Below are 273,024 nucleotides of genomic sequence, written 5' to 3' on the forward strand. Positions count from 1 at the left end.
CAGCCCTGCTGCTGAAGCAGTGCTCTCACCTGGAGCCTCCAGCAGTGTGTGCTGGGGCTGCTCAGGAGCTCCCCAGCCTCGGGGCAGGGAGTCTGTGCTCAGTGAAGCAGATGTGCTGGTCTGTGCTACATGTGGTGTCCATTTTTAGTCCTTACTTTAGACATGACTGACGAGTCCCTCTTTTACTGGACTGCTTTTAGGCTTGGTGGCCTAAAAGCAAAGGCAAAAAGCTGACTAATTGCCTCCTAGAAGAGAATTTTAAAGTTTGTTTTTGTTCAATTGGAAACTGATGTTTTTAAAGGAAGATATACTGGCAGTGGAGTGTCTAGCCCCTGACTCCTAGCAGCTCTACATCAGTTGTGCATGTGGCTGTGAAGATCTGTGCTTGGGAGACCTGGGCAGGAATGATTGCACCTGTCTCTGTGCTAGAGCCAAATCATTCCATGTTTTAAGCTGTGCATTACTGGTTTAATAAAGCAGGTTCCTTCAGCGTGCCAGGGAACTTACTCAGCTGCAGCTTACAAAACCTTCTTGTTCTCCCAAAGTTCTTAGTGCAAAAATAGATAGACACCAACCAGTAAATCCACCTTTAATTTGCAGGGGTATATTGAGCTATGAGTGTGCCCTTTTCTGAATGAAGGGCAGCAGTAAAAGCTCCCTGGCAGGCCCAGGATGGGATGAGAGACCCTTGCAAGGCAATGTGGCTTGTGGTGACAGCACCCTTGTGACCTTCACCTCAGGCCAGCTCTGTGTGTGCAGTGATGTGGGCAGCACAGAGCAGCAGATGTACCTGCAGCTGCTGTGGGTCATTGCTCAGTGCCACTTGTTTTCCTGCACTCTCTTCCCTCCTGGACACCTGAACCAGCCAGAGAAAACCAGGAGAGGCTCTCACTGCCTGAGGGTTCTCTTTGCTCTGCTTGCACAGCTGGCTGTGGGGACTTAGCCAGCAGTGTGGCCAAGAAGGGCAACAAGAGCTGTGTCTGCAGCAGCCATGGTGTGGCCAGCAGGACCAGGAGAGTGACCACCCCCTGTGCTGGCACTGCTGAGGCACCTGAGTGCTCTGTCCAGCTCTGGGTCCCTCATAACAATGAAGACATGGAGGGGCTGGAGTGTGTCCAGAGAAGGGGATGGAGCTGGGGAAGGGTATGGAGCTCCAGGAGGGGCTGAGGGAGCTGGGAAAGGGCTCAGCCTGGAGAACAGGAGGCTCAGGGGAGACCTTGTGGCTCTGCACAACTCCTGCCAGGAGGGGACAGCCGGGGGGCTTGGGCTCTGCTCCCAGGGAACAGGGACAGGAGGAGAGAGAACGGCCTCAGGCTGGGCACCAGGAGGAAATTCTTCTCTGAAAGGGTGGTCAAACACTAGAAGAAGCTGCCCAGGGAGGTTTGGAGTCCCCATCCCTGGAGGTGTCCAAGGAAGAGCTGGATGTGGCACTCAGTGCTCTGGGCTGGGTGACAAGGTGGGCACTGGTCAGAAGTGGACTTGATCTTGGAGGTCTTTTCCAACCCCAATGATTGTGTGAGTGAGGTCCAGTCTGTCCAGTCCTCTTGCCCTGAGCATGCCTGGGAGCAGGAAATGTCCTTTCTGCATTACAGTGGCAATCTGGTATCAGGACAAAGCCCAGCCTGCTCACTGGCCTGGTGTGCCTCAGCTTTGTGCTCGCAGCACATCCCCTGTGCTGAGTTCAAAGGGCCGATCACAAGGGATGTGTGCTAAAATAAGCTTTTCCTCATCCCCCGGGCTTAGGGGGATTCTAGGAATTCATGGTTCATGAGATATGTGGCTGTGGTGTCCATTTTTAGTGACCTTAAATGAAATTAAGGGCAACATGAAACATGTTTTTCAGAACTCCAGGGACAGTGACTGTGCTGCAAGCCCACAGGCTCGGCTCCCCTCAGGCCAACACAAACAGGGTCAGCCCCTGTCCCAAAGGGGTGACATCCCCTGTGCTGCGGCAGCAGCTGCAGGTGCCCCAGGGTGCTCCAGCTCGGAGTGGGGCTGTGGGAGGTGGCAGGAGCTGTTTGGGGAGGGTGGAGGGGGCTTCTGGCTTCACACAAGGCTTGTGGGCTTTGTTCTGCTGAGGGAAGGCTGGTCCTGCAGCCTTGGGGGATGTCCATGCAGGGCAGGGAGCAAACAGGGCTTGCTAAACAGTGACAGATGATCTGAACAGCCAGAATGGCTCGGGATGGAGGAGACCCTTCCTCTCCTGCACCAGGAGCTCACTGCAGCTGTGTGTGAAGGCTCCCTCTGTTCTGCCAAGTGCTGCCCTGCTAGCCATTGCTGGCTGCTCTGTACCAACAAAACAGTGTGTTTGGAACTGGGAGACCTCCATCTAAAGCCCACTTTCTCAGTATCCTACTGTGGGAATTGCCATCACACATGTCTGAGAACCTCCTTAGCATGGTGTGACGGGGCTTCTGGAGCTCCTCTTGGCAGCAAGGGTAGTGAATGCTGTGGGCAGCCAAAGCTGTATTCAAAGCTAAACTTGTGCAGTGTATTCATGATTTGACATTCATGAACCATCCATCTCTGGCCAGATTTGGGTGTTGTTCTTTCTGATTAGTCTCTAATTTGCCATGTTTGTCACATTGTATTTCAGTCATGGCCTTCATCTTGTTCTCTCTGACCCATGCAGTGGTGTAAGCCACAAGAATTGCCATAACTGATCCTACATGAATCCTCATCCTCTTTTTTCCTTCCCATGGCCTTGCTCTCCACCCCACAGAGAGCTGGTTTGTGTTCCTTCACCTCTGTGCAGCTCTGCCCAGGCACTCTGTGAGCAGCAGCAGTGGAGCAGGTCCCTTCTGGGCTATCACTTGTTTGACATGCTGGTGAGAGTGAAGTGCTGGCTGTGGTTGTAGCTGGCAGGAGAGCACGTTCCCAGTAAAGGAAACTTCCACCAAAGAAAAGCCTACAAAATCCCAGAGTTACTAAAATGGGGAGAGAAGATCAAGTCCTTTCTTTACACACTGTATATGGCAAAAAATGAACATGAATTGGTGAGCAGGCGGGAGTGTCAATCCCTTCCTTCCAAATATAGGGACGGGGCTGAACCAGGGGGACTAAGCTGAGCCTATAAAAGCCCAGGGAGAAAGCCCTTGGTGGCTGCTGATGTCCTGGCCAAGCTGTGACTGACCTGCAGAGGGACAGGAGGCTCATACCACAGGTCCTGTTCCCCATGCTTGGAGCCTCACAGGGCTGCAGCAGTGTGGTGGGAATTCTGCTGTAGATTCCTCACTGGGCCACTGCTTGGGCAGGGAAGGAGTGGTCTCTGGTGAACTTTGCTGGCCCTCAAAAGGCACAGTTAACTGAGGTGAGAGGTGTTGGGCCTTTGGAGAGGTTGCAGCTCAGTTGAGGTCTGACCTTTGACTCTTTCTCTTTCAGAGATACGAGATGTCAGCCGGTCCCTTCCTGCTTCCTGTTGGCTGATTGTTCAGGTGAGGATTTGAGGCATGAACACTAACAGCTTGCTCAGGCCGGCATGAGCTGGCTTTTCTCCTGTGCCCACCATGGGCAGTGCCTGTTTTTCCCCCTCCATGATCTCCTTTCAGCACATGTCCATTCCTGTCCACTGTGGCTGCTCACCAGAAGACTAGGACAGGTTTCATGTTGACAGAGAACAAGGGAAGTAATAAACTAAAAAACAGAAGAAAAATAATCTTCAGGGCTTCACTTTTTCTAGGACTACATTAATCCCTCGGATCTGACCACTTTCCTGGGGAGCTCTCCTCCTCCTTTGGACATGGATCTCCTCTCCTTGGGGCCATGGAGGGTAGTGGCTCTTCTTCACTGCCTTTGTACCTTCCAGCTTGGAAAAGCAAACTCCCTCAAGATCTCAGTGTACACACCTGAGAGCTGGGAGGGGGCACCTTGGAGCAGCCAGCTGGGGTGAATGTTCAGCTGCTCTCTGCCCTGAGCAGCACACAGGGGTCTGGGGGTCTCTGTCTTCCAGAGCCATGAGCAGAGACGCTGGCATGGAGATTTTTGGTGAGGCTGCACCGTACCTGCGCAAATCCGAGAAGGAGAGAATAGAAGCCCAGAACCAGCCTTTTGATGCCAAAACCCACTGCTTTGTGGCTGACCCCGAGGTGGAGTACACCAGGGGGAGGATCAAGGCTGCACAGGATGGGAAGATAACTGTTGAGACAGAGGATGGCAGGGTAAGTGCATTCCTTGTAACCCTTCTCCCAGCCCTGCTTAGGGAGCCAGGGCATCTGCTGGGGACAAACTGGGAAAGCACCAGGCTAGCTCAGGCAAGAAATCTGCCCTGCCCTGCCCTGCCCTGCCCTGCCCTGCCCTGCCCTGCCCTCTGACTGGGACCAGCACAGCCTCTGCAGGAAAGTATAGCTCCAGATGCTGGGATAAAAGTGTTCGTTGGATAATTATTCTTGGTTCGGGCTCTGAAAATCAGACAATGCTCTAAACCAGGTTGGATCATAGCCTAGCCAGTCTTAACTTAGTTTTTAACACTTTCTCAGCTAACGCTGTCATATCCACTCATAAATTCCTTCCTTTACTGGTAGCTGACCAGACAGATAACTTTGCAAGTCGCCTTTGCATGTGAAATTGTCAGTGTCACTGGCTGCAGTTTCCCAGAGGACCATCCAAGGTGTTAATCTTCCAAAAGGCTGAAATGTCAGCAGCTTGTGCCCTGACACCTTTTGCAAGAATAACTGCAACAGCTCAAAGAACAACCATGACCAACATCTTGGCAGAAGGTGCTACAAGGCTTTTAGAAAGCAGTGGCTGAGTTAAGCTGCTGCCAGCTGTGAACATCTGCCACCCCCACAACAAATCCACAGGCTCTGGCAGTGGGACAGGATGGTCCCCCACAGTGTGAGCACAGCAGACAGTGCTGTTTGGTAGAGACAAAGCTGTTCTTTCATTGGGAATGGCCACAGGCTGGAGAGCAACAAGTCTGTCCCAAGGATGGATTTGCTGTTGATGAGTTTTGTGCTGTTTGTGTCCCGGCTCTCTGGCAATTTCATGGGAGCCTGGCTGGTCAGCAGATGTGCCCCAGGTTCTTACAGCCAGGAGCAGCAAAGACCTAAAGTTTATAAGCAGGGATAATGTGTTGAAAGATCTGTTCCAGCACAAATCATGTCTGTGTGGTCCCAGCAATGCCAGGAAATTGACACCCTGTCAATGTACCTGTGTTTTAGATTTCCTGGCTGGCTGCAGTGTTTGCCTGAAATAGCCATATTTTGCTTAGCACAGTTAAACAGAAAGAAAAGTATGAATTAGAGAAGGCTTAGAGATGTTATTACTTCTCTGTGGTTGTGGAAGGACTGTCAAGAGCTGCTGAACCAAGGTTGACTCTTTCTTTCTGGGTTGTAGACAGTTGCTGTCAAACCTGATGATGTGTATGCCATGAACCCACCCAAGTTTGACAGAGTTGAGGACGTGGCCATGCTGACCCACCTGCACGAACCTGCTGTGCTGTACAACCTCAAGGACCGCTACAGCTCCTGGATGATCTATGTGAGTTCCTTCTTCTGGCAAAGGAGGAAACACAGCTGCAGGAGCTGGACTTCAGTGCCACCCCTGTTTTTTTCCCTGCAGACCTACTCGGGTCTCTTCTGCATCACTGTCAACCCCTACAAGTGGCTGCCGGTGTACAACCCCGAGGTGGTGTTGGCCTACCGAGGCAAGAAGCGCCAGGAGGCCCCTCCACACATCTTCTCCATCTCTGACAATGCCTATCAGTTCATGCTGACTGGTGAGTGGCTCTGCTTTGACCAGACTTGGAGTAAAAAAGTGTGTCAGACCTGCTGTTTCTGCCAAATGCCATTCCATGCTGCCACGGCTCAGTCACCTTTGCCAACTCTTGCAAAGTACTTGGTGTGTAACACTGTAGATTATCTGCTCGATGTGTAACATTGTACTTGGTGTGTAACATTGCAGATAATCTGCTTGGTTTTTATCATCAGCCCTAAACGATGCAAACCCAGCTCCAGACAATTTTCCCCATTTCCTGGAATATTTTGTTTATTTTTGAAGCACTGTGCTGTAGTGCTGCACATTATCTGTATTTCTGGTCTAAGTGCTAAGCTAAGAAGTCTAAAAGAGACCCCTGCAAAGGGCAGTTGCACTTGGACAGGACACACCACCTGGGAAGTCCCTGGGCTGCACACCTGCATGGGGCTTCAAGGAACAGCAGGTAGATCCAGAACACAGCTGATAGAAATATTATCACCAAAATGCATGGTTTTGATATGAATAAAGTCCTCTCCCATATTTAATAGTATTAAAGGTAAAGAATGAAAAAGACAGACGCGAAAACAAGCACAGGATGAGCAAAGGAGGTGGAAGGAAGACAAAAAGTGGAGTATAGGGAGGGAAAGAGAGGTGGAGAGTAGACCCTGCACCTTTTCAGTTTCACCTGCAGAGATTTTGTTTCATTCCCCAATGGACACCAGGTCACAGCTAACTGAGAACCAGCACTTTCCCTACAGCTTCTCTGACTGCAGGTATTTTTCCCTCCAACAGATCGTGAAAACCAATCTATCCTGATCACGTAAGTGCATCTGCCACTTGTCTCCAACAAGAGCTGTGTAGCCACATTTCTCCTCACAGAGAAAAGCAAGGCACAAATCTTCTCAAGAATATTTCTGAGATTCACATTCTCTGAACCTCAGAGAAAGGAAAATCAATTCTTATCATTTGCTGTGCCTGTGTTTGTGCCAAAGTAGAATGCAAAATGGAGACTGTTTACCCACAGTGATGGTGTTTTGTTTCCTTGGCCTGTCAGGGCCAGGTGTGTGTGTGTGTCAGGACTGTTGGGTGACAGTCACGAGTGCAGGTGTGTGCAGGGTTGAGTGCTTGGCAGATTCAGTTTGGATATAATATAATATAATATAATATAATATAATATAATATAATATAATATAATATAATATAATATAATATAATATAATATAATATAATATAATATAATATAATATAATATAATATAATATAATATAATATAATACAATACAATATAATATAATATAATATAATATAATATAATATAATATTTAATTAGCCTTCTGATAAAGTAATTAATTAGCTTTCAGTGCAGTGCAGTTGTGTGCAGGGTTGAGTGCTTGGCAGATTCAGTTTAGATGTAATTAATTACTTTATTATACTAGATTATTTAGATGTAGTTAATTACATTATACTATATTATTCTGTACTATATTACACCATAATGTAATATTGTGCAGTTGTGTGCAGTTGAGTTGAGTGCTTGGCGGATTCAGTTTAGATGTAATGTAATATAATATAATATAATATAATATAATATAATATAATATAATATAATATAATATAATATAATATAATATAATATAATATAATATAATATAATATAATATAATACGGTATAGAATAATGTAGTATAATAAAGTAATTAATTAGCCTTATAAGATGGAGTCCTCCCTGCCATGGGGATCCCTGTCAATGCTATAGAGGGGGGCATGTTATCCTTCACTCTGAGCCTTCTCCCTGCAGCGGGGAGTCGGGCGCTGGCAAGACGGTGAACACCAAGCGCGTGATCCAGTACTACGCCACCATCGCCGCCAGCGGGGACACGGCCACCAAGAAGGAGCCCCCGATGAAGGTGTGAGGAGGAAGGGCTTGGTGGAGGGCAGTTCAGGATGTTATCCCCCTGTGGACAGCACTGGTGACACACACTTACCTCGAAATATCTTTTATTAGCTTCAGCCACTCTTTGAAAGGCAGTAGGTGCAGGGGCTGATGTGCAGTTAGGACCACAACAAATACCAGAGCTGCCACTGCCAAGGTGTAGCTTTACCTGGACTCAAACAGGAAGAATCAGAGGCTCCAGTTTCTTAGCATGGATCAATCTGTCCTTGTGGCAGGGAACCTGAGAGCTCTGACTGTAGGAGAAATTCTGAATAAGAGGAAAATGAGTTATTTGTTGTTTACCCCCAGTGCTGGTTCTTGGTGCTGGAGTTGAGAAGGTGCAGCAGTAGCACCGCAGAGCTGAAATGAAGTGCACATGCCTGCACATGTAATCATTCTTTAGAGCCACTTTTTCTTACCACATAGCTCACAGTGTTTTTCAGTAATTATTCAATTATTCCTGCAGGGTTCGCTCAAGGATCAAATCCTCAGCGCCAACCCACTGCTGGAGGCCTTTGGGAATGCCAAGACCGTGAGAAATGACAACTCCTCACGCTTTGTGAGTCACCCTGTGTCTGCCCCTCTGTGTTTCTCATGCTCTTTGCCTGCTTGTTAGCTGTGACTGAAACCCCATTTCTCCCCCATGCGAGCTGGGAAAAATATTCTTGCTAACCAATTTCTAGGTTTTTATGAAATGCTGATGTGTTAGCAGCTGTTTAATGCTCACATTGCTGCAGCAAAGTGTTCCCTTTTCTCTATCTTTATATATCAAAGCCAATCAGACTGATTTGGTGATGCTGTCTAAGACTGAAGAGATTAAAACACTCTGAGATTGCTGCACTGACACCACTTTTGTCTGCTTGCCAGGGTAAATTCATTCGTATCCATTTTGGAACCTCTGGAAAGCTGGCCTCCGGTGACATTGAGACCTGTGAGTAACTGAGGGGGGCTGACAGCCTTGCTAGAACATGAAGAGCCTGAAAAGTGTCTAAAACATGCATATACATTACAGACTTGCTGGAAAAGTCAAGAGTCACTTTCCAGCTGAAAGCTGAGAGAAGCTACCACATCTTCTACCAGATCCTCTCCAATAAGAAGCCTGAACTGCTTGGTAAGGACAGCCACCACCTGGTGACACTGAGTAAAGTCAGCCTGGCAAACATTTCCCTCTGTGCCAGCTCGGTGACAGAGAGTCCAGTGGCACAATGCCCTGCGTCCCTGCAGAGCAAGGATCATGTAATTCCAATAATCATGTGCTGATTTATGTCCTCAGCATTGCAGCCTCGGCCCTGCCCAGGTTCCCCAAGCTGTACTTGTGTCTCTGCATAACACTAGGGCTTTACTCCACCTCCATTTATCCTCCCTGAGTAAGGTCTTACAGAAACTGTGTGCAGGTGAGTTGCAGGGATGGCCAATGTACTCTGCCTTGCACCTTGCTATTCTCCATGGTGTGGAAATTCCAGCTGAGGTGGGCCAGATCCTGTGAAAAATCTTCAATGGAAAGGTAAGCAATTCTGGGTGCAGGATGGGTAGGTACCCTGATCTACAAACCATTCACCTGAGCTTTTCACCACGTGGGCAAAGGTTATTTCCTGTTTCCAGTGCAACCTTTCTGACCTTTTCCCCCTTCCCACTGCCACAGCACTCCCTACCCATATTACCCACATCCCGCATCTGTCCCTTTGCTCACACGCTCATCCTTGGTCCACTCTGCCCCTCCTTCCCAGCTCTCCACAGAGCATTTCCCAAGGTGGAGCTCCTGCTCCCATCCTCCCACTCTGTGTCATGCATGAGGATAAGCACAAATGAGCTTTATCTGAAAGCCTCTTTCTTGAAAGCTGTTTCTGTGCATGGCCTGTGTTCTGTGCCCACTGAATGCTCAGCTCTCAGTTCACAATATTAAACTGGAAGGATTGCTCAGCCAGGGAAGGCAGATGAAAGGCTTTACTCTATCTTTCTGGTCTCTTACCCCAAACCAGGAGTTTGGGATGAAAGAGGAAGGAGAGCTTGTGAAAACTTGCAGAGGCATTGTTCCGTCTCCCTGCCAGGCTGTGGCTCTCACTCCTGTGTTTGCCTTTCAGAGATGCTCCTTGTCACAGCCAGCCCCTATGACTATCCCTTCATCAGCCAAGGGCAGATCTCTGTGGCCAGCATCGATGACCAGGAGGAGCTTCTTGCCACAGATGTGAGTACAGTTAGCAAGGAGAGGCTTTTACAGTCTCAGTTTACTCTCACCACTGTTAAACCCAGCTGATCTGTCTGGTGTGCAGGCAGCCATTGACACTTTGGGCTTCAGCCCTGATGAGAGGATGGGGATTTACAAGCTGACAGGAGCCATCCTGCACTATGGGAACATGAAATTCAAGCAGAAACCACGTGAGGAGCAGGCAGAGCCTGATGGCACAGAAGGTAATTCCTCCCTGGCTGGGAGAGGAATATTTCCAGCTGTTTCCATGCCATTTCTCACTAACAATGGAGGGAGTCTTCCAGGAGACATGTCATTGTTCCTTGATAAACATAAAAAGGAGGTTTGATTTTCAACTTATTGCATCAAATAGAGGCACTTTGTGCATCCAGTTTATTCCTGATGACTCTGCTGTAGGAGCCAGAGCCCGGGGCACATCACAGTAATGTTCTTCAGTTTCTGGTTACACATACACACTTGTTCTGCCCGGGTGACATTGTGGAGAAGTGGCTTGATGGGGAAAAAGTCTGTGTTGTCCCATCAACAGTGCCCTCCTGGGTTTCACCACATCTGTTGGGGCTGCTGTAGCCACTCTGTCACGAGGCTGTTCAGAAAAGTAAAGGAGAAGGTTAGGCAAGATTTGTGGATGGGGTAAAGCCAATCAGTTGCAAGTTTCAGAGTGACTCTGGCTGGTTCCAATGCCCTGTGTGTGTCTGATTTAAGAAGAAAGTATTTCAAGTTATTATTTTGTTTTCCAGAGGCTGACAAAGCAGCATATCTGATGGGCCTGAACTCAGCAGACTTGCTGAAAGCTCTGTGCTACCCCCGGGTGAAAGTGGGAAATGAATATGTGCTGAAGGGCCAGACAGTGGATCAGGTGAGCATCAAGGAACAGCAGGGACCATCCTCTCTCCCTAAGGTCACTGTCACCATCATATTTTCTGAAAAATCCCTTTGCTGGGAGTTCTTCTCCTGGGAAGCTGAGAAGCCTCAGAAAAAAAATTGAAAACAATAATTATCTGATTTGCTTCTCCTGTGTTTTGCTCCTTTGGAATGTGGTTTGGACATTGTTTACCAACTGGTCATTGTTTGATTGGTTTCATGTGAATTGTTTTGACTTAATGACCAATCAGGGTCCAGCTGTGTCGGGGCTCTGGAGAGAGTAATGAGTTTTTCATTATCTTTTCATTATTATCTTTTCATTATCATCTTTTAGCCTTCTGTCTGTATCCTTTCTGTATTCTTTAGTATAGCATAGTATAACATAATAAATATAATATCATATCATATCATATCATATCATATCATATCATATCATATCATATATCAGCCTTCTAAGAACATGGAGTGAGATTCATCATTTCCTTCCCTCTGGGACCCCAAAAATACCACAGATCACAGCTGAGAATGGTCGGGGTTATGAAGGCCTGTTAGTGCAGTGTGTGTGGGCATGGTGAGGGCTGTTCTGTTCTGGCAGTGCCTGACACAGGTGTGTGACATCTCCCTGCAGGTGCACCAGGCAGTGAATGCCCTTGCCAAGTCTGTCTATGAGAAACTCTTCCTGTGGATGGTTGTTCGCATCAACCAGCAGCTGGACACAAAGCTGCCCAGACAGCATTTCATTGGGGTCCTGGACATTGCTGGCTTTGAGATCTTTGAGGTTTGCAGTACTCTCAGACTTCTGCCTGTCTCTTTTCCGTTTTGTCTTCTCTGACCTTTCCTCCTCCTCCTCACCCCAGTGCAGCCATCAAGCACATCTGTCTGAAGCTGCTTCTGCCTTTGTAGATCCATCACCCCTTTGTAAGACAAGAGAGAGGGCAGAAGCATGGCCATGAACCTGCTCTCTCTCTCTCCCCAAAGAGTTTGTATTTATGGACATTAGGGCCACCCAAACATGGCCAATGCAGGCTGCAGCAATCATGTGCTGCACTGCACAACTTTTCTGTAAGCCTGGACACCCATGGTATATTCTTTACCCTGCTATCAAAACCCTGTTGGGTCAGTCTGTCTAACCTTGTTGTGACATCCCTGTGAAAAAAAAATGATCATAGGCAGTTTAACAATATTAACACACTTATTCAACTATTAGTTCAACAGCTTTGAGCAGCTGTGCATCAACTTCACCAATGAGAAACTGCAACAGTTCTTCAACCACCACATGTTCGTGCTGGAGCAGGAGGAGTACAAGAAGGAGGGCATTGAATGGGAGTTCATTGACTTTGGCATGGACCTGGCTGCCTGCATTGAGCTCATAGAAAAGGTGAGTTTCTTAAGCATCTTGTGCAATCACACAAATTGAATCTATAGAGGATTCTTGAGAGTGTATGCTTTGATTGCTTTCAATACAATCTCTTTGGGAAGCTTTCAGGTCTCTTCACCTCCTCTATTTCTTTAAATATTACCCATGTGTGCAATTAATTATCCACTGACTGGAAATGTCTCCTGTCTTCTAAAAATACACTGATTTTAACCTTCCTTCCTTCCTTCCTTCCTTCCTTCCTTCCTTCCTTCCTTCCTTCCTTCCTTCCTTCCTTCCTTCCTTCCTTCCTTCCTTCCTTCCTTCCTTCCTTCCTTCCTTCCTTCCTTCCTTCCTTCCTTCCTTCCTTCCTTCCTTCCTTCCTTCCTTCCTTCCTTCCTTCCTTCCTTCCTTCCTTCCTTCCTTCCTTCCTTCCTTCCTTCCTTCCTTCCTTCCTTCCTTCCTTCCTTCCTTCCTTCCTTCCTTCCTTCCTTCCTTCCTTCCTTCCTTCCTTCCTTCCTTCCTTCCTTCCCTTTTCCTTCCTTCCTTCCTTCCCTTTTCCTTCCCTTTTCCTTCCCTTTTCCTTCCCTTTTCCTTCCCTTTTCCTTCCCTTTTCCTTCCCTTTTCCTTCCCTTTTCCTTCCCTTTTCCTTCCCTTTTCCTTCCTTCCTTCCCTTTTCCTTCCCTTTTCCTTCCCTTTTCCTTCCCTTTTCCTTCCCTTTTCCTTCCCTTTTCCTTCCTTCCATATTGGTTCTCCTCAGCTTTTCTCTCACTTAAATTCAAATCCCAGAAAACCTCATGTCTGCTTTCTTTTTGTTCCTTCTCAGTTAGAAGTCACTACTGTATTCTGAGAAGTTACTGCAGTTTTTGCCTGACTTCTCTTGTTTTCCACACACTGTCTGGGTAGTTCAAAATCTTATGAGTTCTTTTAAGTATCTTGCTAGCTGTTCACAAAAAATCTTGCTTACCTGCTCTTCTCAGGCTAATTCTCTATAAAATACCTCCAGTACTTCATTTTAGCATGTCTTTCACTCTGTTTTACTATAGCTTGAATTGATCTTATTTGAAAACACCATTTTTATATTCAGCCCATGGGCATCTTCTCCATCCTGGAAGAGGAGTGCATGTTCCCCAAGGCAACTGACACCTCTTTCAAGAACAAGCTCTATGACCAGCACCTGGGCAAGTGCAGCAGCTTCCAGAAGCCCAAGCCAGGCAAAGGCAAGGCTGAGGCCCACTTCTCCCTGGTGCACTATGCTGGCACAGTGGACTACAACATCACTGGGTGGCTGGAGAAGAACAAGGACCCTCTGAATGAAACTGTTGTGGGGTTGTACCAGAAATCATCTATGAAAATTTTATGCCATCTTTATGCCAGTTTTGCTTCCCTAGATGAAGGTAAGCTTGGAGGAATATGTTTCCAGTTTGGGATTTCCTACTGCACCTCTCACCTGATGTGGATCAGTGTTGAGTCAGTGATTGTGTGCTGTGTGTTAAATGCACAATTAAAATACTGTCAAAGGGATCTGCAGCAGTTCCTCAGCTGCACTGTCATCTCATTTTCCAGCTGAAGGTGGTGGGAAGAAGAAAGGAGCCAAGAAGAAGGGCTCTTCCTTCCAAACTGTCTCTGTACTCTTTCGGGTAAGTGTGTTCTCTGGCAGGGATGGTCACACCTGGCTCCACAGCCCTGTTTTCATTTTATATCAGGAGGGAAGTTCTTCAGTAGAAGCCATTTACTTTGCTGATGCCTACACAGAAGTGTAGAATATTCACCAGGAGAGTAAGGAAAAAGTTCTGAATTTTTGCTGTTCAGCAGAGTCAAATCACTCTGAGAACTGAGATAATATAGAGATTAGAAATTATCTCTGTTTTACAGGAAAACCTGAATAAGCTGATGTCTAACTTACGAACAACTCATCCTCACTTTGTGCGTTGCATCATTCCCAATGAAACAAAGACCCCAGGTAATTCCTAAGACATAGAATAGAAACGGGCAGAAGGAGCAGTGCTAGAGCAATCAGTGTGTCCCCATGCTGCTCTGTCACAGGCCTGATGGATCACAAGCTTGTTCTGCACCAGCTGCGATGCAATGGTGTTCTGGAGGGCATTAGGATCTGCAGGAAAGGATTTCCTAATAAGATACCATATGGGGATTTCAAACAAAGGTCAGTAATAACATTCTTGTGTTTGCATTGAGCCAAACTCATTTGAAAGAAGACTCTTGCTAAACCAGCCCATGATTCAGTTGTTAGAAAAAGACTATTTTAATATTTAATACATATGGAAAGCAAAAGACATATCTAATAGCATGGTCTGTGTGGGCAGTGCCCACCCAGATGCCTTCCTCAATACTGTATGCCAAAACCTGTTTTTAATTCATTCCTGTTAATTTGAATGTTTGTATAATCTTTGCTTTAATTCTCAAATTAGGCACAAGCATGTTTCAGCAAAAACACAGAGGGTGGTCTATGCACATTCTGTATTTCACTGCCATCTAGTAGAGGCTTGAAGAGTTTGGTTTAAATAATTCTAACTAGAATGAATTTAACACTAGAAACTGTGTTAAATCCAATACTACTTCTTGATGAAATGCTAAGTTTGACTGGCAAATAGAGCTGCAGTAACAGAAGGGATACCAACAGGAAATCCAAGTTAGTTCCACATGACCCTTTCATTTTGTAGTGGGTTAATATTTTGACATGCTAACATTTCTACAGCATTAGCAGATTCATTTGTAGATAAAACCACATAACCAAAAAATCTTATCATGGGAACTGCTGCAAATAAGACATTTATAAAGGGTTGATAAATCCAGGGCAACCCAGCTAGGGTCATCCGCTCGTTGTGTTAGAACAAAGGCAAATGTAGGGTCAGATCTCTAAGAACAAAGCAATCACTCCCTCTTTACAACTCTGTGCGGGGTGTGCTGGAGAGCAGGGCACTGAGCAGGGCTGAAATGGTGTTTTGGATACTACCTGAAGGCATTGGCTCAGCCATTGATGTGGGAGGGCAGATTTGTGTATCAATGCTGAAAATAGGTATGGAATAATCCCTCACTGTAGGATTAGGAAGTCCATTGCTGGATCCAAAGTCTAATTCTGGGTTACATGGTTCAGGAGGAATGTGAGAAGTTGGATATGGTCCAGAAAAGCAGTTTCCCTACTATTAAAATCCATCAATTTTTTGAATTTTCAGCTAACCCAGTGAGCTGGAGCCCTAGAGTAGTGATAATGACTGCGACACAAATAAGCAGTCTCTTTGGTCCAGAGAACAGACTGTCCATGCCTGCAGTCTCAGTGAGGGCTGTAACACATCCTTGGTACCTACTGAACTGACCTGCTGCTATTTGCTGCTTTCCTTACTGCTTTGCTATTGAGGCTGGAGGTGTGAGTCAGACTCAGCCTTCCTCTTTATCTTCAAACTGACAGCTGTTCTTGTGGCATCCTGTGCACTAGAATGGTACTGATGGGTAAGCTTTTTCCTTTATTTTATCAGATACCTCCTTCTGAATGCCAGTGCCATTCCAGAAGGAAAGTTTGTTGATAGCAGGAAGGCGTGTGAAAAGCTGCTGTCTTCCATTGAGATAGATCATACTCAGTACAAATTCGGACACACTAAGGTAAATGTTTAATTTTGACATAGGATACGAAAAAATTCGTTGCATTGAAATGCAAACCCAGCAAGGAGTGATGTCTGTTCTTTGGCTGCAGGTGTTCTTCAAGGCAGGTTTGCTGGGTGTCCTGGAAGAGATGAGAGATGAACGTTTAGGACAGATGATCACACGGACCCAGGCTTTGTGCAGGGGATACCTCCGGAGACTTGACCTGAAAAAAATGTTTGACCACAGGTGTGTGTCCTCTGCCAGGTCTGGTTGCTCAAAGATGGGCTTTATTTACTGATGGATCACTCTGGTTTCAGGGAGTCCATCCTCTGCATCCAGTACAACATCCGTGCATTCATGAAAGTCAAGCAGTGGCCCTGGATGAAGCTGTACTTCAAGTTTAAACCCCTCTTAAAAAGTGTGGGAACTGAGAAAGAGCTGGCCATGATGAAGGAAGAGTTTGAGAGAACAAAAGAAGAACTGGCTAAATCAGAAGCCACCAGGAGCAAACTGGAAGAAAAAATGGTGTCTCTGGTGCAAGAGAAAAAGGACCTACAGCTGCAAGTACAAACTGTAAGTAATTCAAATAATTTTTGGCTCTTCAGACTACATCAGTTTTGTTTGAGTGTTCAGTAAAGGGCTGAAATGAAATTCTGTTATTTCATGTACCAGCCACTTAATAAACAGGTGATTTATGCAAGTGTCAGTGCCAATGTGTGATAATGAAACACATTTCTTTTCTCTATAAAAAGGAAAATGAAAATTTGGCTGATGCTGAGGAAAGATGCGACCAGCTGATCAAACTAAAATTCCAGCTGGAAGGAAGAATAAAGGAGGTAATGGAAAAGCTGGGAGATGATGAGGAGATGAATGCTGATCTGGCAGCCAGAAAGAGGAAACTGGAGGATGAATGCTCTGAGCTGAAGAAAGATATGGATGAGCTTGAGTTAGCATTGGTCAAGGCTGAAAAGGAAAAGCATGCCACTGAAAACAAGGTGCTTTTTATTTCTGCAATGTTTAATAACAGTTGCTCTGTGGATGTATAGGGTGTAAAGATTCAGTGAACTTGAATGCTTACATGCTGCTGTGTAAGGAGATCTATGGGCCTGGTATTGAACCTGGGCACCTCTGTTGTGCAGGAAAACCAATCCATAAGCGTGCAAAAATGCACTAAAATTAAAGTTCAGCATTGCTTTGTGACTTCTGAAGGGTTGATATATAAAAGCAGAGAGATTGTAAAGTGTGACCATAAAATGGTTACAGCCTCTTTGGGAGTCTAACAGGAAGTTCATTGTCTGTATTCATGGCCTATGTGAGGGCCAAAATTATTAGTGACCTTGAACTATTTTGCCTTACAATAGGTCAAAAATCTGACTGAAGTAGTGAGAGGTTTAGACGAGACTGTTGCAAAGTTAGTGAAGGAGAAGAAGGCCCTGCAAGAAGCCCAGCAACAGGCACTGGATGACCTGCAAATAGAGGAGGAGAAAGTTAATACCCTCACCAAAGCCAGGACCAAGCTGGAGCAGCAAGTGAATCACGTAAGCATGCTCAACACAAGGAGAAGGAGCAGATTCTTTAGTTGTTCCATCAGTCATGTTTATATATGTTTATGTTGCAGGTTGAAGGATCTTTGGAACTCGAAAGAAAAGCTTGTATGGACCTTGAACGAGCAAAGAGAAAGCTTGAGGGAGACTTGAAACTTGCACAGGAAACCATAGCAGATCTGGAGAATGATAAACAACATTTAGATGAAAAATTAAGGAAGTATGAGAAACAAATTAGTAGATAATTTATTATTTGGCTTTAACTGGACTTATTTTCTTTTAATAAAACATCTCCTTCACAGGAAAGAATTTGATTTTAACCAGATGCAAAATAAAATTGCGGAACAGCAAAATTCAGGTACTCATTTGCAGAAGAAGATCAGAGAATTGCAGGCAAGAGACTTTACTTCATCATTACTGTTTGCTTGCTTTAAACCATAGTACCATGAATAATGCTTGTCCTCAGTTTGGCATCGGCTCCCTCAGACACAGGGGAACTTCCAGCAGCTTCTCATAGAAGCCACCCCTGTATCCCCACACTCAAAACCTGGTAGTGGGGGGATACAGAGATGAAAACTCAAAACAACAACAGAAAGCTGTGATCTAAAGCTAGAATGAGATGATCCATAGGTCCTTTCTGTCAGTAAGTCTTTACCTACAATGCCAAACAGTGAAATTCAAAGGATGTTTGTTTTGCTTACAGTCCCCAAAACAAGATTCTTAGTGTTCTACTGCGAAAAATATGCAGAGACCTAAGCACTGAATGACCTGTTCCCTATTTAATTCCTGATGTGCTATTCCCTTGTTGTCCAGGCCCGTGCTGCAGAGCTGGAAGAGGAGACCATGAGTGAGAAAACAATGCGGACAAAAGCAGAGAAGCGTTGTGATGAGCTCACTTGGGAGCTTGAGGAAACCCGAGGGAGCCTTGAAGAGGCTGGCGGAGCCACCACGGCTCAAACAGAGCTCAGCAAGAAGCGTGAGGCAGAGTTCCAGAAGATGCGCCGTGACCTGGAAGAGGCCACGCTGCAGCACGAAGCCACGGCTGCCGCCCTGCGCAAGAAGCACGCGGACAGCACAGCTGAGCTGGGCGAGCAGATCGACAACCTGCAACGCGTGAAGCAGAAGCTGGAGAAGGAGAAGAGTGAGATGAAGATGGAGATTGATGACTTGGCCAGTAACATAGAGTCTGTGTCTAAAGCCAAGGTACACAATTATATTTATTAGGAATTTGATAGCAATGTGGTATTTTTTCTTTAATCTTATATGGTGTAATTTTTATCAGGTTGTATTATAAATGCTTTCTCCAAATCTCATGTGTAGAAGTTTGGGTGCATGCACAGTCCCAAGATGTCAACTGCATCTTCTGGACATATTTTCCTGCTAAAACAAAGCAGGATCAAGGTATTTACTCTTTTTTTTTTTTTTTTTTTTAATGTACAATTGATATCTAGGCAAATCTGGAGAAGATGTGCCGCACTCTGGAAGACCAGTTGAGCGAGTATAAAACAAAGGAGGAGCAGAATCAGCGCATGATTAGCGATCTTAGTGCTCAAAGAGCTCGTCTCCAGACAGAATCTGGTACAGCCTTTCCATCTGTAATTTGGAAATGGAGAACCCCATAAATTGCTGTCTTGGCTCTTAAAATTTTATCTCAATTGCAAACTTTTTTAGGTGAATATGGACGCCAGGTGGAAGAAAAAGATGCTTTAATTTCTCAGCTGTCTAGAGGGAAACAGGCTTTCACCCAGCAGATTGAAGAACTGAAGCGGCAGCTAGAGGAGGAGATCAAGGTGAAGATACTCACATTACATATGAAATAAATATTTGACATAATACTGTTTTTTGGAAAATGTTCAAGGCTTCAAAAGGTGATCCAATTAAAAGATGCAATCCAGGCCCTTGCAGTGCAGGACTCCCATGTTTTTATGAGGCAGTCAGTTAACCTCTATCTCTTTGGGACCTTTATCAGTGTATAAGTACCAGTGAGAGAAATTTCTCAGGAAACACCTACTCCTCATCGCCATATTTTTACCACCAGGCCAAGAACGCCCTGGCCCACGCCCTGCAGTCCGCTCGCCACGACTGTGACTTGCTCCGTGAACAATATGAGGAGGAGCAGGAGGCCAAGGGGGAGCTGCAGAGAGCCCTGTCCAAGGCCAACAGTGAAGTGGCCCAGTGGAGAACCAAATACGAGACGGACGCGATTCAGCGCACGGAGGAGCTCGAGGAGGCCAAGTATAGATGAAATGAGCTGCTCAGATGTATATTGGGCAGAATATAGACCCACTTTTAGTAACCTGACCTAAATTTCTTTTTTTTTGAGTTTTCATATAGTCTTAATTAAAATGAGACTCATAGTGAAATTATTTTTTTTTATCATATGCTTGTTTTATTTATGTACCTAAAGGAAAAAGCTCTCTCAGCGTCTCCAGGAAGCAGGGCAGCAGGCAGACACGCTGAATTCCAAGTGTGCCTCCTTGGAGAAGATGAAGTTTAAGCTGCAGGGGGAAGTGGAGGATCTGACACTGGACATAGAGAGAGCAAACACATCAGCAGCTGCCCTTGACAGGAAACAGCAGAATTTTGATAAGGTCATAAATAAGCACAGTATCTTTCAAGTGTAGCCTCCCAGAAAGCCAAACTAACACTCTGTACATCAGTCAGTGCTGAAGCCAAGGTGAATCTAACTAGAGCCACTAGGGCATGGCAGTAGGAATTTGTCCTGGTTTAAGAGACTGCATTATTTATCTAGTACAAAATGTAGTTAGAGATCAAATAACATTTTCAGTACCAGCAGGAAATGAAGCATAATAGCCTCTCCTATGAGGAAAGGCTGAGAGAATTTGGATTGTTCAGCCTAGAGAAGTGAAGCTTCAGGGTGACCTAATTGTGGCCTTCCAGTGCCTGAGGGGAGCTACAAGAAAGATGGAGAGAAATTGTTTGCAAGGGCCTGGAGTGACAGGACAAGGGGGAATGGCTTCACACTGACAGAGAGTAGGTTTAGATTGGATATTAAGATTAAATTCTTCCCTGTGAGGATGGGTAGACCCTGACACAGGCTGCCTAGAGAAGCTGTGGCTGCTCCATCCCTGGAAGTGTCCCAAGGCCAGGTTGGAGAGGACTTGGAGCAGCAGGAATAGTGGAAGGTGTCCCTGCCATGGCAGGGGATTTGGAACTAGGTGATCTTTGATGTTCCTTCCAACCCAAAGCATTCTATGATTCTATGGTGTCTTCCAGGTCTTGGCAGAATGGAAGGGGAAGTATGAGGAGAGCCAGCTGGAGCAGGAAGCTGTCTCTAAAGAAGCAGGCTCACTGCACACAGAGCTTTTCAAAGTGAAAAATGCCTATGAGGAAACCTTGGATCAGCTCAAGACAATCAAGCGGGAGAACTCCACTCTCCAGCGTACGTGCTGGGCTCTGTGTCCCATCAGCTTTCATAGACCAACCACAGCAAAGTGTGCTCCACCAGCACACCCATGCCTGCAGGAGGGCACCCAGGGACAGCACTCTGTCCCTCCTGTGCTCTCCATCTTAATGCAGAATATCAGTGCCTTACCAAAAGCTGTCAAGCATGTTTGTAAAGTGATTAAGAAAATAAAGCAAATGTCCCGGCTCTCTCATCTGCTGCAGACACTGAGGTGCCATTCCCAGGCAAAGGTAGTGACTGTGGGAGACTGAGCAGCTCATGAGAGTGAGTTTTACAGACATACTGAACACAAAGACAGGACCTGTATTAGACCCTGATGGCCTATCCACAGATATAACACGTGCAGGGCCCTTCCAGGCTCTTTGTAAGGAGGGCTGTTAAACCACACCAATTCCCCACTTGGCCTGCATGAGTTGGTTGTGTCTGGTTGTATCTGTACATATTTACAGACACGTGTATCATTGTGTACACATGTACATTTGTGTATACATATTTATGTGTGCAAAAGGGGTGCTGACTGCAGCAACAACGCACAGAGTTCAGCTCCTCTGGTTGATGCCATTCTTCTCTCACAGAGGAAGCAGCTGATCTCACAGAGCAAATTACTTCAAATGGCAAAATGATCAGAGACCTTGAGAAAGCCAAAAAGCAAGCTGAAATAGAAAAAAATGGTCTGCAAACAGCTCTGGAGGAGGCAGAGGTGAGTTAGTTTAAATATTACTGTAGATAGTAAAGAGCATGCTGAGCAGCTTTCTGTTCCCTTTTCTGGCACTAGCTGTGTGCAAAGTTGATTGCCACAAACTTCAGGAAGTTCTGTGAAATCACTGAGTACCATCTCAATAATCATGTTCTCTAAAATGTTACCTTCATCTTTGTTTTTCTTTTTCTTTTAAAGGCAGCTCTTGAGCATGAAGAAGTCAAAATCCTTGGTGTCACCCAAGAACTGACTCAGATAAAGTCAGAAATCAGCAGAAAGATTGCTGACAAGGATGAGGAGATCAACCAGCTAAATAAAAACCAAGAAAGGACTGTGGAGACCATGCAGGGTGTTTTGGATGCTGAGATCAGGAGCAGGAATGAAGCCCTGAGGCTGAAGAAAAAGATGGAGGGAGACCTGAATGAAATGGAGATCCAGCTGAGCCATGCCAACCGCCAGGCTGCAGAGGCACAGAAACACCTGCACAGCATCCAGGGAGCTCTCAAGGTCTTGCTTTACCTTATGGTTGATTCATTTTTTAAGCACAGTATTCGAGAAATTCATTAGGTCAAAAATGACTCTTCAAATACAGGACACCCAGCTGCACCTGGATGATGCTGTGAGAGCACAGGATGACCTGAAGGAGCAGGTGGCCATGGTGGAGCGCAGAGCAAACCTGCTGCAGGCTGAAGTTGAGGAGCTCCGGGCAGCCCTGGAGCAGACGGAGCGGTCGAGGAAATTGGCTGAGCAGGAGCTTCTGGATGCTGCTGAACGTGCACAGCTCCTCCACACCCAGGTAGTTTGCTTTGCTAAGACTGATGTATTTTGGGGTCCAGAGATTGATGAAGGAAGAAGGATTGATGAATTGATCTCGATGTATAGACCCTCAAAGCCTCTCTCTTTCTCCTTCATAGAACACCAGCCTTTTTAATACGAAGAAGAAGCTTGAGACTGATATGTCACAACTCCAAACAGAGATAGAGGATATTACTAATGAAGCAAAAAGTGCTGAAGAAAGAGCTAAGAAGGCAATGACAGATGTGAGGATGTTGCTCTGGTTTTCACTTTGAATTTTTAAGTGGCATAGCTGCTGGGGGTTAATGTAAATACTCTTGTCACATGTTGGACAAGGAACCATCTGTGAGCTGGTTGAAAAGGCTTTGTGTCAGAGGAGGATTAGAGCAACAGGGAACATGTCCTGCTGACAGATGGGGCTGTTGCCATCATAAAGAACTAAACCTACATTTAGTCAGTTGAAAACAAAATAACTTTCTTCAGTGCTGCATGGAAATGTAATCCACAAAGAAATCCTGCAGTATTGAAACCAGTAAAGTGGCTAAGGTATCTGAATAGTTATCTTTGCAAAATCCTCTTTATCACATTTTTAAATGAGAATTGTAAATTTCCATTCAAAATTACTGCTAAATCTTCTCATGCAAGACCTGTGAACCTCAGTCAGGGAATAGGACTGGTGTGTCATGGGACTCAATCTGCTAATGATTTTTGATGCAGAGGATTAAACCAAGATCTTAACACTTAGATGCATTATGTGGAATTAAAATATAAAACTTTAAAAATTTAAAGGAAAAAAAAAAATAGAATCTCAGAATCATTAGTATTGGAAGGGACCTCTAGAGATTATCTACTCCAACCCCTCTGCCCAGGAAGGGTCACCTGCAGCAGGTGACACAGGAATGTGTCCAGGTGGGTTTGGAATGTCTCCAGAGAGGGAGACTCCATGCCCTCCCTGGGCAGCTGTTCCATGCTCTGCCACCCTCCATGGAAAGACGTTCTTCCTCATGTTGAGGTGTTCCTGTGTTTTAATGACTTCTATTCTGTTTGAATAAAAGACATTGCAATTAATTATGCCCACATATATATTTATATAAAACTTCTAGTGGTCATATTTTTTAATTCAATTTTTCATATATTTTGCTGCCAAAGCAAATTGTTGAATTCTTCATTCATTATAATTACATAATTATAACATTAATTATGATGTTACTCAATATTTCACTGAAGTGCTTAATTATATTAAGTGTAGGAATCCAACCTTTGACAGCAAAATAAATCTTGTCTTAAATAACATAGATAATTTTAAACTATTTTGTGCCTTTGTGGCACTACCCTCCAGGAGGTTGGGGCAAGCACTAAAGCACAGCACCCAGCACACCGCAGATGTGTTGAGCACTGAAGTTTTCACCTGTACTATGTCCTGTCCCAGACTCTGCTGTTGTTCTGGCAGTTTTCCCCAGCTCTTAGTGAGGTCACAGTGGGACAGAACATTTTCCCTTTCTGTCTCTCCAGCTCTGTGTGCAGTAAGGCAGACTTTTCCCATCCTTTTCCTTACTATTTACTGTCAGGTTTTTTCATTATCATGTCATGGGAAAAAAAAAAAAAAACAAAATAGGGAGTGAGGTGGCAGGAATGGTCAGCAGGACACAGGATTCAATCCTGTGCTGGTGCACAGTATGTGCTGTTCTTTCACATTCTTCCAGTTTCTTGTGTCATCTCCCTTCCAAGGCAGCCAGGATGGCAGAAGAGCTGAAGAAGGAGCAGGACACCAGTGCCCACCTGGAGAGGATGAAGAAGAACCTGGACCAGACAGTGAAGGACCTGCAGCACCGTCTGGAAGAGGCCGAGCAGCTGGCACTGAAGGGAGGGAAGAAGCAGATCCAGAAGCTGGAGGCCAGGGTGGGTACCAGCCCAGAAACATCTTTCTTCTCCAAGTCCTGTGTGAGGGCTTAAGCCAATTGTTGATTAATTCACCAGATCCGAGAATTAGAAGCTGAACTGGAGGAAGAACATAAAAAATCCTCAGAGGCTATGAAAAACATCTGCAAATACGAACGGCGTTTCAAAGAGCTCACTTTTCAGGTGGGTAAAAATAGAAAGTAATTCTGATGTTTTGTCTCCCAAGGACATAAAATTGCACGTTCTCTTTCCACAGTGTGAAGAACAAAAGAAGAACATGGTTAGGTTACAAGATCTGGTAGATCAACTGCAGATGAAAATCAAATCCTACAGAAAACAAGCTGAGGAAGCTGTGAGTCACTAAATTGAAGCAAACAGTTATTTCCCAGTTCATAGGACTGCCAGTTCAAAACTTGGCTCTGTGCCCCAGCATGTTGCCAAATGGTTTTAAATTTTTGTTTTGCAATTTCAGGGTGAACAAGCCAATACTGATCTCTGCAAACTGAGACATGCACTGCATAAGATAGGTGAGGCCCTGGAAAGGGCAGACATTGCTGAGAGCCAAGCAAATAAACTCAGAGCTAAGGCCAGAGAAGGCTCTGCTACAAAGGTAAGGCTTTCCTGCAGGTGTGCTGTTTGCTCAAGTGAGTCTAGCAGCAGATTTGTGCCTTGTACAGGCATCATTTGGAAAGGAAGGGCCTTTTAAATGCAAGTTGAGTGGGTTGTTATTGTTAAAATGGAATAAGCTTAGCAGTGCATGTGTCCTCGTTTTTTTGCCAGTGAAACAATGTAATTAATATTTTCTTCATGCTTCAGCTGTGGATGATGGCCATCTTAGTGTTACCTGCATATATTTAATTCACACAGTGGTTTTAAGGGTTCCACACATGTCTGCATTGGCTGAGACTCCCTTGCCCATCCTAGCTGGATGGTGCTCTGAGCTGGATGATTTTAGGAATCAAAAGACTCATCTTGGCATGTGTACACTAAACAAAGCCTCTCCTTTCTAGGTGGTGTTAGGAACTGAAAAATGAGCTTCCTCTGGGATAACTAGAACTTCCACAAGGTACCTCTCCAGCTGAGGAAGTAATTTTCTCTTTGTTTAAGAACACAAACATTTTCTGTCACTGCTGCTGTACCAGTGTCAATAAAATAGATATCTGCAACTTCAAATGCTCCAAATGTGAATGTTTAAATGAGAGTCTCATTTTGTTACTAATTATAGTCAAAAGTGTGGCTTTGAGTCTTACTACTTCTGTTTCTGTTCTGAGTCTTACTATTTCACTTTGACCAATTTCATCCTGAATTTAAAACCTAGAGGTTTGACAGGCTTTTTGCTTTTCCAAAGGAGGAATTCTGTTCCAGCTCCTGTAGCCTAGAAGCAGCACATTCTCAGCAGCTTATGACACAGTGCTGTGTTTCAGTCCAAAGCCCTGCTGAGCTCCTAGGCCATGTCACTGACCCCAGCCCACCATGTCAAATGATTGGTTACTCAGTGCAACATGAATTTCTGCTTCATGAACCTGCAGAAAAACAGTTGTATCTTGTTTAGGAGTAGCTGTGCAAAATCACCAGAAAACTACTAATTGCTAGGCAAGTCTAGTAACCCTTACCAGCCTGTCATTATTCATTTCAGAGTATCCAGACATAATATGGCATTGTCATGCAATCCTCCCAGCCCTCTTGCCTGCTTTTGGGACAAAGTTTATTGTTTGCTCTTGCCCCAGTGTAGTGGTTTTGCTTTGCTAATTTGAGATTTCCTGGCCAATGCACCAATGAGTGTGGTGGATTAAGTGCTGGCAAATCACTGAAACATTCACAGAGCAAGGCAAATGAAACATAAATAAATGAGACATTAAAAATGTGCAATGAAAGAAACCCACGCCAGAAAGAGGATCTTAAAAGGATGGGAATAAATTAGGGAGGGAATTTGTGATGGTGGGGAATAGGAAAATGGAAGAAGAGTGCTGAAGAATCACTCAGAAATGGAGAGCTTCAGGTGGAAAGAAGCAAATACCCTGCTGATGCAAAGGATTGGTGTTTCAATACTTGATTTCAAAAAGGTTGAGCCTTACATACTCTCTGGTACCTCTCTCACTCTCACGGGTGTGGTTGAGAATAAAGCAGAGGCCCCATGCCCTGAGGCAGGACCTCCCCTGAGCACAGCTGGGCACTGCTGATGGCACTGAGGGCTGGCCCTGCCCCCCAGCAAACTCACAGCTCCCTTTGCCCTCACCTCCTGCACTCCTGGGCCACACAAAACTGCCCCTCAGCCTCCACAAGAGCCATTGCTGGAGGAGGGGACAAGGCCCAAAGGAGCTTTGGAGGAGGCCCATGGCAGGAGGATGAGCCCATCTCCTTTCATGCTCAATGCCAAAGCCCAAAATAACCCCACTCTCCCAAGGCTCCTGTGCGGGGTCGTGCCTGTTTGTGGGGATGATCTGCTTCCACTAATAGCGCCTGAAGACATTCCTGGGCGGGTAGGCTGCCTTGTGTGTGGCACTGCAACGTGCTGCCCTGGAGGAGCTGGACACGTGTGCTGTGTCCCAAGGCAGCAGCTGCTATTCTTGTCCCAGAGAGACTCAGTGCAGCACAGCTCCATTGCCAGCTGAAAGGTTAAACACCAGAATGGGGCCCAGCACTGTGGCCATGGCCATTCCCTGCTGGGATGTGCTGTCCCACGGCCCAGGTACTTCCAGCAGTCAGTCAGGGCTCCTTGGGGTGGATAGGGCATCCCCTCTCTGCAAATAAAAATGCAATGCCTGTGGACCCAGAACTCCATCTTCTGCTTTGCAGATCAGCAAGAGGCCCCAGATCATGAATCCCTTCCCTGGTGAGGAAAGCAGAGGCTCCAGGAACAGCAGAATTGCAGAAAGTCTTGTCCCCTCTTGAAGCCAAGTGGAGCAGGAGCAGCCTGTGGAACATGTTCAGATCAAATAGAATGCAGGCCCCAATGCATGAGGTTGAGCAGCTGAACTTGATATATTGTCACTCTTGTTGCAGAAAAAAATTGCTGAGAGTTTGGAAGAGTAACCATAGAACTGAGGTGGGGTTGAAACAGTGCCGGAGAGATCAGAAAAGGTCTGGGAGGACGAAAACAACATGGATGTGTGCAAGGAAAAGAAATAAGACAGTAGAGGATGTGGGGGTGGAAGAAATGACAACTCAGAACAGGTTCGGGGATGAAAGGTCAGCAGAAATCTGAGGGGAACTGCTGGGCAACACTACAATGGTAATCTGCAAACAACTAACTCATAGCCCACCTCTGAAATGCTTTTTAAAGCCTAATTTTAGTTTTGAAGAAATAATTTTCTGTATTTATTCTGTTGTTTCATTACTGCTGAGGAGGCGTAAGTGCTGAGCAGAGCTGTCTGCACTGCACAGAGCCAATCCTAAGGCAGCATTTTCCAAACCTGGGAACACAAACTGTCCTGGGGGGGTCAGAGTGAAAATCCAGACCTTCCAGAGGCCTGAAGAATTCAGGGGCTACTCACAGGTGGAGCCTGGAAGCCCCCAGTATCCAAACCTCACCTGAGCTCCCGAGGCTGGGCAGGTAGCTCAGGTTGGGGTCCAGCAGCCTAAGGAGCTGCTTTTCTCTTTGGCAGAGTGGTCCAGGTTTTGAGCTGCTGCTGTGGCCCACCCCACAGGGACCTGGCTTGTCACTCTTTTTGAGCCCACCCTGTGGCATATGTTTTATCTAGGATCATCCAAGAAAAAGAACCTGGAGGTGTTCTGCTTTGTACAACTGATTTGTGCTTCAGGAGCAGCAAAATGTATTCTTACCTTGGCACATGAGATGAATGCAGAAATCAATTAAAGAAATGTTTAGCCTGACCCACAAGGGAATCTGTCTTCCAACATAAAATAATGAAATCCTTTATAAATTTCCTAAGGATTTTTCTGCAAGAACAAGTTATGAAATGTCACTAGAAAAATCTGCTGTGTATCCTGTTGGCAACTTCACTACAGTGAGTGTCACTCAGAAAATTCTGTGGCAATCCACTGGTTGACTTAGTCTTGAAAAGCCTAATTTTTAAAGTGAGCAGATTTATAGAAATTCCATACCAGTTTATTTCCATTTACAGCACTGAAATCTGCCCAGAAGTAGGATTTGTGCATCTGTCCCAAATGAGTGCCAGCCAAGGAAGACGCCACCTCATTGCTGACTTTTTTAGGCTACAGTTGCTGCTTGTGCTAATATTACGCACTTAATCCTAGTTCTCCTTCCCTCCCCCTTTTGCCACTTGCCTTCTTTTGACTTTGTCTTACCCGGAGGCGTCTTAGCCTGCCCACCCCACTCCCCTGCTCTGTAACAGGAGCTCCTCAGCTGCTGTGGTGGGTGACAGAAAGGACATCCTGAATGTCACCTCCTGGGCCAGCTCTTCCGCTGCTCTTTGCTGGGAACAAGAAGAGTCTGATTAACAGCACAATTCTGATACTCAACAGAGAGTTCTCACCCCCAAATGAAAGTTTGCTGCTTGACCTGGCTCCCCACTGCTCTGTGAGCTGGGCTGTGCCACTCCTGAGTCTCACCCACTGCCATTGAGAGTGATAGTAAAAGATTTTAAAATCACAGAAAATTCAGGGACCTAGAAAGAAATTCAGGCTTAGTAAGCCCTGGGAAAATGTTAAAAGTAGGCTCTGGAAAATGTTAGACCTTGCATTTGCTGGATCATGTGAAACTGCACCTGTGTAGTCAATATATGATAAATCATATAATTGTTAGATGTGATTAGATATAATTATTGTTTAAAGAATCATGAGAAAGTATGTTAGAGGTTTGGGATCATGAGAAATCCATGCTTGGATGAAATCAATGTATACAATAGAACAATGTAAGTTTAATAATTAATATGTAAGTTATGTAACGAGAGAATATAAAACATGTCCGATCCAAAACAGATTTGGGTTTGTGTCCCCTGATACCCAGAGCTCTTAATAAAAGCACCTGAATATAATCATTCTGTGATTATGTGTTCCTGAACACTACCAAGAGGAACACAACTTGAGAATCATTCTCAAGCACAGCTGCTTGTCACCAAGTCTGTTCCCTGGTGACATGGCTTTAAGAGAGCTGATACACCTCAAACATGTATATAAACAATGAACAGATGTAAGTAGGTTGTATCTTATGGAATATCTACCATGGTTTATCAGGGTCTGGGCACCAGTCACCCAGCAAGCTGATGTGGTTGAAATAGGGCAGAGTAATCACCAGCAGTGACCCACCACATGCAGGACTGCCTTCCTTCCACCTTAGCTGCAATGTGTGCTCAGAGGAGCAGCACATCCATGTGGAAGAGGTTTTACAGTGTCCTATGTGAGCCAGAGAGAAGTTTGAGAAGAGGATCAATGTTTACCCCGAAAGAATTTCCTACCAAGGTCATTGACACAGATAAACAAGAGAAACCTGAACTGCCTATTCCAATTAGCACTTTGTCTTTTCCTGACCAATGAGTTAAGTGTAAACATATGAGTTTTGTGAGAGTGTATAAAAAGCATGCATGCTAGAATAAAAATAGTTTGAAGCCTTCTGAAAATGGAGTGTTGCTTTGTATTGTGACTGTCTCAACTACGACACATCCATACAGATCCTGCTCATTCCTGGTGCCCCCCATGCCCTGAGCACATCTCAATTCCTTGTTGGGCATCAGAGACCCTGCCCACCTGAGGAGGAGCTGCAGTGACCTGTCCTCACACAGAAGAACACACCTCTGTCTGTGTAAGACACCCGAGCCTGCTCTCCAAGTTGGAGGTGTCCTACTGCAGCAGAGGCTGAGCAGCCCTGAGCTCTCTCCAGCCTCCCAGGGCTCACTAGCAGGGAGTGCAAGGGGATCCCTGTTGAAGAGGATATCTGCTCTATCCCATGACCATTACAGGCTCCACGTGGGGTACAAATAGGTCACTGAGACCTGAGAAGGCCAAAAGCTTCTTAGGCTTCATATAGAGATAGTAGAAATGTGCTTGTGCTTCTGTCTCCTATTACTGGCAGGGACACACAGGGACATTGTCATTTTCAGTATAGTTTCCCAATTGTAAGTTGTTTTTTCTTCACTGACATGACATTTTTCACCACCTTGGGGTGATTTGTTCCCTAGAAGGTTTCACCACCTGAGTAGAAAATCATGCAGAGGCTGTGTGTCTGAGGAGAGTGGGATGATGACAAATGTCTTGGGTGTGAGGGTCTGCTGTTCCTTTGGACTCACCCAGTACAGCCATTCAGAGAGCCACACAGATCACAGAAGGGTTTGGGTTGAACAGACCTTTAAATCTCACCTAATCCATTCTCTCTGACATGGGCAGGGACGTCATGCTATTTTATTTCCTTCAGTGTTATGATATTGTCAGAAATAACCCACAGAGATGATGTTAGTGCTCTATCATACACATATTTCTGAAAAATCATGCCTGGCAACTCATAATGAAAAAAAAAAAGTTTGAACCACACCCCTAAATTCCTGTTATGGACAAGGAGAAATGCTTACCAGCATGCAGTTACCACTGAGAATATGTCCAGCCTGTAGTATAAGAATCTCCTGTACTCTGCCTGCCCTGCTGCTCCTCACCTGGTGGAGCTCCTTCCTGCTGTGATGTGATGCATTTTGATGCCCCAATGAGCCCCACAGATCTCTGGCTCTGCCTGCAGGTCACTCTGCTCTTCAAGGACTGAAAGCAACCAAAGCCTGCTGCTTCTGCTGAGGACATTTCAGCTGATGTTCATGAGAAGCATTGTTATGGATTTGGTGCTCTGGAGGGATATGCTTTGGCAAGTGCCATGGAATTAACTGTCTGTTGATTGAATGAAGTGAAATAAAATATTTCACTGATAGCCATGGCTTCAGCTGCATGGGAGTGGCCACCTGGACACATCATCAGCCAGAAGGGACACTTGGACTTCCCCAGCCAGAAGGGACACCTTGGAGGGCTGTCTGTCCTAGGGAATCACAGACCATATAGCCTGAGAGTAGCTTCCAGGGGTAAAGACTACAAAAACCCATTCCTTTTCCTGCTGTTGCCCATACAGGCCATTCTTGTGTTTCCAGTTCATGAACTTGATGAGTCTGAGCAGGAAGGAGGGGGGGGTTCCCAGTGGCCAACACACAGCACCTGCAGGAATTTAGCCTTGACCTCCCCAGCCTGACTAAAAAGTGCCTTCTCACTCCTTATCTCTCAGTTAACTACTGGGATGGGGGGAACAAAATGCACATCTTAGGCCCTGGCAGGGAGGGAGCAGCTGTCTGATCTCTGTCTCAAGAAGGATCTATTTTCAGCATGACTGAATCCTTTCTCCTCCATGGGAATGTGCACCTTGATGACACTGCATTGCTGTGCAGCACAGTCTATCCAGAGATGGCTTCCAGCCTGCCTCCTGCCATTTATCTCTGCTGTGCTTTGCTTCTGTGAAGTTCACCCTGAAGAGATGGAAATAGAATGGACAGAATATTAATGGTTCCCAGGAAACATTGCAGTCTTTTTTTTTTTTTTTTTTTTTTTTTGCTTTGAGGTGCTTGCACTTCGTTCAAAAGATTCCTTCCTGGACAGATTTCTCCTCTCTGTACCTGGATAGAGGACACATGGCAAAATTTCTCCTGAAGTAATTTTTGGGGATCTAGAGAGTGAAACTACAGTGAAATTTGAATCATCCATTTCAGATTAGAGACTATTTCTTTGTAAGAAACCACTATACCAGTGTCATATAAATGGTGCTTGGTGGAAGAGAGGAGCTGCATAAATTAAACTAAATCCAAAGCAGATGCTCAGTAACTTAGGCTGCTTTTCAGGGATCCTTATGACAGCTGACCAAACACTTCACTTTCCATGAGCTTTATGTCATACACTACATCAGGGAATGATGGGTTATTTGCCCAACCTTTTTTTTGCACTTGCTCCTGTGTCCTCTTCCAGCCTCCACAAATGTAGTGTCTTTCCCCTGTAGACATTGAGAGTTCATACACTACCTGCATACACAATGCATGCTCTTACAGCTACCATTGCTTTAGCCCTATTTTCCTTCAAAAAGATATTAAAAAACAGCAACTCAAAACACTGAAAGAGAAGTTCTTGTTTTCTGTGTTCTTATTTCGTTAATGCAAAAGAGGAAAAAAGGAAATGGGTATGAATTTAGAGCTTTCAAATGAAAGTAGTTGACATTTTATTATTTTATCTTTTTTTTATAACTTAATCAGCAATATAAACATGGTAGTAAGGTTTGAATCTCTGTGATTCTACAATTGCCATTTAACATTGTGTTTTCTGTGTTAAGGATAGTGTGTAGCTGAGTACTGGTGAGGCAAAACCCTGAGGTGAACCTGGGACCCAATGACACACAAGTGCAAACCCCTGAACCGGGAGAGGAGCAAGCCCAGGCACCAGTAAATGCTGGGTGCTGACCAGGTGAAAAACGGCTTTGCACAAAAAGAACCTGCGGGTTCTGGGGGACAGCAAGTTGAACATGAGCCCACAATGTGTCATTTATGTGAAGAAAGTGAATGGTGTCTGCATGAGGAGTGCTGCAGAGAGAGGTAATCCCTGCCCTTAACTCAGCACTGAGGTCACACGTGGAGTGATGTCCAGTGCTGAGCTCACCAGTATAAGAGAGAAACAGAGCTACTGGAGAGGGTCCAGAAAAGGGCCAGTGACATGAATGAGAGACTGGAGCATCTCCTAAGGGAAGGCTGACAGAGTAGAGACTGTTGAGTCTGGAGAAGAGAATAATCAGGTGAATCATATCCATGGATATAAATACCTGGAGGTGCACAGAGGATGGAACCAGGTCCTTTTATTGTTGCACAGTGACAAGACAAGAAGCAATGAGCACAATCTAGCACACAGATTTTCCTCTGTGAAAATCTGGGAATGCTTTTTTCCTGGAAGGGTGACTGAGCACTGGCACGAGTTTCCCAGAGCTATTGTGAAATCTCAATCCTTGGAGATATTCAAAAGCCATCCGGATGAAAGAATCTCTTTCATTGTTGTGTTCTACTTCACAACCCTCTTCTGAGATTTGGACTGTTTTCGAAAAAGGTTTTATGTTCTACCACTGGTCCATGGGGACCTACTGACACTAAATTTAATCCCCAAATCACTGGTAAGTGTCAATACTTGGAGACACCTCAACTCACTGACTGCTTCCCATTCAAACCAGACCTTCCCTCGGCTGCCTGCCCAGAGCTAGCTGGCTGTGTGCCTCACTCCTGCCTCTTGCACAGCTGGGGCCACATCCTGCACAGCACAACAGCAAAAACCCAAAGAGCTCTCTGGGTAGAATGGCTTTGTTGTTGGCCACTGGAAAGCAATGTCCCCAAAGTCAGGTGATCTAGCCCAGCACTCTCAGCTAAAAAATCACAGAATCATGGCTCTAGGTGGGATGGAGCATGGGGAAGTGCACTGCCTCACTCACAGGGCCTGACCTGCCCTTCCCATATTTTTCCCATATTTAGTTTTCCCATATTTTTTCTTCTCAGAGTCATCTTGTGACATATCCTCATGCATCCCAAAATGTCTCAGGACATCAATCTTTCCAGTCTCTCACACCTGGTTATAGGAAAAGTCCTGGTTAGCCAGGACTGATGATAAATGATGGAGAGTGGCTGGGCAAATTCTTCCCACAGTTCCCTCAGTGGCCTCAGGTGAATTCTGTCTGGCCTCACAGATTTGTGGGTGTTTAAAATCAGGAGGTTGCTGACTAATTCCTCCTGGATTGCAGGGAATCCATTCTGCTCCTCTACCTAACAGCTAAAGGGGCTGGGTGCCCTTCATCAACCACTCCTTCTGTTGATGACTGAGGCAAAGAAGGTGTGAAGTACCTCAGCCTAAATCTGACAGGATATCAATCAACTCACATGACGGTGCTCTGTCCCTAAAACAAGACCAGTTTCTCTCCAGTACGACCAGTAAATCCCCTTCCTTCCCCTCCCCCCCCCCCCCTGCTCCATCAGCATTGTCCAGGCATGTCTGCCACCCCCAGAGCTCTGGTGTACCCGTGGTGTTTTGGATTAAGTGTGCAAGATATTTGTAATGAACTGGAAGTGGCCGACTGAGGATGTATCAGGTAGAGAGCATCTGGGACTGCATGCTGACATGATGTGTTTGTGCATACATCCAATTATTTGTGTAGGTATTACTGAAAAGAGGATTTTCCTGCCATTTGTAAGTAGGTGTGCTGGTTTCACTTGGAAGGCATTTCAAATCAGTTATTCTTCCTAGGGTTAAGGATAAGTTAATTTGCCAGCAAAAGCAGGGAGCATCTTGCTCATTGGCACTAACCCGCAGACCAGGAGTTTCAGCAGGTATAACCCATCACAAAAACAGTTTTTAGAGAATCTCCCACTTATTTCCAATCTGGAGTGTGTGCAGAGAGGCACACAGGCACAGTGTGTGTGTGTGTGTGTGTGTGTGTGTGTGTGTGTGTGTGCGCCCACTCTTCCTGATACCCCTAAAGCTGCCTCACATCTGTCAGAGCCATCAATATCAAAAGCCCAGGTAGAGCCCAGCTTCTCCCTGCTGCAGTGTTTGGCTGACCACCCTGGTGTGCCTGTCACCCTCCTCACCTCTTCTACCTCTTCTACATCTTCTACATCTTTTTCCCTGCACTCTTTTTTTCTTTCAGGGTTAAACAATCAAAACTGTCAAAAAGTTTTAATAACACTAATTTATCTTTTAACATCCTGTTTTATCTATTGTGCTGCTGGGGTAGCTGCAGCAGAGACATACCATGCAATCCATCCCAGGTTGTGCAGTGAGTCGGTGGGAAAGGCAGCAATAAAATCCATAAGTCCTGAATCCAAGTTCTTTAAGTGCTTTGACTAGTCTAGATTCCCTCCTTAACACCCTTGGAAGATTGTTTATAGACGATGTATTCATATAGCCACTAAGACATCAAAATTTTCTAATTATATCTAGTCATGTCAAATGACAATTATGCCCTTAGTTCAGTTTGCCAGACAATGCTTCACCAAAGAGGGTTTGCCAAAATATTTTGACCGAAGAAAGAGGAGGCATCTGCAGCATCTGCAGGCGAGATCGTATAAAATGTCCCTGCAACACGTCTGCCCTGGCTCCACAGAAAGCTCCAAGGTAAGGGATGGGGTCTGCAGGCTGCAGGAAGGGGATGGCAGCCTAATGTGCCCCCACATTCCTGCTGCCTCTGGTGCTCCTGTGCAGGAGGGGACTCCATTACAAATCTCTTTTCAAGGCACCTACCTGCATGTTTTCACTCTTGATTTTTGTGCAGCAGCAATTTGGGAATTGTCATTTCTGTTTTACAGCACTGACCAGCTGCCAGCTCATAAGCCACACATCTGGTGTCACAAGAGGTAAGAAGCTGATTTACCAATTTATAGGAACAGAGACAGATCCTTTTGGGTGGGGTGTCAAGAGGTTTTACTGGTTTGCCCTATATGCAAACCTGGTGGGATTGCAGTAAAAAGTGATGAGGGTGCCCAAGGCTGTGTTTTAAGCCTCTGAGTACTGATGAAAAAGCAGAAAATCCCCATGGGGACATTCATCGCTTCTGCTTAACTGACCTTACATAAATCAAGGAGTGCTGCCTTCCCAACTTTGCTATGGCAGGAAGAGAATGGGACCAGATAAGCACAGCAGGGAAAAAATGCAAAATCCTGTATTCTGCTTAAGAATATATTAATTATTAAATCATCTAACATACAGACCTTCTAACCACCTTTGTAGAGTGCCAGAATTCTCAGCTTTATTAGATATCCATTTTCTTACTCCAGACAAAAAATATATTTATTACCTAAAGAATAAAGAGGGAATAAAATTTTATTGTAGCTAGAGGATTTTCAAGTGCAGTTGGCTAAATTTAGGTACCCTAGATGTTTAATAAATCAAAAGTTTTGAGAATTCTCATGTTCCTAGATTTTTTCAGTAAGTATTTATTTAAGATATTAATAAAGCCTTAGAAATTCCAATTTCAATGACTGAATTTTATTTCACCTAAGTCAGAATTTTGGGGCTCAAATTATTTAAATGTTGTAGTGAAGTGTGACAAATGCATAGAGCAATTTAATTGTGACAGAATATTAAAAGGTCACAAAGTCTGCTCTCTTTGTTTTGTATTTTTTTTTCCAGTGGAGAACTTCATTAGCAAATTATTAATTACCCTACCATTAAATAGGTAAATGTCTTACAGATTCATTGTTTTCCAAAACTGTAGGTCACCTATACTACAGTTTTTCAGTAGTTTTATTTCACTGTTCATCCTTTTTACAATTTCTTCTATTTCCATTCCTAATAGGGATGTCTTAGTGAAACTTGTTCAACAAATTCACTCTTGTCTTACAGGCACAGTATTCTTAAAGCACCAAATCCACAGTTCTGAAAAGGTCATCAATGAATGTTTGAAGACCTAGACTGCATCCATGAAAGCCTCTTGTTTTGACATAAAATTAAGTTTCAAGTTATCTCATGTTAAAGTACCCTGAGAATGAAGAGACACCAAGGCACAGGATGAAAATTTCCCCAAATCTTACAGAAGAAATAATCAGTACCATATTTTTTCTCCTCAGAGTCATTCGCTGAGATATCCTCAGTAAAGGGCAGCCATGGCCTCTGGAGATGCTGAGATGGCTGTTTTTGGGGAGGCAGCTCCTTACCTCCGAAAATCGGAGAAGGAGAGAATTGCAGCCCAGAACAAACCTTTCGATGCCAAGTCATCAGTCTTTGTGGTTCATCCCAAAGAATCCTTTGTGAAAGGGACAATCACGAGCAGGGAATCGGGAAAAGTCACTGTCAAGACTGAAGGGGGAGAGGTGAGTCAAAAACAAGGTTCAAAAACAACATTTGCTTCCCTCACTGGGTTCTTAGCTGACATATAAGGATCTTTGCAGACCCTGACCGTGAAAGATGACCAGATCTTCTCCATGAACCCTCCCAAGTATGACAAAATCGAGGACATGGCCATGATGACCCACCTGCACGAACCCGCTGTGCTGTACAACCTCAAAGAGCGTTACGCAGCCTGGATGATCTACGTAAGTGGCAGCAGCAGCTTCCTCTGGGCAGCCTCAGGAGCTGCTGGGCCAGGCTCAGGGCAAGGCAACGTGCTGTGTCCCTTCCTTGCAGACCTACTCGGGTCTCTTCTGCGTCACTGTCAACCCCTACAAGTGGCTGCCGGTGTACAACCCCGAGGTGGTGTTGGCCTACCGAGGCAAGAAGCGCCAGGAGGCCCCTCCACACATCTTCTCCATCTCTGACAACGCCTATCAGTTCATGCTGACTGGTGAGTGTTTGGCCTCCCTCACAGCAATCTAATCAAAAAAGCGCTGCTGATTTCACTGGAGCATGTGAGAAGCCAGCTGGAGCCACCAAGAAGCATGACTGTGAACTTGGTCGATTTATGCAGTAAACAATTTCAAGTGAAACTGACCTAGGAGCATTCATGAACTTATCATGGTGAATTATTTATATTTAATTGTACAAAATTCTACACTCTCCTACTGCGAAATAGTACTTGGCTCAGTTTTCTACATTTTTTCACTGATAAGAAAGAAAAAGTTATTTTTTCTTGTATTTGAACTTGGGTAGGTACTTTGGTTTCATTTCTTGAGGAAAATTATGTGAAGGAAAATGATACACAGCTTGTCTCAGGTCCAGATGTCTCTGACTGTTCAATGTATCCATTTGGGCTTATGCTTAATACTACTAGGACATAGAAGGGAGTTGGGTAGTCTTGGACTTTTTGAAGAATCCCCAACTTTGGTTTGCAGTTTTACTTCTCATTCAGCTTAGCATTACCCAGACCAGCTGCTAACACATCTGTCATTGTTCTGCTTTCACAGATCGTGAGAACCAGTCCATCCTGATCACGTAGGTACCCCCCTGCGCGGGTCCCTGTGGGGCTGCCCGGTGCCAGGGCCCCTCCTGCCTGACCACGCACCCTCTGCTTCTCTCTTGGCTTTGGCAGCGGAGAATCCGGGGCCGGGAAGACTGTGAACACCAAGCGTGTCATCCAGTACTTTGCAACAATTGCAGCCAGTGGAGACAAGAAGAAAGAGGAGAAGTCATCAGGCAAAATGCAGGTGAGTCAGGAAGGACAGACTGAATGCTTGGCCTGTCATTGCCCTGTCAACCAAACACAGTGACTGAATAATGACATCCCTGCAGGGAACGCTTGAGGATCAAATCATCAGCGCTAACCCACTGCTGGAGGCCTTTGGAAACGCCAAGACTGTGAGGAACGACAACTCCTCACGCTTTGTGAGTTCTTGCTTTGCATAAAATCTCTCCCCTTCATGGCAACACACTTGATGCCTGAACAGTTCTTCATGCAGAGGAGACATCAGCAGAACACATCCAGGCTGACCTGCTGCTGCTTCTGCTTCACAGGGCAAATTCATCAGAATCCACTTTGGTGCCACAGGCAAACTGGCTTCTGCTGACATTGAAACTTGTAAGAGATTCTCCTGGACTGCTCCCATCCCTTCCCAAATTCCCCTTTCTATGTACATTCCCACAAGTGATGAACCCTTTCTACCATCCTTGCCAGATCTGCTGGAGAAGTCCAGAGTCACTTTCCAGCTCAAGGCGGAAAGGAGTTACCACATCTTTTATCAGATCATGTCCAACAAGAAGCCAGAGCTAATTGGTAGGAGACATCCCTGAGCTTTTGAGAGGAAAATCTCTGAACAACATTCAACTCTTTTACAAGATTAATTAAATTTAACCGACAAACACATTTGTTTTCAGAAATGCTCCTCATCACCACCAACCCATTTGACTTCCCTTTTGTGAGTCAAGGTGAGATCACTGTCCCCAGCATTGATGACAAGGAGGAGTTGATGGCAACAGATGTAAGTAATGTACAAGAGGCCAAGGTCAAGAGACACAGGTCATGCATCAGATAACATGCAAATATTTCACTTTGTTCATTGTATTACCAGAGTGCCATTGACATCCTGGGCTTCACTGCTGATGAAAAGACAGCCATCTACAAGCTGACAGGGGCTGTCATGCACTATGGGAACCTGAAATTCAAGCAGAAACCAAGAGAGGAGCAAGCAGAGCCTGAAGGCACTGAAGGTATTATCAAACTCAATAATTAACCCTCTGTAAGCCACTACATATGTTGAAGACAGCAAAAGTTTTTCACTGTTAGACTTCAGATTCCAAAGAAAACAATCATCCAGGAAAAAACAGCTGTCCCTTGTCCTTAGTACATGAAATCCCCTGATTTAAGGACTTACATAACTTATGCTATAAACAATTAATACTTTAAATTGGTCTTCATACTCTTTCAAGAAGTAAGGCATTATGGATGTTCCTTTAGTCATACCTTTGCTGGAATATGGCTTGCAATTGTGAAACAGCCCAGTGATTCAGTTCTAACATGACAGGGAACCATGTTCCCATGCACCTTCACCTATGAGGTGCTCAGGGAAGTCAGCTGTGAGAGGAGTTATTTAATTCCTTGCCTTTGTTGGCATAGGGCCTACAACCTGTCTTCAGTTCTGTAAACAATGCCTCCTCTTGTTAAAGGACAAGGCAGGTGGGGAGCACCCAATAAGTTTTATTGAATATCAGAAACAAAAGCTCAGAAAAGGCTGTAGGATGTGGATTTGAAGGAGAATAGGGATATTATCTCTGCATTCCACTCTAATTATTTTCTGGTTTTGATCACCCGAATGTAGATCAGTACCTGACTGTTATCACTGCAGCTCCTGAGCTGCGTGTGTACTGCACTCAGACTAGCAAGCTTCAGTTTTCAGTTTTGTGCCAGTAGATTTTTGAAAACTTCATTACTTTTTGCATGTTGCAGTGAAAAATTTCAAACTGATTATTTTTAGAAAAGCTCAATGTGCATAATGGCAAGTGTGATGTTACAAAGATTCCCTCTACAAGAGTCTATCAAAAGTTTTCAAAAACTAGAAATTTGAACCATTCAGCCTTTAGGGAATGCTCTAGGATTCAAAGCCTGCTGGACATAAAATTATTCCTTTTTCCTCTGGCTTTTCAGTTGCTGACAAGGCTGCCTACCTGATGGGTCTGAACTCAGCCGACATGCTGAAGGCCCTCTGCTACCCCCGAGTCAAAGTGGGGAATGAATACGTGACCAAGGGCCAAACAGCACAGCAGGTAAGAGACATGCTGCAACCTGTAACCATGTGTAGAATGAATATCCTTTTGATTCTCCTGTGCCTCGTATTGTAACTCCAGGTATTTTTTTCCCTGTAGGTGCACAATGCTGTGGGTGCCTTGGCAAAGGCGCTTTATGAGAGAATGTTCCTGTGGATGGTTGTTCGCATCAATGAACAGCTGGACACGAAGCAGCCCAGGCAGTACTTCATTGGTGTCCTGGACATTGCTGGCTTTGAGATCTTTGATGTAAGTAAGATTTGGTAAGAGCTATTTGGAAGTGACAACTGAATGTTACGATCAATTTGAGAGACATTTTTAAAGAGAACATAATATCATCACATGATTATAGCTATTTGTCTTTTTTAAGTAAAAAAAGGACCTTTCAAAGGACTTGTGCTATTTCAAGATGTGCAAAATCAAAGTACAATATGGTCCAATCAAAAAAGTTCATTGTTTAGATGATCAGGCCCAAGACAGTATAAAGACATGTAATCACAATAGTCCTAAACTTGGGCTCTTTCTCCCAGTAACATGGTCTCATTTTAAACAGGATGTATAATTTATCTTTAAAGTTTGTGAATGAAAACAATTTCCTTGTGGACAATTATTTTGAACCTTTTCTCTTTTTCAAATTGTCATGAAACAGACTGAAGAAATGCATGGGAAGTCAAGTTAACTGCATTCCTTATTTTTAAAAGAGGAGGTCTTGCAATTATTCCTGCATCTTCAAATATGTATCTTTTTTATTTTATTTCCAGTTCAATAGCTTTGAACAGCTGTGCATCAATTTCACCAATGAAAAACTGCAACAGTTCTTCAACCACCACATGTTCGTGCTGGAGCAGGAGGAGTACAAGAAGGAAGGAATTGAATGGACATTCATTGATTTTGGGATGGACCTGGCTGCCTGCATTGAGCTCATTGAGAAGGTATCCTTCCTTTCAAATCAGTTCCATGCATGGAATCTCTTGGTCTCATTTTCCAAAGGGATCTTCTATGTTCATGTTTCCCTTGTGCTGGGTAGCCAAGAGCTGGAACAGCACTCCAGATGTTTCTTCTCAGAGCTGAGTAGAGGGGAAGGATAGAGGGGAAGGATTAACTCCCTTGAGCTGTTAGCAGCACGGTGTAGCTGAGGATGTGTTGGTGCCTTTGCTGCAATGGCTCACGTTCAACTTGTCCAACACATCTGTGTATACTCTGATTTTACAGGGTACATTGTCAACACAAACAAAATTAATTTCTATTTCTTTTATGAGTAATTTTGTGTTCAAAAATGTAAGTATCAGTGTGATCAATACCATTTTCAAGAAGAAAATGGAATTAAATAATAATACTTTCTTATGTGTATTTCAGTCTATGTTCCATTACTGAGCCTAGGTGAAGATCATTATTGCCTTGAAAGATAAATTATAATTGGTTTCTTCTTGTGATTTCTCCCAGCCCATGGGCATCTTCTCCATCCTGGAAGAGGAGTGCATGTTCCCCAAGGCAACTGACACCTCTTTCAAGAACAAGCTCTATGACCAGCACCTGGGCAAGTCCAGCAACTTCCAGAAGCCAAAACCTACCAAAGGCAAGGTTGAGGCCCACTTCTCCCTGGTGCACTATGCTGGCACAGTGGATTACAACATCACTGGGTGGCTGGAGAAGAACAAGGACCCTCTGAATGAAACTGTCATTGGGCTGTACCAGAAATCATCTGTGAAGACCCTGGCTTTACTCTTTGCCAACTATGGTGGAGCAGATGCAGGTTGGTTCTTTGAATTCCATGTTTTCACTGATTTACAGCTTGCAAAAAGGAATCAAAAAAAGTCCAAAAAAATCTAAAATCTGTTTTATTTTCAATTTAGCTGAGGCTAGTGGTGGTGGTGGTGGCAAGAAGGGAGGCAAGAAGAAGGGTTCTTCCTTCCAGACTGTCTCAGCTCTTTTTCGGGTACAGTAAAGAAATCATTATTTCCTCCTAAGTCAAGGAGTAAACCCACCAATTACTACAGCTAGTCTTGTTTTGGCTTGTTTCTGTTAAAAGATTCTGAAGTTCTTGGGCCCCATTCTCCTAGGAATAAATTCAGTCAATGTACTCATACTTCATTTCACTGAATGCACAGTTTTTCCATTTGTTTAAGGCTGGAATTCATCTCAGCACACCCTACAAGACAAATGTGTAATCTAGACATTTAAAACTCAGCTGGTTGGTTTTGTCCCTTTTGCTTTCAGTAGGGAAAACACAAAGGTAGTGTGCTCCATATGACCCTGCCTAAATACCTACTGAAGAATGCTTGACACTGTCTTTTAGGGGTACTGCTTTATCTCTCTGGGTATATCCAATAGAAAATGGATATCTTTTCAAATGAAGGCATTCCACTAGAGTCAGTGAAATGTATTAAAATTCTATATTTAAGAGTACAGTTTTTCCTAAACATTACTCAGATTACTAAGTTAATTATAGCAAATATCTGTGGAAAGTCAGAAAAACTGGTGCAGAGAGCTTGAGTTCAGGGTTCTGCTGATTTTCGTATAGTATCTCATTTAGGAGGACTTGATGCTTACGGCAGAAATGACATTTGCTAATATCAGCTTTTCTTAATGACTCTCCCAGGAGAATTTAAACAAGCTGATGACCAACCTGAGAAGCACCCACCCCCATTTTGTACGGTGCATCATTCCAAATGAAACTAAAACACCTGGTAAGAGACTTACATGTACATTGAAGGTTTTCAGTGTGGTGCAGCTCTTCCTCACTGTATTACAGAACATGGCATGTATTTGTGCTCTGCATTGCCAGGTGCCATGGAGCACGAGCTGGTGCTGCATCAGCTGCGCTGTAACGGCGTGCTTGAAGGGATCAGGATCTGCAGGAAAGGATTTCCCAACAGAGTCCTGTATGCAGATTTTAAACAGAGGTCAGACTTCATTCTCTTACTGGATCACCTTACCCATCTTAGCTTTTGAAATCTAACCTTCCCCTCCTGTGCCTAAAGTCTTCCCTAAAGTTTCAGTTTAACAAGTGCTGTTTATTCTCAACAGTTCTTGAGACTCTTTCTTGCTGTGTACCTGCCAGCTGGTCTCAACAACAGACCTCTTCATATTCACAGAATCACTTAGGTTGGAAAAGACCCTTAATATTCTGGAGTTCAAAGCAAGTCCTTCCATTTTCTTTCTCAGATACAAAGTATTAAATGCCAGTGCTATCCCAGAGGGACAGTTCATTGACAGCAAGAAGGCATGTGAGAAACTTCTTGGATCGATTGACATAGACCATACTCAATACAAATTCGGTCACACTAAGGTAAAAGATTGTTTGCTTCAAGTGCTACGTGGTTTTGGTTAGCATGGTTTAATACTGACACTCAGATACTCCAGAGAGCACATGAAATGATCCAATAGGGTGTAAGAAATATTGTAAAATAAATCAACCAGATTCTTGATTACTCAACACTGAATGAACTGAAATTCATGGTATTAGGATGATTTAATTAAGGGTTAATCAAGTTCCTATTTAAGACAAAGTTGTCGAATAAAAGAATCATGGGTGAATAAAAATCAAAGAAAAATATCTGGGTATTATAGTTCCTCAACTGCAAGTAACCAGAAGCCTGGAGTTATAAAAGAGTGTCTGCCACCACATATACTCTTTGTGGGTTTGATTTTAACTTCCATAGAGTATGGGGGCAGGGTATCAGGCTACTGACACTGCATCTGTTTTCTTGTTCTCACCTAAGGTGTTCTTCAAAGCTGGGCTGGTAGGCCTTTTGGAAGAGATGAGAGATGAGAAGCTGGCACAGCTCATCACCCGCACCCAGGCCAGATGCAGGGGCTTCCTGGCGAGGATGGAGTACCAGAAAATGGTGGAGAGAAGGTAGACTTATCTTTAGATCAGGGTCACTGTACTTGGTTTATTGTGTCATCGTGGTGTAAATATGGAATATTAATTTAACTTATCTTTCAGGGAGTCCATCTTCTGCATCCAGTACAACATTCGTGCATTCATGAATGTCAAACACTGGCCGTGGATGAAGCTGTTCTTCAAGATCAAGCCCTTGCTGAAGAGTGCAGAGTCTGAGAAGGAAATGGCCAACATGAAACAAGAATTTGAGAAAACCAAGGAAGAGCTTGCGAAGTCTGAGGCAAAGCGGAAGGAGCTGGAGGAGAAAATGGTGAAACTGGTGCAGGAGAAAAATGACCTGCAGCTCCAGGTTCAGTCTGTGAGTACCACCATCAGGCATTCTCCTAATTCTACTGTGACTATCAGGTTGCTATTTACAAGTACATTTTCAAACCAAATAGAAACTTTGATTTAGTTTAGTTCAATTGTAGTTCTTTTAGTGGTGCTCTAAAAGGTATAACTAGCTTCTATAAGGACTGCGAGGTATCTGCAGTCAAAATATTACTTAGTAGAAAAGTGACACTTTTCTACAGTACACACTGAGATATTCTTATATTTTATGCTTATCATGCACTTTGATCCTATGTTTGATATTATGAGATAATATTGGACTCTATACCCTGCACAAATACATAAATACTCATATCTTCAGGTAGATTGCAAAGGAATTTACTTGGTTTTAGCTTTTAAACCTGTCTGCTTCAAAACTAAAAATATAAAAATCAATTTTATATTATAAGTCATTCTGTTGGAAAGTGAATCAAATTTTAAACTACAAAACTGCTATCCAAGACCATGCACTATGAAGATTAGGTATCTCAATATTCCCTGAAAAAGCATATGCCTAAAAATGGCATCTCCTTACCAGGAAGCTGATGCTTTGGCTGATGCTGAGGAAAGGTGCGATCAGCTCATCAAAACCAAAATCCAGCTGGAAGCCAAAGTCAAGGAGGTGACAGAAAGGGCTGAAGAAGAAGAGGAAATTAATGCTGAGTTGACAGCCAAGAAGAGGAAGCTGGAGGATGAATGTTCAGAGCTGAAGAAAGATATTGATGACCTTGAGCTAACACTGGCCAAGGTGGAGAAGGAAAAACATGCCACTGAAAACAAGGTATGAGGTAGAACCTGTCACTTGCACTCTGGAAAAACTTGTCTTGTTAGAAAGTTTCAAGCGCCATTTTCTGTCTGTGCTTGCTCCCTTCTTCTCAAAGGTGAAAAACCTGACTGAGGAGATGGCAGCCCTGGATGAGACGATTGTGAAGCTGACAAAGGAGAAGAAAGCCCTCCAAGAGGCGCATCAGCAGACCCTGGATGACCTGCAGGCAGAGGAAGACAAAGTCAATACTCTGACCAAAGCCAAGATCAAGCTGGAACAGCAAGTGGATGATGTAAGCACACAGATATAGAACAGGAAGAGGACAGGTATGGAGTCCAAGCTGGCTGGCAGAGCCCTGATGGTCTTGTTGTGTTTAGCTGGAAGGGTCCCTGGAGCAAGAGAAGAAACTGCGCATGGACCTGGAGAGAGCAAAGAGGAAACTGGAAGGAGACCTGAAGCTGGCCCAGGACAGCATCATGGATTTGGAGAATGATAAGCAGCAGCTGGATGAGAAACTGAAGAAGTAAGTGTGGCTCTGGGGCACCTGAGTGCTGGACTGCAGCACTTGTCTTGTTTCTTTGTGATCTAACACAGTTCACTTGTCCCAAAGGAAAGACTTTGAAATCAGCCAGATCCAGAGCAAGATCGAGGATGAGCAACTTCTAGGCATGCAATTTCAGAAGAAGATCAAGGAGCTGCAGGCAAGTCTCTGTGCCTTTTGCCCTGCCTTGCTCAGGCTCAGCTCAGGCAGGAGGAGGGCACGGCTGTGAAGGGTCCCTGCTGTTCTGCAGGCCCGCATTGAGGAGCTGGAGGAGGAGATTGAGGCAGAGCGAACCTCTCGCGCTAAAGCAGAGAAGCATCGCGCTGACCTGTCCAGGGAGCTGGAGGAGATCAGCGAGCGCCTGGAAGAAGCAGGAGGGGCCACAGCAGCTCAGGTGGAGATGAACAAGAAGCGTGAGGCAGAGTTCCAGAAGATGCGCCGTGACCTGGAAGAGGCCACGCTGCAGCACGAAGCCACGGCTGCTGCCCTGCGCAAGAAGCACGCGGACAGCACAGCTGAGCTGGGCGAGCAGATTGACAACCTGCAACGCGTGAAGCAGAAGCTGGAGAAGGAGAAGAGTGAGATGAAGATGGAGATTGATGACTTGGCCAGTAACATAGAGTCTGTGTCTAAAGCCAAGGTACACAATTATATTTATTAGGAATTTGATAGCAATGTGGTATTTTTTCTTTAATCTTATATGGTGTAATTTTTATCAGGTTGTATTATAAATGCTTTCTCCAAATCTCATGTGTAGAAGTTTGGGTGCATGCACAGTCCCAAGATGTCAACTGCATCTTCTGGACATATTTTCCTGCTAAAACAAAGCAGGATCAAGGTATTTACTCTTTTTTTTTTTTTTTAATGTACAATTGATATCTAGGCAAATCTGGAGAAGATGTGCCGCACTCTGGAAGACCAGCTGAGCGAGTATAAAACAAAGGAGGAGCAGAATCAGCGCATGATTAGCGATCTTAGTGCTCAGAGAGCTCGTCTCCAGACAGAATCTGGTACAGCCTTTCCATCTGTAATTTGGAAATGGAGAACCCCATAAATTGCTGTCTTGGCTCTTAAAATTTTATCTCAATTGCAAACTTTTTTAGGTGAATATGGACGCCAGGTGGAAGAAAAAGATGCTTTAATTTCTCAGCTGTCTAGAGGGAAACAGGCTTTCACCCAGCAGATTGAAGAACTGAAGCGGCAGCTAGAGGAGGAGATCAAGGTGAAGATACTCACATTACATATGAAATAAATATTTGACATAATACTGTTTTTTGGAAAATGTTCAAGGCTTCAAAAGGTGATTTAATTAAAAGTTCAAACCATTCCTTTAGACGATGCAATCCAGGCCCTTGCAGTGCAGGACTCCCATGTTTTTATGAGGCAGTCAGTTAACCTCTATCTCTTTGGGACCTTTATCAGTGTATAAGTACCAGTGAGAGAAATTTCTCAGGAAACACCTACTCCTTATCGCCATATTTTTACCACCAGGCCAAGAACGCCCTGGCCCATGCCCTCCAGTCTGCTCGCCATGACTGTGACTTGCTCCGTGAACAATATGAGGAGGAGCAGGAGGCCAAAGGGGAGCTGCAGCGAGCCCTGTCCAAGGCCAACAGTGAAGTGGCCCAGTGGAGAACCAAATACGAGACGGACGCGATTCAGCGCACGGAGGAGCTTGAGGAGGCCAAGTATGTGAGCTTTTTGTGGAAGGTCAGCATAAGTCAATAAGAGAAACTTAAAGACATCACTGAGATTTCCAAAGGCAAAAGCCTGGTAGAAGGTTGAGGAGTTCTATGAAAGGGAAAAACACAAGGAAAACAGGCTATATGACAAAGAATGAAGGGAAAGGACCTGTACGGGATTGTGCAAAGTGTAGAGGGATAGCAAGACTGCAGAGAAGCTGTGGCTGCCCTATCCATGGAAGTGTTCAAGGCCAGTCTGGATAGGACTTGGAGCAAACTGGTCTATTGGAAGGTGTCGCTGCCCAAGGCATGGAATTAATGGATTTTTGATGTCCCGTCCAACATAACACAAAAAATTCTGTGACTCTATGACTCTATGAAGACTTTGGGGAAATGAAATAGGAACAAATGACTGGAAGGGATAGGCTCTGCACCATGTGCAATAGTGCCAAATAATAAGAAGTGTCTCAGTGCCCTGCTGAGTATGATAATCAATGTCCACCAACATTTTCAGTTAAGAACCGTGCTTACTACTTCCCAGGAAGAAGCTTGCCCAGCGCCTGCAGGAGGCAGAGGAGCATGTTGAGGCTGTCAATGCCAAATGTGCCTCTCTGGAGAAGACAAAGCAGAGGCTGCAGAATGAAGTGGAGGACCTGATGATTGACGTGGAGAGATCCAATGCTGCCTGTGCTGCTCTGGATAAGAAGCAGAAGAACTTTGACAAGGTCTTTTGGCCTCCAGCACCTGGCCAGAGCAGGGCCTTGTGATGGCCACAGCCCTACTCACCCCCCTGTTTCTCTTCAGGTCCTGGCAGAATGGAAGCAGAAGTATGAGGAAACGCAGGCTGAGCTGGAGGCCTCGCAGAAGGAGTCGCGCTCTCTGAGCACGGAGCTGTTCAAGATGAAGAATGCCTATGAGGAGTCCTTGGACCACCTGGAAACAATGAAGCGGGAGAACAAGAACTTGCAGCGTAAGTCCCTGGCCCTCTGCTCCTCCCTGGCCTTTCTCACTATCAGCCATTCCCATCATTGTTCATGGCTCTGTGCCTGCAGGTCTGCAGAGATGCCTGTCCCCTTGGTGGGGCAGAGCCCTTCCCATTCTGCTCTGTGCCTGACCATGCCATTGATCTTTGTTCCCACAGAGGAGATTTCCGACCTCACGGAGCAGATTGCGGAGGGAGGAAAGGCCATTCATGAGCTGGAGAAAGTGAAGAAGCAGATTGAGCAGGAGAAATCTGAAATCCAGGCTGCTCTGGAGGAAGCAGAGGTATATGACCATAATAACTGGTGTCTTCATTAAACAAATGAAGAAATAGGGTGGAAAGGGCCTGGGTTGTCTTCTCTTCTGGCTGGAGAGTGCAGACAGCTGAGATCTCTGCAAATTTTTTGTCATGCCCTAAAAGGAAGCAGTAGGTTTATTGATGTTATCAATGCTTGTGTCCACTTGTCCAGGCCTCCCTGGAACATGAGGAGGGGAAGATCCTGCGCCTGCAGCTTGAACTCAACCAGGTGAAGGCTGAGATTGACAGGAAGATAGCAGAGAAAGATGAGGAGATTGACCAGATGAAGAGAAACCACCTGCGAGTTGTGGAGTCCTTGCAGAGCAGTTTGGATGCTGAGATCAGGAGCAGGAATGAAGCCCTGAGACTGAAGAAGAAGATGGAGGGAGACCTGAATGAAATGGAGATCCAGCTGAGCCATGCCAACCGTGTGGCTGCAGAGGCACAGAAGAATCTGAGAAATACACAGGGAGTGCTCAAGGTTCATTCAGCAAAGCTACAGAAAGATAAAAATGAGATGCCTAACATTTTTGCCACTCAAGTGCACACTTACACATCGTAATTTCTTTTCTCTTTCTTACCAGGACACCCAGATCCATCTGGATGATGCTCTCAGGACACAGGATGACCTGAAGGAGCAGGTGGCCATGGTGGAGCGCAGAGCAAACCTGCTGCAGGCTGAAATTGAGGAGCTCCGGGCAGCCCTGGAGCAGACGGAGCGGTCGAGGAAATTGGCTGAGCAGGAGCTTCTGGATGCCACAGAACGTGTGCAGCTCCTGCACACCCAGGTCAGGGAACAAAGAGCTCTCTTGATACTGACCAAACACAGAGGGCTAGAATTTACCAGAGAACCAGCAGTAGAAATTCCTTAAAACTCCTCTCCCCAAGGAGAGGCATGTTTTACATATCTTCGCCAAGCCCACCTCTGACATTTTGTAAACAACCATTTTAACAATAATTCCAGAGTAAGAATTGGAATCTGGAAGGGGAACGTCTTTGTTCAGGCAGAAGGTGCATTATGGCTGGTTTTAGAATTCAACTCCTGCCATGTACTTCCCATTGCACAGAACACCAGCCTGATCAACACCAAGAAGAAGCTGGAAACGGACATTGCCCAGATCCAGGGCGAAATGGAGGATACCATCCAGGAAGCCCGCAATGCTGAGGAGAAGGCCAAGAAGGCCATCACAGATGTGAGTTGGGCGCTCCTGGCATTGCTGATGGTGAATGTACTCTCCCCAAAATATCTCCCGTCCCAAAATGGCTTTGACCTTTTGCTCTGATCAGGCGGCCATGATGGCAGAAGAGCTGAAGAAGGAGCAGGACACCAGTGCCCACCTGGAGAGGATGAAGAAGAACCTGGACCAGACGGTGAAGGACCTGCAGCTTCGTCTGGATGAGGCCGAGCAGCTGGCACTGAAGGGAGGGAAGAAGCAGATCCAGAAGCTGGAGGCCAGGGTGTGTAGGGCTGGGGCTGTGCCTGAGGGAGCGTGTCCCTCCTTGGAGAGACATTGGCAGGGCAGCTGCAGGGCTGGGCTTGTCCTTGCAGGTGCGGGAGCTGGAAGGGGAGGTTGATGCTGAGCAGAAGCGCAGCGCTGAAGCCGTGAAGGGTGTGCGCAAGTACGAGCGCAGGGTGAAGGAACTCACCTACCAGGTAAGGCAGGAGCTCTCCTGCTCTCACCGGGCTTTCTCACAGTGAGTCACATTTTGCACACACCATCCCCAAGGGGAATTGTTAACCTCATGTAATGCAGAACCAAGAATTTACTTTCTTTCCTGTTTGTCAAACGTTAGTCTGAGGAAGACAGGAAGAATATTCTCAGGCTGCAGGATCTGGTAGACAAGCTGCAAATGAAAGTGAAATCCTACAAGAGACAATCTGAGGAGGCCGTAAGTATCTCTCTGAGTGCTTGGCAAGAATCACTTTCCCAGAAGGTAGTTTGGCCATTGAGTAGACAAATATAAGAAATTTCGAAGATGCCAATGGAGATGCTCATCAATTTCACATGCTTTCAAATTCTCTAAAAGGCTCACAAAGTAGACTCGCCTTTGAGAATGAAAACAATGAGCCTTTAAGAAGACTTCTGAGGAGGGCAAATGCACATAGCATTTTTTGCATTAGAAGCACAAAGCAACCTGTAAGGATTTTTATGAATTATACCAGCAATACAATATATATAAAGAAATTTTGGAAATACCTTATTTTTAGAATTTTTGATAGCAGAAAGGGAAGGTGTAGGCAGTCCCACCCCAAACCATTTTGCATTTCGCTTTTAGAATATTGCAAGGAAACTTTGCTTGTTTCTGGGCATGCAGCATTCAGGGATGGACTGAGGATCCTACAGCCCCTGAATTTATGATTGTCTGAGCACGGCTTCTTCCACAGCTGTGGAAACAGTCCTGCCCAGAATAGGGCTTCTGAGTTAGTTAAGGGGATATGTAAGAATGACCCTGAGATCTCATCAATCTCACTGTGAGACTTTGTACAAGCAGTGGTGGGTGGAGTTTGGAGGTTTGTGACTTTGCCAGGTCAAGGCCCAGAAGGAATGAAAACCCCAAACTTCTCACTAACACCTCCTTCTCCCTCTCAGGAGCAGCTGTCCAATGTGAACCTGTCCAAGTTCCGCAAGATCCAGCACGAGCTGGAGGAGGCCGAGGAGCGGGCTGACATTGCAGAGTCACAGGTCAACAAGCTCCGAGCCAAGAGCCGCGAGTTCCATAGGAGGATAGAAGAGGAAGAGTGAGCATGTCACCAGGCAGCAAAGTGACCTGAGGGCTGCACAAAATGTGAACCTCTTGGTCACTTTTTTTCTTCTGCCGTGAGCCTTAGTACCCACCTCAGTGTCTAGTGAATAAAAATTATAGTAGATTCTTCTGCATACACACTGTGGTCAGTGGTTTTGTTCTTCTTTGGGTTTTGTCTTCCTTGGGCAATTGCATTGCAGAAGAAGTTTCCTTACTTTTCCTCTCTGGGACAAGGGAGAAGCAGGGGTCAGTGCTGGATTGAGGATCTGCAAACTTAGAGACTGGCCACTCCTGAAAAATCCAGCCTGTGCCCTCTCCTGTCTCAAGCAGCTCTTTGTCCAGCTCCTGCCTTCAGATCCTCCTAATGCTTCTGCCATTGTCCTTTCAGCACAGCTCCTTTCCCATGTGAGAATCAAGAGAGGGTGATCCTTTTGCTTTTTCTTTTCCTACTCTTGTTTGTGATGCAGGCCGTCACAAAACCTAAGCCCCGGTTTAGGTTTTGTTTTTCAACAATCTCAACACTGAAGAGAAGTTGAAACTGACCACTCTGATATTTTTTTGTTACACCCATGACAGCAATGTCCCAAGGGCTCTCATCTTACCTGGTTCCCAAGTGCAGCCTCAGCAGCTCTTGCTGGGAAGTCCAGCCTGATTCCAGTGTCACTAAAATGCATTGACAACCAGAACCTGTCAGTGTTGTCTATGGAGAGAAATGGGAGATTGTTCTTTAGGAGCAGACCTCAGGTTTCAACCCACACCCTTCAGAATGCCACCCAAGGCCCTGCAGAGATGCCAGACTAGTACTTCCTTCTCATGACACTGTACAACTTTTCCCCAGGGCTCCTTGGCAGAATCCTAAACTTTTTCCTCCCTCCTGGCATGAACGTTTGGGTGCCCAACCTCACCTAGAGGCCGCCTGCTCCTCTTGGGAGCAGTCCCACCTGAGGGCATTTCCAAAGCTTCAGGTAGGTCTGCATAGAGTCTAGAGGGCACATAAAATCTGTGAGTATGTCTTGACTGTAATTGCTGGTACAAGCATTAACCTCAGAGACTCAGGGACAGGAGCACACCCTGAGGCAGGGCCTGCCCTGAGCACAGCTGGGCACTGCTGATGACACTGAGGGCTGCCCTGCCACACCAGCAAACTCACAGCTGCCTTTGCCCTCAACTCCTGCACTCCCAGGCCACACAAAACTGCCCCTCAGCCTCCACAAGAGCCAGTGCTGGAGGAGGGGACAAGGCCCAAAGGAGCTTTGGAGGAGGCCCATGGCAGGAGGATCGGCCCATCATGTGTCTCCTTTCACGCTCAATGCCAAAGCCCAAAATAACCCCACTCTCCCAAGGCTCCTGTACGGGTCGTGCCTGTTTGTGGGGATGATCTGCTTCCACTAATAGCGCCTGAAGACATTCCTGGGCGGGTAGGCTGCCTTGTGTGTGGCACTGCAACGTGCTGCCCTGGAGGAGCTGGACACGTGTGCTGTGTCCCAAGGCAGCAGCTGCTATTCTTGTCCCAGAGAGACTCAGTGCAGCACAGCTCCATTGCCAGCTGAAAGGTTAAACACCAGAATGGGGCCCGAGCGTGCTCTCCCTGCTCAGAGACTGAATCCAGAGTGTTCCCCTTTGGAGCCCATGCAAAGGCCCTGTGCCAGCCCAGTGCCATGGCCATCCCCTGCTGGGATGTGCTGTTCCATGGGCAGCACAGCAGCTGCCCAGGTACTTCCAACAGCTAGCATTTCACAGCTGCCATCCTGGAGTTCCTGGGTGAGGATGAAGTCTGAGGCAGGGCCTGCTCTGAGGTTCAGCTGCTATCCATGTCCCTTTGCTCAAGCTGTGCTTTCCCAGCCCTCATGTAGGGAAGGATGTAGGGCTGTACTCCAGAGTACGGCCTGGAGTGTCCCGGGAGTATCAGGGCTGCAGGAGAAGCCCTGGCCGGGCTGGTGCCTCTGACATGATGGTTATGGAGACTCAGCCCTGCCTGCACCTTGACTCCCCTGGCCCTCTGGAGAGCTCAGGAAAGCCGTGTCCCAGCCAGGGACAGTGACCATGGGCAATCAAAGGACACTGAGCCCAGGACATCAGCTGGGATGGTGGCTGTGCCATTCCCCTCAGGCCTTGGCTGTTGCTCTGACAGCATAGGTGGCATCAGCTTTCTCCTCAGCTTGGGCCTTGTCACTTGACAGAAGTTCCTTTAGGATCCTTGGCAGGAAGCCAACAGCATTATTCCTGGTGAGAGGAGCAGGGGTTGCCAGTCCCAGGGCCCCATCAGGCTCCTGTCAGTCACAGGGAGCTCCCGGACAGCAGCTGACCAGGCCTCTGCTCCAGCACCCAGTGCCAGGGGATGGCAGCCTGGAGCCATGGAGGGGACCCTGCTCAGGGCCCTGCTCCACTGCAGACCAGCAGGGAGATCTCACTTTCTATGGGTTGGCCTTGGTCAGTAGAGGATCACAGTAACATCACCTATGTTCAGGTAACACTTAGGAGTTCAGCAAATGAACATTTGAGAAATGAATCAGTTAAAATTCCTCCATGAGCTGTTAAGTAGTTAGACACTGCATTCTGCTCAGGGATTCCATAAATACAAATTACTGGAGGTAGGAGAGTTCTGTACAAGTGCCATTCTATGCTGATGATCCTTCCTGAGCATCACTTTCAAAGGCAGGAAGTTGGGCTACACAAACCTTTGATCTCACAAGGATATCTTATTTTAGGTTATGACAGAGTTTCCTGCAGAGGTTAATACCATGCTCCTTCATTGTTTCCTTTTCCTTCCCCTTCCTTCCTGCTGTCATAGTTACTCGCTGCTTCAATTACCTCTTCCTGCCTGCCAGGTTGCCCACCCCACTCACCTGCTGTGTAATTAGAGCTCCTCAGCTGCTTGGCAGGGGATAGAAAGGGCATCCCGAGCGTCACCTCTCTGGATGGGATCTCCTGCCCAGACCTCTTCCGCTGATGTGCCTATGGATACAAGATGAGTGTGAATCGCAGCACACGAGCGGCATGCTCTTGAAACTACCCATCCTCTAATCCCAGATTATGGATTTATTTGCCTCTCATGTTCAGTTATTCAATTTATTTGCCTCTCATGTTCAGCTTAAACGCACTCCAAGACTTCCAAGAATACCACTCTGTGGGAACCTACTTGGAAACAAATTTATAATTAAAGCTCCCCCCCTAGGACAGGTGCATTCCATTTATTTGACATGTAGTGGATGTAAATCACATTAAGATCGACAAAAGTTAATTTCTGACTAGAGCAGAAGGGACAGCAAGGCCATCACAGCCCCTCCATGGCCAGCCAGTGACATTCAACTTATCTCCACAGGTTCTCACACTTACACTCAGAAATTTTGAACATTTCTTCACATTTGCCATGGTAGAGAATGGGTGGCCTATTCTTTACCTGCAGCTTTTAAGTCTTACCAGTTATGGTCCTCAGTGGTTCTTCCTCAAAACTCATTTATTGCTTCCAGAAATTGCCTCAGCCTATTCCTTAAGCCACATTTATTAGATATGTTAGTTCAATGGCAAATTTACTAATCAGATGTCGCATCCAAAATTACGGACTGAGCATGTTCTCCTCATAACACTGAGCATCTTTCAACATAACATTGAAAGCATGAACCTTAATGGAGTGACACTGAATTGAAAGCCAATCTTTTATAAGGAAAATGTGCTCTTACCCTCTCCAGGGTGTCCAGTCATATCCCAGCAGAAGTACGGGGGTGAGCAGTGCTGCTACAGAGCAGTGCTCTGACATTTCTGCTTGCCTTCTGCTAACATTCCTGGAAGCTCTCATTTTACACAGAGGGCAGCAGAAAAGCTGCTGCAGCAGGGGCTGAGCATTCCCTCTCAGACTGTCCATGACAGGCTGCAGAGAAAACTGACCTCTCTAGGCAGGCCCTACCTTAATGACAGCAGGGCCAGCGGCAAACAAAAAAAATCCTGCAAGGATTTGAGATCCCTTTTTTCTGGCAGTGGGGGGAAATAATGAGCAAGTCAGTCAGACTCCTTGCTCCACCATTGCTCTTTCTAGAAGAGTTATAAGTGATTCTAATCGACATGATTTTTGTATCTGCTACTGTCACTATCTCAGCCTCTGCTGTTTTGAGGTGATGGCGATGTTTTTTACCTCAAAAGTGCTGCATGCTGATGCCCTGCTTCTAGAATTCAAATGTTGCCACTTATTTTGGAGGTATAGTATTCCTTACAGAGTGTGACAAGAAAAAACATTAGACCAGAAAGTGATATTCTAGCAGCTAGGTCTCACATTGCAATAATGTTTTTTAAGGCAGAATCAAGGCACCAAACAACATACCTTTTTTTTTTCCTAGAATATAAGGACACTGATACTAAATACTCATTTCCCAATAGAAGTGAATTTAGGCAATCTATACTGAAACTATATCCTTTTCTTGAAAGATTCCTGCAAATCCTAGCTAATAACTAAGGGGAGGACTTGGCAATGACTGTCACTCAGTATTCTGGGCATAATGCCAAACAGTTTAGCAGACACAGGGAAAATAAAAGAGATGAAGGTGGTGTGTCAGTACCCTAAAGAGACTGCAGAAATAAAAGCAGGAAAAGAAATCAGAACAATTGCTCCTCCTCTTGCCCTGTACTCTCCAAAATGTGACGGAGTCATGAGGTCTCCATTTGGGTTGGAAAAGACCTCTAAAATCATTATGTTTAACCATTACCCCAGCACTACCAAGTCTACTATTAAACCATGTCCCCACACAACTTTTAACTCTCTCCAGGGATGGGGAGTCCAGCACTGCCCTGGGCAGCCTGTTCCAGGGCTTGACAACCCTTTCAGAGAAGAAGGAGTTGGACTTCCTTAACACGATGTCACTTCACTCCCTGGAGGAGGACTCAGCAAAGCCAACCACTTGCCCTCTCCAGGGCACCCTAAGCTCTGCCCAGTTGTAAAAAGAGTTCTTTTATCAGGAAATAAACACCACAGTAATTATATTTCACTCTGCAACAGAATTGGGTTTTTTTTAAGTTACAGGAGAAAATAAACAATCACCCCAAAGAAAATGAAATGGAGAACGTTTTAATAATTTTGCTAATGGGAGGAATGAAATAAAGTTTTACAAGGAGGAAGCACATGGTGAAGAGCCTTGGTGTCTTACCCAGAGAGCAGCTTGTTGTGTGATAAATTTGGAGCTGTTGGAGGGGGAGAATGTGTCTCTATCCCTATTCCAAAATATGCTAAAATTTCGAGGAAGAGTGGGATGCAGTGGGCTTCCAACCAATTCATGAAACCAGAACAGGTGCCCTATTGGGTTTCTCCCATTTTATTGTTGCTTACTGTAAAGTTTAAGGACTGAGACCAAGAAAGCAAAATATTGGCACTGCCCTCAAAAAGTGAGTTGAGGGAGGGGTGCTGAATTCATTTGTCAATAAAGCCACCAGCCTTGCTGCACTGTAGTTCTCTTGGTTTCCCCATAAGCCCTATTAATGCCATGGTATTTCATTGGTCACCTGGCAGTCCTGTGATATATTAATGGATTCTTAAGTAGGAGCTTTCACTCTGTTTGGAAGCTTCACAAGTTCATCTATGAGTTCCCCATGATTTTTGGACATCTGTATTTGAGGACTGAGAAGGAAAGAAATCTGCCATGAGACTACTAAACTGATGAGAAGGGTCTAAAATCAGCTTCATTATGGGAAGAACACTTAAGCTGAGAAATAACAAGGGAATAGCTGCAAGCGTAGGGATTTTACAAGGAAGAAGGGGAATGTGATCAGAATTATGGAGGTAATGTAGGACAGTGTGCATCACAGCAGCATAGTCATGGGACAGTATGGACTGTGTAGGAAGAATACACAGGGGAAATGAGAAGGTTTTATGCTTTATGTCAAAGTGCTCCTCATTTGTGCAGTGCTCCACTGTGGGGCTGCAGACATCCTGTTAGAAACAGGAGGAAAATGAGGATGTTGTGATAGAGTCTGTTATGGGCCACCTGAAAGAGACAAAGTACTGAAGGGATTTCCACAACTAGTAGAAACTCAAGTCTCCTCTGCCTTAGGGATGTTTTCAGCCATGTGGACATCTGCTGTGAGGGCAACAGCATCAGGCAAGCTCTGACAGAAATTCTTGGGCAGGCTGATGCCAATAGCCCAATGTGAATTCTGGACAGGCAAAACTGAATATTGGAAGCAGGGATGAACTTGTGATAAACATGATCCCAGATGGCACCTCAGACTGCAGCAAATACATGACTGGATGAAGGATCCAGCAGAAATCTGGGGAGATAAGCAACAAAATTACCATTCTGGGCTTTGTAAGATTGAAATTCATTGCATTCCAGGAACTGCTAGTTAGCACACCCTTTGCAGCAGCTGTGAAGAGAAGAGACTGCTCAGGAGAGATGTGCTTTAGAAACACAATAATATTGACTTCTGGGGGCTATTTTAACCCTTCACAGAATGCTACATTACATGTATTGTCGTAGATCAATTCTAAAACAGATTTATTTTCAGCTATGTCCACAGCTGTATTCAAACCAGGTAAGTCAACACTGCTTTTCTTTCACACCCTTCTTAGTGATTTCTACAAGCACTCACTGGCAATGAGTACTAGAACCCAAAATAACATCTGCCCATAATGTATGGAGCAGTTGTAGTCTCCTATGGGTGTTATATGAGTTGCTTGAGCAGTGTGGTAGCCCCTTCTTTATTTAAAGTAGGTATTTCTGTCCTGAAAGGACAGCTGCTGAGAAATGAGGAGATACTTGGGGAAGAGCCTGAAGCAGGAAACTTGAGGAACCTGAATTCCCTGAACAGCATGAGCATGGAGAAATTTAAACACAGGACATCAGTGCTGGACATGGCAAGAGCTGTAAGGAATTCAGCTTCCCAGTTTTCATCTTAGTAGATTTTTCTTGATCTTTGCAGCAAGCAATAGAGCAAACCTTGACATCAAACTTGGTTGTGCTTTTGCAAATTTATATTGAGCACTCTTTCACTAATGCCTTTGATGGTGATACTTTAAGCAACCTTAACTCATTTGCAACATTTGATTCCTCAACAGTCAGCTCAGGAATCTATTCAAGAGCTCCATATGAAAATAGTCTCCCATTACTTGGGATTAGGCTCCCAACTCACTTTTTCCAAATAATTTAAGCTATTGAGAGTGTCATATACAGAAAACTCAGCTGCAATAGAATTTTACTTCATGCTTTTTAGAAAATACCACAGAAAAGTGGTTCCCAACATTATTTGCTAGTTTTGGACATATTTTCCCCATTCCTCTCAATGCATATGTTCCTAAAGCATCATAGACGTTGTCATCACCATTACATGACTTAAAAGTTGTGGTATAAACATACCAAGGAAACTACCATGGGTCAAGGAGCAAATCACTGAGAAAGGCAGCAATAGAACCATGCAAGTTCTCTAAGTGCCTTGAGTAGTCCAGATTCTCTCCTTAACACTCTTGACAAATTATTTATAGATGTATTCACATAGTCAGTAAGATATAAAAATGTTCTAATTATATCATTCAAATCAAGTGACAATTATGCCCTTAGTTTGACAGACAATGCTTGGCCAAAAATGGTTTGCCAGAAATGTTTTGACCGAAGAAAGGGGGACCATCTGCATCATCTGCAGGCGAGACACTATAAAATCTGCCAGAGACAAGCCTAGCCTGTCTCTGCAGAAGGCTTCCAGGTAAGTGCATGCATTTCATGAGCTTGAAGAAAGAGGATCACATCCTTGCAATATCCTGTTTCATTTCTTCTTTCTCTAACAACCCTTTCCATGAGGGAGTGCCCATGTGAACTAAAATTTTCAGTGTAATTTTGATGCATGCCTGTATTTTGAATCTACAGTATGTTATGGAATTCTGTTCAGCAATAAGAAACAACTGCCATTCCTATTTTACAGGGTTGGCCATATACCAGGATACAAGCTGTTACCCAAAGGTAATACGCTGAATAATTCATTCCTAATCTATATTCTATGACACAACTTTTAAAGAGCTGCACAAATTCTCTTCATAAATCCTCTTATATTCCAGCTGAATTTGCTTAGGCTAGATCGTTGGAAATAGGGAAGATCTAAAAATTGAAGTAATTTTTTATCTTAAATAGAAAAGGTAATCCTTTCAGCAAGAAAGTACTCTCTTGAAGACTCATGACTGATAATTAAGGACCCGAACAGAGAGTGATTTTTCTATTACTAGATTCTTTTATGAGAAAAACTCAAACCTTGTCTGAATTCAGGGTGACTTACCAAACTGTACTCAATACTCAGATGGTCTGTTTACTATTACAAGATTTACATGTTGTAGAAGTCTAAGTCTTATTCTTGAGTTTAGACTATGGTACTTTTAACTTCAAATCAACGTGGATTTAATTGGTGTCTTTCAAGAGTTTATTTTGGAGACTAACTAGGAATTATTTGCTAAAGAGCAAGGAGCAAGGAGCTTTCTCATTGGTATTAATTGTATTATTCTTCTTAATGACCAATAACATTTTGCTCTTCACAAGGCACCTCTGCTGACAAGCTTTCATTAGAGGAGAGCCATGGCCTCTGGAGATGCTGAGATGGCTGTTTTTGGGGAGGCAGCTCCTTACCTCCGAAAATCGGAGAAGGAGAGAATTGCAGCCCAGAACAAACCTTTCGATGCCAAGTCATCTGTCTTCGTGGCTCATCCCAAAGAATCCTTTGTGAAAGGGACAATCCAGAGCAGGGAATCGGGAAAAGTCACTGTCAAGACTGAAGGGGGAGAGGTGAGTCAAAAACAAGAGTCAAAGACAAAATTTGATCCCCACTTTGAGATTTTAGGCGATACATGTGGATCTTTTGTTTTCTTTGCAGACCCTGACTGTGAAGGAAGACCAAGTCTTCTCCATGAACCCTCCCAAGTATGACAAAATCGAGGACATGGCCATGATGACCCACCTGCACGAACCCGCTGTGCTGTACAACCTCAAAGAGCGTTACGCAGCCTGGATGATCTACGTAAGTGGCAGCAGCAGCTTCCTCTGGGCAGCCTCAGGAGCTGCTGGGCCAGGCTCAGGGCAAGGCAACGTGCTGTGTCCCTTCCTTGCAGACCTACTCGGGTCTCTTCTGCGTCACTGTCAACCCCTACAAGTGGCTGCCGGTGTACAACCCCGAGGTGGTGTTGGCCTACCGAGGCAAGAAGCGCCAGGAGGCCCCTCCACACATCTTCTCCATCTCTGACAACGCCTATCAGTCCATGCTGACTGGTGAGTGCTTGATTTCCTTTGAGCTGCTATTGAAATTGTCTATCTGTACAGGAAAATTTAGGGTATTATCTGGAAATACAGTGCCACACTTAAAAAAAAAAATTGTGTGTGTGAAATTAATGGAAGATTAGTGCACTTAACTCTAATGGTCTGTGAGAGCTGAGTGTCAGTGCTCTCATTAGAATCACTAAGGACCTGGACATAACCTAGAGGGTGTAAATTCACTGGAAAGAAATCACCTATTTCGTTGTGTATACCTTATGCCTATAATGCAATCTTACATATATGGATGGACTTGTGTATGTTAATCATTAAATTAGTCTCAGATGGAGAGTACAGGGTGCGGTTAAATGATACATATCCTATAAATGATATACATACTATAAATTTAAATCTTCAAGCATCAGTGCTGACAAATAAAACAGAGAGGTGTACCTTAAAGAGGTATGTAAACCTCACCTGAGGCATTTAATATGCAAATGGATTTCATGACATAGATGATGGCCATGTGATGTAAATTACATACAGCTTTTAATGATCTCTGGAACTTGTGCACTGGTCTGTAGCTGCATCTCTAAATCCATTGCACTGTAGAGTGAAAAGTAAGCTTCGTAAAACAATATAAAGGAAAAAATAAAGCTTTTAGCATTTAAATTGGGCGACTTAAAAAAATTTCTTGCCACTTTTCCCTCTTCCTTTCACCTCTTATTTTCTCTTCCTTATCTATGCAATGAAACAAAAGGTGTGCAGGATTTTAGAACTTCTTCTCCCGTTCTTTTCTTAGACTCTGGGAAGTGCATACAGAATAGAAAAAAAAAAAAAGAATGTTGTTGATGTGTAATCTCAAGAATGCATAATTTCTGTATATATAGGGATTAAAAAAATAGAGGTGAAAAAGGATGAAAGATGTTGGTCAGATGTTCTGTAATTAATGATGCCTTAAGATTTTGATAAAATTGTTCTAGAGACTTTTAGCTTCAGAAGAATTTACATACAAAACAATTGCAACTTCAATATTTTCATAACCTGTACTTGCCTGTTAAAAAAGAAATAAGTAACTTGATGATAAGACAATGTCAGGAAAGGCATAAGACTACTGAAGTTTCTCTGCAGTGATTCCTTTATATAGAACCAGTTGCTAAGAGCTGCAGTACTGCTGACCACATCAAAAGTACCCACTAGAATTCCCTGGGCACTTTTTGCTATTTTCTTTTCCTGGATCCTCTGGAAGCTTCAGTTCTTATTTTTCTCCTAGTTCTTGAATTTCTAATTTGTCTTTTCTTATGTCTGTTTCTCACCTCTGTCTCTTCACAGATCGGGAGAACCAGTCCATCCTGATCACGTAGGTACCCCCCTGCGCGGGTCCCTGCGGGGCTGCCCGGTGCCAGGGCCCCTCCTGCCTGACCACGCACCCTCTGCTTCCCTCTTGGCTTTGGCAGCGGAGAATCCGGGGCCGGGAAGACTGTGAACACCAAGCGTGTCATCCAGTACTTTGCAACAATTGCAGCCAGTGGAGAGAAGAAGAAGGAAGAACATGCGTCAGGCAAAATGCAGGTAAATTAGTTGATACATGGTGGGATCAATGCTTTTCTTTGTTCCTGACATGATTTTTGGAAAGGATAACTAGCACTGATTATCACCCTGCAGGGAACGCTTGAGGATCAAATCATCAGCGCCAACCCACTGCTGGAGGCCTTTGGAAATGCCAAGACTGTGAGGAACGACAACTCCTCACGCTTTGTGAGTTATTAATTGGTACAGCTGTCAACACCAATTTGGATATTCTTGCTATCCAGACTGGTAAAATAAATCTCAATTGACTTTCCTGCTCTTTTCAGGGTAAATTCATCAGAATCCATTTTGGTGCCACAGGCAAACTGGCTTCTGCTGATATTGAAACATGTAAGACACTATTCTGGCCTGATCCCCCTTCCCTCCAGCCTTCCCGACTTCTTGTGCTTGACTGTGTCCTACCTTCCTTGCCAGATCTGCTGGAGAAGTCCAGAGTCACTTTCCAGCTCAAGGCGGAAAGGAGCTACCACATCTTTTATCAGATCATGTCCAACAAGAAGCCAGAGCTAATTGGTAGGAAAGATCACTAACTTTTTTTGAAGGAAGAGCACTGAGCAATAGTTCATTGTGTTATCTGGAAACTAAATTAAGCTTGTTTTTCTCCTTCTGTTGCTTTCAGACATGCTTCTCATTACCACCAATCCTTACGATTTCCACTTTGTAAGTCAAGGGGAGATCACAGTCCCCAGCATTGATGATCAGGAGGAGCTGATGGCCACAGATGTGAGTAACTTTACCAAATGATCATCTGGTGCACTTGAGCCCTGCTGTATGTACATTGTGTTTCTGCTGCCAGAGTGCCATTGACATCCTGGGCTTCAGTGCTGATGAGAAAACAGCCATCTACAAGCTGACAGGGGCTGTCATGCACTATGGGAACCTGAAGTTCAAGCAGAAACAGCGTGAGGAGCAGGCAGAGCCTGACGGCACAGAAGGTATCAGCAGAGTCAGCAACCTTTCCAAACAAGATAGTCTTTATTACAGAAAGACTTAAACAGATTTCAGGCTTTAAATGTGTAAAGTAGTTGCTCCATGACTAATTGCTCCATGACTAAATGCTCCATTTGAGGCATTTATCTCATTTAATGATACCTGTACTTTTTACTCTGTGACTACTATAGAAGAGATCCAGTGTACATTGACAGTAAGCCAGGAGACTTGCATGTCAATTGCTGTAACTTTGCTAATCATACTTAAGGTGAAATACACCTTGCAACCTCTGCTGTAGTATGGAGCCTAACAAGACAGAATGTTCTGCTTTTCTTCACCGTTACCTGCTGGAGAGAACTCTGACGTGTACTTCATTAATCTCTGTCACAGTAGGAGCGACAGTCCATGTCACCATCTTTCTGAGTGATAAATCCTCTTGCTATATGACTAGAAAGTTTAAAGTTTCATACTGACATCTGCAAGAGGATAAAGACAATGATGTCTCCTGAAGAATGTTTGCAGAATTTGAAGCTCAGGAAGAGTTATAGACTCTGAGTCCCTGAACACAAAAAGAGAAATTAGCTTTTTAGCTATGACAGATACTGTTGTGCAACCTTGTGGAGAATACTATTAGGACAGTCCAGCGCTAACTTTTAGGAATTTTTTAATATCTATTCTTCTGTCTTTTCTGGTGATAGTTGCTGACAAGGCTGCCTACCTGATGGGTCTGAACTCAGCAGACCTGCTCAAGGCCCTCTGCTACCCCCGAGTCAAGGTGGGGAATGAATACGTGACCAAGGGCCAAACTGTGCAGCAGGTAAAAAAAATATGGTAATGTGGAGCATGCTGTGATGGTTCCCACTGATTGTCCTCTGCTGTGTATAGTAACCTCCAAAGCTTTCTTTATGCTTTAGGTGAACAATTCAGTGGGTGCCCTGGCAAAGGCTGTCTATGAGAAGATGTTCCTGTGGATGGTTGTTCGTATCAACCAACAGCTGGACACGAAGCAGCCCAGGCAGTACTTCATTGGTGTCCTGGACATTGCTGGCTTTGAGATCTTTGATGTAAGGAGCACAGTTTTCCTAGAATTTTTGTAGAACTATAATTGAGAATTTTGAAACATATTTCATCTCCCTACACTTTCTTGTAGGGCTTTTGGAATCATGTTTTTAATCCTGAAAAAACAACAGAATAGAAAACTAATCTTCTCATTGCTCTAAATTAAAAACCTCTCTTTTCTAAATATCCTGTAGAGATAGCAAAGAAAAACTACACAGGAAGGGGACTTGTATGTAAAATATAAGATACAGTGAATTAGGATTGTAAAAGAACACACCTTGGTATTATTGCTAATCCTTGAAATCCTTGTATGTCTTTTTATGTCTGGCAGTACAACAGCTTTGAGCAGCTGTGCATCAACTTCACCAATGAGAAACTGCAACAGTTCTTCAACCACCACATGTTCGTGCTGGAGCAGGAGGAGTACAAGAAGGAGGGAATTGAATGGACATTCATTGATTTTGGCATGGACCTGGCTGCCTGCATTGAGCTCATTGAGAAGGTATCCTTCCTGTTCAAGTTTAATAGAAATGGGGTGTTCTATGCTTGCCAAGAGAAACAAATAAGAAGCATGTGAGAATATTTTGACTTCTTCAAATATATACTCTGTGAAAGTGGCAAGCAGGTAGAAGTGGTTTTGGAGATCATTACTCAGATATGAAGGCTTTTGGTTAGAGAATTCATTGCCAAATTACAAAATGAAGTGAAAAAGGTTGTGTTCTCTAAGTACTTACCAGTAAACAGGTGTTATGGAGAGAACAGTATTTCACATTGTCATATCTATAATAATTTATCAGCAAAGGCATTTCCATAATTTTGAATGAAACAGCAACACTGAAAAAAGTTGAACTTTAGTGGATTTTCTCTGACTTAAAGTCACTATGGGAACAGCTTCCTTTTCTGACTTCAGCAACTTTCCAACCAAGAGATATCTCCTTTCTAATCTGTTTCTCCCTCTTGTTTGTCATAATCTCTCCCAGCCCATGGGCATCTTCTCCATCCTGGAAGAGGAGTGCATGTTCCCCAAGGCAACTGACACCTCTTTCAAGAACAAGCTCTATGACCAGCACCTGGGCAAGTCCAACAACTTCCAGAAGCCCAAGCCTGCCAAAGGCAAGGCTGAGGCCCACTTCTCCCTGGTGCACTATGCTGGCACAGTGGACTACAACATCTCTGGGTGGCTGGAGAAGAACAAGGACCCTCTGAATGAAACTGTCATTGGGCTGTACCAGAAATCATCTGTGAAGACCCTGGCTTTACTCTTTGCCAACTATGGTGGAGCAGATGCAGGTCAGTTTTATGAAAGTTGTATTTTTAATGTGGGAGACCTGTCAAAGAATTAAAACCATAAACACTAAACATTTAAAGTTGTTTCATGGTAATTTTAAAATGTTGTTTTTCTTTATTCAATTTGCAGAGGGTGGTGGTGGCAAGAAGGGAGGCAAGAAGAAGGGTTCTTCCTTCCAGACTGTCTCAGCTCTTTTCCGGGTATAGTACTGTATCTGTTATCTCTGAAATGTGCAGAAAGGGGGTGAGCTAATATTAAATTTGAAGGAGCTACTATAAGGGGGCAAATTTCTTTGGGAATTCCACATCAGGTTTTCCACAGTCAATTTTAACTTTGCAAATATGTTCAAAAATAAGCATTCATTCTTCAAAATTGTGGAAGCCTAATTTGTGATGGTTTTCTTTCTTATTTTTTTTTTTTTTATTTGCAGATATCATTCAGATACTCATATTTTTATGTCTTTGGGTCAAACTAGAATGGTAATACTAGTATTCCTGCATTTCTGTTGAGGAGGTGAAAATAATTTCCAAGGAGATAGATATCTCATTGTAAAAAATCCCTATTTCTTAATACTAAAGTAGATTGAGTTCTAAAGGCAGAATGTGAAAAATCTAAGTAATTTATTTTTTGTAAATGTGTGAAATTATATATAAGTTTTCACTGAACCAATAGCAGCGCTGTTGTATTTCCCTCTGGTGCTCAGTATCTTCAAATAGAAGAAATTTTTTGGTTTCTGTGACTTTATTGAAATGCTCAAAACCCAGCTTGAGAAGTTTGTAAAATCATTACCTTGGTGCATCAAACACTCGAAACAAGGAAACTCACACTGGTAACTGGTTCCTCTAGGAGAATCTGAACAAGCTGATGACCAATCTGCGGAGCACTCACCCCCATTTTGTGCGCTGCATCATCCCCAATGAGACTAAAACACCTGGTAAGAAGCCCAAGATGAAAGATACTTGCTCTGATACATCCATTCCCCTCTGCAATGCAATCTCTGCCCCTCATTTGTGCTCTCCGTTGCCAGGTGCCATGGAGCACGAGCTGGTGCTGCACCAGCTGCGCTGCAACGGCGTGCTGGAAGGGATCAGGATCTGCAGGAAAGGGTTCCCCAGCAGAGTCCTCTATGCTGACTTCAAACAGAGGTGAGAGCTCTGCTCTTGTCAGCATCATTAAAAGCAATGTTGGTTCATTCATGGGTCCATTTAGGCTGTGCTCTGTTTTCAAAACCAGTTGATGGGGTTTAGAGGCTACTGTGTGTTGCTTGGAGAAAAATAGTCTTATCTTCTTCTGATTCCACAGATACAAGGTGCTTAATGCCAGTGCCATCCCTGAGGGACAGTTCATCGATAGCAAGAAGGCTTCTGAGAAGCTCCTTGGGTCAATCGATGTGGATCACACCCAGTATAAATTTGGACACACCAAGGTACAACCCCCCCATTCACTGCCTGCCTGGGCTTTGCTCTCTCTACCTGACAGTGATGTGCTGCAATATTGTCTCTCTCAAGGTGTTCTTCAAAGCTGGGCTGCTGGGGCTCCTGGAGGAGATGAGGGATGAGAAACTGGCACAGCTCATCACCCGCACCCAGGCCAGGTGCAGGGGCTTCCTGATGAGGGTGGAGTACCAGAGAATGGTGGAGCGCAGGTACACCTTCCTCTTCTTCAGTTAAAGAGTCATTCTGCTTGGGAGGAAGTGTTGACACTCATCAGACTGAGAATATTAATTGTACATTTTAATTATGCCTCAGGGAATCCATCTTCTGCATCCAGTACAACATTCGTGCATTCATGAATGTCAAACACTGGTCATGGATGAAGCTGTTCTTCAAGATCAAGCCCTTGCTGAAGAGTGCAGAGTCTGAGAAGGAAATGGCCAACATGAAACAGGAGTTTGAGAAAACCAAGGAAGAGCTTGCAAAGTCTGAGGCAAAGCGGAAGGAGCTGGAAGAGAAAATGGTGAAACTTGTGCAGGAGAAAAATGACCTGCAGCTCCAAGTACAGGCTGTGAGTTTATTACCTTTATTTTATCACTCAGAAAATAAGTCTATACATTCAGACTGTTCTTTACAAACAGAAGATCAGGCTATAGAAGACCAAAAGTAATAAATTTGGGAAATTATATTATATGTATATGAAGCTGAGGAAACAAATTCTGGCAGTGATGTGTAAGCACTCTGACAGCCAGTGCAAAGATACAGAGAGTTTCAACTGGGAGTCAGTGCTCTTGTCTTCACAGGAAGGAGGCAAATGTAGATCCTTGACACGAGATAGAACAATGAATTAATTTTGTGGCAAAATGCAAAACACACTTGAAAGTTGTACTTGTAGATCCAGGTGTAGGAAAAGCCATCCTCTCTTTGCTTGGTAATTAGTAGTTAAAATCCTTCTGTTGCTGGAGTTGAAGGTCAGGTTCAGGTGCTACTCAGTGATTAAAGAGTCAGAGCAGAACAAATTCAAAACATTAGAATCCACAAAATTTTGTCTACCCACCAGGAAGCAGATAGCTTGGCTGATGCTGAGGAAAGGTGCGACCAGCTCATCAAAAACAAAATCCAGCTGGAAGCCAAAATTAAGGAGCTGACAGAAAGGGCAGAGGATGAAGAGGAAATCAATGCTGATCTGACAGCCAAGAAGAGGAAGCTGGAGGATGAATGTTCAGAGCTGAAGAAAGATATTGATGACCTTGAGCTAACACTGGCCAAGGTGGAGAAGGAAAAACATGCCACTGAAAACAAGGTATGAGGTAGAACCTGTCACTTGCACTCTGGAAAAACTTGTTAGAAAGTTTTAAGCGCCATTTTCTGTCTGTGCTTGCTCCCTTCTTCTCAAAGGCAAAAAACCTGACTGAGGAGATGGCAGCCCTGGATGAGACGATTGTGAAGCTGACAAAGGAGAAGAAAGCCCTCCAAGAGGCGCATCAGCAGACCCTGGATGACCTGCAGGCAGAGGAGGACAAAGTCAATACTCTGACCAAAGCCAAGACCAAGCTGGAACAGCAAGTGGATGATGTAAGCACACAGATATAGAACAGGAAGAGGACAGGTATGGAGCCCAAGCTGGCTGGCAGAGCCCTGATGGTCTTGTTGTGTTTAGCTGGAAGGGTCCCTCGAGCAAGAGAAGAAACTGCGTGTGGACCTGGAGAGAGTTAAGAGGAAACTTGAAGGAGACCTGAAGCTGGCCCAGGACAGCATCATGGATTTGGAGAATGATAAGCAGCAGCTGGATGAGAAACTGAAGAAGTAAGTGTGCCTCTGGGGCACCTGAGTGCTGGGCTGCAGCACTTGTCTTGTTTCTTTGTGCTCTAATACGGTTCACTTGTCCCAAAGGAAAGACTTTGAAATCAGCCAGATCCAGAGCAACATTGAAGATGAACAAGCCCTGGGTGTTCAGCTTCAGAAGAAGATCAAGGAGCTGCAGGCAAGTCTCTGTGCCTTTTGCCCTGCCTTGCTCAGGCTCAGCTCAGGCAGGAGGAGGGCATGGCTGTGAAGGGTCCCTGCTGTTCTGCAGGCCCGCATTGAGGAGCTGGAGGAGGAGATTGAGGCAGAGCGAACCTCTCGCGCTAAAGCAGAGAAGCATCGCGCTGACCTGTCCAGGGAGCTGGAGGAGATCAGCGAGCGCCTGGAAGAAGCAGGAGGGGCCACAGCAGCTCAGGTGGAGATGAACAAGAAGCGTGAGGCAGAGTTCCAGAAGATGCGCCGTGACCTGGAAGAGGCCACGCTGCAGCACGAAGCCACGGCTGCCGCCCTGCGCAAGAAGCACGCGGACAGCACAGCTGAGCTGGGCGAGCAGATCGACAACCTGCAACGCGTGAAGCAGAAGCTGGAGAAGGAGAAGAGTGAGCTGAAGATGGAGATTGATGACTTGGCCAGCAACATGGAGTCTGTCTCCAAAGCCAAGGTATGGAGTTTCTGTCATGTTACTGCCCTATTATACACTTCCTAATACACGATTTTGATTCTGATTATATTCTGCCATCAAATCCAATTGCATTGTTTTTCACCTTGAGAACAGTATGCTAGAACTTAGTGGTAGTCCTCTTGTTTTACATAACTTTGATGTATAGGCAAACCTGGAGAAGATGTGCCGCACTCTCGAAGATCAGCTGAGTGAGATTAAGACCAAGGAAGAAGAGCATCAGCGCATGATCAATGACCTCAATGCTCAAAGAGCTCGTCTACAGACAGAGTCAGGTAATACACCCCTATATTCCCTCAAAATGGAAAAAGTGTAACCAGTGATAATAAGAAAAAACACTGCTGCTTTACTCAAATTGATCTATTCTCTGTAAGCTGGTATACTGTGCTTAAAAGAAATATTGATTTAATATTGATTCCAAATGGCAATCTGTCTGAAAACTTTTTTAGGTGAATATTCACGTCAGGTGGAAGAAAAAGATGGTTTGATATCTCAGTTATCCAGAAGCAAACAGGCATTCACTCAACAGATTGAGGAACTAAAGAGACATTTAGAGGAAGAAATAAAGGTAAAGTTACTTCCTGTAGGGGGTTGATTTGGATTGGGAATCTGTTTACTCTGTATTTCCTACTCTCACATAATATCAGAATGTTAGCTGTATCATTTTAACTCTTGAGTGATCAAGCAAGGTGAGAAATTTTACCTCCTCCCTCTGTGGCAAAGATGAGGAAGACACCCCCCCCCCCACCCAGTGTGGATACTGAGACAGGGACAAACAATTTTAGGTGTTTAATCAATTTATGATGACATATAAAAAATGATTGAGACATATCTAAAAAGAAACTGCACATCTTAATCTACTTTTTCACAGTGGCAGCTGAAACTTTAGAACATATTTAAAAGGATTCAATGATTCGCAGCTGTATACCTGAAATTTACCTATCATCTCTCCTGAAAAAGCATTCTAGATTCTCAAAACATGGAAGTAATATGCCATTTTTCTTGGTCTCACATTAAATGTTATAATCCAGGAATTTTCAACAACATTCATCAAGTTAATATTTTACTATCTCATGGGAAATTAATTGTCCCAACCCAATTGTCCCCACAGGCGAAGAATGCCCTGGCCCATGCCCTGCAGTCTGCTCGCCACGACTGTGACTTGCTCCGGGAGCAATATGAGGAGGAGCAGGAGGCCAAGGGGGAGCTGCAGAGAGCCCTGTCCAAGGCCAACAGTGAAGTGGCCCAGTGGAGAACCAAATACGAGACGGACGCGATTCAGCGCACGGAGGAGCTCGAGGAGGCCAAGTAGGGGGTGATAGAAAAAGCAGAAAAATAAGATTGAAAATTCAAAGGTGACATTGCAAGGGAAACATCACCATATTATGAGAAATAAGTCACGGATCTGATTTGTGGAAGAACAATAGAAAATTAGAAACTTAATCCTATAATATATATTTAGTACTATAGTAAAAGCAAAGCCTAAGGACAGTGCATATGTAGCCCTTAGCACCATGTGACTGCAAACTGCAAATTGATTAGGCATACTATAATAAAAGGCAAGCACACACTGATACTCGGTGTTAAAGTAACCTGACCTTATGTCTCCCAGGAAGAAGCTTGCCCAGCGCCTGCAGGATGCAGAGGAACAGGTTGAGGCTGTCAATGCCAAATGTGCCTCCCTGGAAAAGACAAAGCAGAGGCTGCAGAATGAAGTGGAGGACCTGATGATTGATGTGGAGAAATCCAATGCTGCCTGTGCTGCTCTGGATAAGAAGCAGAAGAACTTTGACAAGGTCTTTTGGCCTCCAGCACCAGCACTCCTGGCCAGAGCAGGGCCCTGTGATGGCCACAGCCCTACTCACCCCCCATTTCTCTTCAGGTCCTGGCAGAATGGAAGCAGAAGTATGAGGAAACGCAGGCTGAACTGGAGGCCTCGCAGAAGGAGTCGCGCTCTCTGAGCACGGAGCTGTTCAAGATGAAGAATGCCTATGAGGAGTCCTTGGACCACCTGGAAACAATGAAGCGGGAGAACAAGAACTTGCAGCGTAAGTCCCTGGCCCTCTGCTCCTCCCTGGCCTTTCTCACTATCAGCCATTCCCATCATTGTTCATGGCTCTGTGCCTGCAGGTCTGCAGAGATGCCTGTCCCCTTGGTGGGGCAGAGCCCTTCCCACTCTGCTCTGTGCCTGACCATGCCATTGATCTTTGTGCCCACAGAGGAGATTTCCGACCTCACGGAGCAGATTGCGGAGGGAGGAAAGGCAGTTCATGAGCTGGAGAAAGTGAAGAAGCAGATTGAGCAAGAGAAATCTGAAATCCAGGCTGCTCTGGAGGAAGCAGAGGTATATGACCATAATCACTGGTGTCTGCACTAAAGAAATGAGAAAACATGGCTGACCAGGCCTTGGTTGTCTTCTCTTCTGGCTGGAGAGTGCAGACAGCTAAGATCTCTGGAAATATCCTATCATTCTCTAAAAAACAAACAATAGGTTTATCAATGCTATCAATGTTTGTGTCTACTTTTCTAGGCCTCCCTGGAACATGAGGAGGGGAAGATCCTGCGCCTGCAGCTTGAACTCAACCAAGTGAAGGCTGAGATTGACAGGAAGATAGCAGAGAAAGATGAGGAGATTGACCAGCTGAAGAGGAACCACCTGCGAGTTGTGGAGTCCTTGCAGAGCAGCTTGGATGCTGAGATCAGGAGCAGGAATGAAGCCCTGAGACTGAAGAAGAAGATGGAGGGAGACCTGAATGAAATGGAGATCCAACTGAGCCATACCAACCGCCAGGCTGCAGAGGCACAGAAGAACCTGAGGAACACCCAGGCTGTGCTCAAGGTCCGTTCAGCAGATCTACAGAAATAGAAACTGAGATCCCTGATATTTATGCCACTCAAGCAACTGACACCTAATAATTTCTTTTCTCTATCTTTCCAGGATACTCAGATCCATCTGGACGATGCACTTAGGACAAAGGATGACCTGAAGGAGCAGGTGGCCATGGTGGAGCGCAGAGCAAACCTGCTGCAGGCTGAAATTGAGGAGCTCCGGGCAGCCCTGGAGCAGACGGAGCGGTCGAGGAAAGTAGCTGAGCAGGAGCTTCTGGATGCTGCTGAACGTGTGCAGCTCCTCCACACCCAGGTGAGGAAGCAAACAGCTCTGTTGGCATTGGCACTGACCAAACACAGAGGGCTGAAATTTAAAGAGCCAGCAGTACTTGAAAGGCTGTACTACTGATGTCCCCAAACAGAAGTGTGTTTTGCATCTCTTCCCGAAGCCCATGCCTGACATTTGGTAAACAGCCATTGTAATAATAATTCCAGAGTAAGAATTGGAATCTGGAAGGAGAAAGTCTTTATTTGTGGCAGGTTTTAGAATTTAACTCCTGCCATGTACTTCCCATTGCACAGAACACCAGCCTGATCAACACCAAGAAGAAGCTGGAAACAGACATTTCCCAGATCCAGAGTGAAATGGAGGATACCATCCAGGAAGCCCGCAATGCTGAGGAGAAGGCCAAGAAGGCCATCACAGATGTGAGTTGGGCGCTCCTGGCATTGTTGATGGTGAATGTACTCTCCCCAAAATATCTCCAGCCCCAAAATGGCTTTGACCTTTTGCTCTGATCAGGCGGCCATGATGGCAGAAGAGCTGAAGAAGGAGCAGGACACCAGTGCCCACCTGGAGAGGATGAAGAAGAACCTGGACCAGACGGTGAAGGACCTGCAGCACCGTCTTGATGAGGCCGAGCAGCTGGCACTGAAGGGAGGGAAGAAGCAGATCCAGAAGCTGGAGGCCAGGGTGTGTAGGGCTGGGGCTGTGCCTGAGGGAGCGTGTCCCTCCTTGGAGAGACATTGGCAGGGCAGCTTCAGGGCTGGGCTTGTCCTTGCAGGTGCGGGAGCTGGAAGGGGAGGTTGATGCTGAGCAGAAGCGCAGCGCTGAAGCCGTGAAGGGTGTGCGCAAGTACGAGCGCAGGGTGAAGGAACTCACCTACCAGGTAAGGCAGGAGCTCTCCTGCTCTCACTGGGCCTTCTCACAGTGAGTCACATTTTGCACAATCCATCCCCAAGGGGAATTGTTAACCTCCCATGATGCAGAACCAAGAATTGACTCTCTAATCTGTTTACCAACTGCTTTAGTCTGAGGAAGACAGGAAGAATGTGCTGAGGCTGCAGGATCTGGTGGACAAGCTGCAAATGAAAGTGAAATCTTACAAGAGACAATCTGAGGAGGCCGTAAGTATCTCTCTGAGTGCTTGGCAAGAATCACTTTCCCAGAGATAGATACAAGAAATTTGGAAGATGCCACTCATCAGTAATGGAGTTCTCCTAATTCTCTGAAAGGATCATAAATCAGCCTTGCCAATGAATCACTAAGAAGACTACTGAAGAGGGCAAATGCACCCAGCATTTTTTGCATTAGAACCACAGAGCAACCTATAGGGAGTCTAATATCAGTAACACAGTGTATTAAGAAATTTTGCAAAAAACTTATTTTTATTGTTTTTATAGCAGACAGGGAAGGTATTGGAATTCCCCTCCCAAATACCTTTGTGTGATGCTTTTATAATTGTACAAGGAACCTTTGTCTGTTTCCAGGCATGCAGCAGTCAGGGATGCCCTGAGACAAGTCCTAGAGCCCCTGAATTTCAGATTGCCTCTGCATGGTTTCTTTATTGCAGAAACAGTCCAGCACAGTATAGGGCTTCTGATTCAGTTAAGGCAATTTATGAGAGGAGCCCTCTTGTAATCATTGTCTCATAAATTCCTAACCCCACTTAAGGATCTGCAGATGTAATTGAATATTTGATTCTGCACTAAAAGAATCACATTTCCAGCTGCCCATCTTGCTTCCTTCCCACATTCCAGAGCAGAATTATGTTTAAATCCCATTATGCTCCTTCTACAAGGGATATTCCTCAAAGGCAAGTATGAGCAATGTGTGAGGATGATGACATGTAAGAAGTGGAAGAAATGGGATGGAGATTTGTGCCTTCCCCCAAGGGAAAAGCTGCAGCTCAACAAAGCCAAGGTGCAAGAGGAATGAAGCCCCTGCCCTGGGCTCCTCACCACTGACTCCCTTTCCCCACACAGGAGGAGCTGTCCAATGTGAACCTGTCCAAGTTCCGCAAGATCCAGCACGAGCTGGAGGAGGCCGAGGAGCGGGCTGACATTGCAGAGTCACAGGTCAACAAGCTCCGAGCCAAGAGCCGCGAGTTCCATAGGAGGATAGAAGAGGAAGAGTGAGCATGTCACCAGGCAGCAAAGTGACCTGAGGGCTGCACAAAATGTGAACCTCTTGGTCACTTTTTTCTGCCATGAGCCTTAGTACCCACCTCAGTGTCTAGTGAATAAAGACTGTAGTAGATTCCTCTGCATACACACTATGGCCAGTGGTTTTGTTCTTTGGGTATGTTCTTCTTTGGGTTTTGTCTTCCTTGGGCAATTGCATTGCAGAAGACGTTTCCTTACTTCTCCTCTCTGGGACAAGGGAGAAGCAGGGGTCAGTGCTGGATTGAGGACCTGCAAACTTAGAGGCTGACCATTGCTGTGGAGACTCCTGAAAAATCCAGCCTGTGCTCTCTCCTGTCTCCAGCAGCTCCTTGTTTAGCTCCTGCCTAATGCTTCTCCCATTGTCCTTTCAGCATAGCTTCTTTCCCATGTGGGAGTCAAGAGAGGGTGATCCTTTTGCTTTTTCTTTTCCCACTCTTGTTTGTGATGCTGGCCCTCATGAACCCTAAACATTAATCTCTGAGAGAGTCATCAGAAGCTCCAGCACACTGCACTGGACTGATAGTTTCTTGACAGAGATTATTTTAGTCACAAAGAGCACAGTTACAAGACACCAATAGTGTCCCTACATTGTGCCATCTCCCTCACCCTAGATTTCCTCAGCTGCTGCCACCAGCTGCTGCCAGTTTCTCTTGAGTTGGCAAACAGCTGAGCCTGCCTGGGGCTGTGTAAGGGAAGGACTGTCAGGATTGTCTCTTAGTGCCCAGCTCTCATACACCAGGTGGCTCCAACACACCTCTTCAGGACATTGACAGAGAGAACACTCAGCTTCAGATGATTTTCCCAGAAACCTCAAATGCCATAGGGCTCTGTGTATACACTGAGTCAAACAGATTAATGAGAACTGAGGACTATGAAGTTAATTTAGAAATCCTTTCAGCAATATCAGCTCATGAAGCTTCCCCCACTGAAGCTGTCACAGCCAGTCATGCCATCCCCATTTTGCAGAAGTCACACACACTAGTGAGGATCAATGAGCCCTACTGTCACATGAGACACCTGGAGAGCTTTTGATGACTTGTCCAAAAGCACTGTCCCAAAGGACACCAATGGGGAATGCCTGGCAAGTCACTGAAGAAGCTCTTCTCTCAATGTGGGTGTGACTCTGTCTGTTCTGACCTATTATATCTTTCTTTAGATTTTTTTGTAAAATCACCTGCTTTTTCCTCCAGTTTTCTGCCTGTTTCTCTTGCATGCACCCTCTTGTATCTCTCTCACTCTTATAGGTGTGTTTGGGAATAAAGGAGGCCCCATGCCCTGGGATCAGTGACAGGTGTACACCCTCAGGCAGGACCTACCCTGAGCACAGCTGGGCACTGCTGATGACACTGAGGGCTGGCCTTGCCCCACCAGCAAACTCACAGCTCACTCTGCCCTCAACTCCTGCACTCCCAGGCCACACAAAACTGCCCCTCAGCCTCCACAAGAGCCATTGCTGGAGGAGGGGACAAGGCCCAAAGGAGCTTTGGAGGAGGCCCAGGGCAGGAGGATGAGCCAATCTCCTTTCATGCTCAATGCCAAAGCCCAAAATAGCCCTGCTCTCCCAAGGCTCCTGTACGGGTCGTGCCTGTTTGTGGGGATGATCTGCTTCCACTAATAGCGCCTGAAGACATTCCTGGGCGGGTAGGCTGCCTTGTGTGTGGCACTGCAACGTGCTGCCCTGGAGGAGCTGGACACGTGTGCTGTGTCCCAAGGCAGCAGCTGCTATTCTTGTCCCAGAGAGACTCAGTGCAGCACAGCTCCATTGCCAGCTGAAAGGTTAAACACCAGAATGGGGCCCGAGCGTGCTCTCCCTGCTCAGAGACTGAATCCAGAGTGTTCCCCTTTGGAGCCCATGCAAAGGCCCTGTGCCAGCCCAGTGCCATGGCCATCCCCTGCTGGGATGTGCTGTTCCATGGGCAGCACAGCAGCTGCCCAGGTACTTCCAACAGCTAGCATTTCACAGCTGCCATCCTGCAGTTCCTGGGTGAGGATGAAGTCTGAGGCAGGGCTTGCTCTGAGGTTCAGCTGCTATCCATGTCCCTTTGCTCAAGCTGTGCTTTCCCATCCTTCATGTAGGGAAGGATGTAGGGCTGTACTCCAGAGTACGGCCTGGAGTGTCCCGGGAGTATCAGGGCTGCAGGAGAAGCCCTGGCTGGGCTGGTGCCTCTGACATGATGGTTATGGAGACTCAGCCCTGCCTGCATCTTGACTCCCCTGGCCCTCTGGAGAGCTCAGGAAAGCCGTGTCCCAGCCAGGGACAGTGACCATGGGCAATCAAAGGACACTGAGCCCAGGACATCAGCTGGGATGGTGGCTGTGCCATTCCCCTCAGGCCTTGGCTGTTGCTCTGACAGCATAGGTGGCATCAGCTTTCTCCTCAGCTTGGGCCTTGTCACTTGACAGAAGTTCCTTTAGGATCCTTGGCAGGAAGCCAACAGCATTATTCCTGGTGAGAGGAGCAGGGGTTGCCAGTCCCAGGGCCCCATCAGGCTCCTGTCAGTCACAGGGAGCTCCCGGACAGCAGCTGACCAGGCCTCTGCTCCAGCACCCAGTGCCAGGGGATGGCAGCCTGGAGCCATCCAGGAGGGGACCCTGCTCGGGGCCCTGCTCCACTGCAGATCAGCAGGGAGATATCCCTGAAACCTGGGAGCTTCAGACCTCCTGAAAATGCCTGGCCCATCTCATTGAAACCTGGGTGCTTCAAACTTGCTAAAACTGCATGGCCCATCTTGTTGAAACCTGGGTGCTTTAAACCTCCTGAAACTGCTGGGCCCATCTTGTTGAAACCTAGATGCTGAAACTGCCTGGCCTACCTATTTGGAGCAAATCACAGCAGAGGGGTTAAAATCCAGCCAGGTGGGCCAGTTTCATGTGTTCCCCAAAGAACAGGTTAGATGGGCCAAAGAACAGCTGGAAATGTTTGTGTCATCAATGCTGGAAGAAAAGACCTTGAGCTGACAGAGGCAGGTGCTGCTCAGGGCACAGGGCCTCATTCTGCACTGGGTACTCTGCCCAGAAAGGGAACCAGGGAGGTGCTTGTGAGTGTGTGGCTAACAAAAGGACAAGACACAGCGTCAGTGGCCCTTCCACCTCCACTGCACACCCTGTGGAGCAGCCTAAGGAGGACGACTGCAATATTCTCTTGGCAATTGTGATCTGGCTGGACCTTCATAGTGCAGGCACCAGGAGAGGCCTGGGGCTCTGAACACCCTCACTCCTCCTAGGATGAGGTCCAGCTGCCACACATAAGGACTACCTGGACTTTTAGGCTAGAAGAAGTGACAGAAAAACCTCTTGGCAGCCTAAAGTGCAGATGAGCCATTCCCATGGCCTACCTCTATGGAACCGCAAAACAGAGAAATAATCCAGATATTCTTCCCTGTAAAGCAGATTTGAACATGGCACTGTGAAGCCAAGCAAAGGCCATCTGACCTTCACTGTTCAATAAAAAAGAACATCAGAGCTACATTGCAAAGAAGAAATCCTCATCATCTTCTTTGTCTTTCTTTCCTGCCCTGAGGTTTCCTTCTGCCAAGGGGGCATATTCCCCTGGGACATGTCAGCAGGACCAGCTTCCCTGGGGAGAGGGCTGCTGTGAGAGGTAGAGGGTCAGTTTCTAACACACACTGCAAACCCAGGCTATTTCTCCCTCAGCTGGTAGAGCAGCATGATAGGAAATGATCAGTGGGGCAGAACAGCAAGTGCTGAGGGCCTGGCATCTAGACTGAAATGGGTTTTCAGGGCAAAGGATGGATGTCCCAAGAGGTCAATGCCAGTCTGAGGTGAGAGCATATTCAGTGGGCCCCATGATCATACCTGTAATGCAAATCAAACTGTGGGGCAACAGGGATTTTCCTCCTTGACACTAATTATTAATGAGGACATTCTCAAAGACTTCCTATGCAATCACTGCTGATTCCACCATGGCAGAATGTGCAGAAACCAGGTGAGGAAGGGCATGGAAGACACCCACCCGCAAAGATGCTGTTTCTGTCCCAAAGGGGACGGTTCCATCTGGGAGTCTCTGTGCAGTTGAGGCTGCAAGCACAGAGGTGCCCTTCAGTTCCAGTGCCCTCCAGTCATCTTCCTCTTGCTGACAGGGATGAAGTCTTTCCTTCTGCCCTGGCATGTGGCAGGGAGTTGCCCACAGCTGGAGGAGGGAGGGACTTTGGAAAGCCAAGAACAGATAATTGCCCTATTTAGGTGGGTTGTGCTTCATGTCCTTGGCTTGGAGGATCCCTTGTCCTAGGAGGAATCTGTGGCCAGAATGTGACTTTTCCATCATGATAGAGCTACTGAGATGGACACAGGCTGTCCCAGCATGAGTCTGCCAGAGACCTGGGTCTTCAGGGGAAAAAAACTCTGGCCTAAAATACCCAGAGCTACCATGGAAGGTAAAGAATACATGAGCATCCTGTGCTGTGATTTCTGTTGCCTTTTAAAGCAGGGGTATTTGGTGCCACACTTGGAAACCACATCATGTATCTGCCACAGGAACTGCCCTTTTGACCACACTGTGACTATCATGACTCCCTGCCCTGAGTACCTCACATGGTTGTCACATTGCAGACTTTGTGAAGGTCCTGAGAGATTTTTGGGACACGGACGTCCAAACACGTTGGCAGGGTGAAATGGCATCAGAATTAAAAGTAAGTCTGAGAAACCGGAGAAGTTGTCTCAGATCTTCAGAAGGAAATGCAATAAAGAGAAATAAAGTACTTTTGTGATGATTAGTCAAAAAGATTTATGGGTTTTGAAATAGGAAGAAAAGGAAGGGGAGGTTATAACCCATCAAAAGTTAACTTTGAGGGGAAAAACGTAGATTTTGATATTTTTGAAGATTTCTAGGGAACTCTTTGGTTTGTGTTTGCATGTTATTGCAGCAGACCTAGAACAATTCTGTGGTAGGAAAGAATTCACTGGGTTGGGTGGGTAAATAAATGAATAAGAAAAACAGCATTTTTATTTCGGATAATACATTTTGAACAATATAAAATTATTAAAATATCAAGCATAAATTATAAATATCTTGAAAATATAATCTGCTGTACTTGGAAAATTATCATATTCCTCAGGATTCTAAACTCATATCACACTTATTGAATGTTTTATTTTGCGGGGATTTTTCAGGATTCTTACAACTTGCTATAATTTTCAGTCTAAACTAATCATTCCAAACAAGGTTTGCTCTTCCTAAAGCCATCTTTAGATAGATTATTCTAGTCCTACATGTTCTCCTAGGAATTACAGCCCAGCTTTATTGAAGATCCATATTACATTATTTAGAACACATGTAGAACACCCATAAGAAACCAAAGTTTTACTATTCTTAATGTGTATCCTCTCAAAACTGAAAGCCAGTTTGGAGAACCCTCTTCTTCCAATGTATATAATGAATCTGGTAATTACCAATCCAAAACATCTGCTATCAATACTGCAGACTTTTTCTGCACTTGAAAATGCCTTGTACAATTTGGGTTTAATGTTCTGATGTTCTTGTTTTATGAAGAAAAGTGGTAAACATTTTTATATAATTGCAACATTCACTTAGAAGAAAAAAAGGCTAGTGCAAATCTAAGCAAATTTATTTCCATAGCGTAGCCTCTCTCTGCTTCTCTTGCAAGTGCAGTCAACAGAGAAACAAGCCAATCAATCAAGCTAATTTTATTTCATATTGCTGTTCTCATTTCTTCTCTTTCCATGCCATTGTCCAGCTCCTTTTGCCTTTTCCTTCTCCTTCCATTGCCATCAGAGCCTGTTCACCTCACTCACCTGTTTGGTAACTGAAGATTTTCAGCTACTCTGGCATGCGATGGAAAGGACATCCTGAATGTCACCTCCTCATCCAGAACCTGCTGCTCATGTTTCTCTGACATATGCTGTGAAGATGGGAGGAATTTGAGTAACCATAGAAATCTCACACACACAGAAAGTAGTTTATCATTAAGTCTAAAAATTCTGTGAGTCAACTGTCACTAATCTCTAGCTGGTTTTGCCCTCTTCACTTTTCTTTGCGAGACTTACTTTTCCTCAGCGGGCAGACACTTAGATGTCACCAAGCAAAATAAAGACATTCCTAGGTTTAAAATATACTGTTGAAACTTCAGAAGTCCCACATGTTTTCCCTGCTGTGAGGTCAGCTAATAACTGCATTAAGCATTGCAGAAATGAATCTCCAAAGGAAGGGGCAGGATCAGAAGAGCTCAAAGCCATCTCAGTCCATTCACAGCTACCCTGAGATCCAGGGATGTTCTAAGCAGTGCAGGCACAAAGCTCGGATCTCTCACATTCTGTTCTTGCAATGGCCAAACCAGTAGCTGGCCCAAAGTACCTCACCAGGTTAGTTAATCTCTCCTTTGTTAGGTTCATCACTGTTTTTTTTTTTGCTAGACATAATCCCCAACTCTTTCTATCCATCATTTTAGTACTGCTAATCTGAAATGATAGCTCAAGTCTCTGAAGGACTCATTTTACCCAGGTAAAAAATTACCCAGATTAAATATGCCAAAACCAGAAAAAGTACTTAACATATTTAATTTTATTCAACCCAATACCTATCTTTCAATAGAAATTCAATGTAAAATTCATTCTTACCATCTCCAGGGTCCAGTGTTCGGCCACATCTTAGCAAAAGTGTCCCAGTGAGAAGCTTGCACCAGAGAATTAATGTTCTGGCATTTCTCCTTGTCTCATGCCAGCATTCCTGAGAGGTCTTACTTTACCCAGGGATCTTCAGTAAGAGGCTACACATTCCTTTTCAGTCATTAAGGATCCCCAGTCAAAAAGGTCCCTCCTGGCATGTTTTAAAAATATTAACAGCATAGCTGAGAATAGCATTTGCAAGCTGCAAATCCCATTGCATTTGCAAGCTGCAATTCCCATTGGAAATTTTCCTTCTAGATTAATGTAAAACTAACACGAAGCAGTAAAAAGTATTGCACATATTCAATTTTTTAATAAGAAACCTGAGTGCTTAGCTTTGCATTTTGGATCAAGTCAGTATATGAGAAAATGTCTTTTCTTGCATGTTGATAATTTCATTCCTACAGCTAAAGGCTTCTCATTAGAAGATAAACTATTCTAGTAACCCTGTCTATTTTCCAAATCTATGTAATATTAACCTTTTTTTGGCACAATAAGTATGTATATGTGTTCCAGGTGTAGCATTTGGATTAATTTTGTTTTCTTGGTTCAGTCTACTGAAATGAAGCTACTTCTAAAATGAGAAGGGAGAGAATTAATTAAAAGGATTTCATCACAATTCTTGATTTTCATCTCCAAAGTATGAAGCTCCTCTTGAGATTTTTGCTCTTTGAGACTGAAAAAGAAATGTTGAAAAGTGTTAGCACATTCTAAAGTGAATGATGATGTAGTGAGTTTGTCTCCTGGATTCCTATAGGAGTGACAGCAGAGCTCAAGCCCTTTCCATTCTAGCAAGACTTTGGCTGCATCAACCTCTCATTTGCAATGCACCTACATTACTGCATCTTCTCTCTCCACTGCCTGTCCCTCCTCTCTTCACATGCCCTATCCTGCGTTACCCCTTCTCAGCTTCCTCACCGATGAGTGCTCTCATTCTTCTCACCCTCACCCACCTAACCTCAACATGTCCCTGGAGGCGTGTCCCTTGCAGGGAGCCCCTGCCCAGGCACAGGATGGGACAGGCTCACTGCTCCTCTGCTCTCCCAGCTGTGTCTGAGCTTAGCTTACATGGGCTGTGGTCTGCCAGGGAACCAGCACATCCATGCAGATCCTGCTCATTCCTGGTCCCTCCCATGGCCCTGAACACTTCCTAGTTCCCAATGAGGGCATCAGGGACCCCAATTACCTGAGGAGGAGCTGCAATGACCCGTCCCCAGGCACAAGGAGACACAGCTGTTTGTGTAGGGCACCTGAGCCTGCTTTCCAGGTCCTCAACCCACAGCAGGAAGTTTCCTACTGGAGCAGAAGCTGAGCATCTCTGAGGTCTGTCCAACCTTCCAGGGCTCACTACCAAGAATTGTTTGTTTGACCCTGTGAGCTTCATGTTGTTAGGAAAATAAGTAAGACTTTGGAGTCATGCTTTTAATCTTCATCTAGTGTGGCAGTAATTACTCATCAAGACCCAATTTCACTCTGCAATGCATCTTGTTATCCCCCTGAATCTCTACATTTCTTTCCCATGAAATGCCATTCTGTGAGCAGTAAAACCTCACAAGGCCTAGATCAGAGGACACGTCTATCATATAAGTATAATCAGTGTTACATTGGAATCTACTGATGCTTATTGACTTGAATGAATTATCTCCAAAGATACAGTCAGTTGGAAATAAATGTCATAGCAGCCAACCTTCAGGAAAAGTTTCTGGACTCAAAACTCCCCAGTCACAATCTCAGTGAGGCATGATGCTACCTAAGATGTGAAAGTTTCTTTGTGAATCTATAAATGATTACTTTTTCATCTACTGCTCACTGAATGGATGTCCTACTGGATAAATAAACATCCTGAAAACATGTTTGAAATTTCAGATTGTACTGGGAAACTAGTGAAAAGTAGAAACTAAGGAGACTGCAAGTGATAGTTGATGAGCATATAAAAATTATAAATTGAACATAATTTCACTGCTGCACTATAGTGCAAGGGGAAATGGGACCTCACAGTTTGTTTTCTACTACAGTGGTCTCTGCTGGCTGCCACAGGACAATCTGTTTATAGTAAGATTCAACCTAGACGGGATGAAAAGGCCTTCCTTGCCAAATGTGAGAAGTCGGCAGTGCTCATTTTCAATCAGTTTTTTCAAGCTGCATAACAGAATGGATGAGAATTATATGAAGATCTGATCATTCTTTTCTTAGGTTTATTCTTTGTAATAGGTTCTGACACCAGAACAAGGACCATGGGGCTTCTTCCACTGAAGAAACCCATTAATAAAGGTATTGAAACATGTATAAAAGTAATTAAGAAAATACCACTCTTTCAGGCTGTGAAAAGTTTTCCACAATAGAACGTTATAAACTCTAGTCTCCAGTTTACAATGTAAATATAAAATTGGTGAGATATTGCCAGGCCATAGGCTGGAAATCTGTGTATGTATATACTTTTCCTTGTTGCTAAGTATTATCTCTCTCTGCCTGCTAACACAGAGTCTGAGATAGAAGAAGTCATATCCTAAGGGCTGGCAGACAGTGAGTCAGCTGCTTGATGTCTTTCTCAAGATGGTTCTATTTTCAGCATGCTTCAGTCTCTTCAGGGGAAATGTCAGACCTGCAAGACCTTGCCCACTTCACATTGCTGAGCAGGATATTCTGTGTCCAGGGTCTGTGCTCACTCTCCCTCTCCTCTTTTTGAGTGTGCCATGCATAGAGCAGAGTCCAGCCCTGCAGTGACAGTAGCAGAACTGGGGGACAGTGGTGGGCAGGATCCATTTAATTTTTCTTTCAATGTTAAGGCATCACTGCTGCTTTCAGTACACCCTTTCCTAAGGACTAGCATCCCAATAGCTGCCTGGCCATGTGCCTCACTCTTGCCTGTTGCAAGGCTGGGTCCACATCCTGCACAGCACAACAGAAAAAAGCCCCAAAAGTGCTCTGCTGAGTAGACTGGCTTTGTCATTTGCCACTGGAAAAGCAAAGACTTTCAGTTCCAAATGTGAGGGGAGAGAATCCCCAGCTGTTACCTTAGGAGAAGCATCAGACATCCCTCACTTTTCTTTCATTGTTTCAAGTAAGAGTTGTTACATACTTCCTCTGTCTGAATTCTATAAATAATAAATTTCATCCTTTTGCTCAAAGCAAAGCACTTCCTTATTTTTACAGACATGGGGATGCTGGGATTTTTAGCTGTTTAAATCTTACATGGTACATGTAAAACCATTATAATTTGCAACTACTTTTTCATTTTAGAATGTCTTTTATATCTCATCTTTCAGGGAAACCTGATTTAATATCCTTTAAATGTTTATCATATTAATATTTATCGTTGTAACATCTTTCTATCATTGGTATGTATCTCAAGGTTCTGGAGGTCACCTCAAATGCTTTATACATGAGCTGTATTTCAAGAGTTGATATATTGTCCATGAGGGAATGTGAGTTGCAATAGGTTTCTGCTTTTCTATTTTCAGTAACATCACCTTGGACTTACTTGCAACCGGTTGCAGGTTTTTGCCACATGGCACGGAAAATCCTTAGCAACTAATCTTTTAATAAAGAGATCAGTTTTGAGAAATACTTTTTTTCAGACAGGAAAAAAGCTTTTAGTTCGTAATGTGAAAATCAAATAATATTTCCTTTAGTATATATGAAACTGATTGTCTGACCCCGGCCTCTCTTACTAATTGGTACTCCTTCAATTTGCTTTTTGATGGGATACTTTCAAACATTTTTCTATTTGATATGCAGGGTTTTGTCAAAGTTTTTAGAAGAAAAAGTCTCTCTAGTTTCATACATAGTCATGATCTAAGAAAGCTCTTATATTCCAAAGGCCATGGTCAGTACTGCCATTAGGAGAAGTCTAAATATGACAGAGCCAACTCTAGAGAAGAAATCTTAATGAATTTTTAAAGTTAAAATTATTAAAATAAGTAATTTGGTTTATAAATTTAGTTAAAATATTCAAGGAAAGTTTTCTTACTGATAACAATGTTCAGAAAAATACCAATATTAGCTTTTGTAGCTTTTCTGTATTCAATGTTTGTTGTGACACTAGATTAAAAGGTTTGCAATGAAGAATTTTAGTCAATAATGGCATTCCCCCCCCCCCCCCAAATTCCAATCTTTGTCCAATGATCAATTTTTTTCTCTGTCTCTTTTGTGTTTCAGTTGCTGACAAGACAGTCTACCTGATGGTTCTGCACTCAGCAGAGCTGCTTTGACCCTGTGCTGTCCTTGAGTCAAAGTTGGGAATGAATTAGTGACCAAACCAGTGGATTTTCTTAGGGAATAAGGACAAACTCCTCCAACAAGGAGATGTGGCTGATAGCCCAGATGAAGTGCTTCTCTATCAGTGCAGCATTGTGGACAACAGACAGAAGGAGCTGGTAGCCACTGCCCAGACGGGCACTATGGCCTGATTGCTAGCACAGAAACTCGTTGGGGTGGACTGTATGATTGACGTGTGCTGTGAGTGACAGCTATGAAATATTTGGAAGGGAGAGATGAGGGAGTTGCCCTGATGAGATGCATTCCCACATCCTGAGGGAACTGACAGATGAAGTGGTTAAGCCACTACCCATCACACTTGACAAGTTGTGGTCGTCCGATAAGTTCCACTGACAGAAAAATCCCCGTTTTTAAAAAGGGGCAAAAGAAAGACCCAGGGATCTACAGGCTGGTCAGCTTCACCTCTCCACATGGCAAGATCATGGAGCAGATCCTTCTGGAAAATACGCTATGGTACATTGGCTGGATGATCACACACGAAGCCACAGTGGTCAATGGCTTGAATTTCAAGTGGAGACCAGTTACAAGTTGTGTCCCCTGGCAGGTTGTTTTGAAACCAGTGTTATATTTTAACACATTTATCAAGAGCATGGACAGTGGGGTTTAGGGCGCTGTCAGCAAGTTTGCTGATAACACCAAGCCATGTGCTGCAGTAAACACACTGGAGGGAAGATAGATTGTGGTTGGATAAAAGAGTGACGTTTTTTAAGAAAATGCCAGTGAGACACAGGCCCCAGAATACAGGAATGCCCCTGGAATCATTGGAACTGTGCAGGCTCAGGTTGAATGAGGCTTTGAGCAACCTGATCTAGTCAAAATTCCTACCCACAGCAGTGGTGTTGCACTAGAGGATTGTTTTAAGGTTCTTTGAACCCAAACCATTCTCTGATTTGTCCTCTAAGTTCTGTATGTCCATTGTGCAGACACAGGACTTCTGATGCCTCCCTGCACTCACAGTTTTACACAGATTGTTTCTGAGTTCCTCCTGTTCAGGGCAGAGGGTGTTTCCACCAGCTTCCCCCTGCCCTGCACAGGGAGCCCAGGGCTGAGCTCTGGTTTGGAACAGAAAGTTGCATGATCATCCTTGGAGCAAGATTTTCATGCCCACACCAGTGCTTGATGTTGGATATCTCCTTGGATCATATTTACTGACCTTGCCCTCTGCTCTTCGTTGAGCTTTACCCACTGAGCTCTTTTAACAATCAAAATGCCCATGACCAGGAGAAGAGCGTGTTTCAAGGAGCTTCAGTGACAGTGATATTTGTGATGCGATGGAAATGCTGGACTGAGGATTTCTCAGAGTAACACCACAGTCATGAAATAAAAATCTGCCTTGAGTACATGAAGCAACCATTGGAAATGCAGCAGTATAGCTAACTAGTCCTACATCCAAATTTTCCAAATGCCTCAACTAACTGAACTTCTGTCCTTATGTCTCTAGACAAATTATTTTTAGTCAATACATTCACAGCATTGGTAAGATACAAAACATTTCTAAATATATCTTATTAAATCAAATGACTATGCCATTAGTTCAGTTTGCCAGACAATGCCTTGCCAAAGAATGTTTGCCAAAAAATGTTTTGACCGAAGAAAGGGGAAGAATGCAGAGCACCTGCCAACCAGACTCTATAAAAGAGTCTTTGCAGTGCTCTGCCCTGTCTACTAGAAAAGTTTCAAGGTAAGTGCACTGGATCTAGCTACTAGATATTCCCATTATTGGATATTATGTGCATATATTTTTTTCCTTTGAAACTGGTTTCCAACTAAGTTTTTCCATCTGCATTTAAGGCTATAAAATTTATTCTATCTATACTTTGAAAAATTATTTTATACTAGAATAAAAAGGTTCTTTTAACATATTTCATATTCTCAAATATGACACTACAATTCATAAAGGCAAAGTAAAATCTGTACAGTAAGACAGAAAGACACAAATAAAATAAATTTTTACAAGGTTATTATATATTATTTAGGGATGAAACTATATTTTTCTCTTCTGGGTTTGAACCATTAAACACAAGGAAGGCAACTTTTGGTAGTTTTAGCAATTCTAGTAAGTGCTCAATTTTGATTCATTAGAAAAGCTGTCCTTGCAAGCAAGATACAAGTATGATCTATTCATGTTACATTTGTTTTCTTCCACAGGGTCCTCTGCTGATGTGCCTTCAGTAAACTGCAGCCATGACCTCTGCAGATGCTGAGTTAGCTTGTTTTGGGGAGGCAGCTCCTTACCTCCGAAAATCGGAGAAGGAGAGAATTGAGGCTCAGAACAAACCTTTCGATGCCAAGTCATCAGTCTTTGTGGTTCATCCCAAAGAATCCTTTGTGAAAGGCAAAATTGAGAGCAGGGAATCAGGCAAAGTCACTGTAAAGACTGAAGGGGGAGAGGTGAGTGAAAAACAAGGCTCAAGGGCAACATTTGATCTCCACTTTGAGATTTAAGTGACACGTGTGGATCTTTCTGGTTTTTTGGCAGACCCTGACCGTGAAAGAAGATCAAATCTTCTCCATGAACCCTCCCAAGTATGACAAAATCGAGGACATGGCCATGATGACCCACCTGCACGAACCCGCTGTGCTGTACAACCTCAAAGAGCGTTACGCAGCCTGGATGATCTACGTAAGTGGCAGCAGCAGCTTCCTCTGGGCAGCCTCAGGAGCTGCTGGGCCAGGCTCAGGGCAAGGCAACGTGCTGTGTCCCTTCCTTGCAGACCTACTCGGGTCTCTTCTGCGTCACTGTCAACCCCTACAAGTGGCTGCCGGTGTACAACCCCGAGGTGGTGTTGGCCTACCGAGGCAAGAAGCGCCAGGAGGCCCCTCCACACATCTTCTCCATCTCTGACAATGCCTATCAGTTCATGCTGACTGGTGAGTTTCATGATTTTCTTTAAAATCACTTGGCTGTAAACACTCACAAAGGAGAAAAAGTCTCCTGATGGCAAAGTAGATAATAGTGTTGTGGGAGTGCATTCTCTCTTGTCATTGGAAATGATGAAGACTTTCCTTTGGGTGAAGAGATCAGGTTAGAGATCATTTAGTCAAAGCTGACTTCCACAAGTTCATCCAACTGGGATGCACCTGCAAGTGCTGGAGGGCATCATATCTTGGCCTCTCATTCACCTTGGAATGGTCATGGCAGTCAGGAGATGTGTGTGAGGACTGGAAGAAAGCAAATGTCACAAGTCTTCAAAGAGGGCAAAAAGGAAGATCCATGGAACTACAGGCCTGTCGGCCTCACTTGAGTTTCAGAATGGCTTATCCTGGAGACTATCTGTAAAAATGCAGAATACAAGAATTTGATCATGAGTAGTCAGCATGGCTTCACCAAAGGGAAATTATGCTTAATCAACCTGATTTCTTTCTACAATGGGATAACTGCATTGAGATATGAGGGGAGAGCAATGGAAATTGTCTACCTGGATTTCAGCAAGGGTCCTGATGCTGTTTCCCTGATATCCTCATAGGCAAGCTCAGGGAGGGAGGGCAAAACAAGTGGATGATGAGCTGGATTGAAGACTGGTCTGAATGGCAACTCTCAAAGGGCTGGTTCTGAGCCTTCAACTGTTCAGCATTTTTTAAAATAATCTGGAAGTGATGAAAATATTTCTGATTTGACTAAGTTCTTAAGGTCAGCAAAAATGAAGTCTAATAACAAAGAATTTCAGGGGGACTTTATTACACTAAGTTCCTATTCTGTGAAATTGCAAGAAATTTTTGTGAACAGGAGTGTAAAATAAATGCCACAGGGAAAAAAAACTCACTGCCAAGAATTTTTGTAAGTATCTTCTAATATTGCTTCAAAATTTTGTCTGAAGCATCATAAATCTACAAAATAAAAAGCTGAAGCCTGGAGATCACTGAGAAAGAAACAGGGACCAAAACAGAAAGCATTGCTATATACAAGGGGTGTCTTGGTACCTGGTGTGTCATATGCATTTTCAGACTTCCTTCTTCACAAAAGAATGTAGTAAAGTGGAACAGGTAAAGAGGAAGATGAAAAGGTTTCCCAAAGGTAGGACAGGCTGTGCTGGTAAGTCTAGAAGGAAGATTTTTATTACTTTATAAAATTATGCATGGCAAAGATAAGATGAACAAAAAAGACAGAGTACATTATGAAACAAACTCGACACCAGAAACATATTTTTTCCTTCATCATTGAGTGGTTCAAAAATGGAGCATAAAAATGAGACACAAAAATAAATGAGCATGGGTTAAGAAAGCAGACAAAATTGTGGGAAACAAACTCAGCTCAAGCTATTGAAAAGAGATACATTAACTCTAGCTCTGGAAGTACCAAAATTTCAGTATTACAGAGAAGACTATGCTGATAAAGGTTCCTACATGTTTATGATGTTCCTGTAATTTTATTTCATCACCAATCAATTGGGATCCAACATAAAAACTATTTAGAGGGTCTTGTGGACTGATCAGGAATGGTTGTTCCTATGTAGTAAGGATTATGAGAAGCACATGCTTCACTTCAATTCAGCTTACTGATAGACCATTTAATCAGTAACTCTACAAAATGGATCCTTAGTTGAAATCATTTGACATAAACAAAATGAAGAGTATGACATGAAGGGAATATCCAGAAAAAGAATTGCATGTATGCTACACCAGACACCATTGGAGGTTAGAGATGTAAACATCCCAGCTGAGGCTGGGAACATGAAAATATTCAAAATGGGTGAAGGCATATAGGCTTATGAAAGAAATCAGCTGCCAATTGCCAGTGCATTAAAAAAAATATCTTCTTTTCTGCCTTGTTCACAGATCGGGAGAACCAGTCCATCCTGATCACGTAGGTACCCCCCTGCGCGGGTCCCTGCAGGGCTGCCCGGTGCCAGGGCCCCTCCTGCCTGACCACGCACCCTCTGCTTCTCTCTTGGCTTTGGCAGCGGAGAATCCGGGGCCGGGAAGACTGTGAACACCAAGCGTGTCATCCAGTACTTTGCAACAATTGCAGCCAGTGGAGAGAAGAAAAAGGAAGAACAAACATCAGGCAAAATGCAGGTGAGTCAGGAGGGACAGACTGAATGCTTGGCCTGTCATTGCCCTGTCAACCCAACACAGTGACTGAATAATGATGTCCCTGCAGGGAACGCTTGAGGATCAAATCATCAGCGCCAACCCACTGCTGGAGGCCTTTGGAAACGCCAAGACCGTGAGGAACGACAACTCTTCACGCTTTGTGAGTTCTTGCTTTGGATAATATGTCTCCCCCTGCTCATGGCAACGCCCTTGATGCCTGAAGAGTTCTTCATGCAAAGGGGACATCAGCAGAACACATCCAGGCTGACCTGCTGCTGCTTCTGCTTCACAGGGCAAATTCATCAGAATCCATTTTGGTGCCACAGGCAAACTGGCTTCTGCTGACATTGAAACTTGTAAGAGATTCTCCTGGACTGCTCCCATCCCTTCCCAAATTCCCATCTCCATGTACACTCCCACAAGTGCCTAACTCTTTCTACCATCCTTGCCAGATCTGCTGGAGAAGTCCAGAGTCACTTTCCAGCTCAAGGCGGAAAGGAGCTACCACATCTTTTATCAGATTATGTCCAACAAGAAGCCGGAGCTAATTGGTAGGAAAAAGCATTATGACTTTTTGGGGTTGATCACTTAGGAACAGCTCCCTCTCTTACCTGTTGGCAAAAGTAAACCTATGCTTTGCCTTTTCCTATTTGCAGACATGCTCCTCATTACCACCAACCCCTACGATTTCCACTTTGTGAGTCAAGGGGAGGTCACTGTGCCCAGCATTGATGACCAGGAGGAGCTGATGGCTACAGATGTAAGTAACACAGTAACAAGGTACCTAGAGAGCACGTCTTGAGGGTTACATCTCTGACCCACTAAGGACACATCTTTGAATTCATTATTTTGACTGCAGAGTGCCATTGACATCCTGGGCTTCACTGCAGATGAGAAAACGGCCATCTACAAGCTGACAGGGGCTGTCATGCACTATGGGAACCTGAAGTTCAAGCAGAAGCAACGAGAGGAGCAGGCAGAGCCTGATGGCACAGAAGGTACCAGCAAATCCAGGGACTGATTTGTGCCCTTCTCTGCCTCCAGAGGTGATATGTTAGCCTCCAGAGGCACACTGCAGTGGCCTGAGTCCCCACATACCACAGAGAGAATTTCTTTTTTGCCCCTGCTCCCTCTAACTGCAGAGGTGCTTTCCTAGTCATGGGAAGTCCCATTATTTTATTCAATGGTGGCTCCCCAGAATCATGCTGCCTGAAAGCAGAAACTTCAATTTCAACACAGGATATCTCTCTCTCTCTTGAAAACATCCAAGCACTAATAGACACTGATGGGCAATTGTGCTTTCTTAGAAATAACTCCTGCAAACTGTGCTACCCACAAATCCCCTTCCCACAGAAAGAGAATATGCCTTGCCTTATGTCCTGCTAGTGGCTTTTGGTTGTTCTTCTGGGAAATTCCAGGTTCAAGCTCTTCCTATCCAAGCCATACTTGTTCTTGCCTTCAAAGACCACCATCAGTAGTGTCCAGAATTTGCATTGCTTCACAGGCCTTCAATATGGAATGAGACAAATCCTCTTCCATTCCTAGAACATGAACAGCAAAGTTGTTCACAACACATGAAGTACAGAGATGGTCCATGAACAAAGGCTTTTCTCTCTCTCCCCACCTCTAGTGGCTGACAAGGCTGCCTACCTAACGGGCCTCAACTCAGCTGAATTTCTCAAGGCCTTGTGTTACCCCCGAGTCAAGGTTGGGAATGAATACGTGACCAAAGGTCAAAACGTGACACAGGTAACATCTGACAGTCAAAAATGCACAGCTGGAAGGACCATGTCACATTTTTCTTTGCCCCTCAGAGGTAATTCCAATCCTGTCTCCTCTGCTGTAGGTGAACAATTCAGTGGGTGCCCTGGCCAAGGCAATGTTTGAGAAGATGTTCCTGTGGATGGTTGTTCGTATCAACCAACAGCTGGACACGAAGCAGCCCAGGCAGTACTTCATTGGTGTCCTGGACATTGCTGGCTTTGAGATCTTTGATGTAAGGAGCAAGGGTTTGACAACACAGTCAAGCAATGGGCAAGGAGGGCTCAGGAGGACACAGGAACACACAGAGAGCACTAAGGCTCACACAGCTATGAGCCAAAGGGTGGATGCTCTTGTAGAGGCAGTGGTCTGGCAAGTTCACAGTGTGTTTCCTGTTCTGTGAATGCAGTGATGATGCAAGGACTTCTGTGTCAGAACACAACCCCCCAGATTTTTCTTCTGAGACCTGGGAAATTCTTGGGTGGGAGACTCGGGAGGTTTCTACCATCCAGCAGCTCGGAGAACTGACACCATGGGGCTACTGAGCTTACCAAAGACTTGCAGCTGAGTACCACAGTGAAAAAGAATTGACACTTTTGGCTTGATTTGCAAAGTAATAATGAAAGTGTCCTTCAAAAGTGTCAGAGTAGAAACACATATTGGTATAGTAGGGTCGGGAGCGGTATTTCAACTTCAAACAGCCTTAGGAGAATGGCAGCAAAGGCCTGCGTGTTTTGGCACACCTTGAGAACCTGTGCACCTTTCCTTGCTTTGGGCAGTTCAACAGCTTTGAGCAGCTGTGCATCAACTTCACCAATGAGAAACTGCAACAGTTCTTCAACCACCACATGTTCGTGCTGGAGCAGGAGGAGTACAAGAAGGAGGGCATTGAATGGGAGTTCATTGACTTTGGCATGGACCTGGCTGCCTGCATTGAGCTCATTGAGAAGGTACCTTTCCCTTGCATGATATGATGGCTGTTGGAATTCTGTGATGTTTCTGAGGCACAGTCAGATCCAAAGTCCACAGACAAATTTGAGAAATAAATATCATATCACCTGACCTCACCAAAGTACAAAGCCCCTTGTAGCTGCTTTTCCCCATATTTTTCTCTTTATTATTGCTTCCCCAATTCTACAACCAATTCTCATGTGAGCTGGATAGACATTCCTACCAGTTCCACGAAGATAGGCTGCAGGGAGGCAAGGGATGGCAGAAATAAAGTCTTTGACTGAGGACAACTCGTGGTAAACCCAGGCTTTCATCCAGGATGAGATGCTGCCAATAGTACAACCAGACTTTGATGTTCATAGCACTGGTTTCTTGTCATTGTCATAGAGTCACAGAACGTTTTGGGTAGGAAGGGACCATAAAGAACATTTTGTTCCAATCCCCTACCATGGTGGGAGACTCCTTCCACTAGACCAGGCAGAAGAACATCCCATCTAATGTGACGTTGAACATTTCCATTAACCTTCCCTTGTAACTTCTTGTGATTTCTCCCAGCCCATGGGCATCTTCTCCATCCTGGAAGAGGAGTGCATGTTCCCCAAGGCAACTGACACCTCTTTCAAGAACAAGCTCTATGACCAGCACCTGGGCAAGTCCAACAACTTCCAGAAGCCCAAGCCTGCCAAAGGCAAGGCTGAGGCCCACTTCTCCCTGGTGCACTATGCTGGCACAGTGGACTACAACATCACTGGGTGGCTGGAGAAGAACAAGGACCCTCTGAATGAAACTGTCATAGGGTTGTACCAGAAATCATCTGTGAAGACCCTGGCTTTACTCTTTGCCAACTATGGTGGAGCAGATGCGGGTGCGTTTTCTGCAAATGTTATTTTTATTATGGCATGGTTTTCTTAGAATTAAAGCTAAAACCACAAGGAATATAAAGTGGATTTGTGTTTTGTAGTATCCAGTGTTTATTGCTCATAATAAATAATGTTTCTTTTTCTTTTCTGTGACTTTCAGAGGCTAGTGGTGGTGGTGGCAAGAAGGGAGGCAAGAAGAAGGGTTCTTCCTTCCAGACTGTCTCAGCTCTTTTCAGAGTAAGAGCAGAATTCATTTCCTCATTAAAATATCTACTTAAATAACATAGGAGTTCAGTAAATTGCAGTCAGAAGACAACCTGTATTCACTAAGAGTCAGATGCATATTTATAAAATTTTTACACCAACATAATTATGTATTTCCTATAGCTGAAGATCCAGAAAGACTAATTTTTTTAATGCACATCATAAATAGGCATGGGGTTCTTACTAGGTTAAGCCTGAACTCTTCCTTTTAATCTCACAGGAAAATCTGAACAAGCTGATGGCTAACTTGAGAAGCACTCACCCCCATTTTGTGCGCTGTATCATCCCCAATGAAACTAAAACACCTGGTAAGGCAAGCCAAGGGGAAGAAAGCTTGAGCAGCAGAAGCTCTTCTCCTGAGTGTCAAACAGCAGGGTGGTCACTAATGGTGGTATTTGTCAGGTGCCATGGAGCACGAGCTGGTGCTGCACCAGCTGCGCTGTAACGGCGTGCTGGAAGGGATCAGGATCTGCAGGAAAGGGTTCCCCAGCAGAGTCCTTTATGCTGACTTCAAACAGAGGTGAGAGCTCTCAACCTTTCTGCCAACTCAGAGCAAGCTGAAGAGACTAATCATCTTAACAATCTTTACATTTTACATTGTCATGTTTTGTTGGGAATTTATGATTTATTTTATGCTGATTGTGAGGAGTCACTTGGACTCTTAATTAATGGTATGAATGGTTCTTGCACTCTCTTGCAATGTCTTTCATGTCTTTCACTGTTTTGAAAGAATGCATTCTTGTGATATTATTCATGAACATGATATTATTTTGCTGTTGCTGAGTAGGCAGTGACGTTCAATCACAGTGATGGTTTCAGAACTGTTGATTTCTTAATGTTATGCTTTCTCCTACAGATACAGAGTACTTAATGCCAGTGCTATTCCAGAAGGTCAGTTCATGGATAACAAGAAGGCTTCAGAGAAGCTCCTTGGGTCCATTGATGTTGACCACACCCAGTACAGATTTGGGCACACCAAGGTAGAATGAAGTTCTGTATTAAAATATAGTGTGCCCCAGTAATGCACTACCAACACTGATGTACTACAATCTTGCCTTTCTCAAGGTGTTCTTCAAAGCTGGACTGATAGGTGTGCTAGAGGAGATGAGAGATGAGAAACTGGCAGAGATTATGACCATGATACAAGCCAGGTCCAGAGGCTTCCTGATGAGAGTGGAGTACCAGAGAATGGTGGAGCGGAGGTAGATACATCTCCCTCATTTGTTATGTTCTAATGGTAGCTGGCAAATTGAGACAAAATTCACCAAACACAGGATATTCAATAACCATGTGGATTTGTTTTCAGGGACTCCATCTTCTGCATCCAGTACAATGTTCGCTCATTCATGAATGTCAAACACTGGCCATGGATGAAGCTCTTCTTCAAGATCAAGCCATTGCTGAAGAGTGCAGAGTCTGAGAAAGAAATGGCCAACATGAAGCAAGAATTTGAGAAAACCAAGGAAGAGCTTGCAAAGTCTGAGGCAAAGCGGAAGGAGCTGGAAGAGAAAATGGTGGCCCTGGTGCAGGAGAAAAATGACCTGCAGCTCCAAGTGCAGGCTGTGAGTATCACTGTTCATTTTCCTCTGGAAAAAGAATGATGTACTGTCAGAATGCTTCTTGTCCTGCAAAAAGACTTAAAGGAATTAATGGGTAGAAGAAAACAGTCTAAATCACACACTCTGAGGCGCTTTAATGTTGAGTAAACAGGCACCAGCAGGGGAATAGTGAGACTGCTGGCTGACCCATATGGCACTCACCATTACTGTTGTGTGAGGAAAGAGCCACGTAGCACCAGACAATGTGTATTGAACAGCGGAGAACATGGAGATCGAAGAGAAATAATTTTCAAACCAGTGTTTCTGTCTAACACTGTAAAAGCAAACCTGAGAATAACCTACTTTTTCTCCAAACTCAATAAGGAAAACACAATTTGACCAAAAAAACCCAAATCTTTCTGCACTGAAGTATTGTCATAAAACTTCTATTGCTGAAATACTATAAAGTTAACTAGTCAATTAAACAGAAGAAGATATTGCATATTTTTACCATGAGAAAACTACTCCAAGCCATTACTGCTGCTGAAACTAGAAACTGAAGTAACCCCTATTTCATTCTGCTTGTGAGTGTTATCAGGCATTCTCATAGCTAGTCACCCTGGGAGACATATTTAGGAGACAAAAAACTTTGGAATAAATATTGAATTCCAAATGACAAGGCTTACCAGTAGACACCACTCAAGATCCCTCTGTTACTGGAATTGAATGTCATGTTCAGCTGTTACTCAGTAATAAAAGAGTAGAGAAAGTTCAAAACATCAGAACCCACAAATTTCTGTCTGTCCACCAGGAAGCAGATAGCTTGGCTGATGCTGAGGAAAGGTGCGACCAGCTCATCAAAAACAAAATCCAGCTGGAAGCCAAAATTAAGGAGCTGACAGAAAGGGCTGAAGAAGAAGAGGAAATCAATGCTGAGCTGACAGCCAAGAAGAGGAAGCTGGAGGATGAATGTTCAGAGCTGAAGAAAGATATTGATGACCTTGAGCTAACACTGGCCAAGGTGGAGAAGGAAAAACATGCCACTGAAAACAAGGTATGAGGTAGAACCTGTCACTCACACTCAAGAAAATGGGTTGTGTGCCATTGCAGGACATCTATAGCTAGTTCCTTTATTTATATTTGCTCCCTTCTTCTCAAAGGTGAAAAACCTGACAGAGGAGATGGCAGCTCTGGATGAGACAATTGCCAAGCTGACAAAGGAGAAGAAAGCCCTCCAAGAGGCGCATCAGCAGACCCTGGATGACCTGCAGGCAGAGGAAGACAAAGTCAATACTCTGACCAAAGCCAAGACCAAGCTGGAACAGCAAGTGGATGATGTAAGCACACAGATATAGAGCAGGAAGAGGACAGGTATGGAGTCCAAACTGGCTGGCAGAGCCCTGATGGTCTTGTTGTGTTTAGCTGGAAGGGTCCCTCGAGCAAGAGAAGAAACTGCGCATGGACCTGGAGAGAGCAAAGAGGAAACTGGAAGGAGACCTGAAGCTGGCCCAGGACAGCATCATGGATTTGGAGAATGATAAGCAGCAGCTGGATGAGAAACTGAAGAAGTAAGTGTGCCTCTGGGGCACCTGAGTGCTGGGCTGCAGCACTTGTCTTGTTTCTTTGTGCTCTAACACGGTTCACTTGTCCCAAAGGAAAGACTTTGAAATCAGCCAGATCCAGAGCAAGATCGAGGATGAACAGGCCCTGGGCATGCAATTTCAGAAGAAGATCAAGGAGCTGCAGGCAAGTCTCTGTGCCTTTTGCCCTGCCTTGCTCAGGCTCAGCTCAGGCAGGAGGAGGGCACAGCTGTGAAGGGTCCCTGCTGTTCTGCAGGCCCGCATTGAGGAGCTGGAGGAGGAGATTGAGGCAGAGCGAACCTCTCGCGCTAAAGCAGAGAAGCATCGCGCTGACCTGTCCAGGGAGCTGGAGGAGATCAGCGAGCGCCTGGAAGAAGCAGGAGGGGCCACAGCAGCTCAGGTGGAGATGAACAAGAAGCGTGAGGCAGAGTTCCAGAAGATGCGCCGTGACCTGGAAGAGGCCACGCTGCAGCACGAAGCCACGGCTGCTGCCCTGCGCAAGAAGCACGCGGACAGCACAGCTGAGCTGGGCGAGCAGATTGACAACCTGCAACGCGTGAAGCAGAAGCTGGAGAAGGAGAAGAGTGAGCTGAAGATGGAGATTGATGACTTGGCCAGCAACATGGAGTCTGTCTCCAAAGCCAAGGTATGGAGTTGCAGGAGAAAATGCTCACAGGGACAAAGTGTGGCACAAAAGCTGCCTCTGCAACACTCATTCCCAGAAACAAAATCTTCACACTGACAATAAGGCAGAGTGCAGATCATCATCTCTTTTCCTTTCCTGTGTTTCCTCTCTAGGCCAACCTGGAGAAGATGTGTCGCACGCTGGAAGATCAGCTGAGTGAGCTTAAAACTAAGGAGGAGCAGAATCAGCGCATGATCAACGACCTCAATACACAAAGAGCTCGTCTGCAGACAGAGTCAGGTGAGACATCCTCATTCCCAAATTTCAGTTGCAGTACCTGCACGCCCTGAGTGAGCCAGAGAGTTCAAGGTGGCAACTGGTATAAGTTCTCCAGGCCATTACAGGTTACATGGCTTTACAAGCAGAAGGTGTCTTAGGAGTAACAATCTACTTCCTTTTTTTCCTTTCCTTTTCCAGGTGAATTTTCCCGCCAGGTGGAGGAGAAAGATGCTCTGATCTCTCAGCTGTCTAGGGGCAAGCAAGGATTTACCCAACAGATTGAGGAACTCAAGAGACATCTAGAGGAAGAAATCAAGGTCTGGAAATACCCCACTATCCACAGCCTACATCACCCCCAAAAACATCTGCAGAATACTGACTTGCGCTAGAGACTGCTTCAGTGTTCTTTCCCCAAACACACATAGGACTGGAGGGAATAGCACTAATGCACAGCCTCTCACTCTTCCTCTAGAGAGGGAAGGAAGCACAATATTTTAGGTGCTGGAGGAAGTAATCCACAAGGTTTCCATGAAATTCTGATGATCCTCTCTGAGACAGGATTCAGCCATGTGTTTAAACAAGCAGCAGATTACTATCCCCAGTGGAGCCATCACTAATGCTTCCTGATGCTCCAGAATATGTCAACGAGTGCTTCACCAGCTCCAAGCTATACATTTGCCCAAATAGAGTTTCATTCAGTTTTCACTTTCAAGTTCAGAGTCAAGAGGGATTTAAAGATAAGTATTCAAGTTTGCCAAACCCAATGTCCCCACAGGCCAAGAACGCCCTGGCCCATGCCCTGCAGTCTGCTCGTCATGACTGTGACTTGCTCCGGGAACAATATGAGGAGGAGCAGGAGGCCAAGGCAGAGCTTCAGCGAGCCATGTCCAAGGCCAACAGTGAAGTGGCCCAGTGGAGAACCAAATACGAGACGGACGCGATTCAGCGCACGGAGGAGCTTGAGGAGGCCAAGTACGTGGGGAAGCAGAATGGGAAATGACGGGAGAAGACTGAAAATAGTCACGGGAAATTTGAATCTCTGAGGGTATAATGTGTGTATAAAGGCAAGGATAATAGTGTATCTGTAAAAAAAAGGAGAAAGAGGGAGGAAGAGAAAAAGAGAGATTGGAACTAGAAAACATAGTCATTAGAAGTGATAAGGCATGTCTAATCGTCCCTAGGTGAAAGGACACAAAAAAGGATAAATCCTTAAATATCTGTGAAAAGTGCTTGGCTAAAAACCCTCAAATAGAAAAACCTGTGCTCTTATGACATTATAGAACTGACAAGCTTCCAAGCTCTAAAATGCAACTGTGCTTGTCTCCTTCAGGAAGAAGCTGGCCCAGCGCCTGCAGGATGCAGAGGAGCATGTTGAGGCTGTCAATGCCAAATGTGCCTCCCTGGAAAAGACAAAGCAGAGGCTGCAGAATGAAGTGGAGGACCTGATGATTGACGTGGAGAGATCCAATGCTGCCTGTGCTGCTCTGGATAAGAAGCAGAAGAACTTTGACAAGGTCTTTTGGCCTCCACACCAGCACTCCTGGTCAGAGCAGGGCCCTGTGATGGCCACAGCCCTACTCACCCCCCGTTTCTCTTCAGATCCTGGCAGAATGGAAGCAGAAGTATGAGGAAACGCAGGCTGAGCTGGAGGCCTCGCAGAAGGAGTCGCGCTCTCTGAGCACGGAGCTGTTCAAGATGAAGAATGCCTATGAGGAGTCCTTGGACCACCTGGAAACAATGAAGCGGGAGAACAAGAACTTGCAGCGTAAGTCCCTGGCCCTCTGCTCCTCCCTGGCCTTTCTCACTATCAGCCATTCCCACCATTGTTCATGGCTCTGTGCCTGCAGGTCTGCAGAGATGCCTGTCCCCTTGGTGGGGCAGAGCCCTTCCCACTCTGCTCTGTGCCTGACCATGCCATTGATCTTTGCTCCCACAGAGGAAATTTCCGACCTCACGGAGCAGATTGCGGAGGGAGGAAAGGCCATTCATGAGCTGGAGAAAGTGAAGAAGCAGATTGAGACAGAGAAATCCGAACTGCAAGCGTCCCTGGAGGAAGCTGAGGTACAGACAAGGCTAATTAATAATGGCCCCACCACGAGTATGGGTGTAGGCCTTTGGAGAGAGAGCAGGATCTAAGCCTTCCTTTCATATGGAACTGCATGAAAGATTATTTTGAAAGTAAAACATTCTTTGTGCTGAATTGTGCAGGCCTCCCTGGAACATGAGGAGGGGAAGATCCTGCGCCTGCAGCTTGAACTCAACCAAGTGAAGTCTGAGATTGATAGGAAGATAGCAGAGAAAGATGAGGAGATTGACCAGCTGAAGAGGAACCACCTCAGAATTGTGGACTCGATGCAGAGCACCCTGGATGCTGAGATCAGGAGCAGGAATGAAGCCCTGAGGCTGAAGAAGAAGATGGAGGGAGACCTGAATGAAATGGAGATCCAGCTGAGCCATGCCAACCGCCAGGCTGCAGAGGCACAGAAGAACCTGAGGAACACCCAGGCTGTGCTCAAGGTCCGTTCAGCAGAGCTACAAAAAGAGAAATGCGATTCATGACATTTTTACCATTCAAGCACCCACTGATGCCTGGTAATCCCCCTTGTCTCCCTTTCCAGGACACTCAGCTGCACCTGGACGATGCTCTCAGGACACAGGATGACCTGAAGGAGCAGGTGGCCATGGTGGAGCGCAGAGCAAACCTGCTGCAGGCTGAAGTTGAGGAGCTCCGGGCAGCCCTGGAGCAGACGGAGCGGTCGAGGAAATTGGCTGAGCAGGAGCTTCTGGATGCCACTGAACGTGCACAGCTCCTCCACACCCAGGTCAGGCACTGCTGGAAATTTTTCCCATTCACAGGTTATAACAAAGACTGAAATTGTTATTCATCTTTTAAGTGATTCCTGTGTAAACATTTGAAGAAATGTGCTGCAATATGTCCCCTCCGTCCAGCCCTCAATATCTGGTTTACTGCTGTGGTGCTAAAGAAGTCTCTTCCACTAAAGTCTTTCCTAAACTACAGCCACATTTTCAGGCCTTGATGTGGAGGCGTTTGTGACAGTAGGAATCTTGTCTTTCCTGTTGCACAGAACACCAGCCTGATCAACACCAAGAAGAAGCTGGAAACAGACATTTCCCAGATCCAGAGTGAAATGGAGGATACCATCCAGGAAGCCCGCAATGCTGAGGAGAAGGCCAAGAAGGCCATCACAGATGTGAGTTGGACACTCCTGGCATTGCTGATGGTGAATGTACTCTCCCCAAAATATCTCCAGCCCCAAAATGGCTTTGACCTTTTGCTCTGATCAGGCGGCCATGATGGCAGAAGAGCTGAAGAAGGAGCAGGACACCAGTGCCCACCTGGAGAGGATGAAGAAGAACCTGGACCAGACAGTGAAGGACCTGCAGCACCGTCTGGAAGAGGCCGAGCAGCTGGCACTGAAGGGAGGGAAGAAGCAGATCCAGAAGCTGGAGGCCAGGGTGTGTAGGGCTGGGGCTGTGCCTGAGGGATGTGTCCCTCCTTGGAGAGACATTGGCAGGGCAGCTGCAGGGCTGGGCTTGTCCTTGCAGGTGCGGGAGCTGGAAGGGGAGGTTGATGCTGAGCAGAAGCGCAGCGCTGAAGCCGTGAAGGGTGTGCGCAAGTACGAGCGCAGGGTGAAGGAACTCACCTACCAGGTAAGGCAGGAGCTCTCCTGCTCTCACTGGGCCTTCTCACAGTGAGTCACATTTTGCACACACCATCCCCAAGGGGAATTGTTAACCTCACGTGATGCAAAATCGGAATTGACTCTCTAATCTTTTTACCAACTGCTTTAGTCTGAGGAAGACAGGAAGAATGTGCTGAGGCTGCAGGATCTGGTGGACAAGTTGCAAATGAAAGTGAAATCCTACAAGAGACAAGCTGAGGAGGCTGTAAGTATCGCTTGGAGAAAGGGCAAAGCCCACATTCCATTGGGGCAAGATACACATTGTATAAGTCTGAATACCAGGAGAGGGGTATGAAAGAAACTCCTGAGACACAACTTGTTGGCCATGCTGCTTTCTTATTGTTTGTCAAGGCCTTGGTGAGCTCTGGGCACTCTGCAGTCAGGGACATTCATTAAGGGAAGATCTGCAGCCTTTTTCACACAGGAGTCTTGAGTAAACAAACCAGGGGCCACACCCAGTGACTGACGAGTTCCTTAATCTCTGCTAATAATAAGCAGCAGAAGGTTTCCAATAACTCATACAGAGAAATAGTGTGAGAATAAGTACAGAAATGATAAATTGAAGGGTGAAATTGCTCCTCACATGTGACACAGTCCTGGTGGAGCTTGTCCCAGTAGGGTCCTGAGAAGGGATGAGGAGCTCTGTGTGAAGCTGATGTGTGAGCAGTGGCAGGAGGGTGTTGGAGATTTGCAGCCCCACAAGGCTGACTTGCAGCAGGAATGCAGCCCCTGCTCTGGGCTCCTCACCCCTGACTCCCTCTCCCCACACAGGAGGAGCTGTCCAATGTGAACCTGTCCAAGTTCCGCAAGATCCAGCACGAGCTGGAGGAGGCCGAGGAGCGGGCTGACATTGCAGAGTCACAGGTCAACAAGCTCCGAGCCAAGAGCCGTGACATTCACGGCAAGAAGATAGAAGAGGAAGAGTGAGGATGTCATGAGGCATTAGAGTGACCTGAGGGCTGCACAAAATGTGCACTCTCTGTCATTTCCTTATTTCTGCAATTTTTGTTTCAACCATTTTAATGTCTAGAGAATAAATCCTGTAGATTCGTTTGTGTGCATACCATGAGCAGTGCTTTCATTTCTTTCTGGTTTTATTGGTTAAACCTTTTTTACCATTTTTGGTACAGTTTTGCACAGTTTTTTCTTACAGTCCACATGTACCTATGTCTCAGTGCAGCTTTGTTGTCATCTTGTTCCTGACTACTTATCCCTTCTTTTTTTCTTAGTGACTGAGGTGTGACTAGAAAAATAACATCATATGAAGAGAAATCAAGGACAATAATTCCTGATTGTGAGTTCCGCAAGTTCTTCCTACTGGTATACCCCAGACAAATCTTATATTATATTTATCCTTAGGGGACCTCAGCACTTTCCAGCTTGTGATTGTCAGGTGTGAGATACTCCTTTTGCTGGCCTCTGAGAGTGATTTATAGAGTGGTAATAACCCAAAAAAGTTCATGGTTTTTTTTTTTCTGAAGCTGACAGAAAGTAGCCTTTAGTCTCCACTAATTTTTTTCCTTTAATGTAATTAGAGGACCATGAAGAGTATCACATCCCCTTGAATTAAAACTGGAGAAGGTTGTTGACAGTTCTGTGAGATTTCCTTTAGTTTTTATAAATTAGATCAGTGTCTAAAAAAGCTGAATTTCTGCCACACTACTTTCTGAAACACTGGCCTGTCTTGGGGAATTTTTCTTTCATGATAAGAAAGATCAGCTGTTTAATGCGGTGTTTTCCTTACTTCTTGTCGTAGAAACTCAATACCCACATCAGGACCTTTTCTCACTAGCCTATGGCAGGAGAGGTCAGAGAAGACAGTAGGGAAGACTCATTTTGCAGTAGTCCAGCAGTGAAAGATAAACAGATTAGTAGCTTTCATTTCATTAGTAGCTGTTTAGATGAATGGTTTTCCATTCAGTGTGCAAAAGAAGCAATAAAGAAGTTGGGCAATTAAATGGCAGATTCTGAGCCTGAGCAGAGAACCACATAAACTGACCATGAAGACTTGATTGCAGGGGGAGAAAGTTACCATGTTCAGTCCCAGGCCCTGCCTCCTAGGGCGGAGTACACTGAATTCCCAGGGAGCACTGGACCAAGCTCATGTAACACCTCCAGGGACAGAACTGGTATGGGGAACTGAGGACAGGTGGTTTATGTCCTTCCAAAAGGAGCAGTCTGTTAAATTCCAGTCAGCCTTACATATGAAAAAACACACAAAACTTTGAGGGGATAGATGAGCATGTGGACAGAGAGATACAGATAATATCATCGACTGGGATTTCCAAAACCTTTCAGCAAGGTTATGAAAGCCAACAGAGGCTTTTATAGAAGTGATGAAGTCATGAGATAAGAAGCAAACCTCTTAGTCAGATGCAGACAGAATGAAAGAGTTATGTGTGCTGAGGCCTGTGTTGCTCAATCTACTGATAAGACAGACAACATCAAGCTGGATGTTTCAGTTGATACACCAGTGGGAAAGAATGTCATCCAGTTAAAGAGCTGTCATCTGTAGTGCTGCATTCAGCTCTGGGACCCTCAGTAAAAAACGGACAATGGACCAGGTAGAGCAGTTGCAGAGCCAAAATAAAAGATCCAAGTCCTGAAATGGCTCTGCTGTGAAGAAAGGCTTACTTAGTTGTGCCTGCTCAGCATGGAGATGAGAAGGCTCTGAAAACACCATATTGCAAGTTTTCAATATATAAAGGCAGCTCTTTAGAGGGGAAAGACTTTTTACCTAGGCCTGTGGCCATAGGACAAGGGGAAAAGTTTTAAATTAAAAAGGGTAGATTCTGGTTGGATATAAATTGACAGTTTTTAAGAAGAGCCCAATGGGACACAGGAACAAACGGACCCTAGAATACAGGAATGTCCCATCAATGGAAAGGTGCAAGCTCAGATTGAATGGGGCTTTAAGCAACCTGATCCAGTCAAAATTCCTACCCACAGCAGTTGTGTTGCACTAGAGGATTGTTTTAAGGTTTCTTCCAACCCAAGCCATTCTCTGATTTGTCCTCTCAGTTCTGTATGTCCATGGAAGTCAGAGATTGTGCAGACACAGGATTCTGATGCCCCCCTGCACTCACAGTCCTATATAGGCTGTTTCTATTTTAGAGAGCTTGTCCTGTTCAGGGCAGAGGGTGTTTCCACCAGCTTCCCCCTGCCCTGCACAGGGAGCCCAGGGCTGAGCTCTGGTTTGGAACTCCAGAAAGTTGCATGATCATCTTTGGAATAAGCTTTTCATGACAGTGCTTATTGTTGAATATCTTGCATCAGATTTAGTGACCTTGCTCTCTGCACTTCATTGAGCTTTACCCACTGAGCTCTTTTAATAATCAAAATGCCCATGACCAGGAGCAGAGCATGCTCAGAACTGATGCTGTTCAAAGCAGCTCAAGTGACAGTGCCCTTTTTCCTAGAACTTGACCACTGATTCTCCAGAACTACTGGCGAATTCTCCCTTTCTCAGAGTATTGCCTACAGCAATGCTGCTCCAAACCAGGCAGCACTGTGTTGAGAGCTCTTGTTGTTGGAGCTGTATGAATATGTAAGAGTGTAAGATATTTGTGATTTGGGAGTGCTGGACTGAGGATGTGTCAGAGTGCAGAGGATCCCAGACCAATGCTGTGTGTGTGAATGTGGGTAGAGTTGTGTTTGGGCAGAAGGGTTGAGGTTTTTTTTGAGTTGTAGGTAGTGAAGGCGTGACTTGGTTGAGAGCATTGCTTGGTATATACATTGACAATAAGCACATAAATATTAGCAACACAGGCCTGAGCTCTTTAAGACATGTTAGCACTTCATGTTTGTGTGAGATGAAACAAGAAATATTACTGTATAGTTATTGACTGCATGTCTACTGGGGGTTAAAACTATTTCCTGGTCTAGGTTACTTTTGCCTCTTAGGCTCTCTTAACCCTTAGAAAATCTTAAATAAATTTTGAGAAACAGAAAAAAAAGGAATAATTTTCCTATTAATAAATGTGCTTGTTATAAATTTCTTCTCTATCAGCTCTGTAACAGAAGCATCAACGTTTTCACAATCTGAAAGTACTTGCAAAAAACTGTATAATTTTTTTTCAGGTGTGAGATAATATGAATAATTTTTTTTTGTTTGAAACTACGAAGAATTATATCACTTATGACTGACTATTGCAATAATGAACATTCCTCTAGTATGCACATTTTGAATTTTTTGATTTCTGCAAAATACCAAGTGAGGGTTTATTCAGGTACATTCTCAATTGCTTTTATAGCTAAGGAGTCACATTTCACACTGAAGGCACAAACTACACGTCCAAACTTGAAACCATATTTGACCTTGCTGTCTGTTGGATTCTTCTCTATCTGATATTCCTGGACCACTACATGTCTAGTTTTCCCCTTTTTATTATAATATATAATGATCACTGAAAGAGTTTTAACAATAATTTATCTTTTGTAGAGCTGCCTTTTCTAATGATGTAAAGGCAAGCTCTATGTTCATAGGACCACATGTACAAGATATATTACATTATTTCCCTTTTACATCTGCAAAAGTACAGAAATGTCAAAGAATCCCATCTGGATCAAAGATTAGGTTACCTGTAAAGATCATAGAAGAACCAATAAATCATACACCCAAGTTCTTTAAGTGCCTTGACTAGTCCAGATTCCAATATTAATAGCCCTGTCAGGCTATTTATAGGAAATGTATCCACAGGAATGGTAAGATGCAAAACATTTCTAAATATATCAGGTCAAATGACAATTATGCCATTAGTTAAGTTTGCCAGACAATATTTTCCCAAAGATGGTTTGCCAAAATATATTTTGACAGAAGGAAAAGGAAACATCCAAAGCATCTGCATACCAGAGTCTATAAAAGTCTCTTTGGAGTGCTGTGCCCAGTCTTGACAGAAAATTTCGAGGTAAGTGTTTGGCTCCTGTGAACTGCTGGGCAAAACATATACCTTTTTATTCCATTTAACTTCCCACAAGACTTGGATATCCACTTCTGTCATGGACTAACTCTACAAGCAGTAACTATTGTAGGTTTGAAGGCAGCATGTTTTCCTTCAAATTATATATTAGAGTATCTGAGTATCTCTGCAACAAAAAATGAGTTTTTATATTTTCAAGTAGCAGTGACCTCTGCCACCAAAATAAATAACAAAATTTAACAACTTTTCAGGAACAGGATAAAATCCAAGAGTTTAAGATTTGTGGAAAGGATAACAGACAATAGTCACATTTTTATCTGTGATAATTCAAGATGAATTATCCATAGCAAGTAATTTTTAGAAAGCCACTACTTGCCATCAGAAAAAAAGAACTATTTCAGAGACTTTTAGTAGCATTAAAAAAACCCACAAAAACAGAGAGTCTGTTATGGGAACAGCCAAATTTGCTAGAGTTACAAAGTGGAAATAATACTGCTAAACTTCACAACATACTCTACACTTAACTGTTGTTCTGTACATGGACTCATAGCTGGATGTCTAAGGATTAATTTTAGAGAGCTATGTAAGTATTCTCAGCCAAGACTGGGAAGTTTAAATCCAACTTTTGACTTGCTTATATCTACTTTAAAATTTCAAAATATCAAAATGCAAGAGATCTCCTTTCTTTCACATAAAGATGTTCATTCACTGATACAACATATCTTGTAGCCCACAGAGGACCCTGCAGCCTGCGGCTCCTGAAGACGTGCAACGATGTCGGCTCCAGACGCTGACATGGCTGCCTTTGGCGAGGCGGCTCCTTACCTCCGAAAATCGGAGAAGGAGAGAATTGAGGCCCAGAACAAACCTTTTGATGCCAAGACCTGTGTCTTTGTGGTACATCCAAAGGAGTCCTATGTGAAGGGGAAGATCGAGAGTAAGGATGCAGGGAAGGTCACTGTCAAGTCTGAAGGTGGAGAGGTAAATAAATGCAAAATGCACAAATAAAATTTAATTCCCACTCTAGGTTCTTAGCTGACATACATACATCTCTCTATTCTGTGGCAGACCCTGACTGTGAAAGAAGATCAAATCTTCTCCATGAACCCTCCCAAGTATGACAAAATCGAGGACATGGCCATGATGACCCACCTGCACGAACCCGCTGTGCTGTACAACCTCAAAGAGCGTTACGCAGCCTGGATGATCTACGTAAGTGGCAGCAGCAGCTTCCTCTGGGCAGCCTCAGGAGCTGCTGGGCCAGGCTCAGGGCAAGGCAACGTGCTGTGTCCCTTCCTTGCAGACCTACTCGGGTCTCTTCTGCGTCACTGTCAACCCCTACAAGTGGCTGCCGGTGTACAACCCCGAGGTGGTGTTGGCCTACCGAGGCAAGAAGCGCCAGGAGGCCCCTCCACACATCTTCTCCATCTCTGACAATGCCTATCAGTTCATGCTGACTGGTGAGTTTCATGATTTTCTTTAAAATCACTTGGCTGTAAATACTCACAAAGGAGAAAAAAAAGTCTTTTCACTGTACAATAGTTTTGTTTAATGTTGCTGGCAATGTGGATGTTCTGTCATCTCTGTAAATAGATTTTTTACTGAACATCATAATTTAGATAAAGCTTATAGAAATCAATGTTAAATTTTCATGTCCACTGTATTTGGGAGGATATGATTTAACATTGAAAATATTGTCAGATTTTCCATTCAAGAAATTTGGATATATTTTAAAGCTCTGCTTTTTCTCATATGAAAGGATTGTTCTTTGAATGATTTGCTATGCAGGACTGAAAATCACTAGGGTGAATTTCTGTAAATAACGCTGTCTGTAAATGGAAAGTACATTAAACATTGGAGCCAATGTTTTCTATGGTAGCTTTACAAAACCTCTGGAAGCAGTCTCAGTCAGAAATTGCAGCGAAACCTGCTCAGAAAAATGATAACTTCCTTCCTCTGTCTCAATCAATTTCTTCTTTTTCATTCATTATTATAAAGGAAAGAAACACCAAAGAAGGGTAGTGACAATGTTTCTAGCACTGTCTAAATATCCAGGATTTTAGGAAAGAGCAGATTGGTCAGAAATATAGATAACAGTATAATAACATGTATTTTAATTTGTTAAAAGAAATCTTCTTCCATCTTTTGTCCCCAGTTACTGTATTTAAATCTGTAGCATTCAGAGTGTTAAGAAAGGTAATTGGAAGAGAATTCAATGAAAACAAACAATATTAAATTGATGTTTGAGTAGTGTGTCTTCTCAGGATCAAAAGTGTAATATATTTACCCTTGCTGACACCTTCATAATGCAGAAACTTTGTGAGTGCAAACCCAGACTGCTCCACTAAAAGTTAGTTCCCTAATTGATTAATCTCTTCCTGGAGATTTTCCAGTTTTAATAGTGCAAAGGTTTTGTCAATGGAGTCACAATGGGAGCATAGGTTAAAAAACAACCAAACAAAATTGTGGAAAGCAAACTCAGCTGAAGATATAGCAAAGAGAAATACTGAATCTATTTATGTAAGTACCAAAATTTGAATATTCTAGATTATGGCAGACTACTCCAGTAAAGGTTACTACATATTTATAATGTTACTTTGATTTTCTTTAGGCAATAATCAATTGGCCAACAACATAAAAACCATTCAGGAGACTTATTGATTGATCAGGAATGGTTGCTCCTATGTAATAAAGTTTATGAGATGCACATGCTCCAGTTCAATTCAGCTTGCTGATAGACAATTTAATCAGTAACTCTACAAAATTGATCATTAGTTGGAATAATTTCTACCAACAAAATGAATAGTATGACACGAAGGGAATAGCCAGAATAAGAAGTGCAAGTGTGCTATACTTAGCATCACCTCAGGGTCATGACACCAATTTCCCAACTGGATCTAGGAACATTAAATCTTAGAAAAGGAAGTAAGGGTGAAGGTAGAAAGGTTTATTAATGGAAATAGATGCCCAGTGCTAGTGCACCTACTAAAAGCCACAGGAACAATTTTATCAATGGATATTCATGACACATAATAATAATAATAATTTATTTTCTGCCCTGTTCACAGATCGGGAGAACCAGTCCATCCTGATCACGTAGGTACCCCCCTGCGCGGGTCCCTGCGGGGCTGCCCGGTGCCAGGGCCCCTCCTGCCTGACCACGCACCCTCTGCTTCTCTCTTGGCTTTGGCAGCGGAGAATCCGGGGCCGGGAAGACTGTGAACACCAAGCGTGTCATCCAGTACTTTGCAACAATTGCAGCCAGTGGAGACAAGAAAAAGGAGGAGCAGACCTCAGGCAAAATGCAGGTGAGGTCCCAGGGATAGAAACATACACCTACCCAATTTCCTCGTGAACTACATGATGACAGGAAGACATCTGTTCTAGGGGACACTTGAGGATCAAATCATCAGTGCCAACCCACTGCTGGAGGCCTTTGGAAACGCCAAGACCGTGAGGAACGACAACTCTTCACGCTTTGTGAGTTCTTGCTTTGCATAAAATCTCCCACCCTATGGCAACACACTTGATGCCTGAAGAGTTCTTCATGCAAAGGAGACATCAGCAGAACACATCCAGGCTGACCTGCTGCTGCTTCTGCTTCACAGGGCAAATTCATCAGAATCCATTTTGGTGCCACAGGCAAACTGGCTTCTGCTGACATTGAAACTTGTAAGAGATTCTCCTGGACTGCTCCCATCCCTTCCCAAATTCCCATCTCCATGTACATTCCCACAAGTGTCTAACTCTTTCTACCATCCTTGCCAGATCTGCTGGAGAAGTCCAGAGTCACTTTCCAGCTCAAGGCGGAAAGGAGCTACCACATCTTTTATCAGATCATGTCCAACAAGAAGCCGGAGCTAATTGGTAGGAAAAAGCATTATGACTTTTTGGGGTTGATCACTTAGGAACAGCTCCCTCTCTTACCTGTTGGCAAAAGTAAACCTATGCTTTGCCTTTTCCTATTTGCAGACATGCTCCTCATTACCACCAACCCCTACGATTTCCACTATGTGAGTCAAGGGGAGGTCACTGTGCCCAGCATTGATGACCAGGAGGAGCTGATGGCTACAGATGTAAGTAACACAGCAACAAGGTACCTAGAGAGCACGTCTTGAGGGTTACATCTCTGACCCACTAAGGACACATCTTTGAATTCATTATTTTGACTGCAGAGTGCCATTGACATCCTGGGTTTCAGTGCAGATGAGAAAACGGCCATCTACAAGCTGACAGGGGCTGTCATGCACTATGGGAACCTGAAGTTCAAGCAGAAGCAACGAGAGGAGCAGGCAGAGCCTGATGGCACAGAAGGTACCAGCAAATCCAGGGGCTGATTTGTGCCCTTCTCTGCCTCCAGAGGTGATATGTTAGCCTCCAGAGACACACTGCAGTGGCCTGAGTCCCCACATACCACAGAGAGAATTTCTTTTTTGCCCCTGCTCCCTCTAACTGCAGAGGTACTTTCCTAGTCATGGAAGTCCCATTATTTTATTCAATGGTGGCTCCCCAGAATCATGCTGCCTGAAAGCAGAAACTTCAATTTCAACACAGGATATCTCTCTCTCTCTTGAAAACATCCAAGCACTAATAGACACTGATGGGCAATTGTTTTTTCTAAGAAATAACTCCTGCAAGCTGTGCTACCCACAAATCCCCTTCCCACAGAAAGAGAATATGCCTTGCCTTATGTCCTGCTAGTGGCTTTTGGTTGTTCTTCTGGGAAATTCCAGGTTCAGGCTCTTCCTATCCAAGCCATACTTGTTCTTGCCTTCAAAGACCACCATCAGTAGTGTCCAGAATTTGCATTGCTTCACAGGCCTTCAATATGGAATGAGACAAATCCTCTTCCATTCCTAGAACATGAACAGCAAAGTTGTTCACAACACATGAAGTACAGAGATGGTCCATGAACAAAGGCTTTTCTCTCTCTCCCCACCTCTAGTGGCTGACAAGGCTGCCTACCTAACGGGCCTCAACTCAGCTGAATTTCTCAAGGCCTTGTGTTACCCCCGAGTCAAGGTTGGGAATGAATACGTGACCAAAGGTCAAAACGTGACACAGGTAACATCTGACAGTCAAAAATGCACAGCTGGAAGGACCATGTCACATTTTTCTTTGCCCCTCAGAGGTAATTCCAATCCTGTCTCCTCTGCTGTAGGTGAACAATTCAGTGGGTGCCCTGGCCAAGGCAATGTTTGAGAAGATGTTCCTGTGGATGGTTGTTCGTATCAACCAACAGCTGGACACGAAGCAGCCCAGGCAGTACTTCATTGGTGTCCTGGACATTGCTGGCTTTGAGATCTTTGATGTAAGGAGCAAGGGTTTGACACCACAGTCAAGCAATGGGCAAGGAGGGCTCAGGAGGACACAGGAACACACAGAGAGCACTAAGGCTCACACAGCTATGAGCCAAAGGGTGGATGCTCTTGTAGAGGCAGTGGTCTGGCAAGTTCACAGTGTGTTTCCTGTTCTGTGAATGCAGTGATGATGCAAGGACTTCTGTGTCAGAACACAACCCCCCAGATTTTTCTTCTGAGACCTGGGAAATTCTTGGGTGGGAGACTCGGGAGGTTTCTACCATCCAGCAGCTCGGAGAACTGACACCATGGGGCTACTGAGCTTACCAAAGACTTGCAGCTGAGTACCACAGTGAAAAAGAATTGACACTTTTGGCTTGATTTGCAAAGTAATAATGAAAGTGTCCTTCAAGGACAGTGAGTGTTAGAGTAGAAACACATAGTGGTATAGTAGGGTCGGGAGCGGTATTTCAACTTCAAACAGCCTTAGGAGAATGGCAGCAAAGGCCTGCGTGTTTTGGCACACCTTGAGAACCTGTGCACCTTTCCTTGCTTTGGGCAGTTCAACAGCTTTGAGCAGCTGTGCATCAACTTCACCAATGAGAAACTGCAACAGTTCTTCAACCACCACATGTTCGTGCTGGAGCAGGAGGAGTACAAGAAGGAGGGCATTGAATGGGAGTTCATTGACTTTGGCATGGACCTGGCTGCCTGCATTGAGCTCATTGAGAAGGTACCTTTCCCTTGCATGATATGATGGCTGTTGGAATTCTGTGATGTTTCTGAGGCACGGTCAGCTCAGATGGAACTCACAGCCAGATACATACCATTGGTTAAGGAAAGTACTTTTGTACTGTATTTTATTTTAGCCTGGGAAAGAGAAATGGGGAAATGCACATGTGTGTCATCAATCTTCCTCGTCTAGTCTTCAAGCATGGAAAAGTATCCTGGACTTCCAGCAAAAGACTTGTAAAACAAACTGGATTCAGTCTCCTTCCTTCTCCAAAGGCTCAAATCCAAAGTCTACAGACAAATTTGAGAAACAAATATCATATCACCTGACCTCCCCAATCTACAGAGCCCCTGGAAGCTGCTTTTCCCCATATTTTCTCTTTATCATTGCTTCCCCAATTCTACAATTGATTCTCATGTGAACTGGATAGACATTCCTACCAGTTCCATGAAGATAGGCTGCAGGGAGGCAAGAGATGGCAGAAATTAACTCCTTGACTGAGAATAACTCGTGGTAAACCCAGGCTTTCATCCAGGATGAGACGCTGCCAATAGTACAACCAGACTTTGATGTTCATAGCACTGGTTTCTTGTCATTGTCATAGAGTCACAGAACGTTTTGGGTAGGAAGGGACCATAAAGAACATTTTGTTCCAATCCCCTACCATGGTGGGGGACTCCTTCCACTAGACCAGGCAGAAGAACATCCCATCTAATGCGACGTTGAACATTTCCATTAACCTTCCCTTGTAACTTCTTGTGATTTCTCCCAGCCCATGGGCATCTTCTCCATCCTGGAAGAGGAGTGCATGTTCCCTAAGGCAACTGACACCTCTTTCAAGAACAAGCTCTATGACCAGCACCTGGGCAAGTCCAACAACTTCCAGAAGCCCAAGCCAGGCAAAGGCAAGGCTGAGGCCCACTTCTCCCTGGTGCACTATGCTGGCACAGTGGACTACAACATCTCTGGGTGGCTGGAGAAGAACAAGGACCCTCTGAATGAAACTGTCATTGGGCTGTACCAGAAATCATCTGTGAAGACCCTGGCTTTACTCTTTGCCAGCTATGGTGGAGCTGATGCAGGTCAGTTTTTTTGTCAAAATTGTATTTTTATTGTAGGACAAATTTTTTTTAGAATTAAAGCTGTAAACACTAGAAATGTAAAGTGGCTTTGTGTTTTGCAGCATCCAATATATCTTGTCCATATTATAAAACTTTTTTATTTTCTTTTATTTTCAGATGCTGGTGGTGGTGGCAAGAAGGGAGGCAAGAAGAAGGGTTCTTCTTTCCAGACTGTCTCAGCCCTTTTCAGGGTAATTAGAATATTTAATATCTCCTTAAAAGATAGAAAGCATTTTATTCTGAATCTGAAAGGTCTGTTTCCATTTTGGATATAACTCTTGTCATCCTTTAAAACCCTTCCCTTTCCATCCTTGTAACTTACACAATATTCCTTTTTTAATGCCATCTTTGAATATTCCACAAAGATATCTAAAGTTCACCTACTTAGATGGGAGTGAGTAACTTAACAGCTAACTTCCTAAAATCATCTCGATAGCATTCAGATATATTTCCTAGACTTTTTTTATGTAATTAGGCAGATTTTCAGTACTGACTCATAGTAAAATTTGAAAATAATAGATCAAACATAAAAAGCAAAAAGAAATTACTCCAACATTATAGGATTTTAAGACAATGACTAGATTTCAATGCGGAAAAAGATCAAAGGTTAAATTATATCAAATTTATGGCTTCTGAGGTCAGTTTTCAGTTGTCTTCTAAGGCTGAGACTGAATACTATTAAAGAGTCATTTTATATGGACTATCCCCTCCATTTAGAAACAACTTACTTAGCTGAAAAATCAGATGCTAGTCATGCTCGATCAGGAGCGTGTCATTTATTTAATATCCCCAACACTATACCACAAGAATTACCAGCTCAAAGGAAAACTGTGAGATGATAGCCCTGTATTTGGATGAGGAGGTCAAGGAAAAGTAATGCTAACCATTATTCTATAAAATAACTTCAAAACCAAAATTTGGGACCCTTCAGCTTCCAATTTTTCTTTTGGGAGTTCTGCAAGTTGTTTTGGAGAAGACAGGTCTGCATCCTGAAACATCAGTTTGTTACATCCACTGTTAAGATTCTACTGCTTACCCTTAATAATGTAAACTTCATTTCATGATCTCACAGGAGAATTTGAACAAGCTGATGGCTAACTTGAGAAGCACTCACCCCCATTTTGTGCGCTGTATCATCCCCAATGAAACTAAAACACCTGGTAAGGCAAGCCAAGGGGAGGAAAGCTTGAGCAGCAGAAGCTCTTCTCCTGAGTGTCAAACAGCAGGGTGGTCACTAATGGTGGTATTTGTCAGGTGCCATGGAGCACGAGCTGGTGCTGCACCAGCTGCGCTGTAACGGCGTGCTGGAAGGGATCAGGATCTGCAGGAAAGGGTTCCCCAGCAGAGTCCTCTATGCTGACTTCAAACAGAGGTGAGAGCTCTCAACCTTTCTGCCAACTCAGAGCAAGCTGAAGAGACTAATCTTCTTATAATATACTTTGAACTTTTTATTTTAAACTGGTACTGATCACACACGTAGATGTTTCACCATCAGTTTATGATGATGTGGCGGTGCTGAGATCACGATTGTTTTGTACTTAGAATTACTATTAAAAGCATTTCCCATATCCTCTCCTTAGAGGGCGAAATATCTCTAGGCATGAGATTGGTTCAATAGTACAGTCTGAAAAGTTATGGTGGTGGATTCAACGAATGAGATTTCTTAATGTTCTGCTTTCTCCTACAGATACAGAGTACTTAATGCCAGTGCAATCCCAGAGGGACAGTTCATGGATAACAAGAAAGCTTCAGAGAAGCTCCTTGGGTCCATTGATGTAGACCATACCCAGTACAGATTTGGTCACACCAAGGTAAAAAACAAGACCTGTGTTAAAAGTTTGTCCAAACCAGCGTGAGTGGGCTCTGTCAGGGAATCAGGCACAGCACAATAACATAACAGATCTGCCAGACTAGGGGCTACTACCAGCAAGTGCCCAGTCTCACTGTAATCAAGGCAAGTGAGGATGACCCAGGAATGGTAGTCAGACTCAAGTGGGAGTCCACACCATTAGTGAAGTTTGTTACAATAAGAATGATCTAAGTCGAAGCCATAAAACCTTGTTTTTCAACATTTGTCAGGGTCACATATAGGTAGGTAAAAAAGGCAAGACCCTAGTCATTAATTCATTGACATAGACACAGAAGTGAGATTGGTCTAACATCAAACCTAGAATTAACAGGTCATGGTGGAGCTCACCAGTGTCCATGACCAGGCATAGGAGTGGCTGAGGCTGTGGCTGAATTGGAAACCAGTACTCATGACACATAGCTCAGACAAGGACTGAATGCTTAGGGCTGAGATTATGGAAAGTCCTAAGGCCTTGGACAGAGGATATGGGAGAGGGCCCAAGGTGATACTGATCGTGGCCATTAAAGTCTTTCAGCAATCTGAATGACTCTGTGCTCTGTTCTATCCCACATCACAATGACATGGTGCAACATTTAATTTCTCAAGGTGTTCTTCAAAGCTGGGTTGCTGGGACTCCTGGAGGAGATGAGAGACGACAAGTTGGCAGAAATCATCACTCGCACACAAGCCAGGTGCAGGGGCTTCCTGATGAGAGTGGAGTATAAGAGAATGGTGGAGAGGAGGTAGATATTTCTCATAATTAGTTGATTTTCATGGAACTTTACTGATGAAGTTTAAATTAATCACACCATATCCATATAATAATTGTGTAAATTTCAATTCAGAGAGTCCATCTTCTGCATCCAGTACAACGTTCGCTCATTCATGAATGTCAAACACTGGCCATGGATGAAGCTGTTCTTCAAGATCAAGCCATTGCTGAAGAGTGCAGAGTCTGAGAAGGAAATGGCCAACATGAAGGAAGAGTTTGAGAAAACCAAGGAAGAGCTTGCAAAGTCTGAGGCAAAGCGGAAGGAGCTGGAAGAGAAAATGGTGGCCCTGGTGCAGGAGAAAAATGACCTGCAGCTCCAAGTGCAGGCTGTGAGTATCACTGTTCATTTTCCCCTGGAAAAAGAATCGTATACTGACAGAATGCTTCTTGTCCTGCAAAGAGACTCAAAGAAAGACCTACTTTTCCTACATACAATAAATCCTTGATTATTTTCAGAAACATGGATACTTCCCATTAAAACTCAAAAAGGAAAAGGGAGTTTCTTAACACTGAATGAAATTATCAGCTAGTTACCACGGAAGATCCTAGACGTGGCCTGGAAAGAAGCCACAGAGGTAGCTGATAGACTAGAACTTTACTGACCATGTAGTCTATAGAAAAGTGATACATTTCTTTCTCAAAAATGTGTTATCAAAAATTGAAAAGCCTCTAAGTAACAAATAATTAAAGGCTTTGTTGAGACAACCAAAGAAAAAGTGAGTAGATACAATTTCCATGAGAAAAAAAAAACATGTTCCAAGCCCATACTCATGCTGAAATTAGAAATTGAATTAGAATGTTCTGTTCTGCATTAGTGATTATTATATGAGGCATTGTCATAGATAACTGCCCTGGGAGACAAATTTAAGAGACACAAAATCTTTGGAATAAATATTGATTCCAAATGACAAGGTTTACCAGTAGACATCACTCAAGATCCCTCTGTTGCTGATCTTGAAGATCAGGTTCAGCTGCTACCTTTAAACCTACCTACTCTGTGATTAAAAAAGGCAGAGCAGAGAATGTTCAAAACATCAGAACCCACAAATTTCTGTCTGTCCACCAGGAAGCAGATAGCTTGGCTGATGCTGAGGAAAGGTGCGACCAGCTCATCAAAAACAAAATCCAGCTGGAAGCCAAAATTAAGGAGCTGACAGAAAGGGCAGAGGATGAAGAGGAAATCAATGCTGAGCTGACAGCCAAGAAGAGGAAGCTGGAGGATGAATGTTCAGAGCTGAAGAAAGATATTGATGACCTTGAGCTAACACTGGCCAAGGTGGAGAAGGAAAAACATGCCACTGAAAACAAGGTATGAGGTAGAACCTGTCACTCACACTCCAGAAAATGGGCTGTGTGCCATTGCAGGACATCTATAGCTAGTTCCTTTATTTACATTTGCTCCCTTCTTCTCAAAGGTGAAAAACCTGACAGAGGAGATGGCAGCTCTGGATGAGACAATTGCCAAGCTGACAAAGGAGAAGAAAGCCCTCCAAGAGGCGCATCAGCAGACCCTGGATGACCTGCAGGTAGAGGAAGACAAAGTCAATACTCTGACCAAAGCCAAGACCAAGCTGGAACAGCAAGTGGATGATGTAAGCACACAGACACAGAACAGGAAGAGGACAGGTATGGAGCCCAAGCTGGCTGGCAGAGCCCTGATGGTCTTGTTGTGTTTAGCTGGAAGGGTCCCTCGAGCAAGAGAAGAAACTGCGCATGGACCTGGAGAGAGCAAAAAGGAAACTGGAAGGAGACCTGAAGCTGGCCCAGGACAGCATCATGGATTTGGAGAATGATAAGCAGCAGCTGGATGAGAAACTGAAGAAGTAAGTGTGCCTCTGGGGCACCTGAGTGCTGGGCTGCAGCACTTGTCTTGTTTCTTTGAACTCTAACATGATTCACTTGTCCCAAAGGAAAGACTTTGAAATCAGCCAGATCCAGAGCAAGATCGAGGATGAACAAGCCCTGGGCATGCAATTTCAGAAGAAGATCAAGGAGCTGCAGGCAAGTCTCTGTGCCTTTTGCCCTGCCTTTCTCAGGCTCAGCTCAGGCAGGAGGAGGGCACGGCTGTGAAGGGTCCCTGCTGTTCTGCAGGCCCGCATTGAGGAGCTGGAGGAGGAGATTGAGGCAGAGCGAACCTCTCGCGCTAAAGCAGAGAAGCATCGCGCTGACCTGTCCAGGGAGCTGGAGGAGATCAGCGAGCGCCTGGAAGAAGCAGGAGGGGCCACAGCAGCTCAGATTGAGATGAACAAGAAGCGTGAGGCAGAGTTCCAGAAGATGCGCCGTGACCTGGAAGAGGCCACGCTGCAGCACGAAGCCACGGCTTCTGCTCTGCGCAAGAAGCACGCGGACAGCACAGCTGAGCTGGGCGAGCAGATCGACAACCTGCAACGCGTGAAGCAGAAGCTGGAGAAGGAGAAGAGTGAGCTGAAGATGGAGATTGATGACTTGGCCAGCAACATGGAGTCTGTCTCCAAAGCCAAGGTATGGAGTTGCAGGAGAAAATGCTCACAGGGACAAAGTGTGGCACAAAAGCTGCCTCTGCAACACTCATTCCCAGAAACAAAATCTTCACACTGACAATAAGGCAGAGTGCAGATCATCATCTCTTTTCCTGTCCTGTGTTTCCTCTCTAGGCCAACCTGGAGAAGATGTGCCGCACGCTGGAAGATCAGCTGAGTGAGCTTAAAACTAAGGAGGAGCAGAATCAGCGCATGATCAACGACCTCAATACACAAAGAGCTCGTCTGCAGACAGAGTCAGGTGAGACACCCTCATCCCCAGAGCTCAACAGCAGGACCTCTGTGCCCTGAGAGTACAAGTGGCAGCTGGTATAAGTTCTCCAGGCCATTACAGGTTACATGGCTTTACAAGCAGAAGGTGTCTTAGGAGTAACAATCTACTTCCTTTTTTTCCTTTCCTTTTCCAGGTGAATTTTCCCGCCAGGTGGAGGAGAAAGATGCTCTGATCTCTCAGCTGTCTAGGGGCAAGCAAGGATTTACGCAACAGATTGAGGAACTCAAGAGACATCTAGAGGAAGAAATCAAGGTCTGGAAGTACTCTAGCATCCACAGCCTACATCACACCCAAAACCATCTGCAGAATACTGACTGGCGCTAGACTGCTTCAGTGTTCTTTCCCCAAACACACATAAGCCTGAAGGGAACAGTATTAATGCACAACCCTTCAGTCTACCACAAGGGAGGGAAGGAAGCAGAATGCTGTATGTGCTGGAGGAATTATTCCACATGAGATTCTTCCATGAGATTCTGAAGATCCTCTAAGACTGGATTCAGCCACACATGTGTGAACATATATACAAACAGCAGATTACTGTCCCAAGAGTCACAAATGCTTCCTGATGCTCCAGAATATGTCAATGAGTGCTTCACCAGCTCCAAGCTATACATTTGCCTAATAATTCATTTCAATTTCACTTTCAAGTTCACAGTCAAGAGGGATTTAAAGATAAGTATTCAAGTTTGCGAAACCCAATGTCCCCACAGGCGAAGAACGCCCTGGCCCACGCCCTGCAGTCCGCTCGCCACGACTGTGACTTGCTCCGGGAACAATATGAGGAGGAGCAGGAGGCCAAGGGGGAGCTGCAACGAGCCCTATCCAAAGCAAATGGTGAAGTGGCCCAGTGGAGAACCAAATACGAGACGGACGCGATTCAGCGCACGGAGGAGCTCGAGGAGGCCAAGTATGTGGGGAAGGAGAATGGGAAATTACGGGAGAAGACTGAAAATGGTCACGGGAAATTTGAATCTCTGAGGGTGGGTTAAGATAAGAATGGGAGTGAAGCAAGTACATACTGTCGTTGTAAAAAAAGGAGGGAGAGAGAGAAAAAGAGAGATTGGAACTAGAAAACATAGGCTTTAGAAGTGCTAAAAGAGGCCTAGTCCTTCCAAAGTGATAGGACAAATCAAAGTATAGATCCATACATATCTGTGAAAAGTGCACAGTTCAAACCCTTAAAGTGACCAGCTGACGTCTCATGAAAGTATAGAACTGACATCTTTCCAGGCTCTGATGTACAACTGTGCTTGTTGCCTCCCAGGAAGAAGCTGGCCCAGCGCCTGCAGGATGCAGAGGAGCATGTTGAGGCTGTCAATGCCAAATGTGCCTCCCTGGAAAAGACAAAGCAGAGGCTGCAGAATGAAGTGGAGGACCTGATGATTGATGTGGAGAGATCCAATGCTGCCTGTGCTGCTCTGGATAAGAAGCAGAAGAACTTTGACAAGGTCTTTTGGCCTCCAGCACCAGCACTCCTGGCCAGAGCAGGGCCCTGTGATGGCCACAGCCCTACTCACCCCCCATTTCTCTTCAGATCCTGGCAGAATGGAAGCAGAAGTATGAGGAAACGCAGGCTGAACTGGAGGCCTCGCAGAAGGAGTCGCGCTCTCTGAGCACGGAGCTGTTCAAGATGAAGAATGCCTATGAGGAGTCCTTGGACCACCTGGAAACAATGAAGCGGGAGAACAAGAACTTGCAGCGTAAGTCCCTGGCCCTCTGCTCCTCCCTGGTCTTTCTCACTATCAGCCATTCCCACCATTGTTCATGGCTCTGTGCCTGCAGGTCTGCAGAGATGCCTGTCCCCTTGGTGGGGCAGAGCCCTTCCCACTCTGCTCTGTGCCTGACCATGCCATTGATCTTTGTGCCCACAGAGGAGATTTCCGACCTCACGGAGCAGATTGCAGAGGGAGGAAAGGCCATTCATGAGCTGGAGAAAGTGAAGAAGCAGATTGAGACAGAGAAATCCGAACTGCAAGCGTCCCTGGAGGAAGCTGAGGTACAAACAAGGCTAATTAATAATGGCCCCACCACGAGTATGGGTGTAGGCCTTTGGAGAGAGAGCAGGATCTAAGCCTTCCTTTCATATGGAACTGCATGAAAGATTATTTTGAAAGTAAAACATTCTTTGTGCTGAATTGTGCAGGCCTCCCTGGAACATGAGGAGGGGAAGATCCTGCGCCTGCAGCTTGAGCTCAACCAAGTGAAGTCTGAGATTGATAGGAAGATAGCAGAGAAAGATGAGGAGATTGACCAGCTGAAGAGAAACCACCTACGAGTCGTGGACTCGATGCAGAGCACCCTGGATGCTGAGATCAGGAGCAGGAATGAAGCCCTGAGGCTGAAGAAGAAGATGGAGGGAGATCTGAATGAAATGGAGATCCAGCTGAGCCATGCCAACCGCCAGGCTGCAGAGGCACAGAAGAACCTGAGGAACACCCAGGCTGTGCTCAAGGTCCGTTCAGCAGAGCTACAAAAAGAGAAATGCGATTCATGACATTTTTACCATTCAAGCACCCACTGATGCCTGGTAATCCCCCTTGTCTCCCTTTCCAGGACACTCAGCTGCACCTGGACGATGCTCTCAGGACACAGGATGACCTGAAGGAGCAGGTGGCCATGGTGGAGCGCAGAGCAAACCTGCTGCAGGCTGAAGTTGAGGAGCTCCGGGCAGCCCTGGAGCAGACGGAGCGGTCGAGGAAATTGGCTGAGCAGGAGCTTCTGGATGCCACTGAACGTGCACAGCTCCTCCACAGCCAGGTAATATGCTGTTGAAAATTTTTCCCATTCACAAGTTATAACAAAGACTGAAATTGTTATTAATCTTTTAAGTGATTCCTGTGTAAACATTTGAAGAAATGTGCTGCAATATGTCCCCTCCATCCAGCCCTCAATATCTGGTTTACTGCTGTGGTGCTAAAGAAGTCTCTTGCACTAAAGTCTTTCCTAAACCATAGCCACATTTTCAGGCCTGATGTGGAGGCATTTGATTTGACAGTAGGAATCTTGTCTTTCCTGTTGCACAGAACACCAGCCTGATCAACACCAAGAAGAAGCTGGAAACGGACATTTCCCAGATCCAGAGTGAAATGGAGGATACCATCCAGGAAGCCCGCAATGCTGAGGAGAAGGCCAAGAAGGCCATCACAGATGTGAGTTCAGTGCTCTTGGCATTGATTATGGTGAATATACTCTGCCCAAAATATCTCCAGCCCCAAAATGGCTTTAACTTTTGTTCTGATCAGGCGGCCATGATGGCAGAAGAGCTGAAGAAGGAGCAGGACACCAGTGCCCACCTGGAGAGGATGAAGAAGAACCTGGACCAGACGGTGAAGGACCTGCAGCACCGTCTGGAAGAGGCCGAGCAGCTGGCACTGAAGGGAGGGAAGAAACAACTTCAGAAGCTGGAGGCCAGGGTGTGTAGGGCTGGGGCTGTGCCTGAGGGAGCGTGTCCCTCCTTGGGGAGACATTGGCAGGGCAGCTGCAGGGCTGGGCTTGTCCTTGCAGGTGCGGGAGCTGGAAGGGGAGGTTGATGCTGAGCAGAAGCGCAGCGCTGAAGCCGTGAAGGGTGTGCGCAAGTACGAGCGCAGGGTGAAGGAACTCACCTACCAGGTAAGGCAGGAGCTCTCCTGCTCTCACTGGGCCTTCTCACAGTGAGTCACATTTTGCACACACCATCCCCAAGGGGAATTGTTAACCTCCCCTGATGCAAAATCAAGAATTGACTCTCTAATCTGTTTACCAACTGCTTTAGTCTGAGGAAGACAGGAAGAATGTGCTGAGGCTGCAGGATCTGGTGGACAAGCTGCAAATGAAAGTGAAATCCTACAAGAGACAAGCTGAGGAGGCTGTAAGTATCCCTTGGAGAAAGGGCAAAAATTCCATTGGGGAGAACACACATTGAATGAGTCTGAATACCAGGAGGAGGGTAAAGAAACTCCTGAGACACAACTGTTTTGGCCATGCCGTTTTGCTGTAGTTTCATGAGGCCTTAGTGAGCTCTGGGCACTCTGCAGTCAGGGACATTCATTAAGGGAAGATCTGCAGCCTGTTTCACACAGGAGGCCAGAGTAAACAAACCAGGGGCCACACCCAGTGACTGACAAGTTCCTTAATCTCTGCTAATAATAAGCAGCAGAAGGCTTCCTGGTCTTCTTAACCCCATAATTCATACAGACAAGTAGTGTGAGAATAAGTACAGAAATGATAAATTGAAGCATGAAATTGATTCTCCTGTGTGACACAGTCCTGGTGGAGCTTGTCCCCATAGGGTCCTGCGAAGGGGAGGATGAGGAGCTCTGTGTGAGGCTGATGTGTGAGCAGTGGTGGGAGGGGAATGGAGATTTGCAGCCCCACAAGGCTGACTTGCAGCAGGAGTGAAACCCCTGCCCTGTGATCATGAGCCCTGATTGGCTCTGCTCTCACAGGAGGAGCTGTCCAATGTGAACCTGTCCAAGTTCCGCAAGATCCAGCACGAGCTGGAGGAGGCCGAGGAGCGGGCTGACATTGCAGAGTCACAGGTCAACAAGCTCCGAGTGAAGAGCCGTGACATGCATGGCAAGAAGATAGAAGAGGAAGAGTGAGGATGTCACAAGGCATCAAAGTGACCTGAGGGATGCACAAAATGTGAACCCTCTGTCACTGTCTTCCAGATTTGATATTTGCAACCAGCTCAATACATAGGCAATAAAGAGTAGATTCATTTGCATTCACATCATGAGTGGTTATTTGTTTTTGTTTTTTACGGGTGAGGTCTTTATCACCATTAGTCTTTGGACACAGTTTTGCCTTATAAAACCTTTGTGTAGCTTTGTGGTGGTACAGCTTTTTATCATCTAATTTCCAAATTATTATCCCTTTAATAACACTTTAGCCAATGAGTAATGAAAGCTTCTTACTCACATAAGTGATCCTGAAAGACACAGAGTGAAAGAGAAAAGTTGTTTTTGCTGTTGCCTGTGTTGGTCAAGCAGCTGTTGAGTAAGTCAGAGTGGTGTTGAATAGGAAGAACACATTTCCAATTAAATTCTGTTAGTTATTTCAGGAACTAAGGAAGCACAAGGAACTATACATTAGAAATGTACATTAGAAGGCTTCCATGACACTCAGCAAACAGTGCCAATAAATAATACACTAAATTCACTATTGTTAAACCACAAAATTGCACAGATACGGAAACAAAATACAGTGTCATTTGTGAAGAAATGGACTCTGGGCTGAGAATCCCCTGTCAGGAGGAAGTTCTGCCACATGTTCTGTGTAATTGTGTGAAAATATCAGCTCATTTTTCAGCAGTGGTAGCAGAAGAGAAAATAAGAAGAAACAAGGTCAAGGAGACCAACTACACGCAGGGACTTAGGAAGATAAGTTTTCTAAGATAACCTTGGATAGAAAGAAAAGGGAAAACTGCACTTCTGTAAGAAGATGCACCATTTATTGGAAATGTGTATCAAATACCTTCCCTATCTCAGAAGATAGCCATACATGCTTGAACCCTGTCTGTTCTTGGGGAACTCTGCATGGACCTGAAATCTTGGGATATATTCATGGATGTATATGAAATAGTACCTGTAAGTCACCTCAGAGGGATCAGCTTCAGGCTGGAGCCTGAGGCAGTGCTGGGGACTGGGCAGGAAGGTGAGCACCCCACCAGCTTTGTGGAAGTTGAGATGAGGGGTAAGCACTGGCAGGCATTGCAAGGAAACTGCCTGTCTGCTCCCCCACAGGTGGAGGGAACCTGAACAGACCATGGGTACAATGAGGCAGTGACCCACTCTCCCACACTTACCTCTGGCCTTTGGTGCTGTGAAGAAAGCGCAGACATCTGAGGCAATATCCCAGGGTGAGGGGTGGTGTAGGGCAAAAAGACATCAGTTGGGCTGTGGCCATGTCTTTTGCTTCACCATTTAGGCTGTTGATATCAGGACAAGGCCCCTTCAGCTTTATTCTCAGCTTCAGGGCCCATCAGGCTCCTGTCAGTCACAGGGAGCTCCTGGGCATCAGCTGACCAGGCCCCAGTGCCAGGGGATGGCAGCCTGGAGCCATGGAGGGGACCCTCCTCTGGGCCCTGCTCCTCTGCAGACCAGCAGGGAGATCTCCCTGAAACCTGGGTGCTTCAAACCTCCTGAAACTGCCTGGCCCATCTCATTGAAACTTAGGAGCTTCAAACCTCCTGGAACTGCCTGTCCATCTTGTTGAAACCTGGGTGCTTTAAACCTGCTGAAACTGCCTGGCCCATCTCCCTGAAACCTGGGTGCTTCAAACCTCCAGAAACTGCCTGGCCTGTCTCACTGTAATCTGGGTGCTTCGAACCTCCTGAAAATTGGGAGATCTCCCTTGCCCATCTTGTTGAGACCTGGGTGCTTCAAACCTCCTGAAAATGCTGGGCCCATCTCGTTGAAACGTGGGTGCTTCAAACCTGCTGAAACGGCCAGGCCTATCTCCCTGAAACTTGGATACTTCAAACCTGCTGAAACTCTCTGGCCCATCTTGTTGAAACCTGGGTGCTGAAACTGCTGGAAGATCTCCCTGAAACCTGGGTTCTTCAAACCTTCTGAAACTGCCTGGCCCATCTCATTTAAACCTGGGTGCTTCAAACCTCCTGAAACTGCTGGGGGGCCCATCTTGTTAAAACCTAGATGCTGAAACTGCCTGGCCTACCTGTTAGGAGCTAATCACAGCAGAGGGGTTAAAATCCAGCCAGGTGGGCCAGTTTCATGTGTTCCCCAAAGAACAGGTTAGATGGGCCAAAGAACAGCTGGAAATGTTTGTGTCATCAATGCTGGAAGAAAAGACCTTGAGCTGACAGAATCAGGCACTGCTCAGGGCACAGGGCCTCATTCTGCACTGGGTACTCTGCCCAGAAAGGGAACCAGGGAGGTGCTTGGGAGTGTGTGGCTAACAAAAGGACAAGGCACAGTGTCAGTGGCCCTTCCACCTCCACTGCAGCAGCCCAAGGAGAGCAACTGCTCCCAGGGCTGTATTTAATAGAAAGTAAGTGGTTGATGTTTCCCTCTTTTTGCAATGTTGGGTCTCATAAAAGAAGAGGGCAAGACTTCCTGCTGGTTCAGTGCTCCTATGCTACTTTCCTAGTCTTGTTTTCTTATTATAAAGCTAACATTTTATCTGGCCTTAGCTGGACTGGAAGACATGCAATAACAACTACTGAAGATATTTTGGCAGCATCTCAGGTACCTAGTGAATGACAAGCATGTTTGGAAAGCTCCACGGTCTGCCTGGCTTCTAAGTCACAAATGCTACAATTTCTCATGTATTTTAAACCCAGTAATTAACCAGTCCGTGTTGACAGGTAGGAAGCTTGTTGGAAAGTACATCAGTCAAAGAAGAAACAAGAAAAATCTTTCAAAATAAATAGGATTCTGGGAGGCAAAGTGTCCTATTTCTAAGTCTTGTTGAATAAATTCTGAGTTACTAAGCCAAATGCAGTCATGTTTAGAAACTGTTCCCAAAGGTATCAGTGCAGCTGGAGAAGACATCTAAAGAGCATTTGGGTTATAAAAGATAAAAATGTAGTTCAGAAGAGCTCTTTTCTATTTAACAGTAATTCTGAGTTACAGAAACAACTCAAGAACAAATGCTTTATTAAATTCTCAAGCTCTTTGTCTTGTTCTAGACATTCTCAAACATTTTTTCACGCTTCTCAAAGAGTCAGAAGTGGAAAGCTTGATAATATAATTACTGAATGCATAATAAAATTTCCATTAGAGGGTTTTAGAGGCACTAGGAAAGACAGTGTATATTTATTCTCACTAGACTATTACTGTTCATTCTCAGATGACTTCTCGTATTAACATAAGCCAAATGGGTCACTGGCTACCTGTCTGAGGGAATTTCTGGCATGAGAGATTCTCTCCATGGAGCTAAATCAACAGGAAAATTCAAGGCCAGTTACCTTCCCTCTGATGCACAGAGCTTAAGGTAGGTGCAAATACTCCTGTTTGGCTCCTGTGGCGTCCAGCTGCTTCCTGATATCCTCAGCAGTCTGACATACTCTGGAAAGGGCACATTTCCGAATGGCTCAGCCACTTACTGCTCCAAAACAAAGCTAAACTGAAAGCAGTTAGGTCCAGCCCAGGAGAAGTGGCAGGTAAAATTAGGATTAAATCCCACATCAGAGAAGTGTTCCTGCAGGCTGTCTCTATAGATGCTCGTTCTCTGAGAGCTCTGACCTTGCTATAGCCCTACAGACAGCCCTTTGGCTTTTCTCCACACACAAATGCTCTTTCACAGGAGATTTTACAGGTCTGCATGGTTTGCTCCTGCTGAACTCCTCATGATTGTCCTCAGTCTTTTTTGTTTTTTCTTCCCCCAGGTTTTGTTTATATGCCCTTCATAAATCAGTGTCCATGTTGAGTAAGAATCTGGTGATGACAGAGAATAATCTTTCCTTGGTAAGCATGCCCAAAATCTTTTAGTTCTCAGTGTCTTTTTGACTGGATATGTCCCTGTGTGGCATGAGAGCACATTACATAGGTTTATGTCTCACTTTTGTGAAATGAAGAAGAACTGTCAGATGATGATGGCTTTGGTACTTTGCCAGCTGCTTTGTTCCATTCACAATCTAACCCTGAAACTATTAGCATGGCTAATTGTGTGACTACAGAGGTAAAGTTGTTAAAAGAGACTTGTCAAAGAAGAACTAAGCTACTGGACAATCTGAAAATGCTCAGCTTTGTTTTGCTTCTTGGGGAATGAAATTACACACTCCTGAAGATTTGCCAAAGTCTAAAGACATTTGTGTGATGCACCTGCTCCTGTCAAAAATGGTGTTGAATTTCTTATGTGATTTACTAACATGTCATGACTAATGGACTGCTGCTGATCCAGCATGAACCCCTGCTACAGAGCATGAACTGTGTTGTTAAAGATCCGTGTTTGCTGGAAATCCTTCTCCACTGCACTCTGATGCATACACTTTAAATGTATCAGATTGTATTATTCCTTCTCTCCAGAGTCTTTTTCTGTTCTTTCATTTCCTAACTATTCGATCTAGATGGATAATATTAATTCTTATCTCTTATGGTTATGCAGAAAGTAGAAAAAATATTTAGGGGCACACTGCTACACACTATAATGCAGCACTGTGTGTGCAAGGGAACAGGCTGGGACCCTCAGCTCTGGCAGAGAATCTCATGGCTAAATGAGGAACTGTGTACAGGAAAACATGGCAGGGACTTGATGTGGATTGTTGCTGAGATTTACAATTTCCATTGCCACAGAATGGACAAGGCTTTTCCCCCATCAACGTGGGACCTTGCACAGGGGTAAGGACTGCTGTGCCAGGAAACCAGCCTGTTCATGGTTATTCTTTTGGTGTATTGATCATTTACCATGTTAGGTTTAAAAACAACAATAACAACAAATCCTAAAAAGATATTTTTGTTACAACGTTGAAATGATCTGGCTCGGTAGAAGTTTGAAGAACAGTTTAAACACTTAAATAGACAGAGAGTGAAAGGCTGTGATTTGTATGTTGGTCTGCTTCCAGGACAGGGGTCCGCTATTCTGAAATGCAATGCTATTATTGAATATTTTGCCAGTCATGATAGCCAGCAATTTATAATTGCAGCTAGAAGACAAGAGATACAGCTTCTGTGAGCCTGGGAACTGGTTATCAAGCACTCTCTCTTGAGGACAAGGTTCTGTAAGGATATCAGTGGTTGTCTAATAAGGAACGAGGAGGCTGTCCTTCCTGCAACCTAGAATGCCTTCCCAAGGTGTCAGATTGAGCCTTAAACCCTTCAGATAAAAATCCTGTTTTAATTGTTTATATTACTTTTTCAGCAGGGAAACCGTGAATTGTGGAAGGGTACACCGTGCCTGACATAAGAGCAAAAGCTAACACAACATTTTGCCTTCCTGAACTCAGCATCTGACAGTTTAAAATTTCTGAAACAACAGTTTGTTGCACTTTGTGGTCCCTCACAGGTAGTTTACATTAATGTTTTTCATGTTTTGACTTTCTTGTTGGGAAAAAAATAGTTGAACAGAAAAACGGTGTTGTGTTCCGGTGATCAAAACAAATGCCCACATTCTTTTAACCCCTTATTAGCATTCTAGATGCTGGAACAGAGCGCACACACAGCAAATATGCTGATGATACAGAACTGGGAGGTGTGGCTGATACACCGCATAGCTGTGCTATTATTCAGAGGGATTTTGACAAGTTGGAGAAACAGGTTGACATAAGTTCAGTTAATGAAAACTGATAGTTCCATACCCGGGGAGCAATAACCCCATATACCAGCACAGGTTTGGGGGTGACTGGCTGGAAAGCAGAAAAAGACCTGGTAGACACAAAGCCAGCAGCATCCTGGGTTTCACGATGAGAAATGTTCTGAGGTTTTGCATAAGATTATAGAAACAAGTTCAACCCAGTGAAGTGTTATTGGGCACTAGTGATAATATTTGGTATCTGGATACCAGTCTGGTGCCCACCAGAGGGACTGAAAGTGATTGGAGCCGCCCCACAGTCTTCCTAACACCGTAAAAGAAAGATCAGAATGCAAATCCTTTAATTTACATGCTGCTCTTGTGGCTTCCCTAAAAACACTGCAATTAAAGTGTAGAAAAGTTTGAAATCTATGTCTGTTTCCTGAAGGGCAGATAGACTTTGGAAATAGCCATTCTCCATTCTCTTTGCTTTTGATTCTATCACAAAAGATATGGAATGGATTACATATATTTATTTAAAGCAATCACAACATGTTTTAAATGAAATGTTTTTATTTCTTTCTTTCTTAATAAATTTGCATCTTACAGTGCTTTGCACAAACTATTGATATTGTGGGATTTTTTTAATGTAAAAAAAACTGAAATTTTTTTAAATTAAAAATAATAGTTGGCTTTTCTGTTATAAAGCATACATTTGGGCAACACAAAATTCCCACACATTGCACTGTGCTGAACTTCACTGCACACCCTGTAACTTGCAGAGGATTATCGGGATCAAAATGGAATATTAATAGCAGTGAAATGGAAAATTAATTTCTCCTCACTTTGTGATTTGTTGCCATACATGGAGGACAGGCATCATTTTGCAGGGACACACTATTCCTGGAGTCAGACTGCCTGTCAGCTGGTAAGTGCTGATGTAAAGGTAACTGATCTTGGGAAAAACATGGATCCATAATAGGCATAAATATACACCTCTGAGAGAAAGCTTAAAATAGATGCATCTGATACCTTGTTTTTATTGCAGAGACTTCCAAGTCCATAATAATCTTGATGTGAAAGAGTGACAGGTATATCTTAGAACATGAGTTCCATTCCCTTTCCTGTCATCAGAGGTGGATGAACACATCTCTGCTCCACAGAAATTATTTTTCTTGAGCATTTTTATTTCCTTAAGATTAACTAAAGTCCTTTACTCTGAATAATCTAATGCCCAAAAAACCCCAGTATTTGATTTGTGACATGTAACTTAAGGCTTGATACTGCAAATTTTATTCACTGTGGGGAATTATCACCATTTGCCTGTGATGCTGGGCTCTTTCAAAATGAAGAGGAATTATGAATAAATATTATTTAAGCAGTGATAAGTAGAGGTTTGCAATCTTTAAAGGCAAATGTATAATTTTAAAAGAAAAAGCAAAGATGAATCTCTGGAAAATGTCTGAAGAAAAGGTCTATCAGCTTTGGGTATATTCTGTGTTTTTCCACCCAATTTCATGCCCATTGCCCAGTACCTCGATGATTATCTCTTTAGGCCATGGGTAACTGATCAATTTGCAAAATCTCTGCTTTTTCCTGGCATTGCAGGAGGGGCAGGCAGGTTGTGTGTGGTGCCTTCACAAACCACAAGTGCTTGTGAGCAGGAGCACCCAAAGAAACAGCTGAAAACATCAAAGGGGAAGGGAAAGAAGAGGTACTGGTGGTGACTGGGAGGATAGAAAGTATTTAGGATACTCCTGAGAGAATATGTGCTCACTGGGCAAGCTACTTTACAAGCAGGTGACTCTTGTAAATACAGATTGAGTGTGACCTTCATGCAAGCAACTGTGAAGCATAGAGCAGTGAGATCATGGTCCTTCTCCTGAGGCCAGCCTGACCCCTGAGGTGGCACATCCTATGCAGAAGCACTGTGAGTTTTGGGTGGCTTGGAAAACACCTCCAGTCCATTTCTGTCAAATTACTGAAAGGATCTATTTGAGAAGAAAGAAATACTTATTTCTCAACAGGGTGGTTATTAGAGTTAGTACTGAGCAGAAAGTGCCTTTTCCCACTGCTTGAAAACAGCTTTCCCTGTACTCACCTCTCCACTGCTTTTTGTTTTCTCCTGCCTCCTGGTCCATACTGCATGTCTCTCTCTCCCTGTCTCTCTTATTCCACCCCATCAGAATTATTAAAATGTTCATGAGAATGGATGAACTTCTTTATGATGAGAGACTTGAAAAGATTGGCTTGAATGATGATGGGTCACACTTGCTGAGTGATTGAAAAGATAGTCTAGGGAGATGAAACTGATACAAGATGGATTTATTTATATAACTCTGCTGAGGAGAAAAAAAAACAAGGAGAAAAAAAGGCTGAAGGAAAATATAAGGAGCAAAATGAATGAATGCAAAGAGTCCATTTGCTAATTCATTTTGAAAATTAGAGGTGTTTTCTGATCTAAAACACCTATATATCCATATTTTGAGAACTTTAGAGGTAAACAAATTCTATAGAAATTAAGATCTGGAAGCTGTCATTAAATTCTGGTCACTGCAGCATTATATCAGAAATTTTTCTCCATACACTTTCTGTTTTCACTATAACTTGGCAATAATTTGTGACCTGATGAGATTACAGAATTGACTGTAAGTTAGGTTGATTGTTACAGGCAGACTGGGGAGGTGATTGTTTCTGTGTTTCTATCCTCATTTCCAAATTACATCAGTCTTGCTTTTAATGTAAGGCTCAATCTTCTTTTTTGTTCCAGATGGACTTCCAGGAGTTTCAATGTTCTTCTGCTCAAGAAGTTTTGGCTTTGTCATGGATAGCAAATGAATGACAGGGATATTTATCAAGCCTCTCTAGCCAGACAGATGTGTAAAGCACAAACTAGAGTCTCAGACAAATGATATACCAAAATGCCTACTCATGAATAACAATCTGCAAATCACAAAAATAATTTAACAAAAGCCTTCATGACATGCCAAACATTTCTCACCACTTGGGAGAGAATTCTCTGGGGGAGAACAATGTGCCTTGTAAATACTGAATTTGTAACAAGGGCTGGAAATTTTACAGTGACTGTTGTGACTCTATATCTATTCTTCTAAAATGACTGATGGGATGGCTTCTTTCCAGGGTTACTGTTCATCATTATATTACATCACTTTTTTTTTTTTTTTTTTTTTTTTTACTTTGCTTCCCTTTGTCTGTGTTATTAGCAGGAGATTAGCTCTCCCTGTGCTCTCTGGCATGCACCTGCCTTCTCTTCTGGATGAGCTGCTCACTGGAGGCTATACAATACCATGCTAGGAAAGGGTTCATTCATGCCACATTGTACTCCTGACACTAGCAGGGGAATCACATTCTTCCTGCACATGCCACTTTGTTGGCCTGCATCAGAAGGGCCCTGGATGCTCTGCATAAAACAAAATCCAAACTTCCTTGTTATGCAGATAATCCAGTGTCTACTAGCTGCCATGCCATGGGCTCTTCCCAAACAATCCAAGAAGCCATTGCATGTGTGGATTGTTTCCTGGGCATATTAACAAGTCTTTTGCCAGGACTGCTCTGTCAGAACTGCCACATGGACATCTCAGCTGAGGACATGAGGGAACTGCTGCTCTGGCAGGAACTGAATGAAGCCCAGCACCTTCCTCTGAGCTAAATGCAAGGCACATCAACAGCCCTGTTTCCCTACAACTCTGAGGAGACCCACACCAGGTGGTTGTTCTGTCATGCCAGGGACCAGAAATTTTCTCTGAGGGGGAAAACTGTCAGATTGACACAGGGTCAGCAATTCTTTCATAGTTTGGAGAGGGTGAGTTACTTCAGCTGCACTGCATTGATTTCCAATACTTCTCTCTGACCCAGTTTTTCCTTCCTTCTATCCCTGTCCCTCAGGAGATGATGATGCTGTTCTGAACCAGGGCTGACTGAGCCAGGCAGGTTCCAGGCTCTCCCACTCCTCCCTTTTCAGTGGGTCTGGGATGACAGCAGAAGAGGATGACAGCACACTCACTAACCCTTACTCCCAGAACTTCTGGGAAATGCTTGGCTGAGCAGCAATCGAGGGAGGGCAGGACGCGACTAAGGACAGAGCATATTGCTGTGTGAAATCTTCCACAGGAAAATTCAGGAAATTCCCTGACAATTTTGGTGCATTAGTGCCTACTACAATTTTTGATACTGAAGAAGGGGCTGGGGACAGTTGGGGATAGCACAGAGAAGCTCATGCAGACATTTCTCAGGGTACCTGTGATGTGCCCAACATATTTCCTAAGGAGTCCTGATGCCACACAGGAGATGTCTGTCCAAGGGAATTCTATGGAAACCAGAGAAGGGGGACATTTCTATCACCTCATTCCTCCTGCCAAAAAAGAAAAGGTGTTCTCCCCACCTACATGGAAAATCGGCATTGGAAAAATCTGTTTTCCAAGAATTTTTTCAGTACAACAGCCTAGGAAGGTCTTTCCCCCTTTTTGTGCATTCATGCAGAAATTTCTTCTCAAGAAGAGTTTAAGCTCTGGACAACTTCTGCAGGATTGACACAGAAAGAAAATATGAGAGTAACATAAACAGTGTGCAGGCAAATGTGGGTGTATTTTCATTTTTCCATTAATTTACATTTCAGTTTCCTGAATTCAGAAAACCCCCACATTTCAGCATTATTTACAATGTCCTGAATTGTATAAATCTTGGTGTTCTTTTTATAGGAACAGATTATATACTCTGTGCAGCTGACAGAGACAAATGTCACACTTACTCCCTGGAGAATTCTAATCTCCCCCTCAAATTTTAAGATGTCAGTGAAAAACAATCCCCCTGTTTCTGAAACCCAACCCCAAGGAGCAATGATACTACCATCCATAAAAATAACTGGTCTGGGATCCTTAGGGATGTATCGCTGACAGAATTGTTCAGGCCAAGACAGTGCAGATGTCCACATCATAAATCTGGAAAGGTTATGGTTCATGTGTGGCAGAAAATAGAGGAGAGAAGGTTCATGCCCCAAAGAGTACCTCCCCCGTGAGAAGAACCATCCTTTGGAGACCATTTAGTGTCACATATTCCTCAAAACACTTGTAATTAATCTACACAACTCATCACCAGCAATGCAGTGGCTACTGAAGGTTTCCATTCATTCAAAAATCTGCCAGACAAATCCATGAGAGGAAAACCAGGTGCAGACTTCTGATCCGACACAGAACAAAGACAGCCAGGACTGGGATGTGCCTAAACCAGGAGCACTTGAGGAATGGGGAAGTGTTAAGGAAAAGCCTCAGCACATCTGCCAGTCTCATCATTCCTGTGCTTTTCAGCCTGTGATGTAATCAAGGCTGAGCCACTGCCAGGACAATGCTCTGGGCTGGCCTTTGTGCCCTGGCATGTCTGTCACAAGAAGCCAGCAGGCAGCAGCAGGGAAGAGATGTTCCCCTGGCCAAGAGGCCATGGAGAGCCTGGAGCCCAGGTGCTGCTGCTCGGCAGCCAGGACAGCCTCCGTTAGCACTGCTTGTGCCTCTGGGCAGAGCACACTCCTGGCAGACAAAGCTCTCTGTGTGTTCATGGAGGGCACAGAAAGCTGCTGCAGCCAGGGCCAGCTGGGGCCTCTTCTTGCCTGGGCAGAGCAGCTCGTGCTGTGCCCAGTGATTCTGGCTCCGGGCTGATGTGGGTTTCAAACTTGGCAAGTCAAGTTTGCAAAGTGCATGAGACAGAGCCTGGGGAGGCACCGTGCTGTAGGATGGATTTGTAAGGGTCTGAAGCACCTGAAAGCAAGTGGGTTGCTCACTAGTGCCTCTTGGGTGCTGGCCAAGACCCAAGAGCTTTAAGTTGAACTCTTCCAAGCTCCTCCCTCAAGGGAGTTTCTTTGCTCCCCTGTGGTCTCACAAACGCCCCTGTTCCCCTTGAGTCTAATTTCTGAACGTGTAATGCTGGGACAACACAGAATATTTCAGCAGAGGTTCACCAGAACTTCATACAGAGCTTCCTAACAGTTTCCAAAGTACAACACTGGTTCACTCCACATCACTGTGCCTGTTTGGGAAACCCACAGAACACGTGATTTTTGCTAATGCTCTCAGCTCTTATTTTCAGTCACTCTTTGCTGCTGTGCTCTCATCTTACCTCTGAACAGGGGACTGTTTTATTTACTGCAGTGTTACACAGCAGTGGATCAAATATTAAGTTACCATCTCATTTTTCAGGACAGCAACAAACAATCCTGGTTTTCATGTTATAATGCAAATTTTCCAGCAGTCACAGCTAACTTGGTACACCTGTGACTGGCTTTAGATGCAAGGGATTTAATGAGTAGAACAGGCTTCTCCCAGGAGACTTGTGGTGCTCCTATTTCTCAGAAGAGTTATTGCAAGAACTCTGCCAATTAAAAACGTGACATCATACCTCCTGTTGCTCTTTCACCCTGGAATTTCCTATTAGTTTCTTTAATTAGAGCTTTTTGCTAGCCTTGAGCTGACTGAATACTACCCAATATATATTTTAAGGCTAAAGAACTGGCAAGCTGCTAGTCCAGTATAAAGCACAGGTATTATCTTCTATTCTTCCTTCCCATTGCATTTTTAATCCTCCTACACTGCAGATCAGGAAAGATATGTTGACCTGAAATTTTCTCAGCAGAACAGGACTACACCTACACCAAACCTTCACCACCTATAATTCAGACAACAAACTGAGCTAGCAATGGGCAGCAGTGCCACTCACACCCGCATGCTGGGGGATCCCTCAGGGACCCTTTCTCCACCTGCAGAGAGTTTGCAATCTCTGTCTGCTTTTCCTCAGTGTGACTTGTCTCCCTTGGGAGAGCAGCAGCTGGTTGAAGCCAGGACCCTGATAACTCTGGCAGTTATGGAAGCCCTGTGCTCATGGAGGTGAAGGGAGAGCCAGCCCATGACGTGGGGAAAAATATACTTCTTCTTGGATCCTGACATCCCTGCTGGCTTTCCTGCCATTCCCATGAGGTAAGTCTGTGGTTTGTAGCTCTGGCCTGCAGTCCACATGCCCTACTGATGGCTTAATCAAAAAATTTATCTTTGTGTGTGTGATTTTCATTTGCTTAAGGTAGAAAGCAGCCAGCAGCTGACAGGAAAGGCTCCAGCAGGCAACCCAGTCCCCCCATTTTCAAGCCAAAATGTGTCTATTACTTAGCTTTTTAATGCCCTTTGGATTATGGAGGTGCATTGTTCCCGTATGCTGACAAAATCTTCCCTAAATATTTGCAGTATATTTCCTATCCCATTTTCTTGGTTGCAGGATAAAGGAGCTCAGCTAAGAGATTTCTTGTCTGTGACACACCTGCTTTCATACTGTGGCTCTTTTTAAAGGCTTTATTTATTAATACTTACAGGAAATAGTGTCACATGTAAAGACAGGTTTTTGCTCTCTACTTATTAGAACTTGAATTCGCAACTGGGAAAGGCTTTGGGCTTGCTTGCCACCATGAATAATCCCTGCCCTGTCTATCTGGGACTACAGTAGTTCAAGAATAGTATTGGACATGGCTATCCATTGAGTCAGTTTTCTTATCCCTTGGCTCCAACTTCCATTAGAGAGGTAAGAGTGTCACTGACACATAAGCCACCAGGACTCTCCATGTTCACTGAGGCACAGGATTGCCACCACAGCTATAAGCAGAAAAAAATCTGAATGCAAGGGCAACAAAAAGGAAATGTGAATGAGCTGGGAGTTACACATCCCTAGATGTGCACAAAAGATTGCATTTGCAATGTCTGAGAATAGTCTGAATGTATCTGAATCACCAAAACTGGCCTTTGGAAGGAGAAAAACTCAGTTCCCTGCAATAAGCTTTATTTGACAAGCCCTATTCATTCAAAGTTGCAGACGGATTAAATCTCTGTCACTCCAATCCCTTAACGTTATTGGCAAATTTGCAAAGGTGCAATCTGTGACTCACTCATAGGGCTTTGATGGAGATTTTGAAAGATAAGACTCCTTGTGAGCCACAGAGGTATTGCTCTCATTAACAACTGCCAGCCAGCTACTAATTAGCTGCTGATTGAACAGTTGAGACAGTTCAGACAATTTTCAAAGGTTACAACCACCCATTTGTCCAGCCCATCCTCAGCTTCCAAATGAGACATCTGAAAGATATACTGTGAAAACACTTTACATAACCTCAGGGTGTTCAGCAAGGTATTTCATGTTCTTTGTTATTTCCACCTCTATTTCCTCATCCACACACTCAAATCAAGCTTCTAGTTTGCGAGCTGAATGGTACCAAGATAAAAACATGGATGGGGGCTCAGGAGGTGTCCTAAAAGATACCGTCTGGTAATGTTGAGATGCCTCCACTTTCCCACTTGACTCTGCTGCCTTCGTGCAATTCCTGATCCTGAATTCACAGCCAGTCCCAGAACACGGGGCAGGGGAAGCCATGGCTATGAGCTGGCAAAGGGTGAGGCAGCTGCCCCATCTTCATCTCAAGAAGGATCTATTTTCAGCACAATAAAATCATTCCTCTTCCATGGGAATGTCAGCACTGCAGATCCTTGCCAACTCCTCGCTACTGTGCAGTAGCTGTAGTCTGAACTCCAGCCTGTAGCTGGAGTCTACCCTCAATTAGCCTCTTCTCTTTTGACTCCCTGTGTTTTGCATCCAGCTGCAGTGCAGCCCAGCCCTGAAGAGATGGAAGCATTGGCTGAAGGTTAATAGAGGCACAATCGATTTTAATTTCCTTTTTCCATCAAGGTGTTGTTGCTTCTTCCAGCAGGTCCTTCCTTTTCCAAGGACAGATACTGCTGTTGCTCCTCCAGACCTTTCCAGAGTAACACTGCAGCTCCACTAGTAAATTAAACATGTCCAGGAACTTAGGCCAATTGGCATGGAACTGTTTGTGCTTATAGAAGTAAACTATTTCTGTATCAAGCATGGTGAGGCTGGATGCAGACTGTATTGGGAAGGGTCCCAGAAAATGCCAGCTGTCCAGTTATGCCTTTAAATCTGTTTAGGAGATGTGTTGTTGGCACAGGTCAAAAGCTTGACAAGAAATGTGCTAATGATTTATTAGTAGAAGTAATTAGCTTCCCCTGTCTGCAAAGGTTTCCTGCCACGAGGCAGTGTTCTAGGAAAGGCAACATGAAATGAACTTTTCTCCAGTAGGACAAAGGGTAACAGATTTAAACTGGAAAAGAGTTATATATCAGACATTAGAGAGAAATTCTTCCCTGTGAGGGTGGGCAGGGCCTGGCACAGGTTGCTCAGAGAAGCTGTGGCTGCCCTGGATTCCTGGCAGTGTCCAAGGCCAGGCTGGAGGGGGATTGGAGCAGCCTGCGATAGTGGAAGTTGTCCCTGCCCATTGTTCTTTCAGGCTCTTTCCAAATGAATCTATTCTATAACTGATTCTCTAATTTCACTGCAGTAAATTAAAGAAGTGCTATCAGTATTGGTAGTTTCAACAACACAAAAACTTTGGATATCCACTGATTTTCCGTGATGTTCTTCTCACATTTATCTCCATTTTTGATCTCTATAACCATAGTCCAAATTACTTTTTCTTTCTCACTTTGCCCTGAAACTTTAATGTAATGTTTAGTTTATTTGCCTTGATATTATTCATTGAGATTACTTCTGAAATTCCTAGCCTGTGAATAAGGAGCTGAGATGGAAAAAACCAAAACCAACACACCAGTATTTTGTCAAAGATTACTTAAGAGGTTTTCAGGTTATTGTTTCCATATGTTTAAGTTTAACTTTTTCAGCTAAATTACTCTTCAGTATTTCTTAGCTGTGCTTCCATTGTCTTTGTGTATTTTCCTAGTTCAAAGCACTACGGACAGTACTGATCAGGTCCCTGCAAAGCCTTTTCTAACATATAAATCTTCTCTTGGAAGACTTATGCAAATCTGTGCTAGTATCATTGGTTGTATCATCTGCCAAACTTCTGACATATCCAAGTCATTCATGGCCCCATGCTATTTTGGAATGATTTTATCAATACGTTTTCAAGCAAGACATGTAAATCACCTACATTTTTCATCTAGATTCTCTTCCTTTATACTTGCTGCTTTTTTAGTCAAAATACCGAAAACTGTCAACATTTTTCAGTGGGCCTGTAGCTCTTTCTTCCAATGAACAAGGTGTTCTACAGCAGTACACTAAAATATCAGCTAAAGAATTGTCCCTTTTGTATAATCTTATTTAAGTGAAGGTAGAAGACAACAAATTAAAACATAAATCTTTTAACATATTCATTTTTATTTTTACAGCATTCCAAATTTAATGTAAACAAGGGACTTCCTCTGGAACAGAAAATATACTGTGAGATATCACCAGGAGCTGTCAGCTGGGATTTGTTAGATCAAGATGACCAGATTTTCAAGGACTAATGACAGTCCACCAAAACAGCTAAGACATTGAAATGTCTTTTTATATTGAAAGTTTTTCTTGTAGTCTGCAATGCAATTATGTGGTAGTTAGAAACACTCAGAGTAATGCCTTTTCCCTCTATTATGCTTAGAGTGAACAGATATTTATGCTACCTGCCCATACCTTTTGTCTTCCTGCTCTGTTGAAGCTTATAGGGAACTGATGATGACTTTAGCATCTCTCAATCACACAGTGTCAAATAAGATAAATCTGGACACATGAATTCAGCTTTTTGTTCCAGCTATTTAATTATGCTGTTACTTTGTTCTGATATTGAAACCATCATTATTTAAATCTCATTCCATAATGAAATGCATCTAGTCACAGATTGTTGGAGTTTAATAGGTCCTTGAGTTCGTCAGATAGTTGAATATTTCCTACAAGACACGAGGCTGAAGTCCTCCCAAGCTATTAGTTAAGCTGCCTCTAAATTATCACCTACTTTTGAAAGAAATAGAACTTCCCATTCCTGGCGAGATGCTGGCATTGCAGGAGCATGTTTTCAGCACTGCCACTGGGATGGCACGGTTTCTGTCATATGATACATCTTTGGAACTATGACTCTCCTTGCTACTCAGGTGGACAGAGCATGCCAGAACACCATTATTATACTTCCAATTCTCCACTCAACTCTGAATTTTCTGACTTAACTCAAATGTAAGACCACATTCTTGAATACACATAGTACTGTTCCAGCTATGCTTGTCGAAAGTTACCTACTGTTGAGAAGGACCAGAGCTGGACCAGGAATAAATATACTGAAGAATTTCAGGTTTTTTTAATGTATCTTGTTGAGATCATCCCCACTACGTTGGATCCTGGATCTTATGAAGCAAATACTGCAGCATTGCAAACTTCTGCTGTGCTAGCTCAGTGTGATGTTATTCCTTCTGTGCTTGTACATGGAAAGAGACTTGAGAGGGACAAGGAAAAGGGTTCAGGTATATATCACCCTGCAAAGGGTAGGCAAATAGCAGCAGACACTGATATCAGAGAGAACACACAAGAAGAAATTAAATTCTCCATCCATCCCCTGCTGAGTTTCCATTAAGTCCTGGCAGCAATGGGAATCAGCGACTTCTTTTCTCAGCTGTTGCTGTAAACTAAAAAGAACCCTGAAAGGCTCCCCTGAAGGTCACATTGAGAACACAGGTCAGTGCTGCACTAGATGTGTGGCTTATGGAAAAGGCAGCAGGAGAGTTTCTTTTATGACATACATTTTATCACATTTTAGAGGAGCTCAGTACATAGGCATTTTCCTCAGCTTCCCTGGCAGAGCATAGATAATTCTATTCTTTTCTCTGCACACTGAAAATTACCTGAATTTGTCATTATGCCTGAGTGCATATAAGCATCATCAGGTTTAAAATTTTACTACTCTTTCTAAATCGATTTCACTCAATGTGAAGAAATTGTGTGAGGGTCCATAAACTAAACAAAAGTTCTTCATCATTATGTATTTTGACTTTTTTTGCAGTCTTTGGACAATAGAAAACAATCAATCAGGAAAAAAACCACAACTGCCTGTAATATGAATTTAAGAACAAAATTCAGTAAAAAGATAATGAAAATATTCAGAATATTTGAAAAGACAGAAAACCACTGTAACTCTGTTTGTAATGATAGAGGGTGTCACCTGAGTTTAGGACTGTGAAATATACTGGCAAAGAGTATGTTGCTCATGCACAGAAAAATTGTAAAGCAGTAAGAATTAGAGGTGAATATCCATATATACTTACATTTAGATATTGTAGGACTGTTGCATATCACAGTTATGGATGTTATATTGAAATGTACACAGTACCGTATTTTTTCCTAAAGTAAAATTGGGAATTTTACATATTGAGCATAGTAATACTTCACCTTTACTGCAATAACTTCAGAAATTCCTTCACAAATTTTTTCTCAAAGAATATATATGGATCTATTCTGCTATATAGCTGTGGAAAGATACATAGCAGAATAACATATATAGCTACATAACACAGGTGACAGTTGTGTCCTTCTGGGAACACTGACCAAACACCCTTGGCCTTTGACTAAATAAAACTTGATTTGCAGCTAGAGAAAATGTCATCTGACTACTGAGAAGAGATTAGGGAGCAAGGAAGGAATTCTTTCTCACAGCCTGACTCTCATGTGAGAAGCTACCTTAGGTCCCAGCCTGACAGCACTGCATAAGACAGGCTTGCTACATGCCACTGAGAGCAGGACTTAACAGAAAGGCAACAGCAGCTACTCAGAGAAGACCTCAAGGATAATGGTCAGAACCCCAACAAACCCAACCTCCAGTCGTGGCACATTTGTTACTTCTCTGGTAATCCCATCCCTGGGTTCATCATAAAATATTTCTATCTATCATATCTATCTGAAATCTACATTTTTTCAGCTTAAAACTGGTTGATCTTGTGCTTTAAATTCTTTGCTCTTTCTTACAAGCCCCCACAAGTATTGAAGAGTTGAAGGGCCTCAAGAGGGTGTCCTTGAACCTTTCTCATCTCCAGGCTGAACAACCCCAATGACTGGACATGGCAATTACTGCTGTGGTTCAGTGAGGGTGGTGGTGCTGTTTGGTCAAAGGTTGGATTCTGTGAGCTTGTAGGCTTTTCCCAACCATAATGATTCTATGATTGTGTGAAGTAGCTCAGCATTTCTTCATAGGAGGGATGTTCCAGTTCTTAGTCCTCCTTTGGAACCACTCTGACTGCTCTAGGACTTTCTTGTGATGCTAACTTCTTTTCCAAGTGATAGAGGAGCCAATATGGAGGAAGGTTGTGTTGGACCTTGTTATCACCAACAAGGAGGAGCTGGTGGGGAATGTGAAGCTCAAGGTCAGCTTTGACTGCAGGGACCATGAAATGGTGGGGTTAGAGATCCTTGGGGCAGTGAGGGGACACAACAAGCTCACTGCCCTGGACTCCAGGAGACTTTGGACTTTTCAAGGACAACTCAGGAGTGATGCATCCCAGTAAAGAGGAAGTCAGTTAAAAATGCCAGGAGGTGTGCATGGATGAACAAGGAGCTTGTGGATGAACTCAAATGCAAAAAGAAGACCTACAGAGGGTGGGAGCAGGAACAGGTATCCTGGGAAGAATATAAATTGTCCAAGCAGCCAAAGAGCAGAGAAAAGCTAAGGCTGTGATAGAATTAAATTTGGCCAGGGACATCAAAAGCAACAAGAAAAGCTTCTGTAGGAATGTTGGTGATAAAAGGAAAACAGGAGAATTAGGGCCTCCTCTGGAAGAAATGGGGTCACCTCATTACCTGGGATCTAGAGAAAGCTGAGGTACTCAAGGAGGTTTTTGCCTCTGTATTAACCAGCAACTGCTTAAGCCACATCATCTCATTTGCAGAAGGCAAAGGCAGGAACTGGGAGAATGAAGAACCATCCACTGTAGGAGAAGATCAGGTCTGAGACCATTTAAGGAACTTAGAGGTGCACAAGTCAATGGGTCCTGATAAGATCCATCCACAGGTCCTGAGAGAACTGGCAGAGGAAATGGCTAAACTACTATCTGTTATACTTAAAAAGTTGTGGCTGTCTGGTGAAGTTGCCACTGTAGAAGGGGAAACAAAACCAGAGGTGTTTAATATCTCTTTAGCCAACGGGAGCAGTGGGTTCAGGGACATCCTCAGTAAGTTTGCCAACAACACCAAACCTCATGCTCCTTGTTGAAAGAAGTATGGGTATTCAAATGCCATAGACTTCTACAAGCCCAAATCTTTACCTCAAGATTTCTTTTATTTATGGTACAGATTGACAGGTCAAACTTGGAAAAAAAGATATAAGAAACAACGGAGGTCCTGTCCTGGATATGGGTGCTTTTTGATTAATTAAAACATCATCAAGAAAAGAAAGAAACATCTATTTTTGAGCTGCACTGATCTGCATAGCAGAAATCACAGCACATCTTACAATACTCACCTTAGCACAAATTCATGCACAGGCTTATTATTCTTTCTTGGAGAATCTCCCACTTCTTTTGCAATTTCTAGTGCACAGATTGGTATATCTGCACTAATGTAGGTATGCTCCTTTTCATGTATCAGAAGTGACCTCACATCACTCTCTGAGACCTACCCCAGTAGTTCAGCTAGACCCCAGGCTCTTATTTCTGTGACAAAATCTTGCCCTGTCTATGACTCTCAGGCACCAGCACTATCACACTATCACAGAGATTGTTCCTCTGCTTTCAGAATCTTACCAGCACATCCGCCAAATGCTTTTCATAATACTTACTTCCCCTTAGTGGCTTGCCCAATGTATTCCTCTAAGGCATTTCTTACAAGATTCACACCATCACAAGGGAAAGATAAAAGCTGACATTCCCATTGTACAGCTGGGGTAGCTGCAGCCCAGACATACCAAGCAATCCATCCCAGGTCGTGCAGTGAGTCGGTGGGAAAGCCAGCAATAGAATCCATAAGTCCTGAATCCAAGTTCTTTAAGTGCTTTGACTAGTCCAGATTCCCTCCTTAACACTCCTGTCACATTATTTATAGGAGATGTATTCATATAGCCACCAAGACATCAAAATTTTCTAATTATATCTACTCATGTCAAATGACAATTATGCCCTTAGTTCAGTTTGCCAGACAATGCTTAGCCAGAGAGAGTTTGCCAAAATATTTTTGACCGAAGAAAGAGGAGGCATCTGCAGCATCTGCAGGCGAGATCGTATAAAATGTCCCTGCAACACGTCTGCCCTGGCTCCACAGAAAGTTCCAAGGTAAGGGATGGGGTCTGCAGGCTGCAGGAAGGGGATGGCAGCCTAATGTGCCCCCACATTCCTGCTGCCTCTGGTGCTCCTGTGCAGGAGGGGACTCCATTACAAATCTCTTTTCAAGGCATCTGCCTGTTTTCACTCTTGATTTTTGTGCAGCAGCAATTTGGGAATTGTCATTTCTGTTTTACAGCACTGATCAGCTGCCAGCTCACAAGCCACACATCTGGTGTCACGAGAGGTAAGAAGCTGATTTACCAATTTATAGGAACAGAGACAGATCCTTTTGGGTGGGGTGTGTGTATGGCTGAGTGAATGGTCACTGCTTCACTGTATATTCTTAAATCCACTGTAGTCACAGTAGAAGGTGGTGGGATGCTGAAGGTTGGTATGGTTTTCAAGTGAATTATTGAATCATAGAACAGTCTAGGTTGTAAGGGATCTCATAAGGTCATCTGGTCCACTCTTTAAGGAGCTGTGTTTGAAGTCCCTGACTACTCATAGCAGGCCAGAAAATCCCCAAGGGGACATTCTTTCTTCTGCTTAACTCACCTAACAGGGAGTGAGGTGCACTGCCTTCCCATCACTGCTGTGTAACTGAACTAAGAATACAGTAGGAAAACTGCAAAATTCAGCATTTTGTCGCAGCATATGTAATGAGATATTTTGTCTGAAATTTGCTATGGAATCACTAAAGCAGTAACAGCTGTAACATAACAAACCAAGCTCTGATTGTCACCTCTATAAAAGGCAATGCTGCCCTTTTTTCTCTGCTCTGCTTGTTTTCTACCTCACAAGAAATGGAAGACACAGCCTCCCTCCTCTGGAAGCCACTACCTGTTCCTCCAGAGACAAACAAAGAAATATCATGTTATGTTTTCTCATTTTAGTAAAATAAACACAAGATTAAATGTTGTGTCAATATCAGGTACCTAACTCTATACAGAAAGAGATATTTAAATGTTTTCCTAAGCTGCCCAGTGTTTGGTTTTGCTTTTTTTTTTCCTCAGGTCAGAGGAAAGAAAATATATATTTCAGATAAATTAATTCAGGCTTTAAATTCCTTACTTTTAAATACTTCATCACAGCTTTAAGTCTTTGAACTTTGTTTTTCTCTAAAATTCTACTAATTTTTAAAAAACAAAAGAAAGTACTAGAAAAGGATCTATCTCAGTGTGGTTTGAACAGCACTAATCTTAGACAGTCATGTTGCAATTTATGCATGGATTCAAGCAGTCAATAAAATTAGAGAAAATTTTATTATTAATGCCATTATAAAAAAGTTATAAATACTGAAACTGAGTCATTAAGAAGCTAGAGTTTTCAGTGTGCAGTTCAGACAGTGGAGTATGAGCATTCTCATCTTTGTAAAAAACTATCAATTGTGAGAAAAGAGCATTATAATATTTCCAAATTAATTTTAAGAGTGCTTCAGCAGTTGAAGAGATTTTTGAGGTTCTTAATTCCATAGTACAGTGCCTAAATAGTTGAATTCTAAGTATCTATAAATTATTTAAATGTGATTTCAGTAAAGGCCAAATAATCTCCTTAAATATAATTTTGACCTTTTCCAAAAATATTGAATTGCACCAATGCAAAAATTCACAATTCCTTCCAAAAGGCTACAAGCTGTATTAATATAGTTTCTTTTTCTCCACAACTTCTCTTTTCTTCTCCTAACAAGTGCTTACTTTCTGGCATGTTTGAGTAACATATCTGCTCTTCCACAGCGTTCTCTGCGGACAAGCCCCTCCATAAACCGCAGCCATGTCTACGGACGCGGAGATGGCCATCTTTGGGGAGGCGGCTCCTTACCTCCGAAAGTCAGAGAAGGAGAGAATTGCAGCCCAGAACAAACCTTTCGATGCCAAGACATCTGTCTTCGTGGTACATGCAAAGGAATCCTTTGTGAAAGGGACAATCACAAGCAAGGAATCGGGCAAAGTCACTGTCAAGACTGAAGGGGGAGAGGTGAGTCAAAAATAAGAGTCAAGGAAATCATATGATCCCCACTCTGGATTTTTAGCTGACATGTGTATCCTTCTTCCTCTGACAGACCCTGACTGTGAAAGAAGATCAAATCTTCTCCATGAACCCTCCCAAGTATGACAAAATCGAGGACATGGCCATGATGACCCACCTGCACGAACCCGCTGTGCTGTACAACCTCAAAGAGCGTTACGCAGCCTGGATGATCTACGTAAGTGGCAGCAGCAGCTTCCTCTGGGCAGCCTCAGGAGCTGCTGGGCCAGGCTCAGGGCAAGGCAACGTGCTGTGTCCCTTCCTTGCAGACCTACTCGGGTCTCTTCTGCGTCACTGTCAACCCCTACAAGTGGCTGCCGGTGTACAACCCCGAGGTGGTGTTGGCCTACCGAGGCAAGAAGCGCCAGGAGGCCCCTCCACACATCTTCTCCATCTCTGACAATGCCTATCAGTTCATGCTGACTGGTGAGTGGCTCTGTCTAGCCTCAGGGGCCCTGGGCCATTAAATTATTTTAAGGGATACCCTATCTCAGCAAAGTGAAAAGACTTTTTCAAAGTTTTCTTGGATCTGACATACGCATCTGTTGTAGTTTGCTATCTTCATAGTGTTCTTTCTACTCTTTAAAATGAAAGATATCTCTGTACTCAGTGATGTGCTTCGCTTGTTTGATTGCAGCTGACATCAGGCAAAACATTAGACTTACCTGACTATGTTTCATTCTTCCTCTGTTGTTCACTGAGTTTTATGTACTGTGTTTCTCCTTGTTCACAGATCGGGAGAACCAGTCCATCCTGATCACGTAGGTACCCCCCTGCGCGGGTCCCTGCGGGGCTGCCCGGTGCCAGGGCCCCTCCTGCCTGACCACGCACCCTCTGCTTCTCTTTTGGCTTTGGCAGCGGAGAATCCGGGGCCGGGAAGACTGTGAACACCAAGCGTGTCATCCAGTACTTTGCAACAATTGCAGCCAGTGGAGACAAGAAAAAGGAAGAACAATCATCAGGCAAAATGCAGGTAATTTATTAGATACATGTTGGGATCAATGCTTTCCTTTCTTCCTGACATGATTTTTGGAAAGGATAACTAGCACTGATTATCACCCTGCAGGGAACGCTTGAGGATCAAATCATCAGCGCCAACCCACTGCTGGAGGCCTTTGGAAATGCCAAGACCGTGAGGAACGACAACTCCTCACGCTTTGTGAGTTGCTTAACAAAATAATTCCTGTAACATAGTAAACAGGAGTTTATGTCAGTATTGTTTTCTGTTCAGCCATCATGTTTTCAAGAGTAAAACTGAAATTTCTTACCACAGCTTTGCCGCTTATACTAAAGATCATTCTCCAGATTTCACAACACAAAAATTTAATTCTGTTTTACAGTAAAATGCAAATAATACCATGTTATGTGGTGTTTCTCCTAGAACATACTGTAATGTTAAAAAAGAGCTCTGTTTATTTTTACTTACATTTATACTTATTTTCTAAGAGACAGATAAATTGCAGGAAAAAAGGGAAGGCTAGGAGAGATGAAAGAAAGAGAGAGAGAGAGAGAGAGAGAGAGAGAGAAAGAAAGAAAGAAAGAAAGAAAGAAAGAAAGAAAGAAAGAAAGAAAGAAAGAAAGAAAGAAAGAAAGAAAGAAAGAAAGAAAGAAAGAAAGAAAGAAAGAAAGAAAGAAAGAAAGAAAGAAAGAAAGAGAAATAGATTTTCTAATTGAATATTTGCTGTATTTCAGATTTAATTAATCAGAAATGAAGTTGTTTATTAGATCACAATTCAGATATAAGCAACTCAACTACTTAAATTGATATTTCCATATCATCAAGGTAACTCCTCTCTGTATGCAGGGATATAGTTAGAATAATTTGTTGAATGAATTTCACACATTCTTTCTCATTTGTACACTCAGCATACTTAAAATACAGTTTTGCCGCTGCTGATTATTTTCATGGTAAAAAATGAAAAAGATACCTTTATGTTATGGTGCAAATACAGAGATTTTAAGAAAATGTCTCTAAGTAGAAAACTTGTACCAACTTCTTTATTTCAGATATACTTTCGATGTTGTAAATCTTAAAACACTTTTATTCCTTTAAAGGGCAAATTCATCAGAATCCATTTTGGTGCCACAGGAAAACTGGCTTCTGCAGATATCGAAACATGTAAGACACTTCACAGCAGTTTCCAATCCATCCATTCCCCCATCCATACAACATCATCTATACTGCCTTCCCTGTTTTCTTCCCATCTTCTCTCTTTTCTTTTTCTTTTGCTATTTCTTCTTGTTTCTAACCAAATTTCCCCTCCAGATCTGCTGGAGAAGTCCAGAGTCACTTTCCAGCTCAAGGCGGAAAGGAGCTACCACATCTTTTATCAGATCATGTCCAACAAGAAGCCAGAGCTAATTGGTAGGAAGAATTACTAACTTGAAGGAAGATTGCTGAGTTTCTGCTCACACTGTTACTTGTAGGCTAAACTAAGCCTACATGACCCATCCTCTTATTTTCAGACATGCTCCTCATCACCACCAACCCCTATGACTACCAGTTTGTAAGTCAAGGCGAGATCACTGTCGCCAGCATTAATGACCAGGAAGAGCTGATGGCTACAGATGTAAGTAGCAATTCAGAGTATTGCAACAATTGGAATCTCCCAGACAAATGTTTTACTTTACTGTTCCTATTTCAGAGTGCCATTGACATCCTGGGCTTCAGTGCTGATGAGAAAACAGCCATCTACAAGCTGACAGGGGCTGTCATGCACTATGGGAACCTGAAGTTCAAGCAGAAGCAACGAGAGGAGCAGGCAGAGCCTGATGGCACAGAAGGTATCAGCAAAATCTTTGACTGACCTGTTAGAAATAGAAGTGGCAATAATAGATATGTATTTGGAAGATGGAGTAGAAATGTGTTTAGGTGAGATGGTGCATAGGTATGAAACTGTCATCCAAAATGCACTCTTTCTTCAATTACCGCTCATCATTATCTGCACTACCAACTGCATATATGTCCAAAAATCTCTCCTGAGCTACCATTCTGAATCAGCATAACTTGCTTATGTGCTGAGACCCACTGAGAAAGAAAAGATTTTTTTGAAAAAAACTTGTTTCTGCTTGATACTTAAAGAAAATAAAGGTATTATATTTCATTAGAGAACTTCTACTTCTTTAATCACTTTTTAGGGCAAAATTACTCATTAATTCCTGGAATAATTTTTCATAAATACATTGTTTCTAGAAGTTTCTGTGAAGATTTTTAAAGACAAATATACTCTTTAGATATAAAACATTCAATGCAAAGATGATTTCAATTGAATAATTATGTCATGGTTCCTCTGAGAGCCAGTAAGCAAAATTTGATCACAAGAACATTAAATATTGCAGCTGTTTTGCGAAGGGTTCATCACTCAAAGTGCTGCATGTCTTGCTAGCCTTAATTTTTCTATCTCCTTGTTCTTGTACTTAGTTGCTGACAAGGCTGCCTACCTGATGGGTCTGAACTCAGCAGACCTGCTCAAGGCTCTCTGCTACCCCCGAGTCAAGGTGGGGAATGAATACGTGACCAAGGGCCAAACTGTGCAGCAGGTAACAACAACCACTTGGTGACTGGGAATCTCTGACATGAATCACTTACTATTTGCTCTGGAAATTGTATTTCTTCTGCTCCATTCTCCTTTGGTTTAGGTATACAATTCAGTGGGTGCCCTGGCAAAGGCTGTCTATGAGAAGATGTTCCTGTGGATGGTTGTTCGCATCAATGAACAGCTGGACACGAAGCAGCCCAGGCAGTACTTCATTGGTGTCCTGGACATTGCTGGCTTTGAGATCTTTGATGTAAGTAAGATTTTAGGTTTGAGGGCTGCTCTTGAAGGGAAGGATGGTTATATCAGAGGACTTGTAAGTAATACTTCTCTGAATATTTAACATGCTAGTCATTTGTTATTTTATGTAGGAAAAAAAACTACTCATTTTCTTCTCTAGGAGAAAACAAAATCCTCAAAAGTTCCATCAGTACAAGCACAGAGTCATGCTGTTTGTGCAGAAGCAGCAAATAGAATTTTATATGTTGTAATATTACAACTCTTTGAGCTTAATGATAAGGATTAAATAACCCAAAATATTTCTAATAAATTTATAAAAGAGCTTCTGTGGCAGAGCTAGGAGATGTATTTGAAAATATATAATGAGTTAAAGATGTTCAAAATGTTTAAAGAACCAAGGAATGAATAGTTATTTGTTTAATCAGAGATATCAAGGGTTTTCAATTTGGAGACAAGAGCATGCACTCGTCTTGTTTGCTGAATAAAAAAATACCAAAGTGCTTTATTAATATTAGGAGATTCACTAAAAAAATCTGCTCTGAAAAAAATCCCTGATTTTCATTATACTGGTATTTCTTTCTGGAGCTGCATATAAGTTCTGTTATGGTGAGGTCCTGGTAAAACAGTTGTGTTTTGACTGGGGATATTTATAAAGGGTGGAGGAGAATGATGAAGAATTTTGCATATTGATGAGGGTTTGTTGTTGTGTTTTTTCCACTGAGCAGTTCAACAGCCTGGAGCAGCTGTGCATCAACTTCACCAATGAGAAACTGCAACAGTTCTTCAACCACCACATGTTCGTGCTGGAGCAGGAGGAGTACAAGAAGGAGGGCATTGAATGGGAGTTCATTGACTTTGGCATGGACCTGGCTGCCTGCATTGAGCTCATTGAGAAGGTATGTTTTTAATTCAAGGTCTCATTGATTTAAATTTCCAGTAGTTGGATTCTTGTATTTGGTTTTAAGTGCAGAAATACATCTTGACCTGTACTATTGCTAATTATGCATTACAGATATTAGAAAGTCCACTGAAAACTGTAGAAGTAATTCTCACAGATTCTCTGCATGGAAGGCATCTCATTTGTTTGGCTAAAAGATATTATCCTCAAAAGCACAGGGCAGTTCCTAAAGTAAATTGTAAACATTTTCTTCGGGTTCTGGAATAAAGTTATCTGGAAATGAATACAGTTATCTGTAATGGTTCTGTATGGTTCACACCAAAGCAAGTACAGTGTCTGACCTCTGAGAGGAAGAAACAGAGATTTCTTGTAGTTCCTTATAATTTGAGGCGCTGATTGAAAATTCAAATACACAAGTTAATATGTCATGGACACATTTGTGAAAAAAACTTTAAAATATTCTTTCTCCTCATGAACTTTAACATCATCATTGGCATAGAAAACATTCCGAATCACAATGCCAAAGTATCAATCAAGCAGGTGAAACTTTTAAACTCACTTTTTAGAAATAAATTTTCTACATGGCAAAGTTTATTTTTCAGCTTCCTGTCTTTTACTACATTCGCTTTGAGACCAGGCCATAATCATATATTCTACAGGCATTCTCTCTTGCTTCTTGAACTGTCTTCCAGCCCATGGGCATCTTCTCCATCCTGGAAGAGGAGTGCATGTTCCCCAAGGCAACTGACACCTCTTTCAAGAACAAGCTCTATGACCAGCACCTGGGCAAGTCCAGCAACTTCCAGAAGCCCAAGCCTGCCAAAGGCAAGGCTGAGGCCCACTTCTCCCTGGTGCACTATGCTGGCACAGTGGATTACAACATCACTGGGTGGCTGGAGAAGAACAAGGACCCTCTGAATGAAACTGTCATTGGGTTGTACCAGAAATCATCTGTGAAGACGCTGGCTTTACTCTTTGCTTCTTATGGTGGAGGAGAAGCAGGTTATTTTTCTAAATTTTCTTTTTCAACAATTGGGATATGTAAAGATATAGCAAAAAAGGTTATATGGGTATATTAAAAAACTATTTTTTTCATTTTAAGAGGCTAGTGGTGGTGGTGGTGGTGGCGGCAAGAAGGGAGGCAAGAAGAAGGGTTCTTCTTTCCAGACTGTCTCAGCTCTTTTCCGGGTAAAGTATGGATTAATTTTCTATAAAGTAACATGAACAAAATGTCAAAACTGAGCGAAATGCACTCAGGTTTGTGTTCTGGCATTGGTTTTATAGAGAAGTGATACTAAGTCTGAAGTGCATTCCATAGTGATTTTTTGTTCAAATTTAGGAATAAGTCTTCATTTGGCTCTTTGAATTTCTTGTAAAAGTTCACTCCCATTTTTTGGGATTTTTTTTTTTTTCAGAATTTGTCATGTAATATAAATATAAATATAAATATAAATATAAATATAAATATTTATCCCCAAAGGGTTTGTGTAAATATATTTATAATGTAGTGTTTTACTTCTTCCAGAAAAAGGCAAAGAATTTTAAACATTTTTTTAATGAGAATACTTCTCAACAAAAAGTCTATAGAAAGTTTCATTAAATCTAGATGTCAAATTTTAAGCTTCTTCTAATATTTATTATATTAGTTTCTTGGCATCTAGGTACAAAGCATGCAAAAGTAAATTTCCTTCATCTAAACTACTATGCATGATCCCACAGGAGAATCTGAACAAGCTGATGACCAATCTGCGAAGCACCCACCCCCACTTTGTGCGCTGCATCATCCCCAATGAGACTAAAACACCTGGTAAGAAGCCCAAGCTAAAAGATCCTTGCTCTGATACATCCATTCCCCTCTGCAATGCAATCTGTGCCCCTCATTTGTGCTCTGCATTGCCAGGTGCCATGGAGCACGAGCTGGTGCTGCACCAGCTGCGCTGTAACGGCGTGCTGGAAGGGATCAGGATCTGCAGGAAAGGGTTCCCCAGCAGAGTCCTCTATGCTGACTTCAAACAGAGGTGAGAGCTATGAAATGGAGAGATAAGTCAGGTGTCCTCACCAACTGCTCTCCATCACACAACCGAGCTTTGCCAGGGTCTTTAAGTATGGAGAGATGAAATTCCAACTTCCTCAGCCTGGTTCTGCTGCAAACACTGCTCTTGGTTTCAGTAAAGAGAACGTTCTTATGACTGGACATTGTCTTCCTCCTATTTGCTCCAATTCCACAGATACAAGGTGCTTAATGCCAGTGCCATCCCTGAGGGACAGTTCATCGATAGCAAGAAGGCTTCTGAGAAGCTTCTTAGTTCAATCGATGTGGATCACACCCAGTATAAATTTGGACACACCAAGGTACAACTCCCCACCCCACCTTCACTGCCTGCCTGGGCTTTTCTCTCTCTACCTGACAGTGATGTGCTGCAATGTTTCCTCACTCAAGGTGTTCTTCAAAGCTGGGCTGATAGGGGTCCTGGAGGAGATGAGAGATGAGAAGCTGGCACAGCTCATCACCCGCACCCAGGCCAGATGCAGGGGCTTCCTGGCGAGGGTGGAGTACCAGAGGATGGTGGAGCGCAGGTACACCTTCCTCTTCTTCAGTTAAAGTCATTTTGCTCATGGAAAAGTGTTGACACTTGTCCGACTGAGGATATTAATTGTGCATTTTAATTATGTCTCAGAGAATCCATCTTCTGCATCCAGTACAACATTCGTGCATTCATGAATGTCAAACACTGGCCATGGATGAAGCTGTTCTTCAAGATCAAGCCCTTGCTGAAGAGTGCAGAGTCTGAGAAGGAGATGGCAAACATGAAGGAAGAATTTGAGAAAACCAAGGAAGAGCTTGCAAAGTCTGAGGCAAAGCGGAAGGAGATGGAGGAGAAAATGGCCTCTCTGATGAAGGAGAAGAATGACCTGCAGCTCCAAGTGCAGGCTGTGAGTAACATATTTCTATACTTTTATAAGTAAATATGATCTAACACTCCTTTCTTAATACACTCTCAAATTATATACTAAGCCTTCTAAAATACTTTAAGCCTAATACCATGTAACTAAAGACCATATTCTTTTTTCACGCCATCTTACTATTGCGAGCTGTAATTTTAAAAGTATGAGCTTTTATTCTTCATAACTTCATGTGTCCATGTGAGTTCATAGAGCTATATGAGAGACATTATGTGAGACATAAAGCCTTATTGTGGTCACTGTAGTTTATCTAGTGGAGCAGAGACAGTAGCTTGACTGATCTACTACTCTGCCTTAACTTTCATCAAAATGAAGAGCTGTTTACGATTTCTTATAGCAGATGTCATCTCAACTCCTGCAGCTACTACTTCCAGAAAACAGAGATACCCATAACAACTTACAACACAAGCATCATCACTATACGTCTGTCTCCAATATCTTTTGGCCTCCCACAACCATAAAAAATATTTTGGCAATACCCTGGAGCTGAAATATCTGTTTTAGGGAATGATGAATCTCATTCTATTGTCCACTGACACCAATGGCTGAGTATAAAGCTACGAAAGGGAGTTTCACATATTTCCTTGGAGGTAGAGGTATTTACATTTCTCAACACTTCCACATAAATCTGAGTTTTGTATAATAAGACACAACCACTTTCTAAAGGAGAAAAGGAAAACATCAGTTAAATCTAAGTGACTTTCTTATATACCCAAAATAAATAAGTTGAAATAAAATGTAGCTAAACAGAGCTGTACTAAAGATGCAAAAGGTCCAACAAGAAAACTAACTAAAACCTTTTTCTAGATTTCTAGGTTACAAGGTAATTGCACAGTGTGTTTTTCCCTGAAAGCAATTTGAAAGTCTTGGCAATTCCCATAGCTTCCTTCAGTACTAAATAATATTTCTGGATTTTCCCACCAGGAAGCTGATGCTTTGGCTGATGCTGAGGAAAGATGTGATCAGCTCATCAAAACCAAAATCCAGCTGGAAGCCAAAGTCAAGGAAGTGACTGAAAGGGCTGAGGATGAAGAAGAAATTAATGCTGAGTTGACAGCCAAGAAGAGGAAGCTGGAGGATGAATGTTCAGAGCTGAAGAAAGATATTGATGACCTTGAGCTAACACTGGCCAAGGTGGAGAAGGAAAAACATGCCACTGAAAACAAGGTACACACATTGGCAGTCACATAAAAGGTCATGAAATTACAAACTCAAAGGCAACTTACCTAAAGACATGCTGACTTTGGAAAATCTTGAGCTGTCCGTCTCTGAGCATCCAAAATATAAATCAAACATAAAAGCAGAGAACATGTTTTCTTCCAAATTTTAAAACATGCATATATTTGTAGGTGAAAAACCTGACTGAGGAGATGGCAGCTCTGGACGAGACCATTGCCAAGCTGACAAAGGAGAAGAAAGCCCTCCAAGAGGCGCATCAGCAGACCCTGGATGACCTGCAGGCAGAGGAGGACAAAGTCAATACTCTGACCAAAGCCAAGACCAAGCTGGAACAGCAAGTGGATGATGTAAGCACACAGATATAGAACAGGAAGAGGACAGGTATGGAGTCCAAGCTGGCTGGCAGAGCCCTGATGGTCTTGTTGTGTTTAGTTGGAAGGGTCCCTGGAGCAAGAGAAGAAACTGCGCATGGACCTGGAGAGAGCAAAAAGGAAACTGGAAGGTGACCTGAAGCTGGCCCAGGACAGCATCATGGATTTGGAGAATGATAAGCAGCAGCTGGATGAGAAACTGAAGAAGTAAGTGTGGCTCTGGGGCACCTGTGTGCTGGGCTGCAGCACTTGTCTTGTTTCTTTGTGCTCTAACACAGTTCACTTGTCCCAAAGGAAAGACTTTGAAATCAGCCAGATCCAGGGCAAGATCGAGGATGAACAGGCCCTGGGCATGCAATTTCAGAAGAAGATCAAGGAGCTGCAGGCAAGTCTCTGTGCCTTTTGCCCTGCCTTGCTCAGGCAGGAGGAGGGCACGGCTGTGAAGGGTCCCTGCTGTTCTGCAGGCCCGCATTGAGGAGCTGGAGGAGGAGATTGAGGCAGAGCGAACCTCTCGCGCTAAAGCAGAGAAGCATCGCGCTGACCTGTCCAGGGAGCTGGAGGAGATCAGCGAGCGCCTGGAAGAAGCAGGAGGGGCCACAGCAGCTCAGGTGGAGATGAACAAGAAGCGTGAGGCAGAGTTCCAGAAGATGCGCCGTGACCTGGAAGAGGCCACGCTGCAGCACGAAGCCACGGCTGCCGCCCTGCGCAAGAAGCACGCGGACAGCACAGCTGAGCTGGGCGAGCAGATCGACAACCTGCAACGCGTGAAGCAGAAGCTGGAGAAGGAGAAGAGTGAGATGAAGATGGAGATTGATGACTTGGCAAGCAACATGGAGTCTGTCTCCAAAGCCAAGGTATGGAACAATATAAAAAAAACCATGAATATAAATAATGTTGAAGTATATCCTTTAAAATTATGGATAGATTGCCAACTAACTCATGTCTCTGTATGGAACTTGTTTCTAACCTTCTAACTCCAAAAAAAAGTCTATAACTTGCAAGTTGTTTCACTTTTTTCTGTTTAGAATCCTGCTGTTCAAAAGAAGGCATCTAGATACTAATCTTCTTTCCTTCTCTGTGATTTCAACAGGCCAACCTGGAGAAGATGTGCCGCACTCTGGAAGATCAGCTAAGTGAGATTAAGACCAAAGAAGAAGAACATCAGCGCATGATCAATGACCTCAATGCTCAAAGAGCTCGTCTGCAGACAGAAGCAGGTTAGAGAGACTCCAGTATGTTTTTGCATGACTCCTAAACCAGCTTCTTTGGGTCATAAATAACAATTAGAATATTTTCTTTAATGTTTGCTTCCCCAGGTGAATTTTCACGCCAGGTAGATGAGAAAGATGCTCTGATTTCTCAGCTGTCAAGAGGCAAACAGGCCTTCACCCAACAGATTGAGGAACTGAAGAGGCATCTAGAGGAAGAAATTAAGGTTATTCCTGATTTCTTACCACTGGCCACTGACTATGCTTGTAGCTTTACACAGCCTAGTGGGAACAGGATCTGCTTAGTGTAAGCCATCCTGGGAGATCACTTTTCTTTGTGCAATAAGTTTGATTAATGGATTTTGTCACCAGTCTTACATCTGTTCTTCATTGCAAACATTCCTCCAGCTGTCATGTTTGTATTGTGAAGTTAATTCATTGGAAGATATTTCACAGGATATTATCACTCCTTGATGCAACCCCACTCTCCATCTAGGCCAAGAATGCCCTGGCCCATGCCCTGCAGTCCGCTCGCCACGACTGTGACTTGCTCCGGGAGCAATATGAGGAGGAGCAGGAGGCCAAGGGGGAGCTGCAGAGAGCCCTGTCCAAGGCCAACAGTGAAGTGGCCCAGTGGAGAACTAAATATGAGACAGACGCGATTCAGCGCACGGAGGAGCTCGAGGAGGCCAAGTACATGAGGAAGCAGAATGGGAAATGATGGGAGAAGACTGAAACTGGTCATGGGAAATTTGAATCTCTGAGAGTGGGCTAAATCAAGAATGGGATGAAGGCAATAATATAGATTTGTAAAAAAAAGGAGAGAGAAGAAGGCAGAGAAAAAGTTGAGATAGGAAGAGAAAATATAGGCTTTAGGACTAGAAGTGCTATGACAGGCCTAATAGGTGATAGGACACAGCAAAGTATGGATCCTTACATATCCGTGAAAAATGCACAGTTCAAAACCCTTAAAGTGACCAGCTAACCTATCATGACAAGTATAGAACTGATGTCCTTCAAGGCTCTGATGTGCAACTCTGCTTGTTTCCTCCCAGGAAGAAGCTGGCCCAGCGCCTGCAGGATGCAGAGGAACATGTTGAGGCAGTCAATGCCAAATGTGCCTCCCTGGAAAAGACAAAGCAGAGGCTGCAGAATGAAGTGGAGGACCTGATGATTGATGTGGAGAGATCCAATGCTGCCTGTGCTGCTCTGGATAAGAAGCAGAAGAACTTTGACAAGGTCTTTTGGCCTCCAGCACCAGCACTCCTGGCCAGAGCAGGGCCCTGTGATGGCCACAGCCCTACTCACCCCCCATTTCTCTTCAGGTCCTGGCAGAATGGAAGCAGAAGTATGAGGAAACGCAGGCTGAGCTGGAGGCCTCGCAGAAGGAGTCACGCTCTCTGAGCACGGAGCTCTTCAAGATGAAGAATGCCTATGAGGAGTCCTTGGACCACCTGGAAACAATGAAGCGGGAGAACAAGAACTTGCAGCGTAAGTCCCTGGCCCTCTGCTCCTCCCTGGCCTTTCTCACAAGCTTGTCTGTCTGCCACACTTAACAGCTCTGGGCCTGCAGGAATAAGATCATGGCTGGCACATTGGTGGGCCAGAGCCTTTCTCCATTCAGCTCTGTGCCTGATATGGCACTTGTCTCCCTTCCTTGCAGAGGAGATTTCTGACCTCACGGAGCAGATTGCGGAGGGAGGAAAGGCGATTCATGAGTTGGAGAAAGTGAAGAAGCAGATTGAGCAGGAGAAATCTGAAATCCAGGCTGCTCTGGAGGAAGCTGAGGTACATGACAACCACTGGTATCTGTAGTAAATAAATGAGGAAATAGGCTGAAAAGGCCTGGAACAGAGTTACACTCTGTTCTGGCTGAGGAGTGCAGTTGAGATTTCTGAAAATATTTTTGATTTTATCAATGTTTGTGTCCACTTTTCCAGGCCTCCCTGGAACATGAGGAGGGGAAGATCCTGCGCCTGCAGCTTGAGCTCAACCAAGTGAAGGCCGAGATTGACAGGAAGATAGCAGAGAAAGATGAGGAGATTGACCAGATGAAGAGGAACCACCTCAGAATTGTGGACTCGATGCAGAGCACTCTGGATGCTGAGATCAGGAGCAGGAATGAAGCCCTGAGGCTGAAGAAGAAGATGGAGGGAGACCTGAATGAAATGGAGATCCAACTGAGCCATGCCAATCGTGTGGCTGCAGAGGCACAGAAGAATCTGAGAAACACCCAGGCTGTGCTTAAGGTATGTTACACTAAAAATGTGTACTTTGGGTTTTACTTTGTCCAATACTAGCTGCTGAAGTCCTCTAGATACATTCTATTTCCTTAATTACTCTCCTTAACTGAAGAGCCCAGAACTGGATGCAGTACTTAATGTGAGGCCACACAAAACAGGAATTGAGCTCCAGCTCTGCCTTGGCTTTCATAATACTATCCTCAAACATCCTGGTAGCATCCTTATATTCTTCCAAAGACAGTTGCTGCTTGTTCTACCATCAATGCGTTTCCTTTTTACACTTCAGTTTGACCTGAAGGTCCTTGCTCAGCCATGCTGATCTGCCTCTCTTTCCTGATTGCTTACACATGTGAATTGAGAGCTCCTGCACTCCAGGAAAAGCGTTCTTAACTCGGTTTTTGCTTCTTTGTTCTTGAGAGGACTTTCTCAAGGGTTTACCATCCAGGAATTCCTTGAGAAACTCAAGTCCAGTCTCCTAAAATTCAGGGACTTAACCTTACTCTTCAGCTGTACCAGATTCTCATGAATCAACCTCCAACTGAATTTTCTAAGTTACTGTGCATAGACAGACAATAAGTCCACATATAAATATATCCCTGTAATTATATATATTGTACTACCATAATCATTATGGGACTGGTGGCAAATGCCATTGTGTGACAATGCTGCATCATATTATAATTTCTCTTGATTTTTATAATTTTTTAAAATCTTGCCTTATAATTTCTCTTTATTCTCTACAGGACACCCAGATACACTTGGATGATGCTATCAGGACACAGGATGACCTGAAGGAGCAGGTGGCCATGGTGGAGCGCAGAGCAAACCTGCTGCAGGCTGAAATTGAGGAGCTCCGTGCAGCCCTGGAGCAGACGGAGCGGTCGAGGAAAGTGGCTGAGCAGGAGCTTCTGGATGCAAGTGAGAGAGTTCAGCTCCTCCACACTCAGGTTAGATTCAAAATCTCATGGGCAATTTTTTTCCTTTAGTCTTTCTTCTGTGTAAATTCCTAAATCAACTCCTGTAATAAAGTACTTTATGCGAACTAGAATTATTACACTCGTACAAAGAAATGGATTATGGCAAAATGAGTAAGAGTGCATGAGCAGCCAGAAGAGTTGCTTCAAACATCAATAATCCTCTGCTGTCTACCTGTGTATGACCTGATAAGATACATCAGGAAGATATCAGATATTTATCAGATATATATCTAATATCAGATATTTAGAGAATAACTTTACATTGAAACAGTAAATTTGTTAAGTAATTGTTGTCTTTTGGAAATAACTGCACATAATTTTATTGTTCAACAGAACACCAGCCTGATCAACACCAAGAAGAAGCTGGAAACAGACATCGCCCAGATCCAGAGTGAAATGGAGGATACCATCCAGGAAGCCCGCAATGCTGAGGAGAAGGCCAAGAAGGCCATCACAGATGTGAGTTGGGCGCTCCTGGCATTGCTGATGGTGAATGTACTCTCCCCAAAATATCTCCAGCCCCAAAATGGCTTTGACCTTTTTTCTCTGATCAGGCGGCCATGATGGCAGAAGAGCTGAAGAAGGAGCAGGACACCAGTGCCCACCTGGAGAGGATGAAGAAGAACCTGGACCAGACAGTGAAGGACCTGCAGCTTCGTCTGGATGAGGCCGAGCAGCTGGCACTGAAGGGAGGGAAGAAGCAGATCCAGAAGCTGGAGGCCAGGGTGTGTAGGGCTGGGGCTGTGCCTGAGGGATGTGTCCCTCCTTGGAGAGACATTGGCAGGGCAGCTGCAGGGCTGGGCTTGTCCTTGCAGGTGCGGGAGCTGGAAGGGGAGGTTGATGCTGAGCAGAAGCGCAGCGCTGAAGCCGTGAAGGGTGTGCGCAAGTACGAGCGCAGGGTGAAGGAACTCACCTACCAGGTAAGGCAGGAGCTCTCCTGCTCTCACTGGGCTTTCTCACAGTGAGTCACATTTTGCACAATCCATCCCCAAGGGGAATTGTTAACCTCACGTGATGCAAAATCAAGAATTTACTCTCCTTTCCATTCACCAAACATTTTAGTCTGAGGAAGACAGGAAGAATATTCTGAGGCTGCAGGATCTGGTGGACAAGCTGCAAATGAAAGTGAAATCCTACAAGAGACAAGCTGAGGAGGCTGTAAGTATTGCTTGGAGAATGGGCAAAAATTCGATTAGGGCAGGACACACATTGAATGAAGCTGAATACCAGGAGGAAGGGTATTAAGGAATCTCCCAATACGCAACTGTCTTGGCCGTGCTGCTTTGTTATCATGTCATGAGGCTTTGGTGAGCTCTGGGCACCCTGCAATCAGGGCATTCATTAAGGGACGCTCTGCAGCCTGTTTCACACAGGAAGCCAGAGTAAACAAACCAGGGGCCACACCCAGTGACTGACAAGTTCCTGAATCTCTGCTACTTATCAGCAGCAGAAGGCTTCCTGGTCTTCCCAGCCCCGTAAGTTGCGCTGACAATTGGGCAGGAAGCAGTGTGAGAATAAGTACAGAAATGATAAATCAAAGGGGTGAAATTGATTCTCACGTGTGACACAGTCCTGGTGAAGCTTGTCCCCGTAGGGTCCTGAGAAGGGATGAGGAGCTCTGTGTGAGGTTGATGTGTGAGCAGTGGTGGGAGGGGAATGGAGATTTGCAGCCCCACAAGGCTGACTTGCAGCAGGAGTGAAACCCCTGCCCTGTGATCATGAGCCCTGATTGGCTCTGCTCTCACAGGAGGAGCTGTCCAATGTGAACCTGTCCAAATTCCGCAAGATCCAGCACGAGCTGGAGGAGGCCGAGGAGCGGGCTGACATTGCAGAGTCACAGGTCAACAAGCTCCGAGCCAAGAGCCGCGAGATTCATGGCAAGAAAATAGGAGAGGAAGAGTGAAAATTGCATGAGGCATCAAAGTGACCTGAGGGCTGCACAAAATGTGAGCCCTCTGTCCTTCTTCAAGTGTTCATAAACATGTCTATATGTAGAGAATAAAGAACGTAGATTTAGTCGCATACACAGCAGAATCCGTGATTTTGGTCAATTCAGTTCTGCAGTTACACAAGTTTGGGGCATTTTCAAATGAAATATTTATTTCACTTTAAGCCTTGCGTAACAGTACAGCTTTACTTATCCCATCTCCAGTATTTCTCCACTCTGTCTTACTTGCATTACCAAGATGGGAATAAGACTAATTTAATTTCCATTCTGGGAGAGGATCAGGACAAAGGCAGGACAAGCACCTTTTCTGTCCTGGCACAGAAAAAATTGGTTTTCCTTTGTGCATCATGTTTCTACATGGGTACAGTAATCAGAGGTTCTCATTGATGGTCCCATTATCACTTGGGCAAATGGTATTTAGAGGGAAGTTTCCCCAAGGGAAAACATCTGTAGTACCAAAAGCATCTGTATGTCTCCGAGTCCTTATGGAGGAAGTTAGGCAAGGAATTATCTGTGCCTTAGAACAAGGCAAGTGAAAGCCAGTAACTCTAGAAAGTGGCTTCTTACTGAGGAAATTTAAAGATCATGCGACCTTGTTAATAACTTCACAAATATGATGTTAACATTAAGTTTCAAAGAAAAACAAATAATGTATTATTTGGATAAGAGGATATTGCAGTGCCTTACTTCCTCTGTGAGGCAGAATAGCCAATACTAATATGTTCCAGTTGTAAATTAAATTGAACTTAATGAACAGCTTGGTAGAAGGGTGAATAAGAAGACAAACCCCAAGCAGTGTAACATGTAGAGCCACCAGAACAAGTGGGAACAGCTGCACTACTGTATAGTGTTTCCAGTACTGAAATGTATGAGTTTTTGTGCTAAGGAATAATTAAGAGTAATGTACAAATACAAAAAGCTAAAAGAGCTGTTTTTCATCATGCACTGTAAGTCTTCAAGTGAAAATAATACTGAGAGCATTACAACTTGAAAGGAATCATAAAATCTAACACTTTACAGAGACAAAAATTCATAGACGATGACAAACTGTGTCCTACCTCTCTGACTCTTGCAGCACTGGAGTGGAATGTAGATACCAACTGTATTTCAGTTGAACAGAAAAGAAAAAAAATCTACCTAAGGTGTACTGGTCTGAAGTCTTAAATGATGGGCTGTTTCCTGCAAGGCAAGAAGCAATATTTAAAATAGGGAACCCCACTTGTAGCACTACTGGACCCAGGCACATTGCACAGCTGCCAAGGGCAGATTCCACATGCAGATACCATTCTCCATTTTACCATTGTAAAGGAGACTTGGTTCCATCACACTACAAGAGCATTTGTGGGTCCCTCAAGGTTCCTGGCTAGCTACACCTCTTTATTTATGGAGAGTGCTTCAAGGAGCTGTGAAACTGTTGGGGAAAGGAGCTGAAGATGTTGGAAAGGAGATGATGAGAAAAGAGCAGTATTGAAGCCTTTTGCACTGCACCACAACAGTCAGTGTTCTGGACAGGGAGGACTTCCTCCTCCCAAATACACTGAGATTTACACCCATAGAGTCCTTCCGTTTTAATAACTAAATATGGAAGTAGTCTTCTAGACAGCAGTTAAATATATTTAAGGAAAAGATGACACTCTGTGTTGACTCTTGTGTCACTGTAAGTGATGCACTTCAGAGACATCATCTCTATGTGTGAAGCTGTGAAAACTGCTCCACTGCCAGTGATATCTGGGCAACAAAGAAGGGAAATGACTCCTCTCCTTTTCCCTTCAAACAATATGCTCCTAAGACATAGGTGGTATCTTTTTTCCAGACAAATCCTTGCCTGCCACACCTTGAAATAAAGCAGTAGAATTTCTTTGTTCTAAAGACCATCTTTCTTTAAACAAACAAATCAACAAACCCCAAAAACTTAATTCAAAAATCAGTGGGTTACAACTGTGGCACAGTGAAAACATGGACAAGTATTTCCAGCTCCATCTGTACCTCTTTAGAGCTGCTGACAGAGTAGTAAATATCACAACTTTGGGGACGGTATTTCAATGCCAAAACTCCCTGTTCCCTTTGGACAATATCATAATCACTCTCCAAAATGCACAAGATGCTCTGACTGTGGAAGAATCAGGATGCACTTGAAGCACCTGAGACTCTTGGGGCTCTTCTGTCTCTCACCTGTAAGAAATTCTGGCCTCAGGATTTCTTGCTAATGCTCAGCTGATGAAAGGTAACATTGCAGGTTCCTTTAGAGACAACACCTGGGGCCAGAATTCCAACTGCACAGGTGGGAGAGGGAGAGAAATCACACACATTGCCCTGTGCTGAGCTGGCCTTGCCACCAGCCAATCTGGAAAGCAGGGCTGGAGTCTTGCTGGAATCAGACTGGAATATTAAAGGGATGAGTAAGGAAAACCAATTTCTCTTCACTTTTGATTTGCTGCCTTGGCTGGAGGACAAGGAGTCATTTTGCATCAACACACTATTTCTGGACTCAGGCTGTGTGTGATAGAAAATGTGCTGATGCACGGGTAACTGATCTTGGAAGAAATATGGGCCCATAAGTGGCCTGAAGAAACAAGTCCCAGAGGAGTTTTAAAATAGATGCAGCTGATGAGCTCCACCAGAGCTGCTGCCCCATGGGGACTATGGAGTTCTCTGACCTTCAACAGCTTGGGCATGGACAACTGTGTCCCCTGTGCACCAAAGCATCAGTACTTTAGGAGGCACTAAGACATTATATGTGAGTTATACCTCATCATCCTTCCCTTTTCCTTTCTCAGTACAAGCTGGCCTTTTTTACTTTCTAATACTGAACTTTGAACACTGATTTCTGTCATTTCTGCTTCACTTTCCAACATCTCTGACATTTCCAGGCACTAAGCTTCCTCCCATTGGCTTATCAGTCCTTCCACCCTGTTCATCTTCTCTGTAACTGAAGCTCCAGTGTGTGGGGAAAAAAGTATCCCCTACGTCACTCTGATATTATTTAGAACACTGCTCAGATATCATCTTCTCATGTTTGCTGGTAGAAGGAGAATGATTAGCTAACTGTGATGCAATTTCAAGAACTGTTTATCCTGACATTCCAGGTCACAGCTTTTACCTTCCTCTGCTCAGTGAAATTACACCTTCCTCTTAACAGCAGATAATTTGCCACTGCAATTTTGCAGGAAGCCACTTGGAGTCCCCACTGAAAAAGGATGCCATCACCTTTACGAACATGTAAATTTCAACAGTCCATACCATGAAAAGTACCACTTTGATTTCCATGTGCAAGATCACAAGCATAGCCACCAGTAAGACTAGAGGAAAAGAACTTGAAAGAGAAAAGACACCAATTCATACAAATTAACAAGCAGAAAAAAACAGCCTCACTCCCCTCTCCCCCCTCTAAAAAATCCCCACCTAAACAGCTGCCTCTGCCCCCAAATTCCACCAGCAGCATTACCAAGGGCTTTGTGCTCTACTATCCTGGATTTTAGCTCTCATCTCTCACAGCCCATACAGTGAACATGCTCAACTGCTTCTCATCCCAAAGGATGCATTCAAGTCTGTCATTACATTATGAAAATTAACAACTTTCTTCAAGGTCAGTTCACGTTTCTTACTTTTTTTTTTCATTCCCTGCACCAGCATGGATTAGGGATGCCTAATAGATCTCCAAACCATGTTTCTTTGCTGGGCAACTCATTATGCCAGCCACAGTATGACACACAAACAGCCTGCAAGAAATACACTTTACTTTAGTCTAATCTGATTCTTACTGGTTTTTATATACAAAGTATGTCCTTACCATTGCAATGGTCCAGTGCTCAGCTAGGTCTTAGTAGAAGAGTAGGGATGAGAAGTTTTGCTCCAGCAGATCAGAGCATCAGTATTTGTTTTCAGCATGTGCTAATGCTCCTGGGAGCTCTCGTTTTACCCAGTGGCAGCAGAAATGCTGCTGCAGCAGTGTGAATATTCCCTGCCAGACAGTTAATCAGGGTCCACAGGGTGCGCTGATTCCTGCAGCACGCCCTGTTCATATGACAGCATGGCTGACTACAGCACTGGCAAGCTGCAGATCCCATGGGGAAGGTTTTGAATGGAATATCTGGTTTATCAGATAATTTGAAGGAGTATAAAGCTGAAATGGAAATAGCGGTAGGTTTGTCTGTGTTACCTGTGAGGTTTTTGGAAAGATCAGGAAAGAAATGGAGAAGCCGGTGAATTTCTGGGAAAGAAGTCCATTCAAGGGCCATGAGGCTCCTGCAGGTCCTTCTGACAATGTGGGGGCTGTGGGGAGCAAGGTGGGGGGAACATTCTTCATCTTCCTTCAGGGCACATCCACACTAAACACCTTAATCCTTCCACCACATATCCCCTCACTTACACATGGATGGGTCTCCTCTGGCAAGACAAAGATCTACTCACCATCAAAAGAGAACATAACTGTTCACCAATCCCTGAAACCTTCAAGATTAATCCCATTCTACTTTTTGGAGTTTCCTCGGGACTGGGATTTATATTTAGGTAGTTCAAGGCTCAGGCACATGTAGTGAAAGCCCTCTATCAAAAATGTAAGTAAACTCTCATGATAACAAAGGCAGCTCCTTTTCACTGCCTGCCTGTAAGCAAAAAGCTGAAGTTCATCTATATCCCCTATTCTCTCTGAAGGCCATTGTGATTCAAATTTATAACAGACTGACTAAATGATCCAGAATGGTGAGGAATTTTCAGTGAGGCTGGGGAAGTTTCTCCCATCAGTCATGCCAGCCCTGAATGCCTCCATGAATCATGAGATTCCAGTTTTCTGCCCACTGAAAGCTCATTCTGGAGTGGCTGCCATGGAGTGCTCCTGTGGCCATTTCAGAGACCAGAACATAGTTCAACATTTGGTGGGATCAGGTCACAAGCTGGGGAGAATTTCTCTTCTACTGGGACCATACCTGCTCAGTTCCCCTTCAGGAGGGATTTCCAGACCTGCCTTCATACACCATGCACACACCATGCATGGACTACAGTAAGGACTGGGAATGACAAAGTCTGGGGAAGGAATGATTGTCCAAAGGGCTGTGACCTTCTGCAAGACCTGCAACAGAGTCCACACTACAAGGAAGAGTGGATAAAGGCAGTTTGTCAAAAGCAGGCCAAGACAGATCAACATGTCATCTTCAGCAGATGAGACTGTCCAGGCAAAGGAGCTGTGGCATTCCTGATCTAGCTGGATCAGAACAGCCAGGATTTGGAAAAAATCCAGCAGGAAAAATTCTGTAAAGCTGGAAACCAGGCAGGCACTGAGCACTGGGAAACAAGGCAAGGAGCACTTCCCACCAGACAGCCAATCTGCCAGCTGATGCCCTTCAGCTAGCAGGGCTGCAGGGGCTTTTGCTGCTCAAAATAATCTGGAAGTGTCTGAGACAACGAGTGAATGACAAACATATTTGGTAAATTCCTCTGCCTGACCTGCTGGAAGGCACCAACTTCCCTATTTCTTTTCTGTATTAGCCACACTTGTTACTTGCTCAGTGCTGACAGAGAGGAAGTTTGATGGAAAGAAAAGAAATCAAAATAAAAGGGAGAGTAACCAATTAGAATGGTGGGGTTGGTATCAAAGTGTCCAGCTCAGAATGTTCTCAGAGAAATATCGGTAAAATGTTTGGCACAGGGAAGCCAAATCTGTTTCTCTGGGACATTTCCCAGGTCCAAATGAAGAGAACAGGCTGTGAAAGGGCAAACCACAGAAAAGTGTTCTTTCCTGAGTGAAATGACGATGTGTTTGCACACAGAGCTCACCCTCAGGTGGCAGGAGAGGTGGGAGGGCATTTGGTTCAAGGCAGGAGAAGGTGTGGGCAGACACTGCTGCCCCACAGCCTCAGACAGCATCATGGCTGAGCCACTGCCAGGACAAGGCTCTGGGCTGGCCTGTAGGTCCTGGCAGGTCTGCCCCACCTCAAAGCAAGTGGGTGGTGTCCCTTGGGTGCTGGCCAGGGGCAGAGGGAGGAGGAGTTCTGAAGGAAGAACATGAGGCCTGGCACATTTTGGAGAGGGAAGAAGCCAAATGACTGGGCCTCATGGCAGGCCTCAAACACCTTCAGCTGCCTTTGGGGTTTTTGAGGGGCCAGCAAGGTGCCATATCAGAAAACAGAGCAAATAGGGTGGCAGAAATGTGTGGCAGCTGGGCAGACATGGTGACCCTGAAGCAGATTGTCTCAGGTCAGGAGCAGAGCAAAGCTTTGGTGCATTGGGTGAGCTGAAGCTCAAGAATGTCTTGCCCCTACAGAGACTTGGCTGAGACTGTGCAGGGTATTTCTGTGTCATCAGGATCTTTCCCCGATGCCAGTACTGTGTTAGCTCATGAACTCAGCTTTATCTTGCCTCTTGATGAAGTCTTACAGCACTCTTGTGACTTCCTCTGATTGTTGGAACCCTGGATGCCGAGACTTTTAATTGTTCTGTGCTCAAAGGCACAGACCCACAGTAAACACTGCAATTGACCTGGGGCTGTGGAGAAGGCTTCCAAAAATTAGGATTGTAGGTGTGTAGTTGTTTAGAAGTGTGTAATATCACAGGGTGGAAAACTCAGAGTTTGGGGTTGTAGAACATAGTAATAAATGTGAAGGAAGATGGAGGTTTTAGGGTGGAGGCATGTTGTTCTACTTTATCTTCTTCTTAATCTTTTTCTTCCTTCTTCTTGACCCTCTTCTTCCTTCTTCTTCGTGGATTTAGGTGATGTCTTGTAATTGGGCAGAAACGTCTGCATTACGGTCTTCAAGGGACCAGGTATAGGGTTAAAAGAGAAATTAATCTGGGTGTCATTTCTTAATTGGATAGTTTAGTCTTAAAAGGCCTTGTAACAAGATTGTTATCCATTTTGTTCCTTGCTAATAAAAGGCACCGAACTCATGGTTTTGAGGCTGTTTTACTGATAAGAAATAATAAACACCTGAGTCCCAACATGAACTAGTGTCTCAAGTGCCTTCTATCCTGACTTGAGAAACCAATATCTGATGATCTGAATTCTCTCCCATCCATTTTTCTAACAAGCTCTCATCCCACCTCAGAATTTATGTAGCTAGCATATAAATGTATTATAAATTTATACTATTTAGTATATAATATAATAATATATAAATTATATATCATATATAAAATTTATATTATAAATTTATATTATAAATTTATATGCAATTTATATTTACCCCATTGTCATAGAGCTTATATGGATTCAACATCAAGTTATCATCTGTGCTCTCATTTTAGCCTTCCGTACACACATACTTCAGGAAAACCAGAATTTTGCTTCTAGGAAGTGATTTGTGCCTTATTCATGCCAGCATACTTTACAGGCATGGTGATTGTTAACATTCCACTCCCTAGGAAATATAAAAAAATGCATACTCAGTTTGCAGCCACATTTACATCCAATCAACCCAGTTTTTACATGTCCTCATTTCAAGCTGGAGGCAATGTGCCATTGCCTGGGAGTCCAAATTTCTTGATATTAACTTGTTCCAGTTTTTTTTTTGCAAATACAACCTCAGTGTTGCATTCTCTGAATCTGTAATGTTTACATTTATGGCAAATTCCATTCATTTCTCGCGCTAAATAATGACTATTTTTCATCCATCTGCAACCCTTATCTCTTTGAATTTTTCTGTCAATGAGAGCAGGAAGCTCACTTATAGGTCTTCAACAGCAATACAGGCTCCCTTTTTTTTCTTTCTTTCTTTTTATATATATATTTTTATTTATTAAGACATGTCTGTAGGCCTCAGACTTGGATAAATAATTGAATTTCTATGGAATACATTAGGTTTTGCACCAAAGTGATGTGCATGTCCCTCTGGTGTAAAACTACTTGATGCCAGGCAATGGGCAAATTCATAGTATAAAAATTAGGTTTAGACGTAAAATACAACAAGACATTTTCACTGACTCAGACAAATCTCTAAGCAACACATCAGAGAGGCTGTGGAAGCATTCTCAGCAAGATCACTACATGCGTGTTACATTTACATATTCTAACGGGGAACCCTCTCTTGGCAAGGGTCTGAGGAAGGAGCTACGAAGATCTGGATACAGATATTCTCATTTATTAAAGAAATTTCCCTGTTCAAGAGGAGTTGGACCAGGTTCTGTCATTCTGTGACCTTCTTCTCAAGAAGACCCTGTCTTCTGGATGCCTGAATCCCGTTTCCTCAATGGAGAATATCAGCACTGCAGTGCTTTGTCCAAGCTGCATTTCTGGGCAGAACAGACTGTTCCCATAGACATCCTTCATTCTGCCCTGTCTTGTTCAGCTGGGCTGTGTTTTGCTTCTGGCACTGATAGAATCCAGCCCTGCAGAGATATGTGTATACAGAACAATATGAATAAAGAGTAATATGTAATAATCTGACTAAGGTAAGCAAGGCAGACAACAGTGAAATCCACGTATCATATCCAAGATCTGTAAGTAGAGAGCTCTGTGAAAGGACAACTGTCATCAGACATATGATGTCCTCAGAATTAGCTGAAGTATGCATCCAAATGTCACTATGCTCGCCCAGGGAATGGTTTTGCCTTGCTCCCTTAGCTCAGATTCATGGAGCATCCATGGCCTTACAGTTATTAGTGGTTACCTTCATTCCTCTAGTCATCATTAGCTGTATTTTCCCCCTTGGGAATCTTCTCGTATTATTTATAGGCGATTTATTCACATAGCTAGGAAGACACCAAAATTTTCTAATTATATCTAGTAACATCACTTTCCAGTTTTCAGTACATTCAGTTTGCCAGACAATGCTTTGCCAAAAACAAGGTTTGCCAGAAATGCTTTGCCCAAAGACAGAGGATGCATCTGCAGCATGCGCTGACCAGACCTTATAAAAGAGTCCTTGAATCTGGGCTGCTCTGTCTGCAGAGGAAATTCATGGTAAGTGCACGTCTCTGGTGGGCAGAAAGGGATACTGTCCCTGCAGTCCCTCTCCAGCCCTGCTGTCCTGATGTATGTACATGTACTTGCAAGGATTTGATATTTGTATCATAAAGCATGTTGGCATTTTCACTTTGCGATCTGTCTGTGGAATTGTGTGCAGCAATAATGAACGATCTCATGATTCTGCTTTACAGCGCTGATCACCTCCTAGCCTGCAAGGCATATTCTCATAGCATAAGAGGTAAGAGCCACATTTGCTTGCATTCAAGGGATAGAAAAAGATGGAAGATTTCTGTAGAAAATTTATGTAGACAAATCCCTGTAAAATGTTGTAGGCAATTGCTGTATGTTTTTGTGGCCAGTGCTCTGCTGTAACTAATAAAGCATGCTGATGGCTGGGCAGGCTGCTCACAGCTAGCAAGTTTTCATAAGTGGCTGTGCTTGAAGACAAAGCCACTGTGTAATGCCAGGAAATTCTTCTTGGGGATTCCTTATGTTTAATTATAGAACACTGAGGTAAATGATCCATTCTGGCATGAAGTCCAGACAGACAGACAGAGCTAGCCAACAGAACAGAATGTTGCAAAACCTTACAGACTTGTGAATTGTAATTATTACTGCATAAGAAACTGGCCAATAAATGTTATGAAAATGCTTTCCAAATGATACTCCAGGGTTATAATCTGAATGTAGGTCTCATACTAGTAAACTTGATAAAAATGCAAAAATAGCTATCTAACTATCCAAACAACAAAAAAGGGGGAGGTACTGCTCCTATTCCTCTGAAAGAAGACTGAGTAAAATGGAAGATCTGCATGCTATTAAGAGTAGCTGCAAATGTTTGTTAACATTTTGGATATTTACCTAACTAAAAGTTATGACATGACATCTTACCAAGCTGCCTGTCTAACTTCCTTTGAATTCAGTTCCTTTCTATTACTTGCCACATGACATTTCTTTGGATGTGCAGTACTGGATTTAGATATCTGGCTTTGATTTATAAATTCTTCAACTGAGGTTTCTAGCTTTGCCTATAGTTATTTCCACAAACAATTAACATAAGAAGAAACAGTTGATTGTGCAGTATTTTAACCTGATGAATTATGTGTCCTTACATGCCACTTGCTCACATACTACTGAAATAATTTTGGATGAGAAGCAAACAGCTGTAGTGAATGATGCAGAGCATCAGCAAAAGATGTTATGATAGTCCTCAGAACACCTTCTGGACCATTAGCAACCCAAATGATGCATGGAATGCATCCTCAGGAATTATAGTTGACAACAAACAGAAATTTGCAATTATCCTACAGGGCTATGTTACCCTGGAAAAGATCCTCAGAAAGCTTCATGCTGTAGCTGATAAGAACCTCAAAAATCCTGCATATGAGAAAGAATAGTCCCAGACAAGAGTATGTGGTACTTCATTTTGGCTGGAGAATCTCTTTGCAGAAATGGGTCTTGAATTTGGTGCAAATATCACTGTGTGCCTTTGTGGGAAGGAAGATCAGCAGCACATTGTCAGATACTCATGAAAGTATGGTCAGCAGGTAAAGACAAGTGGTTCTTTCCCTGCATTCAGCTCCCATATCTGGCTGAAATTAAAAACTGGTTATCTTATTGTTATCTTCCACAAAAAGAAGATGGTTATATCATTGAAAGAGGCAGATTTCTCAAATGGGAAGAGTGAACGGCTGAGGGATAAAAGTACAGGTTTCAGCCACAGAAATTTTGATTAGGCAATAAACAGAGGAAAAAAATCACCATCAGGGTCATCAGAAATGAAACTGGGATGAAAAGAGACTAGAAATATCTGTTCTTTGACATAATAAAAACTTCTCTGGAAAAAGCAGTGGAAACCTCCTTCCAAAATTTGCCCTGGTTGCACAAGAAGGTGAACCAAAGAACTACTTAGATTCTTCCCAAATCATACTTTCTATTACACTTTTAGGGTCTATCAATAAACTGTGTGACAAGAAAAAATATTGACTAATTTGGGCAACATATCTGCTCCTCCACAGTGTTCTCTGCGGACAAGCCCCTCCACAAAGTGCAGCCATGTCTTCGGACGCTGAGATGGCCATCTTTGGGGAGGCGGCTCCTTACCTCCGAAAATCGGAGAAGGAGAGAATTGAGGCCCAGAACAAACCTTTTGATGCCAAGACATCAGTCTTTGTGGTACATGCAAAGGAATCCTTTGTGAAAGGGACAATCACGAGCAGGGAATCGGGCAAAGTCACTGTCAAGACTGAAGGGGGAGAGGTGAGTCAAAAACAAGGCCGAAGGTAAATATTATCTGAACACTGAGCTTTTCAGAGACACATGTGGATCTTTTGTTTCCTTGAAAGACCCTGACTGTGAAAGAAGATCAAATCTTCTCCATGAACCCTCCCAAGTATGACAAAATCGAGGACATGGCCATGATGACCCACCTGCACGAACCCGCTGTGCTGTACAACCTCAAAGAGCGTTACGCAGCCTGGATGATCTACGTAAGTGGCAGCAGCAGCTTCCTCTGGGCAGCCTCAGGAGCTGCTGGGCCAGGCTCAGGGCAAGGCAACGTGCTGTGTCCCTTCCTTGCAGACCTACTCGGGTCTCTTCTGCGTCACTGTCAACCCCTACAAGTGGCTGCCGGTGTACAACCCCGAGGTGGTGTTGGCCTACCGAGGCAAGAAGCGCCAGGAGGCCCCTCCACACATCTTCTCCATCTCTGACAATGCCTATCAGTTCATGCTGACTGGTGAGTGGCTCTGTCTAGCATTTTGGGCCATTGGGTCATTAAATGCTCTGAAGAGATCCACTGTCTCAGCAAAGTGAAGAGGCTTTTTCAAACCTTTCTTGGATTTCACACACACATCTGTTGGAGTTTACTATCGTCATAGCATTGTTTCTACTCTTTTAAATGAAAGATATCTCTGTACTCAGTGATGTGCATTAGGGGTTTGCTTGTTTAAGCGCAGCTGACATCAGGCAAAACATTAGACTTACCTGACTATGTTTTCATTCTTCCTCTGTTGTTCACTGAGTTTTAAATACCATTTTTCTGCCTTGTTCACAGATCGTGAGAACCAGTCCATCCTGATCACGTAGGTACCCCCCTGCGCGGGTCCCTGCGGGGCTGCCCGGTGCCAGGGCCCCTCCTCCCTGACCACGCACCCTCTGCTTCTCTCTTGGCTTTGGCAGCGGAGAATCCGGGGCCGGGAAGACTGTGAACACCAAGCGTGTCATCCAGTACTTTGCAACAATTGCAGCCAGTGGAGACAAGAAAAAGGAGGAGAAGTCATCAGGCAAAATGCAGGTGAGTCAGGAAGGACAGACTGAATGCTTGGCCTGTTATTGCCCTGTCAACCCAACACAGTGACTGAATAATGATGTCCCTGCAGGGAACGCTTGAGGATCAAATCATCAGCGCTAACCCACTGCTGGAGGCCTTTGGAAACGCCAAGACCGTGAGGAACGACAACTCCTCACGCTTTGTGAGTTCTTGCTTTGTATAATATCTGCCCCTTCATGGCAACACACTTGATGCCTGAAGAGTTCTTCATGCAGAGGAGACATCAGCAGAACACATCCAGGCTGACCTGCTGCTGCTTCTGCTTCACAGGGCAAATTCATCAGAATCCATTTTGGTGCCACAGGCAAACTGGCTTCTGCTGACATTGAAACTTGTAAGAGATTCTTCTGGACTGCTCCCATCCCTTCCCAAATTCCCATTTCTATGTACATTCCCACAAGTGTCTAACTCTTTCTACCATCCTTGCCAGATCTGCTGGAGAAGTCCAGAGTCACTTTCCAGCTCAAGGCAGAGAGGAGCTACCACATCTTTTATCAGATCATGTCCAACAAGAAGCCAGAGCTAATTGGTATGAAGTATTATGAATGGTTTGATAAAATCTGAATGTGCTAAGTATTTATCTTCATTCTCACATCCAGATACATCCTATTCCTCTGTACAGACATGCTCCTCATCACCACCAACCCCTATGACTACCAGTTTGTGAGTCAAGGTGAGGTCACGGTTGCCAGCATTAACGACCAGGAGGAGCTGATGGCTACAGATGTAAGTGTCACTGAGCATATTGGTTTGGTGAAATTTCCTTGTAATGGCCTGGAGGTTTATTTGAGTGCTTCTGTTGCCAGAGTGCCATTGACATCCTGGGCTTCACTGCTGATGAGAGGGCGGCCATCTACAAGCTGACAGGGGCTGTCATGCACTATGGGAACCTGAAGTTCAAGCAGAAACAACGAGAGGAGCAGGCAGAGCCTGATGGCACCGAAGGTATTAAAGCCTTGTAGAACTCCTAATCACAGATATGGATAGGTGGAAGTTGGCAATCATGTATTTTCCCTCTGTTTAGTATCACAAATGCATAAATCTCAGCTTCCAGAGGATTCATGTTTCTAAATTTCACCTCAAGATATCACAAAATTTCAATACTGAGACCAACGGCTACATCTTAGAGGGTATCCCCTTTCAATTATCACTTCTTCTCTGCTACTTCCTCCCTCTCTCTTTGTACATAGTTGCTGACAAGGCTGCCTACCTGATGGGTCTGAACTCAGCAGACCTGCTCAAGGCTCTCTGCTACCCCCGAGTCAAGGTGGGGAATGAATACGTGACCAAAGGCCAAAATGTGCAGCAGGTAACAACAACCACTTGGTGACTGGGAACCTCTGACTTGAATCACTATTTGCTCTGGAAATTGTATTTCTTCTGCTCCATTCTCCTTTGGTTTAGGTATACAATTCAGTGGGTGCCCTGGCAAAGGCTGTCTATGAGAAGATGTTCCTGTGGATGGTTGTTCGCATCAACGAACAGCTGGACACGAAGCAGCCCAGGCAGTACTTCATTGGTGTCCTGGACATTGCTGGCTTTGAGATCTTTGATGTAAATAAGATTTCAGGTTTAAGGGCTGCTCTTGAAGGGAGAGATTATTATAGCAGAGGACTTGCAAGTAATATTCCTCTGAAGGTTTAACATTTGTGATTTTATGTAGGAAAAACCCCAGTCATTTTCTTCTCTAGCAGAAAACAAAATCCTCCAAAGCTCCATCAGTATAAACACCGAGTCATGTTGTTTGTGCAGAGGCAGCAAATAGAATTTTATATGTTGTAATATTACAACTGTTTGAGCTTAATGTTAAGGATTAAATCACCCAAAATAATTGCAATAAATGTATAAAAGAGCTTCTGGAGCACAACAGAGAGATGCATTGGCAAATATATAATGAGTTAAGGATGTTCTAAATGTTTAAAGAACCAAGAAATGTTTTGCTAGATGTTTAATCAGAGATATAACAGGTTTTCAAATTGGATACAAGAGCATGCACTCATCTTGTCTGCTGAATAAAAAAATACCAAAGTGCTTTATTAATATTAGGAGATTCAATAAAAATCTGGTCAAAAAAATTCACTCATTTTCATTATGTAGGTATTTCTTTCTGGAGCTGCATATAGGTTCTTCTGTTATGGTGTAGTCCTGTTAATACAGTTATGATTTATCTGGGAAGATTTATACAGGGTGGAGGAGAATGATGAAGAACTGGGCATATTGATGAGGGCTGATTGCTCTTGTTTTTTCCACTGAGCAGTTCAACAGCCTGGAGCAACTGTGCATCAACTTCACCAATGAGAAACTGCAACAGTTTTTCAACCACCACATGTTCGTGCTGGAGCAGGAGGAGTACAAGAAGGAGGGCATTGAATGGGAGTTCATTGACTTTGGCATGGACCTGGCTGCCTGCATTGAGCTCATTGAGAAGGTATTTCTGTAATTCACAATGTGAGAAATTTTCAGAAATGCATTCATTTCATGTATTTTTTCAATGCTGCTCGAAATGGTAAATATGGTACTGCAGATAGATCCATTTGAATTATTTTACGATTTGCTGAACAGAGCAATCCCTGAGGGCAGCAATATTGTCCCACTCAGGAAGTTTTTTCATCCCTGAGTCTTTTTACCATTTTACTTTGTCCTCCCTCTTTCCTTGTGATTTCTCCCAGCCCATGGGCATCTTCTCCATCCTGGAAGAGGAGTGCATGTTCCCCAAGGCAACTGACACCTCTTTCAAGAACAAGCTCTATGACCAGCACCTGGGTAAATCCAGTAACTTCCAGAAGCCCAAGCCAGGCAAAGGCAAGGCTGAGGCCCACTTCTCCCTGGTGCACTATGCTGGAACAGTGGATTACAACATCACTGGGTGGCTGGAGAAGAACAAGGACCCTCTGAATGAAACTGTCATTGGGCTGTACCAGAAATCATCTGTGAAGACCCTGGCTTTACTCTTTGCCTCTGCTGGAGGAGAGGCAGGTCAGTTCTCTGAAATTCATCTCTTTGATGCATGGTGGTTGGTCCCCAAAGCAACAGATGTCTCATTATCTTTATCAGAGGCTAGTGGTGGTGGTGGTGGCAAGAAGGGAGGCAAGAAGAAGGGCTCTTCTTTCCAGACTGTCTCAGCTCTTTTCCGGGTACGTAAACAACTTTTCTTTTCATATATGCAGAGAATTCATCTGTAGTTGTAGTTGCCTCAGACAGAAAAAAAAAAAAAGCAAAAAAACCCTAACAACCAACCAACCAACCAACCAACCAACCAACGAATCAACGAAAAAATATTTTACATATAACTTGTCTTTAGACTGGTATTGGGAAAAAAAATCATATGGAATGAAAAATAGCACTTTAAAAAGCTAAACTTACAATTAATATAAACATAAAATTTTGTCATAAAACATGCCCACTTTCTAGCCTTTATTAGGTTGATGGTAAGTTTTTTCTTGACCCACAAGGTGAGGTTTAATGCTGGGAATCAGAAGAAACAGAGCAATTGAGGCGTGCTCAGCTGACAGTGTTCAGCCCAGTGTATCTCCATTGATCGGTCTTTTATATTAAATTCAAGGAATGCACTGGGTTATTTTTGCCATTTCTCTTATAAATGCACACTAAATCATGATCCCACAGGAGAATCTCAACAAGCTGATGACCAATCTGCGGAGCACCCACCCCCATTTTGTGCGCTGCATCATCCCCAATGAGACTAAAACACCTGGTAAGAAGCCCAAGCTAAAAGATCCTTGCTCTGATACATCCATTCCCCTCTGCAATGCAATCTGTGCCCCTCATTTGTGCTCTGCATTGCCAGGTGCCATGGAGCACGAGCTGGTGCTGCACCAGCTGCGCTGTAACGGCGTGCTGGAAGGGATCAGGATCTGCAGGAAAGGGTTCCCCAGCAGAGTCCTCTATGCTGACTTCAAACAGAGGTGAGAGCTATGAAATGGAGAGATAAGTCAGGTGTCCTCACCAACTGCTCTCCATCACACAACCGAGCTTTGCCAGGGTCTTTAAGTATGGAGAGATGAAATTCCAACTTCCTCAGCCTGGTTCTGCTGCAAACACTGCTCTTGGTTTCAGTAAAGAGAACGTTCTTATGACTGGACATTGTCTTCCTCCTATTTGCTCCAATTCCACAGATACAAGGTGCTTAATGCCAGTGCCATCCCTGAGGGACAGTTCATCGATAGCAAGAAGGCTTCTGAGAAGCTTCTTAGTTCAATTGATGTGGATCACACCCAGTATAAATTTGGAAACACCAAGGTACAACTCCCCACCCCACCTTCACTGCCTGCCTGGGCTTTTCTATCTCCATCTGACAGTGATGTGCTGCAATATTGTCTCTCTCAAGGTGTTCTTCAAAGCTGGGCTGATAGGGCTCCTGGAAGAGATGAGAGATGAGAAGCTGGCACAGCTCATCACCCGCACTCAGGCCATATGTAGGGGCTACCTGAGGAGGGTAGAGTACCAGAGGATGGTGGAGCGCAGGTACACCTTCCTCTTCTTCAGTTAAAGTCATTTTTCTCATGGAAAAGTGTTGACACTTGTCCGACTGAGAATATTCATTGTACATTTTAATTATGCATCAGGGAATCCATCTTCTCCATCCAGTTCAACATTCGTGCATTCATGAATGTCAAACACTGGTCATGGATGAAGCTGTTCTTCAAGATCAAGCCCTTGCTGAAGAGTGCAGAGTCTGAGAAGGAGATGGCCAACATGAAGGAAGAATTTGAGAAAACCAAGGAAGAGCTTGCAAAGTCTGAATCAAAGCGGAAGGAGATTGAAGAAAAAATGGCCTCTCTGATGAAGGAGAAAAATGACCTGCAGCTCCAAGTGCAATCTGTAAGTATCGTTAGTGTATTTCTTCTGGGTATTCTCACAGCACAAAACTCTCATGTTACACATTGTCTGATAAAATATTTTATTATGAATAATGGAAGGTAGAGATCAGACCATTCAGTGTAACCATTATAATAGGAGGTTCTAGCATGGGAATGACTTTTGAAGCATGTATGGGCATAGGTCTGTTTATCCAGGCTCGCAGTATAACATCCAGTGTAGTCACTGGAGATTTAGAATTTACAGTTAGTAGTCTGTGGAACAATTATTTGACAACTTTCTCTGGTTTCAGTCAGTTGCCCAAAGACCTCTATGCCATTTTTTATGATACATGTTATGTCACTTGTCTTTCTGCAACCACTTTTCCAGGAGGACACAAAAACCCTCTGCATTCTGTCCCATCCCTATATGTACCTCCTAAGTCCTTTGGGAGATCAGGGGATTGGTCAATATTTAAAGATTACCTTTTGTATTTAGATGTTTGCTACACAGATTCAAAAGAAACTCAGGCTCAAATTGAAACCCCTGTTTTCACCTAGACTATATATCAACTTACCTCGCTCAGAGAAAATTAGTTCAATGTCAGTCTTGCCAAGAAAAGCTTATAAAAAGATAAAGGAAAAAAACCCTAACATTTATATACAGTACTTAACTTTCAGAGAAAAGAATCTAAACTCTTGAAAATAAAAGTTATGCTGGATATTAGAGTCTTATCCATAAGAAAAATAAGAGGGAATAATAGGGAATAATTCATGAGAGCAAAAAATGAAATAGAATAAAAATCTACTCTGATTTAAAAGAGTCTGTGCAGAAAAAAAATTCCTAGGAAAAAAAAAGAATAATTCCATGTTTATTTTCCTCAGTGAGAAATACCATTTCTCTATTCACATTTTGCAAACAGTTGTGATTTGCAAAAAAAATCATGTTTCTCTACTAGGAAGCAGATGCTTTGGCCGATGCAGAGGAAAGGTGCGACCAGCTCATCAAAAGCAAAATCCAGCTGGAAGCCAAAGTTAAGGAAGTGACTGAAAGGGCAGAGGATGAAGAAGAAATTAATGCTGAGTTGACAGCCAAGAAGAGGAAGCTGGAGGATGAATGTTCAGAGCTGAAGAAAGATATTGATGACCTTGAGCTAACACTGGCCAAGGTGGAAAAGGAAAAACATGCCACTGAAAACAAGGTATGAGGTAGAACCTGTCACTCGCACTCCAGAAAAGAGCCATGTGCTATAACTGGACTTCTGTAGCTACTTCCTTTATTTATATTTGCTCCCTTCTTCTCAAAGGTGAAAAACCTGACTGAGGAGATGGCAGCTCTGGACGAGACCATTGCCAAGCTGACAAAGGAGAAGAAAGCCCTCCAAGAGGCGCATCAGCAGACCCTGGATGACCTGCAGGCAGAGGAAGATAAAGTCAATACTCTGACCAAAGCCAAGACCAAGCTGGAACAGCAAGTGGATGATGTAAGCACACAGATATAGAACAGGAAGAGGACAGGTATGGAGTCCAAGCTGGCTGGCAGAGCCCTGATGGTCTTGTTGTGTTTAGCTGGAAGGGTCCCTGGAGCAAGAGAAGAAACTGCGCATGGACCTGGAGAGAGCAAAGAGGAAACTGGAAGGAGACCTGAAGCTGGCCCAGGACAGCATCATGGATTTGGAGAATGATAAGCAGCAGCTGGATGAGAAACTGAAGAGGTAAGTGTGGCTCTGGGGCACCTGAGTGCTGGGCTGCAGCACTTGTCTTGTTTCTTTGAACTCTAACACAGTTCACTTGTCCCAAAGGAAAGACTTTGAAATCAGCCAGATCCAGAGCAAGATCGAGGATGAGCAACTTCTAGGCATGCAATTTCAGAAGAAAATCAAGGAGCTGCAGGCAAGTCTCTGTGCCTTTTGCCCTGCCTTGCTCAGGCTCAGCTCAGGCAGGAGGAGGGCACGGCTGTGAAGGGTCCCTGCTGTTCTGCAGGCCCGCATTGAGGAGCTGGAGGAGGAGATTGAGGCAGAGCGAACCTCTCGCGCTAAAGCAGAGAAGCATCGCGCTGACCTGTCCAGGGAGCTGGAGGAGATCAGCGAGCGCCTGGAAGAAGCAGGAGGGGCCACAGCAGCTCAGGTGGAGATGAACAAGAAGCGTGAGGCAGAGTTCCAGAAGATGCGCCGTGACCTGGAAGAGGCCACGCTGCAGCACGAAGCCACGGCTGCCGCCCTGCGCAAGAAGCACGCGGACAGCACAGCTGAGCTGGGCGAGCAGATCGACAACCTGCAACGCGTGAAGCAGAAGCTGGAGAAGGAGAAGAGTGAGCTGAAGATGGAGATTGATGACTTGGCCAGCAACATGGAGTCTGTCTCCAAAGCCAAGGTACACAATTATTGGCTCGTTGACACAGAGGAATACAAGACAATCCTTTCTCCTTGCCTTCTTTAACACATGGATGGTTAACTCATCACTTTCCATCTGCATAAACACAGGCCAACCTGGAGAAGATGTGCCGTACTCTGGAAGATCAGCTGAGTGAGATTAAAACCAAGGAAGAAGAACATCAGCGCATGATCAACGACCTCAATGCTCAAAGAGCTCGTCTGCAGACAGAGTCAGGTGAGACACCCTCATCTAAATGTGCAGATCAATAACCTCTCAGGGTTATTGCAAAATTTACTCTCTTGGGCACAGGATCTTTTCAACATACTTTGTATCACATGCACTGCAAAATGCTTGAAATGGGATCATAAATTTCAGCATGGACTAAAAACTATCTGGCTTTATATATCCAAATTTTTTTAACGTCAGCATGAATAGCATTACAACTGTTGTGTATCTGCAAATTTTCTCAGGTGAATATTCACGTCAGGTGGAAGAGAAAGATGCTATGGTTTCCCAGCTGTCAAGAGGAAAACAGGCTTTCACCCAGCAGATTGAGGAACTCAAGAGGCGTCTGGATGAAGAGATAAAGGTGATTCCTCCTCTCAGAGTTGCTCCAAACACTTATGTGACTACTGAACAATAGGATGAGACAGGGAAAAATATCTCATGTAATTTGGTTCAAGTTGTCTCATGCTAACTTTTATCTCAAGTTTATCCACTATTCCTTTTTTCAGTCCCAACTTCTTTCCTCATTGATTGCATGGTTGCCCGTTTGCATAGAAGCATGATCCCATGTCCCACTAATATTCAGTCAGATTTCCTGGGATCTTGATGCTCCATGTCCCAATGCACTTTTTGCTCCAGGCCAAGAGTTCCTTGGCCCATGCCCTGCAGTCTGCTCGCCACGACTGTGACTTGCTCCGGGAACAATATGAGGAGGAGCAGGAGGCCAAGGGGGAGCTGCAGCGAGCCCTGTCCAAGGCCAACAGTGAAGTGGCCCAGTGGAGAACCAAATACGAGACGGACGCGATTCAGCGCACGGAGGAGCTCGAGGAGGCCAAGTACGTGAGGAAAGTGAGGAAGATTAGCAGAGATTAAGACCAGAAATGCCTGGAGACCACTGTGACATTATTAGGAAGACATTTGTGTTCCTCTTGGGGTTGGGGCAAAAGGAGAATCGCAAATAAATTCTATAACGTATGTGGTGTGGAGAAAAAATCACAGGCAAACCAGTAGAAGACAGGGACTGGCAGAGAGAGAGGGAAAAGCCCATTAACCACATGCCCTGCTTTTCTCTTAAACCATGAGATACATTTAACACAGGAAGAAGCTGGCCCAGCGCCTGCAGGATGCAGAGGAACATGTTGAGGCTGTCAATGCCAAATGTGCCTCTCTGGAGAAGACAAAGCAGAGGCTGCAGAATGAAGTGGAGGACCTGATGATTGACGTGGAGAGATCCAATGCTGCCTGTGCTGCTCTGGATAAGAAGCAGAAGAACTTTGACAAGGTCTTTTGGCCTCCAGCACCAGCACTCCTGGCCAGAGCAGGGCCCTGTGATGGCCACAGCCCTACTCACCCCCCATTTCTCTTCAGATCCTGGCAGAATGGAAGCAGAAGTATGAGGAAACGCAGGCTGAGCTGGAGGCCTCGCAGAAGGAGTCGCGCTCTCTGAGCACGGAGCTGTTCAAGATGAAGAATGCCTATGAGGAGTCCTTGGACCACCTGGAAACAATGAAGCGGGAGAACAAGAACTTGCAGCGTAAGTCCTTGGCCCTCTGCTCCTCCCTGGCCTTTCTCACAAGCTTGTCTGTCTGCCACACTTAACAGCTCTGGGCCTGCAGGAATAAGATCTTGCCTGGCACCTTGGTAGGCCAGAGCCTTTCTCCGTTCTGCTCTGTGCCTGACCATGGCGCTTTTCTCCCTTCCTTGCAGAGGAGATTTCCGACCTCACGGAGCAGATTGCAGAGGGAGGAAAGGCGATTCATGAACTGGAGAAAGTCAAGAAGCAGATTGAGCAGGAGAAATCTGAACTGCAAGCCTCCCTGGAGGAAGCTGAGGTAAAGCCTTCTGTTTTTACCTGATAAGTTACAACGCAGCTCAGCAACATCAGGTAACATTTAAATAATTCTATGCACTGAGAATTGAGTGGAAGCATAGGAAGCAGGTTTTCTTCACACCGGTAAAATCTTGGAATCCATGGGTATGCTTTTTTCTTTCCTTTCTTTCAATCTCAGTCCTCTGGTTATACATTATTCTTTGAAATAGCAATTCATGTAAAGTTTTTGACATTGCGATTTTTTATAATTAACAGGATTTTATGCTTTTTCCAGGCCTCCCTGGAACATGAGGAGGGGAAGATCCTGCGCCTGCAGCTTGAGCTCAACCAAGTGAAGGCTGAGATTGACAGGAAGATAGCAGAGAAAGATGAGGAGATTGACCAGATGAAGAGAAACAACCTGCGAATTGTGGAGTCCATGCAGGCCACCCTGGATGCTGAGATCAGGAGCAGGAATGAAGCCCTGAGACTGAAGAAGAAGATAGAGGGAGACCTGAATGAAATGGAGATCCAGCTGAGCCATGCCAATCGTGTGGCTTCAGAGGCACAGAAGAATCTGAGAAACACCCAGGCTGCACTCAAGGTATGGCATTACAGACCAGGTGCTCATGGGTTTCTTACACAGCTGCAAATATTTCTCTTCTACTGTTCTATCTTTTCTATATTAATATGAAAATGTAAAAAAAAATAAATAGGTAGGATATGCCTTCCAATCTCTCTTACCTTTCTTTGCAGGACACCCAGATCCATCTGGATGAGGCTCTCAGGACACAGGAGGACCTGAAGGAGCAGGTGGCCATGGTGGAGCGCAGAGCAAACCTGCTGCAGGCTGAAGTTGAGGAGCTCCGGGCAGCCCTGGAGCAGACGGAGCGGTCGAGGAAATTGGCTGAGCAGGAGCTTCTGGATGCAAGTGAGAGAGTTCAGCTCCTCCACACTCAGGTAAATTCTAGAATTGAAGACATATAGCACCGACAGTATTTAGAGAATTAAAGTTCATAATAGGTCTGTTTTCCTTTTTTAATTGAAGTACAACAATTAGTCTTCAGTAGTCTACCATTTTCATTTATCAGTTTTTTGTATTCGTCCTATGCAACTGTAATAAAAACAGAAATAAAAATAGGTAATTTGCTTTTTCTAAGAATAGTGAGAAGTGACTGGAGAAAAAAAATTATGCTTTTTTCCTTCAACAGAACACCAGCCTGATCAACACCAAGAAGAAGCTGGAAACAGACATTGCCCAGATCCAGAGTGAAATGGAGGATACCATCCAGGAAGCCCGCAATGCTGAGGAGAAGGCCAAGAAGGCCATCACAGATGTGAGTTGGGCGCTCCTGGCATTGCTGATGGTGAATGTACTCTGCCCAAAATATCTCCAGCCCCAAAATGGCTTTGACCTTTTGTTCTGATCAGGCGGCCATGATGGCAGAAGAGCTGAAGAAGGAGCAGGACACCAGTGCCCACCTGGAGAGGATGAAGAAGAACCTGGACCAGACGGTGAAGGACCTGCAGCACCGTCTGGATGAGGCCGAGCAGCTGGCACTGAAGGGAGGGAAGAAGCAGATCCAGAAGCTGGAGGCCAGGGTGTGTAGGGCTGGGGCTGTGCCTGAGGGAGCGTGTCCCTCCTTGGAGAGACATTGGCAGGGCAGCTGCAGGGCTGGGCTTGTCCTTGCAGGTGCGGGAGCTGGAAGGGGAGGTTGATGCTGAGCAGAAGCGCAGCGCTGAAGCCGTGAAGGGTGTGCGCAAGTACGAGCGCAGGGTGAAGGAACTCACCTACCAGGTAAGGCAAGAGCTCTCCTTGGGCTGATGCATCCTTATTCCATCAGTCGCAAGAGATTTTCATGGACTGCAAGGGTAAATGCTCTATTGTGGTATGCAGAAAGCAATAATTCACTCTTTCCAATTTGCCAACACTCTAGTCTGAGGAGGACAGGAAGAATGTGCTGAGGCTGCAGGATCTGGTGGACAAGCTGCAAATGAAATTGAAATCCTACAAGAGACAAGCTGAGGAAGCTGTGAGTATTGCTGAGGGAAATAAAAAGCATTGCTTCCTCTGAGTGTCACACAAGTGTCCAGGAGAGAAATTCCAGAAGTTTTTAAATTGTCAAAAATCATCTGCTGAGGAGAGGAACTGTGTCATCCAGATATACCCCCCAGCACATGAGCGCTAAACAAGTGGGAGAATAAGTAGAGAAATGACAAATTGAAATTATGAAATTGCTCCTCACCTGGAGCAAGAACACCAGGATATCATCCTGGTGAAACTTGCCCCAGTAGGGTCCTGTGAAGGGGAGGATGAGGAGCTCTGTGTGAGGCTGATGTGTGAGCAGTGGTGGGAGGGGAATGGAGATTTGCAGCCCCACAAGGCTGACTTGCAGCAGGACTGAAACCCTTGACCTGTGCTCCTGAGCCCTGATTGCCTCTGCTCTCACAGGAGGAGCTGTCCAATGTGAACCTGTCCAAATTCCGCAAGATCCAGCACGAGCTGGAGGAGGCCGAGGAGCGGGCTGACATTGCAGAGTCACAGGTCAACAAGCTCCGAGCCAAGAGCCGTGAGATTCATGTCAAGAAAATAGGAGAGGAAGAGTGAAAATTGCATGAGGCATCAAAGTGACCTGAGGGCTGTACAAAATGTGAGCCCTTTGTCATTCTTTCTAGAATGAGGCTTTATAAATTAGTCAATGTCTAAGGACAAAGACCATAGATTCCTTTGCATGAAAAGCAGTAGCTACATTTTAGTTTTGCAGTTATTTAGATTTTGTTCTAACAATTAATATTTAGGAGTAAACTCCTGAATTTTCTGGAGTAAGATTCAGAAACTGCAGTACTCCAACTACAGAAAAAGTAAGATGCATGAGAGCAAACAAAAAATTTTACACTGTACTAGAGTGTTTCCCAGAAATGGAATTGTGATTTAAAGTTAGAATAAATAAATATTAAATAAATAATGCTTTTTAGGAAGAGAAATTTTAAGCCTATGTTTTACAAATTTACAAGCATATGTATAAAAAGGACCTGTTTTTTTTTTTTAACACTGGAATTGAGAGCAACTCTGTTAACACCATGAAGAAATCTCCAAGTCTGGCACCCTGAGAATACAGAGAAGTTCTTAACATGGTGTTTCCACATTGCCAAACAGTGCTTCCTGTCTTCCTTTTGCAGCAGTGCATGAGCTTTGTTGTAAAAGGAAATGGAAAACTGGATGGAAAAAGTAGCTGATAGACCCTGGCTTTCTTTATTAACCCCACATTGGGTAACACTGCAGAATATAATGCATGAGCAGGACAAAAATGAGGAAAAGCTGACCATGAGGAAGAGCAAGGTAGAAAGGATGTTTCCCATTCCCAGGCATTCTCATTCAGTGCCCCAGTGGGGGCTGAGCAGGTGGTAAGTCTGGAGAGCACAGGTACCTCCACCCTGAAGCAAAGAGATCAGTGCCCACTGGGACATCACACTGACTCTGACATTGGAGCTTCCTTTGTCTGGAATAGGTGTTTAGAGGCAACCTGCACACAAGAGGCAGTTTAACACACCATTCACCAGAGCCTGGCACATCAGGAAGCTGCTGAGGGAAGATTCTACAGGCAGATGTGGGGAATTGTAAATGAGACATGGCTTTGACTGCAGGGACACTTAGCGGTCTCTCCAGGTCCCTGTCTATGTCTACACCTCTCCATTTACAGGGAGTACTCCAAAGAGCTGTGAAATGGCTGGGGAAGGGAGCTGGACGTACTGCAGAGCCTTTTGCACTGACCACAGCACTCAGTGTGTTTGCAGCAATGTTCAGAACTGGGAGGTCCTCCTCCTCCCAACCACACTGAGGTTTACACCCACAGAATCCTTCCATGTTACAACCAAATATGGAAGTAGTTGGCTAGGCAGCAGCTAAATATATTTAAGGAAAAGATGATGCCCCGGGTTGACTCTTGTGTCACTGTAAGTGATGCTCTTCAGAGACATCATCTCTATGTGTGAAGCTGTGAAAACTTCATCAGTGCCAGTGATATATGGGCAACAAGGAAAAGATACCCTGGGTACCTTTATAGACCTGCTGACAGAGTAGTTAATATCACAACAACTTTGGGGACCATGTTTCAATGCCAAAACTCCCTGTTCCCTTTGGACAATATCATAATCACTCTCAAAAATGTACAAGCTGCTCTGACCGTGGAAGAATCAGGATGCACTTGAAGCACCTGAGACTCTTGGGGCTCTTCTGTCTCTCACCTGGCCTCAGGATTTCTTGCTAATGCTCAGCTGGTGAAAGGTAACATTGCACGTTCCTTAAGAGACAACACCTGGGGCCAGACTTCCAACTGCACAGGTGGGAGAGGGAGAGGAATCACACACATTGCACTGTGGTGAGCTGGCCTTGCCACCAGCCAATCTGGAAAGCAGGGCTGGAGTCTTGCTGGAATCAGACTGGAATATTAAAGGGATGAGTAAGGAAAACCAATTTCTCTTCACTTTTGATTTGCTGCCTTGGCTGGAGGACAAGGAGTCATTTTGCATCAACACACTATTTCTGGAGTCAGGCTGCGTGTGATAAAAAATGTGCTGATGCACGGGTAACTGATCTTCGAAGAAATATGGGCCCATAAGTAGCCTAAAGAAACAATCCCAGAGAAGTTTTAAAATAGATGCAGCTCCACCAGAGCTGCTGCCCCATGGGGACTATGGAGTTCTCTGACCTTCAACAGCTTGGGCATGGACAACTGTGTCCTCTGTGCACCAAAGCATCAGCACTTTAGGAGGCACTAAGACATTATATGTGAGTTATACCTCATCATCCTTCCCTTTTCCTTTCTCAGTACAAGCTGGCCTTTTTTACTTTCTAATACTGAACTTTGAACACTGATTTCTGTCATTTCTGCTTCACTTTCCAACATCTCTGACATTTCCAGGCACTAAGCTTCCTCCCATTGGCTTATCAGTCCTTCCACCCTGTTCATCTTCTCTGTAACTGAAGCTCCAGTGTGTGGGGAAAAAAGTATCCCCTACATCACTCTGATATTATTTAGAACACTGCTCAGATATCATCTTCTCATGTTTGCTGGTAGAAGGAGAATGATTAGCTAACTGTGATGCAATTTCAAGAACTGTTTATCCTGACATTCCAGGTCACAGCTTTTACCTTCCTCTGCTCAGTGAAATGACACCTTCCTCTTAACAGCAGATAATTTGCCACTGCAGTTTTGCAGGAAGCCACTTGGAGTCCCCACTGAAAAAGGATGCCATCACCTTTACGAACATGTAAATTTCAACAGTCCATACCACGAAAAGTACCACTTTGATTTCCATGTGCAAGATCACAAGCATAGCCACCAGTAAGACTAGAGGAAAAGAACTTGAAAGAGAAAAGACACCAATTCATACAAATTAACAAGCAGAAAAAACCAGCCTCACTCCCCTCTCCCCCCTCTAAAAAATCCCCACCTAAACAGCTGCCTCTGCCCCCAAATTCCACCAGCAGCATTACCAAGGGCTTTGTGCTCTACTATCCTGGATTTTAGCTCTCATCTCTCACAGCCCATACAGTGAACATGCTCAACTGCTTCTCATCCCAAAGGATGCATTCAAGTCTGTCATTACATTATGAAAATTAACAACTTTCTTCAAGGTCAGTTCACGTTTCTTACTTTTCTTTTTCATTCCCTGCACCAGCATGGATTAGGGATGCCTAATAGATCTCCAAACCATGTTTCTTTGCTGGGCAACTCATTATGCCAGCCACAGTATGACACACAAACAGCCTGCAAGAAATACACTTTACTTTAGTCTAATCTGATTCTTACTGGTTTTTATATACAAAGTATGTCCTTACCATTGCAATGGTCCAGTGCTCAGCTAGGTCTTAGTAGAAGAGTAGGGATGAGAAGTTTTGCTCCAGCAGATCAGAGCATCAGTATTTGTTTTCAGCATGTGCTCTCGTTTTACCCAGTGGCAGCAGAAATGCTGCTGTAGCAGTGTGAATATTCCCTGCCAGACAGTTAATCAGGGTCCACAGGGTGCACTGATTCCTCCAGTACACCCTGTTCATATGACAGCATGGCTGACTACAGCACTGGCAAGCTGCAGATCCCATGGGGAAGGTTTTTGAATAAAATACCTAATGGATTAGATAATCTAAAGTAGTAATTGTAAATAGCAGTAGGTTTGTCTGTGTTACATGCGATGTTTTAGGAAAGCTCAGAAAAAAAAATGGAGAAACCAGTGAATTTCTGGTAGAAAAGTCCATCAAGGGCCATGAGGCTCCTGCAGGTCCTTCTGACAATGTGGGGGCTGTGGGGAGCAAGGTGGGGGGAACATTCTTCATCTTCCTTCAGGGCACATCCACACTAAACACCTTAATCCTTCCACCACATATCCCCTCACTTACACATGGATGGGTCTCCTCTGGCAAGACAAAATCTACTCACCATCAAAAGAGAACATAACTGCTCACCAATCCCTGAAACCTTCAAGATTAATCCCATTCTACTTTTTGGAGTTTCCTCGGGACTGGGATTTATATTTAGGTAGTTCAAGGCTCAGGCACATGTAGTGAAAGCCCTCTATCAAAAATGTAAGTAAACTCTCATGATAACAAAGGCAGTTCCTTTTCACTGCCTGCCTGTAAGCAAAAAGCTGAAGTTCATCTATATCCCCTATTCTCTCTGAAGGCCATTCTGGTTCAAATTTATAAGAGACTGATTAAATGATCCAGAATGGTGAGGAATTTTCAGTGAGGCTGGGGAAGTTTCTCCCATCAGTCATGCCAGCCCTGAATGCCTCTGTGAATCATGAGATTCCAGTTTTCTGCCCACTGAAAGCTCATTCTGGAGTGGCTGCCATGGAGTGCTCCTGTGGCCATTTCAGAGACCAGAACATAGTTCAACATTTGGTGGGATCAGGTCACAAGCTGGGGAGAATTTCTCTTCTACTGGGACCATACCTGCTCAGTTCCCCTTCAGGAGGGATTTCCAGACCTGCCTTCATACACCATGCACACACCATGCATGGACTACAGTAAGGACTGGGAATGACAAAGTCTGGGGAAGGAATGACTGTCCAAAGGGCTGTGACCTTCTGCAAGACCTGCAACAGAGTCCACACCACAAGGAAGAGTGGATAAAGGCAGTTTGTCAAAAGCAGGCCAAGACAGATCAATGTGTCATCTTCAGCAGATGAGACTGTCCAGGCAAAGGAGCTGTGGCATTCCTGATCTAGCTGGATCAGAACAGCCAGGATTTGGAAAAAATCCAGCAGGAAAAATTCTGTAAAGCTGGAAACCAGGCAGGCACTGAGCACTGGGAAACAGGGCAAGGAGCACTTCCCATCAGACAGCCAATCTGCCAGCTGATGCCCTTCAGCTAGCAGGGCTGCAGGGGCTTTTGCTGCTCAAAATAATCTGGAAGTGTCTGAGACAACGAGTGAATGACAAACATATTTGGTAAATTCCTCTGCCTGACCTGCTGGAAGGCACCAACTTCCCTATTTCTTTTCTGTATTAGCCACACTTGTTACTTGCTCAGTGCTGACAGAGAGGAAGTTTGATGGAAAGAAAAGAAATCAAAATAAAAGGGAGAGTAACCAATTAGAATGGTGGGGTTGGTATCAAAGTATCCAGCTCAGAATGTTCTCAGAGAAATATCGGTAAAATGTTTGGCACAGGGAAGCCAAATCTGTTTCTCTGGGACATTTCCCAGGTCCAAATGAAGAGAACAGGCTGTGAAAGGGCAAACCACAGAAAAGTGTTCTTTCCTGAGCGAAATGATGATGTGTTTGCACACAGAGCTCACCCTCAGGTGGCAGGAGAGGTGGGAGGGCATTTGGTTCAAGGCAGGAGAAGGTGTGGGCAGACACTGCTGCCCCACAGCCTCAGACAGCATCATGGCTGAGCCACTGCCAGGACAAGGCTCTGGGCTGGCCTGTAGGTCCTGGCAGGTCTGTCCCACCTCAGAGCAAGTGGGTGGCTCACTGGTGTCCCTTGGGTGCTGGCCAGGGGCAGAGGGAGGAGGAGTTCTGAAGGAAGAACATGAGGCCTGGCACATTTTGGAGAGGGAAGAAGCCAAATGACTGGGCCTCATGGCAGGCCTCAAACACCTTCAGCTGCCTTTGGGGTTTTTGAGGGGCCAGCAAGGTGCCATATCAGAAAATAGAGCAAATAGGGTGGCAGAAATGTGTGGCAGCTGGGCAGACATGGTGACCCTGAAGCAGATTGTCTCAGGTCAGGAGCAGAGCAAAGCTTTGGTGCATTGGGTGAGCTGAAGCTCAAGAATGTCTTGCCCCTACAGAGACTTGGCTGAGACTGTGCAGGGTATTTCTGTGTCATCAGGATCTTTCCCCGATGCCAGTACTGTATTAGCTCATGAACTCAGCTTTATCTTGCCTCTTGATGAAGTCTTACAGCACTCTTGTGACTTCCTCTGATTGTTGGAACCCTGGATGCCGAGACTTTTAATTGTTCTGTGCTCAAAGGCACAGACCCACAATAAACACTGCAATTGACCTGAGCCTGTGGAGAAGGCTTTCAAAATTGATTAATAGCACTAGGATTGTAGGTGTGTAGTTGTTTAGAAGTGTGTAATATCACAGGGTGGAAAACTCAGAGTTTGGGGTTGTAGAACATAGTAATAAATGTGAAAGAAGATGGAGGTTTTAGGGTGGAGGCATGTTGTTCTACTTTATCTTCTTCTTAATCTTTTTCTTCCTTCTTCTTGACCTTCTTCTTCCTTCTTCTTCGTAGATTTAGGTGATGTCTTGTAATTGGGCAGAAACGTCTGCATTACGGTCTTCAAGGGACCAGGTATAGGGTTAAAAGAGAAAATAATCTGGGTGTCATTTCTTAATTGGATATTTTAGTCTTAAAAGGCCTTGTAACAAGATTGTTATCCATTTTGTTCCTTGCTAATAAAAGGCACCGAACTCATGGTTTTGAGGCTGTTTTACTGATAAGAAATAATAAACACCTGAGTCCCAACATGAACTAGTGTCTCAAGTGCCTTCTATCCTGACTTGAGAAACCAATATCTGATGATCTGAATTCTCTCCCATCCATTTTTCTAACAAGCTCTCATCCCACCTCAGAATTTATGTAGCTAGCATATAAATGTATTATAAATTTATACTATTTAGTATATAATATAATAATATATAAATTATATATCATATATAAAATTTATATTATAAATTTATATTATAAATTTATATGCAATTTATATTTACCCCATTGTCATAGAGCTTATATGGATTCAACATCAAGTTATCATCTGTGCTCTCATTTTAGCCTTCCGTACACACATACTTTAGGAAAACCAGAATTTTGCTTCTAGGAAGTGATTTGTGCCTTATTCATGCCAGCATACTTTACAGGCATGGTGATTGTTAACATTCCACTCCCTAGGAAATATAAAAAAATGCATACTCAGTTTGCAGCCACATTTACATCCAATCAACCCAGTTTTTACATGTCCTCATTTCAAGCTGGAGGCAATGTGCCATTGCCTGGGAGTCCAAATTTCTTGATATTAACTTGTTCCAGTTTTTTTTTTGCAAATACAACCTCAGTGTTGCATTCTCTGAATCTGTAATGTTTACATTTATGACAAATTCCATTCATTTCTCGCGCTAAATAATGACTATTTTTCATCCATCTGCAACCCTTATCTCTATGGATTTTTCTGTCAATGAGAGCAGGAAGCTCACTTACAGGTCTTCAACAGCAATACAGGCTCCCTTTTTTTCTTTCTTTCTTTTTATATATATATTTTTATTTATTAAGACATGTCTGTAGGCCTCAGACTTGGATAAATAATTGAATTTCTATGGAATACATTAGGTTTTGCACCAAAGTGATGTGCATGTCCCTCTGGTGTAAAACTACTTGATGCCAGGCAATGGGCAAATTCATAGTATAAAACTTAGGTTTAGACGTAAAATACAACAAGACATTTTCACTGACTCAGACAAATCTCTAAGCAACACATCAGAGAGGCTGTGGAAGCATTCTCAGCAAGATCACTACATGCGTGTTACATTTACATATTCTAACGGGGAACCCTCTCTTGGCAAGGGTCTGAGGAAGGAGCTACGAAGATCTGGATACAGATATTCTCATTTATTAAAGAAATTTCCCTGTTCAAGAGGAGTTGGACCAGGTTCTGTCATTCTGTGATCTTCTTCTCAAGAAGACCCTGTCTTCTGGATGCCTGAATCCCGTTTCCTCAATGGAGAATATCAGCACTGCAGTGCTTTGTCCAAGCTGCATTTTGGGGAAAACAGACTGTTCCCATAGACATCCTTCAATCTGCCCTGTCTTGTTCAGCTGGGCTGTGTTTTGCTTCTGGCACTGATAGAATCCAGCCCTGCAGAGATATGTGTATACAGAACAATATGAATACAGAGTAATATGTAATAATCTGACTAAGGTAAGCAAGGCAGACAACAGTGAAATCCACGTATCAGATCCAAGATCTGTAAGTAGAGAGCTCTGTGAAAGGACAACTGTCATCAGACATATGATGTCCTCAGAATTAGCTGAAGTATGCATCCAAATGTCACTATGCTCGCCCAGGGAATGGTTTTGCCTTGCTCCCTTAGCTCAGATTCATGGAGCATCCATGGCCTTACAGTTATTAGTGGTTACCTTCATTCCTCTAGTCATCATTAGCTGTATTTCCCCCCTTAGGAATCTTCTCGTATTATTTATAGGCGATTTATTCACATAGCTAGGAAGACACCAAAATTTTCTAATTATATCTAGTAACATCACTTTCCAGTTTTCAGTACATTCAGTTTGCCAGACAATGCTTTGCCAAAAACAAGGTTTGCCAGAAATGCTTTGCCCAAAGACAGAGGAGGCATCTGCAGCATGCGCTGACCAGACCTTATAAAAGAGTCCTTGAATCTGGGCTGCTCTGTCTGCAGAGGAAATTCATGGTAAGTGCACGTCTCTGGTGGGCAGAAAGGGACACTGTCCCTGCAGTCCCTCTCCAGCCCTGCTGTCCTGATGTATGTACATGTACTTGCAAGGATTTGATATTTGTATCATAAAGCATGTTGGCATTTTCACTTTGTGATCTGTCTGTGGAACTGTGTGCAACAATAATGAACGATCTCATGATTCTGCTTTACAGCACTGATCACCTCCTAGCCTGCAAGGCATATTCTCATAGCATAAGAGGTAAGAGCCACATTTGCTTGCATTCAAGGGATAGAAAAAGATGGAAGATTTCTGTAGAACAGATTACTTCATGGTGACAAATCTCTGTAAAATGTTGTAGGCAATTGCTGTATGTTTTTGTGGCCAGTGCTCTGCTGTAACTAATAAAGCATGCTGATGGCTGGGCAGGCTGCTCACAGCTAGCAAGTTTTCATTAGTGACTGTGCTTGAAGACACAGCCACTGTGTAATGCCAGGAAATGCTTCTTGGGGATTCCTTATGTTTAATTATAGAACACTGAGGTAAATGATCCATTCTGGCATGAAGTCCAGACAGACAGACAGAGCTAGCCAACAGAACAGAATGTTGCAAAACCTTACAGACTTGTGAATTGTAATTATTACTGCATAAGAAACTGGCCAATAAATGTTATGAAAATGCTTTCCAAATGATACTCCAGGGTTATAATGTAGGTCTCATACTAGTAAACTTGATAAAAATGCAAAAATAGCTATCTAACTATCCAAACAACAAAAAAGGGGGAGGTACTGCTCCTATTCCTCTGAAAGAAGACTGAGTAAAATGGAAGATCTGCATGCTATTAGGAGTAGCTGCAAATGTTTGTTAACATTTTGGATATTTACCTAACTAAAAGTTATGACATGACATCTTACCAAGCTGCCTGTCTAACTTCCTTTGAATTCAGATATTTTCTATTACTGGCTATGTGGTATTTCTTTGGATGTGCAGTACTGGATTCAGATATCTGGCTTTGATTTATAAATTCTTCAACTGAGGTTTCTAGCTTTGCCTATAGTTATTTCCACAAACAATTAACATAAGAAGAAACAGTTGGTTGTGCAGTATTTTAACCTGATGAATTATGTGTCCTTACATGCCACTTGCTCACATACTACTGAAATAATTTTGGATGAGAAGCAAACAGCTGTAGTGAATGATGCAGAGCATCAGCAAAAGATGTTATGATAGTCCTCAGAACACCTTCTGGACCATTAGCAACCCAAATGATGCATGGAATGCATCCTCAGGAATTATAGTTGACAACAAACAGAAACTTGCAATTATGCTAAAGAGAAATGTTACCCTGGAAAAGATCCTCAGAAAGCTTCATGCTGTAGCTGATAAGAACCTCAAAAATCCTGCATATGAGAAAGAATAGTCCCAGACAAGAGTATGTGGTACTTCATTTTGGCTGGAGAATCTCTTTGCAGAAATGGGTCATGAATTTGGGTGCAAGTGTCACTGTGTGCCTTTGTGGGAAGGAAGATCAGCAGCACATTGTCAGATACTCATGAAAGCATGGTCAGCAGGAAAAGACAAGTGATTCTTTCGCTGCATTCAGCTCTGATATCTGGGGCACTACATTAATTTTGGTGCTTTCTGGTGACCAAACAATGATATTTTGAATGGAATCCAGGCGAGAACGTTCAAAATCAGTAGGAAAAAATGATGCATGAGAAGAGGCTGCAAAGGTGAGATTTGTCTACACTGGGATGAAATTAAAAAGTGGTTATCTTATAGTTATGTTCAACAAAAAGAAGATGGTTATATCATAGAAAGAGATAGACTTCTCAAATGGGAAGAGTGAAAGGCTGAGGAATAAAAAGTACAGGTTTCAGCCACAGAAATTTTGATTAGGCAATAAACAGAGGAAAAAAATCACCATCAGGGTCATCAGAAATGAAACTGGGATGAAAAGAGACTAGAAATATCTGTTCTTTGACATAATAAAAACTTCTCTGGAAAAAGCAGTGGAAACCTGCTTCTAACATTTGCCCTGGTTGCACAAGAAGGTGAACCAAAGAACTACTTAGATTCTTCCCAAATCATACTTTCTATTACACTTTTAGGGTCTATCAATAAAGTGTGCGGCAGGGAAAAAGTAATGACTAATTTGGGCAACATATCTGCTCTTCCACAGTGTTCTCTGTGGACAAGCCCCTCCACAAAGTGCAGCCATGTCTTCGGACGCTGAGATGGCCATCTTTGGGGAGGCGGCTCCTTACCTCCGAAAATCGGAGAAGGAGAGAATTGAGGCCCAGAACAAACCTTTTGATGCCAAGACATCAGTCTTTGTGGTACATGCAAAGGAATCCTTTGTGAAAGGGACAATCACGAGCAGGGAATCGGGCAAAGTCACTGTCAAGACTGAAGGGGGAGAGGTGAGTCAAAAACAAGGCCGAAGGTAAATATTATCTGAACACTGAGCTTTTCAGAGACACATGTGGATCTTTTGTTTCCTTGAAAGACCCTGACTGTGAAAGAAGATCAAATCTTCTCCATGAACCCTCCCAAGTATGACAAAATCGAGGACATGGCCATGATGACCCACCTGCACGAACCCGCTGTGCTGTACAACCTCAAAGAGCGTTACGCAGCCTGGATGATCTACGTAAGTGGCAGCAGCAGCTTCCTCTGGGCAGCCTCAGGAGCTGCTGGGCCAGGCTCAGGGCAAGGCAACGTGCTGTGTCCCTTCCTTGCAGACCTACTCGGGTCTCTTCTGCGTCACTGTCAACCCCTACAAGTGGCTGCCGGTGTACAACCCCGAGGTGGTGTTGGCCTACCGAGGCAAGAAGCGCCAGGAGGCCCCTCCACACATCTTCTCCATCTCTGACAATGCCTATCAGTTCATGCTGACTGGTGAGTGGCTCTGTCTAGCATTTTGGGCCATTGGGTCATTAAATGCTCTGAAGAGATCCACTGTCTCAGCAAAGTGAAGAGGCTTTTTCAAACCTTTCTTGGATTTCACACACACATCTGTTGGAGTTTACTATCGTCATAGCATTGTTTCTACTCTTAAATTAAAGGCTCCTTTAAAATCAGGGATGTGCTTTGGAAAGGTTTGCTTGATTGATTGCAGCTGACATCAGGCAAAACATTAGACTTACCTGACTATGTTTCATTCTTCCTCTGTTGTTCACTGAGTTTTATGTACTGTGTTTCTGCCTTGTTCACAGATCGGGAGAACCAGTCCATCCTGATCACGTAGGTACCCCCCTGCGCGGGTCCCTGCGGGGCTGCCCGGTGCCAGGGCCCCTCCTGCCTGACCACGCACCCTCTGCTTCTCTCTTGGCTTTGGCAGCGGAGAATCCGGGGCCGGGAAGACTGTGAACACCAAGCGTGTCATCCAGTACTTTGCAACAATTGCAGCCAGTGGAGACAAGAAAAAGGAGGAGAAGTCATCAGGCAAAATGCAGGTGAGTCAGGAAGGACAGACTGAATGCTTGGCCTGTCATTGCCCTGTCAACCAAACACAGTGACTGAATAATGATGTCCCTGCAGGGAACGCTTGAGGATCAAATCATCAGCGCCAACCCACTGCTGGAGGCCTTTGGAAACGCCAAGACCGTGAGGAACGACAACTCCTCACGCTTTGTGAGTTCTTGCTTTGTATAATATCTGCCCCTTCATGGCAACACACTTGATGCCTGAAGAGTTCTTCATGCAGAGGAGACATCAGCAGAACACATCCAGGCTGACCTGCTGCTGCTTCTGCTTCACAGGGCAAATTCATCAGAATCCATTTTGGTGCCACAGGCAAACTGGCTTCTGCTGACATTGAAACTTGTAAGAGATTCTTCTGGACTGCTCCCATCCCTTCCCAAATTCCCATTTCTATGTACATTCCCACAAGTGTCTAACTCTTTCTACCACCCTTGCCAGATCTGCTGGAGAAGTCCAGAGTCACTTTCCAGCTCAAGGCAGAGAGGAGCTACCACATCTTTTATCAGATCATGTCCAACAAGAAGCCAGAGCTAATTGGTATGAAGTATTATGAATGGTTTGATAAAATCTGAATGTGCTAAGTATTTATCTTCATTCTCACATCCAGATACATCCTATTCCTCTGTACAGACATGCTCCTCATCACCACCAACCCCTATGACTACCAGTTTGTGAGTCAAGGTGAGATCACTGTTGCCAGCATTAACGACCAGGAGGAGCTGATGGCTACAGATGTAAGTGTCACTGAGCATATTGGTTTGGTGAAATTTCCTTGTAATGGCCTGGAGGTTTATTTGAGTGCTTCTGTTGCCAGAGTGCCATTGACATCCTGGGCTTCACTGCTGATGAGAGGGCGGCCATCTACAAGCTGACAGGGGCTGTCATGCACTATGGGAACCTGAAGTTCAAGCAGAAACAACGAGAGGAGCAGGCAGAGCCTGATGGCACCGAAGGTATTAAAGCCTTGTAGAACTCCTAATCACAGATATGGATAGGTGGAAGTTGGCAATCATGTATTTTCCCTCTGTTTAGTATCACAAATGCATAAATCTCAGCTTCCAGAGGATTCATGTTTCTAAATTTCACCTCAAGATATCACAAAATTTCAATACTGAGACCAACGGCTACATCTTAGAGGGTATCCCCTTTCAATTATCACTTCTTCTCTGCTACTTCCTCCCTCTCTCTTTGTACATAGTTGCTGACAAGGCTGCCTACCTGATGGGTCTGAACTCAGCAGACCTGCTCAAGGCTCTCTGCTACCCCCGAGTCAAGGTGGGGAATGAATACGTGACCAAAGGCCAAAATGTGCAGCAGGTAACAACAACCACTTGGTGACTGGGAACCTCTGACTTGAATCACTATTTGCTCTGGAAATTGTATTTCTTCTGCTCCATTCTCCTTTGGTTTAGGTATACAATTCAGTGGGTGCCCTGGCAAAGGCTGTCTATGAGAAGATGTTCCTGTGGATGGTTGTTCGCATCAACGAACAGCTGGACACGAAGCAGCCCAGGCAGTACTTCATTGGTGTCCTGGACATTGCTGGCTTTGAGATCTTTGATGTAAGGATTTCAGGTTTGAGGGCTTCTCTTGAAGGGAAAGATTATTATATTAGAGGACTTGTAAGTAACAGGCTAGTCATTTGTGATTTTATGTAGGAAAAACCCCAGTCATTTTCTTCTCTAGGAGAAAACAAAATCCTCAAAAGCTCCATCGGTACAAGCACAGAGTCATTTTGATTGTGCAGGGGCAGCAAATAGAATTTTATATGTTGTAATATTACAACTGTTTGAGCTTAATGTTAAGGATTAAAGAACACAAAATATTTTGATTAAATTTTTAAAGAGCTCAAGGAGAAGAGCTAGGAGATGCATTGGCAAATATATAATGAGTTAAGGATGTTCTAAATGTTTAAAGAACCAAGAAATCATTAGCTATGTCTTTAATCAGAGATATCAAGAGTTTTCAATTTGGAGACAAGAGCATTCACTCATCTTGTTTGCTGAATAAAAAAACCCCAAAGTATTGTATTATTTTATCAGATTCACTAAAAAAATCTGGCCAAAAAAAATCCCTCATTCACATTAAGTAGATATTTCTGTCTGGAGCTGCATATAGGTTCTCTTATGCATAGGTCCTGGTAATACAGTTGTGTTTTTACTGAGGAGATTTATAAAGGTTGGAGAAGAATGATTAAGTGGGCATATTGATAAGGGTTGATTGTTCTGTTTTTTTCCACTGAGCAGTTCAACAGCCTGGAGCAGCTGTGCATCAACTTCACCAATGAGAAACTGCAACAGTTCTTCAACCACCACATGTTCGTGCTGGAGCAGGAGGAGTACAAGAAGGAGGGCATTGAATGGGAGTTTATTGACTTTGGCATGGACTTGGCTGCCTGCATTGAGCTCATTGAGAAGGTATTTCTGTAATTCACAATGTCAGGTATTTTCAGAAATGCATTCATTTTATATCTATTTCTAAATGCTGCTTGTAATGGTAAATATGATACTGCAGACACATCAGTTTGTATAATTTTATGATTTGCTGAACAGAACAATCCCTGAGAGCAGCAATATTGTCCCACTCGGGAAGTTTTTTCATCTCTGAGTCTTTCGACCTTTTCACCTTGTCCTCCCTCTTTCCTTGTGATTTCTCCCAGCCCATGGGCATCTTCTCCATCCTGGAAGAGGAGTGCATGTTCCCCAAGGCAACTGACACCTCTTTCAAGAACAAGCTCTATGACCAGCACCTGGGCAAGTCCAACAACTTCCAGAAGCCCAAGCCAGGCAAAGGCAAGGCTGAGGCCCACTTCTCCCTGGTGCACTATGCTGGAACAGTGGATTACAACATCACTGGGTGGCTGGAGAAGAACAAGGACCCTCTGAATGAAACTGTCATTGGGCTGTACCAGAAATCATCTGTGAAGACCCTGGCCTTACTCTTTGCCTCTGCTGGAGGAGAGGCAGGTCAGTTCTCTGAAATTCATCTCTTTGATGCATGGTGGTTGGTCCCCAAAGCAACAGGTGTCTCATTATCTTTACTTTATCAGAGGCTAGTGGTGGTGGTGGTGGCAAGAAGGGAGGCAAGAAGAAGGGCTCTTCTTTCCAGACTGTCTCAGCTCTTTTCCGGGTATGTAAACAAATTTTCATTTCTGCAGAGAGTTATTCTGTATTTTTAGCTGCCTCAGACACAGAAAAAAATGGCAAAAAACACCCCCAACAATCAACAAATCAACCAACCAACCAACAAGAAAATATTTTACGTATAACTTGTCTTTAGTCCACAATTAAAATCAAATCCTATGGAATGAAAAATAGCACTTTAAAAAGCTAAACTTACAATTAATATAAACATAAAATTTTGTCATAAAACATGCCCACTTTCTAGCCTTTATTAGGTTGATGGTAAGTTTTTTCTTGACCCACAAGGTGAGGTTTAATGCTGGGAATCAGAAGAAACAGAGCAATTGAGGCGTGCTCAGCTGACAGTGTTCAGCCCAGTGTATCTCCATTGATCGGTCTTTTATATTAAATTCAAGGAATGCACTGGGTTATTTTTGCCATTTCTCTTATAAATGCACACTAAATCATGATCCCACAGGAGAATCTCAACAAGCTGATGACCAATCTGCGGAGCACCCACCCCCATTTTGTGCGCTGCATCATCCCCAATGAGACTAAAACACCTGGTAAGAAGCCCAAGCTAAAAGATCCTTGCTCTGATACATCCATTCCCCTCTGCAATGCAATCTGTGCCCCTCATTTGTGCTCTGCATTGCCAGGTGCCATGGAGCACGAGCTGGTGCTGCACCAGCTGCGCTGTAACGGCGTGCTGGAAGGGATCAGGATCTGCAGGAAAGGGTTCCCCAGCAGAGTCCTCTATGCTGACTTCAAACAGAGGTGAGAGCTATGAAATGGAGAGATAAGTCAGGTGTCCTCACCAACTGCTCTCCATCACACAACCGAGCTTTACTTTAAAAAGTATGGAGAGATGAAATTCCAACTTCCTCAGCCTGGTTCTGCTGCAAACACTGCTCTTGGTTTCAGTGAAGAGAACGTTCTTATGACTGGACATTGTCTTCCTCCTATTTGCTCCAATTCCACAGATACAAGGTGCTTAATGCCAGTGCCATCCCTGAGGGACAGTTCATCGATAGCAAGAAGGCTTCTGAGAAGCTTCTTAGTTCAATCGATGTGGATCACACCCAGTATAAATTTGGACACACCAAGGTACAAACTCCCACCTTCACTGCCTGCCTGGGCTTTTCTCTCTCTACCTGACAGTGATGTGCTGCAACGTTTCCTCTCTCAAGGTGTTCTTCAAAGCTGGGCTGATAGGGGTCCTGGAGGAGATGAGAGATGAGAAGCTGGCACAGCTCATCACCCGCACCCAGGCCATGTGTAGGGGCTACTTGGCAAGGGTGGAGTACCAGAGAAGGGTGGAGAGAAGGTACACCTTCCCCTTCTTCAGTTAAAATCATTTTGCTCATGGAAAAGTGTTGACACTTGTCCGACTGAGAATATTCATTGTACATTTTAATTTTGCCTCAGGGAATCCATCTTCTGCATCCAGTACAACGTTCGCTCATTCATGAATGTCAAACACTGGCCATGGATGAAGCTGTTCTTCAAGATCAAGCCCTTGCTGAAGAGTGCAGAGTCTGAGAAGGAGATGGCCAACATGAAGGAAGAATTTGAGAAAACCAAGGAGGAGCTTGCAAAGTCTGAAGCAAAGCGGAAGGAGATTGAAGAGAAAATGGCCTCTCTGATGAAGGAGAAGAATGACCTGCAGCTCCAAGTGCAATCTGTAAGTATTGTTAGTGTATTTCTTCCGGGTATCCTCACAGCACGTTACTCTAATGTTAGACAATTGTCTGAGAAAATATTTTAATATTATTTCAGGCCATTCAGTGTCACCATTATAATAGGAGTTCTAGCTTGGGAATGGGTTTTGAAGCATGTATGTGCATAGGTCTGTTTATCCAGGCTAAAAATACAACATCCAGTGTAGTCACTGGAGATTTAGAATTTAGTTAGCAGTGTCTGCGGAGCAATTCATTTGACAATTTTCTCTGGTTTCAGTCAGTTACCCAAGGACCTACATGTTATGTCACCTGTCTTTCTGCAACCACTTTTCCAGGAGGAAACAAAAACCCTCTGCATTCTGTCCCAACCCTATATGTACCTCCTAAGTCCTTTGGGAGATCAGGGCATTGGTCAATATTTAAAGATTACCTTTTGTATTTAGATGTTTGCTACACATATTCAAAATAAACTCTGGTTCAAATTGAAATCTCTAATTGCACCTTGACTATGTATCAACTTATCTCACTCAAAGATAAGAGTTTAAAAGAGCCTATGCAAAAACCAACTTCCTAGAAGACAACAAAGAAGAGTAATTCCATGTTTCTTTTCCTCAGTGAGAAATACCATTTCTCTATTCACATTTTGCAAACAGTTGTGATTTGCAAACAAATCTGTGTTTCTCTGCTAGGAAGCAGATGCTTTGGCCGATGCTGAGGAAAGGTGCGACCAGCTCATCAAAACCAAAATCCAGCTGGAAGCCAAAATTAAGGAAGTGACTGAAAGGGCAGAGGATGAAGAAGAAATTAATGCTGAGTTGACAGCCAAGAAGAGGAAACTGGAGGATGAATGTTCAGAGCTGAAGAAAGATATTGATGACCTTGAGCTAACACTGGCCAAGGTGGAGAAGGAAAAACATGCCACTGAAAACAAGGTATGAGGTAGAACCTGTCACTCACATTCCAGAAAATGGACTATGTGCCATTGCAGGACTTCTATAGCTATTTCCTTTATTTACATTTGCTCCCTTCTTCTCAAAGGTGAAAAACCTGACTGAGGAGATGGCAGCTCTGGACGAGACCATTGCCAAGCTGACAAAGGAGAAGAAAGCCCTCCAAGAGGCGCATCAGCAGACCCTGGATGACCTGCAGGCAGAGGAGGACAAAGTCAATACTCTGACCAAAGCCAAGACCAAGCTGGAACAGCAAGTGGATGATGTAAGCACACAGATATAGAACAGGAAGAGGACAGGTATGGAGTCCAAGCTGGCTGGCAGAGCCCTGATGGTCTTGTTGTGTTTAGCTGGAAGGGTCCCTGGAGCAAGAGAAGAAACTGCGCATGGACCTGGAGAGAGCAAAGAGGAAGCTGGAAGGAGACCTGAAGCTGGCCCAGGACAGCATCATGGATTTGGAGAATGATAAGCAGCAGCTGGATGAGAAACTGAAGAAGTAAGTGTGGCTCTGGGGCACCTGAGTGCTGGACTGCAGCTCTTGTCTTGTTTCTTTGTGATCTAACACAGTTCACTTGTCCCAAAGGAAAGACTTTGAAATCAGCCAGATCCAGGGCAAGATCGAGGATGAGCAAGCAGTGGCTATGCAATTTCAGAAGAAGATCAAGGAGCTGCAGGCAAGTCTCTGTGCCTTTTGCCCTGCCTTGCTCAGGCTCAGCTCAGGCAGGAGGAGGGCACGGCTGTGAAGGGTCCCTGCTGTTCTGCAGGCCCGCATTGAGGAGCTGGAGGAGGAGATTGAGGCAGAGCGAACCTCTCGCGCTAAAGCAGAGAAGCATCGCGCTGACCTGTCCAGGGAGCTGGAGGAGATCAGCGAGCGCCTGGAAGAAGCAGGAGGGGCCACATCAGCTCAGATTGAGATGAACAAGAAGCGTGAGGCAGAGTTCCAGAAGATGCGCCGTGACCTGGAAGAGGCCACGCTGCAGCACGAAGCCACGGCTGCCGCCCTGCGCAAGAAGCACGCGGACAGCACAGCTGAGCTGGGCGAGCAGATCGACAACCTGCAACGCGTGAAGCAGAAGCTGGAGAAGGAGAAGAGTGAGCTGAAGATGGAGATTGATGACTTGGCCAGCAACATGGAGTCTGTCTCCAAAGCCAAGGTACACAATTATTTTATTGGTTCATTGACCCAGTGGAATACAGCACAACTCTTGCTCCTTGCTTTCTTTTAAGTGTGGATTATTAATGCATCGTTTTCCATATTCTAAAACACAGGCCAACCTGGAGAAGATGTGCCGCACTCTGGAAGATCAGCTGAGTGAGATTAAAACCAAGGAAGAGGAGCATCAGCGCATGATCAATGACCTCACTGCTCAAAGAGCTCGTCTGCAGACAGAGTCAGGTGAGATACTCACATCTGCACATGCAGATAAATAATGTCTCGGAGTTATTGAAAAAATTACACTTCTGGGCATGTGGATTTTTCAGCACACTTTGTGTCATATCCAATGCTAAATGTTTGCAATGGGATAATAAATTTTGGCTTGCACTGACAACTATCTGGCTTTATATCTCCAAATATTTGCAGTGTCACCATCAGTGGCCTTAAAACTGTTGTGTATCTGCAAATTTTCTCAGGTGAATATTCACGTCAAGTGGAAGAGAAAGATGCTATGGTTTCTCAGCTGTCAAGAGGCAAGCAGGCTTTCACGCAGCAGATTGAGGAACTCAAGAGGCATCTGGAGGAAGAGATAAAGGTGATTCCTGCTCTCAGAGGTCCTCCAAACACTTATGTGAATACTGAGCTATATGACGAGACAGAGAAAAAAAATCTTATGTTATTTGGTGCAAGTCGTCTCATGCTAATTTTTACCTCAAGTTTATCCACTATTCCTTTTTTTCAGTCCCAATTTCTTTCCTCATTGATTGAATGGTTGTCCGTTTGCATAGAAGCATGATCCAATGTCCCTTTATTTTCAGTCACATTTTCTGAGATAATTCTGTTCCATGATCCAACACCCTTGTTGCTCCAGGCCAAGAATGCCCTGGCCCATGCCCTGCAGTCCGCTCGCCACGACTGTGACTTGCTGCGGGAACAATATGAGGAGGAGCAGGAGGCCAAGGGGGAGCTGCAGAGAGCCCTGTCCAAGGCCAACAGTGAAGTGGCCCAGTGGAGAACCAAATACGAGACGGACGCGATTCAGCGCACGGAGGAGCTCGAGGAGGCCAAGTACGTGGGGAAAGTGAGGAAGATTAGCAGAGATTAAGATCAGTAATTCTTGGAGACCACTGTGACATTATTGGGAAGACATTTGTGTTCCTCTTGGTATTGGGGCAAAAGGAGAATAGCAAATATAATGCAAGTAGTGTTGGAAAAAAGTCACAGGCAAATCTGTAGAAGACAGGGACTGGCAGAAAGACAGGGAAAAGCCCATTAATCACATGCCCCAACTTTCCCTTTTCTCTTAAACCATGAGATACATTTAACACAGGAAGAAGCTGGCCCAGCGCCTGCAGGATGCAGAGGAGCATGTTGAGGCTGTCAATGCCAAATGTGCCTCCCTGGAAAAGACAAAGCAGAGGCTGCAGAATGAAGTGGAGGACCTGATGATTGATGTGGAGAGATCCAATGCTGCCTGTGCTGCTCTGGATAAGAAGCAGAAGAACTTTGACAAGGTCTTTTGGCCTCCAGCACCAGCACTCCTGGCCAGAGCAGGGCCCTGTGATGGCCACAGCCCTACTCACCCCCCATTTCTCTTCAGGTCCTGGCAGAATGGAAGCAGAAGTATGAGGAAACGCAGGCTGAGCTGGAGGCCTCGCAGAAGGAGTCGCGCTCTCTGAGCACGGAGCTGTTCAAGATGAAGAATGCCTATGAGGAGTCCTTGGACCACCTGGAAACAATGAAGCGGGAGAACAAGAACTTGCAGCGTAAGTCCCTGGCCCTCTGCTCCTCCCTGGCCTTTCTCACAAGCTTGTCTGTCTGCCACACTTAACAGCTCTGGGCCTGCAGGAATAAGATCTTGCCTGGCACCTTGGTAGGCCAGAGCCTTTCTCCGTTCTGCTCTGTGCCTGACCATGGCGCTTTTCTCCCTTCCTTGCAGAGGAGATTTCCGACCTCACGGAGCAGATTGCGGAGGGAGGAAAGGCGATTCATGAACTGGAGAAAGTGAAGAAGCAGATTGAGCAGGAGAAATCTGAACTGCAAGCCTCCCTGGAGGAAGCTGAGGTAAAGCCTTCTGTTTTTACCTGATAAGTTACCACGCTGCTCTGCAGCTTCAGGTAACATTTAAATAATTCTATGCACTGAGAATTGAGTGGAGGCATAGGAAGCAGGTTTTCTTCACACCAGTAAAATCTTTGAAACCACAGGTATGCTTTTTTCTTTCCTTTCTTTCAATCTCAGTCCTCTGGTTATACATTATTCTTTGAAATAGCAATTCATGTAAAGTTTTTGACATTGCGATTTTTTATAATTAACAGGATTTTATGCTTTTTCCAGGCCTCCCTGGAACATGAGGAGGGGAAGATCCTGCGCCTGCAGCTTGAGCTTAACCAAGTGAAGGCTGAGATTGACAGGAAGATAGCAGAGAAAGATGAGGAGATTGATCAGATGAAAAGAAACCACCTCAGAATTGTGGACTCGATGCAGAGCACCCTGGATGCTGAGATCAGGAGCAGGAATGAAGCCCTGAGACTGAAGAAGAAGATGGAGGGAGACCTGAATGAAATGGAGATCCAGCTGAGCCATGCCAATCGCATGGCTGCAGAGGCACAGAAGAACCTAAGAAACACCCAGGCTGTCCTCAAGGTATGGCATTACAGACCAGGTGCTCATGGGTTTCATACACAGCTGCAAATATTTCTCTTCTACTGTTCCATGTTTTCCCTGTTGATATGAAAATGGAAAAAAAAAGTAAAGAGGAAGGATATGCCTTCCAATCTCTCTTACCTTTCTTTCAGGACACCCAGCTGCACCTGGACGATGCTCTCAGGACACAGGAGGACCTGAAGGAGCAGGTGGCCATGGTGGAGCGCAGAGCAAACCTGCTGCAGGCTGAAGTTGAGGAGCTCCGGGCAGCCCTGGAGCAGACGGAGCGGTCGAGGAAATTGGCTGAGCAGGAGCTTCTGGATGCAAGTGAGAGAGTTCAGCTCCTCCACACTCAGGTAAATTCTAGAATTGAAGACATATAGCACCGACAGTATTTAGAGAATTAAAGTTCATAATAGGTCTGTTTTCCTTTTTTAATTGAAATACAATAGTCTTCAGTAGTCTACCATTTTCATTTATCAGTTATTTGTATTCTTCATATGCAACTGTAATAAAAACAGAAATAAAAATAGGTCATTTGATTTTTCTAAGGATAGTGTGAAGGAACTGGAGAAAAAAAACATGCTTTTTTCCTTCAACAGAACACCAGCCTGATCAACACCAAGAAGAAGCTGGAAACAGACATTGCCCAGATCCAGAGTGAAATGGAGGATACCATCCAGGAAGCCCGCAATGCTGAGGAGAAGGCCAAGAAGGCCATCACAGATGTGAGTTGGGCGCTCCTGGCATTGCTGATGGTGAATGTACTCTGCCCAAAATATCTCCAGCCCCAAAATGGCTTTGACCTTTTGTTCTGATCAGGCGGCCATGATGGCAGAAGAGCTGAAGAAGGAGCAGGACACCAGTGCCCACCTGGAGAGGATGAAGAAGAACCTGGACCAGACAGTGAAGGACCTGCAGCACCGTCTGGAAGAGGCCGAGCAGCTGGCACTGAAGGGAGGGAAGAAGCAGATCCAGAAGCTGGAGGCCAGGGTGTGTAGGGCTGGGGCTGTGCCTGAGGGAGCGTGTCCCTCCTTGGAGAGACATTGGCAGGGCAGCTTCAGGGCTGGGCTTGTCCTTGCAGGTGCGGGAGCTGGAAGGGGAGGTTGATGCTGAGCAGAAGCGCAGCGCTGAAGCCGTGAAGGGTGTGCGCAAGTACGAGCGCAGGGTGAAGGAACTCACCTACCAGGTAAGGCAAGAGCTCTCCTTGGGCTGATTCACCCTTATTCCATCAATCAAAAAAGATTTTCATGGACTGCAAGGATAAATGCTCTATTGGTGTGTGCAGAAAGCAATAATTCATTCTTTCCAATCTGCTAACACTCAAGTCTGAGGAAGACAGGAAGAATGTGCTGAGGCTGCAGGATCTGGTGGACAAGCTGCAAATGAAAGTGAAATCCTACAAGAGACAAGCTGAGGAAGCTGTGAGTATTGCTCAGGGAAATAAAATCATTGCTTTCTCTACGTTTCACACAAGTATCCTGCTGAGGAGAGGAACTGTGTCATCCAGATATACCCCCCAGCACATGAGCATTAAATAAGTGGGAGAATAAGTAGAGAAATGACAAATTGAAATTATGAAACTGCTCCTCACCTGGAGCAAGAATACTAGGATATCATCCTGGTGAAACTTGCCCCAGTAGGGTCCTGTGAAGGGGAGGATGAGGAGCTCTGTGTGAGGCTGATGTGTGAGCAGTGGTGGGAGGGGAATGGAGATTTGCAGCCCCACAAGGCTGACTTGCAGCAGGACTGAAACCCCTGCCCTGTGCTCCTGAGCCCTGATTGCCTCTGCTCTCACAGGAGGAGCTGTCCAATGTGAACCTGTCCAAATTCCGCAAGATCCAGCACGAGCTGGAGGAGGCCGAGGAGCGGGCTGACATTGCAGAGTCACAGGTCAACAAGCTCCGAGTGAAGAGCCGCGAGTTTCACAGCAAGAAAATAGGAGAGGAAGAGTGAAAATTGCAGGAGGTAGCAAAGTGACCTGAGGGCTGCACAAAATGTGAGCCCTCTGTCACTTCTTTCTGCAACAAGGCTTTATCAATTAGTCAATGTCTAAAGACAAAGACCGTAGATTCCTTTGCATGAAAAGCAGTAGCTACATTTTAGTTTTGCAGGTTTTTAGGTGCTGATTTTGTTCAAACAATATTCAAACAATATTCAGTAGTAAACTCCTGAATTTTCTGGAGTAAGATTCAGAAACTCCAACTACAGTAAAAGTAATATGCATGAGAGCAAACAAAAAATTTTACACTGTACTAGAGTGTTTCCCAGAAATGGAATTGTGATTTAAAGTTAGAATAAATAAATATTAAATAAATAATGCTTTTTAGGAAGAGAAATTTTAAGCCTGTGTTTTACAAATTTACAAGCATAGATATCAAAACGAACTGGTTTTATTTTTTAACACTGGAATTGAGAGCAACTCTGTTAACACCATGAAGAAATCTCCAAGTCTGGCACCCTGAGAATACAGAGAAGTTCTTAACATGGTGTTTCCACATTGCCAAACAGTGCTTCCTGTCTTCCTTTTGCAGCAGTGCATGAGCTTTGTTGTAAAAGGAAATGGAAAACTGGATGGAAAAAGTAGCTGATAGACCCTGGCTTTCTTTATTAACCCCACATTGGGTAACACTGCAGAATATAATGCATGAGCAGGACAAAAATGAGGAAAAGCTGACCATGAGGAAGAGCAAGGTAGAAAGGATGTTTCCCATTCCCAGGCATTCTCATTCAGTGCCCCAGTGGGGGCTGAGCAGGTGGTAAGTCTGGAGAGCACAGGTACCTCCACCCTGAAGCAAAGAGATCAGTGCCCACTGGGACATCACACTGACTCTGACATTGGAGCTTCCTTTGTCTGGAATAGGTGTTTAGAGGCAACCTGCACACAAGAGGCAGTTTAACACACCATTCACCAGAGCCTGGCACATCAGGAAGCTGCTGAGGGAAGATTCTACAGGCAGATGTGGGGAATTGTAAATGAGACATGGCTTTGACTGCAGGGACACTTAGCGGTCTCTCCAGGTCCCTGTCTATGTCTACACCTCTCCATTTACAGGGAGTACTCCAAAGAGCTGTGAAATGGCTGGGGAAGGGAGCTGGACGTACTGCAGAGCCTTTTGCACTGACCACAGCACTCAGTGTGTTTGCAGCAATGTTCAGAACTGGGAGGTCCTCCTCCTCCCAACCACACTGAGGTTTACACCCACAGAATCCTTCCATGTTACAACCAAATATGGAAGTAGTTGGCTAGGCAGCAGCTAAATATATTTAAGGAAAAGATGATGCCCCGGGTTGACTCTTGTGTCACTGTAAGTGATGCTCTTCAGAGACATCATCTCTATGTGTGAAGCTGTGAAAACTTCATCAGTGCCAGTGATATATGGGCAACAAGGAAAAGATACCCTGGGTACCTTTATAGACCTGCTGACAGAGTAGTTAATATCACAACAACTTTGGGGACCATGTTTCAATGCCAAAACTCCCTGTTCCCTTTGGACAATATCATAATCACTCTCAAAAATGTACAAGCTGCTCTGACCGTGGAAGAATCAGGATGCACTTGAAGCACCTGAGACTCTTGGGGCTCTTCTGTCTCTCACCTGTAAGAAATTCTGGCCTCAGGATTTCTTGCTAATGCTCAGCTGATGAAAGGTAACATTGCAGGTTCCTTTAGAGACAACACCTGGGGCCAGAATTCCAACTGCACAGGTGGGAGAGGGAGAGAAATCACACACATTGCCCTGTGCTGAGCTGGCCTTGCCACCAGCCAATCTGGAAAGCAGGGCTGGAGTCTTGCTGGAATCAGACTGGAATATTAAAGGGATGAGTAAGGAAAACCAATTTCTCTTCACTTTTGATTTGCTGCCTTGGCTGGAGGACAAGGAGTCATTTTGCATCAACACACTATTTCTGGAGACAGGCTGCGTGTGATAGAAAATGTGCTGATGCACAGGTAACTGATCTTGGAAGAAACATGGGCCCATAAGTGGCCTGAAGAAACAAATCTCAGAGGGGTTTTAAAATAGATGCAGCTGATGAGCTCCACCAGAGCTGCTGCCCCATGGGGACTATGGAGTTCTCTGACCTTCAACAGCTTGGGCATGGACAACTGTGTCCCCTGTGCACCAAAGCATCAGCACTTTAGGAGGCACTAAGACATTGAGAAAGTATTTCTGACCTGAAGACACAGGTTCCTCACAGAGGCTTCTTGCCATCGATTCAGCTTTCCAGTTCTCCAAGTACTGAATTTTTATGCCCTCTGCCCACAACAACATTGCCTTGACCCCAAAGTATTTTCTTCCCCAACAGCAGAAAACAAAGGGACTAGCGAGTGAATGACAGAAAGGAAGAGAGAAGCAAAAGAGGGAGAGTCAGGTTGAGCAGGAGAGGGAGAGTAGAGGAGAAGTGGGTTGGGGAGATACTGTGAGAAAGAAATGGAAAAAGAGTGAAGCACAGAAAATGTCAGAGAAAGAAGAGGAAGGTAGGAAGATACTGAGAAAGATGAGAAAGAAAGCAAGATTGAGAAAATAATATTGAGATGGGGAGCAAGAAAATTCATGAAGATCAGGGGAGAAAGAGACAGAAAATAGAGGTGGAAGGAAGAAAAAGAGAAAGGAAGAGAGGAAACAATTTAGCATTGTTTGGGTTTTGGTACCTGACAAACTGACACTGGACTTAACTCTGCTGCTTTTGATCACTGCTCTTGGGAACCTCCTGTTCACTGACCCCTATCACACACAACACCCTACAATGGGTACCTTGCTAAGAGGAGTAAGAGTGTGCCTTAATAAACAAATCTATTCTCTGAATCTCTGCTCTGTCCTGGCACTGCAGGAGGGGCAGGCAGGTTGTGTCTGGTGCCTCCTCACTTCCCAAGGCCTTGTGAGCAGTGATGCTAAAAGAAAAGGCTGAAAACACTGAAGTGGGGCAGCTTGAGAAAGCAGAAGTGCTCATAGGGACTGGGAAGGATGAGGAGAATGTGGGACACTCATTGGAGAGAGGAGAGAATGGGTTCACACTGCAGGCTTTGCATGACATCCAACTACTTTGCAAGCTGGTAATACTTCTAGACACAGAGTCTAAATGTGATGGTGTTCATGGCAGACACACGAGCCAGGTTACAGAATATTAGAATTTAAGCTAGGCAGGAAGCTTTCCCAGCCTTAGATGCTCTTGGAAATGTTCATAATTTCCTCCTCTTTTGGTATTCCAAAACACTTTTTAATGTTTGTGACATCCTGAAAAATACCTGCCTCAGTTAGCCAAAAATCTGGCCTTAATGAAGAATGGACTATATCCACATTGCAATACAGAACTTCTGAAATCAAACTAGGAGATGCTTAGAACTAACAGAGAGAAAAATCTGGTTTTCCTAGGAGTGATTTGAGATTGTGAATGAGCCCTTGTGGAAGTGGGAGGAAAACTGGCATGAAAACCACAATACAACATAACTCACAATAGTTCTGTGTGTAACTGCCTGAACTTTGTTGCAGGAGGTATTATGGGTGTTAAAACTGGTTTTTATATCATAAGTAGCATGTGACAATTCTTAAGAAAAGTATAGCTACATCTGAGATAAGGATAATATGTATGCTTCTTCAAATAATGGCGTTTAAAGGAAGGTTATCAAAAACAGATGCCTTCATGGCGTCTGTTATTTCTCAGTGATTTCAACTGCTCAACATGTTCTCCGATGTTTTCTGGGAGGAGCAGTCACCTTTTCAAAATTGCACAATTTCAGTAACCCTGATTCCCTTCTGATCCAGATCCTTCTCCACCATCAACCCCTTCTACCACCTGTTGCCTTTCTTCTTGACTGTTCCACCCAGCACCACCCAGGCTGCTCACCCCACACACCTGTTCTGTAACAGGAGCTCCTCAGCTGCTTTGCTGAGAGATGGAAAGGCCATCCTGAAGGTCGTGTCCTCATCCAGGACCCACTCTCCTGCTCTCTTCCATGGATGCTTCCTGGAAAGACAGGAGAAGCCTAAGTAACTGTGCAGCTTTGATACTCACTCAGCACCTGCCCAGGTGTTCTGTTTTTACCTTCTGATGCACTTCACAGTCAAGTGATGCTGAGATATCTTTGGAGTTTCTCTCTTCCTTCTCTCTTTTCTGAAATACGCAAGTGTGAAATATCGTACGGGTTTATGTGGCATATTATGGTATACCATTAAGCTTTACCATAAATAAATTGAAAAATTAACCTTGAAGCAGTCTCAAGAGAGTAGAATGAGGAGACAGATGGATCTTCAAAGTCCCTCCATGTTTTGGTGCATGGGACAGAGCAATCTTCACAAGTAAGTTCTACCCCAGAAATACTAACTTAACTTTGCCATGGCCAAAATTTCCCTGTACCTATTCTGTATCTCTCCCCCTGAATATTTATAAGATTCTAAGGGTTCTGTTTATCAACCTGTTTTACTCAAAAATCAATTAACCCTTCCAGTCTTACCTGATATGGAATCTCTGAACCACACAGCACTACAGCACCACTTTGGACTGGACACTTCCTGCAGGGAAGCATGCATTTCACCAAACCCATGCACTTCATTTTCCAACAGGAGAAAGAGATGTTAGATTAAGGAAAGTGTGTCCTACCATCTCCAGAGTCCAGTGCCCAGCTGCATCTTAAAACTGGGAAGTGTTGGGATGAGAAGCCTTGCTCTGAATGATCAGTGTTTCAGCAATTCTGTTTCTTTGGTTGGTGCTAACATTCCTGGCAGCTCTCATTTTACACAGAAGGCAGCAGAAGTGCTGCTGCAGCAGGAGCTGAGCATTCCCTGTCAGAGGGCTCACAGAGCACGCTGATGCCTCCAGCAAGCCCTGTCATACTGACAGCATGGCTGACAACAGCACAGGCAAGCTGAAAATCCCATGGGGAATGCTTTTCAAATAGTGTTGCACTGAATAATCCACAGATTTATAAAATCTGACCACCTTTTTTCCTGTCTTTTTTTTCTTTTTTTTTTTTTCTTTTTTTTTTTTTTTTTTTCTGGATATCTTCATAGTTTTCAGCACTTGTGAATCATAGTTTAGTTTTTTGTTTGACAAGATTCGCATCTGGCACAGCTGAGTGTAAAGAAGAAAAAAAATACTGTTTATAGCAGGAGAATAAAATTGCTTCCATGATAAGATTAGCAATGGCAGTCTGAGGACATAATTGTCCTATTGTTGACCACTCAAAGACTGGCTGTAATAGCAACAGGGCTACACCAAGAATAATTTTTATCAATGTGATTAAGAGAAAAATGATTTTTAACTGAAAGCTGTTTGTGGAGCTAACTCTTGATTACAAAAAAATCCCACGGGAGTTGCTTGTGAGTTTTTTGGTTGCAATGAATGTTTCAAGAGTATCTAAAAAGCCAACAGATGATCAAGGTATAAAAAGAGCACAGAAAAGCTAATTTTTCACTAGAGAGCAATTAAGAATGTTCCTGCTTTTTTATTTATTTTTTTTTTTAATGCAATAGGTTTTGGAATAAATAGAGGAGTAGCAATGCACCAAGAATAGAGGGTACTCACCCAATATTGCTAAATGAATTAAAATCTGAAGAAACTGAATTACTTTCTGGTGAGTATGAACAGTGCTCAAATCAATGCCAGGGAAATGGAAATTGCAAACAAAATATCAGGCTTTAAGAGGGACTCAGGAGTGAACCTTAGAATATATCCCAGCATTTGTAATTTATGTATCAATAAACACTAGGGAGGAAAACATACTGAAATTACCAATACAGCTTTTGTAGAGTAAAACCAAAGTATGTTCAAAAAGGTGTTGTGATCAGTGCTGTGCACTCCAGGGCTCAGGCTGGAGCAGAGAAATTCAGTGGCAGCAGCAGAAGTTTCCTGCCAGCCCCCCTGGCTGAGGCCAGAACCGCCCCAGCGCAGAGCTGTGCTCAATTACAGCTAAAAAGATACTTAAAATGTTATCAAGGAAAACAGAATTTTCCATTGATGGTAGCTCATTTCTCTATTTAAATCACAAAGATTTGTCCACAACATTGTTAGTTTTATCCCAGGCCTAAGATCTTTCCTAGGAAGATAGAATTCACTGTAGGCAGTTCATTTGTGAAGAAAGGTTGAAGTGGAAGAGACATGAGAGACTATGAGATGCCCTCTTTTTGGCATAGTTACTTTTAACTTTGTTCCTTTATTCAGTTCAGGTACAGATTCATAAATATTTGTCCTTCTCACACAGGAGGGAAGAAGTTTGAGATAAGAATTTGCTTAACCAATATTGTTACCAAACCCTCTTACAGACATTATCAGAAACATCAAAATGTTGGGTGTGGATCAGCTTCAAATATCTTCAAATTAATGTTACAAACATTATCAGGTATTCTATCCTGATTAGCCCATGGGAATGATTGGCACGAATGGGTTCCCAGCAGAACAACCCCAGACAGGATGGAGGTATAAGTAGGCCAGTGAGAAAGAAATTGAATAAAAAAAAGAAGGCAGAGTTCCAAACTGTGGATTAGAGTAAGAAAATTAACTTCATCTAAAGAAAGAATTTAAAAAAGAAAATGTATAAATAAAAAAAGAATAGTGAATAGGACTCTCTATGAAATTGAATGTAACAGAAATCAGTGGCTGTAGTACAGTCTGAAGCACAGTACTGTACTACAGTACAGGTTGTAGTACAGAGCTGAATAGCAGCATAGGCATGCAGGGCTTTTCTGACTTTCTGACACCAAGACTGGGCACAGTGCAGCCACAGCATGAATTTGCTATGAAATTTCTGCAAGCAGATAACATTATCTCAAAAGCTTTGGGGAAGAAAATCCATCGAGATACCCATATAGGCATGGCTCTGGTTTCTGACTCACAGATGTGGGAATGGAGCAGGGTCAAAGTGGACCAATTACTTTTCTCAGCTGAGGAAATGTGCAATGCCATAGTATTTTTGGGGGTCTCCCATTAGGAATTTATACACTGAAGTCCAGTCCTACACAAGGGAAGGAATATGTAACCCCAGTTCATTTCATCCTTTTTATTATCCAGCCATTTAGCCCTTGCTGCACAATGTGGAAGAGTTTTATCCATATGTGACAGCAGCTGATACATCATGCAGTGCAGTTAAGCAGCAGCACATTTGTCTTTTGCTCTGGAAAGGCAAGCCCAGAACAAATCTGGTGACAACTGCAAAAGAATTATTGTTATCAGAGAACTGGAGCTGCTGGAGCCCAGGCATACAAACACTTCTGGAAAAAATCACAGGTTGCAGGTTTCTGCATGTTTCAACCAGATGAAACTCAGGAGCTTGGGAAGACAGTATTTTCACCAAAAAAAAAAAAAAAAAAAAAAAAAAAAAAAAAGAGCAATTGTTGTTAACAGACCATTAAAGAAAACAGGAAAACATTGAAGTACACTCTAAAAATTGTATAAATTATATCCATAAATCTTGTTCTGTAAAATGGCAGTAGGTTACCTGAAGAAGTGGGAAAGTCCTCTGATTCCTTCAGATATCCAACACCTGTCAGAGCTGCCTTTGTGCAAGTCATGAGGAGCACACCATGTAGCCTGAGGAGACTGGGCTCCAGGGACAGCTCTTGGGCACATGGAGTGCCTATGCCCAGACAGGCTCCAGAAGGTTCCCCTTGTACTTATGAGCATCTCTGCTGGGACTTCACGCTGAACTGCCCAAGGGGAATGAGGTGAGATCTCTGTGCTCTCTTATTTGTGGGAATTCTCGCAATTGTGTGTTCACCTGCTCGGACATGTGGTTGGCTGTTTATTGTGTACATTTGTGTTCTCCATGTGCCTGTGCCTTTGGGGAGTTCTTGCTCAGCCTCACTGCTTGGTTGGACCTGGATCTGTGGCAGTCTTGTCTGTGTCACAGTGCCAGACTCAGCCTTGCTGTCTGACAAGAAAACCTGGGGAACGGATCCTGCATAGAAACTGCTGTAAAGCTGGAAACCAGGCAGGCACTGAGCACTGGGAGACTGGGAAAGGAGCACTTCCCACCAGACAGCCAATCTGCCAGCTGATGCCCTTCAGCTAGCAGGGCTGCAGGGGCTTTTGCTGCTCAAAATATTCTGGCAGTGTCTGAGACAACAAGTGAATGACAAACATATTTAGCAAGTTCCTCTGGCTGCCCTGGCTGGAAGGCACCAACCTCCCTATTTCTTTTCTGCATTAGCCACACGTGTTACTTGCTCAGTGCTGACAGGGAGGAAGCACTGAGCAAATATTTGCTTAATGGGAAGCAAATAGATCAAAATAAAAGGGAGAGAAACACCAGAATGATGGGTTTGTGATCAAAGTGTCCAGCCCAATATGGCCTCAGAGAATCATCAGTAAAAGCCTTTTGCCACAGGCAAACCAGGGTTGTTTATTTGTGATCTTTCCTGGTAGAAGAGATGGCAGAGAATTCGGTTCAAGGCAATGGAAAATGCAGGTGTGTGTGAATGCAGGTGTGTGTGAGCCCCTGTTCATTTCCACAGACACAAACTCTCGGACATACAAACACTCTCCTGCACAATTATATAGCCCAAAAATGCTTCCCTCATCACCTGCAATTTGACCATTGCAATTCAAGGAACATATTTCCAGCATTTTCTTCTCTGAGTCTCACAGACAAACCTTTAATTTCCCGTTTCCTTTCTGAGAGGACAAAGCTGTGCCACTATCAGCAGCCAGCCTGTGCCTGTCCTTGCTCTGAACTCCTTGCTCTGTGCATGCCTCCCTGCTAACACACTGCCTGTGCTGGAAGCGCCCTGAATGCTTTGCATGATGTGGAAGCCAATCTTCCTTGTTATGCAGATTAATGGATGCCATGCCACAGCCTGCTCCCAAACAACCCAAGCAGCCATTGCATAAATGGGATTATTTCCTGGGCATGTTAACTGCCCCTTGGCACTGGCAGGATTGCTGCATGGACATCTCAGGTGAGGACATGAGGGAACTGCTGCTTTGGCAACAGCAAACTGCACAAAGCCCAGCACCTTCCCTGTAGCTAAATTCAAGTCATTGGCAACCACAGCCCAATGTTGTCGAGTGTAAGAGCTGAAATAAGGGATGTGGGACTTCAGGCAGCTCTCCAAAATGCAGTTTATTGTACCCAGGATGTCACAGCAGGCCAGGGTCGTGGGTGACAGAGCTGTGCCCACAGCTCTCAGCTCCAGCTGCAGGCAGGCCGGGAGACCCTTTGGTTTTGGTTACAGTGCATTTTATACTTTTCTTTGCTGAGCATCTTAATACAGTAGAACCAATCTATCCCTTAACTTTTATCTCTAGCTTATCATAACTGCTATAATTACCATATTCATGTTACTGTTCTCCAATCACTAAAAGTCAGTACATTACAGTTTAAGCTAGGAGTTGTTTTTCAGTTTTCTTGCAGTGGAAAATTCTGAGACCTTTTTTCTTCTTGCAACATTTGCTGCCTTGTTTGCCTGTGCTATCTTTCTGCTTGGTAAAAACATCTTGTTTGAGGTGGGTTTATCCTTTGCTCTAAGCCATAAAAACCCCTTCTAACTAACACACCCTTTGCCTCCTTGGTTATCCAGTGAGATTGGCTCAGCAATTCTTTTCTTCTATATCAAAACTTGCTTCCATCTCTATTCCTTCTTCAGATTCTACATCCAAAAATCTTTCTGCTAAGCACACACATATCTGTGAGACTTTCTTGTCAAACTTTCATCCTTCCCAACAGTCCAGTCTCTGTGGGACATTGTCAAGTTCCCAATAACAGGACTCCCTTTTCTGCAATACTTCTGTGACCAGGGAGCACATGCTGTTTCCTCTGGCACTGATGTGTCATTCCTGGCTGAACAGAAGGAGATTAGAACTCATTTGAGCATGAAATAGGTTGCTAAGTGAAATCTTCCATGACATTCAGATATGCAGTCTACAACTTTCCTCTGTTTTTTTTCTGAGTTAGTGCCTCTGGAGACTCCTGATATTGAAGGCTCAGAGAACAGAGATGATGCTGCAAACCCTTCTCATGAGCCTAACACATGATGATCCTGGTTCCCTGTGGAAATCTGATGCCACATAGGATACCCCCCTCCTGTTGCATAACACAGGTAGGAGTTAGTCCAACAGGACACAAAGACCCTTTTTCTGCAGTTCCACAGCCACACTTCTACTGCCAAAGGAGGAAATAATTCCAATTCCCAATGCAAAAGTGGAGATATTGCTCTCTCTTGAGCAATTTTATGACCTAATAAGAGGAAAAAATTTCCTCTGTGACACACAAGAACCTCTTTTGTTATCAGAGACAGCTATGAATGCTGTTGCAAATACTTAGGTGAGAATTGGGATGACTAAACAAAAAAAGGGAGCAAGTATGGCCACATTCAACAGTGTCCATAGTTCTCTGGAAGGAACATGGAGGACATTTTTTCATGAGGAAAAACCAATCCACCTACACAGTTACACAGAGATTCACTCCCTGGAGTGCTTCAGACTCTGCACAGCAACAGCAAAGCAAATACAGATCAGAAACATTAGAATACCATATATGGTGTGGGACAGACATATGTGGCTATGGTTGTGAGGAGAACTATCACTTTAAATAAAATTCTATCGTCTAAAGCAAATGTATAAATCCCTGAGTTCTTATATTTGGCCCAGATCATATTCCCTTTGCAGCTGGTGGAGTCAAATGCTTCAGAGACCTCTAACCTCCCCCTCAAATTTACAATGTCAGCGAAAAATTAGATTCTTTCTTCTGAAACCTGACCCCTGAGAGCACTGATATCAATAGTCTTAAAAATAGGCCCATCAGCTGGGGTCATCAGAGATGTGTTTGTATTGGATTTGCTAAGCCAAGAAATTTTCATACCAAATCATGCTCCAGTGGTTTCCCCAGCATAGGCAGGTTCATTTTGAGAATCTCACAGGCTTTATGCACACTGCAGACAGACAACTTTTTCAACTCTCCAACACTAACATGAACCAGAATGAGGGATATTTTCAGGCATCCTGCACTCCCACTGAAAACAGCATCCAGTGTCATCCGACACAGGCGTCTGAAATGTCAGCTCTTGAAAATGCTCCGTCAGCCCTGTGCCCCTCAAGCTGAAGAAGAGGCAGCCAGCAGATGTAAGATAAGGTCTGTAAAACCTAGATAGGACAATGAAAGGGAGTGGATGGATTGCTGATCTTCCCTCTACCAGAAGAAGGGCCATCAGGTGAAGTCACAGAGGGACAGGAGACTTCAAACCAGCCATTGTTATATCAGATCATCACCACCAACCCAGTGGTGGTGAAGGTTTTCATTAATTCAAAGATCTGCCACACAAATGCAAGGGAGCAGAACCAGGTGCAGACTCCAGATCCCAAACAGAACAAAGACGCCAAGACTGGCACGTGCCTGAGCCAGGAGCACTTGAGGAATGGGGCAGTGTTTAGGGACAGCCTCAGCACATCTGTCTGTTCATGCTTCCCACACTGCCCAGCCTCAGCCACCACCAAGCCACTGCCAGGACAATGCTCTGGGCTGGCCTTTGTGCCCTGGCATGTCTGTCACAAGAAGCCAGCAGGCAGCAGCAGGGCAGAGATGTCCCCCTTGCCAAGAGGCCATGGAGAGCCTGGAGCCCAGGTGCTGCTGCTCGGCAGCCAGGACAGCCTCTGTTAGCACTGCTTGTGCCTCTGGGCAGAGCACACTCCTGGCAGGGGAAAAGCTCCTTGCGCCCATCCCACGGGGCTGGAGCCACAGTCTCAGATGCCCACTGGGTTCAGGGGCCAATGTATGACCACAGCACAGCTGGGGCTGCTCACAGCTGAGCAAAGCCCAGACCTGGGCTGCTATGGGCAGTGGGACACACCAGCAGGGCTTCAGCAAAGCTGCCGAAGTTTATCATAGATCCTGGGTTTCTTCTTCAGTGCCTGGCCCTTAACCTCAGTGTTAATGCTGTCTGATGAGATTACAAGCTAATTTAGTGAGTCATGCTGTTATTGCACATCTGTACCACAATCTGCAAAGCCAGGCAGCAATGCCTGAACCAGATGTGTGCTGCTTCTTCCCTCAGTAGAAGAGCCTTGCTGTGCTGCTTAGCTGGGATCATGAAATCATCCAGAATAGCTGAGATTTCAAGGCTCTTCAAAGGTCACCTAATCAACACCCTATTCAAAGCAAGCCAAATTACTTCAGGTTGCTCAGGATTTGTCCAGCCACATCCTGAACACCTCTAAACATGGAAACTCTCTGATTTGGATCACTGTCAGGATAAAAACAATTTTCCTTAGATCTAATCTGAATTTCCCACATTCCAGCTTGTGCTTCACTCTCTCTCACTGTATCAGATACCTGTAAATAATATCTCCCTTTATCCTCTTCTTCATCAGATTGCATAAACACACTTCTTTTGGCTTTTCCTTGCACATCATGTGCTCCAATGATGTGCCCCCTGACCTTCTTGGTGGCCCAAAGGCTACAAAACAGTCTCCAGAAACCAAATTCTCACCCAGAGTTGTTTGTGACCATGTTTTGTTCTTGGTAGTTTACAGTGCTTCTTTTTAACAGTTCTTTAGACTGCACACTCTTTCCTGTACTGGAAAAGTGTTTTTCATGTATGTTTTTTCACTGACAGCTTTGGTATTCACTACCCTTCACTTATAAACTGGGTTTTGCTATTTCTTAAGTCAGTGGTTTCTAAATCACTTTTTTCATGCACCAGTTCCAGCTTAAGCCTCTTTTTGTGCAGAGGTGGCTGCCCAGACGGGCTTTTAACCCATTTGTGTGTTGCCCTCACGGCCATTACAGAGTGGAAAGACAACTCTGTCAGCAGCAAGGGAGGGACATTCCTTCCTGGGGCCCCTCAGTGATGGTGGGTGTGTGGAGCAGGACTCAGGTGTGATTTGTGACCCCACTCAATATTGCAATCACTCTGCTGTGTTTGCATTGTGGCTCCATCACACTGCTGTGCCATTGTGCTGAAGCAAAATCGCATGCAACAACAGGAATCAAACATCTTCAAATAAGTAAATTTGGTGTTAAGCATTAAAAACCCTCCCCATGTGGAATATCTAAAAGGACCAACCTGGTCCCTGTCATAATCTCCTAGGAGGTGCTCACACATGGATTTGTTGAGGGAGGTGGGTGAGAGTCGGATGCTTCTCACAGCAGATAAAAAGGAATTGGGCTCTGGGCTGACTTTCACAGAAGAGCTAATGACATTGCTGTATCTGTATGGGAGGCAAATCCCCCTGGAAACTCATATAAGCAGGGAAGAGTGAGAAAGAATTAATAAGAACTCGACTGAAAGCCAAGAATTCTAAAGCTCTGTTTTCCAAAGAATGTCATGACAAATGCTGATCACATCAGCACATCAGTTCATTTTATCTGGATTTATCTTCAACAAACCATAAAGCAGCCAAGAAAGGTCACAGCCCCTTTTCTAACTGCATTTAAATTGGCAAATCTAAATAATTTCATCCTGCTCCCAGTGCCTGATACACTACCCTGCTTGCACAAGAGGTAGGGAAGGCAGTTAAGCAGATTGTCCAATTGTCCCAGCACACCTAGTTAGATAGTTATTTTTGTCTTTGAGGAAGATGTGCTCTTTCCAATTCGCCCGCAAAGAAGGATTTTCACAGTAACTCAAGATGAAATCGTGGCTTGAAGTGAGAAGGTGTGAACAAGCTGCAGATTTGCAGGCGGATGGGAGCCGGCAGGGAGGAGGAGATGGACAATGCAGGTTTTTTTGTGGATCTCAATAAGAAAGGTCCAAGAAAATCTGGTTTAATAAAACAGCCAGTTGAATAAGATAGTGTTGAGATAGTGTTGTGAATGTATTCTACAGATTAGTACTCCCTCTAAAACCATGGGCCCTTCCCCCCTCTCCCTCTTCTGCAGCACACAGGAGAGGCAGAAAAAGCAAAGATCACAGGTTGAGATAAGGACAATTTACTGGAAATAGCAATGAGATAAGAAAAACAACAGTAACATCAGTGATGCTAATGACAGAGCGTACAAGAAAAGAGGTGATTCACACAGAAGTGCACAGCAGAGCCCTAAGGTGGTGCAGGATGGGCAGCAGAGCTCAGGCTGGGCCTGGGCACTCTGAGGTTAACTGGGATGCAGGTCCTTGACTTCTCCACGGACACTGGTCTCCTGACCAGGACTGAGACATTCTACCCCTTGATACAGACAAAATTTGCCTTTCTCATAGATATTTAATTTAAAGCTTACCTTAATAACATATGGAATTCTAAAGTCCACAGTGCAAGGACCAACCAAGTAGGTATCACCAGCTCCTTGAGTACATTTGCCTTACACAAGACGCCAAAGACAAATGGTCTCTAATAAGAGTTATATTTCCACCTATAGCCCCGCATCAAATCCCTAGCACAGATCAAACACAAAATTTTCATTGAAAATGAATTGTAACTGAGGACTATGAAAATCAACAAATTCACACATCTTTGCAGTATAAATAATTTTTGTAATGTGATAAAATCAACATTATTATACCCCTAAGCCTAATATTAATGTGAAGAATAGTGTGTAAGAAAAAAAAAGTTTTGAAACAGCTCATTTGAATCTGGGAAGCAGCCAGTGAGCCAGGAAATCCAAAAAAACATATGGGGAATGATATATCCCATGTATCCTTAGAAAAATACATCAGTACATGGGACGGGTGGTCATATCTTCACAAGCTGCAGAAGGCCTCATCCAGCCTACAACATCCAATATTCCAGTTTCCAATTCCATCATCCTTAGATCTCTCAAGAGGTGTAAAATGTCCATCAACATTTCCTACCTTCTGCTCTACCCTCATTATCTGCTTTTGTGGTATATTACTCAAGTTTCTGAATTAACTTGCCAGACTTATTCAGTGGAGGCAAAATCTTCACGGAAACTTATTTCATCTACACTGACTGAGAAAAAGATCATTGGGAGTCCTTAATAGAAGAAATATTACCTGATCAAGCTTTCTGTGATGAAATTACCATTTTAGTGAATAGGAAAAGAGCAGTATCTGTTGATGAGTTTGACCTTAGTGAGTGTTTTTCTTCTTTTGATCCTGTGTTCTATCTTGTCAAATAAAAAGGAGCAGAAGTTGATCCAGGCACTGGGGCAGAGACTTCCTTGCAGCCTATGGAGAGGACCACTGTAGACAAAATTCCCACATACAGCTCAAGGACTGGAGGAGGTGGAAATTTCCTGGAGGAATTGCAGCCCATGGAGAGCCCATGCTGGAGTAAGGGAGAAGTATGCAGAGGAAGAAGAAGCAGAGAGAAGCTGTCATGGAATCACTTCTCCTTCCCATTCCCTACCTAACTGGACTGCTTGGAGCTGGAGGCAGAGGGATCAGGAATGAAGAAGTGGAGTATCAGAAATCTTGGGGAAAACATGTTGTTTTAATATTTGTTTCACAAACTAACTGCTGAAGACAGAGGGATTTAGTGAGTAAAAACCTGCAAAGCATCAATCAGAAGCTGTCAAAGGAAAATGATGAGTTGAAGATTGAGGTCAATAACTTTTCCAGTAGCATGAAGTCCATCTCTATAATCACAGAAGTAGAACCCTCACTTCTCTGTATTTATGAATCTTTTTTCCATCCACAAATGAAAAACCTTTATGCAATCCTTTCCAAAATTAAAAAACAGCAGAAAATAGCTTAAGCACAAGTTGACACTATTTCATCCTAGTTAAAAATACTCTGTAAAAGTCTGAAATATTATGGGCTCATGAGATGTCACAAAGATGGAAAAATATTCAGAAAATTCAAAGAACATGAAGAGGCAAGACAATCTATGAGAAACTCAGAGTCCTAGAATGGCTTTGGGCCAGATGTTGTACTCATTGCAGGAAAAAAAATAGATGAGGCGCTATTTCCTGAACAAGGCAGATGAAAATCAGTAGTCCTTTAATCTCAGGCTTCTAGGTTTGGAAGAAACAGAAAAACAAGTCATCTGTCATTCCTTCTTGAATCTGTTGCCTTCCCAGATGATTCCCATTACTCTAGGAGGTGAAACAAAATGCAAGATATCAAACTGACAGAAAGGATGATATACTACAAATGTAACCTTTGAACCAGTGCACTGGAATCCATGTCATCCTCTTTAATTGACATGTGTAGAGAACCCAGGAGGGAAATTGAATTATGAGGAATCATTTTGCAGCTGCAACTAGACACCTAAACACAGTAATAACTGTAAAAGGAGATATTGGATGGGAGCTTTCCTATGGCTGTATGGCTCTCAGCTGGAGAGCTTTAAGTCCCCACAACTCAGGAGTCAGCAGTAAGAGACAAGTTTATCAAAAACCTGCAAATTCATCTTAATTTCATGTGACACATAAAGAACAGTCAAGTCTATTCTTTGTTAAGGTATTTTTTGTGTGCCGGAGGCTGATGTTTTCTTCAGTGACAGTTCTACAAACACACAATATTATTTTTCAAACAGAAATTATCTCCACATATATTTTTCAGAAAGGCATAGGCAATCTCTTAAAAGAATACATGATCTCAGATATTTCAGTCATGCATGCAGTGTTATAAGCACACAAATGTTCTTTAAAGAAGTGAGTTGAGAAGGCTGGTCATCGTTCTCACATTGTTTCAGTTTCCTGATGTTTGAGAGAAAATGCAAGTCTTCACAATATGATAGATAAACACCATATCCCAGCTCCATGGAAGAACTTTGAACAGCAGATCTTTCCTAATTCTTTGCAAAGGAAATGCAAAACCTTCCAGGAATTCTCTATATTTCAGTGGCATTTTTGTTGGTGCTTGGGAAGGCTGGAGGAGGACAGCTTGGGATCTTAATCCCATTCTTGCATTTGTTAACCACAGCCACTGTCCAAGGTTTCTAAAATAGACATTGGTGAGTTAAAACTGCCAATAAATCTAAAAGATGAAAGTTATAAAATGCATCCTTAGGAATTCCTGTTAATGTGATCTCACTGCAATTTCTGATGGACACACATCAGAGCAAACCAGCACAGCCAGAGATGGAGAATGACAAAATAATACCTTTAAAATTGAATTTCAAATCATAGCCACTCAGTAATACTTCAGAAAAAGGGAAAAAATGTAATTAAACGTATGAATCAAGGGGAATAATCTGTCTTGTCTGATATTTTGAAAGTACCCACCAAAAAGCTAAGGAGTTGTAAATAAGTACAGTTACACAAGCAGGACTTGGTCATCCAGTCTTGGAATTAGATTATACCAGATTACTTCTATTCTTTATTTCCAGAATATTTTAGAATAGGTTCCCTCCAAAGCTCATGAAATAGTAATCCTTCTAACTTCTGCTGAGTCCTGAGACACACAAATCTTATATGTCAAAGAGCAATTAACAGGAGAAGAGAAGCCAACAATTCCAAGATCCAGTGTCGTGCTCTTTTTGCTGGGCTGCACTTCCTCCTTCCTAGATTCCTAGTCATAATATTTATAGGAGATTTATTCACATAGCTAGGAAGACCTCAAATATTTCTAAATATATCCACAAGCACTCAGTCAAGTTTGCCAAACAATGCTTTGCCAAAAATTTTTTGACCTAAGAAAGAGGAGGAGGGAATTGAATGTGCAAACCAGAACCTATAAAAGTGCTGGTAGGACAAGCCTGTTCTGCCTCTGTGGAAGGATTAAAGGTAAGAATAGGGACAGTAGGGTGCTGGCAGAACCCCACAGCATTCCTGCTGCCTGTGGAACTGCTTTCCTCAAAGCACTGTCTGTGTCAATAGGCATGTTCCCTCTCTGTTGAAGTCACTGGCACGTTTTTGCCCTGTGGCTTATTCTTGGGAGTTTGTTCAAAGATAAGAAAGAAGTTGTCACTTCTCTTTTTCAGTATTGACCAGCTTCCAGGCTTAGAGTCTACTGGTGATACAAGAGGTAAGACTGATTTACTTACTCCATAGGAACAGACTCCAGGTTTGCCTTTTAAATGATTTCTAAGGCCACTTCCCATAACCCTTTACATCTGTGCACGCTAAAGCAGTGCAATTCTACCTGAGCTGTGCTGTCTAAAAGGGCAAATTTCCTTTTATAACTGTGCTGGATGATTTGTTTGGAGCCTGCTGGGAAATAATTGACCACTTACACACAGAACTCTTAAAAGGAGATTGACTGTGAACAGGAACCCAGGAAAGAAAAGGTGAATGAGGAGCATGTATATAGTTAAGATTTTGTCAAATCCCTCCAAATGCTTTATATTGAGAAGTTTTCATTTTTCTATACAAGTTCATATTAAAGGGTGAGCTTGAACAGGAAAAGGCAGAACAATTGGAGAAAACAAAACTCTGATTTCTCTACAGAGGGAAAAGGTTTGCATAGACAACTCAGACCTCTGTTTCTGCTTACTCCACATCTGTTCCCTGATGATACTCCATCTCTATAATTGGCACAAATTACAAGGGCTGAAATGAGAGAGAGAGAAAGAATAGAAGTGGGCTTTCATAATTTTGATAACATGACTTCTCTTGCTATCTCTTCTGATTCTGCTTGGTGTTTCTGCTGCATATTTGATTACCACTGAATCTGCCAATCAATCTAATTTTCTACATTGCCTTCTAAAACACAATGAGATCTAATTAACTGAAACTGTAAACTGGAAAAAGGGGAAAAAACTTGACCTCAATCAAACACACCTAGCTTCTTTAAGATTAAAGTGAATGAAAAGTATCTAAGGTAAACAGCAGGTAAAGCAGGAAGACTATAATTACAGGCACAGCAGAACACTGCACAGCCTAAGGTTGCTGCTAAAAACAAATTTCCCCCTTCACTCAGAACCGCCTCTCCATTTCAGCGCCGTGCCTTGCAGCACGCGGTAAACGGCAGCCATGTCTTCGGACGCTGAGATGGCCATCTTTGGGGAGGCGGCTCCTTACCTCCGAAAGTCAGAGAAGGAGAGAATTGAGGCCCAGAACAAACCTTTCGATGCCAAGTCATCTGTCTTCGTGGTACATGCAAAGGAGTCCTATGTGAAGAGCACTATCACGAGCAGGGAATCGGGCAAAGTCACGGTCAAGACTGAAGGGGGAGAGGTGCGTAAAATACAAAATTTATGAAGAGCAGTTCATTCTCACTCTAGCTCTTAGCTGACATACATGTATCTTCCTGCACTCTGACAGACCCTGACTGTGAAAGAAGATCAAATCTTCTCCATGAACCCTCCCAAGTATGACAAAATCGAGGACATGGCCATGATGACCCACCTGCACGAACCCGCTGTGCTGTACAACCTCAAAGAGCGTTACGCAGCCTGGATGATCTACGTAAGTGGCAGCAGCAGCTTCCTCTGGGCAGCCTCAGGAGCTGCTGGGCCAGGCTCAGGGCAAGGCAACGTGCTGTGTCCCTTCCTTGCAGACCTACTCGGGTCTCTTCTGCGTCACTGTCAACCCCTACAAGTGGCTGCCGGTGTACAACCCCGAGGTGGTGTTGGCCTACCGAGGCAAGAAGCGCCAGGAGGCCCCTCCACACATCTTCTCCATCTCTGACAATGCCTATCAGTTCATGCTGACTGGTGAGTGGCTCTCATCATAAGCACAACTCTTCTGCTTTGTCTTGAAAAAACCCTCTCATGAAAAATGAAATAGGATTGTGTAGAGTGGCTTCTTTTGCTTCTGCCTTTTTCATTCCTTTCTTCCTCTGTGCTGTTGAGTTCCAAAGTGTTATCCATGAGCAGGATTCCTTTGTCATAGGTCTTTATTCTCTCTTTCTCTGCTGCTGTAAAAACAGTCTGTGTAGCAGAAAATTAAAATGATTTCCTGTATGCAGGAGAAGGAAAACACTATAAACCAAAATAGAGGAGCAGCATATGGCTCTTCAAGGGTTTTCTATGTCCATGGCAAAGACTTATAGAATAGCAGAATGTTTTGTTCTGGAAGGGATTTTTAAAAATGTCATGGGCCTTCCCTATGACATTTGGAGGAACATTTGTGAATATGTTTCAAGAAAGAGTGCAAGTGCAAATAACTTTGAAAGGAATTGAAATGGCAAAAATTACTTAGGAGTAAACAAAGAAAAAAATGCAGGTTTTTTTTTGACATAACTTACATTATTTTCAGTATTTTTGAGTTCTTCATTTACAAAGTCTACTTGTTTCTGCCTTGTTCACAGATCGGGAGAACCAGTCCATCCTGATCACGTAGGTACCCCCCTGCGCGGGTCCCCACAGGGCTGCCCGGTGCCAGGGCCCCTCCTGCCTGACCACGCACCCTCTGCTTCTCTCTTGGCTTTGGCAGCGGAGAATCCGGGGCCGGGAAGACTGTGAACACCAAGCGTGTCATCCAGTACTTTGCAACAATTGCAGCCAGTGGAGACAAGAAAAAGGAGGAGCAGCCCTCAGGCAAAATGCAGGTGAGGTCCCAGGGCTGGAAGCCTGCAACTACTCAATTTCTTGATGAACTAGATCATGACGAGAAGACTTCTATTCTAGGGGACACTTGAGGATCAAATCATCAGTGCTAACCCACTGCTGGAGGCCTTTGGAAATGCCAAGACTGTGAGGAACGACAACTCCTCACGCTTTGTGAGTTATTAATTGGTACAACTGTCAACACCAATTGGAATATTCTTGCTGTCCAGATTGGTAAAATAAATCTCATTTGACTTTCCTGCTGCTTTCAGGGTAAATTCATCAGAATCCATTTTGGTGCCACAGGCAAACTGGCTTCTGCTGATATTGAAACATGTAAGACACCTTTCTGGCCTGATCCCCCTTCCCTCCAGCCTTCCCCACTTCTTGTGCTTGACTGTGTCCTACCTTCCTTGCCAGATCTGCTGGAGAAGTCCAGAGTCACTTTCCAGCTCAAGGCGGAAAGGAGCTACCACATCTTTTATCAGATCATGTCCAACAAGAAGCCAGAGCTGATTGGTAGGAAAGATCACTAACTCCTCCATGCAAATGTCATGGAACAACTTTGAATTCTTTTCTGTGACAATTACATTTGACATGGCTCGGTTTTGTTCTTCTTTTCAGAGATGTTACTGATCACCACCAACCCCTATGACTACTTGTACGTGAGTCAAGGTGAGATCACAGTTCCCAGCATTAACGACCAGGAAGAGCTGATGGCCACTGATGTGAGTAGCAGAAGTTTTCTCATGTGAAGTTTCATTTCTCTGTCCTTTAACAGCTGGGGTACTCACCTTAATAACTCTTTTGTCAGAGTGCCATAGACATCCTGGGCTTCAGTGCTGATGAGAAAACAGCCATCTACAAGCTGACAGGGGCTGTCATGCACTATGGGAACCTGAAGTTCAAGCAGAAGCAACGAGAGGAGCAGGCAGAGCCTGATGGCACTGAAGGTACCAGCACAACCCATCCCAGAGCACAGGAGATAGTGAACACTCACTGAGTTGAAGGCAGCATGTAAGGGTCAGAATGATTGACTCAGCCTGTGCATTTCCCCAGTGCCAGTATTGTAGAATAGCAGTGGGTCCTACCCAGAGGACTTCTCTGGAGGAACCCAAATCAGATTATTTTGAATAACGCATATTGTAAGGTCCAGTGTCTTCCAAAGAGTGCTGCCGTTATTGCCTATCCTTTTTTTATCTTTAATAATATTTTGTTTTTTACTGGAATTGCCCTTTTGATATATTTTTTAAAGGAATAGTAATGTCTGCTTTAACAACCAATTGTTTTGATGTTCAGTTGCTGACAAGGCTGCCTACCTGATGGGTCTGAACTCAGCAGACCTGCTCAAGGCTCTCTGCTACCCCCGAGTCAAGGTGGGGAATGAATACGTGACCAAAGGCCAAACTGTGCAGCAGGTAACAACAACCCCCTGTTTTGTGGATAGGTTCTCTGGACTTTCTCTTTTGTCCTGCATGATAACTACACTCTTTCTGTTTTACATTTTAGGTATACAATTCTGTGGGTGCCCTGGCAAAAGCAGTGTTTGAGAAGATGTTCCTGTGGATGGTTGTTCGTATCAACCAACAGCTGGACACGAAGCAGCCCAGGCAGTACTTCATTGGTGTCCTGGACATTGCTGGCTTTGAGATCTTTGATGTAAGGAGCAGGGGTTTATTAGCATGCTTGTAAAAATCACATTGCTATATGACAAATTTCATCAGAAGGAATGATGCTGATTTGTTGGTGTTTTTTTGTTTTCATTTTTTGTTTTAGTTTTTTTAATAAATGGTTTTACCTTTTATAGTGTATCTAGAGCATTCTGATTCTCACAGGGTTCTAATTGGAAATAGGTTTTTGTTTTATACATAGGCCAATGAAATCCCTAAGTGCAGATTTTCTGCTGAAGGCTTGGCACATGATTAGAAATCAACATTTGTGAATGTTGGGTTGTGTTGTGCTGTGGACTCTCCTGTAACTGAATTAGTGCAGTCTAGTAGATATCAAAGCTGATAAAATCTGAGTTATTACAATTATCTAAGCTTCTAGAGTAATGAATATATGGATAAAATTCAGGTTGACAAACACGGACAGAAATTCCAAACTTCTGGATCAATTAAGATGGAGCTTTTAGAGATCTTCCTGTGTTTGGTACAAATAGGCAGCACTGTTCTTTATCCCTAACTTTCTTAATTTACATTCATAATAATCTTGGTTTGTAATTGTGCAGTTCAACAGCCTGGAGCAGCTGTGCATCAACTTCACCAATGAGAAACTGCAACAGTTCTTCAACCACCACATGTTCGTGCTGGAGCAGGAGGAGTACAAGAAGGAGGGCATTGAATGGGAGTTCATTGACTTTGGCATGGACCTGGCTGCCTGCATTGAGCTCATTGAGAAGGTATTTCTGTAATTCACAATGTCAGGTATTTTCAGAATGCATTTATTTTATATCTATTTCTAAATGCAGCTTGAAATGGTAAATATGATACTGCAGACCCATCAGTTTGTATCATTTTATGATTTGCTGAACAGAACAATCCCTGAGAGCAGCAATATTGTCCCACTCAGGAAGTTTTTTCATCTCTGAGTCTTTCGACCTTTTCACCTTGTCCTCCCTCTTTCCTTGTGATTTCTCCCAGCCCATGGGCATCTTCTCCATCCTGGAAGAGGAGTGCATGTTCCCCAAGGCAACTGACACCTCTTTCAAGAACAAGCTCTATGACCAGCACCTGGGCAAGTCCAACAACTTCCAGAAGCCCAAGCCAGGCAAAGGCAAGGCTGAGGCCCACTTCTCCCTGGTGCACTATGCTGGAACAGTGGATTACAACATCTCTGGGTGGCTTGACAAGAACAAGGACCCTCTGAATGAAACTGTTGTGGGGCTGTATCAGAAGTCATCTCTGAAGACCCTGGCCTTACTCTTTGCCTCTGCTGGAGGAGAGGCAGGTCAGTTCTCTGAAATTCATATTTCCATGTTTATCTATTGACTCTACCAGAGCCATGAACATCAGCTATTGTTCTTTTCCTTGTTCCATTCCTATCATGACTGGTATATACAAAAAACTTGGTCTTTACAAGTTGTAAAGCCATCTTTTTGGTTTTCTTTTGGTGTTCTTCAGAGGCTAGTGGAGGTGGTGGTGGTGGCAAGAAGGGAGGCAAGAAGAAGGGTTCTTCTTTCCAGACTGTCTCAGCTCTTTTCAGGGTGAGTACCAAAGTCATTCTCTCTGCTTCTTTCCTGGTTTGGTTTTTTTTTGTTCGTTATGAGTTGAAGATCGTAAATCCACACTCTAGCTGCAATAAGGCCATTCAACTGCAGGTGTTAACATTTTTCTGTATCAAGAATAATTATTTAGTTATTCATAAATGAGCTGACAACAAGTCAGCTGAGGCCAGCTGAGGAAGGCATAGATATATTCCCCAGTATCATTAAAGCACATTGCGAGGTTTTGTTGCTTTCTCTCCTGCTGAAGAGTGAAAGACGGAAGAAAACTCACATTAATATAGGCTATAGTTAGGAATTACAATTCTGTTAATGTTTTACAAGACTTTTCTCACATCTGAAAGAGTAACTGAGGAGGTACTATGTGTTAACTGAAAACCTTTATTCATGAACCCACAGGAGAATCTGAACAAGCTGATGACCAATCTGCGGAGCACCCATCCACATTTTGTGCGCTGCATCATCCCCAACGAGTCTAAAACACCTGGTAAGCAGAAATAAAAAACAGTGCGATGCTCCTATTATTCTCTATGTTTTAGCATGAATTAACAAATAATTGCCTTGTTGCTTAGGTGCCATGGAGCACGAGCTGGTGCTGCACCAGCTGCGCTGTAACGGCGTGCTGGAAGGGATCAGGATCTGCAGGAAAGGGTTCCCCAGCAGAATCCTCTATGCTGATTTCAAACAGAGGTCAGTTTCCCTTTTGATTTCCATTCTGTCTTTCCTGCCAACTATTTTTTAACACTAGCTCTTTCTGGCTACAATTAGAAGAAAAGGGAATTTTGAGGTGCATAACAAAAGGCACCATATATTGCTTAGAAAAGAAAAATTGTTGAGAAATGAAGAGTGTCAGGTGTCCTCACTGACTGCAGGAGCATCTGAGTATGGAAGCACAGTAGAGCTGCAAGAGCCAGCGATTACAAGATTATAAAATGTAGGCTGGGATTGGTAGCAAAAGGTACTCAGGAAAAATTACAAACCATGAGTTCCTTGGCCATTGTATCAGCTGCAAGTTTCAGGGGAAGAGGTTTTTCTCCAGTACAGAGGGTATAGGAAAGTGGTAATGATTCTCTCAAGCAATTTTCTAGAGAATAGTTTCAGTAAAAGGATAAGGATTGAACTCACTGGAAATCAATGTCTTCTTCATTGTGGCTGGTCACCTAAAGACTGGAAAAGTTTCCTTAAATTTTGTTACCAGGTTAAGACTTCATAAGAATGGTATCTCTAACAAAGGGATGAAATTCCAGTTTCCTCAGCCTGGTTCTGCTGCAAACACTGCTCTTGGTTTCAGTGAAGAGAACGTTCTTATGACTGGACATTGTCTTCCTCCTATTTGCTCCAATTCCACAGATACAAGGTGCTTAATGCCAGTGCCATCCCTGAGGGACAGTTCATCGATAGCAAGAAGGCTTCTGAGAAGCTCCTTGGGTCAATCGATGTGGATCACACCCAGTATAAATTTGGACACACCAAGGTACAACCCTCCCATTCACTGCCTGCCTGGGCTTTGCTCTCTCTACCTGACAGTGATGTGCTGCAATATTGTCTCTCTCAAGGTGTTCTTCAAAGCTGGGCTGCTGGGGCTCCTGGAGGAGATGAGAGATGAGAAGCTGGCAGAGCTCATCACCCGCACCCAGGCCAGGTGCAGGGGCTTCCTGATGAGGGTGGAATACCGCAGAATGGTGGAGCGCAGGTACACCTTCCCCTTCTTCACTTGAAGTGTCATTCTGCTTGGGGGCGAAGTATTGACACTCATCAGACTGAGAATATTGATTGTACATTTTAATTTTGCCTCAGAGAGTCCATCTTCTGCATCCAGTACAACGTTCGCTCATTCATGAATGTCAAACACTGGCCATGGATGAAGCTGTTCTTCAAGATCAAGCCCTTGCTGAAAAGTGCAGAGTCTGAGAAGGAGATGGCCAACATGAAGGGAGAGTTTGAGAAAACCAAGGAGGAGCTTGCAAAGTCTGAGGCAAAGCGGAAGGAGCTGGAGGAGAAAATGGCCTCTCTAATGCAGGAGAAGAATGACCTGCAGCTCCAAGTGCAATCTGTAAGTATCATTAGTGTATTTTTCTGGGTACTCTCACAGCACACAAATCTCATGTTACACAATAAATTATCTGATAAAATATTTTAATATGAATAATGGAAGATAGAGTTCAGACCATTCAGTGTCACCATTATAATAGGAGTTCTAGCTTGGGAATGGCTTTTGAAGCATGTATGCACATGGGGCTGTTTCTCCAGGCATGCAATACAAGTGTGGTTACTGGAGAGTTAGAATTTACAGTTAGTAGTCTGTGGAACAATTATTTGACAACTTTCTCTGTTTCAGTTAGTTGCCTAAAGACCTCTATGCCATTTTTTATGATACATTTTATGTCACTTGTCTTTCTGCAATCACTTTTCTAGGAGGATGCAAAAACCCTCTGCATTCTGTCCCAACCCTATATGTACCTCCTAAGTCCTTTGGGAGATCAGGGCATTGTTCAATATTTAAAGATTACCTTTTGTATTTAGATGTTTGCTACACAGATTCAAAATAAACTCAGGTTTAAATTGAAATCTCTAATTGCACCTTGACTATATATCAACTTATCTCACTCAAAGAAAATTAATTCAATGTCAGTCTTGTCAAGAAAAGCTTATGAAAAAATAAAGAAAAAAAATTTCTCCACATTTTTATACAGAATTTAACTTTCAGAGAAAGTAATCAAAACTCTTGAAAATAAAAGTACTACTCGATTTTATCATATTATCCATAAGAAAAATAGGAGGGAATAATGGATCAGAGCAAAAAAATGAAATAGAATGAAACCCTACTCTGATTTAAAAGAGTCTATGCAAGAACCAACTTCCTAGAAGAAAACAAATAAGAATACTTCCATGTTTCTTTTCCTCAGTGAGAAATACCATTTCTCTATTCACATTTTGCAAACAGTTGTGATTATTAAACAAATGAACATTTCTCTACTAGGAAGCAGATGCTTTGGCCGATGCAGAGGAAAGGTGCGACCAGCTCATCAAAACCAAAATCCAGCTGGAAGCCAAAATTAAGGAAGTGACTGAAAGGGCAGAGGATGAAGAAGAAATTAATGCTGAGTTGACAGCCAAGAAGAGGAAACTGGAGGATGAATGTTCAGAGCTGAAGAAAGATATTGATGACCTTGAGCTAACACTGGCCAAGGTGGAAAAGGAAAAACATGCCACTGAAAACAAGGTATGAGGTAGAACCTGTCACTCGCACTCCAGAAAAGAGCCATGTGCTATAACTGGACTTCTGTAGCTAGTTCCTTTATTTATATTTGCTCCCTTCTTCTCAAAGGTGAAAAACCTGACTGAGGAGATGGCAGCTCTGGACGAGACCATTGCCAAGCTGACAAAGGAGAAGAAAGCCCTCCAAGAGGCACATCAGCAGACCCTGGATGACCTGCAGGCAGAGGAGGACAAAGTCAATACTCTGACCAAATCCAAGACCAAGCTGGAACAGCAAGTGGATGATGTAAGCACACAGATATAGAACAGGAAGAGGACAGGTATGGAGTCCAAGCTGGCTGGCAGAGCCCTGATGGTCTTGCTGTGTTTAGCTGGAAGGGTCCCTGGAGCAAGAGAAGAAACTGCGCATGGACCTGGAGAGAGCAAAGAGGAAGCTGGAAGGAGACCTGAAGCTGGCCCAGGACAGCATCATGGATTTGGAGAATGATAAGCAGCAGCTGGATGAGAAACTGAAGAAGTAAGTGTGGCTCTGGGGCACCTGAGTGCTGGGCTGCAGCTCTTGTCTTGTTTCTTTGAACTCTAACACAGTTCACTTGTCCCAAAGGAAAGACTTTGAAATCAGCCAGATCCAGAGTAAAACCGAGGATGAACAAGCCCTGGGCATGCAACTTCAGAAGAAGATCAAGGAGCTGCAGGCAAGTCTCTGTTCCTTTTGCCCTGCCTTGCTCAGGCTCAGGCAGGAGGAGGGCACGGCTGTGAAGGGTCCCTGCTGTTCTGCAGGCCCGCATTGAGGAGCTGGAGGAGGAGATTGAGGCAGAGCGAACCTCTCGCGCTAAAGCAGAGAAGCATCGCGCTGACCTGTCCAGGGAGCTGGAGGAGATCAGTGAGCGCCTGGAAGAAGCAGGAGGGGCCACAGCCGCTCAAATTGATATGAACAAGAAGCGTGAGGCAGAATTCCAGAAGATGCGCCGTGACCTGGAAGAGGCCACGCTGCAGCACGAAGCCACGGCTGCCGCCCTGCGCAAGAAGCACGCGGACAGCACAGCTGAGCTGGGCGAGCAGATCGACAACCTGCAACGCGTGAAGCAGAAGCTGGAGAAGGAGAAGAGTGAGCTGAAGATGGAGATTGATGACTTGGCCAGCAACATGGAGTCTGTCTCCAAAGCCAAGGTACACAATTATTTTATTGGTTCATTGACCCAGTGGAATACAGCACAACTCTTGCTCCTTGCTTTCTTTTAAGTGTGGATTATTAATGCATCGTTTTCCATATTCTAAAACACAGGCCAACCTGGAGAAGATGTGCCGCACTCTGGAAGATCAGCTGAGTGAGATTAAAACCAAGGAAGAGGAGCATCAGCGCATGATCAATGACCTCAATGCTCAAAGAGCTCGTCTGCAGACAGAGTCAGGTGAGACACCCTCATCTACGTATGAAGATCAATAATGTAACAGAGTTTTTGCAAAAAGTACTCTTCTGGGCAAGTGGTTTTTTCAGCACACTTTGTAGCACATCTACTGTGAAGTGCTTGAAATGAGATCATAAGTTTCAGCATGGACTGAAAACTATCTGGTTTTACATCTCCAAATGTTTACAGTGTCACCATCAATGGCCTTAAAACTGTTGTGTATCTGCAAATTTTCTCAGGTGAATATTCACGTCAAGTGGAAGAGAAGGATGCTTTGGTTTCTCAGCTGTCAAGAGGCAAACAGGCTTTCACCCAGCAGATTGAGGAACTCAAGAGGCATCTGGAGGAAGAGATAAAGGTGAGAAGGCTTTTTCCTAAATATATTAAATCGGTTAATCAAAACGATGAAAGGGACAAAAATTACCCCTTAGATAACAGAGTTCAAATTTTCCCATCGAAGCCTTGCTTGTCTTTCCGTGCAGTCTATATGTTAATTCTTTTGCAAATTCACACATCTTACCCATCAAAGATCTTTCTAAGATCTTCTCATTAAGATTTCCCAAGATATTTCCATTCATTTTCCCTCTGTATTTTCTTCTCACCAAGGCCAAGAACGCCCTTGCCCATGGCCTGCAGTCCGCTCGCCATGACTGTGACTTGCTCCGGGAACAATATGAGGAGGAGCAGGAGGCCAAGGCAGAGCTTCAGCGAGCCCTGTCCAAGGCAAATGGTGAAGTGGCCCAGTGGAGAACCAAATACGAGACGGACGCAATTCAGCGCACGGAGGAGCTTGAGGAGGCCAAGTACGTGGGGAATGTGGAGAACACTGGCAAAGAGTAAGGATAGAAATTTGAGGAGCCCACCATGGCATTGTCAGGAAGAAATCAGTGTTCTGCTTTGAGTGCTGTCACAAAGAGACAAAATATGACAGAAAGCAGGGACACATTGGGGAAAAGCAGAAAGATCCAGAATAGCAGAGAGAGGCCAGCAGAGAGAGAACTGCTGCAAGATTGTTCCTGAATTCAGCCATGGAAATACAGTGGCTGTCTGGGAAAAGTCTTACACCTCTCTGTGAATGTGGATCACACAATACCAAGAGGCTAAGTTTAGCCTTGTGAAAAATGTGATGCTTCATGCCACAGTCTTACTTATGATTACTGCTTTCCAGGAAGAAACTGGCCCAGCGCCTGCAGGATGCAGAGGAACATGTTGAGGCTGTCAATTCCAAATGTGCCTCCCTGGAAAAGACAAAGCAGAGGCTGCAGAATGAAGTGGAGGACCTGATGATTGATGTGGAGAGATCCAATGCTGCCTGTGCTGCTCTGGATAAGAAGCAGAAGAACTTTGACAAGGTCTTTTGGCCTCCAGCACCAGCACTCCTGGCCAGAGCAGGGCCCTGTGAGGGCCACAGCCCTACTCACCCCCCATTTCTCTACAGGTCCTGGCAGAATGGAAGCAGAAGTATGAGGAAACGCAGGCTGAGCTGGAGGCCTCGCAGAAGGAGTCGCGCTCTCTGAGCACGGAGCTGTTCAAGATGAAGAATGCCTATGAGGAGTCCTTGGACCACCTGGAAACAATGAAGCGGGAGAACAAGAACTTGCAGCGTAAGTCCCTGGCCCTCTGCTCCTCCCTGGCCTTTCTCACAAGCTTGTCTGTCTGCCACACTTAACAGCTCTGGGCCTGCAGGGATAAGATCTTGCCTGGCACCTTGGTAGGCCAGAGCCTTTCTCCGTTCTGCTCTGTGCCTGACCATGGCGCTTTTCTCCCTTCCTTGCAGAGGAGATTTCCGACCTCACGGAGCAGATTGCAGAGGGAGGAAAGGCAGTTCATGAGCTGGAGAAAGTGAAGAAGCAGATTGAGCAGGAGAAATCTGAACTGCAAGCCTCCCTGGAGGAAGCTGAGGTACATGACCGTATACTGGTGTCTGCAGGAAAGAAATGAGGAGATAGGGCTAGCAAGGCCTGGTTGGCCTCTCTTCTTTCTGGGGAGTGCAGACAACTAAAATCTCACAAAATATTTTGTAATTCCCTAGAATGTAAGAAGAACTTTCATCAATTTAACAATGTTTGTGTCCACTTTTCCAGGCCTCCCTGGAACATGAGGAGGGGAAGATCCTGCGCCTGCAGCTTGAGCTCAACCAAGTGAAGTCTGAGATTGACAGGAAGATAGCAGAGAAAGATGAGGAGATTGACCAGATGAAGAGAAACCACCTACGAGTTGTGGACTCGATGCAGAGCACCCTGGATGCTGAGATCAGGAGCAGGAATGAAGCCCTGAGGCTGAAGAAGAAGATGGAGGGAGACCTGAATGAAATGGAGATCCAACTGAGCCATGCCAACCGCCAGGCTGCAGAGGCACAGAAGAACCTGAGAAACACTCAGGCAGTGCTGAAGGTATGGCACAATGTGCTGATTTTTGACAGAGCTAAATTTTTTTCCTCTGTTACAAGTCTTTCAGTTCTAAGTTGATGGGAAAATATGAAATACAAAAATAGAAAGCACACACCTCCCAGTCTGTTGTGTCTCTCTTTCCAGGACACCCAGCTGCACCTGGATGATGCTGTGAGAGCACAGGATGACCTGAAGGAGCAGGTGGCCATGGTGGAGCGCAGAGCAAACCTGCTGCAGGCTGAAGTTGAGGAGCTCCGGGCAGCCCTGGAGCAGACGGAGCGGTCGAGGAAATTGGCTGAGCAGGAGCTTCTGGATGCAAGTGAGAGAGTTCAGCTCCTCCATAGTCAGGTCAGTTAATAAGCATAGTTAATATTTATAGTATTGCTCCATACATATAAATGAACTTACGACTGGAAGAGTTATAACAGTATCTTGTTAAATACAGGATCTTTCACAGTAAATAAGAAGTAATAGATGATAGATGATAGATAATATCAAGATTTTTTTTTCAGATGTAGATAGAATATGAATTCCAAGTAGACTACAGTATAGATACCTTAATAAATCCGGAGAAGTTTGTAAAGTTCTTACTCTTTTACTTGAGTTCAACACCTTTCACATTTCCATTTGGGACTTTAAAGGCAAATGTAGGCTGATCATGAACAAAATAGGACTACACTAACTCTGTCATTATTGTAATTTAACAATGTCACTATCAGTATTCTATAGAACCGTCTCAAAGTTTTATGGTCACTACAGTGAAAATGGTAAGGAAAACATTTTTTTTTCATTTTTCAGCGTAAATTCCTTCTTTGTTGTCTGAGAAAAGACTTCTTAGAGGATGCTCATGAAATACATCATACCTGAGAAATTAATAGCTACAACAGTAGTTCTCTTGGAATCCAATGTGACCTGATGGCACAATCTACATTAAAAAGAAATACTTATGCTGTACTTGATATGATACTGCAAGCTAACAAAACAAAAAGTCATGTTCATGCTCTTCAACAGAACACCAGTTTGATCAACACCAAGAAGAAGCTGGAAACGGACATTTCCCAGATCCAGAGTGAAATGGAGGATACCATCCAGGAAGCCCGCAATGCTGAGGAGAAGGCCAAGAAGGCCATCACAGATGTGAGTTGGGCGCTCCTGGCATTGCTGATGGTGAATGTACTCTGCCCAAAATATCTCCAGCCCCAAAATGGCTTCGACCTTTTGTTCTGATCAGGCGGCCATGATGGCAGAAGAGCTGAAGAAGGAGCAGGACACCAGTGCCCACCTGGAGAGGATGAAGAAGAACCTGGACCAGACGGTGAAGGACCTGCAGCACCGTTTGGAAGAGGCCGAGCAGCTGGCCCTGAAGGGAGGGAAGAAGCAGATCCAGAAGCTGGAGGCCAGGGTGTGTAGGGCTGGGGCTGTGCCTGAGGGAGCGTGTCCCTCCTTGGAGAGACATTGGCAGGGCAGCTGCAGGGCTGGGCTTGTCCTTGCAGGTGCGGGAGCTGGAAGGGGAGGTTGATGCTGAGCAGAAGCGCAGCGCTGAAGCCGTGAAGGGTGTGCGCAAGTACGAGCGCAGGGTGAAGGAACTCACCTACCAGGTAAGGCAGGAGCTCTCCTGCTCTCACCGGACTTTCTCACAGTGAGTCACATTTTGCACAATCCATCCCCAAGGGGAATTGTTAACCTCACATGATGCAGAACCAAGAATTGACTCTCTAATCTGTTTACCAACTGCTTTAGTCTGAGGAAGACAGGAAGAATGTGCTGAGGCTGCAGGATCTGGTGGACAAGCTGCAAATGAAAGTGAAATCCTACAAGAGACAAGCTGAGGAGGCTGTAAGTACCTATTTGTCCAAACCAGACTTTCTTCTGGTGGAGGTGGAATTCTGTAGTCATGTTTTTCTTTTCACAGCTTTTTGAAACCTTGACTGTTTTGATGTAACATGGTGATATTTTGATACAATGGGGTTTGTGAGAATAAGACTTGCCGGGTATGGGAGGAAGTACACTTCCCCAGCCCTATATGTTTTGCTGTAGGCCTCATTTCCCAGCTATTTCTTTGCTTCTGCCTTGCCCTGGATGCCAGAAACAGTACAGTCAGTCTGTATATTCAGGACTATTACAGGAACTCTGAATACACCATGCTGTGTATAATATGTTTTTGACATTCCAATATTCTTTTCTCTTCTGACACCCATAACACCCTGAGCAGCTTCTCATCTTGGTTCTGAATCTGCTCTGCTATCCCAGCTGTGGCTTTTGAATTTTTGCTGACCCAGTTTTATGGTAATAAACATCCAACACGCTGCCTGTTGTTTTCCCAACTCCCTTTCCCCACACAGGAGGAGCTGTCCAATGTGAACCTGTCCAAGTTCCGCAAGATCCAGCACGAGCTGGAGGAGGCCGAGGAGCGGGCTGACATTGCAGAGTCACAGGTCAACAAGCTCCGAGCCAAGAGCCGCGAGATTCATAAGAAGATAGAAGAAGAGGAATGAAGTTCCCAAGATTAAAAAGTGACCTGAGGCATGCATAAAGTGTAAACCTCTGTGTTGCTTTCTTTAGTAATTATCATTTATGTCTAGGTAATAAAGAGAGTAGAGACCCTTGCATATGAACAGTGACTATGATGTTTTATTTATTCATTTATTCTAGTATTCATTACTTTTGAAGTACATGTACACAGTTCATCTTCACATTCAAAATTATATCAAACAGCAAAGCATTTTTACATTTGCATTTTAAAAAATACATGAAGAATGGTAATAATTATATGCATTTTTTTTCTCTTGCAATGAGAAGTATGCATTTTTTTTATGGACTAAGACTACATTGTTTCAAGTGATTTTCATCTTCTTAGGAAAAAAAGTAAAATAGCAGGAGCAAAGATTCCTGAAGCATTTAGCATGTGCACACACACACACACACACACACACACACACACACACATATATATAAATTTATATATAACTACACATATATATAATTTTATTTATTGAAAAATATTGGTTTTTTCATTAAGATTAAAAGTATGGGAAACCCAAATTTCATTCCAAATAGTGACAAGCAGTCAAACCAACATGGTGAAGAAGTGGCATGAAGAGATATCCCCACTCCCTTTCTCTGAAATAATTCTATTTCATGCATAGCACAAAATTATATCCATTCACATGAAGGATGAGTGAGAAGAATCCACATTTAAAATATTATAAGAAAAGAAAGAATAGCTAGGACTGAGGACTCTATTTATAATTTCAATGAAACCTTCCACTGCCTTTCTAGGTTCAACCCTTCTGCTCTGTCCACAACCTACCTAACTGTTCTGTCTGTTTATTGTCATTCTCAACATACTGTGCCTGCTCATTTTCCTAAGAATTGATTATTAGCCCACAATACTGTATTTTGCATTGAGCTCAACTAGACAGCCAACATTTATATGCTGATTGGAAATGTAAGATAAAGTAAAACATTGGTTGGGTAAGGTATCTAAATATTGAGCATACTTTACAGATAGGTAAGTAAATTAGATAGTTTAGGAACACATTCAATGTGTCTAAGGGCCTGGTAAATTAGAAGCAAAGCTGGATAGGTTCTCCTGCTGCTGATAAACTTGTTTTTGCCAGACACAGAGTGGGATACTGACATGGTTGGTATTTTGTGTCAAGCTTTAGCAGCTCTCTCAAACTTGCTGTTTATTTAAAGGCAATCCTAAACATCTTTGGGCATCCCACCAGAACTGTCAGTTCCAACTCACCTTCTTATGTCCCTTTTGGATATCCTTTCTAATCTTTACCCAGTCTACAAGCGCAGTAAAACCACTGCTTTAATATTATAAACATTCATAATTAAATATGAAAATAACATTTGAGCAGCAGATGACAGCTGGAGCTGGGAAGGGACACTACTCCATCCATTGCAGAAATGACAGTTTAGGATCCACCACTATCTCTGGGATTTTTGATGCTCCCCCGAACTCTTTGGGCCCCTGCTGCACACTCTGTATGAGCAGGACCTGTCTTCCTTGTGACTCTGGGTATGTCAAACACTGCCCAGCTGCATGGCCCAGCACAGGATGTGTCAGTGTGCTTCTAAGTGCCCTGCTCTTCTAAGGGCTCATCAGAGACCTCCACTAACACATCTCTGGCTTGTTCCCACTGCATTTCAGAAAGGGTGGCGGGGCGAATGAGGGAACTGCGCTTGAGCTGGGCTGCAAAAAGCTCTCTTCTGCTCTTCTAGCACGTTGCATTTCTCCTCCATCCATAGTTTTTTGCTGTGCCAGAACCCTTGTGTGGACAGATCCTGGCTGGAGGTGGGGCCCCACAACACTCCTGCCCACCACAAATGCCACAAAACGGGTGGAAATGCTCCTGGAGCCAGCTTCAAGAGATGCAGGATCCAAAGGGGGCTCTGCCAACACAGCACAGGAGGGAGAACTTTGTTCTGCTAATGCAGATAATAATAGTAGTAATAGTAGTAGTAGTAGTAGTAGTAGTAGTAGTAGTAATAATAATAGTAATAATAATAATAATAATAATAATAATAATAATAATAATAATAATAATAATAATAATAATAGGATTATTATTATTATTACTATTTGTATTTGTATTTCCCCATGTGGCTGCTTACCTACATCCAGCTCCTTCTGCTGCAAAAGCAGGGCATGGGAGGGCAGCTGTGGGAGGTAGGGAGGGGAATAGTGAGAGCAAGACATGGTTGGGCACAACAGGAGGGATGGGAAGCCTCCACCAGGGCCCTGAATTGTAACTATGCCGAGCATTATGGACCCTCCAGGCAGGTGCAAAAGGAATCTGTTTATTGCAAAAGCCAGGCCTATTCAAGCAATTTACTCCAAACATGAAAGTGATGTCTGTCAATCTCCTTCCCACACCCAGGATTACAGTGCCATCACAGAGACACAGACAGCTGAGAGACGAGGAGGAAGGAATTACCTCACTTTCTTATCCAGACCTCTGAGTAGGAGATGCTAAGAGAGACAAGAGCACAACTGGTAATTGGGGAGGCAATATGCTGTGGGACAGGTGAAATTGCTGAGATGTGACTCACTTCAGATTTCCTTGTTTGTAGTAGGAACTGTATTTTGGAAAGTGAAGACCAATACATGAAAAGAAACTAACAAAAAACCAACCAAACAAAACCCCCAAAACACAAACAAAAAACCCCAGCAAACCAACCAGCCAAAAACATCACACTGAAAAAAAACCAACCCAAAACCAACCCCCCCCCCACGCAAACCCTGAAAAAATCCAGATCTGTTGCATGGGAAGGAAATTGCTTCTCAGTAAAGTGAATGGTTCCAGTGCTCTCTTCACCACTCTGATCCTTGTGAACATAGAACATGACCCCTCTTAATCTGGGTGAGGAATATCACAGACATCAGAACAGTAGATTGGTTTTTTACACAAACTATCACGAGGTTCAAATCTCTCTTAAAATAATTGCCTGTCTTCCAGAGCAGCATAGGGTATGAGGTATAGTTTAGAGGATATGAGTTTATTAAATCTTTCCTGGCACACTTATCTTGCAAAAGTAATGCTGAATGACTATCCTATGTTGAGACAGCAGCCATCTCTCCTGATTCCAATGGGGCATATGTCTTAAGTTCAGTACAACACTTCCATAGTGCTGTTCACATGATCTTTGAAAACCTTCAGCTCCAAAAACAAGAATTTGATTCCTGTGCTTTTTGTCTGGATTTAATTGATGACCTTGGGCTTTGAAGCTTTTATCTTTAGGCTAAACTAGTTCTGCTCTTTTATTGCTTCTTTTGTCCATGGTGGCTTGATGTTATCCCACTGGAATCACATCCTGATTTATTTCACAGAATCACAGAATCAGCTAGGTTGGAAAAGACCTATCCTTTGAGATCATTGAATACAACATGACCTAACACCACCTTATCAACTAAACCATGGCACTGAGTGCCACATTGTCTTTTCTTAAACAGCTCCAGGGACTTCCTCTTCTTTATTCAAATATCCTTCCTTATCACTACATTCACACTTATTCTTGCCCCCATTCACTTGCTTTGACTTTGCTCCATTCTAGTCCTTGGTCATTCTTATAATCTCCTGATTCTCACTTCTGTGACTTCTGTCCCTTTTCAGGGGCTTCCTCCTGTACTGGAATTTTTTTCCTCTAGCAGTATCCCTGCCTCTCAGTAGGACCCCTCCTGCTTTTCCTGAGGACTCCGAGTGCTTGCAGCAGGCAGGAGCCTGTGACTTCTCTCCATCCCTACATGTTTCCTACGAGACACACTGGCTCTTACTCTTCACTTTTTCTGTGCGAGTCAGCATCTGATGGATTACAGAACCAATGAAGGCCCTTTCATCTTCTTTAGCACACCCTCCCACTTCCCCCCCCCCCTTCTCAGGCTTTCTTGTCAAATTATTTATAGGACATTGATTCACAGACCTGTTATGTCTAATTATATCCATTCACTTCTAATCTGAATTGCAATTCTGTTAGGAGTTAAGATTGCCAGAAATGTTTTGACCTAAGAAAGAGGAGGTGGTGGCTACATATGCAGATCAGATCCTATAAAAGTACCCTGGGATCTGTGTGTCTTGTCCTTTCTCAGAAATCTCTAAGGTAAGAGTTTCAGGGCTTGGGACTAGGGAGGTTGGGAATGAAGGGAAACTTGCTCTGCATTCCACAAGTTCCAGTGCATTCCTACGGATGCTCACACTCGTTCAATGGGGGTCTGCCAGTGTCAGCTGGGATTTTCAGTCTGCTTTCCAACCATCCATTTGTTTTCAGTCTCTAAATGTTGTCTGGGGTGCAGCAGTAGGAAGAAAGTTACTTATTCTGTTTCTTAATACTGTTCATCTTCCAATCTGCAAGCCTTTGTCTCACAAAAGGTAAGATCTTGATTTATTCACTTTTTAGGGACAGGTAGAGCTGCTGTAAGGCAGGGTTTCTATGCATGTATGATGGAAATCCTGGTTGTCACTGTATTTGTGTCCATTGTAGAAATACAGTATGAGAATTGGGCTGGATTGATATTATTTTTGTCACAAGATTCTTAAAGAGAGTGATCTTTAAAGTACTGATCACCGTGGCATTGCCTACACTCTCTCCAGGGATCTCTAGCAGATACCAGATCCTGGAGAAACTGTCCTGAGGGGAAAAATACTAACAAAAAAAACCCCATCAGAAAGTACTTTCCAATTATTTGGGGTGTTTTTTTGCATTTATCTCAAATATCAAGGGTCACTGGCACTGACTGTGAAGCAACAGGAAAAGAAATATGTATTTGAATAATGTTAATATGTTCTTTTTCACATGGAAGCTTGAGGAATGTGGTTAGAATTTTGTGTATCAAAACATCCAAGTGCTAAAAGCAAGAATTTCAGTCTGAGCTTCCTTATAGGCTTGTTTCTGCCTCTGAAAATATTGCATAATTGTGACAAAATTATATAAGCAAATATTTGTAATCATAAAGAACTGAATAAATGATGATACCTATTTGGATTACTGGAATAAGAGATATGGAACAGCATCTAAATTCAGTTTTAAATATTTGCACTGAGGAAAAGAAATTCTTTGTGTTTACTTTCTATGGTAATTTATGTTAATTTTGTCAAATATTGTGACTAGAACATATCCCTCAAAATTATAAAATGTCAACAAGCAATCCTGAGAGGAATATAACCAGCATGCTTTGAATCAGTGAAGGACAATTAGCATAGCATAAATTTCAGGAAATGTCAAACAAAACAAGAAAAAGCAGGAAATGTCAAACAAAACAAGCAAAAGAAAATAGTTTAGTACTTTAAAAAGTCAAACTACTAACATATTACATATATATATATAAATGTATATTTACCTAAAATAAACATTATAGTTTTTGATAGTATCATAAGGATATATTGTGAGAAAATAATCCAGTGTCTATGAAATAACACAATGTACAATATAGGTATTGTGTTCAAATATAAACTAATATATTGTAATATATAATAGCATTATATATATACGGACACCGTATATACTAAGATATATATTATAGCAATCTTATTCCTCCTAGGAATAGTTGGCATTATTCCTGTTATTCCTGTTAGGAATCTTGTAAGAAAATGTGAGATAATATAAGCAGTGTTAAAATTGCTGGTGGAAATCTGGCACAATTTTTCAACCTTCTGTGATTATTTTGTGGAATGGTCTCATTTGAGTTATAAAATATTAATCAAGTGGAAAAGCATGTTAGAGACAAAACCAGCCAGGAAGTTGCACCCATTCACTTGAATTGACAACAAAAATTTGTGTGATGAAGTTTGCCTTTGACCAAGAAGACAAAGTAATTTCTTTTTGTTGTTGTAAAGATTATTCATCCTAATATCTAATCTAAACTCATCCAATTTCAGTTGTGAGCCATTCCGCTTTGTTCTGTTGCTCCAAGCCCTTGTCTAAAGTTCTCCTTCAAGTCTCTTGGAACTCCTTTAGGTAATGAAAGGTTGCTGGAAGGTCTCCTTGGAGTCTTCTCCAGACTGAACTACCCCAGTTCACCCACCCTATTTCCAGAGCAGAGGGGCTTTACCCCTTGGAGCATCTCCATGGCCTCCTCTGGATTCACTCCAAGAGCTCCATGTCTCTCCTCTGCTGGGACACCAAATACAAAAACACAGAAAGCACTCTTCTGTAAATGTCCAGTAGGAATAACAATCTGACCAGAGAAAAATAATAGTAATAGAAAAAAAATTGTAGAAGAGAACTCTGAATTAGCAGAAAAAGAGAAGGCAATTTAGTTGACATCTAAAGAATAGCAAACAAATGTGCTATAGGAGTGTTTGTTCCATCAGACACTATTTTAATACATTCTCTATCCTCACAGACACTTGCTGCATTACGTGTTGTAAGCAGCAGCCATGTCTACGGACGCGGAGATGGCCATCTTTGGGGAGGCGGCTCCTTACCTCCGAAAGTCAGAGAAGGAGAGAATTGAGGCCCAGAACAAACCTTTCGATGCCAAGTCATCTGTCTTTGTGGTACATGCAAAGGAATCCTATGTGAAGAGCACAATCCAGAGTAGAGAACCAGGAAAAATCACTGTCAAGACTGAAGGGGGAGAGGTGAGTCAAAAACAAGGCCGAAGGTAAATATTATCTGAACACTGAGCTTTTCAGAGACACATGTGGATCTTTTGTTTCCTTGAAAGACCCTGACTGTGAAAGAAGATCAAATCTTCTCCATGAACCCTCCCAAGTATGACAAAATCGAGGACATGGCCATGATGACCCACCTGCACGAACCTGCTGTGCTGTACAACCTCAAAGAGCGTTACGCAGCCTGGATGATCTACGTAAGTGGCAGCAGCAGCTTCCTCTGGGCAGCCTCAGGAGCTGCTGGGCCAGGCTCAGGGCAAGGCAACGTGCTGTGTCCCTTCCTTGCAGACCTACTCGGGTCTCTTCTGCGTCACTGTCAACCCCTACAAGTGGCTGCCGGTGTACAACCCCGAGGTGGTGTTGGCCTACCGAGGCAAGAAGCGCCAGGAGGCCCCTCCACACATCTTCTCCATCTCTGACAACGCCTATCAGTTCATGCTGACTGGTGAGTGGCTCTGTCTGCCTCAGGGGCCCTGGGCCACTAAATTATCTGAAGGGATCCCCTGTCTCAGCAAAGTAAAGAGAATTTTTCAAAACTTTCTTGGATCTGACACACACATCTATTGGAGTTTACTATCGTCATAGCATTGTTTCTAGTGTTTTAAATTAAAGGCTCCTCTGTACTCAGTGATGTGCTTTGGAAGGGAAAGCCTGGTGTGCTTTGACATCAGGCAAAACATTAGACTTACCTGACTATGTTTCATTCTTCCTCTGTTGTTCACTGAGTTTTATGTACTGTGTTTCTCCTTGTTCACAGATCGTGAGAACCAGTCCATCCTGATCACGTAGGTACCCCCCTGCGTGGGTCCCTGCGGGGCTGCCCTGTGCCAGGGCCCCTCCTGCCTGACCACGCACCCTCTGCTTCTCTCTTGGCTTTGGCAGCGGAGAATCCGGGGCCGGGAAGACTGTGAACACCAAGCGTGTCATCCAGTACTTTGCAACAATTGCAGCCAGTGGAGACAAGAAAAAGGAGGAGCAGCCCTCAGGCAAAATGCAGGTGAGGTCCCAGGGCTGGAAGCCTGCAACTATCCAATTTCTTGATGAACTAGATCATGATGAGAAGACTTCTATTCTAGGGGACGCTTGAGGATCAAATCATCAGTGCCAACCCACTGCTGGAGGCCTTTGGAAATGCCAAGACTGTGAGGAACGACAACTCCTCACGCTTTGTGAGTTATTAATTGGTACAACTGTCAACACCAATTGGAATATTCTTGCTGTCCAGATTGGTAAAATAAATCTCATTTGACTTTCCTGCTGCTTTCAGGGTAAATTCATCAGAATCCATTTTGGTGCCACAGGCAAACTGGCTTCTGCTGATATTGAAACATGTAAGACACCTTTCTGGCCTGATCCCCCTTCCCTCCAGCCTTCCCCACTTCTTGTGCTTGACTGTGTCCTACCTTCCTTGCCAGATCTGCTGGAGAAGTCCAGAGTCACTTTCCAGCTCAAGGCGGAAAGGAGCTACCACATCTTTTATCAGATCATGTCCAACAGGAAGCCAGAGCTGATTGGTAGGAAAGATCACTAACTCCTCCATGCAAATGTCATGGAACAACTTTGAATTCTTTTCTGTGACAATTACATTTGACATGGCTCGGTTTTGTTCTTCTTTTCAGAGATGTTACTGATCACCACCAACCCCTATGACTACTTGTACGTGAGTCAAGGTGAGATCACAGTTCCCAGCATTAACGACCAGGAAGAGCTGATGGCCACTGATGTGAGTAGCAGAAGTTTTCTCATGTGAAGTTTCATTTCTCTGTCCTTTAACAGCTGGGGTACTCACCTTAATAACTCTTTTGTCAGAGTGCCATAGACATCCTGGGCTTCAGTGCTGATGAGAAAACGGCCATCTACAAGCTGACAGGGGCTGTCATGCACTATGGGAACCTGAAGTTCAAGCAGAAGCAACGAGAGGAGCAGGCAGAGCCTGATGGCACCGAAGGTACCAGCACAACCCATCCCAGAGCACAGGAGATAGTGAACACTCACTGAGTTGAAGGCAGCATGTAAGGGTCAGAATGATTGACTCAGCCTGTGCATTTCCCCAGTGCCAGTATTGTAGAATAGCTAGAGGACTTTGCTGGAGGAACATGACACAGTGGAACCTGTAGAATATTTTGAACAAAGCAAAAATTTTATCTAGTAACTCCTAAAGCATGCTTCTGCCTTCTGTCAGAGTAGGAGTCAGGCAACAGTAAAGCAAACTTTGCTGCAGCCTTGAATGGAAGCTTCCCAGACTTGGCGCAGAACCTGGAACAGCTCCCAAGTACTAATGAATAATTATATAATTACAGCAGAGTAGCCTATATACAATCACAGTGTCCATATACATACATATATATCTACAAAACTGAAATTTTCTTCTTGTTTCATTTTTCTAGTTATGTATGTGCCTTAAATGTCTTGTTGGAAATAACACATAAAAGCAGCTCAAAATTAGCATCTGTGTATAAATCTTACATAATGAGTTTTGGCCTTCTCACATTGAAGAACTCTGTAAATAGTATTGGTGTTTGCTATCAGCTTCACTGTGGGACAAGACAGGCAGCAAATTGGAAAGTGATGACAGAGTATATGCTGTGCTGTGGTGCTTGTGTTTGTTAACCTAGCTGCAGATAAAATGGGAGCTGGAAAAGACTTAATGTGTTTGATATTTATCCTTAGGGACAATATAATTCCACTATGGAAGTTGTACAGGATATCCTATTCATACTTTTGACATTATACCTCACTAATCCACCTCTGTCTCTCCAATGACAGGAGAGTTTCACTGGCTACAATTTTCAGTGCAGTGTACTTGAATATCAGCCACTTTCCTATTCTGTTTATTCAGAAATTGCGACTGTTTGATCTGCCATTTTCACGGCCCTTGGTCCTTTTGTCTGTCTAGTCTCCTGCATGTTCCCTGTAGAAGTATTGAAATAATATTTACCTTTATTAATCATATAGATTAAATCAGAAAAAATTAGCAAGTCAAGAAAAACGAAAATATTTTAAAGGACATGGTAACGTATATGAGGCTCCTGTAGAAATCTGAATTACTGTAAGACCCTTTCACTGGAGAGCTAATATCTGATCCTGCTCTATGCTTGTTTTCTTAGTTGCTGACAAGGCTGCCTACCTGATGGGTCTGAACTCAGCAGACCTGCTCAAGGCTCTCTGCTACCCCCGAGTCAAGGTGGGGAACGAATACGTGACCAAGGGCCAAACTGTGCAGCAGGTAAGAGACAAGTGAAAATAGAAAAAAAAAATTACTTGAATTAAAAATTTTGAACTCCTCTTCTGCTGCATATGGTGGCTTTCCTTTAATCTTTCCTTAGGTATACAACTCAGTGGGTGCCCTGGCTAAATCTGTGTTTGAGAAGATGTTCCTGTGGATGGTTGTTCGTATCAACCAACAGCTGGACACGAAGCAGCCCAGGCAGTACTTCATTGGTGTCCTGGACATTGCTGGCTTTGAGATCTTTGATGTAAGAGGACAATTTCCATAAAGCGTTCCTGGAAGAGGCATTAGGAAATTGGAATAATTTGGGGGGTTGGGGTTTGCTTTATTTCAGTTATGGGTTATTTCTATTTATTGGATAATCCTGCTTTTCCTCGAGGAACAGTACCCTTCTGGTTCTCATTGCATGTAGTATCCCACAGGGCTGTATTTATTTGTAGATGTTTGTTGTTGCATACAGACATGAAAATTACATTGAAAACTGCTGAACAATTGATAAATAATAAGAGAGAGGCTTTGAGGAAGTTAAAATATGCCTTTTTAAAGGAAGATTTTGTTAATACTGAAGCCAGATTCCCTCTGAATACTTGGGAATAGAGAGGTAATGTAGAGAAATTCAAATTAAAAGCTGGACTTGGACTAAGCTCTGCAGATCTATTCAGAGCTCAGAAATATGTTGAGACAGTGCCAAGGCCCAAGAGGTTAGATCTATTAGAGAATGGAATATGCCGGTCGCCTGTCCAGTTCCAGCACTAGAAATGCAAGATTCCAGTCATGGAGACCTTAGTGGGATAAGAATAAAGCCTATTGGAAGACAGAAGTGAACTGAAATTGGAACTGAAATTCACAAGAAAGTAAATCTTTGCCTTCTGCAGTTCAACAGCCTGGAGCAGCTGTGCATCAACTTCACCAATGAGAAACTGCAACAGTTCTTCAACCACCACATGTTCGTGCTGGAGCAGGAGGAGTACAAGAAGGAGGGCATTGAATGGGAGTTCATTGACTTTGGCATGGACCTGGCTGCCTGCATTGAGCTCATTGAGAAGGTTATTGACCCCCACATACTTAATAGTTTTTCAGTTATAAAATCTCTATTTTAATGTTTCTTGAGAAATTTTCTGTCTCGTTTTAAAGAAAGAGCATATAGGAAGTTTAAACTCTTCCTTATATCTGAATGCTACTACTTTCATTCATTTTGCTTTCCACTTTCACCAAACAAATACAAAATTATTTTCTACATGCTAGATCTTTATTACATCCCAACCCTGAATCTTATAAGGGAGCTTGTTTTTGTATAACTGATGGCATATCCACTAACAAAATGCCCTTTCTGAGAAACATAAGATTACACATACTGAGGAGGATTTTTCAGTATAACTTTTATCTTCCATTCCTCTTTCTTACATACATTGCCTCTGTTTCTTCCTTCCACATTTTCGTCACATGTTGCTATTCCTCCTAGCCCATGGGCATCTTCTCCATCCTGGAAGAGGAGTGCATGTTCCCCAAGGCAACTGACACCTCTTTCAAGAACAAGCTCTATGACCAGCACCTGGGCAAGTCCAACAACTTCCAGAAGCCCAAGCCAGGCAAAGGCAAGGCTGAGGCCCACTTCTCCCTGGTGCACTATGCTGGCACAGTGGACTACAACATCACTGGGTGGCTGGAGAAGAACAAGGACCCTCTGAATGAAACTGTTGTGGGGTTGTATCAGAAGTCATCCCTGAAGACCCTGGCCTTGCTCTTTGCATCTGCTGGTGGGGCAGAAGCAGGTGATTTCTTTGAAATCAGTTCTACTGTAATTTACAGAAAACGAAATTAAAATGTTGTAACAATATTTCGCAATGATATTTACATTTCTAAAATTGAAAACCCAAAACCTCATAATCTAGTCTAATAAAGGATATTACTCCTCCCTAGAGACCTTAATAGATCTGTAGGTTTTAGAATGAGACAGCTGTACTAGCACATTAACCCAGTCTAGCTGAGAAGTCAGATTTTTGCAATACGGGCCATTCTCAAATAATTCAGTGAATACAATCAAATGTGTCAACATGCTGTTAAGTTTATGCATACCCTTAGATGTAAGTCTATATAAACACTGCATTTGGTGTAATTACTAGCTATTAGTTTAGTGCCTCAAATATCTTTCTATGTAAAATATTATGTTTTGTTTCCCACCTGCATTTTCGAAATTTCAGTTGGAAGTTATTAGATTTCCTTCCACAGTCATCTGAAAAATTCAAGTATCCTTTTGTAACTTTAACCACAGTCTGAGTTTGCAAATTTTGATCATATTATTATTTTTGCTAGAGTTTTAAAGATGAACATACAAGGTTTTTCAGATTCTGTGTGCTTTTGTTGTTCATTTCTTTATAAAAAATTTTTTACTTTTTAGAGAGCAGTGGTGGTGGTGGCAAGAAGGGCGCCAAGAAGAAGGGTTCTTCCTTCCAGACTGTCTCAGCTCTCTTCCGGGTACTGTAGAATAATCATTCTAAAGTTACTGTATTCTTTTCATGAAAAGAAAATCAAAAAATTCAGAAATGCTTTAGATTTATCTAATATATCTTTGTGTTCAGAAACGATAAAATCACTTGCTTCTGGTAAAGAGGAATTCTTACTGAATCTTGGGAAGTATTCTTTCAGAACTGCCCAAAAGTTCTGTAAAAAAAAATATTGATCACGCTTTTATTGCAGTGTTTTTATTTCCACCTAGTATTGAGATTGTGTAAGTGACACTTCTAAACCCGACACTTTGTTCTTGCTCCTAAGGAAAATTTAAACAAGCTGATGAGCAATTTGAGAAGCACACATCCCCATTTTGTGCGCTGTCTTATTCCTAATGAAACAAAAACACCTGGTAAGTTGTTAAAGTTCAGAGGTGTGATATATCTGATCTTCTCTGTGCAGTAAAATGATATACAATTTAATTCTGTGATTTATTAGGTGCCATGGAGCACGAGCTGGTGCTGCACCAGCTGCGCTGTAACGGCGTGCTGGAAGGGATCAGGATCTGCAGGAAAGGGTTTCCCAGCAGAATCCTCTATGCTGACTTCAAACAGAGGTCAGATTATGTTTTATCACCCTCCACCATATCAAAAAATGCTAAATCATTTGATTTTCCTAAATGTTTTAAGTACTGTGGAAGCTATCTTTAGGTATACAAAAGTCATTTGCCCAAGTGAGTCATCCAGGTTGTTTCTATAGCTATTGAGAAAAAAAAAAACAGACATTTTCAAAGGGCTATTATTTATTCCTTATCGTCCTCTGATTCCACAGATACAAGGTGCTTAATGCCAGTGCCATCCCTGAGGGACAGTTCATCGATAGCAAGAAGGCTTCTGAGAAGCTCCTTGGGTCAATCGATGTGGATCACACCCAGTATAAATTTGGACACACCAAGGTACAACCCCCCCATTCACTGCCTGCCTGGGCTTTGCTCTCTCTACCTGACAGTGATGTGCTGCAATATTGTCTCTCTCAAGGTGTTCTTCAAAGCTGGGCTGCTGGGGCTCCTGGAGGAGATGAGAGATGAGAAACTGGCAGAGCTCATCACCCGCACCCAGGCCATGTGCAGGGGTTACCTGATGAGGGTGGAGTTCAAGAAAATGATGGAGAGGAGGTAGATATTGACTTGGATTGCTGGGCCAATCCTTATCAGATACTAATGGCATGAACAAAACTGAAAATAAGCTGCTTCACAAATAATCTCATTTATTTCTCATTAATTCAGTTTGTCAATATGAAAGTATATCCTGAAAACAGAGGAAGTAGAATAAAATCCCAACTTAGGGAAACAATTTTTTTTAATACTTTGTTGCTGAAGTTTTTAAATGGCTCTATTATATGTATGTCGAACAAATCAATATCGAGTCTAAGCTAAATATTGTAGGACACTGCTAAATAAAATGAGAGAAAGACATATTTCTATCATAAGAGAAGCATCCTCTTCCCTTTGATAAATTTCATAAAAGTGACTAAGACAACTTACAGAAGTGTTCCTTTTCATTGGCCATAAAAATGAGCCAAACACCTGGACTCCAAAACCATCCATACTGGTTGATAGTCTACATAAAACGAGGAGATTTTCAGTGGAAATCTATATATATAGTATATAAAATGTGATCTAAATATTATTAAAAATGTATATGGAATAATACATGATAAATATTTTACACATAGAGATATACAGAACTATATATGATACACATATACTATACACAGATTATATATATATATATTTATATGTATGTATATTCATATTTATATATATATATATCTATATATAACTAAAAAGTATCAAACTTCCTGATATACATACTAATATATACTGTTAAATATGTTTTATAGACTTTAAAATATTTACCAAAATATATTTTGTTACTACTTTTCAGGGAGTCCATCTTCTGCATCCAGTACAACGTTCGCTCATTCATGAATGTCAAACACTGGCCATGGATGAAGCTGTTCTTCAAGATCAAGCCCTTGCTAAAGAGTGCAGAGTCTGAGAAGGAGATGGCCAATATGAAGGAAGAGTTTGAGAAAACCAAGGAGGAGCTTGCAAAGTCTGAGGCAAAGCGGAAGGAACTGGAAGAGAAAATGGTGGCCCTGGTGCAGGAGAAAAATGACCTGCAGCTCCAAGTGCAGGCTGTGAGTATTGCTAAAGTTTTTTGACTTGTGATGTTCTATATAAAATCATCCCAAATGTCTCAGTAAAGATATATTATCCCAAAATAGCAATTATTTTAAAAACATACACATATTTATAAAATGGGAAGAAAAACCACATAGAATTGCTACCTTAATCTTTATAGAGCTTTATATACTATACAATTTTGATATGTTATCAACTGACCAGTTAAGGTTGTCTGGAGGTCCAATTAACACATTTTGTTTGGAGAATCCCAAGTGAATTCAGATGGAGTAGGAAGAGCTGAGAGTGTCAGGTATTTATCGGGCATTTATGGTCCCTGTCTCTTCAGGAAAAATGGTGATGAAAGTTCACTGCTTCCCTTCTTCCCTGAAAATAAGAATGTAGCAACAAGAATGTCCTTAAAACTGTAATTTCAAGCAAGTAGCTGGATTAATCTGATGGCATTTAGATGTCTACAGCCTAAAAGTACAACCAAGCCATCAGCCCCAGGTTGAAAACCTGTTTTGTTTAAATGAATCATGTAGGAAGCTGATGGTTTGGCCGATGCAGAGGAAAGGTGTGACCAGCTCATCAAAACCAAAATCCAGCTGGAAGCCAAAATAAAGGAGCTGACAGAGAGAGCAGAAGAAGAAGAAGAGATGAATGCTGAGCTGACAGCCAAGAAGAGGAAACTGGAAGATGAATGTTCAGAGCTGAAGAAAGATATTGATGACCTTGAGCTAACACTGGCCAAGGTGGAGAAGGAAAAACATGCCACTGAAAACAAGGTATGAGGTAGAACCTGTCACTCGCACTCTGGAAAAGACTTGTCTTGTTAGAAAATGTTAAGCACCATTTTCTGTCTGTGCTTGATCCCTTCTTCTCAAAGGTGAAAAACCTGACTGAGGAGATGGCAGCTCTGGACGAGACCATTGCCAAGCTGACAAAGGAGAAGAAAGCCCTCCAAGAGGCTCATCAGCAGACCCTGGATGACCTGCAGGCAGAGGAAGACAAAGTCAATACTCTGACCAAAGCCAAGACCAAGCTGGAACAGCAAGTGGATGATGTAAGCACACAGATATAGAACAGGAAGAGGACAGGTATGGAGTCCAAGCTGGCTGGCAGAGCCCTGATGGTCTTGTTGTGTTTAGCTGGAAGGGTCCCTGGAGCAAGAGAAGAAACTGCGCATGGACCTGGAGAGAGCAAAGAGGAAACTGGAAGGAGACCTGAAGATGGCCCAGGACAGCATCATGGATTTGGAGAATGATAAGCAGCAGCTGGATGAGAAACTGAAGAAGTAAGTGTGGCTCTGGGGCACCTGAGTGCTGGGCTGCAGCACTTGTCTTGTTTCTTTGTGCTCTAACATGGTTCACTTGTCCCAAAGGAAAGACTTTGAAATCAGCCAGATCCAGGGCAAGATCGAGGATGAACAAGCCCTGGGCATGCAACTTCAGAAGAAGATCAAGGAGCTGCAGGCAAGTCTTTGTTCCTTTTGCCCTGCCTTGCTCAGGCTCAGCTCAGGCAGGAGGAGGGCACGGCTGTGAAGGGTCCCTGCTGTTCTGCAGGCCCGCATTGAGGAGCTGGAGGAGGAGATTGAGGCAGAGCGAACCTCTCGCGCTAAAGCAGAGAAGCATCGCGCTGACCTGTCCAGGGAGCTGGAGGAGATCAGCGAGCGCCTGGAAGAAGCAGGAGGGGCCACAGCAGCTCAGGTGGAGATGAACAAGAAGCGTGAGGCAGAGTTCCAGAAGATGCGCCGTGACCTGGAAGAGGCCACGCTGCAGCACGAAGCCACGGCTGCCGCCCTGCGCAAGAAGCACGCGGACAGCACAGCTGAGCTGGGCGAGCAGATCGACAACCTGCAACGCGTGAAGCAGAAGCTGGAGAAGGAGAAGAGTGAGCTGAAGATGGAGATTGATGACTTGGCCAGCAACATGGAGTCTGTCTCCAAAGCCAAGGTACATAAATATTTCTTCTCATTAATCCGAACAAAATCAGATATTTATATTTTAACATAGAAATTTTAGCTGGCCGTATTTTAGAATAAACTATTGCACTTTGCAACTTCAATGTGTGTTTAAACATTTCAGTATTATTTAAATCATTTGATCATACCATTTCATCTGCCCTCCAATGGGCATGGAATATACAGGTGTTGGAACTGGGGACACAAACTTCATAGAAGTATATATCAATTAACTGACAAATTTGGGCTTCTGAATCATTCTTTCTTCATTTATAAGACTTCATATTCTCACAAATTATGGGTTGAACCATTAAATATATTTCCTTCTGTTCCTCATGAAAACAGGCAAATCTGGAGAAGATGTGTCGTTCCCTGGAAGATCAACTCAGTGAGATTAAGACAAAGGAGGAGGAACAGCAGCGCATAATTAATGACATTAGTGCTCAAAGAGCTCGGCTACAAACAGAATCTGGTAAGACATTCGTGTTTTTAAGAGAATACTGTATATTATATGAGTTCTTAAAAAAAAAAAGAATAAAACTCAGCTGGAGTCTTGGAGGACTGGACATGCACTAAGTTGAACCTGAGCCAAAAATGTGGTTTGTGATGAAGCTGGCCAATAGAACCCTGAGTGAATCCTGAGTTGCGTTAGGAGAGCATTGCCAATGGGTTAGCGGAGAATGATCGTTCCCCCTACTCATCACATGAGGCCTTGCTGGGATTGCTTGGCCTTGTTAAACCTCCTGAGATTCCCATGGGCCATAATCCCTCTGGATGGCAGTGTGGTACTCATTCTGTAAACTCAAGGCTTAATGGAAACATAGAGTAAGGCTAGTGGGATTTAGCATGACCTGTCATTTCTAGCCTCTAAGAAATGGTGGTATCTGTGATTAGGAATCCAAGAAAGAAGTAAAAGTTTGTTTGACTCAAAATATTTACATATGGGCATTTCTTATCAAAATTAAAATTTTTACGTAAGTCATAACAAATTTCTTTTACTCATCTGAACACTCCCAGGTGAATTTTCACGCCAGGTAGATGAGAAAGATGCTCTGATTTCTCAACTCTCAAGAGGAAAACAGGCTTTCACCCAACAGATTGAGGAACTGAAGAGGCATCTAGAGGAAGAAATAAAGGTAAGAAGGCTCTCCAAATTCTGAGTTGTCCATTGGACTCCTTCTTTCTTGGAGGAGCTTTGGATATGAATGAAATTACAGAATCAGCAAGATGAAAGGGAGGGAAAAAACCACATAAGTAATACAGAGCAAGCCTTGCCATACTAGTTTTGTTCCTTCTTCCTTGCAGTTTATATGTTAATTGTTTTGCAGATTCCCAGACCTCCGATTTTCATTCAGTAGCTTGCCATTACTCATAGCAGAATCAGTGCATTTCTGCCAGGAGATCTCCAGGATATTTCCATTAATTGTTCACACTGCTGTTCTTCCCACAGGCCAAGAACGCCCTGGCACACGCCCTGCAGTCCGCTCGCCACGACTGTGACTTGCTCCGGGAACAATATGAGGAGGAGCAGGAGGCCAAGGGGGAGCTGCAGAGAGCCCTGTCCAAGGCCAACAGTGAAGTGGCCCAGTGGAGAACCAAATACGAGACGGACGCGATTCAGCGCACGGAGGAGCTCGAGGAGGCCAAGTACGTGGGGAAGCAGAATGGGAAATGATGGGAGAAGACTGAAAATGGTCACGGGAAATTTGAATCTCTGAGAATGGCTTAAGACAAGAATGGGAGGGAAGCCAGGGTATATTGTCTTTGTAAAAAAAGGGGAGAGAGGGAGGAAGAGAAAAAGAGAGAGATTGGAAGGGAAAACATAGGCTTTAGGACTAGATGTACTAAGACAGGCCTAATCCTCCATAAGTGAAAAGACACAGAAGTGATAGATCTTGTTGGCTGCATGCACGCATGGACAATAAAAAACATTGTGGAAAGCATTTGGATCAAAACCTCCAAAGTGAAAAACTCATGACAGTAAATAACTGACATCATTCCAAGCTCTAACGTGCAACTGTGCTTGTCTATCCCAGGAAGAAGCTTGCCCAGCGCCTGCAGGATGCAGAGGAGCATGTTGAGGCTGTCAATGCCAAATGTGCCTCTCTGGAGAAGACAAAGCAGAGGCTGCAGAATGAAGTGGAGGACCTGATGATTGACGTGGAGAGATCCAATGCTGCCTGTGCTGCTCTGGATAAGAAGCAGAAGAACTTTGACAAGGTCTTTTGGCCTCCAGCACCAGCACTCCTGGCCAGAGCAGGGCCCTGTGATGGCCACAGCCCTACTCACCCCCCGTTTCTCTTCAGATCCTGGCAGAATGGAAGCAGAAGTATGAGGAAACGCAGGCTGAGCTGGAGGCCTCACAGAAGGAGTCACGCTCTCTGAGCACGGAGCTGTTCAAGATGAAGAATGCCTATGAGGAGTCCTTGGACCACCTGGAAACAATGAAGCGGGAGAACAAGAACTTGCAGCGTAAGTCCCTGGCCCTCTGCTCCTCCCTGGCCTTTCTCACTATCAGCCATTCCCACCATTGTTCATGGCTCTGTGCCTGCAGGTCTGCAGAAATGCCTGTCCCCTTGGTGGGGCAGAGCCCTTCCCACTCTGCTCTGTGCCTGACCATGCCATTGATCTTTGTGCCCACAGAGGAGATTTCCGACCTCACGGAGCAGATTGCGGAGGGAGGAAAGGCCATTCATGAGCTGGAGAAAGTGAAGAAGCAGATTGAGCAGGAGAAATCTGAAATCCAGGCTGCTCTGGAGGAAGCTGAGGTACACAGCAGTATTTCTTGCTGTCTTACATGTCTTGGATCTCTGTCTTGCTTATCTCATTCTGAGACAAAAGTAGAGAAGTGATCTTATAAAAGTAGAGATATTATCTAAACATAGCACTCTTTTTACTTAGAACTTCAGGTTCAACACTTGTTACATGAAAAGTATTCTTATTTTTTCTTGACCAGGCCTCCCTGGAACATGAGGAGGGGAAGATCCTGCGCCTGCAGCTTGAGCTCAACCAGGTGAAAGCTGAGATTGATAGGAAGATAGCAGAGAAAGATGAGGAGATCGAACAAATGAAGAGAAACCACCAGAGGGTTGTGGAGTCCATGCAGAGCACCCTGGATGCTGAGATCAGGAGCAGGAATGAAGCCCTGAGACTGAAGAAGAAGATGGAGGGAGACCTGAACGAAATAGAAATCCAGCTGAGCCATGCCAACCGCCAGGCTGCAGAGGCACAGAAGAACCTGAGGAACACTCAGGGAGTGCTCAAGGTCTGTTCAACAGAAATTACCTACAGAGAAATATCTTGGTTAATACTTTCAGTCCACAGGAGCTCTAAATCTGCTTATAATTTCTTTCAATGGCTCTATAGGACACCCAGATCCATCTGGATGATGCTCTCAGGTCTCAGGAGGACCTGAAGGAGCAGGTGGCCATGGTGGAGCGCAGAGCAAACCTGCTGCAGGCTGAAGTTGAGGAGCTCCGGGCAGCCCTGGAGCAGACAGAGCGATCGAGGAAAATGGCTGAGCAGGAATTAATGGACGCCAGTGAGCGCGTGCAGCTCCTCCATAGCCAGGTGAGGTCATTTGGTGAACATTTTCATGCTTTATTCCAGTCACCACTGGTTGATCAACTTGGAGGAAGATGGTCCTCTTTTCTGGAGTATTCATCATGTTACTAAAAAAAATATTTGCTGAAAAAAATGTGTGCACTGGTGACTTTTCCCTTACTCTGTTTTTATTACTTTCCTGTGCTAGCCTTGGTGAATGAGATGTGGCACAGAGTATGTTTCTAAGACATTTTCAAATTCGTGAAAAATGGAGAAAGAAAGAAACCAAAATGTCTTTTCCCCAATGAAAAGAAATTTTACTAGAAAATTTCTGGTATTGCTTTTCCATTTATTTATGTCTTCATTTATTGATAATCCTGTAATGTTCTTGATTTCAAATAATGAACTTACGAAAACAAACCTCTGATGCTGCTCAACAGAACACCAGTTTGATCAACACCAAGAAGAAGCTGGAAACGGACATTTCCCAAATCCAGAGTGAAATGGAGGATACCATCCAGGAAGCCCGCAATGCTGAGGAGAAGGCCAAGAAGGCCATCACAGATGTGAGTTGGACACTCCTGGCATTGCTGATGGTGAATGTACTCTGCCCAAAATATCTCCAGCCCCAAAATGGCTTTGACCTTTTGTTCTGATCAGGCGGCCATGATGGCAGAAGAGCTGAAGAAGGAGCAGGACACCAGTGCCCACCTGGAGAGGATGAAGAAGAACCTGGACCAGACAGTGAAGGACCTGCAGCACCGTCTGGATGAGGCCGAGCAGCTGGCACTGAAGGGAGGGAAGAAGCAAATCCAGAAGCTGGAGGCCAGGGTGTGTAGGGCTGGGGCTGTGCCTGAGGGAGCGTGTCCCTCCTTGGAGAGACATTGGCAGGGCAGCTGCAGGGCTGGGCTTGTCCTTGCAGGTGCGGGAGCTGGAAGGGGAGGTTGATGCTGAGCAGAAGCGCAGCGCTGAAGCCGTGAAGGGTGTGCGCAAGTACGAGCGCAGGGTGAAGGAACTCACCTACCAGGTAAGGCAGCAATCTTCTTCGTGTTGTTACACTCTTATTCCTGAATCTCAAAACGTAGCCCTGAAAGATTTCTCTCTGTCCTGAGTCTCACATACAAAAAGGAGAATAATGTAAGCACCCAAAGATTACTACCTTTCCAGTCATTTTAACAATATACAGCTTATCATGTCTGTCTTACTGGGCAGCAAAATCAAATAGAAATGTTACTCTTTATTTCATGTAGAGGAGGCTAAAAGAGGGGTTTCTCTGTCTTGTCATTCCCTTTAGTCTGAGGAAGACAGGAAAAATGTTCTCAGGCTGCAGGATCTGGTGGATAAACTGCAAACTAAGGTGAAAGCTTACAAGAGACAAGCTGAGGAGGCTGTAAGTATTACTGTGTTCAGTCAGTCCTTATCCAGCTGAAAGTGGATTCTGTGTTGGTGTTTTCCCCTGTGTAGCTCTGTTTGAACCCAGCTCAACATTGTGGTAGTAGGTCTCTGCTTCGTTTCGCTTTCTTTATTTCATATTTTCACCTAGCAGCTTTACAGTGTAATTGTTTTAACACCTGTTTTATGCTTCCTCCTATGTCCAGGAGGAGCTGTCCAATGTGAACCTGTCCAAGTTCCGCAAGATCCAGCACGAGCTGGAGGAGGCCGAGGAGCGGGCTGACATTGCAGAGTCACAGGTCAACAAGCTCCGAGCCAAGAGCAGGGAGATCAGCAAGAAGGCAGAAAGCGAAGAGTAAATGCCTCTAGTGCTGTAAAGTGAGAGAATTGCACAAAATGTGCCGTTCTATCACTTTTATTTGTAGTCACTGCTTTGTCCTTCATTAATCTGTAGATGAATAATGCCTGCATAATAAAAATTGTAGAGCTTATGCCATGTAAATAATGAGAAGTTGAGTGTTGCATTTTCATCATTATCCTGAATTCTACTAAGGTTTACATTTTTCCTTTCTTATTTTAAACTTATTTATTCAATTAAAAATCTTGCTTCAGGTATTTCAAAGTGTTTCAGCCACTTTTAAAGTGGTCCAATCAGACATCATGCTTTGTTCTCACCAGGAAATTTCATCGCATACTTCCTTAGCTGAGAAAATAACTTTTTTCTCTGAAACAGAATGCAATTATCCTTTATAACTGTTGCTTTAGGGATAAAATAGATATTATCTCAAATGTTCTGGCCAAGCAATAAGAACTTACTACATCTTCCTTCTTACTCTCACTTAATCTTTTAAAAACTTATTACACCTTCCTTCCTACTCCCACTTAATCTTTGATTTTTCTTTTAATTCTTGTGTCTTCTTTGCAAGATCATACTTCAAGTTAAATTTGTTCAATCCTTCAAGCCACTTTGAAACATAATTTAGAAGACTTTTAATGCTAAAATGAGATCTACTTTCAACTTTTGTTCATGAAATTGATGTGCAAACCAACATTCCCAGGGCAGCATAGCCAGCAACCTCATAGTCAATTGGTCATTGTCTATATTCTGTTTCCAAAACTACCCTGAACTTTCTAAACTGGTCAGGCAGACACTTACCTCCTATGAAGTAAGGAGTCCTGATAACTTTGTCCAATGTGGCCTCACTCAAAATGTGGATTTTCATCCTTTGTGGATATCAGCAAACATCAGAGAAATCCAAATCTCTTAAAATCCACATTGATTGTCCAGTGTTTCATGCTAATGTGCCCCAAACTGATCTATTAACAAGAGCCTGGGTTACTCTTATCTCCTGGCATGGGTTGTACTGTCAGGGACACCTTCCACTAGACCAGGCTGGTCCAAGACTCATCCATCCTGGCCTTGAACACTTGCAGGGATGGGACAGCCACAGTTTCTCTGGGCAGCCTGTGCCAAGGCCTCAGCACTCACACAGGTGCTTCCTAATATCCCATCTAAACCTACTCTCTTTCAGTGGCAAGCCATTGCCCTGTGTCCTGTCCCTCCATCCCTTGTCCTCAGTCCCTCTCCAGCTTTCCTGGAGCTCCTTCAGGCCCTGGAAGGGGCTCTTAGGTCTCCATGGAGCCTTCCCTTCTCCAGGTGAGCACCCCCAGCTCTCCCAGCCTGGCTCCAGCCCTTGGGGCACCTCCATGGCCTCCTCTGGGCTCTCTCCAGCAGCTCCAGCTCCTCCCTGTGCTGGGGCAGCTCTGCAGGTGGGGTCTGACCTGAGCACAGGGGCAGAGGGGCAGAATCCCCCTCCCCTCCCTGCTGCCCACCCTGGGGGCTCAGCCCAGCACAGAGGGGATTTCTGGGCTCCAGTACCCATGGCCATGTTGGGCTTCTTGTCAACCAATACTCCCAAGTGCTTCTCCTCAGGGCTGCTGTGGGTCCATTCCTCACCCAGCCTGTAGATGTGCCTGGGCAGGCAGTCAATGCCTTCACATGTGTGTACATATACATACAAATACAAATATCCATATTTATACATGCCCAGTGACCCAGCTCTGCACCTGGCTGCTGGCAGGATGGCAGGGGAAAGGTGAGGCTGGTGTGGGCCCTCAGAAGGCAGGAGGGAGGAGCAGCCTTGCTGTGACAGAAGTTCATTCCTCCACACTGCATTTGCTGCCAGACAGCTCCAGCAAAGCACAGTGTTGATGTCCCAGACACAGAATATATTTCACAAAAAGCAGAGGGGTCCTTAGCAGCAGGCAAGGCCCTCCTGGTGCCCTGGTAATCCCTGCTGAGGGATGTTTCATAACCTGCTAGCAGGCTCTGTGCAGAAGGACAGAAGGGTTTAGGGGACATTACTGAGTAGGGCTGTGAGGTTCATCAAGGACAAAGAGCATCCCAGGAGGTATGGCCCTAATGCAATAAATACATGAATAGAGCTGCTGCACTGAGCTCCCCCTGGGAAGGTCCTGGGATTTGCTTTAGATCAAGCCACTTTGGACACACAGACACCATCCCCAGGGAGACTTACATTTCTGCAGCAGGATTATCAGCCTGTCCTTGTCCAGGATCACTTCTCAAAATTATCTTAAATAACATCACAGACACAGACTTAGCTATACCTTCTCACATGCCTCACAGATATTCATTAAGAGAGTACCATCTGCTGCTCCCACCTATACACATATTTTTTGATTTCCCAATAGGTTTGTGGAATGCTACTTCCCTTTACAAATGCTCTCATGCTCAATATGTTTATTTATCACTGTGTCCTCAAATTCCAATCATTATTAGCTTCTACTTTTTCCTAGTATTGGCGCTAGGTCTAGCGGGCCACCATTCCCTGAAACACTTTTCAAAAATCAGAATTTTACTAGACAACTTCCAGATCTCCAGAAGCAAGACAGCTTTAGCGAGAGCTCACACACTACAGCCAACAGCCCAGATGTTGCATTTCCTTGCTTTTAGGGAAACTTTGGGTAAGTACCCTGCACTCTTGGCCACCTATAAATGACTATTTTTGTTTTCTATTTTGCAACTGGCAGGATGGACAATCCTCATAATTTAATTAGCTGAAAAATTCTAGTATGGAACTCAAGCCATTTTTATCTTAACACAGATTTTTTCTGCTGCTACTAGATAAAAATCCCAAATATGCAGTATAATTTGCTTTTGTGCAAGGAGACAGTACAGATATGAAATCAGCTGTAAGTGGGAACAAACAATATGCTTTATTTCAATTGCTTCTGCCTCTACTTCTGTTTTTGCTACCGGAATGTCTTGGATAAAAAAAATATAAAAATTGGTTTGTTAGCTTCAGAATGGCAAGGTAAAAATAATAGCCTGGTAATTAATTTTTTTCAGTTTGGTTGCCTCCAAAAGGGCATAAGGAAGAAGAAGATCTATCATTTAAGGTGAAATTGCCCTGCAATCCACAGGATAATAAATAGTTCTTGTCAGTAACTTGCACAGAATATGGATTGCTGCCAACTTTGCAACTGCTGAAACAACCTGAAGATGTGATCATGCCACTGCTTTATGCTGGGGGAGGAAAAAGAGAGAAATTTAGAATGGACATCCCCTTTCCCCTAAAATATACAGTATAAATCATTGGCTATTCTGCAGTGTTCAGTAGTTAGCTGAAAGATATCTTCAGTGCCCATGTTCCAGTGTTATAAAAGAAGCTTTTCTAGGCTGGGGGTAAGTGACAGCTGTGAAAAAAAAAAAAGCTTGCAAATATATTTTTAGAAAGGAATCCCTCAAAGATTGTCATTAATTCAATTTGGCCTTGGTGCAGTGTAAACTCATGTTCAGTGGTGCAGAAATCAGCATGAAATATACACTTTTGACAAGTTTGGGTTATCTTCCTGTTCCCTTTACACAAATTAATCTTTGTACTTTCATTAGAAAAGAGTATCACTTAAAGACAGGCTCAAAAAATCAAAGTACATATTTTCAAACTTCAATACATTTGTTTCTATTAAATGCAGGAAGGTGTACAGCTCTCTGATTATATACAGTTTTTCTGGCAACACTGATCATTTGAGCCTAAAAGTCATCAGGTCTAACCTGAGAAGAGCTGTGGAGGAATTCTTGCTCTTTGTCCATTTGGGCTGAAGACCAAAAAGCTTTCAATAAAACAGGACACCACCAAAATAAAATGTGGGGTTACCATGGCAGTAAATCTCAGTGAGTCATGTTATGCACCTTGGGAATGGTGTCTCTTCTCCTCCTTTTCTCCAAAACCAGTCCCCTACAACTTTGCAAACACATAATTCAAACCACAGGGAACAGGCTTTATCCCATGAATGAGCATGAATAATGCTCATCATAGAATGTTTTTGTGGTTTTCAGAGACCTGCATGAACAGTGAAGGATAAAATCCAAACTTACAGAATTTTTAATGAAGATCAATGATCTTAAAGGCCGGGCAACTTTGCATCCGATGTAATGGAAGGCTCCTACACAAAAAAAAATTACATTTTCAGAAGCTTTTTGAATTGATGGGGGACACAAGAAGATAGTTGGCCCTCTCCCCCTTTCAGTCTACCTGGTGTGCTGCAGCAAAAGCAACAGAATAACCTGTTAAGAGGGAGTGATAAAAGGTCTGAAAGGTGATGGTATCAGGAGCAAATGCACATGTGCCTGAAGGCCCAGGGAAAGGGGGTTGGGTATGAAATGTGAGAAGAGCTGTACTAGTTTAGACCAAAATGTCCATCTGTCCCCAAAGTATCAGATAGTTGCAGATACAGCAGCTGATCTGTCAGGGGTTTGGACACCTCGTACGGAAGCCTTGCTTCCCTGGCCACTTGTACTGGGAAAATGATCTAAATTATCCCTTCATGAGCATCCACTGGAAAAGCTGCTGGGTAACTGTCACAGGATCAAAGATTTTAGTGCTGGAACAGGTGTGATGTGAAGCCTAAGTCCTGCCAGAAAACAAACACTCTGCCATCCACCAAAAGCAAAGAATTCCTGAGATAGCCAAATGAACAAATCTGTCAGATTGTGCTTGGCATGCTACCCAACCTTCCAGCTCCCAAGACAGGCTGACATTTATGGAGCACACAGTTTGAAAAAGCCAGAATTATGAGAGCTCCTGAAGATGTTTGTAATCGACCAACTTTAGCAAATAGGAGAATATGTATAATTCCAGGAATAACAATTTACAGAAACCATGCAGATGAATCTGCTGGTACAACACATGTTTAGAGACTGGCACAATAAATGTGTGGTCCTTCCCTCGCCAGACAAATTGCTGTAATGTGGGAGACCCAAACCAGGTCTTGAGATTGTTAAAATGTAAAAAGTGCCTGCAATTCTGCTGTTGCAACCAAATTTAAAAGCTAATTTCAATGTTTGATACACAGCACTTGGCCGAAGAAAAATACAATAGTGATATTATCTCCACATCTGCGTGGTGTCATTGCCATTTCAGAAAGCATCTGTGCTCACACTTCAGGTCAGACTGGCAAAGACTCTGGTTTAAAACAAAAAAAGTAATAAAAACACTGAAAGACTTTCTAGAAAGGACTCAAAAAAATCAAGGGAAAAGGCCTAAGTGCGATTCCTCTCAACACTGCAGGAATCCATTTTCTCTTGCAGAATCCAATACAGATGCCTTTTGTTCCCAGTGTAACTAAATCATGGACACCCTGAAGATAACCCAAAGCAAACAGCCAGCAGAGCTGTGTAAATGCACCAAAGATGTTCCCCAGACTGAGCAATGTGAAACAATGACAACAATCCATCTGACAATCCATCTCTTCCCACAGAGGAAGCTGGGTCATTCACTAAGAGGTGGTTAGATTTCGTGGCCACTGAAGTTTAAATAATTTTCTGATGAAAGTTCCTTCTGCCTTAAAATAAAGAAAAACGAGGTAACGATGACAAATCTACTTTGCCACCGCATCTCCTGTACAAAATCATCTTGTGGTAAGAGTGTTTTCCAAAGATGTGAGAGACCCTCAAGACTGTTACTTTTTACACTTTCAAATGCCTTCACCAAGCAGTGTGGCTGAGCAGGTTTGGTTCAAACCAGCTCCTCTCTTACCATTTGTCAGGCAGGGTTTTGTCCCAGCATGTTCTCAATTATTCCTCCCTTTCTTACTGGCCCAAAAACCAGTCAAAACCAGTCCTTAAACAGCTAATCTGAAAGAAGCAGACAATCCCTTCCACCTTCCTTTACAGAGCAGCTTACAGTCATTGTGGTTTGACATCCAGCCTGCTCCATGACAGCCTGTGCAGGACAGTGGGGTGGCACAAAAATCAGGCACCTTTCTGCAGGCTGGCCTTGAGCATGCCTTGCAAACCCACAGAAAAGTATAAAAAGTTTGCCTCAATAAATCCCTCTTTTTATCTAGCAGCATATGTAGACAAACAGGGAGGATAGAAGGGCATCCATTAATGTTATATCCTTAATGAAGGAATTGTGCACAATTAGAAAAAACCCATCCTGCTGATTAAGGCAAACCCTTGCAGTGCAGAGCCAAGTGTTGCCTTATCTGGCTTTATCAGAGCTGTCTTTGGGTTCCTCCATCCTCCATCCTGGCACAGATCAATGTGAAAAGGACAGGTCAGTGCAGCTGACTCCATACAACCTTAAACGAATCCTGTCCCTGTGTAATTAGCAGAGAGATCAGAGCTACAACACGTTTACAACTAAAGAGTAAATTATTATTGACCAAAAATAGAGCTCTGGAGCGCTGTGTGGGCAGGAGATAAGGTATAAAGAGCTGCAGCTGAAGGCAACTTTGTGATTTGCTACCTCAGCATCTCACGGTAAGTGCCATCCTCTTGCTTCATGCTCTGACCATGACCATCTCCACAGATCCCAAAAAAGGTGGAATATGGGTTTTCTTCTCATTCCCCACCTCTAACATTCCAGGCCATGCTTTACATGCAGAGTCCAGGTGATACCACTCAAACCACTCCAAAGTGGTGCACAAGCAGAAGCAGGAGAGTCACAGCCTGCCAGTCCTTGGAAGGGCCTTCTACCAACGTTTCTACCTCCCAAGTCCTGTGTAAGGCACAGGAGGACTAACTCTGAGGGCAGTTGAAATTGAATGGGATTAAATATTTAAAGCAGCTAATTTTTTCCTGGACATCAGATTTGTTTCAAGCAGCTCACAGAAATGTGGGGAGGAACACAAGACTATGTGGAATTTTGCTCTAGGTCAGGATTTTTAAGGCACTGTGTGCAGTTCAGCTGTCTGGAGAGGCTGCACAGGGTGTAGGAATGTTTGATACGGCATAAGCTCAGGACAATGGACTGGTTTTGATGGACAATGGACTGGTTTTGATGTAACTCTCTCTGTCCTTTCTTTAACCATTCCACACAGGTTCTGAAAACAGATTTCCTCGTGGGATCTCTGAAGGTAGGGGATTAACAAATAACACAAATACCTTTGCTGACTCATCCTGAGCAATAGGTAAAGCTCACCCAAACAATGGAAAGGGGAGATGCAAAAGACAGTAGAACTAGGATCACTGGAAAGGATGTATGGTGTTTTAATCAACGTGAGCAATAGTCACAGTTCTTGGCAGGAATACTCCATGTATTGGGAAAGAAAACTTACAGATGCTCAAACTTAGTCAAGAGGGCATGGTAGACAGAGATAGGAATGGCTTTTTGTGGTGTAATCTTGAATTCTGGGATTTATAGATTGTTAAAATTCATCCCCTGCCATCTGCACAGCTGCTGGAAGCCTGAGGTTGTGTTCGGAGAGGAGGCTCAAAGTAACACTCAAGGAGTAGTTTTCTCTGGGATGAAGTTCTAGAAAATCATTTACTGACTTTGGTTTATCACACAGGTAATGAAATCCAGATTAAGTTCAGAATGATTTTGTCTCCTGCCTGATAGACAGATCTGTTCATGTCCAACAAGTAACCTTTACAGAGGTTTTTGGGGAGGGTCAGAGACTGGGAGCGTGCAGCAGAGCACAGGAGGAACCTTCCACGCATCTGCCTTCTAACTTTTGCCTAAAACCAAAAAGTGCTCACTGACATTGGAGCTGAAAGGGATGGACGCACAGGCTATTCTCCTAGGGGATGCCGCCTTGTCTGTTCAAGAATGTGCAAAGATCTAAATTTTACACTATTTCCTATCAAAGACATTCACTAGTTTAACAGATTGTGCCCTTTGAGGAATTTTCATATTTGCCTTGTATGATGGCATTTTCTGATTTCACTTTTTCACAGACACTGTGAAGTACCTTCTCTCTTTCTTTCCTACTGCTTCTCTTGAGCCTCACAGACACAAGATCACATAGGCACAAACTCTGGGCTCTGTATACACAGAATACTACTTTCAAAGTAAGCTAAAGGTTCTGGATTTTGTGCTTTTGAAATTCCTGGCTGTTAAAAGCTCTTGCATGAGTCAGTCCCTCAAAGGTGCAGATCCTGCAGGGTGCAGATCACGTAGAAGACAGCTTTGCTGAGAGAGATCTGCACTTCTACAACAACATGTCCAGAAGTAGCATTACAAATGTGTTGAAGAATTTTACTTGGTATTTCAAAAAATGCAAAATAAAACTGAGCATAAATCAGTTTTCTGAAATATTTCTACTAGACAAATCCTTAAAAATGTCTGGTACGTATGAATTGTCTTTTAGTGATTCATAACTAATATAACACGTTCAAGCTATAATATGTTCAAGCTATAATTGGGATTCTTTGAAATGTTATGTCACATACTTCTTTACCTAAATACTATGTTATTTAGTTAACACTGTTCTTA

At 43.9% G+C, this 273,024-nt stretch overlaps 9 protein-coding genes and 7 long non-coding RNA genes across 28 annotated transcripts; 10 read left to right on the forward strand and 6 right to left on the reverse strand.

Moving 5' to 3' along the window:
• The first annotated feature begins 3,953 nt into the window (after positions 1 to 3,953).
• On the forward strand, positions 3,954 to 25,187 carry LOC132081808 (myosin-3-like). The gene is made up of 39 exons (XM_059485733.1): positions 3,954 to 4,157; positions 5,335 to 5,478; positions 5,560 to 5,716; positions 6,487 to 6,514; positions 7,492 to 7,600; positions 8,093 to 8,185; positions 8,494 to 8,557; positions 8,639 to 8,737; positions 9,708 to 9,811; positions 9,897 to 10,035; positions 10,570 to 10,688; positions 11,322 to 11,471; positions 11,901 to 12,071; positions 13,135 to 13,444; positions 13,614 to 13,687; positions 13,923 to 14,010; positions 14,094 to 14,211; positions 15,542 to 15,665; positions 15,757 to 15,893; positions 15,965 to 16,220; positions 16,400 to 16,642; positions 17,009 to 17,185; positions 17,266 to 17,411; positions 17,494 to 17,584; positions 18,005 to 18,394; positions 18,643 to 18,769; positions 18,863 to 18,981; positions 19,230 to 19,426; positions 19,599 to 19,782; positions 20,429 to 20,594; positions 21,194 to 21,318; positions 21,514 to 21,822; positions 21,908 to 22,111; positions 22,230 to 22,355; positions 23,839 to 24,009; positions 24,088 to 24,192; positions 24,266 to 24,361; positions 24,482 to 24,619; positions 25,020 to 25,187. Exons 1-39 carry the CDS (start codon positions 3,954 to 3,956, stop codon positions 25,041 to 25,043), a joined length of 5,826 nt encoding a protein of 1,941 aa, XP_059341716.1. The 3' UTR covers positions 25,044 to 25,187.
• Positions 25,188 to 29,905: 4,718 nt separating this feature from the next.
• LOC132081812 (uncharacterized) lies at positions 29,906 to 55,085 on the reverse strand. 4 transcript variants are annotated; one of them, XR_009419737.1, is made up of 8 exons: positions 55,011 to 55,063; positions 54,177 to 54,285; positions 51,933 to 52,030; positions 43,819 to 44,160; positions 42,802 to 42,981; positions 38,907 to 38,993; positions 35,679 to 38,401; positions 29,906 to 31,421 (listed from the first exon to the last, which is right to left on the reverse strand). It is a non-coding gene; the product is annotated as an uncharacterized LOC132081812 (long non-coding RNA). The 4 variants fall into 4 exon arrangements; XR_009419738.1 differs by lacking the exon at positions 29,906 to 31,421 and having other exon boundaries at positions 35,691 to 36,765; positions 36,942 to 38,401; positions 55,011 to 55,085; XR_009419735.1 differs by lacking the exon at positions 29,906 to 31,421 and having other exon boundaries at positions 35,691 to 38,401; positions 55,011 to 55,075.
• LOC132081811 (myosin heavy chain, skeletal muscle, adult-like) lies at positions 36,573 to 51,468 on the forward strand. Of its 2 annotated transcripts, none has more exons than XM_059485737.1 (38): positions 36,573 to 36,779; positions 36,858 to 37,001; positions 37,093 to 37,249; positions 37,809 to 37,836; positions 37,934 to 38,048; positions 38,134 to 38,226; positions 38,356 to 38,419; positions 38,516 to 38,614; positions 38,716 to 38,819; positions 38,910 to 39,048; positions 39,983 to 40,101; positions 40,201 to 40,350; positions 40,863 to 41,033; positions 41,545 to 41,858; positions 41,965 to 42,037; positions 42,701 to 42,788; positions 42,887 to 43,004; positions 43,267 to 43,390; positions 43,824 to 43,960; positions 44,051 to 44,306; positions 44,856 to 45,098; positions 45,199 to 45,375; positions 45,461 to 45,606; positions 45,694 to 45,784; positions 45,875 to 46,264; positions 46,508 to 46,634; positions 46,728 to 46,846; positions 47,116 to 47,312; positions 47,848 to 48,031; positions 48,111 to 48,276; positions 48,448 to 48,572; positions 48,758 to 49,066; positions 49,170 to 49,373; positions 49,653 to 49,778; positions 49,873 to 50,043; positions 50,135 to 50,239; positions 50,380 to 50,475; positions 51,177 to 51,468. In XM_059485737.1, the coding sequence occupies exons 1-38, from the start codon at positions 36,573 to 36,575 to the stop codon at positions 51,327 to 51,329; spliced, it is 5,829 nt and encodes a 1,942-aa protein (XP_059341720.1). In that variant the 3' UTR covers positions 51,330 to 51,468. The 2 variants fall into 2 exon arrangements, with proteins under 2 accessions (XP_059341720.1, XP_059341719.1); XM_059485736.1 differs by having other exon boundaries at positions 41,545 to 41,854; positions 41,955 to 42,037.
• Positions 55,086 to 59,867: 4,782 nt separating the features above from the next.
• LOC132081807 (myosin heavy chain, skeletal muscle, adult-like) lies at positions 59,868 to 103,171 on the forward strand. Of its 5 annotated transcripts, none has more exons than XM_059485728.1 (38): positions 59,868 to 60,074; positions 60,163 to 60,306; positions 60,398 to 60,554; positions 61,869 to 61,896; positions 61,994 to 62,108; positions 62,202 to 62,294; positions 62,393 to 62,456; positions 62,541 to 62,639; positions 62,746 to 62,849; positions 62,923 to 63,061; positions 63,755 to 63,873; positions 63,971 to 64,120; positions 64,447 to 64,617; positions 65,096 to 65,405; positions 65,533 to 65,603; positions 66,250 to 66,337; positions 66,431 to 66,548; positions 66,706 to 66,829; positions 66,912 to 67,048; positions 67,152 to 67,407; positions 67,897 to 68,139; positions 68,235 to 68,411; positions 68,497 to 68,642; positions 68,730 to 68,820; positions 68,911 to 69,300; positions 69,467 to 69,593; positions 69,768 to 69,886; positions 70,430 to 70,626; positions 70,931 to 71,114; positions 71,201 to 71,366; positions 71,538 to 71,662; positions 71,849 to 72,157; positions 72,257 to 72,460; positions 72,730 to 72,855; positions 72,950 to 73,120; positions 73,212 to 73,316; positions 73,459 to 73,554; positions 74,413 to 74,662. In XM_059485728.1, exons 1-38 carry the CDS (start codon positions 59,868 to 59,870, stop codon positions 74,563 to 74,565), a joined length of 5,823 nt encoding a protein of 1,940 aa, XP_059341711.1. In that variant the 3' UTR covers positions 74,566 to 74,662. The 5 variants fall into 5 exon arrangements, with proteins under 5 accessions (XP_059341711.1, XP_059341713.1, XP_059341712.1 ...); XM_059485732.1 differs by lacking the exons at positions 59,868 to 60,074; positions 60,163 to 60,306; positions 60,398 to 60,554; ... (33 more) ...; positions 73,459 to 73,554; positions 74,413 to 74,662 and adding exons at positions 87,682 to 87,903; positions 87,992 to 88,135; positions 88,227 to 88,383; ... (33 more) ...; positions 102,218 to 102,313; positions 102,880 to 103,171; XM_059485731.1 differs by lacking the exons at positions 59,868 to 60,074; positions 60,163 to 60,306; positions 60,398 to 60,554; ... (33 more) ...; positions 73,459 to 73,554; positions 74,413 to 74,662 and adding exons at positions 87,682 to 87,903; positions 87,992 to 88,135; positions 88,227 to 88,383; ... (33 more) ...; positions 102,218 to 102,313; positions 102,880 to 103,171.
• LOC132081817 (uncharacterized) lies at positions 79,517 to 81,596 on the reverse strand. The gene is made up of 2 exons (XR_009419742.1): positions 81,187 to 81,596; positions 79,517 to 80,471 (listed from the first exon to the last, which is right to left on the reverse strand). It is a non-coding gene; the product is annotated as an uncharacterized LOC132081817 (long non-coding RNA).
• A 3,832-nt stretch (positions 103,172 to 107,003) lies between the features above and the next one.
• Positions 107,004 to 124,304, forward strand: LOC132081804 (myosin heavy chain, skeletal muscle, adult). Its single transcript, XM_059485724.1, has 39 exons — positions 107,004 to 107,015; positions 107,757 to 108,008; positions 108,096 to 108,239; positions 108,331 to 108,487; positions 110,096 to 110,123; positions 110,221 to 110,335; positions 110,415 to 110,507; positions 110,636 to 110,699; positions 110,796 to 110,894; positions 111,000 to 111,103; positions 111,203 to 111,341; positions 111,973 to 112,091; positions 112,189 to 112,338; positions 112,890 to 113,060; positions 113,833 to 114,142; positions 114,299 to 114,372; positions 115,254 to 115,341; positions 115,436 to 115,553; positions 115,869 to 115,992; positions 116,637 to 116,773; positions 116,876 to 117,131; positions 117,869 to 118,111; positions 118,218 to 118,394; positions 118,480 to 118,625; positions 118,713 to 118,803; positions 118,894 to 119,283; positions 119,436 to 119,562; positions 119,729 to 119,847; positions 120,306 to 120,502; positions 120,860 to 121,043; positions 121,130 to 121,295; positions 121,467 to 121,591; positions 121,739 to 122,047; positions 122,149 to 122,352; positions 122,619 to 122,744; positions 122,838 to 123,008; positions 123,100 to 123,204; positions 123,347 to 123,442; positions 124,020 to 124,304. Exons 2-39 carry the CDS (start codon positions 107,802 to 107,804, stop codon positions 124,173 to 124,175), a joined length of 5,829 nt encoding a protein of 1,942 aa, XP_059341707.1. The 5' UTR covers positions 107,004 to 107,015; positions 107,757 to 107,801; the 3' UTR covers positions 124,176 to 124,304.
• A 3,394-nt stretch (positions 124,305 to 127,698) lies between these two features.
• LOC132081818 (uncharacterized) lies at positions 127,699 to 132,849 on the forward strand. The gene is made up of 2 exons (XR_009419743.1): positions 127,699 to 128,003; positions 132,536 to 132,849. It is a non-coding gene; the product is annotated as an uncharacterized LOC132081818 (long non-coding RNA).
• A 13,667-nt stretch (positions 132,850 to 146,516) lies between these two features.
• LOC132081814 (uncharacterized) lies at positions 146,517 to 166,366 on the reverse strand. Its single transcript, XR_009419740.1, has 5 exons — positions 166,270 to 166,366; positions 163,538 to 163,658; positions 155,780 to 156,007; positions 147,581 to 147,824; positions 146,517 to 146,850 (listed from the first exon to the last, which is right to left on the reverse strand). It is a non-coding gene; the product is annotated as an uncharacterized LOC132081814 (long non-coding RNA).
• Positions 146,636 to 162,565, forward strand: LOC132081810 (myosin-1B-like). 2 transcript variants are annotated; one of them, XM_059485735.1, is made up of 38 exons: positions 146,636 to 146,864; positions 146,950 to 147,093; positions 147,185 to 147,341; positions 147,649 to 147,676; positions 147,774 to 147,888; positions 147,982 to 148,074; positions 148,971 to 149,034; positions 149,182 to 149,280; positions 149,382 to 149,485; positions 149,561 to 149,699; positions 150,337 to 150,455; positions 150,555 to 150,704; positions 151,417 to 151,587; positions 152,282 to 152,650; positions 152,727 to 152,777; positions 153,309 to 153,396; positions 153,490 to 153,607; positions 153,818 to 153,941; positions 154,030 to 154,166; positions 154,268 to 154,523; positions 155,478 to 155,720; positions 155,903 to 156,079; positions 156,165 to 156,310; positions 156,398 to 156,488; positions 156,568 to 156,957; positions 157,194 to 157,320; positions 157,420 to 157,538; positions 157,808 to 158,004; positions 158,367 to 158,550; positions 158,637 to 158,802; positions 158,975 to 159,099; positions 159,252 to 159,560; positions 160,298 to 160,501; positions 160,865 to 160,990; positions 161,086 to 161,256; positions 161,347 to 161,451; positions 161,594 to 161,689; positions 162,279 to 162,565. In XM_059485735.1, the coding sequence occupies exons 1-38, from the start codon at positions 146,661 to 146,663 to the stop codon at positions 162,432 to 162,434; spliced, it is 5,862 nt and encodes a 1,953-aa protein (XP_059341718.1). In that variant the 5' UTR covers positions 146,636 to 146,660; the 3' UTR covers positions 162,435 to 162,565. The 2 variants fall into 2 exon arrangements, with proteins under 2 accessions (XP_059341718.1, XP_059341717.1); XM_059485734.1 differs by having other exon boundaries at positions 152,282 to 152,591; positions 152,692 to 152,777.
• A 3,728-nt stretch (positions 166,367 to 170,094) lies between the features above and the next one.
• LOC132081813 (uncharacterized) lies at positions 170,095 to 189,973 on the reverse strand. Its single transcript, XR_009419739.1, has 3 exons — positions 189,777 to 189,973; positions 184,679 to 184,901; positions 170,095 to 170,798 (listed from the first exon to the last, which is right to left on the reverse strand). It is a non-coding gene; the product is annotated as an uncharacterized LOC132081813 (long non-coding RNA).
• Positions 171,360 to 186,919, forward strand: LOC132081803 (myosin-1B-like). 2 transcript variants are annotated; one of them, XM_059485723.1, is made up of 40 exons: positions 171,360 to 171,372; positions 171,570 to 171,616; positions 173,397 to 173,637; positions 173,724 to 173,867; positions 173,959 to 174,115; positions 174,434 to 174,461; positions 174,559 to 174,673; positions 174,759 to 174,851; positions 174,980 to 175,043; positions 175,140 to 175,238; positions 175,332 to 175,435; positions 175,516 to 175,654; positions 175,900 to 176,018; positions 176,114 to 176,263; positions 176,967 to 177,137; positions 177,379 to 177,685; positions 177,764 to 177,843; positions 178,334 to 178,421; positions 178,515 to 178,632; positions 178,843 to 178,966; positions 179,055 to 179,191; positions 179,293 to 179,548; positions 180,483 to 180,725; positions 180,831 to 181,007; positions 181,093 to 181,238; positions 181,326 to 181,416; positions 181,507 to 181,896; positions 182,007 to 182,133; positions 182,370 to 182,488; positions 182,764 to 182,960; positions 183,223 to 183,406; positions 183,493 to 183,658; positions 183,832 to 183,956; positions 184,230 to 184,538; positions 184,691 to 184,894; positions 185,146 to 185,271; positions 185,366 to 185,536; positions 185,628 to 185,732; positions 185,872 to 185,967; positions 186,387 to 186,919. In XM_059485723.1, exons 3-40 carry the CDS (start codon positions 173,434 to 173,436, stop codon positions 186,540 to 186,542), a joined length of 5,829 nt encoding a protein of 1,942 aa, XP_059341706.1. In that variant the 5' UTR covers positions 171,360 to 171,372; positions 171,570 to 171,616; positions 173,397 to 173,433; the 3' UTR covers positions 186,543 to 186,919. The 2 variants fall into 2 exon arrangements, with proteins under 2 accessions (XP_059341706.1, XP_059341705.1); XM_059485722.1 differs by having other exon boundaries at positions 178,334 to 178,632.
• Positions 185,453 to 185,863, reverse strand: LOC132081819 (uncharacterized). 2 transcript variants are annotated; one of them, XR_009419745.1, is made up of 2 exons: positions 185,726 to 185,863; positions 185,453 to 185,636 (listed from the first exon to the last, which is right to left on the reverse strand). It is a non-coding gene; the product is annotated as an uncharacterized LOC132081819 (long non-coding RNA). The 2 variants fall into 2 exon arrangements; XR_009419744.1 differs by having other exon boundaries at positions 185,730 to 185,854.
• A 4,063-nt stretch (positions 189,974 to 194,036) lies between the features above and the next one.
• LOC132081816 (uncharacterized) lies at positions 194,037 to 214,539 on the reverse strand. The gene is made up of 5 exons (XR_009419741.1): positions 214,498 to 214,539; positions 213,943 to 214,011; positions 213,754 to 213,864; positions 208,039 to 208,260; positions 194,037 to 194,298 (listed from the first exon to the last, which is right to left on the reverse strand). It is a non-coding gene; the product is annotated as an uncharacterized LOC132081816 (long non-coding RNA).
• Positions 194,859 to 210,236, forward strand: LOC132081801 (myosin-1B-like). 2 transcript variants are annotated; one of them, XM_059485720.1, is made up of 39 exons: positions 194,859 to 194,872; positions 195,070 to 195,116; positions 197,038 to 197,278; positions 197,365 to 197,508; positions 197,600 to 197,756; positions 198,074 to 198,101; positions 198,199 to 198,313; positions 198,399 to 198,491; positions 198,620 to 198,683; positions 198,780 to 198,878; positions 198,972 to 199,075; positions 199,156 to 199,294; positions 199,540 to 199,658; positions 199,754 to 199,903; positions 200,588 to 200,758; positions 201,001 to 201,307; positions 201,391 to 201,470; positions 201,942 to 202,240; positions 202,447 to 202,570; positions 202,654 to 202,790; positions 202,892 to 203,147; positions 203,835 to 204,077; positions 204,184 to 204,360; positions 204,446 to 204,591; positions 204,679 to 204,769; positions 204,860 to 205,249; positions 205,365 to 205,491; positions 205,728 to 205,846; positions 206,123 to 206,319; positions 206,582 to 206,765; positions 206,852 to 207,017; positions 207,191 to 207,315; positions 207,589 to 207,897; positions 208,050 to 208,253; positions 208,500 to 208,625; positions 208,720 to 208,890; positions 208,982 to 209,086; positions 209,226 to 209,321; positions 209,698 to 210,236. In XM_059485720.1, the coding sequence occupies exons 3-39, from the start codon at positions 197,075 to 197,077 to the stop codon at positions 209,851 to 209,853; spliced, it is 5,922 nt and encodes a 1,973-aa protein (XP_059341703.1). In that variant the 5' UTR covers positions 194,859 to 194,872; positions 195,070 to 195,116; positions 197,038 to 197,074; the 3' UTR covers positions 209,854 to 210,236. The 2 variants fall into 2 exon arrangements, with proteins under 2 accessions (XP_059341703.1, XP_059341704.1); XM_059485721.1 differs by lacking the exon at positions 194,859 to 194,872 and having other exon boundaries at positions 195,045 to 195,116; positions 201,942 to 202,029; positions 202,123 to 202,240.
• Positions 214,540 to 227,649: 13,110 nt separating the features above from the next.
• On the forward strand, positions 227,650 to 243,013 carry LOC132081805 (myosin-1B-like). Its single transcript, XM_059485726.1, has 39 exons — positions 227,650 to 227,693; positions 228,607 to 228,844; positions 228,932 to 229,075; positions 229,167 to 229,323; positions 229,920 to 229,947; positions 230,045 to 230,159; positions 230,239 to 230,331; positions 230,430 to 230,493; positions 230,578 to 230,676; positions 230,782 to 230,885; positions 230,972 to 231,110; positions 231,457 to 231,575; positions 231,667 to 231,816; positions 232,388 to 232,558; positions 232,800 to 233,106; positions 233,280 to 233,362; positions 233,780 to 233,867; positions 233,953 to 234,070; positions 234,731 to 234,854; positions 234,937 to 235,073; positions 235,178 to 235,433; positions 236,361 to 236,603; positions 236,709 to 236,885; positions 236,971 to 237,116; positions 237,204 to 237,294; positions 237,380 to 237,769; positions 237,885 to 238,011; positions 238,248 to 238,366; positions 238,615 to 238,811; positions 239,177 to 239,360; positions 239,447 to 239,612; positions 239,786 to 239,910; positions 240,093 to 240,401; positions 240,543 to 240,746; positions 241,410 to 241,535; positions 241,630 to 241,800; positions 241,892 to 241,996; positions 242,139 to 242,234; positions 242,741 to 243,013. The coding sequence occupies exons 2-39, from the start codon at positions 228,641 to 228,643 to the stop codon at positions 242,891 to 242,893; spliced, it is 5,829 nt and encodes a 1,942-aa protein (XP_059341709.1). The 5' UTR covers positions 227,650 to 227,693; positions 228,607 to 228,640; the 3' UTR covers positions 242,894 to 243,013.
• Positions 243,014 to 249,283: 6,270 nt separating this feature from the next.
• On the forward strand, positions 249,284 to 264,785 carry LOC132081806 (myosin-1B). The gene is made up of 38 exons (XM_059485727.1): positions 249,284 to 249,487; positions 249,574 to 249,717; positions 249,809 to 249,965; positions 250,278 to 250,305; positions 250,403 to 250,517; positions 250,597 to 250,689; positions 250,788 to 250,851; positions 250,936 to 251,034; positions 251,140 to 251,243; positions 251,330 to 251,468; positions 252,628 to 252,746; positions 252,847 to 252,996; positions 253,625 to 253,795; positions 254,212 to 254,521; positions 255,148 to 255,224; positions 255,522 to 255,609; positions 255,696 to 255,813; positions 256,029 to 256,152; positions 256,235 to 256,371; positions 257,144 to 257,399; positions 257,928 to 258,170; positions 258,272 to 258,448; positions 258,534 to 258,679; positions 258,767 to 258,857; positions 258,948 to 259,337; positions 259,691 to 259,817; positions 260,363 to 260,481; positions 260,796 to 260,992; positions 261,382 to 261,565; positions 261,652 to 261,817; positions 261,989 to 262,113; positions 262,302 to 262,610; positions 262,712 to 262,915; positions 263,329 to 263,454; positions 263,549 to 263,719; positions 263,811 to 263,915; positions 264,183 to 264,278; positions 264,487 to 264,785. Exons 1-38 carry the CDS (start codon positions 249,284 to 249,286, stop codon positions 264,637 to 264,639), a joined length of 5,826 nt encoding a protein of 1,941 aa, XP_059341710.1. The 3' UTR covers positions 264,640 to 264,785.
• The last annotated feature ends 8,239 nt before the right edge of the window (positions 264,786 to 273,024 follow it).

The sequence above is a fragment of the Ammospiza nelsoni genome, chromosome 19 (genome assembly GCF_027579445.1).
Source record: "Ammospiza nelsoni isolate bAmmNel1 chromosome 19, bAmmNel1.pri, whole genome shotgun sequence".
NCBI classification, from domain to species: Eukaryota; Metazoa; Chordata; class Aves; order Passeriformes; family Passerellidae; genus Ammospiza; species Ammospiza nelsoni.

Bases quoted from the DNA above. Each gene is read 5' to 3' on its own strand.
- LOC132081808 (XM_059485733.1), top strand. From the start codon at position 3,954: ATGAGCAGAGACGCTGGCATGGAGATTTTTGGTGAGGCTGCACCGTAC. The intron at 5,717-6,486 runs GTGAGTGGCTCT...TCCCTCCAACAG, and splicing joins CTATCAGTTCATGCTGACTG to ATCGTGAAAACCAATCTATC. The intron at 16,221-16,399 runs GTAAGTAATTCA...CTCTATAAAAAG, and splicing joins TACAGCTGCAAGTACAAACT to GAAAATGAAAATTTGGCTGA.
- LOC132081811 (XM_059485736.1), top strand. From the start codon at position 36,573: ATGGCCTCTGGAGATGCTGAGATGGCTGTTTTTGGGGAGGCAGCTCCT. The intron at 38,420-38,515 runs GTAAGAGATTCT...CATCCTTGCCAG, and splicing joins TTCTGCTGACATTGAAACTT to ATCTGCTGGAGAAGTCCAGA. The intron at 40,351-40,862 runs GTAAGTAAGATT...TTTTATTTCCAG, and splicing joins CTGGCTTTGAGATCTTTGAT to TTCAATAGCTTTGAACAGCT.
- LOC132081807 (XM_059485731.1), top strand. From the start codon at position 87,697: ATGACCTCTGCAGATGCTGAGTTAGCTTGTTTTGGGGAGGCAGCTCCT. The intron at 88,384-90,288 runs GTGAGTTTCATG...CCTTGTTCACAG, and splicing joins CTATCAGTTCATGCTGACTG to ATCGGGAGAACCAGTCCATC. The intron at 91,098-91,202 runs GTAGGAAAAAGC...TCCTATTTGCAG, and splicing joins CAAGAAGCCGGAGCTAATTG to ACATGCTCCTCATTACCACC.
- LOC132081804 (XM_059485724.1), top strand. From the start codon at position 107,802: ATGTCGGCTCCAGACGCTGACATGGCTGCCTTTGGCGAGGCGGCTCCT. The intron at 110,336-110,414 runs GTGAGGTCCCAG...CATCTGTTCTAG, and splicing joins AGACCTCAGGCAAAATGCAG to GGGACACTTGAGGATCAAAT. The intron at 123,009-123,099 runs GTGTGTAGGGCT...TTGTCCTTGCAG, and splicing joins TTCAGAAGCTGGAGGCCAGG to GTGCGGGAGCTGGAAGGGGA.
- LOC132081810 (XM_059485735.1), top strand. From the start codon at position 146,661: ATGTCTACGGACGCGGAGATGGCCATCTTTGGGGAGGCGGCTCCTTAC. The intron at 149,486-149,560 runs GTAAGTAGCAAT...TTCCTATTTCAG, and splicing joins AAGAGCTGATGGCTACAGAT to AGTGCCATTGACATCCTGGG. The intron at 158,803-158,974 runs GTAAGTCCCTGG...CCTTCCTTGCAG, and splicing joins GGAGAACAAGAACTTGCAGC to AGGAGATTTCTGACCTCACG.
- LOC132081803 (XM_059485722.1), top strand. From the start codon at position 173,434: ATGTCTTCGGACGCTGAGATGGCCATCTTTGGGGAGGCGGCTCCTTAC. The intron at 182,961-183,222 runs GTACGTGAGGAA...CATTTAACACAG, and splicing joins GAGGAGCTCGAGGAGGCCAA to GAAGAAGCTGGCCCAGCGCC. The intron at 184,539-184,690 runs GTATGGCATTAC...CTTTCTTTGCAG, and splicing joins ACACCCAGGCTGCACTCAAG to GACACCCAGATCCATCTGGA.
- LOC132081801 (XM_059485720.1), top strand. From the start codon at position 197,075: ATGTCTTCGGACGCTGAGATGGCCATCTTTGGGGAGGCGGCTCCTTAC. The intron at 199,295-199,539 runs GTATTAAAGCCT...CTTTGTACATAG, and splicing joins AGAGCCTGATGGCACCGAAG to TTGCTGACAAGGCTGCCTAC. The intron at 204,361-204,445 runs GTAAGCACACAG...TGTTGTGTTTAG, and splicing joins TGGAACAGCAAGTGGATGAT to CTGGAAGGGTCCCTGGAGCA.
- LOC132081805 (XM_059485726.1), top strand. From the start codon at position 228,641: ATGTCTTCGGACGCTGAGATGGCCATCTTTGGGGAGGCGGCTCCTTAC. The intron at 234,855-234,936 runs GTACAACCCTCC...GTCTCTCTCAAG, and splicing joins ATAAATTTGGACACACCAAG to GTGTTCTTCAAAGCTGGGCT. The intron at 238,367-238,614 runs GTGAGAAGGCTT...CTTCTCACCAAG, and splicing joins ATCTGGAGGAAGAGATAAAG to GCCAAGAACGCCCTTGCCCA.
- LOC132081806 (XM_059485727.1), top strand. From the start codon at position 249,284: ATGTCTACGGACGCGGAGATGGCCATCTTTGGGGAGGCGGCTCCTTAC. The intron at 250,306-250,402 runs GTAGGTACCCCC...TGGCTTTGGCAG, and splicing joins AACCAGTCCATCCTGATCAC to CGGAGAATCCGGGGCCGGGA. The intron at 251,244-251,329 runs GTGAGTAGCAGA...CTCTTTTGTCAG, and splicing joins AAGAGCTGATGGCCACTGAT to AGTGCCATAGACATCCTGGG.